At 38.6% G+C, this 288,358-nt stretch overlaps 2 protein-coding genes across 20 annotated transcripts; both read left to right on the forward strand.

The window, feature by feature from the left end:
• The first annotated feature begins 5,681 nt into the window (after nt 1–5,681).
• DGKH (diacylglycerol kinase eta) lies at nt 5,682–188,292 on the forward strand. Of its 13 annotated transcripts, XR_009049070.1 has the most exons (32): nt 5,963–6,068; nt 12,843–13,046; nt 79,760–79,870; nt 85,478–85,558; nt 112,868–112,972; nt 113,235–113,367; nt 118,277–118,383; nt 119,068–119,193; nt 123,066–123,168; nt 124,903–125,062; nt 126,865–126,973; nt 127,106–127,245; nt 131,459–131,543; nt 138,589–138,674; nt 144,700–144,799; nt 146,309–146,582; nt 147,414–147,536; nt 150,762–150,887; nt 158,383–158,500; nt 159,445–159,555; nt 159,696–159,792; nt 165,484–165,651; nt 167,816–167,929; nt 168,181–168,315; nt 169,153–169,316; nt 174,330–174,435; nt 175,440–175,532; nt 179,062–179,181; nt 180,355–180,463; nt 181,921–182,051; nt 186,638–186,823; nt 187,719–188,292. XR_009049070.1 is itself a non-coding variant. In XM_057707879.1 (31 exons), the coding sequence occupies exons 2-31, from the start codon at nt 12,855–12,857 to the stop codon at nt 186,725–186,727; spliced, it is 3,717 nt and encodes a 1,238-aa protein (XP_057563862.1). In that variant the 5' UTR covers nt 5,682–5,780; nt 12,843–12,854; the 3' UTR covers nt 186,728–188,292. The 13 variants fall into 13 exon arrangements, 12 of the variants coding, with proteins under 12 accessions (XP_057563862.1, XP_057563863.1, XP_057563858.1 ...); XM_057707879.1 differs by lacking the exon at nt 5,963–6,068 and adding an exon at nt 5,682–5,780 and having other exon boundaries at nt 186,638–188,292; XM_057707880.1 differs by lacking the exon at nt 5,963–6,068 and adding an exon at nt 5,717–5,774 and having other exon boundaries at nt 186,638–188,292.
• A 35,520-nt stretch (nt 188,293–223,812) lies between these two features.
• On the forward strand, nt 223,813–268,987 carry AKAP11 (A-kinase anchoring protein 11). 7 transcript variants are annotated; one of them, XM_057707265.1, is made up of 12 exons: nt 223,813–223,923; nt 237,888–237,997; nt 241,084–241,200; nt 243,887–243,934; nt 245,606–245,740; nt 247,852–248,116; nt 248,692–253,189; nt 255,518–255,673; nt 258,896–258,979; nt 259,759–259,805; nt 262,488–262,651; nt 265,038–268,987. In XM_057707265.1, the coding sequence occupies exons 2-12, from the start codon at nt 237,938–237,940 to the stop codon at nt 265,176–265,178; spliced, it is 5,715 nt and encodes a 1,904-aa protein (XP_057563248.1). In that variant the 5' UTR covers nt 223,813–223,923; nt 237,888–237,937; the 3' UTR covers nt 265,179–268,987. The 7 variants fall into 7 exon arrangements, with proteins under 7 accessions (XP_057563248.1, XP_057563251.1, XP_057563250.1 ...); XM_057707268.1 differs by lacking the exon at nt 265,038–268,987 and adding an exon at nt 261,160–261,332 and having other exon boundaries at nt 262,488–262,645; XM_057707267.1 differs by lacking the exon at nt 258,896–258,979.
• Nucleotides 268,988–288,358: the final 19,371 nt, after the last annotated feature.

The following is a 288,358-nucleotide window of genomic DNA, read 5'->3' on the forward strand; positions in this document are numbered from 1 at the left end:
TTTACTATTTTCACTTCCGTGTAATCATTTGCAAAGGTCTAAAGGTTTCACACCTCGTGACCAGAGACACTTAGCTAATGGGAACGGCTTAACATCATTTATGGACCAGCCAGTGTTAATGATTTGTACAAAGTCGGTGTTCAATGAATTCTTATTGGTAAAGAAATGAAGATGCAAGGTTTTGAGACACAAAAAGCAGAGGTATCATTAAGTGATTTTCACATCCAAGTTAGCGGCCCTATGATATTTTCTGACTTGCTGCAGTGCCCACCCCCCCGTCCTCATGAAGATGAAATGCAAACAGCTCCACTTTTCCAGCCCCCTAGTTTCCACCCTCCTCCCACCTCTTCAGCTTCCACCCTTGTGACTCACTGGGTGTCCAAAGGGGCAGGGCTGCATAAGGGGGAAAGGCAGGACTGGGCACACAGAATGACACCCACTTTGTTCTGGGCTCAGTGAAGCTGCTCTCCATCAGCTGGGTCAGGCAAACCTCCTGAGGTCCTGTCCCATCATCTGCTTGTGGTCCCTCAGGTCCTTCCCCGGGCTAAAAAGGGTACAGCAGGGATGAGAGGAAGGAACACCTAAGGAAGACTGGCCAGGCCCTTGGGTGGGTGGGAAGGCAGTGGTGCAGGGAGCAGAGTTGAAGGAAAGCCACCCAAGGAATGTATCTAGCAAAGGGGTGTACCAGGTGGGAGGCTGGGGAAAGGGAGGGACGAACTGGACCTGGTCTGTCTCAGACCTTTGTACTGAGGGCAGCTGCTGTATCCTGGGGCAACAGGAAAGAAAACACACTTGACGCCTAGATTCCAGTCTAGGTCATAACAACAGTTAACGTTTATCGTGTGTTTCTCTTCCTTGATGCCTCTGTTCTCAGCTCTGAAGAAATAGAGTTCTACAAGCCTTGTTCTTCAACCTGGGCATTAGTCCCTCTCTCTTTGGCATTTGGTCATTTTTCTCTCCACTAGCTCCTTCCCACTTGCCTAAAAACATGTTTGCTTTCCTAGGCTACAAACCAAACTCCACCCCCCAACAAAGTTCTTGAAGAGTATGTAGTCCACTCTCCTTACTGCTCATTCCTTCGTACCTCTATTTCTGATTCTTTTTTAAAATATATATATAAATATTTTATTTATTTATTTATTTAGGCTGCATTGGGTCTCTTTGTTGCTGGGCAGGCTTTCCCTATTTGTGGGGAATGGGGGCTACTCTTCGTTGCGGTGCTCGGGCTTCTCATTGCAGTGGCTTCTCTTGTTGCGAAGCACAGGCTCTAGGTGCACGGGCTTCAGTAGTTGTGGCTTGTGGGCTCAGTAGTTGTGGCACACAGGCTTAGCTGTTCTGAGGCATGTGGGAATCTTCCTGGACCAGGGATCAAACTCGTGTCCCCTGCATTGGCAGGCGGATTCTTAACCACTGCGCCACCTAGGAAGTCCCCTTGATTCTTTGCCTACGTCTTTGATGGGACTCCCACATGCTAAGAACTAGACATGCTGGCTCTGTTTCTTACAAGTTCTGTGATCTCCGGCAAGTTGCTTAATCCCTGAAATGTAGTCTCATTTGCAAAACGAGGATAACAAGAATTACCCCATACAGTTGTTTTGATGATTAAAACCAAAGTGTCACTTATTTACAAGGGAGCTTAAAAAATGTTTTGTGTAATCTTTTGTAAAATCTATGATTTTTCTAATTCCAGGCGCTGCTAATTTCAGAGTATATGACTTCCCTTATGAGGGAATGAGGGGCAATGTTCCCCATCTAATTCATGTGTCATAAAAGTTGTATTCCCTCTGCTTCTTTTCCTTTTTTAGCTGGAGCTTTTTTTTTATGTTTGTAAGGAGCACCTATATTATGCCAGATATTTTTAGTACAGTATTGCAGTTAGTCCTCAAACAATGCTGAGAAATTGGTTTTGTTATGCTCGTTTTACAATGAGGAAACAACTTTCCCAAGGTCTCAAGGTTAATAAGTAGAAGAGCAGAAATTTGGGCACAGTTCTCTTTAATAGCAAATCTCACGCGCTGTCTGCTTAATGTTAGTATACCTCAAACGACAAAAGAGCCAGATCTCATTCTACTTGCCTTTATTTCTCCCCTGCATAGTTTTCCAAAAGGAAACACTCCTAACCTGCTCTGAGAAAACCACTGTATGAACATCAGGGGGTATTAAAAAATACAAGCTAGTAATATATAGTTTATAAGTGAGGAACTTGAGAGTTAACGTGTTTTATTTATTTTTGCTTATTTGCTTCAAATTATCTTTAAAGAAAGGGGATGAAGATATTGACTCATCTTAGGTGTTATGTCTATATGTTAATTCTAAGGATAACCACTGAACAACTGAAATAGAATAGACATAAATTCCAAATCAGTAGGACTGTTTAGCAAAAGGGAGTCTATTGAGGAAATGCAATGACTAGAACAGGAGATGAGAAAGGAGAAAAAAGAAGCAAACAAAAAGAAAGTTAAATACATATGAAATGAGAGAGCGGTAATAAATTCAAAGATGATGGTCCTCATGTGACAGAATGTGCTAGTTTCCACCAAAAATCTGCTCTCTTTCTTTCATGGTTATAGAGTTGTGGTGGGGACATGGCTACCCTGCTAGTGGCCTCATTTTCCTGCTCCTTTGCTGCTGGGTGTGATCATGTAACTAAGTTCTGGCCGATGGGATATGAGCAGATGAGAAGTGTGTCACCTCCAGGTCTAGGCCTTTGGGTTTGGGTTCCACGCTTTCTTCTTCCTCGAGCTGGACCTCCCTCATCTGCTTCTCCCGTGTAGATAAAGGCAACACCCTAGAGGATGGAATAGAAATATGGGGCAAAGGAGCCACCCAGCACCCTGGACCACTTATCCCAAGACTGTTTCATGAGACAGAAATAAATATTGTGTTTGAGGGATGGCAGGGGGGAAGGAATCTTTTACCCTAATTAATATACATAATACATGAAAGCCAGTTAATAGACTCTCAGATGGAGTGAATAATACCAAAAGGCAGACTCTCAGATGGAGTACATTATACCAAAATTCAACTGTTATTTACAAAAACACTTTAAAATAATGACTCAGAATGGTTGAAAATGAAGAGATGGGAAGATATATACTAGGCAACCACTAACAAAATGAAAGATGATTGTATCGTAGAAAATAGAATTTGAAGTGGAAAAATGATGGACAGATAAACACCTAATGAACTTAACTAGACAAACTGGGCTGTAGTCCTGGCTTTGCAATTGATATAGTGGAACCCTGGGCAAATTGCTTTATTCTTTCCTCGTCTCAGTTTCTAGCTCTAGAAGAGATGATAATAACACATTATTTGCAGAATTAGGAGATAATGCTTGAGCAACAGTTTCTATAGCCATAAAAATATAGTAACTCAAATTCGATCATATAATTCATTCATTTGACACTACTGAGCATTTCCTATGCATCAGGAACTGTACGGAGAACTGGGAAGATGGAGTCAGTCATATTACTTGTCATCAGAGAGATTTTATGTAAAAAAATGAGTTTAATAAAGTATTCTACAGCATTCTGGGAGGAGGGGTGTGCATTTTGTCTAGAGAGAGTGGCCAGGAGAGGCAAAAAAAGATTTCATAAGAAAGGTGCTTCAGGTTGATTCTGGAAAGATGATCAGTGTTTGGACAGGATGAGTAAGAGGAAGGGTATTTCATGAAAGGGCACAGCACAAAAATAAGTGGCCTGATAGGGAACTGCCTTCACGGAATGCAGAAAGTTTGATGAGACTGGAGAAATAGATGCTGGCTAAGATATTGGGACTTCATCCTACAGGTAATAGGGAGCTACTTGAAGTGGTTATTCAGGGAACGAGTCACTAGATTTTGTATTTTAGAAAGCTTATTTTAGCCACAAGGTGAGAGATGGCAGGGGTGGAGGTGTGACCAGCTTAGGGGCTGTGAAACTAAGGCGGAAGTAATGCAATGTTTCAGGGGCCTGAAATAAAGGACCCGAAACCAGACAAGAGCAGTGAAATGGAGGGAAGGTGATGGACAGGGATGTCTGGTCCATGGAGGGAGCAATAGGAGAAAGCAGGGGAGCCCGGGACAATTTTCAGATTTCTCCTTTGGTTGACGAGCCGGATTGTGGAGACACTGTGAATGAGACTAGAGAGAACAGGCAACTGGCAGGAACGTGAACTCCTGTTTTAGTCGAGCTGAGTTAAAGGTCAGTGAGACGTCTGGGTAGAAATTTCTGATAAGAAATTGGCTTTACAGACTGGAGATCTGGGATAGGGATGGACGCTTTTTTCTCTTACTAGCACATGGTTGGTAGTTGAAGTCATGGGTGGGTCTGAATTGATCAGACAGCATTAGAAACAGACCAAGGGCAGGCTATTTAAGCACCTCCAACAGAGAGGGCAAAGGGGTCGAGCAAGATGGTTAGAGAACCGGAAATGAAAGTGTCACAGTGGCCAGTGGAAGGGATAGTTTCAAGGACAAAAGTTTGGCCCCCCAGTGATAAATGCTACAGATACGTTAAAGAAGAAGGGAACTGAGAAGAAAAAACAACCCAACTGTTTAGGGAATTTTGAAAACCATAGGTGACCTTTGTCAGGGTTGCCTCGGAAGAAGAGTGGGGACAGAAGTGGGTTTGCAAGGAAGAATGAGTGGTAGATGAAGAAATGGGCGCGAGAATATTGAGTACAGGCGTTTATCTCCCAAAGAGCTTGGCTGTGAGGAGGTGGGGACTGCAGGCAGACTGGATCAAGTGTTTTAAAATTTTCAGTTTGTTTTTAAAATGTGTGAATATGTTTGACATGATTAAGGGCCTTAGGAAGATGCTGACAGAAGGAGCCTGAAAGTCCAGGAGACGGAATAACCTGTAAAAAGCCATTCTTGGGTTGGAAATAGATGGAAACCGTCTCCGTTGCCAAAAAAGATGATCGGAAACGCTGTTGGAAACGTTGTTTTCAAAGGGCGGGACGAGGTGACTTGTCGTTTATTGAGCACTCACTGCGAGCCAGTCCCTTCCCCTAACTTGAAGGTAGTGCTCTAATTGGAAGGCAGATCGACTCCTTAGCCGGGTTTCTTTCCATGAAACCGTTAATCATTAAAAATGAACAAAAGTACTCCCTCAAGCTTCACCCTTCTTGCAGATGCTAACCCATCTGCAGTGTTTTTAACGTCACAAAGAATAAACCACCCCTGGCGCAGCTGGTTCCCGAACGGCTGTGGGATGCAGTTATCCCCCTCGCTCTGTCCAAGTCGGTTACTGTCCAGCGCGATTTCGTTCAAGTCTCAGCGCCCAGAGGCGGGGAGCTGCCTGCAGCGCGGGCCGCCGGCGTTCGGAGGGAGGCGGGCGCGGGGAGAGGGAGACCCGGGGAGAGGGGCGCCGGAGGCGTCGCCCGGGACTCGAGGCCACCGCCGTGCCTGTCCCCAGCGCCTCGGCCGGCCCAGCCCGGGCTGTCCCCACCGCTCCCCGCGCGCGCGCGCGCGCGCGCGAGGCCCCGGCTCGGCGCCCGGCCCCGGGGGAGGCCGCCCGCGTCCCCACGGCCGCCCGGTGCCCCTGACCACCCGGCGGCCGCTTTCGGTTCCGCGCCTTATAAGGCCTGCCAGGGGGGTCACGTGCGTCCCGGGCCGCCCGCCGGGAGGAGGGGGCGGCGGGGAGGAGGAGCGGGAAGCGGAGAGGAAAAGGGGAGGGAGCCGAGGGCGGAGGAAGGAGCGAGGGGTGGGTTCTGCGGCCGTGGGAGGCGGCGGCGGCGGCGGCGGCGGCGGCAGGGAGCGGACGGCGCGGAGCTGGACCGAGGAGGCGGAGGAGGTGGAGGTGGAGGAAGGGACCGGCGCGGGGGCGGGAGAGCGCAGCGCGGCGGAAGCCGGAGACGGCGGGAGGGCCGGTGGCTGGCCCCGGGCGGGAGCCGGGGCGCGGCGGCGGCGGCGGCCGTGAGGAGCGCGGCGAGGGAAGCGCATCCAGCGGCCCCGGCGGCGGCGGCGGCGGCGGCGGCGGGGGCCCGGGTCCGCGCGCTCGGGCGGCCGGCGGGCGCGGGCCGGCGCGATGGAGCCGCAGCACGTGCGCCCCGCGCCCGGCGCCCGCAGCCCGGCCTGGGAGGAACCGGTGGGTACAGCGCCCGCGCCCGCCCCCTCCCACTTCTCCTCTGCTCCCCCCGCCCGGGCCGGGTTCCGTTCAGGAAATGGCCCGGGATGAGGTCCCCAGCTGCTTCCCAGCCGGGGCAGCGCTTCCTCCGCCGCCCGGGCTCCTCCTCGCGCGCCGCCCGGAGCGCCTTTGTCCCGCCGGCCGAGACTCTCCCCCGAGGGGCCGCCGGCGATCCGCTGACCACGGCCCTCGGAGGACCGTTTCCGTGCTTCATCGACTTCTCAACTTTTCACTTGATTTTAGAGCGAGGAGGGTGGGTAGGAAGGGGGAAAGGAGAAACCCACGGTGTGGGTCAGCGTGCAGGGCTCGGAGGAGACCGGTCTTCCCTCCCGAGACCGCGCCCTGGGCCGTCACCTGGGCGCTCAGGTTCCTAAGGATCCGCTCTGGCCAGGCGGATCGCGGCTTGAAGCCCGGAACCACGCCTCCGACGCGTGTTCGCTGCTAAAGCCCCGGGCTTTTCTAGGGGTCAAGAGGTTTGCCAGGGATGAAGCGGGAAGCTGACCTCGATTTCGCCTAGGATTTTCGCTGCCCATAAAATGCGGAGGTCGGGTACTTTTAGGGACCAGAGTAGCGTGTGCGCGTGCATTGTGTGTGCGAGGATGAGGAGCAGGAGCCAGGGGGGCTTCGGATTTGGTCCCTCAAACTCCTTCAACTTCTTTCTTCCAACTCAGACAGTCAGCGTCACCTCACATCCCTCCAGTGATTCTACCCCGAAATCCCCGTCTCACTCAGAGCTCTGTAATCCTGTGTGGGTTGCCTTTTCCCAGGCATCGAATTTTGGCTCTCCACGTCCTGCCTCGATGCTTGCTACTCCGTCTTGGTTGAAATTCTTGAACCTACTTGAAAAGACCCGTTCGAAATTTTTGGCCTCACCAGTATTCTGTTCAACGTGTTCGGATGCTCTTTTCCCAGGGACTCCGCGTATCTGCTCAGGCTGGCCCCCTGCCTGTTGAGAGCTTCTAGGTCAGGTGCCAGGCTTGGTTCTCCTTTTTCTTTTCTAATGTGTACACTCCCAGCTCCTTTGCCCAAGTACGTTTCTCTACCTTATGTTTCCCGACCTTTCGGGAGTGTCCTTCAACTCTGATCCATCTGTATCTGCAGCTGTCTTTGCTTTTGTAAATTTGAACATGTTGTTAGGTTGCCCATCTGCTCACATTTCTTCTATTGTGGTTATGACCGGGGATTAAATTATTCTTGAAATTAAAAATACAATTCAGTTTTGGAGTTTAAATCAAAGATCACTTGAGAACTAAATTCAGTGACCTGTTTTTGAAACTTTTTTACTTTTAAACTTTCCTATGTGAAGTCCTTTTTGAACTTGCATACTTTAAGCCAACACCAATCACAATGAGAAATACCCGGTTATATGTATTTTACTTTAGGATGCTGATGCCACAACTACTTTGTGCCTAGAAAAACAAGAGGGAAACTTTTATTTTTGCTTTATTAAAATGACAAAAATGAAAATATTCATTTATTAGCCTTTAAAGCTAGAGCCCAAACAGAAATGTGTGAATGAATTGTGACACTTTGTCCAGACTGTAGAACTCTCCTAAAAACATTAGGTTTATTTTCTTAAACACTGAAGGCATTTTTATTTTCTCCACGGGTATTTTACACAGCACCTACTATGTTCCAGGACTCTTGGATGTAGCAGTTGACAACACGGCACAAATCCTTAAATGCTCAGTGTTCATTCTTTGTAGACAGAATGTCTTGTTTCATACATATTAATAGATTATATTCAGAGAGTCCAAAGAAAAAACATCTTCAGAGATTTCACGTGTGGTATACAATGATAGTTTTGACAAGGTGATTTCATTGGCAACCCTGTGGCCCTCTATGTCTGATACAAAGTCTAAGAACTAATAAAGGGGATTCTCATTTAATTTCTTAGAAAAGATAAGTTATCCAGATTACTGAAAAGTGGTGTATGCAAGAAAAAAGAAGGGGTAAAGTAGGGTGAATATAGTAGTAAATGTTAATTATTTCAGACATGTGGAGCTAAGTGGGGAAATACCAGCTTAATCTAAGTATGTTGAAGGACAGTTTCCCTTCAAAACAAATTTCATCAAAATCAGGGATTCTTGAACTTTTCTTGGATCAGTGGTCCCTTTAAGAATTGCATCAAAGCTATGGACTCTCTTTCTCCCCCAAATGTACCCATGCAACATACGTATAAAAATTTAATAACATTTTAAGGGAATCACAGAGTTCCCAAAAAAGCCCAGGCTGTGGACCCTCAAAGACCTTGGGTTAAGAACATCTGCTTTGATCTGAACTGCATTTTGCTGTCATTCAAAATCTGTTTTTTCAATTCAAATATAGGCAACTTTAATACTTCACCATAAAAGTACACTTATTTACATTTATGAAAAGGAGTATTCAATATTGAAAAGGCAGTATTCACAGCACACAGATCCTGTTGCATTATTGCTTACTGTCCATGCCAGCATGCATGTAAGGATTTACTTTCCTCCTTTTTTTGCCAGACCCCAACATGATATGATTCTATATAGAACTATTCAGACAGAAGAGTAAATGTAGTGTCAGGAGTCAGTGCTGAGTAATAGTAAAGAAAACACACGTCTGGCTTGAAATGTACCCATGTCTGGAGCTGAGAGGCAGCTGCTGGCCATCATGACACTCTTTGTACACGGAGCTGAAATGAAGTTTAGTTAAGTGAGGGCATTTAAATAAACTGTCAGCCTTATCATTGCTCCAGCTAGGGCACTGGGCCTACAAGAAGATAAATGTTGGCATTCAGGTGTCTGTGTATTTTCTTTAATGCTAGCTCTGGAAGGTAATCAAATCAGTGGAAATAGAAGCATTACCTAAATTTCTAATTAATTAAAAACTATTTTGGTGGTAGGAATAGGTGGGTAGGAAGCTATTTAGCCAAGCAGCCCTTACCTGTAGATAATATCCTGGGGGGAAATGGATAGTTGGAATTCTAGCCAGAACTTTTAAGAGTGTGGGAGTATTTTACAAAGTAGTTCTTAAACAGTGCAGGGATACTAGAGTGCCTTTTACTTGTTAAAATTTATTTTTACTTCCAAATGATATTTATCTAGTTGGCTCTGATGAAATTATTCAGAACTGAAAAATTAGGAAGGGGGAAGAATTTCAAAGGAAGAAGGGCCAAAACGTAAATAAGAGTTTGCAAGTATATTTTGTATTAAGTCTAGATGACCAAAGGTTTTTGCCTTAGGTGCAGGGATAAGCATATGTACATAGAATTGATATCATGATTAACTTCAAAATCTTTTTCATTGAGGTAACCTTTAAGGAAATTTTAATGAAATTTTGAATGTTAAACTCTAAACAGGGAATAGATAAGTATTACAGAAGTAGTTTTAAAGTTTGAATGAAAGCAGGTCTGTACCTGTTCAACCTGCAGTGTTCTTTGCATGGTTCCCATTGATTCGGAACATGAATCCTAGAACCTAACTGTTTTAGAAGCGCCTATGTACCTGGGTTCTTCAGAATAGAAACGAAGACTTCTTCATGATATAATATTTAACATAAAACCGTAGAACATACGGGATTTAACAGTTGCAAATAGACATTAAGCCTCTTTTGCTATGAGTAGCAATCAATAAGAATATAATTCAAAATTCTCTATAGATAATGTTAATATTCATAAAGTCGGTATCAGAATGAAAATTGGCTGTGACTTACACATCTTCAGTGTACTAGTTGTTTGTTTGTTTGTTTAAATGGGGCAGAAAGTGGAAACCTAAAGCAGATTTAGTGGTAGCTTCTATTTCTATTTCTTTCTGAATGTAGTGTCTATGTGGCTTATGTCCAAGTTTGTAATAGTGTGTTTGTGATATGTTATGTTCCAAACAAAGATTTCAAAGTAATAATAATAAAAGAAATATGTAAGACACATCTAAGAAATTATTTGAAAATCTGAAAACACCAAGTAAGGAAAAATTCAAGGAAATCTTGTAAATTAAAGACATAATGTAATATGCCACATATGTGAAATTTGTTTTAGTTGCTATTTTGAGCTACATTAAAATGGTAGCAAATATTGAGCTCTTGACATTGCCATTATATTTTTAAGGGAAGGGAAGTTCATTGCAGGTATACAATAGACAGATTAAATACTCATCCTGGAAATTTTACAGGTTAAGACCTAAGAAGATGCTAGTGGGTCAGCTACTTTAAATTAGGGATTATTTGAAACAGTTCCTCAGAAGGGATGATTGACGAAAAGAGGGTTTTTCATGAGCTGCCTTTTGTGGGAAATGATGCGACATTCCTTCACTTGCTTACACTTTATTTCCCTCTGAGTAGGTGCTAGGGAAATTGTAAAGCAGGGATCATTTATTTAGCATGAACAGGCTAAGACTGGCTGTGCTTTCAAAGTCACAACCAAATTTTAGAACTTGTTACACGAGTCTTTGAAGAGCAGGGATAATTGTGAGGTTAATTTTTTATGAAGTGATGAATACCTTTACTTTGAGGTATTAATTGGCCAGCTTTTGCACAGGAATCTATTTTAATATTTTTAAGCGATCAGTGTTTGAATCAGAGTGAGAAGTGTATTCATTCCTCTTCTTAAGATCACAGAATAGGCATGGACATTAAACAATGCCTTTTTCTTTTATCACTCTCTGCCTGGATTCTGGAAAATGTTACTTATATGAAACTTTAAAGCCTAAGGTGTGAATAGAAACATATGATAGTTGACAAACTAACTTTTGTTGTATGATGTGGTAAGGTGAGCAGAATATTAGAATAAGACACATGATCTTCACTTCGGTCCTGCTTGTGACTTTGGGCCTCAGGATCTTTACGTTGAGAGACATCTGAACTAGGTTTATTCATTCAAAAGGCCCTTTACTGGGTGCTCTCATTTACACTGTCAGTGACCAAACAGTTGGGTTGGAATAAAGGCCATTATTTTGATTATTTTCTTCTCTTAAAGAATTCCCTTCTCAGCAGTATATTCTTTGTAGATATAGAACTGCATTTTTACCGAGCTGTAAGGGCTCTTAAAGTTTATCTTGCCAACTCCTTCCCTTCCTAAAGAAGACAACTGAGGCTGGAGAAGTAGCCTCTATCTATTAGTAGTACCTGGCAGCAGTCTCCTCTTTACACATTCAAACTAACCACATTTTACATTTCAATCAATTTAATCTACCATATGGCTTGCATATCGTTTCTTAAAATCTCTTAGAGCTGTTAGTTCTGTCACAGCAAATTATTGACCGTAAGACTGAAACTAAAAAAAATAATAATAAGATAAAAAACCCCCAAACCAAAACATGCCTCTCTTAGCCTGGAGGACCCTTAAAGGTCATGTCAACTGAAAAAATTCGAATGACTCCTGAAGGCCATGAACACGACGCGCTACAGAGACTGAAAGCTTTCCTGAAGCGTGAAGACACTCCACAGTCTGGCAGGGACTTTCTGCCCTACTTAGAAACAGAGCGAACACCAGTTTGGAACTCTCTCTGGATGACAAGAGGAATCCGTCACTTCAGCCTAGTCTCCCCGAAGCCCTCCCACACCTGCAAGGGTTCTTGGGCACCAGGCGCGCACAACGCCCCGCGACGCTGCTCATTTCCAAGTGTCCGCTCCACCAGCTCGCGGGGGACGAGCAGTGAGCAGTGGCTGCCGCCTGTTGATCCCATTTCCTCCCGCTCTAGTCCGGGTTAGGGAGTGGCTCTCCCAGGACTTCCAGTGTTTTCGTGCTCGGGCACTGGTGTTCACACGGCTCCAGTGCATTGTTTTCTCCCAGGCAGTCTCGGTTAGCGCTTCAGCTTAGATATTTATTTGGCACTCTGTCGTCTCGGGCTGCGTGTGCTCGCTCGTTTCTGCGCGCTCTCCACGCCCTTGCCAGTTTCCTGTTAGCAAAGGGATCGCTCTTTCTGAACGAAAAGTTCTCAGAGCGCAGTGGAACCTCCCGGAAAATGCTCTTCTCTTCCGTGTGCGCCGGATGGGAGTGGGGGTGGGCCAGAAACTAAAGGCCACGGTCGGGAGAGCTGAAAGGACCCGAACCCCTAGGCGCAGGCGGGAGAGGTACAGTTCATCCGAGAAGCGCTCCGGGGTCCGCAAACAGACAAGGGGTAGCACCCATCCATCTCGGGGCCGGAGGGGACTTTCACTCGCGGAAACTGCGGCGAGGCCCAAGTGTCTCTGGAGAGATCCTGGGTCCGGGAGGTGGCGGGAGCACCCAGGGGAGCCAGCAGGAAGCTAGGTTCCCTTTCTACCCCCGGGGCCGTTCTTGCCCCTGCTGCCCAGGAACCGAGGGAGGGAGCACCGCCACTGCGGGGCCTGTGGGGATGGCTGCTGCGGAGGTTTCGCTTCTCCCCCGCCCCCCCGTCCATCCTGGGGACCCCAGACCCTAGGGGAAGTGGGAGGTTGTCCCGATCGCTCTGTCGCTCCCGTCCCCTCTACCCGCGCCGGTTGTATTCCTGGGTCAGGAACCCTATAACATCCCGGGGCTGGGTGCGCTGGGGTCCCGGGCGGGCCTGGGTCCGTGTCCCCCGTGCTCCACCGCGGTCGCCACTCTGGCGGGAGCCAAGCGCGGGATCCTAGAGGGTCCCTGCCGGGGGTGGGGGGACACCTGGACCCGGCGACCCTTCCCCCGCGGGGGCGGTGGGGGAGGGGAAGATGGCGGCCGTGGCTGGGCGCGGGGCTCCGGGCCCGGCTCGAGCAGAACCCACCCACTGACCACCACCGCCGCCGCCCCCGCCGGGCGGTGCTGTGTCCCCGCAGGAGTCGGAGAGGATGGCCGGGGCCGGCGGCCAGCACCACCCCCCGGGCGCCGCGGGAGGAGCGGCCGCCGCGGCCGGCGCCGCGGTCACCCCCGCCCCTGCCTCGGCGGGGCCCGGAGAGGATTCGTCTGACAGCGAAGCGGAGCAAGAGGGACCCCAGAAACTGATCCGCAAAGTGTCCACCTCCGGGCAGATCCGGACCAAGGTGAGGCGGGCCCGAGGGAAGCGTGGAAAGCGGGAGGCGGCGGGGCGGGGAGGAGAGTGGGAGCCTGGGGCGCGGGGAGCGCGCGGGGCGATCCCGGGAACGTGGGGCGCCGAGGTGAGGGCGGCGCCTGGGCCCGGGGGCGGGGCCGGGGGAGCTGGACCGCGCGCCGCAGGAAGGGATTCCCGGGCCGCGCGCTGGGGCCTCCGGGGTGGGCTCGAGGGAGCTGGGTGGGCAGAGGTGGAGGAGAAGGGAACCAGGGAGCGTGGGAAAAAGCCGAAGCGCTGTTTAGAGTTCCCACTCAGGGATCTAAAAAGGAGGGTTTCATTTTTGGTCCTACCTGCGGTGCAGTGGTTCGGTAGAGTACGTGCGTTGTGCAGCGAGGGAAGTGCAGGCCGACCAGCCAGAGCTGCAGTGAACTTCGCCACCTTCCCTTCCCGCAGGGAGCAGCCTGTCTCTCCCTGGCCCACTCTGAGAGGGTGGATGGGGAGGTGACACCTGACAGCCCCTGTGCCCCTTTGCTGCCCTTTGGTAAATGATGCTCACGGTTAACCTCACCCTGCGCCGCACAAACAGACCTTGAGTCCTAGGTTCCCGCTAAGTGCAGTGTTCAGATCTTATCAACACACCCATGGTTATTTTTGATAATGAAAAGGAATCTCTTTGGGTTACATGGAGATTGACACGCTGTGTTACGCTTTATGTAGCAGGTACTGTTGACCTGTGAGGGTTCAAAGTTGAGAGTTTATTTATATGTATATATAGCAAATGCTTACGACTTGAAGGGTTATTTATATAGTCAGATTTTCATCATACTTTAGAAATCATCACACGGAGAGTCAGTTATCACTGGGGGACTTTAACTAGCAGTTTGAAAAGAGAACCAAGAAAATCATTGGATTTGTGTGCTCGTTAAAAATAAATTTGCAGACGCTAATTCATTCTATACCTGTTTTTATGAGAATTTGTTTTCTAAGGTAATGGACCCATATATGAAAATAGAACTTTTATTATATGCCTGTGGAGTCATGTTTGCATTTGCCTGCCTTCTTATTTTCTAAAATAAATATGTGTAAGCACACACACAAAACTGTTAACAAGCTACACTTAGCGAAGAGTCAAAGACTGCTTCATTTTTAAGTGCATATCTTGTAACTCCTTCCAATAGTGACTTTTAATTTAATTTTGATAAATTAAGGATATGGAGTTTAATGTATTTTTAGAAGATTAAGGCTAAACAACATAGGGACTTTCCTAACAGAGAGTACCTTTAACATTTGAAATCTTAATTAAAAAAGAAAGTTCACAAACCTGGGTTAATAATGGGCAAAATGGCAGATTTTTAAAAAGTGGTATTGTTATATATTCAACTGAACTGGTAAAAATTCCATGTATACCTATGTCAAGATTGACCAGTAAATTTATACGGTTTGGAAGAAAAGTTAGAGATAACTCTAATTTGAATTGAGTAAAGTCGAATAACAAATTTGTTGGAAATACCACTAAAATTTGGATTCATGGTGATAGCTACGATTATATTCTTTAAATTTGATATTATCTATGAAGTAAAGCATCTATATCAAGACTAAGTAAATTCAAAAAGCATGTTTATTGTTGGTTTTCCATTTAACTTTCTAACAAAAATATTTAGTACATAATGTTTTGCCATGATTAAGAATAATTAGTGATCATTAAATGAAATGTTCCTTAAATTTCTAAAGATATATTGCATTTCAGAAGTTCTGTCTTTTATACTAGCTTATACAAGTGCATACAAGCTCATCAACGTTATCGTATATGTACACACAAAATCAGGGCCTAAACCAACTGAAACTGCTGGGCCTTGACCTCCCTGCCTGCCCCACCCCCAATCCAGACTGTTCATATCTGCTACAGATTTCATCAGTTACATCTCTTATCACATACACTGATTCTCAGGGATCAGGGCAGGGCAGTGGGTGGAATTCATAGAATGAGAACTGCTAAATTTAACTGTTGGTTTCCAGTCTTCAGTTATGATCCAGATAAGCATTAAGGGAAAAGATCTTTAGAAAAGGACAGATACTCTTTTGATCCCTTACACCGGTGTGTTAAGATGGGGGAACCTGGAAGAGAAGGAGGCCCCAGGACAAGCCTAAGGCTTAGTCATTTTTAAGATAGCAGGAGCTCGTATATCCTGAAGATAGACGGAGGGACCACGGGGTCTGACAAGTTGTGATTACTAATGGCATCTTCAGTCCAGATTGTGTAGCAGCCTGGGGTGGTGTGTGTGGGACACGCACACATATTTACATGCATATATCCACATGCTTACGTATGTTTGCATATAGATGCTCTCTCTTTGGAAAGCACTTAAGCACAGACATACAAAGAGCTTACAACAGAGTCGGTTGAACATAGAGGTCATAAATATTTCTTAAATGAATGACTGTGTATATATTACATATGTACATATAATGCTTCATATATATGGATATTATCATTAAAATGCAGCGCTAATTTTAGTTTCCTTTAAGATCCTTAGGGTCATAGAGCTGTTTGGTGCCTAGTTTAAGTTTGGAGTGAAAAACAGCCGCTACTATTTTAAAAATCAGGTCTAAAGGTGAACCATCCAAGAAACCTGCTTTTGCTCCCGGGATTTTAAAGAAAGTCATGCCAGTGAACCTGAGAAGTCACCCAACACTTTGAAATGATAATCATTTTTACAGCAATAGCTGCTCCTGCAGGGCTAAAGAAAAAAGTTCTCTTCCTTTGGGTTAAGGTCTTGAATGTCTGGTAGCCAGCAACCTTAAAGGTGACTCCAGTCCAGTTCACTCTAAATGGAAGAGTCATTTGGGAGTTGAAAATGCAGGAAAACGTCTCAGTTTTTTGCTAGTCTCCGAACAAATAAGAACAGTTGACTGAATTGGACACAAAATCCAGTATTTACAATTGTCCTCTTAAGTTTTAAATAGGCTTTTTTTAATTCAAGATTATAACTAAGTCAATAAAATACATGTGCTTAATTTGTTAAATGTATGTGTTTCTAGAGGAAATATTCAGAATAAATAATTATTTCTCTTAAGTACATTAAAAAAAAAAGAAAAAAGAAAAACAGCCGCTAACTTAAGTAATTACCTTATTTGAAGTATTCCTTGTTGTGAATGGTGGTTAATGTTTTAAATAATTTGAGTGTCAGTAAAGAACCTTAAGTTAATTGTGGCATTTGGAAAGTATCTAGACTTCTCTCTTTTTTTTTTAAGACTTTTCTTCATCAAAAAAGTAACGTGTGTATATAGTAAGACATTCAGACAGTGAGAGAGGATATTCAGTGATGGGAGGGTATCCAGTGAAAAGCAATCTGCCTCCCACCCTAGACCTTGTAGTCTCTGTCTCAGAGGCAATTGTTGACATTTTCTTGGTGTGTTTCCAGAAAATTTATGCACACATACAAGAATATATATGTATATATAACTATGTAGTACTTAAAAAATACTAATGAGAACATTCTCTACACATTCCGTGTCTTGTTTGTTCAGAAATATAATGTGGAGATCATTTCTCTAATGTTTGACTATGACTACCTCATTCTTTCTAACGATGGCAAAGTATCCCATTATATTAGGTAGAGCTAAGTGAAGTTGCTCTGTCAGTAGGTCACAATGGTAGCGAGTGGGGCTGGGAGGTGGGGAAAATGGGGAGAAGTGCATACTTTCAGTTATAAGATGAATATGTTCTGGGGATTTAATGTACAGCATAGTGACTGTAGTTAATAATACTGTATTGCGTACTTGAAGTTAGCTAAGAGAACGGCAAAGTCTTCCTACCACACACACACACACACACACACACACACACACATGCACGGTAGCTGTGAGGTGATGGATATGTTAATTAATTTAATTTTGGTAATCATTCCACAATGTATATGTCTATCAAATCATCGCATTGTGTACTTTAAGTATCTACAGTTTTCCTTGTCAGTAATACCTCAATAAAGCTTGAAAAAAATGGTCCAATATGGGAAATTTCATATGATTTAACCCAGCATGTTATGTCATCATTTAATTAACTACCACTCTATGAAAGGAAATATGGGCTATTTTAAGGCAACAGTAATCTCAGCTTTTTTGCAGTGGATATGATGCACTTTTTAAGTAAAGAATAAATGACTGGCATGCTTTTTAAATTAGTGTGGTTTAATAAGATGCTCATGTACATTTTAGTACCCTCCTCACATCCTCATATTGTATGCTCTCTGTTCCTCTTTTCATTTCCCATTTTTCCTTCTGTTTCTTTGTCCTTGCTGTCATCTCTGCTATTTTTCTCTGTTTTTCACTTTTTTCCTTTCTCTGTATCAGCTAAATGGAATTTCAGGTAGTCTCATCTAGCTACCGAGGCACTAAACACCAGATAATTTGATGGCTGCCTCAGTTTCCCCAAAGGAAAAAAAAGCACTTATATGCAAACGTGTAAATAGTGCTGATGTGGGGAAGCCAAAGGGAGCTATAACTTATCAAATCTCTTCCTCTCTCTTTACCCTTGACTGTTAGCCCTAAATTCTTAGTCCTGTCTCAAGGAGAAGGTTGATTTTGCATTCAGATTTACTGTTATAGAGAATTTCACAGGTGTTTCCTGGGAGTGAGACATTCTGAAACAGCACTGATAACAAACTCTGAGCAGCTTGGTTTTGAACATGAGCGTGAAGGGACACTTGGTTTGCTTTTCATTGGCCCCTGAATACTGTAGTCTTTCATTTTGTAGTGAATGGCTGGAGGAACCTCTGCCAGGTTTATAGCCTAGGATTATTCAACTGCCATAAGCCAAATGGTATAAACAACTGGGAACCATCTCACTGACTTTTTTTGACATTGACTCATTTTGGCTAAGGTCTTGAAGCTTCATGTGTCAAAAATACTTCCTAATTTGGTTTATTAAGCTTGCATTTATTTTTTTGACTTTATATGTCTTCTTATAGTTAACTATCTTCTTACAGTTATGGACATTAACTTTAATGTCCCTAAATGAGTTTCTAAATTTAGGTAAAACATAGGAAACACTGGAACCATATGCAGAATTTTGTAACATTGTATCTGGATTAGGACATCTCTTTCAGCTGGTTAAAAGAATAACCACCGCATTCTCCGGTTGGTACCTTGGTTTTACTTTAGCATGAAGGATGTGTAAATAAACTCTTACACCTTTATGGTAAGGCATAATCAATATGGAAATATTGATCTGTATTTTTCACTGCTTTATGAGATGCAATTTGTGCAATTAAAACGTTATCTTTCACCATAAACCTTCTGTAGAGTAGATTAGGGAAGACTTGCTTAGTGTTTTTCAGGTCGTAGATGGTAGGTTACTAGTAGGTCATGCTGATTCATATCCAGTATTTAAAACAGAAACAGAATAGATTCGAAAATACTATTTAAGACTTTTTAAAAAATACATTTATTTATTTATTGGCTGTGTTGGGTCTTTGTTGCTGCGTGCTGGCTTTCTCTAGTTGCGGTGAGCATGGGCTCCTCTTGTTGCAGAGCATGGGCTCTAGGCACATGGGATTCAGTAGTTGCGGCACACAGGCTCAATAGTTGTGGCTCACAGGCTCTAGAGCACAGGCTCGATAATTGTGGCGCATGGGCTTAGTAGCTCCGCGACATGTGGGATCTTCCTGGAGCAGGAATCAAACCCATGTCCCCTGTATTGGCAAGCTGATTCTTAACCACTTCACCACCTAGGAAGTCCCCCATTTGAGGCTGTTAGCCACAGTTCTATATGGAAACATGGGATTGGGTAATGATCCAAATAGCATGGGAAGAAGAAACAAGGCCAGAAAATTGTTAAGAAACAAAGTCATATTAACAGGTTTATTGTCCAGAAACTCAACATGACGTGAAAGGCAAGTAGGAATTTTTACTTTTTTAAGTGATGAGTGGGAAGATATCTTGAATTATAAGTATAATTCACATTCATCTAGGCAGAAGTTAGCTAACTTTTTCTATAAAGGGCCAGGTAGTCAGTATTTTAAGCTTTGCGGGCTGTAGTCTGTGTCAGAATTACTCAGCTCTGCTGTTGTAGTGTAAAAGCAGCTATAGACAATACTTAAGTACCTGTATGCAGCTATAATGCAGTATATGTCTAAATGTGGCTACATTTATTCCAATAAAACTTTATTTAAGGATATTAACATTTGAGTTCATAGCATTTTTATGTGTTAAAAAATATTCTTTTTTTTTTTTAAAGACCTATTTAAATAGGTAAAAAACCTTCTTAACTTGTGAACTGTGCACAATCAGGTGTCAGAAATATACGGCCCATGGATTTGTCTTGTGTGCCGTAGTTTTTTGATCCCTATTCTAGGTGATGGTAAATGGTTTGCAAAGCACTGCAAAGTTAAGGTGCTTCAAAAAAGTGATTGTGTGTTTAAGGGACCAAATAAAGCTAGATTTCAATCCATTTAAAAATCTCATCTTTGTAGAAATCTCATTTTATTTTTAGCTTGGTTTGCGTCTTTGCTTCCATTTTAATGTGAACTAAATATAGACTGGAAACTCTGAGTCTTGGTGCAGTAATATATGGTATAATAGCTTTCTTTCCATTTTGATTATGTTAAACATGATATTCTATTATTAAAGATAAGAGAAGTAATAAATAATTTACTAAACCTTTACGTATAACTTAAGATGCTTTATTTGAAGGTATCTAAATTTAGAAAGCTTTCACTTAGTTTAAGGTTGCATGTTTGCTGTTGTGGTGAGAGTGATGGAAGGTTATATGAAACTACTATTGTAAATGACTCGGGGCTCCTTTCTGTTTCCAGGGTACAGTGTTTCACTCATATTGGATTTGTTAGGCTTTACTTGCACAGGAAATGTGTATATAGCAAAGGTTTTAATTAAAGAGTTTGTTTTATGTCTAAAAATAGAGCTTTGAAAAAGACCCTAACATGTTCATTACATGTCCATGTACATTACATTTTCTCTTGGCAAATTAGCTTGATTTTGCTAGGTATGGAGTAGTTTTTTCTGTGAATATTAGTTACTTGAAATACATTTGATTTTTGATTTAGTTAAGTGGCTTAAAATGGTCAATAGCCATTGTTGATAATAGCCTTAATTTAAGATTCAATGCACATTGTTTCTACTTTAGAATGTCACATGTTTTTTTCAAAGGAACATATATGGCAATAATTCCCCTACCCCCCACCCCTTTTTGTTAGATGATATTGGGAAGACTTGTTTTTGTTTTTATTTAATTTTTAAATTATTTTTAATTATTTAATTTTTTAAAATTATTTATTTATTGGCTGCATTGGGTCTTTGTTGCTGCATGGGCTTTCTCTAGTTGTGGCGATCAGGGGCTACTTTTTGTTGTGGTGAGCGGGCTTCTCATTGCAGTGACTTTTCTTGTTGCGGAGCACAGGCTCTAGGCACGTGGGCTTCAGTAGTTGCGGCACATGGGCTCAGTAGTTGTGGCTCACGGGCTCTAAAGTGCAGGCTCAGTAATTGTGGCACACAGGCTTAGTTGCTCCTCGGCATGTGGGATCTTCATGGGGCAGGGATCAAACCTGTGTCCCCTGCATTGGCAGGTGGATTCTCAACCACTGTACCACCTAGGAAGCCCCTTGTCTTCGTTTTTTTTTAAATTTTTTATTGGAGTATAGTTGATTTACAATGTTGTGTAAGTTTCTGCTGTACAGCAAAGTGAATGAGTTATACAGATATATATATCCACTCTTTTTTAGATTATTTTCCCATATAGGTCATTGCAGAGTACTGAGTAGAGTTCCCTGTGCTATACAGTAGGTCCTTATTAGTTATCTAAGCCTTTTGTTTTATACGAAGGAAGTATGATTAACTTTATCAGGTGTGGAGCTGGAATCTCTAACCTTCTCACTGTGTGGTTTCAATACCAGGACTTTCTCAAACCATCAGATTAGAATTTAAAGCCTTCTTTTAAGATAAGCGTGGGGCATTTATGTCAGAAATTTAAAGATACCCTTCTCCTTAGCATCTTATTGTTTACAGAGCCGTTTTATATACATGATCTCATTGAACAGTTGCTTAACACTGTCTGAATTTTACAAATGATAAAACTGAGGCCAAGTTTGAATATCTGCTGAGTAAACGTCGGGGGTGGAACTCAAAAGCGGGACTTCGAAACAGTGGATGGTCTCCAAATGTCTCCTTTCACGTCCTGTAAGCTTCTTGGGTTTTGGAACTCGAAGTCTACAGTGTGCAGGTATGGATGTAGGCTGGCGTCTCCCTACATCTCCTGCCTCTTCCTCCTGCCCCCGAATTCCCCTCTCCTCCCCCTTCCCTACCCTCCCCCCTCCTGCCCTGCCCTTTGTTCGTTTGTTTAATCTGTGAACATGTGTCTTGACCTATGTTTTAGGTTTCCTAATGCCTTTTTCCTTTCAAAACCTGTGTTTTCAGTGAAATGTTAAAGAGAATATGTTTGACAGGTGAATTTCAGAATAAAAACTTTCCGCTGAAATTTATATTAATTTTAATTACTGCTGGGCAAATCATGGAATCGCTTGGAAAACGTCTTTAGAAGGAACTCATTTAGAAGAAATGCTTACACTTCAAATAGATTTTCACAACTGTTAGTTTCACTTTTATAAGGTAAGATGCTATTTTTAAAAGGTCACGGTATAGCAGAATTATATCAAGTACTTTTCCGTTTGGCCTATTAAGGCATAGTTGAGGAAAAAAAATGCGAGTAAAATTTATTTTTAACTAGCTAAGGAATGAAAATGACATTTTTAGGGCCTAATTTTCTCCATCTCTTTTATTTAGATAAGAAGAGGTTCCAGGGTGTATACCTGAGTGGGCACACTATTTTGAGTGGGACTATTTGTACAAACTCATATAGTACTTAAAATTATGTTATAATTTATATGTATATACACACCTCTGTGTGTGTGTGTGTATATATATATGAATATATACTGTGTGTGTGTATATATATATATGAATATATACTGTGTGTGTGTGTATATATATGAATATATACTGTGTTTGTGTGTATATGTGTATATGAATATATACTGTCTCTGTAGTTTGTGAAGCATAGTGGCAAAATGAACACCTATGAACCTGCTTTGGAATGAGAACATTTTCAACACCATGTGTCTACCTGTGTGCCCTTTCTCTTTCTTACTCCTTTGTTGTCCCTTTATTCATTCAAAAGGATGTTTATGGTGTCCAGGTGCTGTCATAGGTGCCAGGGATAGAGCAGTAAACAAAACCCAAAATAGACAAAAACCTCTGTGCTCATGGGGCTCACATTTTAATGCAGGGAGAATTTATTACTTATAAATATGTAAAAATGCATAGTATATTATGCTGTATACTATATGCTATAAAGTGAGAAGTGCTATAGAGAAAAAAAGGCATGAGTGGGAGTAGGGATGGGGTAGGAAGGGGAAGGTCTTCCTGAGAAGGTGACATCTGAGCGATGACCTTGAGGGAATGAGCTATGCGGACCTCTGGGGGGAAAGCAAGCAGGCAGAAGGAACAGCGGCTGCAATGATCAAGACACAAGCTACAACAAGGAGGGGGTCATTGGGGCTGAAGTTGGGGGGGGAAGCCGGTAGAAAGCTGGAAGGAAGTTAACAGGAAGCTCGTGTAGAGTTCTTTGCTTGGAGCTCATGCATTCCATTGTCTGGATGGGCTTTAGAGGGCTCCCCAAATTTTGTGTCCATGTGTATGCCGCTCAGAAGACTAAAACCATTGATTTGTAAAGGGGAATTGCAGGACAGACAGTAAAAGAGAGATGAAAAAAATACAAACATGCATTATCACCATCTGTGGTGGTTGTCATTTGGAGAGATGCTAAAATTAGGAGTGGGTTCAGTGCAAGGAAAGGAGAAACTCCATTAGACAGCAAGGTTCCTTGGGGGCAGTGAGGCAGTGTCGGGTTTGCTTCTCAGCTCTTTCGTGTGCTGTTAGGTGACCTTCACCGTGTTACTTAACGTGGCGGAGAATGCTGTGCTCCTCAATGTGTGACTTTCCCCGTCCTTCCCGGCCCACTGTTAGACTTCGTTTTCCGCGTGCAGATAGGTGGGGCTGTGTAACTGAGTGTGGGCCAGCGGAATATGAGTGATGTTTTTCACTTGGCCTCTAAAGCCAGCTGTGGGACTCTCCATGCTTTGTCACTTCCCTCACCTGCCAGATAGATGTTGATCATCCAGTGGAAGGAGCTCGGATCCCTGACTCATAGAGCAGAGCCTTTGTGTTCCTGCCCCCAAACCTCATCGGCCATATTGCATTGTGACACAGAAGGGAAATGGACCTTTATTGTGTTAAGCCCCGGAGATGTGGGTATCATTTGCTGCAATAGTTAGCGTACTCTGACCAATACATTTCATTTCTCTGAACTTCAGATTTTTCATTTGCAAAATAGGAACAGTGATTCTGACCTCCGGTGATAGTGATGAGGAGTAAGGAAATACACAGTATGCCTTTGCATCCCTGATCATTATAATTATTTTTCAAAACTGGTGTAAAATCCTGATAACACAGTTATTCCCGATACATGTGCCTTCTAAATATTTTAATTAGTAGGCTACCTAGGCCGCTGTCCTTTGTTGCCTATTGAAAGGACTTGATAAAGCTGTATGTTTTTACAGATCATTATTTTGTAATTGGAAAAACTGCCTTTGCTACTATGGAGGGCCGTTTGGACATAAGAAAACCCATACTGCCAGAGCAGTGAAGATGTGCTCACTCCATGACTTTTGTGAGGGCCAACCTTGTTTCTGAAGTAAGATATGCTACGAGTGCCTTATGAAAAAATACTTTATTAAGAACAAATGACCACTTGGATGTGGTAGAGGAGATGATTGTCTAGGCAGGCTTTTAGGTGGATCCGTGGTCAAGTCTACTTTATCCTAAACTGATCTTTTTCTTTTCTTTTTTTTGGCTGCATTGGGTCTTCGTTGCTGTGCATGGGCTCTAGTTGTGGCGAGCAAGGGCCACTCTTTGTTGTGGTGTTTGGGCTTCTTATGTTGTGGAGCAAGGGCTCTGGTCACTCGGGCTTCAGTAGTTGTGACACACAGGCTTCAGTAGTTGTGGCACACAGGCTTAGTTGCTCTGCGGCATGTGGGATCTTCCTGGACCAGGGATTGAACCCGGATTCTTAACCACTGTGCCACCAGGGAAGTCCCCTGAACTGATCTTTACACCTTCCCTTTCTCCCCTTCCTCAGTTCTTCCTCAGTTCCCACAATCTGGCTTTTGCCCCAACCACTTTATGAAAACCTCTTTTGCAGAGGTCACTAATGATCTAATTGCTAATATCCAGCGGTCTCTTTTTAGTTTTCACGCAACTGTATTTCTTGCAGTTTTGACACTGTTGGCCTTTTTTTTCCCCCCTTTCTCGCATCTTCTCATATTGCTTTCAAGGTTTAATTCCTCTTAACTTTCTTATTAGCTTTTTACTGCCTCTCGGTCTCTGTCCTTGATTCCTTTTGCTAATGCCGAAGTGTGTGTTTCCTAGGATTCTCACTCTGACTCTCTTTGCTCTTCCTTGGTTGATCTGATCCATTAGATTAGGCTTTGACTACCGGGTGTACCGATCTTTCTCCAGCCTGTGCTCTCTCCTGAGATCTGGACCCATAGTTCCTTTGCCTACTAGACATTTCCTATGATGGGTCCTGTAACCATCTCAGCCAAAATATTTTCACCAACAGATTTAAATACACAATCTCCCCACCTCCCTGGCCAAATTTTGCTCCATTATTTTTATAGGAAGGATTTGCCTTGTAGTTAACTCTGATTTTTTGTCTTGCTAATCATCTCCATCAATTCATTTGCTTTTAGCAAATATGCGTTCAGTGCTAGGGCCTTGGGGAAACAGTGGTGTATAAAGCAGGTACAGGGCTTCCCTGGTGGTGCAGTGTTTGGGAGTCCGCCTGCCAATGCAGGGGACATGGTTTCCAGCCCTGGTCCGGGAGGATCCCACATGCTGCGGAGCTACTGCGCCTGCGCGCCTCAACTACTGAGCCTGCACTCTAGTGCCCATTGGCTGCAACTGTTGAGCCTGTGTGCCGCAACTACTGAGGCCTGTGCACCTGCAGCCTGTGTTCCGCAACAGAAGAGGCCACCTCAATGAGAGGCCCTTGCACCCAGAGAGTAGCCCCTACCCTTTGCAACTAGAGAAAGCCCACGTGCAGCAACGAAGACCCAACACAGCCAATAAATAAGTAAATAAATAAATAAATTTATATATGTAAAAAAAAAGCTGGTACAGTCCCTTCCGTTGTATAGTTCAGTTAGCAGTCACCAAGCTTGGTCAATTGTGTATTTTCATAGATTATCTCCTTTAATCCTCCTAATAAAACTAAGTAGGTAGGTACAGATATTATCCACATTTTAGAAACAAGGAAACCAAGGATTAGATCAGTCACTTGCCCCAGGTCATCCAGCCATCCAGCAACCTGTTGGATGCCTGATTTAACTATCATGATATACACTCCTCTCCCTCTCTCTGCTTCTTGTATCCATTCCCTCCTTCCCGTGTGTATTGCTGTTTCTCCAACCTTCACGTAACCTTCATAATTTAGCATGTGGATTTTTTGTGATGGATTTCCTCTCTGGTCCATTCTCTACTACTCCTTTGCCAGAGCTGTCTTTATGAAAGAGAAGTATAATCATGATACAATTTGCATAAACTCTTAGACATTACCCGTTACTGGTGGGATAAAGTCTGAATTTCTTAACGTGGCTTAGTAGGTCTTTCTCAATTTAATGCTAAACTGCCTTCCTATTCATCTAATCATTATTTATCGAGTGCTGTTGTGGTTCCTGGAAGGGCAAAAGCACATAGAAAAGCCTGCTTACTGGAGCTTATAGTCTATTGAGGGAGAAGTTCATAAACGTATAAGCAGATATATATCAGGTGTTCATAAGCGTAATTAACGAAAATGAAACAGGATAAAGGGAGAGGGAGTGATGGAGCAGTGTGTGTATAGATGCGTGTGTGTACAGTATTTTGAGTGAATTGGTCCGGGAAGGATTGTCTTTGATGAGGGAATATTTGAACAGAGATCTGAGTGAAGTGACATGAGCCATGCAGATATCTGGTGTCAGAGCGTACCAGGCATAGTCAATACTGTGGTCTCCAGTCGGCCACGGTCGTCCTGTGGGCAGTCACGCCAAACCCCTCTCTGTTCCCAGAGTAAGGCAGGTGCTGTCACATCTCTAAGTCTTTGCTTGTGTTATTCTGTCTACCTGGAATGCCTCCTCTTTCCTGTTTCCCTGCCTGGTTTATTTTATACTATTATTCCCCCACATCTCTGAAAATATTCGAAGTGGTTTACATTCAATACAGTGTATCAAGCTTAGGTAAAATGTACTGAGGACTGTGGGACTAAGAGGACGGTTAATGTGTTAGTCTATAGAGCAGAGAGTTGGCTCTCTGTCTCTTTCTGTATATATATTATGTAATATTATATAACAATATATATCAATATATTGTTTTTTATATACTATATGTACAATACAGTATGTAATAATCATATAGCGATATAATATAAGGATATGTTATGTATTTATATACTATGTAATACACATAATATCTATTTTATAAATATAATAAAGATGAGTTGTAAATTTGGCCCCAAGCTTCCTGGCAGCCAGAGCAACAAGATCACTTACAAAATGTTATTGTCAGTGGTGAAAAAGCCCTCTAGATTTTAGCAGCAAAAACAATTTTTCCAAGTCCCAAAGAATGTGTTGTGTTCTGTCAGCCTCCACGTGGGGGTTACTGAGGGATGAGGTAGACACTCCCCTCCCCTGCATCATGACACAGGTGTGGGAGGTATCCTTATAATGTCTCCCCTTGTAAGGTCTAGACACGGTCCAAACTGCAACATCATGACAGCAGTTCTAGAGGGGATTTAAGTAAGGCAGTTTTAGTTATGGCTAAATCCAGGCATAAAATCCAAAATATTTTTGAAGATTAAAAAAATGGCAGGTACTTCAGACAATCCTCCCATTAAACTGGGTGTCTGCTGAAATACTTTCCAAATATCGTAACATCTTGGGTTATCTGCTGTTGTTATTTATTTATTCAGGTTCACTTGATAAGGGGATTGAGTGGTATGTTTGTAGCTGATACAGAAAGAAAAATCTGATATTTCTCGGTGGCTCTCAACTGCATATCTCTAATACAGTGGTTCTACAACTAGGTTTTTAAAAACTGTATTTGCAGTGTTTTATGAATGCAATGCAGAATATTAAAAACATGCATATTTTTGGGGAAAATTATGAGAAGCGTGTTAACCTCATGGACCCCTGGAAAGGTCTTGGGGGCACTTTGACAACTGCTGTGTTTGCCAATGTATCTGGACCGATTTTGTGTGTGTGTGTGAGAGAGAGAGAGGGCCAGGAGGATATCTGGAGGAAGAGCAGAGCAAGCAGAGGGAAAGGCAAATGCAAAGGTCCTGAGGTGGAAACACACCTGAGACAGTCCAAGAATGTTAGAAGGCTAAGGGTGGCTGGAGCAAAGTGAGGATGGGGGGAGTGAGTAGCAGGGGAGACCCCAAGTGAGGTCATGGGGATGACAGACATGTTGTGATGATTTCTGTGAGATAATATACATAATATATACATATTTAGCATGGTGGCTGGCATATAATTAACATTTAATAGATGCTAATTTTCATGGTAATATTAAAGGAATACAGTTGCAAGTTTGATCTTTAAAATAAAAACAGCCTCTAAAACAAACTCTTTAGAAGTAGAAGAGACACGAAGCTATAGCTAGAGAGAGACCTAGAAGTCAAGTGAGGGCTTTTTTAAAATAATGAAATGATTTTTTTTTTTAGGAGAAAGAAGGGACTCTTGGTGGTCTGAGAATAATCTAGTTGGCAGGGAAGATTAGATGATGCAGAAAAGAGAGGAAAATTCCTGGAGCAGTGTTCTTAAATATGTGAGGCAAGGTGGGATCTTGTGAGTAGCTGGTCTTTGCTGGGATCAGGGCAGTTTCTCTGTAGTGTTGGGTAGACACAGAGGTAAGCACTTCTGGAACTTTTCTGGTTCTTTCAGTTTTCTTAGTAGAATAAGAAGCTAGGTCCTCAGCTGAGAATCAATATGGCGGAAAAGATACTAGCGACCTGAAGAGAGAGGAAAAGGAGTGAAATACTTGAATGGGAGAGTGGGAAAGTGAATTTAGTAGAGACATACAGTGTGAATATCAAGTGGCATTTAGGGCACACGTGAAGTGAGGGGCTGTGAGCTTAAGGTAAGCACTGCCAGCCTGGGGTGGGACCATGTTTCACCGCATGGGTGTAGCAAGCAAGGAGTAAGTGGAGAATTGGGTTAAACCAGGGTTGAGGGTTGTCTACCTAAAAACGCCAAAGCAAGAGGGGACGGGGAGGTTGAGGGTGGATACAAAGGAGCGATTATCATGACAAGCTCTGGGATTTGTGTTAGGTAGCAAGTGAATGCTTGAAATAGGTCCTAGCAAGTAAGGATGGGACCCAATATGTAAGGAAGGGTGGAAGAGAACTTTATCGCAAAGAGTTAAATGTTAGTCATTTAAATGGAAACAGAAGAAGAAAGAAGATAAAAGAAAGACTACCAAAAGAAACTATCCAGCTTTAATTGTTTTAAATATGCTTTACAGATGCATTAATAATAGGTTTTCCTGGGGAAATCTCTAAATCATGTACACACAGCTGGTGTCCCTCCATCAGTAAAGTACAGAGAATATTTTACGTAGAACATGAACCAAAAAGTTCCTCAAAGAAATAAATAGATCTGGTTTGGAATTTTTTTTTCCATCATGCAAATGAAACCCTAACATACATGAAGTAACTCATGAGTCCCGGTTCCAGCTCTTATTGGTTAACTTACAGGGCCTCTCTAAGCCTTAGTTTCCTTGTATTAAACCATCTTAGAGCTCTTGTGAGGATCAGACAGATAAAGTCTCTAGCTCAATGCCTGGTCAACAGTAAAATGCTAGTAAATGTTAGCTCTGTTATTCAAGAATCTTGAAGTAAATGGCACTTTTTCAAGAGGGTGCCTCGGTGCTTACAAGCATGTAAGTGAGTGAGGTGCTAGTGAAATCTTCAGTCATAGTGAAAAACTTCTCAGGCTTATTCTGCCTTTGGCATGCCAGAGCTCAGAGCTGTTTGACTGTAAACCTCTTTGTAAGTTGCAAAGTTTACAGAGATTTTATCGTAAGATTCCACGGTAAAGGGAGGAATGTTGAAGGAGGAGGTTCAACTTTCCCCTGCTAACACTTCTGTCGTATCATCACCCATACCTGTCATAACAGCTGTAAATCCGTCCCATTTGAGTATTCGTGGTCCTTCCTCTCCTCCTCTTAGAGAAGAAGCGCTGGAGCTTGCTGGATTAGGGAGCAGGAGAGTAGATATGATGAGCTGCCATAAGGCATTGGTACCTTAAGGGCCTTAGTGTATGTGGTATAACTGAGAGGCTGGAATGAACGGGAAGTCACATGTGCTTGGCTTTCTTGTTAATGCAAACTGTGAGCCTGTGTGAGACGTTCCTCGGGAAATATGTGGCCAAAGGAAGAGGACTGGGGTCCTATGTGAGCAAATAAGAGAAATAGCCAGTGAAGTAGGAATCATCGTCTTCATTGTGATTCCAGCTGCAACTACAGGCTGATGAGGCCCGGGGACTTGATGTGCACTTTAATTCACCTTCTGTATTATACTATGAGCATGTGATATATAACATATTTAAATTATAAAGCAGTGTACACCCATGTTCATGGCAACATTATTCGTAGGAGTCAAAAAAAAAATGGGTGGATGAATGGGTAAACAAAATGTGGTGTGTACATGCAATGGGATATTAGCCAGAAAAGGAAAGAAATTCTAACGTGCTACAACACGGATAAACCTTGAAGACATTACGCTGAGTGAAATAAGCCAGACACAAAAGGACAGATACTGTAAAAATCTACTTACATGAAGTCCCTAGAGTGGTCAGACTCAGAGAAACAGAAAATAGAATGGTGGGTCCCACGGGCTGGAGGAAGTGGGGAATGGGGAGTTAGTGTTTAGTGGGTATCGTTGGTCAGTTTTGCAGGGCGAGATAGTTCTGTGGATGGATGGTGGTGATGGTTGCACAACATGTTTGTACTTAACACCACTGAACTGTACACTTAAACATGGTTAAGATGGTAAAATTTATGTTATGTGTATTTTACCACATTAAAACAAATTATAAAGCAAGCTTCATAGGAATGGCCTACTATAAACTAAATAAGATATAATATTACAAGAATTTTTTAGTGAAACACTCAAGAAATATGCAAAATATCAAGGCAATTATGAGAACATCAGGAAAACTATGAAACTTTGCTGAGGGGCAAAAAATTCTAATGAATGGTCTAAGTTTTACCTAATTTATCTGTAAATTTTACACAATTACAGATACATTTGTTATTGGAAATTTGGCTTACTGAAATGACCTGAAAGGTCATAAAATAATATCTAGTTACATATTCAAAAAAAAGAGTAATGAAGAGGGCCTCAGATGTAATTAAACTTAGCACAAAGCTACAAAAAAATTAATGTGGCTTGGATATGAAATTAACTGAGAGATCAATGGAACAGAATAAAAAGTCCAGAAACTTGCCCATAAATATGTAAGAATTATTTTACAGTACAGATAATATTTCAAATTAGTGGTGAAAAAGATGGATTACTTATAATTCCTCTTGGGGCAACTAGCTCACCATCCAGTTAAAAAAATTGGAAGCCCAATCCTTACCTCACACTTTGGATTACATAGTTTCCAGATGAGTTAAAGATCAAATTTATAATAAATGAATCATCAAAGTACTAGAATACATAAAAGTAAGCAATTGCGTAGTCTCAGAGTTGGAGGGAATTTTAAAATGTGACGCTAAGAAAGAAAACAGAAAATAAAAGCTTGTTGAATCCTGACATATTGAAACTCACCATGAACTAATTTACAAGGCAAATAATTTCTGAAATTACTCCATTGTTTAGCTAGATTCTCATTCTGAAAAGGAAACTGTTGGTGGGAGTGTAAATTGGTACAGCCACTATGGAGAACAGTATGGAAGTTCCTTAAAAAACTAAAAATCGAGCTACCATATGATCCAGCAATCCTACTCCTGGGCATATATTTGGAGAAAACCATAATTTGAAAAGCTGCATGCACCCCAATGCTCATTGCAGCACTACCTAAAATAACCAAGACATGGAAAGAACCCAAATGGCCATCAACAGAGGAATGGAGAAAGAAGAGGTAATACATATATACAATGGAATATTACTCAGCCATAAAAAAGAATGAAATAATGCCATTTGCAGCAACACGGATGGACCTAGAGATTGTCCTACTGAGTGAAGTAAATCAGACACGTAAGGACAAATATCATAGGATATTGCTTATATGTGGCATCTTAAAAAAAGAGTACAAATGAACTTACCTACAAAACAGAAATAGAGTCACAGATGTAGAAAACAAACTTATGGTTATTTGGGGTAAGGAGGGGAGGGATAAACTGGGAAATTGTGATTGACATTTACACAGTACTATATATAAAACAGATAACTAATAAGGACCTCCTGTATAGCACAGGGAACTCTACTTAATACTCTGTAATGGCTTGTATGGGAAAATAATCTAAAAAAGAGTGGATATATGTGTATGTATAACTGATTCACTTTGCTGTACATCTGAAAGTAACACAACATTGTAAATCAGCTATACCCCAATAAAAATAAAAAAGAAAGATTCTCATTCTATGTTCATGACACAAAAGTCCAGTAATAAAGTATTATTTAAATGAATTATGCATACCAAATATAGTGGTTTCTCACTGTATTACAGATTTATGGATATTTACTGTTTTTCTGTCTATTTTAAAATTCTTTTTACAGGTTACATGTTTGCATTTGTAGTAAGAAGTAACTTTAGTCTTTAAATTTGGATATACCTCATTATGGAAAAATGCAAAACAATTTTTGAATTCTCATACACCAAAAGGAATTTAAATACCACTCAGTTTGTATTAATAAAATGTGTCTGATAAATAAGTGGTCTGATACTTCATATTTATAGAGGTAGATTAGACATTTCTGTAGGAATAATCAAAGATGGATGGTATCATTCACCTAGCAATGTGCATTAATTTTTCTGTTTCCATATAAAGGAATAATTGAATAATAATTCAGCAATTTATCATTTCTGTAAAAGCAAAACCAAACAACCCCCCCATAGCTGTGATCCATACTTATAAATATGATTACTATAAAGATGTTATTGAGATGTTAGAAACTGGAAGTCTGCATAACCTAATAAAATCAATAGCCTTTAAAAAGGGTGATTAAAATTTGCCAGATTTGTAACTATGGCTTGTAAGCTGAATTTACCTTAAGACTGACCTAGGCTTTTAATTTGTTTCTTTTAATAAATTGAATACTCACTCTTCAAGTTTTTGATAATAAAAAGCCTTGGCTATTGGTAGCATTTCTAAAACTTATTTGACAAAAAATACTTAGCAAATTATAATATGCTGAAAGAACACTAATAGGAACTTGTCTGACAAAATGTACTCCTTTTGTGAAAAATTCCCTTCTTTCAGCCCCTGACACAGAGTGTAAACATGTCAATTAGAAATACTTCGTATGCAAAAACCATTGAAATTTATCAATAATTTGACATTATAAGACAAAATACATGGCCCAGGTCAGTTGTGACATCAAATGACAAAAATTAGCGAATTGCCACCTTTGCATCACTGTGAGGTCAGAAATCATAACTTCCGGTGTCTGGCAATCTTCAGTGCAGCCTGCTGACATCCTTGTGTGACACGGCACAACATTTAGTATAGTTTTTTAAGTAGTAAACAACACTGCGTGCATTTACTTAACACTTTATATAATGGATACTCATTATTCATGTGGATTCTGTCTTTGGTAATTCACCTACTCGCTAACATTTATTTGTAACTCCAAAGTCGGTACTCGCGGTGCTTTGGTGTTCGTTCCTGGACACGCATAGAGTGGTGGAAAATTTGAGTTGCTTCACGTGCATGGCCCCAGCTGAGAATGAACCAGGTGACAACCTGCCTTCCCATACAATAAATATGTGTCCTTTGTGTGATGTATTTAGTGAGATATTTTTCACATTTTGTGTTGTCTGTTGGTGATATCGCTGTTTGACGTGGCCCCCAAGCTTAGTGCTGAAATACTGTCTCTGGTTACTAAAAGCAAGAAGACAGCAGTGTGCTTTAAGGAAAAAAATGTGTGAGTTGGCTAAGCTTCCTTCAGGTGTGAGTTATAGTGCTATTGGCCATAAATTCAGTGTTAATGAAGCAGCAATATATATTAAAAGAAACTCACATAAAACAAGGTTTTGTATTGCTCAGTTGATGGAAAGGCTCATAGGAACTTAACCCTGCATTTCACTTAGTGTTCACAGCAACTGTTTTTTTTTTTTAGTTTTGAGATGTTTTCTTCATTTTTTTTTTTGTTTCTGTTCTATTCAGTTTTTATATTTTTAAAACTTTTTTATTGAGATATAATTGATATAGTTTCAGGTGTCACATGATTCACTATTTGCGTGTATTGCAAAATGATCATCAGAATAAGTGCAGTTAACCTCTGTCACAGTGCAGTTACAAATATTTTTTTGTTGAGATAAGGACTTTTAAGATTTACTCTCTTAGCAGGTTTCAAATATGAAATACAGTATTATTAACTACAGTCACCATGCTGTACATCACATTTTCATGACATTTATTTTAGAATTGCAAATTTTGTGCCTTTTGACCCCCTTTACCCATTTTGCACCCCTCCGAACCCCCGCAACCACCAGTCTGTTCTCTGTATCTGTGAGAGTTTTTGTTTATTTGGTTTGGTTTGGTTTGGTTTTTTTTTTTTGTTCTTGTTGTGTTGTTGTTTAGATTTCACATATGTCAGATCGTACAGTATTTGTCTTTGTGTGACTTATTTTACTTAGCACAGTACCCTCAAGGTTCATGTATGTTGTCACAAATGGCAAGATTTCATTCTTTTTTGTGGCTGAATGATATGTCCATCGATGCATGAATGGATTGATGGACACAAGTTGCTTCCAAATCTTGGCTATTGTAAGCAATGCTGTAATGAACATAGGGGTGCATGTATTTTTTTGAGTTAGTGTTTTTGTTTTCTTTGGATAAATTCCCAGAAGTGGACTTGCTGAATCATATGGTAGTTCTATTTTTAATTTTTTGAGGAAACTCCATGCTGTTTGCCGTTGGGGATGTAACAGTTTACATATTCACCAATATTGCCCAAGGGTTCTCTTTTTTCCACTTTCTCACCAACACTTGTTATTTCTTTTTTTTTTTTTTTGATAATAGCCATTCTAACAGGTGTGAGGTGATATCTTATCGTGGTTTTCATTTGCATTTTCCTCATGATTAATAATGTTGAGTGCATTTTCATGTACCTGTTGGCCATCTGTATATCTTCTTTGGAAAAATGTCTATTCAGATCTTCTGCCCATTTTTTAATCATATTTTTTGCTATTGAATTTTATGAATCCTTTATATATTTTGAATAATAACTCCTTATTAGCTATGATTTGCAAATATTTTCTCTCATTCTGCATGTTGCCTTTTCATTTTGTTGATTGTTTCTTTTACTGCAAAGAAGCTTTTTAGTTTGATGTTGTCCTACTTGTTTATTTTTGCTTCTGTTTTCTTTGTTGTTGTTGTTAGATCCAAGAGATCATTGCCAAGACAGATGCCAAGGAGCTTACACCTATGTTTCCTTATAGGAGTTTTATGTTTCAGGTCTTATATTCAAGTCTTAAATCATTTTGAGTTGATATTTTTGTATGGTGTAAGATAGTGGTCCAGTTTTATTTTTTTTGCATGTGGCTGTTCAGTTTTCCCAACACCATTTATTGAAGAGTCTTTCCCCCATTGTATATTCTTGGCTACTTTGTGGTAAACTAATTAACCATTTTTGCATGGGTTTATTTCTGGGCTCTCTCTTCTGTTTCATTGATCTATGTGTCTGTTTTTATGCCAAGAAAATACTCTTTTGATTACTGTAGCTTTGTAATATAGTTTGAAATCAGGGAGCGTGATGCCTCCAGCTTTGTTGTTCTTTCTCAAGATGACTTTGGCTATTCGGGGTCTTTTGTTGTTTCCACAGCAACTATATAGAGCACTACTGCAAATAATGAAAATCAACTGTATATTAAACTATTTTAAAGGGAAAATATCACCAATGTCTGTTTTTCAAGGAAAACTGAAATGTTCTATGGAGTCCAATTTAGGAAATGATTCCGCAAGAAAGCATCTATTAAAAAACTTAATTTTGTTGAGTTCCTTATTTTCATTCTTCAGGAGAAGAGAATTATCAGAGATTTTACAAGTCCTTTTTATTATCCATGAGAGCAAAGCCAATATTTGAGTTGAAACCCATCACTTCAGAACCCATCAGATCAGAATAGTATACCAAAAACTCTGTTCTGTCAGAAGAGAAACTAATTAGTGTCTTAATTTTCAACACACTCAAGAGAGGAATTTTGAAGGTAGAACACAGAATTACTCATATTTCATTAAGAGGACCCATTTTTCTCTACACCAAACACATATTTGACTTTGAGATAATCTGTTCATGTCACAGAAAAATGGCTTTTATCCCAGAAATATCATAAAGGCTTGAAATAAATATCATTGTGTGTGTTGACCTCAACACTTTATTAGTTCTTATTCTTTGGGTTTAATTATTAATTATTGCTACAGTTGATCTAGCAATCAGTAATACATTTCTCACTCCTATGTTGGTTTAATTTAAAAGGAACAACTCTGAGACTAGATATATTCTTAGAGACAGAGGGATGCAGTTTACTTTTGTTTTTATCAGTTACATTTTATTTCCTTTTCCCTATCATAATGACCCTTCTGGGATCACTACTCACTGTGTTTATGTAATAGATTCCTGAAGGGGTCTTGAAAAATAGGGGCTATATTTTGCTTCTGCAAGTTATGCTATTTAATGTCTGAATTACAAGAAAACTTTTTGTTATGAGGTCTCTTTCTGTATTGTTTATATTTGGAGAGTTAATAAGCAGGTCTATTGAAATGTTGTATAACATAACTGCTCCTTTAAGGCAGTAGAGAGTGGTGATGAAGGACAGTTTGTTTTTTGAGAAAGGCCTGGTCTTGAATCCCAGTTGTCCAACTTACTGAGTGACTTTGAGGGAGTGACAATCTCTCTCAACCAATCTCATCAATAAAATTGGGAGAATAATAGTAACTACATCACAGAGTTGTTGTGAGGATTTAAATAAGATAATAGGAGTATTTAGAACAGTGGCTGGAACATAATTGCTGCTTAATAGTGGTCGGTTATTATATTCATATTGAAGGAATATAGATAATATGCCATAGCAAGTTTGCTGTTTAAAATAAAATCAGCATCCAAAACAAACGTAACTCTGTAATGATCAAGAAAAAAGAATGTTTACTTTGCAAAGAAACACAGATCTGCCCATTGTCATCAGACAATGGCATCCCATTAGTTCTGTTTTAAATAGTTTCTAAATTTACTACACTGTGAAATCTCATTATGAAAGCCTAGACAGGGCATTGTCTATTGGAGTTTTGTTTATCATCAATATCTTATAGGACATAATGTTTGCAACCAATGAATTTTTAAACAAAGGGAAAAATATCTTAAGATTCTCTCCTCCCCTCAGATGTCACCTTCTCCGTGAGACCTGCTCTGGCAGTGCCATCCAGAGTTGCAAACCCCACTCAACCTGGCATGCTGCAACTTCCTTTCCTTCTCTCCTCTTTCCCTTAGAATGAATTACTGTCTGATACCTACATTGTACATTAATCTATTTTCTCTCTTGTTCATCTTCTAACTCTAGAATGTAAACTCCATGGGCCAGGGATATTTGTCTATTTTGTTTCCTGCTCTATCTCCTGTGCCTAGAACACTGCCTGACACATAGCAGTTGCCTAAAAAGTGTTTGTTGAAAGAATAAGGAAATAGTTCTAGTTTTGAAAAGTTCTTTTATATATTTTAGTTGTGGTAATATTCACCCTTCTCTTTGATAGCTCTATAAGTAAGAGTAACTCAGTTTTAGACCAGGATCCTGCCTGATAGACACTCTCAGTATTTTGTAGTAGGGTATGAAGCATATTAATATCTTTTTTCCTTTGCCATTTATTAAGGGTTCATTCTGTGCTGGTGTTATAACATTACTTCTTTTAGCGGAGGAGGCAGTCATATGTACAAAGATATATGTGGGGCGGATGCATGCTGTAACAGAGGCAGACATAGAGGGCGCTCTTGGGTGGAAGGCTTCCAGGGGAGGTCACATTGAACTGAATCTTGAACAGTGAGTAGTAGAAGTCAGGCACCAGGGAAGAATGGCATTCTGACAAGACTGAACTGCAAACTGGCTTTTCCATATAGCACTCTGTAATAATTGCTTTGTACCCTTCCCTTAAAGAACTATTTTTTTAGTGTCCACTGAATTCATGGAACTTTTTTCAAGGGCTCTCATAGAACCATGGTACTTCTGCTAGACTGTATATAACAGGAAAGGGTAATTAGAAACTTTACTAAGTTCAGTATATACTCATTATGATCTATTTGAGTTAAAGATTTTTCTTTTCTTTGAGTCATTTTGGTTTTAAAAGATACACAGTAGAAGGAGTTCTAACAGTTGAAGGATGCTGGCTTATTTGCATTTTTGTGTTTTGGACATAGAGAATTATTACAGAAGTTATGTGTGTTTCTTAAAGAGTAACTTAAGCATATTAAGTAATTCTTCAAAACATGATTTTTGCTATTTAAACCCTGTTATTCTTACAATTTCATATCTTCTGTAAGGTCACCACATTTACCAAAATTTATATCCCGAGGATGATGAAAGTTCAGGTATCTCCCTCAAAATCTGTTGTGAAAAGCACTATTTCATCTTCCCTTTCTCCTTTGAATAAACAATAAACAAAAGAAATATTTGTAAACTTTTTACTTTTCAGTGGCATATTAAAATAACTATTGAAATGACACTTGAAACAATCCACATTGTGGAAGGGGAAGAAAAGCATCCTTACCCTACCTTGGCTTATGGTCTGTAATGCATCTGTAGGTCTCCTCAGATAATGTTCCAGAACCGGCTGCTGTCCGGTATCCATCCATCTGCTCCACCCCTAACAACTTGAACATGGGAAGTATTTAGGTGCTGGAATTACAAGGATTAATAAAGCACATCTACATTTTAGTAGTTCACTATCTGATGTGGCTTTCTCATGCTGAAAAATACCTCAGAACTTACTTCTAATAAATACATAATTTAACAAAACACTTTTTGGAAAAATTGAATTGAGTATTTGAAAGTATATGTCCCCCCCCCCCTTTTTTTTTTTGGCAGCATTGGGTCTTTGCTGCTGCGCGCGGGCTTCCTCTAGTTGCGGCGAGCTGGGGCTACTCTTCGTTGCGGTGTATGGGCTTCTCAGTGCAGTGGTTTCTCTTGTTGCAGATCTGGGGCTCTAAGTGCATGGGCTTCAGTAGTTGTGGCACGCAGGCTTAGTAGTTGCGGCACACAGGCTTAGTTGCTCCACGGCATGTGGGATCTTCCCTGACCAGGAATCGAACCCTGTGTCCCCTGCAGGTGGATTCTTAACAACTGGGAAGTCCCTTGTATGTCACCCTTGAAATGAATAGTGCCTGGTGCTTTGTTTCACACCCAGCATTAGAGAGGTAATGCATGCTACTGGACAGTGTTGAGTTTTTAAGGGCATATAGGCTCTTCTGTCTCTTATACTTACTAGCTGTATGATAGTAGATAGTTAACATCTTCTCTCCTCAGTTTCCTCATGTTAAAATTGAGGTAATTCATTTCACCTTCTGGGGTTGTTACGAGGATTAAATGAGATGAATATGGAAAAGTGAGCTTCAGTTTGCTTTCTGTCTCTTTGGTACTTTTTTCCTACTTAGGTCATATTTCTGCAATTTGTTAAGGAAGTCCACGTTTAAATTTACTAGCGTTGGTTGAAAGTGCAATAACCCCTCCTATTTGGCAATACATTTAGGATATTGATTTTAGGCTGGTAAGTTTGTGGTGGTTATGCTGCTGCATTGTGTCTCACAGCTCTAAAGTTAAAGAACTTCAAAGTATTTACTTGATCATGAAGGTGTGTCTCCTGGGACTAAGGACATCAGTGAATAAGACATCTAAGTGTAAAAGTGCAATACGTACTTGGCTCGACTTTCACCACCATTATTTTTGTACTGCTGTTCATCTGTACGTAAAATACTGTCATTCTCTTCCCTTAGTTTGCAAATCTTTCAGAAACCCCTTTGGAATTTAGCCCTCAATAGATTTGTCAACTAGTCCCCATAGCTTCTGTCCGCTTGTTTAAACTACTTAAATGTTATGTATTAATGTCTATGGGTTGTGGAGCCACCAACTGAAATTTAAGGAGGGTGAAGGGGGAGTCTCTCAGGCCTGATGCACCGATGGCTGTTCCTCCGTTATCATAGTTACCACATCAGCACTTTTTGATGGTACCTGTTTCAGCAGCTTCCTCCTACTCTTTCCTATTTTCAGGCTGCTGTCTACATTTTACAAACTCATTGTCACCTCAGTTCCACCCCTGTTAGCTATTTCCATCCTTGATTTATGTGCTTCTAATTGAACCTTCCTGTTTGTATTTTTGAAAGCTCTAAATCTCCTGAACAATGTTAAACAATGTCTAATGTACTAAGCTTTAAATCTCACTCAATAATAGCTTTTTCCTTTTGATATGAGCTCCCTTTCAATGTGATTCCACTTTCCATTCTGGATCATTGTATATAATCCTCTTAGAACCTCTTTTTGGAAATTGCAGATGGTGTTTGTAAATATTGTACTAATGGTTTTTATAAATAAATTTCTCAAAATTTAGTCCATGATTTGAAAAAACCGAGACTCTAGCCTCCTTAAAATAAGCTTAAAAAATTACTTGGCTAGTAAAAATTGTTATTCATGTTGTTTATAGCCTGTGTAACAGACTGCTGTGTTGGAAAGGAAACAGTTCAATTCTTTATTGGCCTGTAGAATAAAAGTATTATTGCTATAGACTGAATGTGTCCCTATGAAATTCCTATGTTGAAACTTAATCCTCAACGTGATGATATTTAGAGGTGGGACGTTGGGAGGTGATTTGGTTGTGAGGGTGGAGCCCTTATGAATGGAATTAGTGCCTTTATTGATGGAACTCCAGAGATCTCCCTTACCCCTTCTGTCACATAAGGACACAGTGAAAACACAGTTGGAACCAGGAAATGGCCCTCCCCAGATGCTGAATCTGTAGACTCATTGATCTTGGACTTTGCAGCCACTAGAACTGTGAGAAATAAATTTGTGTTGTTTATAAGTCACCCAGTCTATGGTATTTTGTTATAGCAACCCATATGGATTAAGGCAATTATTATATATCAAAAAGAATTCAGTGTGTGGTATATTTGGGTGTAGAATCTGTGCTAACATAGTAATTTATTTTCTATTACCTGTAATGGAAATCTTTCTGCACTGGATTTTTGGACATTGACCAAATGAAGAAAGAAGAGAAAAATCAACCTCCAACGTAGAGCTGGAAGGCGAAAGACAAAATATTTATGTCAGTGGAGTGTTTTGTGAGAAAACATTATAATCTTTTTTATTGCCCATTTTCTAGAAATCTTACTGCTGTTCACACTTAGGTTAGCCATGTTTTCTCTACAGTTTATTCTAACGTCGTTTCCATTTTCTATGACTGTAGAGTTTTAATGTGTAGTGTTTCAAACTTGATTATTTTATCATAAGTAATTTATGGCTCTTTTCCAAGAATACATAGGCAACAGAATACTGTTTTAAAAAATGCCATTCAGATGTGACAGTACATTCCATCCAAGGGAAGCAGCTAAGGCCTGTTAGTTAAATTGATAGAACTCCAGTTTCTATAGCATTGAGAAGGAAGTTGTTAGAATGTTTTATGTATTTTTAAATGTGTGTATGTATGTGTTTTTCTTTTGGTGGTTTCTAACTAAGACTTTTATCCTGTTAAAACAAAAGTCCCCAAGGATAGAATATAGAATTATGCACCACTCTCTCTTTCCCCATAATGTTTATTCAAGCTCTTTTTGCAGTACAGTTAAGACATTCTTATTGGTGCTTTTAAGTTGCTTATATTTGTAATAATCCCTCCACTTGGCACCTTTAACATCCCCCTTGAGAAACCATAGTATATCAAGACTAGAAGTTGCTTCATTAATCTGCCCATATTATGAATTTAACACTTCTGATGTGGTTTAGATCACCACTTTACTAATACTTAAAAGGATGATGTTGCAAACTTCAGAACAGAAATACATAATTAGTGGCGTTCTGTTGTTAGAGCTTTTGAAACTTTACTGTTGAGTATTACTGATGGCACTTGGCAATACTTGTTGCAATACTAAGAAATAATAAAAAAAAAAGGGTAATATGTTCAGGTAAGGAATGACAGATACAGGTTTCTGAATATTTTTCATCTGAATCAGAACCAAAATTGCAAAGTAACTTTTTCCATCCTTGGCCCTCTCCTTGAACTTTTATCTGTTTAATGGAAAAGGTAAGGTGAAAAAGGTCAGCCTATTTAGAAATATCTCAAACTAGTTTGACTTTTGGTTCAAGGCAGTCATCTGCTTTTCTGGCTAAAGAAAACAGAAGAGACTGCTGATCATCAAGATTTGTTACCTACTTATATTTATACTTATATTTCCACCAAATAGAATTAGGATGAAGATATCTAGCTATACATGTTCCTGCATGGGCAGTTTGAGATGATTGCATCTCAGTGGTTTTCCAAATTTCAGCCTTCTTTCCCTTCTGATCCTCTCTCTGCAGGTGAAATGATCTATTTATTTCTTTCAAAGAGAAATATTTTTGGAAAAAGGTATAGAAAAAGTTAAAAGAAGATATTAGCCTTTCATATTTCCACTGTGCAGAACTAAAAAGCTGAATATCTTGTCATATTTGCTTCCACTTTTTTATTTGGTTAAACAAAAATCACTATATTGCTTTTACAAAAGGAAATACGATACATGTGATTGTAAAGAATAAAAATAAATGCAGCCAAGTACTATACCAGTGAGGTTTCAGTGCAGGAAACAAAACATTCTAGGTACTTTAAACAGAAAGGGATTTAATTCAGGGAATCGGGTCCTTACAAAATCCTTGAGAGTCTGAGTGAGTAAAAAATACAGGCCACTACTGTACTGTAAGTGTTTTGGTGCCATCAGGCGTCTGGAGGCTGCTATTATTACTAGAAGCATCTCTGCCACTGCTGCAGCTGTCTCATACCTATGAGTCCTTTCAAGAATGGTTCATGGGTATTTTTTTTAACTTCTTTTTAGGTTTGGGAATGTCTGCTTGTTGTCTTTTTACATTAATCATTTAGCTGAATATAATATCTTGAGTCCCATTTTCCTTCTTTCAAATTTTGTTCCATTGTCTTCAACTTTTTTATTGTGGAAAAATCTGAGGACAGCCTGGTTTCCTCACATGGCTTTTTCTGTCTGGATGCCTGAGTAATTCTTTCTTTACCCTTGAAGTTAAATTACATAATGTCTTAGTTTTCCCTATACCCAAACAGAAAAATTATATTTCTATTTAAACACTATAATTTAGGTTTCTTTGTCCTCACCTGTTAGTGTCCTTTTCCTTTATGCTTTTTGACATGGCACATTCTACATAATAGCTCATGTTTTTCAGACCAAATGTAAGAGTATTAGGAAAGGCATTAACTTTCCAATTCTAGATCTAGTCTGTACCTTATGAGATGCTGAGTTTTCTGCCATACAGATATGTGAGTACTCGTTGAATGGGTTGGGTTTCTGTCCTCTGGGATAGAAGATTGGACTAGGTAACCAGTGACCCTTCCAGTTCTGATATTCCTCAGTTAGTATTTTGTGACTTCCAGTATCAGCCTGCAACTAGGCAATGTTCTGGTGAAATCCTTTGCTAATGATGCTTGTTGTAATGAAAATGAATGAACTGTTTCCAGTTCTTGATAATCTTTTGAAAACGAACTTCTGAATCCACTCACCTTTTAGAAATCTTTCTATAAGAGTTTTAGATTCTAGGAAGGCTACTGAACTTGACTGTTGTAAATGTCAGGTCTGCAATATTGTTATAACAGAATCCTTTTTGACTGTTTATTTCTTGCCCTACATATTTTTCTTGATGTCTGAAAGCTCCAGATTACTAAGTGTTTTTCATTAAGTATAATCCATTTTAGTTACTATTTAAATTTCCCTCAGAAAATTTTATCCCCACAATACTTATCCAAATTTTATAGATTGTAGCTTCCATATAAAATTTGCTTTGGGGAAAAAAAGGATTTCTCAAATTTAACAGTTTAGAACCATGAATCTAGTTCATATATCTTTATAGGTGAGGAAACCAAAAATCAGAGAAGTAACTGGGAACTAAGTCCTGGCAGTAAGTCACAGAGCCAGACTCCTAATTTTTTTGTTTCTTCAGCTACACAGTGCTGGGAAAACAAAAATTTGGATTATACTTCATTCCACATTTACCATCTTATATACATATTTTAAAATGCTGTAGCATTTTGGGGAAAAATTACTATGGTATTTGCCAAGTGGATTTTCTGATTTCATTATTTTCAATATTTATTAGTTGTTTTACTAAGGAAATGCTTTCTCTTCTCTCCATTTATTTTTAAATTTACTTTTGGCATATATCAGTATGGACTTATGACCTTCTACTTTACTCAATGGGTTATCAGTCATTGATGCTCCCCACAGGGCTGTGTAGAGACAGGCCTTCATTACCCTGCTTGGCCTCTAACACCCCATACTTGCCTGCCTTGCTCAGCCCCACCTAATGGGCTTTTGAACTGAATTAGTAAAGAAGGAAAGGAAAACATATTATATTTTTTATTGGTAGCAATAATAATACAAAGTAAAGCTACCTTTTGAAATGTTTTTCTAGACCTTCCAACTGTATTATTATTTTTTTAATTTTGAAAGTGTCATTTTATTTTTTATTTTTTAAAATATATGGAAATCTTTTAAAAAATTAATTAATTATTAATTAGTTAATTGGCTGTGTTGTATCTTCATTGCTGCACCAGCTTTCTCTAGTTGCGGCAAACGAGGGCTACTCCTCATTGTGGTGCACGGGCTCCTCATTGTGGTGGCTTCTCTTGTTGCGGAGCATAGGCTCTATGTGCGCAGGCTTCAGTAGTTGTGGCTCGCGGGCTTAGTTGTTCCAAGGCATGTGAGATCTTACTGGACCAGGACTCGAACCTGTGTCCCCAGCATTGGCAGGTGGATTCTTAACCACTGCGCCACCAGGGAAGTCCCCCAACTGTATTTTTAGTGACCTTTATGTTCTCAGGATTCTTATTTTATTAGGATCCTTAATATTTTTTCCCATGTTGTTTGCCTTATTATCTCAAATGATGTTTACCCGTCAATTTCCATTTTATTATCATAGGGTTTTTTTCCCCCAGTATTAATACATTTCAGAGGGATAGATCCAGTTTTTAAATTTTTAGTTTATGGTAGGGTTTTTGTTTGATGCCCTGCATCATTGGATCTCATTGCTTGCCCTGTAGTAGAATTAATGTGTATAAAATAATGCTAGCTTGTTCCAAGTAGTCACATAAATATTTTCAAATCATCATTTTTACCAGATTCTAGAATGCTGTTTCTTTAATTTACTAAGAGACGGGCACTCCATGTTGATAGATGTTGCAAAAGGTAGGGTGCCCCTCCTATAGACATCAGTAATATTTCATATTCCTATTTACTCTACAAATTATACTGTCAATTTATATTTGTTTCCCCAATAGAGTCCCCAGTCTTTGCTTGTTTGGTTTAAGGATCCCTGGAGCCCAGCAGAGAGCTTGTTGAAAGTCTTTTGAAATGAATTGAAGAGTGTGAAAATGAGCAGTCAGTTCTAGGTCTCTGGGATAATGGAGAGTTGACAGGATTTATGCCAGAGGCTGTGACTGCCCAGACTCTCTTCCTATTTTTGGCCTAGGAAAAAGGCCTAGAAATTTCTGCTTTAGCTAGACTAATACTAGTTAAGATTGTGGGGAATTTTTTAAAGTTAATGAATTTAAATAAGGATCTTTAAAGATGGCACTCTTAGTAAGTATGATGCCAGCCGTCAGCATCTTAAAATGCTTGAGAAGAAAACAAACAAAAAACAAACAACAGGATGAGATGGAGCTCTATGTCATGAGGTGGATACACCTAGAGTCTGTCATACAGAGTGAAGTAAGTCAGAAAGAGAAAGACAAATATTGTATGCTCACTCACATATACGGAATCTAAAAATGGTACTGATGAACTCAGTGACAAGAACAAGGACGCAGGTACAGAGAATGGACTGGAGGACTCGAGGTTTGGGAGGGGGCGGGAGTGAAGGGGAAGCTGAGACGAAGCGAGAGAGTAGCACAGACATATATATACTACCAACTGTAAAATAGATAGCCAGTGGGAAGTTGTTGTATAACAAAGGGAGTTCAACTTGAGGATGGAAGATGCCTTAGAGGACTGGGGCGGGGAGGGTGGGGGGGACTTGAGGGAGGCTGGGGGGGGGGGAGTCAAGGGAGGGAGGGAATACGGGGATATGTGTATAAAAACAGATGATTGAACTGGGTGTCCCCCCCAAAAAATAATAAATTAAAAAAACCAAACAAACAACAACAACAAAAACCAGAAGATCGAAAAGATTTGCTTTTTGCTTCAAGGAACCTGCAGCTTGAATGGGGAGATATGTCCAATGGGGCAGTGAAACCAGTACGTAGTGATGTAGCACTGTGAGGTCACTGAAATTCTTTTTTCTGATTGTAAAATAGTGATGTGCTGTCCTATCTTTCTGTTTCCTTCAGCTGTGAGATTCAAATAGAGACACATTAAAAACCATAAAGAGTTATACAAATGAAAGGTTGTGTTATTTTACCATTCAGAATGCAGGGAGTACAGTCATCCCTAGGTATCCAGGGATTTGGTTCCAGCCGCCCCCTCCACCAAAATCCATGGATACCCAAGTGCTTTATATAAACTAGCATTGTACAGTCGGCTCTTCCTATCCACGAGATTGGCATCGCAGATACAGTGGGCTGACTGTACTGGGTGCTCCTGGGATTCACAGCTGCTACCTCACCTGGTGCTGTAGATGCCAGCCTGTCAGGGAGTGCCCTGCCTGCCCGCCCCAGACACTCACCGGAGGTTTGGAGAGGTGGTTAACCCAACCCAATAGGAGTAGGAATAGGGCCCAGCCCTTTCTCTTATAGGCTGCTGTGTGATGTCTGTGGCTTCCTGGACCCACTGGTGCGAATTCATGGCTGGCCCACTGACCCACCCCCTTCTCTTCGGTGACCCCTTTTCCTTTCCTCACCTCATCCTTTCTCTCCCCTTGCTGCCTGGGGCTCAGTTTTCTCCGGCACCTGAGCTAGGAGAGATGGCTTTCTCTGTCTTTAAAAGTGTAAAAGAAACACTGAAAATGAAACAAGGCCCCTTCCCCTAAACAAACAAATAGAAAAAGAAAAAAATATGCCAGAAACCAACATATTTTCTAAAGAATTATACAAAATAAGAAATAAAAGTGAACTTGGTGTTGTACCCAGTTTTCAGTGTAGGAGGCACACAGAGAGGGACAGCTGGGTATTCCAAGTAGAAGCAGTGACCACAGCAGAGGATCAAATATAAGAGCAGATTTTGGGAGATTGGGATTGCCATATATACATTACTAATAAGAAAAAAAATCAAATTGTACACTTTAAATATATGCAGTCTATTGTATGTCAATTGTATCTCAATAAAAGTTCTTAAAGAAAAAAAATAAAGAACATCATAAATTATAAAAAAAAAAAAAGCAGATTAAGGTGAATAGTAGAATAATAGAAACTGGTGACCAAACTTTAATAACAATCTTTACATAGTGATACAAGAACTCCTAGTCATTGATATTTATGTAAATACATTAAATATTTAATATAAAGAACATAGACATTTATATCTGTGTTCTTTACATGTTTATAAATATTTGCACCATAAAGTGATTAAGACAAATGTTTTTTTGAATTGTTTATTCACAGGTATCCTTTGGAAGTTCTTTGCTGTTCATCTTATTGCTTTCCAAATAGAAGTAGTACAATCTGTTCTTTTTTTCTTTGCTACTACATTGTAGGATATGATCCCATCTGCTGTTCAGTGTTGTGTATAAGAGTGCTTGTGTGTTTTTAGTTTGGGTGTAAATATTTAACACTACCAGGATTTTTTTTCAGGAAGTTATTCACAATAGTCTCATTCATCTTAAAGAGCTTTACTATTTCAAAAAATTGATAGTAATGGTAACTTTACATACACATGATAAAGTGTGGGTTACCTTCATGTTAATGTATTTAAGCTTCAGCTGGGTAGAGCACTGCCTGTATTCTTTTCATAGTAAACATTAAAGTAAGCTCTGTCGTTATATTTGATGTAACCAATGCATGCTTAGAATACAGTTAACAATACCCTTGTAGACTGTAGAGGGATAGCTAAGGATTAGATTTTTTTCCCCAGATTAGTAGCTTAAACACGCTAGATTTAAGTTTCCTGCAATATACTTGTAATAATTTGGGTTGTCAGTGTTCTGACAAAGTTACAAGGACTTTATAACTGCCTAGGTTCTGAATGTAACAGAGAGGTAGAGCACATTTGGTAAAACAGATGGTAGTGGTCACATTAATCCTGCTTTATTAACCCAGTGAAATTATTCATGATGCATATTCTCTGTTAGGATGAAATAACCTTTAATCCCATAAATGGATATTGTGTTATTGTGTATGGACCCTGGATTTCTGTTTACTATTTTTGCACATGGTACTCAATGTTGCTATTTTTATCCCCACTTTGAAATAACTAGCAGTCATCCGTTTTGAGCTACTAATCCACTTTATGAATTGAGAATGTGATGCAACATAAGACAAAATGCAAATATAGGTTATATTAACGTAAAGTTACAAAGATGTTAGCTAAGACATCATCACATAAATAATAGCTTTGGTACACTGACCAAGAGTATCTTGATAGGGCATAGGGACTCTTTGAGAATATAATAACTGTAAATCATATTTCATTTCATGTTTGCAAAATGTATGTGAACAAAAGAGTTTCAAGGATTCTCCTCCCATCCCGCCCTCCTTCCCGCCCCCCCCCACCCCAAATAATGGCAATCCTGCCTCCATAAAGCCCAGCATGGTCTTGGGTCCATGGAATACACTTTGAGATACATTGATGTAGGGGAAAAAGTACAGTGACTGTGATTTGGAGTTTGTGGCTATAGGTGGTTTGGAAACTCTGCTGGTTCTCAACGTAGAAGCAATGAGGCTGCTATGATGCAGCAGACATACTTCTTGAGATGTTAAAAGAAAAGATCACTGCACTGTTGGTGGGAATGTAAGTTGGTACAGCCACTATGGAAAACAGTTTGGAGGTTCCTTAAAAAACTAAAAATGGAACTACCATATGACCCAGCAATCCCACTCCTTGGCACATACCATGAGAAAACCATAATCCAAAAAGAAATATGTACCATAATGTTCATTGTAGCACTATTTACAATAGCCGGGACATGGAAGCAACCTAAATGCCCATCAACAGATGAATGGATAAAGAAGATGTGGCACATATATACAATGGAATATTACTCAGCCATAAAAAAGAGTGAAATTGAGTTATTTGTGATGAGGTAGAAAGACCTAGAGAATGTCATACAGAGTGAAGTAAGCCAGAAAGAGAAAAACAAATACTGTATGCTAACTCATGTATATGGATTCTAAAAAAAAAAATGGTACTGATGAACCCAGTGACAGGGCAAGAATAAAGATGCAGGTGTAGAGAACGGGCTTGAGGACACAGGGTGGGGGTGGGTGGGTAAAGGAGAAGCTGGGACAAAGTGAGAGAGTAGCATTGACATGTATACACTACCAAATGTAAAATAGATAGCTCGTGGGAAGTTCCTGTTTAACACAGGGAGATAAACTCGAGGGTGGGTAATGACTTAGAGGGTCAGGATAGGGAGGGTGGGAGGGTGTCACGGGAGGGAGGGGATATGGGGATATATGTATAAATACAGCTGATTTACTTTGGTGTGCATCAAAAATTGGCACAACAGTGTAAAGCAATTATGTTACAATAAAGAGCTTTAAAAAAAAATCAAAGATGGTTTTGCAGCAGAGCTTGTCTTATGTGGATGGAATGGAATGGAAAAAACAAAGTAGAACAAAGAAAAAACAATGCTAGGATTTAAGACTCTGAAACATAGTCCTATGCCTTTTTTGGTTTTTTTTTTTTTTGAGGCTAGTGTAGGCAGAGTTTTTAAATGGAACTAATGACTTTTAAAAAATTATTTAACCCTTGGAAGATCCAGGTATATTTAAAGTTCATAATCTGAGTTCTCTCTTTCCTCTATGAATTTCTGTAGCACTTAAGAAGTACCTTTCCAAAGATATTTACTACATAGTGATGTGTTCGTGTGATGTCTGCATTTTTATCGCACTTATTATTAGACTTTAATTTTCTTATAAGAGCAGTAAGAAGAAGGGATCTTTCTTGCATCTTTGTAAACACCCAAAAGAATTGAAAATAGGGTCTTGAAAAGATATGTGTACACCCATGTTCATAGAAATGTTATTCTCAATAGCTAAAGATGGAAACATTACAAATATTAATCAACGGATGAATGTATAAACAAAATGTTTCGTATTATGTGTGTGTGTATAAAATGGAATATTATTCAGCCATAGTAAGGAAGGAAATCCTGACACATTACGATATGGATAAACCTCGAGGATATTATGCCAGGTGAACTAAGCCAGTTACTAAAAGAAACAATTCTGTATGATTCCATTTATATGAGCTACCTACAGTCGTTAAATTCATAGAAACAGAAGGTAAAGTGGTGGTTGCCAGGGACTCGGGGTATGGGAGAATGGAGAGTTGTTTATGGATATAGAGTTTATGTTTTGCAGGATGTAAAGAGTTCTGGAAATTGGTCGCAGAACAGTGTGAATATAGCAAACAATACTGAACTGTACACTTAAAGATGGTTAAGATGGACAATTTTGTGTTTTACCACATTTTTTTAGATAAGCTTGCAGAAAATATATAAGGGTGATTGTTAAAACAGTGCTCAACAACAATTGGTCAGATTTGGTTATACTTCTAGGTTTTAAGACGCAAACTTTGACTCAACATCTGTAATACGATATTCATCTTTAAAGATACATTTTTTTCAGTCATAAATCAGAAAGCAGAATTTAGTGTGGGCCTGTAGGCACCCACAGAGTTCACAGAGATTTGTTCTGGTATCTTTGTAGCAATGCTTTGTTTGAACTTTCATGCTTCATAAAGGGTTTATGTTTTTCCTATTTCTCACAGACATAGATCTGTGTAATGAAATGACTGTTACCCCTTGGGTAGAGTTAAGAGACGTGTGCAGCAGTGCGCCATTTAAGAATCTTATTTAAAAAGGAGATTCAAACAACAAGGTCCTAATGTATAGCACAGGGAACTATATTTAACATCCTGTGATACTGCTGGGCATATACCCAGAGAAAGCCATCATTCAAAAAGACACATGGACTCCAATGTTCATTGCAGCACTATTTACAATAGCCAGGACCTGGAAGCGACCTAAATGTCCATCAGCAGATGAATGGATAAAAAAGATGTGGTACATATATGCAGTGGAATATTACTCAGCTGTAAAAAGCAATGAAACTGGGACGTTTGTAGAGACATGGATGGACCTAGAGACTGTCATACAGAGTGAAGTGAGTCAGAAAGAGAAAAACAAATATCGTATATTAACACATATATGCAGACTATAGAAAAATGGTACAAATCAACCGGTTTGCAAGGCAGAAATAGAGACACAGATGTAGAGAACAAACATATGGACACCAAGTGGGGAAAGCGGGGAGGGTTGGGGGGGGAATGAATTGGGAGATTGGGATACCAAATTTTACCCTCTAAATATATGCAGTTTATTGTCTAACTGTCTCTCAATAAAAGTTCTTAAAAAAAATCCTGTGATAAACCATATTGGAAAAGAATATAAAAAAAGAATGTCTTTATGTGTATAACTGAGTCACTTTGCTGTACAGCAGAGATTAACGCAACATTGTAAATCAACTCTAGTTCAATACAAAAAAAGTCTCTATAAAAAAAAATCTTAAAAAGGAGATTCAATTAGATTTATTTAGAAATTGTATGATTATATGTTGTTTGTTATTTCCTTGAGTTGAAACGTTTTATTTTGACTTATGCAAATTCAGCAGTTTTAGGTCATGACAAGTAATTTTTGAGAAACTTCAGATTCAATTCAGATCCCGTTTATGTGGTAAGGTTTCCACAGTCACTCAGACTTGCCTATTCTATCCACCAGTGAATTTCAATAACTGTAATTTAATAATGTAATACATTGCACATTCTGCTATGCTTAGTGGGATTTGCAAGATGACTAAAATTGCGACTCTACTGGGAGAGAATGTTCTGGTTACCTGTTTGAGGACTTTTTCGAGGGGGAGGTGTCATTCGAGGTGAAATGGGGGGAACCACAGGAGAACGGAGGGTGTGTCATTATACAGAAACTGATGATGGGTCTGAGCACGTGGAAGGAGAGGGTCTGGGCAGGTGGGTTTCCGTGTCTGAAGGTGATTCTATATTTCGATCACACTCAGTTGATGGCTTGGCTGGGTTTACAATTCTGGTTTGTAGATTATTTTTTCCCTCAGAACGTTAAAGGCATCGTTTCACTATCATCTAGTTTCCAGAACAGAGAATTTCTTTTACAATCTGGACTTTTGTTGCTTTGTATGTGGCTTTTCCCCCACCCAGTTCTCTTTAGAAGCTTGCAGGATCTTCTCTTGTCCTCTGGAATCTGAAACTTAATAGCAGTATTCGCGTGGGTTTATTTTCATCCACTTTGTGGGCTTTTTTGTACCCGTTCAGTCTTCAGCTCTGGGGAACTGGTTTGAATGATCTCTTCTGTCCTGTTTTCTCTGTTCTTTCTTTTCAGAATCATTTTTTTAAAAAATATATTTAATTAATTAACTTATTGGCTCACTCGGGTCTTTGTGGCTGTGCGCGGGCTTTCTCTAGTTGCAACCAGCAGGGGCTACTCTTCCTTGCGGTGCATGGGCTTCTCCCTGCGGTGGCTTCTCTTGTTGCAGAGCGAGGGCTCTAGGCGCTCTGGCTTCAGTAGTTGCAGCATGTGGGCTCAGTAGTTTTGGCTCTCGGGGCTTAGTTGCTCCAAAGCATGTGGGATCTTCCCGGCCCAGGGCTTGAATCTGTGTCCTCTGCTTTGGCAGGCAGATGTTTAACCACTGCACCACCAGGGAAGTCGCCAGAATCATTGTTAGGTGGATTTGGACCTTCTCCACTCATTTTCCTATTCCCCACACTTCCCTCATTTTCCATCTTTTTCGTTGTTTTGTTCTGTTTCCTGGAAGATGTTCTCAACTTTATTTTTCAGCTCTTCTATTACATGTTCTTGTCTTTAGCTAGCTAGACACATATACACATATATATGTATGTACGTGTATTTGTATGTGGAGGTGGGAGTTTGAGGGGGCGGAGCTTGAGAGAGAGAGAGAGGGGGTGGGGGGGAATGAACCTTGAAGCCGAGTGGACTTCTGTGTATGTGTGTGTAGGGGATGGGGGCTTCTTGTTGGTAGCCTCTGATATCACTATCTTTAAGTCTTTTGTCTTCACTTTGTCCAGTCCCCCCGAGAAGACTCTTCCAATGGAAAGTTGTAGCCTGGCTGCCAGCATCTGTTGAGGAAAATGTCTTTTGTGTAATTCTCGTGTTTTTAATATTACATCCCGTTCTTCAGTTATGCCTGGGCTTCAGTTCTGCGCATCCTCTGTGTAACCCTCTCTGGAATAAACCTCCAGTCTTATTCCAGGATTGGGGAGGCCAGTTGCTCGGCTGAAGTTGAAGAAATCGAGGGGGAGGTGTCGGGGGATGTAGAGATGAAAGGGGGGCTGAGTGATTTTTGAATAGATTTTCAACCACTTCCTTTTAGCTTCACCTCTGTATGGCATCCAGAAGCACCAGGTGCTGCCAGTTCTTAAGCCATTTGGGGACTGTTTGTTCAAGGGGGTTGATTTTCACCCTTTCCTCATTGCTGTCTTATGTTGTGCTAAGTCCATCCACACTTCATGCATCTGCTTTACATCTTACAGAATTTTGCAGTTGCTGTCTTCTCTCTCGTTTTGTTTATCCTTGTGGTTTTATGCCTGTTTAGAAATCCCTTTACTGGGATTTTGAAGTATTGAGAATGAGTAGAGCTAAAAGCATGTGTTCAATCAGCCATTTTCAATTGGGAATTTGGGAAATTAAAACTTTGTAGAGGTGGTAAAAGAATGAATATCTTCATTTGTTTGTTATTTATTTATTAAAGTATAGTTGGTTTACAATGTTGTGTTAGTTTCTGGTGTATAGCAAAATGATACATATATATTCTTTTTCAGGTTTTTCCCATTATAGCTTATTACAGGGTATTGAATATAGTTCCCTGTGCTGTACAGGGATCTTGTTGTTTACCTGCTTTACATACAGTAGTTTGATCTGCTAATACCAAACTCCTAATTTATCTCTTCCCCCACCCCCTTTCCCCTTTGGGAACCGGAAGTTGGTTCTCTATGTCTGTGAGTCTGTTTCTGTTCTGTAAATAGGTTCATTTGTATCATTTTTGTAGATTCCACATACAAGTGATATCATATGATATTTGTCTTTCTCTGACTTACTTCACTTGGTATGATCATCTCTAGGTCCACCTGTGTTGCTGTAAGTGGCAGTATTTCAAGGAATGAAGGTTTTAATTTAAAAATTAAAACTGAAAAGCTTGCTAGTGTGTAGTGGCGGTTGGACCATGTTTTAAGAGCCACTCTTTTTGATGACAACTCCAAAACAGATCAGAAGAGTCTTAAGTATATGATTCCTCATGTGTTCGTGTTCTTTATATTTGTAATGGAACACCACTCTCTTTGTAATCTAAGTATGCAATGAATACTCAGAAGTATAAATAATTTATTCCTAACTTTAGTAGTATGTGTTTCTAAAATGAATTCTATTAAAAATCCAATAACTAAATAAATATATCAGTGCAGATATGTGCTAGTGCTGTATGAGCTATTCTTAAGCTAAAGGCTGTGCTTCAGAGCTGCTGTTAATTGAGAAAATTAATTTTTAAATATTTAAGGACACATCCCAGGAGTAAACTGAAGTGCGTAAGGATTTAGCAAAACTCTTCTCATTGGAAGAATTACAAATTGACAGGGAACATGATTAAATGCTAAATTTCGTATTAGATTTAGGGCTGTAGGTAACGAAAGGATGCTTCACCTCAGCTTAGATAGCCTTTTGTCACAAATGCATGATTATTTTTATTTTTTTCACATCTTTGTTGGATTATAATTGCTTTACAATGTTGTGTTAGTTTCTGCTGTACAACAAAGTGAATCAGGTATTTGTGCACATATATCCCCTGCCTCTTGAGCCTCCCTCCCACCCTCCCCATCCCACCCCTCTACATCGTCACAAAGCACCAAGCTGATCTCCCTGTGCTATGCAGCAGCTTCCCACTAGCTATTTTACACATGGTAGGGTATGTATGTCAATGCTATTATCATGCAGAGTGAAGTAAGTCAGAAAGAGAAAAACAAATACTGCAAGTTAACACATATATATGGAATCTAGAAAAATGGTACTGATGAACCTAGTGGCAGGGCAGGAATAGAGACACAGACGTAGAGAACGGACTTGTGGACACAGGGGGAAGGGGAGGCTGGGATGAACTGAGAGAGTAGCATCGACACAAATGCACGTTTAAAACTGAGCTCTTCATCTTCTTATCCACCTTGATCGATAGAGCACAGAAGGTTTGTGAGTAACTGTAAAGGTACCTGGTTCACCAGCTCTTTCCTGGCTCATATCAACCCACCACCTCTCCACTAAGAGTTTGTCCTGCCTCTGCTTCAACATCACAGTGCTTGGGCTGCTTGCTAGTGTCTCTGCTTTGGGTACCAATTTTCCCATCCTCTCTCTCTTCTTTGCTCTCTCTATCCCATGTTAGCAATTCTTGCTGATTCTTCCTTTGCAATATGTCTCCAGTTTGTCCGTTCAATTCTAGCATCTCAACATATTTATTTAAGTACCTGATGTGTATTGGGGCTGAAGAAGGGCCATTAAGGAACCTGTACCCCTTCATGGGTGTAGAGATATGGACCTTGAAAATTTCAGGAAAAATGTGGGACATGTTAGGAAAATGTTTTGCGTAGGATCCTATCGGCAGCATGGAAGGTTGATGTTGAACCCACCGGAGGAGAAGGCCTGACGCAACAGAGGATGTAATGGGCATAGTTTAGTGTTTGCTGGAATGGAAGGTGGTGGGGCTGAGGCTGTGAACACTGCAGGTGAAGCAGTACTGGTAAGCAGGGCGAAGGCTCTAAAGATATTGAAGTCATTCATTCAACCGATATATATTGAGCCATCAACTGTGTGCCAGGCAACTGTTCCACAATTGGATGCAGCAGTGAACAAGACATAAAAATCATATGTAAATAGAACTCATATATAATCATGTGGAAAGCATAAGCAAAATAAGTAGATTGTGCAGTATGTTCAAAGGTGATAATTGTGACAGAAAACTATAAAGCAGAGTGATGGAGATGGGGATCTTGAGCCCTAACCTGTGGCTGAATGATTTTTTCTTTTTTTTTTGGCTGCATTGGGTCTTCGTTGCAGTGTGAGGGCTTCTCAGTGTGATGGCTTTTCCTGTTGCGGAGCACGGACTCCAGGCACTTGGGCTTCAGTAGTTGCAGCACAGGGCTCAGTAGTTGTGGCACATGGGCTCTGGAGTTCAGGCTCAATAGTTGTGGTGCACAGGCTTAGTTGCTCTATGACATGTGGGATCTTCCCGGACCAGGGATTGAACCTGTGTCCTCTGCATTGGCAGGAGGATTCTTTTCTTTTTTTTAAAAATTATTTATTTATTTATTTGCGTTGGGTCTTCATTGCTGCATGTAGGCTTTCTCTAGTTGTGGCGAGTGGAGGCTACCCTTCATTGCTGTGCATGGGCGTCTCATTACAGTGGCTTCTTTTGTTGCGGAGCATGGGCGCTAGGTGCACAGGCTTCAGTAGTGGTGGCTCGTAGGCTCTAGAGCGCAGGCTCAGTAGTTGTAGCGCACGTAGTTGCTCCGCAGCATGTGGGGTCTTCCCAGACCAGGGATCGAAGCCGTGTCGCCTTCTTTGGCAGGCGGGTTCTTAACCACTGCGCCGCCAGGGAAGTCTCTGGCTAAATGATTTTCACCCTGCATTTCCCAGAACACTGGAGGCTGCAGAGGTGCTTCAGGGGATCAATAAGCATTCGTTTTGAACTTTATTTTTTTAGTATGTTTGAAAACATTTCAAAAACAGTAATGAGAAACAGCATGGGCCAACAAAATATGTTAGATGTGAAGTTTTACATGTTAAATACCTCCAAAGTGCTGACTGAGGCCAACACGATAGTCACGTTTGGAAAAAGGCCTAGATTTTGAAATTGTTCTGTTTGTATTATAATGTGCAATTTTTGTTCAAATACAATTTTATTCACTTAAACGTAAGGATGAATTTAATAAAACATCTCACTTACATATACATTGAGAATCCACTACTAAAATTGCTTGAAACCACCTTGTAGAATCCAGTTTGCCTTCCTCTTGGCTTTTCAGAGTTGCCTTCAGCACCTGCACACTTTCTCCTTTCTAATCTCTCTTGCATCCCATTGTTAATTTTCTGAAAGCGCTGAAGCTTATAATTAAATGCTTGAAACTCAAACCCTGTTGTGGGGGAGAGCAAGACCTTAAGCAAATCTTTGTTTTCTCATCTGTAGTATCTTCTCTGCTCTAAGTTTTTAGTTCCATGATGTTTTCCCCAAGCTGTGTCAGTGGTTCTTGTGATCCACGTCTAGCTTACCCACCCAGAGGCCCCTACACCCCCTCGTCAACAATCCCTGCCCTTAGAATGTGCTCCAGTCTGCTCATCTTCACGCCTGTCTCCTCCCTTCCCCAGTGCACACACCCCTTGCTGTGGATGTATGACTCTGTGGATGTATTTATGTTGTTTCCCCAGTCCACACTGACCTCTTTCTTTAGGCCATCGATTTAAACTATACACACTCTTTAAAAATAGTCTCATAGAACTAATGGTTAAAGAAAAGTTCCTGGAAGAATGTTGGCCATACCAAATGATATAGCTTTAAGATAGATTGCAAACTGGGAACAAGCCACTTGATTTGTCCAGACTGTGCTGTAGCCACCAGCCTCGTGTGGCTATTTAAATTAAAATCAATTACAATTAAGTACAATTAATAATTCAGTTTTTCAGTCTCTTTAGTACATTTCAAGTGCTCAATAGCCACGTGTGGCTAGCGGCTACTGGGACAGTGCAGGTAGAGAACATTTCCATCATTGCAGGATGTTCTGTTGGACAGCACTGGTCTAAAGGGTCACAGGTGACTTCGGAGTTCTGTTTCAGGGAGTTCTGGAGGAAAAATATATTTACAGATGATCTGAGGAAATGCTTGATGGAAACACAGACGCGATGAGTTTACACAGTTGCTGCTAGAGGTTTGACAGTGGCAAGAGGGAGAGACATAGGAGAAAAAATAATAGCCAAGTAGAAATAGGTGTGTGGAAAAAAAGTTTGTGAACACAGAAGGATTGGATCTGTTCTAGACATTGGAGGAAGAGTAAGTACAAAGAGGTAGATATATTGGATGCTGGGATAAACAAGAGAAACAGGATGTTGGCGTGGGTTTCACGCTTTTAGTTTTGGGTGAGGCCACAAAAGGTTGCAAACAATAGGTGGCAGATACCCACATTCCTAAGGAAGGTTTGCACCTCTTAGTTCACCACCTTGAAGGTGTGGTCAAGCTTGAAGAGACCAAGACAGGGGCTGAGAGGGCGGGAGGAAAAGGGATGCTTCCATTTCACAAGAATGAGAGGGTTGGAAGAAGACCACTTGGCTCTCTCAGCGTGATCTGTGTGGACACTGAACCTGGACTGGACAAGTTCAGAGGTAAAATGCTGGAGCTCTACCTGCCTGCCTGGCTTCAGAACAAAGAGAGACAGGGGCTCTGGAGCCAGCTGTTCTTTCGCTAATAACAAGGCAGCATGTCTATTGACAGATGAATGGATAAAGAAGATGTGGTATATTTATGCAGTGGAATATTACTCAGCCATAAAAAAAGAATGACATGATGCCACTTGCAGCAACATGGATGGACCTAAAGTTAAGTCAGAGTAGAGTCAGAAAGAGAAATACAAATATCGTATGATATCGCTTACATGTGGAATCTAAAACGTGTTACAAATGAACTTATATACAAAACAGAAACAGACTCACAGACATAGAAAACAAACTTATGCTTATCAAAGGGGAAACTAAGGAGGGTCGGGGCAGAGGGAGAGATAATTTAGGAGTTTGGAATTAACAGACACACACTACTATATATAAAATTGATGAACAACAAGGACCTACAGTATAGCACAGGGAACCATACTCAGTATTTTGTTATAACCTCTAAGGGAAAAGAATACAAAATAGATATATATGTATGTATAACTGAATCACTTTGCTGTACACTTGAAACTAACACAACTTTGCAAATCAACTATACTTCAATTTAAAAAACAAAAGAAACCAACAGGACAGCAGGGTTTGTTTTCCTCCGACCAGGAGAGGGCCTGGTGGGTGGTCTTTTAAAGAGTGGGCCCCACTCAAGAGCCTTTCCTGCCAGGGACAGCATGACCTCTACAATACAGGCTAGAGATGTGCCCATCAGATACAGAAGTTGGAGGGTGGGCAGGCATTCTAAGCGATCACCTGGAGAAGCTCTGCTTGAGCCCAAACTAGGGGGAGCTGAAGAAGCAAGATCTCTGCAGAACTCATGAAAAGGCCCCTTCGAGGAGTCAGACACCGTGGGTAGTAAACTGAAGGAAGGAGCTGCCAGATTCAAGAGAAGTCTTTCCACGCCTGGAACAGCCCGGATTGGGGAGGGGAGAAATTTGAACTTTGAATGAAGTTTGGATTTGGGGCTGGACATTTTGCCTACTGAAATATAATGGTTTTTGTGACTAAAGGTGACCAGAGAGAACTTTTAACTTTTATGAATGACTGGAAAAGCTTTGGAACAGATTTCACCCACGACAGGGAATAAATAGGCTTCTGGCTGGATCTAAGTCGCAGTTGACAGAAGACACAGTTTTTGCTGCGTGCAGCCAAGGGAGTCTTATTTATTTAGGGGAATGGCTATGCTGATTTGGAGTTTGATGAGAGAACAGAAAGTTTAGAAAAGCTTTTAAGAGATTGTGTTGAGAATTAGTAAGAAGTAAGTAAGAGGATAATAAGCCGTGATGTGCCCGGTTGAAGAGAAACAACAGGAATTAATGCATCAGGCAAATGGGGTTTTTGCTGTTCTTTCCGGGAGGACTCTGCAGTCTGGGATAAGGAGGAGACTGTTAGATATTTATTTGGGGCTTACGGTTTTGGAATTTTTAAGCCTCATAGTTCTGTGGGTTGTCATTTTGAAGTAAGAGTAAAGCAAAGGGAAGACACTGTTTAACACAGCTGAGTTTTCTTCTGTCTGTGGTGGTTCCAGTGCCTTTTGATGCTATTAGGGGGCTAGTAATTAAATGTTTCTTTCAGCTTATAACTTGGCTGGGGTAGTGTATTGTTTCTATTTTATTCTTAGGATTGGTTTATTTATTATGCATGTTCTGTGGGGACTCTTGTTATAGATTAGCAGTTAGGGTGCTATCAGCTATCGGTGACAAAACCCCCTAAATCATATTGCCTTAAGCACCTAGAGGAGGGGCAGGCTCTGACTCACTTCTCTCTGTGATTCTTGAGGCTGTGCCCTCCTTTCTGTGTAAGCTGTCTTCTTAACAAAGTGGCTGAATCAATTCCAGAGGTCACAAGCAGACAGCAGACAGAAAACAGGGTCTCTTTTCTGGTGTACCAAAAGCAGTCCCCCCCCCCCCCCACCTGCTCATGACCTCCACTCACATCTCATTGGCTGGAATTGGGTCTCACCCCACTTCTGAACTAATTACTGTTGGCCGGGGAAAAGGAATTCTTATAGCAACTTATTAAACTAATTAATATGTACTTGCTAGAACTAGGAATAGAGTCAGCATCCCCTAAGCGTGTGGCTTGCAGAGAAAGAGTGCGTATCTAAAGCAAATCAGGGTTCTGTGAGGAAGGAGAAAAAGATATTGGATGCTGGGTAGAGTCTTGTACCTACTCCTAGAATTATATATACTGACTCATTACAAATTAGATGGTAGGAACATAGTATGTATTGACTAACTTGCTGTCACAAAACCCCAAAATATCGTTGGTTAAATGATATAAAAGTTTATTTCTCTCTCACCAGTAACATTTCAGAGGCACGTGGTCCAGAGCTGGTGGGATGGCTCTGACATGGCTTGAATATTAGAGTTGCCAAGTTGTAATAACAACAAAACCCCCCAAATTCAGAGATTGAGAGGACAAAGAAGTTTCTCTCTTACATCACAGTCCCAGGGAAGCTTCTGAGGTGAGTGACTGTCTCTGCTACATGGGGCCACTCAGGGATCCTTGTTCCTTCTGTGTTGTTTCCCTGCCATCTCCCCAGGGGATAGTCCTTACCTAGGGGGTCAAATCTATCACCATGTCCAGGTTCCAGTCAGAAAGTGGAGAAAGAAAACATGGAAGAGGGAGGCCCACGTATCAAAGCCTAGGCCAGAGGATGCTCATTACTTCTGCTCACATCCCATTTGCAAGAGCTTCGCCACGGGGGTCGTCCAGCTGTGAAAGGCTTGTGCTGTGTTCCTTCTGGGCTGCTATAACGAAAATACCGTAGACTGGGTGGCTTATCAACAAAAAACATTCATTGTCGCAGTTCTGGAAGTAGGAAGTCCACAGTCAAGGCTCTGGCAGATTCAGTGTCTGGGGGGAGCCTGCTTCCCCATTCATATGTGTCCTCATGTGGTAGAAGGGGCGAGGGAGCTCTCTGGGGTCTCTCTTACAAGAGCACTAATCCTGTTCATGAGGGTAGAGACCTGTTCACATCCCCAAAGGCCTCACTTCCTAATCCCATCACATTGGGGATTAGGCTTCAACATGTGAATCTGGGGGGTACACAGATATTTAGCACCTGGAAAATGCAGTGTCAGTGGGCAAATTTCAAGGTTGCTCAAGTCATCACCATTGCCAGCCAGCAGAAAGTAGGGAAGAGAGAGTCTAAATCCAGGCCAAGAGTTTCTGAAGGGATGACACTTGAGTTACACCCATCTCTTCTACTCACTTCCCATGGACCTAAACTTAGTCACGTGGCTGTATGCAAGGGAGGCCAGGAAATGGAGTTTGTCACTGGAAGGCCGAGTACCAGGGGAAGGAAAGACTGGACTATGGTGGACCACTAGCTGATTCTCTCATACAAAGGTTTCTATCCTGAGACTGCTTATTTATTAAACAATTTTTATTAATACCTAAGCCCAATAGCCCCCCATGATAACATTTGTGAGTTTAGTTACTTGCCATGTTTTCACCATAGGGAAAACTGATATTAGTAGTAAAGCAGTATTAGTAGAGTCATTATGAAAAAAAATTTTCTAAAGGTGCCTTTTATAAAAAAAAAAAATCTTGGCCTTCTAAAACAATGTGTATAGTTGTGTGTGTGTGTAGTTTTAAACTTTTATAACCTAATGCTATACATCTGATAAAAGAAAACAGGCATCTTTTTGGAAGTGAGTGGTAAGTTTTCTTCTTGCGGCACATTTGGACTTTGATTCTGTTACTCTGAGGTGGTAACTTACTTTCTCAGGTAGAAAATTATTCTTTGAGTGGTCCTAGGCTGTTGTCCTAAACTTTCACATGTGCTCTTTTACATACTATTTTCAGACTTTTGTGTTTGTACTTAAAACTAGTGTAGGGAGGTTTATAAGTAAATGAGTAGAGTATACACACCTTTTATATGTAAGGTTTATAAGTAAATGAATAGATACTACACACCTTTCATTTCTAATTAAAATGAAATTAAATGTTGTTCAAAACTCTTTCTAGACTCTTAAGTGTGATCTCTAATATACTGTTAGCTCCAGGAAGGCAGGCATTTTTATCTGTTTTGTTTACTGATCTATCTCCAGGTCTTAGAATAGTTCCTAACATGTAGTGAACATTCACATGCGTTAAATGAATGACAACATATGTAAAAGAGGAAACATTTCATGTGTGAATCATCGAGCCTGATTTTCTTCTCTGCACTTAAGGAATTTGTATTTCTTATGCATCTGAGTGAAGTAGTCTTTGGTGGCCTCACTTTCCAGGGGAAGAGGGCAGTGAGCATTAGCATCTTCCCTGGCTCTGTATAACCTCAGCAGACGAATTCTATGTGTATGCAGAGGATTGTGTACAATAAAGGTAATGCATGTGTGATACGGCCTGACATAGGCATCAAGATGTAGGGATGTGTGAATTGGAGAGAGGGAAAGGAAATGTTCCGTTCCAGCCCAATAACAAAACATTCACTCTTCTCAACAGCATTTCTCAAGTGGATTGGAGTTTGAGTAGGATGAGGAAGAAATAAAATAACTTGGATCCTAGAATGACTTTTGGGGATGAGGGAGATAGGGTTAAGCTATTATTTACAGACTGGGTGGGTAACTTGACCTGTTCTGTGATGTATTTTTTTCTCATACTGTAATATATTTTTCAGAATTCACGTGCCACTGATAATATTGAAAATGAGAGAGATAAGCTTTTTAAGAGTAAACATAATCTTAGCACATTGTTCTCCTCTGTGAATCCATTACCTTTTACAAATAGGGCTCCATGAGGACTGACCACATGAAACTGCAAATGAGTGAGCTCTATCTGGGTGATGCATGTGGAAAGGAGGGTGTTTAAGCCCAACAGTTAAAGGTGAGTTAGTGAGGAGGAAAGATCCTGGGGAAGAACATTCTGGGCCTCTGGAAAGACATGTACATGTAGGTCCCAAGATAGGAGGGTCTGTGTTTTGTCTACTGGCAGGTAGACCAGTAAGCCGGGAGCATAAGCTCTGGGATCAGTGAGGCTGGATGCTGCACATGGAGAGGGGGCTCTGAAGCCAAGTAAAGATGTAGACAGTCAAAGGCCTTGGATGCAGGGTTTTTGTGTTACTCTGTGGTTTATGAACAACCAACCAAGATTTTAAGCAGGGAAGTGACAGGATGAGAGCTGTATCTTAAGGAATCAATTCTGGAGGGAAGGAGTATAGAGAATTAGTTAGCGGGGACTAGATTTCATTTTAAGAACAATAGGGAATGCTTGTTGGATTGTGGTGTTCAGTTGAGACCCAGTAAGCCAGCATCCCTGTGAGTAAAGAACAACTGTGAGGAAGGTTCCACTTCTTGGGTTTTGTTTGGAGACCTTGAATATGGTGCCTCTTGAGATTGTGCTCCTAGGTGGTCACGGAATATCTGGTGTGCGCCTGCTGGGAGAGCCAAGACACAGAGGTCCTGGGTCCCTCTTTGGGCTCACAGGCCTGGAGGACAAGAAGTATTTTGTTCATATTGCCTGGCAAGGTCTTCTCTGTATTTCGTCCTTTTGTTATTGCCAACCTTCAGTAGAGACTTGTTTGAGTGTTGTGTCTTGCCTCCACTTTATTATGGGCCATTAAGAGTGGAGTTGTTTTCTACACTCGGGCCAGACTTTAAGGGGAAGCAGTGACTTCCAAATGAAGGATGAGTGCTGGTGACAGGCTGGCTGGCTGGTCCAGCTCTTGTCTCCAGCAGGGGATTCTTCTTCCAGTGCTAGTCTTTGTTTCTCCATAGGAGGTCATTGCTGACGTCTAGGTGAGAAATAACAGAGTTACCAGAACTGGTGCACTGGCAGTAGGAATAGAAAGGAAGAATGTATTTCAAATTCATTTTGATTGCAAACTAAGGGATTTAGGGGCAAGAGAGAATTAAAGATAGTTTAGAAGTTTGGGGATTGTGTGCTTAGGAAAATGCTGCTGCTGCTGCTGACAGATGGGGTCACAGGAAGAGGAGCAGAGCTGCCGTGGGAAGGGGCTGAGTTCACTTTGATTTCCAGAGTGGGTGACTTTTACCCAGTGTTGTGTAGTTATTTTCCGTAAGTGTCAGAATTAGAATCTAGGTTTCCTGGGCCAAATGTTTGTTTTTTTAAATTACACAAAGACGTATATTATATGAAGTAAAATGTACTTGTTGAGTTTCCGGTGGTGATAACCTGTCCATGGATGCTGGAATAAAAAAACTGACAATAAATGGAGAAATTTGTTTGAGGAGATCTGCATATATTTAGAGGACATAATTGGAGAATACATTCACCCAGAGAGATTTGGCAGGTAGGATATATTTGGAAATAGCCAACGGACACTCTTTCTTGAAGAAGGAGTGAAAGCTAGGCAGTAAGCCCAAAGAAAAGGAAAGAGGCAACAAGAATACTCTACATTTGAAAAACAAAAGAAGTTTAAAGGAGAGACAGGCATAGGTTGTAACCTGGGACATAATCAAGAGGTGAAAGAAGTTTTTACTCATTCAGAGCAAACATGCCGGGGGAAAGAATGGGTGGGGAGGGAACGATTAGAGATGGAAGGCAGAGGGGAGAGTTCAATTCACTTAAACAAATTATGAGTACCACTGAGGTGATGCGTGTGATGCTGGGTACCAGGGGTACAAAGATGGAGTAAATGTGGTCCTGCCTTTGGGGAGTTTACTGCCTCACAAAGGGTGGGAGCAAGAATAACATAAGAACAACTCATATCTGCTGAGCCCTGTGTGCCGGGAATTGTTGCCTTATAAATACTTCACATAGGTAAACAACAAGGTCCTCCTGTATAGCACAGAGAACTATGTTCAATATCCTATGATAAATCATAATGGAAAAGAATTTTTAGAAGTATATCTGTATAACTGAATCACTTTGCTGTACAGCAGTAATTGATACAACATTGTGGATCAATTATACTTCAATTAAAAAAGATACAGTTAAATTGAAAAAAATACTTCACATAAATACATTGGCTCATTTAGTCCTTACCACACCCTTACACGTTAGTTATCATCCGTATTATCCACAGTTCAAAGGGCAAGAAACTCAGGTGCAGAAAGGTTAAGCATTTTGTTTAAGATCTTTATTAACTGGTCAGCTGTGGAGCCACGATTTGCACCGAGGCTGTAACTCTGCACCCCTGTGTATCATGTAAACAGATGACTACACCACAAGGCAAAGAGAGAAGTAAAAACAATGCACAGCACCAAGGAGGGAGGAGTTACGTTTTTCTGGCAGGGGATGGAGTAGGGCAGGGAAGATCTCAGAGGAGGAATAAATGGAGGACAGCAGATGGATTCTGATAAAGGAACACACCGTGATGACCAAAGTATGGAACCCATATTGGTAGTGTGTGTGAGTGTGTGCACGCACGCGCGGTTGTTTTACTTAGTAATTTGCTCAGCCTTCATCTTTCACTTTCACTCTGACCTGTTCTGATCACAGAGGACAGTCACATTTGATTTTATTCATTTTTGTGAACAATTAAGATGTTCTTAAAATATCTACTAGAACCGAGTTATCCTTTTAGGCGTATCGGTCTTGCCAATCGAAACCATCATTAGAGTTTATGATTTTAAAAATAATTCCTCCCTCCCTCCCTCCCTCCCTCCCTTCCTTCCTTCTTTCCTTCCTTCCTTCCTTCCTTCCTTCCTTCCTTCCTTCCTTCCTTCCTTCCTTCCTTCCTTCTCTCCCTCCCTCCCTTCCTTCTACCTGTCTACTGACCTACCCACCTACTTACCTACCCACCTGTCAGTGAATTCAGAGAACTGGCAGAAATGTAATTGAGATTTTCCTGTGCAGTTGGGACCCAGATAATCTCTGGGGAAGAACCAGTGAAGAGCAGATTATTGAAGATCACAATTGAAATTCCAGAAAATAAGCAGATATTTTGTACCTATTGGTTAATGGCCCTTTCTGAGATAAATATGTGTGGTAAGGGTAGGATTCCTGGTTGCATGTGGCCAGATCCTGAGCATCACCCCATTTCCCATCCATCCCTGACCACCTGGACCTTGGGACCACTCACCCCTCGGCCACACCGCTGTCTGAACTGGGAACATGGGGCAGCAGTGTTGTGACACTTAGGCGTGGTGTGAGGTCATTGGCTATGCACATTACTTACTAGTTAAACAAAAATAAACGTAATGTTTAGTGGCTTATTTTAGCCGCACCAAAATGACCCTGCATCAAAATACTTGTGTCATTGTGGCCAGGGGGGAAAGTAATTACAACAAAATGTCATGTGCAGGCAAAGAGATTATTCTTGGAAGTGAGCCAGGGGTGTTTAATAAAGGAGGAAGTGAATTCAGCATTAGAAGCATAGATGTTTTTACCCCTTTTCAACAGAATTATGCCACTCACGGATGTAGGCAAGGATTGGTCTAACTATGACAAAAGACCCACTTATGTTCCCGGCTTTGAACGGAAAAGCCGGGCATCAGGCATAACACCACTACCACCCTGTGGTAATATGTTGTAGTTCAGGGCATTTCATGAAAAAAAGTACATCTGATGTGTACACAGTGTGGACGTTTTGTCCTTCTCCTTTGAATAAAAGTATAATAGCACTTTATAAAATCGTATATTTTTACCTCTTTAATAATAATTAGAAAATAACATTTAGAAACTCTTAAAGAGGGAACATATTAAAAATGGAGAGAAAGCTTAATTTTAGAAATAACCACAGTCTCAGGATGGTAATTATATCTATATCTTTTCTCAAGACAATTATCGATACAAACCAGCGTAGGGGACAAAGTACTTTCATAATCGTTAGATGGCGTATTGACATAGAGGGTAATTGGAATATGTTGGTTTGTCTATTATTTTGCTTTAGAATGCGTTAATTTATAATTACAGTGTAATCAAAACTATTACATATTGAGCGGATAAACAGCAAGCTGTTTAGCACAGGGCACGATAGTCAATGTCCTGAGATAAACCATAATGGAAAAAAATATAAAAAAGAACGTGTGTGTATATATATATGTATAACTGAATCACTTCACTGTACAGCAGAAATTAACACATTATAAATCAATTATACTTTAATAAAAAATAGTCTAAATATAAATGTCCCCAAATTAGAGTTTATAGTATTTCAAACAAACTAATGATATTTTGAATACATTCAGACATTCTGGAGCACTTCCCTAGGCTGGGGGAAACTGCGGCTTCTTCATCATGTTTCCCTGTGCATATGTGGTCGCCTGATTTCTCGGGGAGCAGACCTGATCATTCCCCAGGGCTTGTACTTGCTGCAGCATAACCGACTTTTATTTGACAGATTGATTTTTTTCTCCTTTTTGGACAGGGAAGAGGTCCTAAGAGCTGTGGTGGAAAGCCTCTTCTGTCACTGGGTTGAACATGGCAGGATGAAAAACTGCAGAGCCGTGTACAGGCCCATTTTAGAGTTTTATGCTTCACTTGACTTAACGACTTCCTACATGCACAGTACTGGGGGGATATGCTGCCACCGTAAGATGGATGGGCAGACTGAACTTTTCTCTCAACTATACATCCCAGACAACCTGAGTACGTGTGTGTGTGTGTGTGTGTGTGTGTGTGTGTGTGTAGTTTATGTGTATATCTGTGTTACATGTAAAAGTCAACAGTTACTTCTGGAAAATATTTTAAATAACAAGGCAATAGTTGTATTTTTTCTGAGGACGAAAACAACATGATGTCACAAACTCCTGGAATATTAAATGCCAATATTTTGTTGTATGGCTATGAAATATCATTGTATTAAACGCATATCATCATTTTGCCTCATAGGTTTTGAACTGTATTTTATGGAGCTGTAGCATTCCTCAGAGGTAGCCCAGAATGGGGAGGCTGAGCTGGTTAGGTTATGGATTACCTACTCAACATGCATGGTGGTACATAGAGAACCGACTTGTGGTTGCCAAGGGGAGGGGGGCTTGGGAAGGGATGGACTGGGAGTTTGGGATTAGGAGATGCAAGCTATTATATATAGAACAGATAAACAACAAAGTCCTACTGTAGAGCACAGGGAGCCAGATTCAATACCCTGTGATAAACCTTAATGGAAAAGAATCTGACATACTTACACTATTGATACTATGTATAAAACAGATAACTAATGAGAACCTACTGTATAGCTCAGAGAACTCTGCTCAGGGCTCTGTGGTGACCTACATGGGAAGGAAATCCAAAAAAGAGGGATATATTGATATGTATACATATAGCTGATTCACTTTGCTGTACAGTAGAAACTAACACAACACTGTACAGCAACTATATTCCAATAAAAATTAAAAAAAAGAATATATATGTACAACTGAATCACTTTGCTGTACAGCAGACATTAACACAACATTGTAAATCAGCTATACGTCAATAAAACAAGTTTAAAAAAACAAAATAAAGTTCAAGGTCATGTATTCTGATACACAAAACTACTTGAGGACAGCTGCTTTAAGTGGCAGTTCATAGAAAGGGACATGTTTTGTGATGTGAACAAAACGGCTGCACCGCCTTATTGCGTTATCCTTAAATACTGGTTCTGGAAACACATGCTATCTCCATTCTTCTATAAGCTGGGGTCTCCCTGGCTCGCCATGTTATCCTCTGGCTCCTGACCGAAACACCCCCTCATCGTTCCCACTGAAATCCCCCTGCCTGTATTCGCTTTCTTGGCGAGGTCAGGCGGGTACCAGCACGGGTCTGTATGGTCGTGCTGGCTGGAGACATTATTGGGGAGGGGGGAGGATTAAGCGTCTGGGGCCACTCTTTTCTGTCCACCCCTCCCTCCATTTCCCAGCACACGGTGTTGTCCAGTACGGATCCCAGCTTCTCATCTCCAGAGGTCTTATTCTAGCCTCCTTGGGCAAATCAAATCTGTTTCTTCTCTGAACGGTAGTTGAGTGCAGCCTGGTTTCTTGCGGGCCGCTGTTCTCAGGAGGAAGGGAAGAGCTCGAGTAAGCATGCTCAGTTACTAAACCCGAATGACTCTCCCTGCTTTCGCTGGGCCAGAGCCAGTGGGGTGGAAAGAGGGCAGCAGTGGTACACTAATGCGGTCCCATATACAGAAGAAAGAGACATTTTGAATGTAGAGATACAGTACACCAAATTTGTAAAATGTTCAAAGCTAAATAAGAGTAAATGATTAGACTGAATGATATCAAAGTGTTAATGTATATCTTTTAAAGGTTTTATACAAATTATTATACTTAAATATTGTTTATGAGAGTTTGTGAAACCTGCCTGATAGTAATAATCACAAGAAGAGATGTTAATATGTGTAGGTTCCTATGCCCTACTCCAGACCTATTGAATCAAACCGTCCCAGATGAAATGTAAGTTGGTGCAGCCACTGTGGAAAACAGTATGAAGGTTCCTTAGAAAATTAAAAATAGAACTACCATATGATCCAGCAATCCCACTCCTGGGCATATATCTGGAAAAGATGAAAACTCTAATTTGAAAAGGTTCATGCACCCCAATGTTCATAGCAGCACTATTTACAATAGCCAAGACATGGAAGCAACCTCAACATCCATCGACAGATGATTGGCTTATATATGTATATACACACACACATACACACACACACACACACACAATGGGATGTTACTCAACTGTAAAAAAGAATGAAACTTCGCCATTTGCAGCAACACAGGTGTATTCAGAGGACATTATGTTAAGTGAAATAAGTCAGAGAAGGACAAATACTGTATAACTTATACGTGGAATCTAAAAAATAATACAAATGAATCTATATACAAAACAGAAGCAGGGACTTCCTAGGTGGTGCAGTGGTTAAGAATCTGCCTGCCAATGCAGGGGACACGGGTTCAAGTCCTGCCCCAGGAAGATACCATATGCCACGGAGCAACTAAGCCCATGCGCCACAACTATTGAGCCTGCGCTCTAAAGCCCGTGAGCCACAACTATTGAGCCCATGTGCTGCAACTACTGAAGGCCACACTCCTAGAGCCCGTGCTCCACAACAATAGAAGCCACCGCAATGAGGAGGCCACGCACCATGATGAAGAGTAGCCCCCACTCGCTGCAACAAGAGAATGCCCGTGTGCAGCAGCTAAAGACCTAACACAGCCAGTAAAAAAATAAATCCCCCCAAAAAAACAAAAACAAAAAAAACAGAAGCAGGCTCGCAGACATAAAAAACTTATGGTTACCAAAGGGGAAGAGGGGGGAGGGACAAATTAGGAATATGGGATTAACAGATAAAAACCACTATACATAAAATAGATAAGCAACAAGAATTTACCGTGTAACACAGGGAACTATATTCAATATCTTGTAACAACCCATAATGGAAAATAATCTGAAAAAAATACATAACTGAATCACTGAATCACTTTACGGTACACCTGAAACTGACACAATATTGTAGATCAACTGTACTTTGATTTTAGAAAGTCCCAGGTGAACTGAGGCTGCTCATGTCTATAAAGTTCTCCGTGATTCAGATGATCAGCCAGATTTTAGAATAACTGATGTATTTGATAGAGTTTAACGTAATGTATATATACATACTTTAACAAAGAGGCTTAAATTTGTTTTTTTGTTGTTTTTTTTGTTTTTAAATATTTTGCTCTTTTTAATTAATTAAGTAATTTATTGGCTGTGTTGGGTCTTTGTTGCTGCACGCGGGCTTTCTCTAGTTGCAGACAGTGGGGGCTACTCTTTGTGGCAGCGCGTGGGCTTCTCATTGTGGTGGTTTCTCTTGTTGTGGAGCATGGGCTCTAGGCTCGCAGGCTTCAGTAGTTGTGGCATGCAGGCTCAATAGTTGTGGCACGCGGGCTCTGGAGTGCAGGCTCAGTGGTTGTGGTGCATGGACTTAGTTGCTCTGTGGCATGTTGGATCCTCCATGACCAAGGATTGAACCCATGTCCCCTGCATTGGTAGGCGGATTCTTAACTACTGCACCACCAGGGAAGTCCCTTAAATTTGTTTTTAAGAAAGTAGGAAATTCATGGTGGGACAAAATTCAGAAGGGGAAAGAAGAATACAAGGCACCAAACCAAAGGATCTAGAATTGAGAGGAACTGAAGGGCATTTGGAGGCTGATAGAAAAGCCAGGCTTTAAGTAATTTAATACGTGGCTGATAAAAGAGATTGATGGACTGATTCAGAATGACACCAAATGGCTTATCTTCCAAAGTCTTAAGACGATGGGCAGTAATCATTCAGTATAAGTTCTGGCATATTTGGGGAGAAAAATAGTTCTTGTTTTATAATCAGGCAAGAAATAGAAGAGCTAATAAAAGAAAAAAGTGATGTCATAGAAGATGCATATATTAATGCAATCTTGTGATGAAGATAGACTTTTAGTTTTAGAGACGTAGAATAGAATTCGGATCTGTGTGGTTTGCGTTTGACCTTTCAAGCCAAATTATGTAAGTTTAACTGCTGGATAAAATAGGGCAAGATAGAAAGTTTATTGCAAATGATCACTGATTTACACATTTTATAGATATATGTCTGGATGCCACCCAAATACAATATTAATGCTGATGCGATAGATGGCCTCCCTTAATAATGATGGAATGGTAGTGAATAAAAGAAGAATGGCTTTCAATTTGGGGGAAAAAAAACCCCCAAGAGAATAGTCAACAACTAATGCTTAAATTTGCTGCAGGGACGTTTGCAAAAGGGAAAGAGATGACTGCAGAATAAGCCCCTCTGGATCTAATTCTCAGAATGCTGTCAAGTTTCCTGCCCAGGCTCTCCTTTAAAAGCTCTTAAGATAGTGTACAGTTCAAGTTTCCCGTGAAAGACATTTCAGCTGCTTTACTTGAATATCAGTCTTCACTTCATTGATTCATTTGTGCAATTAAGAGCTATTCTCTGAGCTAGGAACCATGGTAAGTGCTGGGGCTACAGTGGTGAATAAGGTGGGTCTGGCCCTATTCTCATCTAATAGGGAGATCAGTTTGAGGCTAATTGAATTTTGAGGAGCCAGTGGCATCTGAATGGAATTATCCGACAGCAATTGTCATCATTTTCTAATTCTTGCTGGTAAATAAGACTGATGTTTGAAGAAGTAAAACAGTAATACTATATACCAGTTGTAAACTCTGCTTCATTATTAAATGCAACTTCATGATTGAGTTCTCTTCTTTTAATGTTTAGAAAACTATACATTTTGGAACTGTATACTTTATGTAATTAAACCTTATCTTTGTGGGATAATTTCTCTAAATATAAGCATTGGGCCCTGGTTCAGAAATGATATCTCTATTGAACTGGGTTAGTCCCACTAAAAACACCTTTTCCCAAAAGTATGACCTGTTAAAATAGTACCTTGCTTATGATGCGTTATACAGCATTTGGGAGTTTATGAAAGATATTTACACTTCATTTTGTTTTGTCCTAACAACTCTGAGGATTACAGGGCAGGTAAGAGTTACCTTCACCTTACAGGTAGGGAAACTTAGGCTCACAGATGTTATCACCCATTTGCAGCCACAAATCTAATAAACGGAGCCAGGAATAAAACTCAATCCAGGGCTCTTTTTAGGAGTCAGGTCTATTTCTTTTGTACTTTTTGACAGTATATTGACTGGCTGGGAAGAAAAATTGAAATGCTTTTCTCCACTTAATTCCTCAAGTTCTTATCAGAAAAAAATGTTTTCATCCTTTTCATTTCTTACTTTTTGTTTCCTAATTGTTGAATACATTTATTAACATATATTCATGATTTTCTTCGTATCAACTCATGGTTGTATGTGTAGGATCTAAAAATGAATAAGATGCAGGAGAAACAGAGGACATGAAGTTTTAAAAATTCCTATTCTACATGATTAACACTATAAGTGATGTGTGGGTGTGGTGCTGTGAGTGCACCCAGGATGTGATGATGCCCTGAGCCTTGAAGGATGATCAGACGGGGTGGGAGGTTTCTAAGAAGAAGCAGAGGAAACTATTATGAGAAGAAGGAAGAGCTCGTGTAAAAGCTTGGACATAGGGAAGCATGGAGGACTTGGGGATTCGCAGGCACTTCTCTTTTCCTCTCCTGTTAGGGGAATTTAGGACTGCTGAAGATGAAGCTGTTGAAGAAGGTGGGTCATTTATGGAAGGAAGAGTCTGTGCCCAACTCACAAGCCTTGGATTACACTGTGGGTGATAGGAAAACACTGAATGTAGTAAACCAGAGTTTGGCGGGATCAAAATTTTTTTCATGGGTAATTCTGTCCACAGTAGGAAGAATGGACTAGTGGTGGGAAACACTGACAGCACAGAGAACAAGTAGAGAACTGTGGAGTTCAAGGGAGTGAGAGGAGCTTGAACCAAGGCAGAGGCAGGAGGAGTAAACAGATGGATTGAAAGATAAGATCTGTTCTACAATAAATAATGCTTATCGTGGGGACCAATTTTAATGCTGATGATATCTTGTCATAACACCTTTTTAAAGAATTATGTATCTTTTCATATCCGTTGTTTCAACATCTCACAACAGCACATAAAGATGTATAGCATATAAAGATATTTCCACTTTAGATATTAAAGTCTGTACAACTAAAGACACTTGCCATTCAAGGAAGTCTAACAGACTCATAATGTTATAGCTTCTGTACAGGTACTCCGTACACAGACAGCTTTCCTGAACTATATATAACAAAATGGATATGGGAAAGATAGGCATAAGACAAAGAATAATTTTCTGTTTGGGAGGATGGAGTAGAAGAGACTTTAAAAAGATAGGAAAGAAGTGATTACATACAAAATATAGAGTGGTGAAAATTCTCTTGACCCATGTCTTAGTCTGTTCAGGCTGCTTTAAAAAAATGCCAAATGGTCTGAACAGTAAATATTTATTTCTCACAGTTCTGGAGTCTGAGAAGTCTAAGATCAGGGTACCGGTAGAGATAGCCCTCTTCTAGCTGTGTTCTCACATGGCGGAAGAGACAGGAGAGTGCTCCGAGGTCTAATATATAAGAGCATTAATTCCATTCATGTGGGCTCCACTCTCATGACGCAATCTCCTCCCAAAGGCCCCACCGCCTAGTACCATCAACTTGGGGGTTAGGATTGCCCCCAAACATTTAGTCCATAACAACCCGTATCTCCCATCGCAACAAATTCCGTCCCCATTCCTTAGAAGTTAAGGGGTCATGTTGGGACAAGACTAGGAGAGGCTCGAGATTCTTCTGGAATGTTTGAAGGCATCTGTAAAAGATGAGTCATCACGGACATTTCCACTTCTCCACATTGGGCTCTTCACCACACCTATTTGATGTCCCACCAGAAGCCAACATATGAAAATGTACATTTAGATAAATCAAGCAGTAACTGATGTTTCAAAGATTTTTAGCTTTCTAAATCAGCTCATTGAATGACTGTTTGTAAAGTTGCACTCTCCTCAGGACATTGAAGTAGTACACCACCAAAGCAACTTCCACTTGTGACACAGAGGTGTTTCTGAAATGTTAGGTGAAATCCTAGGACACTCATGTGTGTATAATTTAAAAGAGAAATTGCTTTTGTTTGCTTTTAGCAAAGGGTGTGAAATGAGCAAGCTTTAAGCTTTAAGACATTGGACTGCAAACAGTCTCAGAAAGCCAGATAGAAAAGAGATCTGAAAACTTTCAAAGCTTATTTTATTGAAACAACTTTTTTCAAAGCCAAATTCATTTAAATTTTTATTTTTAATATTTGGAAACTAGGTTTTTGGATTACAGTTAGGGGTTATATGACTACTGATTTTTCATGAGGGTCAGATAGTACTAAACTAATATCTGCCAGGTTACATGAAATGGCCATTAAGTGCAAATGTTTCTAAGCCCTCTTTTGAGGGAGGGGAGAGTTTATCTCTTATCCTAGAAATTGTGAACAAAATAAAATTAAAATCTAATACTTATTTTTTAACAGATTGTTAATAATAACTCTGATCATAGCTAATTCTTATGTCTGTTACTAAATTCAATTTGTTATTCTAGTTGAACATTAATATTGAATATAATAAATATTTTGATTTTAAAGAAAGATTCCTTGTTTCTTTACTTAGTTTACTTATTATTTTGAGATTTTTTTCAAACCACATCATTTTTCTCTGAACCACACTTTGCCTATATGATTATATTTGCTAGAACTGTTACAAATTAATCATTTTTGTTATGCTCCTTCTTTTATGAGAAGTGTTTGTTTAACTTGCCATGTATAAACAGAGGTTTATTTTGAGGATTAACTTTCATGTGAAAAGCTGCCTCCTAGTTAAGTCTTTTTAATCACATCTCTAGAGGAAAGCAAGCTGCTTCAGATGTTTTTTTCTTTCTTTTTTTTCTTTCTTCAAGAATTTAAAATTGACTGTTTGTATATTCTAACATAGAGACGTTTGTAAATGCATGTGTTCTCCTCAGCCTCACACATTGCAAATAAATCCATGCTTATGCAAGATTTAGAGAACATAAAGCTATATAGAAAAACATAAATTATTTGCTTTGAAAGTGACTATGTAAGGAACATCTTTAAATTAGCAATAGTCTTTTTTTTTTAAATGTCCCTGACACATTCTATTTATCTGTAAACTAAGAGAAGTAAATATTATTGCTAACTAAAGGTTCACATTAGGTCCAATATTATTATTTTTTTCTTTTTTTTTTAACTTTTATTGAGATATAATTGACATACAATAAACTGCATATATTTAATAGCAATAGTCTTAAAATCAGGATAGATAGACATTTTCCTGTCCCTCTGACTACCTCTCCCCAACCCCTCACCCAGGGAGTGCACCTCAGGGCTCATATATACTCTTTTTGCATTGTATTTGCTGTTTTTATATGCAATGAAAAGAAGCAGACCTGCTGAATGCTGGAAACCATAAAATCATTTACAACCACTCTTTTCTTTTTTTGTTTTAAAAGACAAAGTTATATACCATTTTACACTTTAAAAGTTGTTCGGGTTAACATTTATGGAGGCCTTAAAGTGTCAGCTAATGTGCTAGTTGGTGATGTTATTAAAATACATAGGACAGGGTCTTTGCTCTACGAAGGTCACAGCCTGGTGGGGCCGCAAACGGCTATTCAGTTGTCACAAGCGCTGTTATACAGGTGGGAGAAGGACGCATTCCAGGGACAAAGGTGGGAGTGCCGCTTCTTCCTAGGAGCTGGGGAAGCCTTCTGGGGCGGTGGCACTGGACCAGAGTTGAAATGATTGGGTGCTTTCAAGACAGGCAGTTGAGGAGAGGACATTTAGGACGGAGGGAGGAGCCTGGTGGGGGGCGGGCAGCAAGGAGGTTGGAAAGCACGATTCAGGGGCCTTCTCTGATATGTATAGAAGTTTGGACTCTATGCTTCAGGCAAAAATAACAGAGATACAAATGAACTTATTTACAAAACAGAAAAAGAACCACAGACATTGAAAGCAAATTTATGGTCACTGAAGAGGGAAGAGGGAGGGAGGGATAAATTAGGATTATGAGATTAAAATATACACACTTCTGTGTACAAAACAGATAACCAACAAGGACCAACTGTATAGCACAGGAAACAATACTCAATATTTTGTAAGAATGTATAAGGGAAAAGAATCTGAAAAAGAATATACATATGTATAACTCAATCACTCTACTATCTACCCGAAACTAACACAACATTGTAAATCAACTGTACTTGAATTAAAAAAGAGAGAGAGAGAGAGAATTAAGGAAGGACTACAAGCAGTGGCACATGTAATCAGGTTTTCATTTTAGAAAATTAATGACCATGTGGAGAAAAAAATATTAGGTTATTTATGCTTTTTAAAAACAGCCTAATAGAACATAAATAGACTAAAGGTTAACTTTTCTTCTCCATTGCCTTAAACAGAACTTGATAAAAATCTCGAAACACCCACTTATATAATTTGAATTGCCAAAAGATTTGTTCTCTGGATCAGTTATATTTTTATAGCATTTCAAGGCTCTGTGGTTGAGCTTTAGAATGTAGACTTTCTACCCTGGGTAACATTGGATGCTGCTGCAGGGCAGCTCACCACCTAACTCTTCCTTACTAATTCCCTTTTCTCTTGGAATCGTTTGCATCTAGTTGCCCAAGGCAAATGCTCACACTTTCCCTTGGTTCTTTTCTCTCTCTTGCCCTTCCTGTCTATCAGCAAGGCCAGTAGATTCTGCCTCCGAAATAAATCGCAACTTTCTCTACTTCTGTCGGTCTCAGTGATGCTACCACCTCAGTTCCATCTTCCCTGGTGTCTCCCTGGGACTCCTGCAGGAGCCTCGTAATTGGTCCTCCACTTTCTTTCTCACCCATTTCCCCATTCTCACTCTCCCACTTCAGACAGTTCACTAGCTTTTTGCACTTAGAGTAAAAAGCAAACTCCCCTTTGTGGCCAGCATCTCCTGGCTCTTGTCTCCCTTAACCTCATCTCTTGACACTTTTCTTCTACTCCAGCTGTTATTTGGCATCCCAGAGGCCTGCAAACACTTATTCACTTCTTCCAAGAAGCTCTTATAATTTGGTGCCTGGCAAATACTCCCTGAAGTTAATGGCATAATGATATGATAATAACACTTTCTGCCATTTATTAAATATTTTGTGTAACCCAGATAGTGTGCTAAGTGCTCTCCAGGCATTATCTTACAATTAAATTGGATGCAACAAGCTTGTAAAGCTGGCATTATTATTCCTGTATTTTAGGGGAGGAAACTGCGGCACAGGGAGCTGAAGTAACTTAACGCAGATTTATATTGTTAGGGTGTAGTGGAGCCTAGCTTGAAGTCTATCTGTCTGATTCTAAGTCGGGCTCTTTGGTACTGAAGTTTCAAGAGTATTTTGTTACCATTAAATTTTAATGCTCTCACAATTCCTGGAGGACCATCTGAGAGCAAGCTCAAGAGGGAATCTTTTAATGAGATTGAAGGTAAACATTAGTATGACCTAACTACTGTATTAGAGAAAACAATCTTTTCTTAATATTTTATGTCTTGTTGATGATAAAAGACAGTATAGTGTAAAAGTTGGAAATAAACTCTGAAGTCAAACAGACATGGGTTTTATCTCAGCATCTTCTATTCATTCATATGGATTCCCATATTATCGTATATGACATCATGTCCTAGGTATTTGAGAAACATCCGTGTGCAATCCAGTGGGGTGGATTTCACATGTTGGTTCTACAAGCTGTTTTTGTCCTGGAGGTTCACTGCATCATTACTGCTCTTCTGTGAATTCGGGATAGATGTGATCCATCTTGGACCCCATCCCAAGGGGATCTATTTGGGTCAATCCTGTGACATATTTCCTAAGGACAGTCTCGTAGAAAGGCTATAAATTTAGTTTTCTATAAATGAAGTGTCCTTCCTTCTTCCTTTCTTTCTTCCCTCCAGTTACATTGAAACATTAAATTTAACTTTATTAAATATAATAAACTCAGGGAACTTATATTCTAATAGGGGCAGCACAATAGATGATAAATAAGTAGATTACATTATACTGTTGAAGATGAAAAGTACTTTGTGTGGAGAAGTAAATAAGATCAGGATGGGGGAAAATATGGAGAATACGTTAAATAGGTCAGTAAGGTGGGTCTCATTGAGAAGGTCAGGGACTTGAAGGAGGTCCAGGAGTTGGTCAGATGGATATTTGAGGGAAAGCAGTTCAGGAGAGAGGAGGTAGTATCCAGTCCTAAGGGACATGCGTGCATGCACAAATAAAAGCAAAGCACCGTTGTGAATGGAGGTGACCAAGCGAAGGAGAGATGCTAGATGAAGTCAGAGGGGTTCCAAGGATGTTGGTGTCAATAGAATAAACTTGTGTACATACAGCACTTAGCACAGGATGTAGCCCAGAACCACAGATCCCCTGCCCACCTCTTCCGGCCACATCCCTTGCTGTTCCCCGTTGTAAGCCCTAGCCTGTGTCCATAACCAAAAACTCTGTGAAGATTCCGCAAATATCTGAGGCAGAGCTTCCTTCTTTGGGCCACCATACACCATGCTTTGAGTATGTGTTTGTTATAATAACACACAGCTGATGATAACTGACATTTAATGAGCACTTACTGTGTGCCAGGCAATAAATCCTTTACATGTATTTAAAACTTATTCCTCACAACAGCAACCCTAAAAGGTATGTCTTGTTGTCATCCCCATTTTATAGATGAATAAACAAAGGCATGAAGAAGTCTGTTGACTTGCCTAAGATCATCTAGCTACTACGTGGTGGTACCAGGAGTTGATCACAAGGTTTCTGGCTCCAGAGCCCATGCCTTCTTAACCATTACCTTATACTGCACCTCCATCCTTTCACCATTTATTGAATTTTTACTGTATACAAGTATATATGTACTTGTATATGTACATGTACTCATTACACTATTCAAAGTATTAGTTTTGTGCATGTGTCTTCCATAGTATTTATGACTGCTTTGAGGGCAGGGAACCATGTCAAATTCACCTGTGCTCTTTGTGGCTTTGCACATGTGTTCCCTTGTTGGATGGTGAGAATAAAATATTCTCTCATGTAATTTGCAAAACATGAGAAATAATATTCAAAATGTTAATGATAGTGCGTCATTAATTTTGAATTTTATTTGTTTTTGAATTTCATTTTAATCGTGTTGTTGTGCTTCTGCTTCTCCCTAGACCAGTATTAAAGAGGGACAGCTGTTGAAGCAAACCAGTTCTTTCCAAAGGTGGAAAAAGCGATACTTCAAACTTCGAGGTCGTACACTTTATTATGCAAAGGACTCAAAGGTAATTCGAGACAATACTAGTTGTAGGCACTTGAGGGCTGTGGATGGAATTGAAATTCTGGTTCTATAAACTGTTTTTATCATGGGGCTCACTGTAGCATTACTGCTCTTATATAAATTCCGTATAAATGTGATTCATCTTGGGCCAAATCCCAGGGGGGTCTATTTGAGTCAATTTCATGCCCTTTCCCCTAAGGACAATCTTATAGGGAGATCCTAGTGTAGTTTGCTTTCTTTCTTTTTTCCTTCCAAGTAAAATGAACAGTTAAATGTACCTTATTAGAAATAATAAACTCTAAATTTGGGTTTCCCCCTTTCTTGCTACTTTTTACCCCATAAATCTTTTCCTGAAAATGAGAGAGAGAACTGCTGTAGTTGCTTAAAATTCATATTCTGGTTTCAGACAAGAGTTCATATCCCAATTTTAGCACATTCCAGTGGAGTAGCTGTGGACAGCATGTTGTTGAGAGGAGGCTTAAATGAGATAATGGATTTGCAGTGCTTACATAATACCTGGCACAAAACAATTACTCAGTTATGCTAGCATTTAGAAATAAAAATCATCGTGAAATAAAATCAAGGCTTAAATAATTTTTATATAACAGCTGAATGAAATAAGAATGATATAGCTTTGGAAGAAAAGAATTGTAATGATGAGCTTCCATTTAAAACTGATATTTTACTATTCCTTCAAAAATAAACATTAAGGTGGGTACCCTCAGCTGGCCAAGCAGGCCCCTGCCTTGTTAGACCTTTGGCCAACACTAGTGTCCCCCCAAAATGGCTCCCACCCCAGGGATCAGCCCCACACACCAGAGAACCCACAGCAGTTGCAACTGGGCCTTGCAGCCAGCCACACTATCCAGCCCTGCATACAAGCACACCTTCAGCAAGTGCAGCCAAGCCACAACAGGAGGACACATGCAACCCACAAAGGGGACACTCCTGGAGCATCTGGCCCTGGTAACCAGGGGAGACCATGCTGCTGGGCCCCACAGGATACCTTTACACAAAGCCACTCTCTCAAGACCAGTGAACATAGCTGAGCTACCTAACATGTAGAAACAAACACAGAAAGTTAGGCAGAATGAAAAAACAAAGGAATATGTTCCAAATGAAAGAACTAGACAAACTCTCAGAAATAGATTGAATGAAATGGAGATAAACAACCTTCCAGATTAGGTGTTTAAAGTAATGGTCATAAAAATACTCACTGAACTCAGCAGAAGAATATAAGAGTGAGAATTTCAACAGAGATAGAAAATAATAATGGAAATGAAAAATACACCAGAGGAAACCAACAGAAGATTAAATGATGCAGAAGAAAGGACCAGTGACCTAGAAGATAAGTTAGTGGAAATGACCCAATCCTAACAGCAAAAAGAAAAAAGAAACCAAAAAATGGGGCTAGTTTAAGGGACCTCTTGGGCAACATCAGTATACTAACATTCACATTATAGGGGTACCAGAAGGGGAAGAAAAGGTGAAAAGGACAGAAAACCTATTTGAAGAAATAAAGGCTAAAAACTTTCCTAACCTGGTGAAGGATACAGATATCAGGCCCAGGAAGTACAGAGAGACCCAAAGTTAACCCAAAGAGACCCACCAGGACACATTATAATTAAAATCCCAAAATGTTAAGCTAAAGAGAGAATCTCAAAAGCAACAAGACAAAAACAGCTAGTTACATACATGGGAGCCCTCATAAGATTGTGAGCTGACTTGTCAGCAAAAACTTTACAGAAGGGAGCGACATAATATATTCAAAGTACTGAAAGGAGAAAACTTACAGCCAAGAATACTCTATCCAGCAAGGTCATCAGTCAGAATTGAAAAAGAGAATTTCCCAGACAAGCAACAGCTTGTCTACTTTGTTGTTCATCACCGCTAAACCAGTCTTACAAGAAATGTTAAAGGGATTTAAACAGAAAAGAAAAAAATTGTCACTAGAAATATGAAAATTATGAAAGAAAATATCTCACCGGTAAAAATATAGGCAAAAATATAGTAAAGGTAGTGGATCAACCACCTTCATGCTACCTTTATGGCTAGTATGAAGGTTAAAAGACAAAACTAGTAAAAGCATATATATCTACAATGATTAATTAAGAAATACACAAAGTAAGATAACATCAAAAACATAAAATGGTGGGTGGAGTAAAAATGTAGTGCTTTTAGAACATGCACAAACTTAAGCAACTATCAACATAAAATAGACTGCTATATACAGATGTTGTCATATAAAAACCTCATGGTAACCACAAACCAAAAACTGATAATAGATAAACAAACAATAGAGAGAGAGGAACAGAAACATAATACTAAAGGAAGTCATCAAGTCACAAGGGAAGAGAACAAGAAAAGAAGAAGGAACAGAAAACAACCACCAAAATAAACAGAAAATAATTAACAAAATGGCAATAAGCACTTACCTATCAATAATTACTTTAAATGTAATGGACTAAGTGCTCCAATCAAAAGACATAGGGTGACTGAAAAGATACAAAAATACCCATTTATATGCTGCCTGTAAGAGACTCACTTCAGATCTAAAGATACACGCAGACTGAAAGTGAGGGGATGGAAAATATATTCCATGAAAATAGAAATGAAAAGAAATATGGGATAGCAATACTTATATCAGACAAAATAGACATTAAAATAAAGACTGTAACAGGAGACAAAGAAGGGCATTACCTAACAATAAAGGGATCAATCCAAGAAGACATAACACCAGTAAATATATATATATATACCCAGCATAGCAGCACTTGAGTACATAAGGCAAATATTAACAGACATAAGGGGAGAAATTGACAGTAATTCAATAATAGTAGAGAACTTGAACATCCCATTATGTCAATGGATAGATCATTCAGACAGAAAATCAATAAGGAAACACTGGCCTTAAGTGACACATTAGACTCGATGGGACTTAATAATATATATAGGACATTCCACCCCAAAACAGCAGAATATACATTCTTTTCAATGCACATGGAACACTCTCCAGGATAGATCTTTTATTATGCCACAAATCTCAATAAATCTTAAAATACTGAAAACATATCAAGCATCTTTTCTGACCACAACAGTATGAAATTAGAAATTAACCACAAGAAAAACTGGAATAGAACACAAACACACAGAGTCTAAACAACAAGCTCTTTAATAACCAGTGGGTCATTGAAGAAATCAAAGAGGATATCAAGAAATACCTTCAGACAAATTTAAAATGGCAACACACTGTTCCAAAACCTATGGGACTCAGCAAAAGCAGTTCTAAGGGGGAAATTTGATAGTAATACAAGCCTACCTCAGGAAACAAGAAAAATCTCAAATGAACAGTCTAATCTGACACCTAAGGGAACTAGACAAAGAAGAATAAACAAGTGCAAAGTTAGTAGAAGGAAGGGAATAATAAAGATGAGTGGAATTCAATGAAATAGAGACTAAAAAAAATCAGTGAAACTAAGAGCAGATTCTTTGAATAAATAAATGAAATCAGTAAACTTTTATCCAGACTCATCAAGAGGAAAAGAAGGAGACCCAAATAAATAAAATGCGAAATGAAAGAGAAGTTAAAACTGACATCACAGAAATATAAAGGATCCTAAGAGGTTACTACGAAATTTATATGTCAACAAATTGGACAACCTGAAAGAACTGAATAAATTTTTCGAAACATACACTCTTCCAGGACTGAGTGAGGAAGAAATAGAAAATCTGAACAGACCAATTATTAGAAATGGATATAATGAGATAGCCATAAAAAATGAAATCTTGCCATTTGCAACACCATGGATGAACATAGATGGTATTCCGCTGAGTGAAGTAAGTCAGACAGAGAAAGACAAATACCATACAATCTCACTTATATGTGGAATCTAAAAAAAAAAACAAATGAACAAACCAAAACAGAAACAGACTTACAGAGAACAAATGGGTGGCTGCCAGAGGGGAGGAGTATGTGGGGTTGGGTGAAATAGGTGAAGAGGATTAAGAGATCCAAATTTCCAGTTATAAAAATAAATGTCATGGGAATTTAATGTACAGTATAAGGAATATAATTAATAATATTGTAATAATTTTGTATGGTGACAAATGGTTACTAGACATCATGGTGATCATTTGATGATGTATTTGATTGTCAAATTACTATGTTGTACACTTGAAACTAACATAATTTTGTATGTCAGTACAATATTATGCTTCAGGGTAAAACCAGTAAGATTTATTGCTACTGTGCCAATAGGATAATTGATCATTTCTATATTAAAAAACATGCATTTGTGATATAATTAGTAGAGTTATACACCAGGAGGAAAAAAATAAACAAACCTAATTCTTAGTTTATGCAGCTGTGGAAGTAATAACAAAATAAAATAATCTTATTTTAAAAGTCATTATGTTCATGGCTATCCCTGATCTGGCTCCATCCTGACGTCTCACATTTATCTCCAGACAGCACTGACCCCCTGATAGCCCACAGCCTTGCCCCATGGTTTCCATCCCCAGGATGATTTTTCCTCTATCTCCACTTGAAGAAATTCCCTATTTTCTTTTAAGGTCCCCCTAAAATTGTCTTCATTTCATTATTCACAAGAGAAAGAATTTGTTTTCTACTAAGAGAAATGATCTGTGACCTTCCATAGCATTTCATAGTATCTCCTCTTCCACTTCTAATAGTCTCCCTTACTTAAAACTAGTTGTGTCTATTTCAGCTCCCCTGCTAGATTTGTAAATTCCTTCTAGTCAAGGAACAAGTCTTATGGTCAGGTTGGTTGGATTAAAGTAGAGTTGCATAGCCCCCTGGAGATCTCGGAGGGTGGTGAGAGATGTTAGATAAGGGAGCCTCTTTTTCTAGCAGTTGTAGAGGAGCAATGTGCTACCATCCTCGCTGGAAGAACACTAAATGCCTGTGAACAAGGACCAGCTGACTGAAAGTGGGAAGGATACATTTGTGTACTAGAATTTCCTAATCTCTCAATTTTCTGCTTTTTAAAAGTTTTATTTCTATGGAGTTTTTACCACTGAAACTTTTTTTGATTAAAACAACTTTTAAGCATATAAAAAAAAAAATGTTGGAGCCTGCCCCCCCCCCCAAAGAATGTAGATAAATAAATTTTAAAAATCACTTTTAAGAGTATACAAGAAATGTCATCTTATATTTGCAGAGCACATGGGCCATCTCATTAGAACACATTTACAGGTGAGGATAGTCACCTTCAGAAAGTTCAGTAACTGGCTATGATCTGAGCCAGGACTAGTTCTTCTCATTGTGGGATATGTGTGAGTATGTGTGTATGTCATACAACTTAGTAGCTTCCTCATAAACAATGCTTCTAGACAGCACAGAGCGTTTTTCAGTGAAACAGTGTGCCGGGGGTTCTTTCCAGTCCTTTACTGTTTGGAATTTATGTGTTTGTTGAACTTTATGGTTTTACTCACAAAATATCACTAACTTAAGTTTTTCTTCATTTTCTATTCCTGATTCCTGACATAGCCTCATGGTTGTGACCTGATGGTAAAAAAATATATATATGTATATAGAGGAGCATTGAGTTAGGTTTTCACTTAATATATTTGTGTTCTTTTTCATTAACAGTCTCTGATATTTGATGAAGTTGACCTCTCAGATGCCAGTGTAGCTGAAGCAAGCACAAAAAATGCTAACAACAGCTTCACGGTATGGTTATATTCTGCTAACTCCCTCCTTGAAAGTTATAGAATGACCTTTCCTAAGCCGGTAGTGAATGCTCTCTTCAGTTGCCAACTGCGTGACGCGTGTGTCGGCTTTCTCCCTAACACAGTAAACTTGATAAGGACATTGTAGACTCTAACACCCAATACTTCATGATTGTTTGCGTCAATAAACCAATGTATTAAATGTATTTTTAAAAGTATGTATATATTTTTCTTTTTAGACTTTTAATTTTAGTTCTGTAAATTTGTCACCTCCCTCACAGGTAGTAGTTCAACTAATTCCACTGTTCTTGAATATTCAAAAAGTTTGCTTTTTTACCTGCAGTCTTAAAAATAGTATCTTCGTCTTTTCTTCCACTGTTACGCTAGTGGCTAAAGTTCAGGCTTTCATTTGTTCTCACTTAGGTAATTCATTTGGCAGCTCTTTAAAGAAGTATCCTCTGTTCCAGTAAATTTTTTTCCAGTTGCAAATCACGTGGCTTAAAAGACCTCACTGGCTCACCGTTGCCTGTGAGGTTGCGTCTGTAACCTGGTCGTAAAGTCCTGTAAAATCCTGCCTCAGCATTCTAGCATTGCTGATAATTATTTGTCCTCATACATCCCACCAGTCCAGCACTTCTGTCTGAGCCTAACACTTTTTCTATTCCCTCTGACTTAAATGATGCCTCCTCCATCTTTAGCTATTGAAATTCTACCAGTTCTTCAAAGCTTATCTCAGATATCCCATTTTTTCTACGTCTTTGATTACAAAAATATGAATTAAATATGAATTGAAGATCCATCATGTGCCAGGTACTAATAAACACAAGAGATTCCGAGATGAAAAAATATATATATATATATAGTACTTCCCTTAAGATTTTCACAGTATAGTTAGGTGAAGTTCATCTGGGATACTTTTTATAGCTACACTGTCCTTAGCTCCACTCAGGTGCATTGCTCTTGCTGGGTCACTGTCCCCATCCACACCGCTAGCCCCTGCCCTAGGAGGCCACCACTGTGGACAGCAGTGTGTCGTGTCCATCCCTTAGGCATGCCAGGGCAGGGAGGGCAGACAAATAAACAAGTACAGGGCAGTGTCACGATGGAGGTAAGCAGTGGTAAGGGTCGGGGGTGGAGAGGAAGCAGATGCGTTCAGATTTAGTCTTATTGATTTATGGGCATGTGAGATAATTCATGTTGTGAGTATTCCTCCCCTCCCCCCTCCCCAGGGACAGTTGAGTTTGAGAAGAGAGAGGACAGCCAAGAATAGAATCCTGGGAAAAAGTTAAAATGTAAGGTTTGGCCAATAAAGACTGAGAGAGAGCATTCTGAAGTATAGAAGGAACATCAGGAGGCAATGATTTATAAAAAGCCAGTGGAAGAGAGTTTCGAGACGGAAGTTGGTAAACATCAAGTGCTGTAGAGAGGTCAAGTCAAAGAAGAAAGGAGAAGTGTCTGTTGAATTTGTGGACCAGGAGGTCATCTGGTCACACTGATGTGAGTAGCTGCAGTGGAGGGTGGCATGGCGAATGCTAAGTGGAAAGGCAGAGAGAGCCAGCACCGATTCCCTGTCCTACAAGCTTGGCTGTTAAAAGAAGGAGCAGACACAGAGCAACAAAAATGTTCAGGCTTGAAGAGGCATTTGTTCTTGTTGTGGACCTTTTGCTTTGTTTTTTAAATGAGTTTTGACTGTGTCTATATGAAGAGAGGAAAGAATTGTTAGAATCCAAAGTTGAAGCCACGGGAGAGAAAGGGAATAATTGTTGGAGCACGATTGCTGAGGAAACTGCATGGGGTGGCACCCAGAGCACAGGTTAGGAGATTAGCCTTGAATAGGTGACAGAAAGCTTATGGAAGTAGGTGTGGGCAGGAAGTTCATATGTTTCAAACCCAAACACTACTGTTTTCTCAGTGAAATTGAAGATTAGGTCATATGCTATGAATAAGAGTTTAAGAGGGTTTGGAGGAACTTCTACAGAAAATAAGAATTGAAACTGAACAGGGACCAGTAGGCATATAGCATTTTCTTTCAGATAGGAGGAGAGAAAAAGTAAATTGGCCCAGGGTTAATGGTTTATAGCAGTGGTCCCCATCCTTTTTGGCACCAGGGACTGGTTTCGTGGAAGACAGTTTTCCAATGGACAGGCGCAGTGTGAGGGATGGTTCAGGTGGTAATGTGAGTGATGGGGAGTGATGGGGAGCGGCAGATGAAGCTTCGCTGGCTCCCCCTCCACTCTTCTCCTGCTGTGTGGAGGTTCCTAACAGGCTGAGTACTGGCACGGGCCCACGGACCGGGGGTTGGGGACCCCTGGTTTATAGGGCACATAGGACAGCAAGATGAGAAGGGATTGTTGGATGTTTGAGGGATCAGTAACGCGTTTGTCTTCCCCCTCTAAATTCTCAGTTTCTGAGAACAGACCATAAGGAATAAGGGCTGACTTTATTAATGGCTGAACAGGATCCAATAACCACTAAATACAGAGCTTCTGATAAGTTGTTGGAGGCTGTAGAGCCAAATGTTGCTTCTTCTTCCTTCCTCCCAAGTGAAGGTGGGGCAGGGTGATTAACCCATCAGGTTAACCAGTTGTCCTCCCTGAGGAGTGAACAATAGTTTTCTCCCCTGTGTGGGGACTCGGGGTGGGTGTTGTGGATAAGGGGTTCTCCCCGACAGGGATCTAGAGTTTAGTCTGAATGAGGGGTCCAAATTTTAAGATTTGAAGGATGGAATAATTTCAGATGCAGACCAGGTCTAGGATGTTGGAGTAGGTAAAGGTAAAGGGAATTGAAAAGCTAGGATTTGGGAGAAGTTCTTCAAATCCTTTGTACAACTCTTTCGTAGACCTCCAACTGCATGCAGTCTTTCCTGTTGTGTCTTTTCATAGAATTTACTGTAGTCTGCCTTGTAGTTAGTTAAGTACTTATGTTTTTCATAACTTCCTTGAGGATAGGGACTCTGTCATACATTTTTATCTTATAGCACCTTATCCATAAGTATTTGGGGATTTTTTTAAAATAAATTTATTTATTTATTTATTTATTTATTTATTTGGCTGTGTTGGATCTTTGTTGCTGCACACAGGCTTTCTCTAGTTGTGGTGAGTGGGGGCTACTCTTCATTGTGGTGTGTGGGCTCCTCATTGTGGTGGCTTCTCTTGCTGCAGAGCACAGGCTCTCAGTGCACGGATTCAGTAGTTGTGGAGGGTGGGCTCAATAGTTGTGGTGCGTGGGCTTATTTGCTCCATGGCATGTGGGATCTTCCTGGAGCAGGGATAGAACTCATGTCCCCTGCATTGGCAGACACATTCTTAACCACTGCTCCACCTAGGAAGTCCCCATAAGTATTTGTTGATTGTAATGAATAAGGTGAAAGTTCATTTTGGACATGAGAAGACTTTTTTGTTGAAATATTTTCAAGAACTTTCTTCACTCAGCCAAACACCGTTTCTGAAGTTTGTTGGATCAGAAATGTGAGAGTAAAATGTTAGGCAGATTGCTTAGAATTTTATAGCAAATCAATGTGGTAGAACTTTCCAGGATATAAAATGGAATGAGATATGTTTTCAAACAGTAATTGACAATCCTCCCTATCTTTAAATATTTAAATATTCTACCTTCCTGGGTTACAGTGACTGTTACTCATGCTGTTATTTTGGCCAGTCCGTGTCGGAGGTTATTGGTGTGTTTTGGTGGGGTTACGGCTGGAGAGTCCACAAATGGCCAGTTCCGCTTCATTCCTGTCACTCCGCCTTGCCTTGAAGTCCCTAAGGATGCTAGATTGACCAGGGACGATAATAAATGGAAAATCTGTAGTTTGTAAGTGGAAAGTGGAAAAGCTGTGCTTTACCCAAAAACCCAATGGCAAACTCTAGTAAAATGGGTTCTTCAGGGAGTGTTCTAGAGAGCAGGGCAGAAACTGACTTGGCCTGGGAAGTCATTCTGTGGTTATGAGCCAGCACTGAGGCTGCCTGAGCTTCAGGAGGAGGGGACACAGACATCTCAAGAGTGGTGTCAGAGGGTCTGCAGACATGGTTAAGACCGACCTACATGAGGATTACTTTTAAACAGTCCTATGCTCCCATCCCCAGAGTTAATAATTGTCTTGTTTTTGAGGTTGTCTAAATTGCCTCAGGTATTATATTAGTTTGCTGTTGTTTCGTAACAAATCACCACAAACGTAGTGGCTTAAAACAATGCCTATTTATTATCTCACAGTTTCTGTTGGTCTCACAAAATAGCTGGATTCCTCTGCTCCAGGTCTCACAGTGTTGAGATAAATAGATATGATAAATTTTTACACACACACACACTTTTTAATTACCTTACATTGGGCTAATTTTGACGTAAGTTTGAATTTCTGGTTTTACAAGTGTCTTCGGCAGTAGGCAACAGCAACAGCAAAACCTACTGACGTCAAAAGCATCTTCTGTGACATTAGGTGTCAGCGATGTGATCGGGGAACGGAAAAGAACAATTCCTGACAGCCTTATTGGCATTCTATGAGTCCTTAGGTTAATGGTCACTATTAATTCACTTGTAGGTTAAATTCTACCATGACACTGTCTATGATTGTGGAATCAATAAAACATTCTTAATTTTTTTGTCCACTACTAATTGTTCATTTCTTTTTTATTTGATTGATATTTGCATGGTGTTTTGGGGGTTTTACTTTCACTTTAACATTTTTATCTTTAACGCACCTCTGTATGCGCTGTATGTGAACGTGCTCTTCTTGTTTTAGACTGGATAGAATTGATTTCTCTTTGGTCACACCAGTACCCCCCAGGAAGGGATCGTGGATCCCCTGATGTCTAACCCAGGGCTCTTTCCTACTGCGCTGTGTTCTTTCTGTCTGGATAGACTTTGCCTCTGTTCTCTTTCTTCTCACATCTACTGCTCTCTTGATCTCTTTCTTACTAATCATGGCGTGTGTATCCCCAGCTTTTTTGATTTTTTCCAGTTGCAGAGCTTAGACTGTGAAGTCCAACAGCCAGGGTTTGGGTCATGGCTCTGCCATGTCTAGTTAGGATAAATAAGTTAACTGCTCTAAATCTCAGTGTCCTTGCTTTTATTTTTTTAAGCTCTTTATTGGAGTATAATTGCTTTACGCTGTTGTGCCAGTTTCTGCTGTACAAGAAGGTGAATCGGCTGTATTTATACATATATCCCCATATCCCCTCCATCCTGTGACTCCTTGTGTCCTTGCCTTTAATTGAAGGTAATAATGGTATCTGCCTCATAGGTTATGAGGATTAAATGAAATGGGATAATGCATCAAAACACCTAGCGCAGTGATGGGTACATGAAGCTTTGTTTTTGTTTTTGGGTTTTTTTAAATTAATTAATTAATTTATTTATTGGCTGTGTTGGGTCTTCGTTGCTGCACATGGGCTTTCTCTAGTTGCTGTGAGCCGGGGCTACTCTTCATTGTGGTGCACGGGCTCCTCATTTTAGTGGCTTTTCTTGTTGTAGAGCACGGGCTCTAGGCACATGGGCTTCAGTAGTTGCGGCATGTGGGCTCAATAGTTGTGGCTCATGGGCTCTAGAGCACAGGCTCAGTAGTTGTGGTGCACGGGCTTAGTTGCTCCATGGCATGTGGGATCTTCCTGGAGCAGGGATCGAACCCGTGTCCCCTGCATTGGCAGATGGATTCTTAACCACTGCGCCACCTAGGAAGCCTAGTACGTACAGTTTGATACGTGCTGGTGGCTACTGTTATCATGAACTTAGTCATCCCTTGATTCCCTTCACAAGTGAAAGTATTGCCAACTTTTAAAAGTTTGGGAATTTTGAAAGAGAATATGGATGAACTTTATCTTGAGAAAACATACCATCCTGCCTATCTCTCAGAGGTGCAGTGAAGATTTATTTCCACTTTTATCTCATATTAATAAATATTGTTGGGAAAAGCAACCATTTTGTAATGAGTGAAAATACAGTTGTTCCTTGTTAGGTAAATGTTATTTGCTGAAGAAGAGCTTTTTAATGATTTGAAAGCCGCTACAGTGACGTGGTATACATTAGGCTTTCAAAGTGTATTGTTCAAATGACTGTTTTCTTTAAATTTTAATGAAGTTTGGGCTAAACCTTAAACAAATGAGTCATCATTTTTAAAGAAATTATCATATTGACATTGGTAAAACTTCTTACGGAAGTTCGTTAAGAAAGCTTTTTATTTTTGGACTAGAAAGAAATACAGAGGTAACTTATTTTGTTTCTTTAATCACCCTTAGCATTTTTAGTGAGTGATCTACAGTGTGTTTGAAATCCCACCGTTACTTCACATCCATGCTGGCTTACTCAGTTGTATGGAAACAGATGCCACATGGCAGCACTTGTTTTTAAATGAGCACTGGAACAAAAAGTCATTTTTAAGTTCAGGGGTCACTTGCCACAGTAGATGTGACCGAAAGTTGATTAACATTAGATTATGACTCTTCTGATGAGGTTTTTAAAAATAGACATCAAAACAAACCAATAAAGAGAACACCCTTACTGCACATAAAGTGCTGAAAATTATATTTTTATAGTACAGTCTAAATGAGCATACTGTGTTTTAATGGAAGGAGAAAATGTTCTTAAGAACTTGTTTCTTTCATGTTTACTTTCTGTTTATTCTGTTTTCCTCTTAGCATCCTCTCTGTTAATATAATTCAGTTCATTTTCTCTCTTAAGAGATAGCACATCCTTTGAAGCTAAGAAAGTGTCAGTTTACTTTTGTCCATTAATAATCCAGGCTTCAGTAGTTGTGGCACACGGGCTCAATAGTTGTGGCTCACGGGCTTAGTTGCTCCGCAGCATGTGGGGTCTTCCCGGACCAGGGATCAAACCCCTGTCCCCTGCACTGGCAGGCGGATTCTTAACCACTGCACTACCAGGGAAGTCCTTGAGCACTATATTTTAAATAGAAGGGTTAATAAAGATCTCACAGAGTCAGCTAACTAATATTATAAAAATGGTCCAGGAGTCATGGGATTGATTGACATTAAAGGGCATTTTTTTAATTTTCAAGATTTGGGAAAATGTGACATCTTTTCAGTATTCGAAGGATTATTATGTATTAGAAGCAGTAGACAGGTTTGGCTTACAGGACAAAGATCCGTGGTTGAATTCATGGAGGGAAATTTCAGCTTTACATGAAAGAGAACTTTCTGTGTCATCTGGTAGAACAGGCCTCTTGTGAGGTAATGGCTCTACCCATTATTAGAAATCTCTAGTCATCTCATTCCCTGTGATCGGAAAGGAGCCTTCAAGAAGAGAGTTCTCAGAGCAGACTCAGGTTCAGAGAGCTGAAATGACTTTCTCAAGGTTGGATGACTGATAGCTATGCAGAGCTAGTACAGAATTTGGGGCTCTCAGCTCTTGGCGTTTATTGGGAGTAGGCAAGGAGCAGTGGATGTAGAGCTTGCTGGACTCCATGCTGGGTATTTTACACACTCTGTCTCATTGTAGCACACAGCAGGAGCTAAGGGACCTACCTTCAAGAATGCTGTTGGAGGGAGTGTTGCATGGTGTGTGTATGTGGGAGGGGGTGAGGGGAGATGGTGGAGATGGAAATTTCCTTGAGCACAAGACTGTTTTCTTCACCAGTGAATGCCTGAGGCTAACATGGGGCCAGGCACAGAGGGGAAAGACAATAAACATTTGTTGAATGAATGAGGAATGTGTCTTGTTGAAGGAATGAATGATATTTATAAACTCTAGTTTTTCTTGGAGAGAAACGTGTTATTTCAGACTTTAGCCTTTCAAGTTTTAGTGCTTTCAAGAAAGCAGTTTCCTAATTCCCCCCACCCTCCGTGGTGTTGGATTATAATATAACCATAAAGATGTGTATCCTTGTTTGAAATCTACAGGTCATGACCTAGACTATTTTTATACCAACAGTAAGTCTTACAAACATGATTCTTGCCTGTGATTAACCATTGCAGTGTTTCCACATAATTATTAGATGCCTGATGTAACAAACCTCATGTTTTTTAATGTCTGTGTTGGTTAAAATATTTTACTGCACTGTCAAGTGATACCACATTAATGCAATTTGAGTGGTTAGTGTTTTGCCTTTTAAAATCGACTTAGATACAGTTTAGGTTAGACTTTAAACTATGAATCTTATAATTTATACATTAAGTTTGAAATTTGTGTTTGTTTTTCTGTAACTTAGACAACAGGCTTTTAGAAATGAAATAACATTTTTTCTGTGGACGTATCACGTTCATCTTTTCATTGAGTGATAGAGATCTTTTCCAAGAGTATAACCCAGAGAAATACTTCTTAATGTTATCATGAGCTTCCTTAGGCCAAAGTCTTAGGAGATAAGAAAACATTGGACGTTTTGTAGTTAGACTAAAATCTTAGGGTGGAGTTAAGATGTGGGTGGGAGAACTGTGCCTTTGTCTCCACCTCCATTAGTACTCTTCCTTGAACCTTTCAAATAGATTAACTAAGGTCTCCACCTTCACTAGTAGCCTTCCGTACATCTTTCAAATGGATTTTCCGAAGTAAGTCCAGAACAAGTGAGCATGTCTTTGAGTATTCTGGCAGCTTGGGAGCTCTGGGAACCTGGACTTGGTTGCATAATCAGACCATAGGTGTCCAGATCAGTTTCATCAGAGGGTCTGAGGTGGTCTGAATAGACACCGTCAAAAGGTTTGGAAAGAGGGCTCATCGTCGAGAGAAGTGGAGGTCCTGGCAGGGTACCATGTTAAGTAGCTGTGCTTGGCATTACCACTTGCCCCTTGCCCTGTCCTGGCCTTGCTGAAGATCCATGACTCAGGGAGGGCATGGTGCTCCTGGTCAGTAACCCGCAACCTGCTGCCTCCAGTGCCTTTCCTGTCCCCCTGGGCTACTGCACAGCAGCCCACTCCCCAGCTGATCCTCCACTCCCAGAACTGCCCTTAGACATTCATTCATTCATTAACGGATAGTTATCGAAAGCTTGCTGTGTGTATCAGACACTGTGCTGGGTTCTGGAGATACAGTGGTGACTAAAAGGAATTGGCCACTGAGTACCATATTTTGAAAAAGTTTAAAAGCCTCCAGGAAGAGATCCCCATCTTTAAAGTGTGTGGCCTTAGAATAGGATTCTTGGGATACAAAAAAACAATGAACAGCCTCCCAACTAAGACTAGAAACTGTGTCATCACAGGGGCCCAAGGTATAGGCAAGAGAAGGGATTATAAAAACTCTTAGAGCTTGATGGCAAGACCATTCAGGATTCCATAAACAAAACCCTCTGGGACCGCTTCATCTGCTTTTCTCCACAAACATACACCTGGTGTCAGTATTTCTGCCACCAAAACTTGGTGACCATGTAGAGCTGCTTATTCCTGACCCTAAATACCAGTGTATTACGAAGCTGGTTCCCTGGAAAGCCTTAGCCTCGGGCACCTTGGGGATGGCCAGTGGAAAACTGCCATCCAGATGAAAGGTCTGGCCTGGATCATGGAGGGTTGACCTTCATGTGCCCTTGCCATATGGAGGCTCTTAGTGGACAGCCACATGCTACACAGCCTTCTGTTCTTGGACTGGTTGTAAAGCTGCATTTCACTGTTCCACATACAAGGCCTTTCCCAGGTACCAGCTAGATGGTCCTGAGCTGATGTTGTCACTATCACCATGATCTTGGAGGCAGCAGCTATGTGGACTTGAACTTCTAGATCCATCTTCTCTCTTTTTTTTTATTGGAATATAATTGCTTTACACTCTTGTACCAGTTTTTGAGGTACACCAAAGTGAATCAGCTGTATTTATACACATAACCCCATATTCCCTCCCTCCCACGACTCCCCCCCACCCTCCCCGTCCCGGCCCTCTAAGGCATCACCCGTCATCGAGTTGATCTCCCTGTGTTATACAGCAACTTCCCCATCTTCTCTCTTGAGAGATTCTGTGTGAAGATTAGCAAGGGTTGCTCAGGGTTGGAAAGAGCAGCCCCAGGCCCACCCGCCGTCCAGTTACACAGAGGCTTCTGGGCTGTGCAGACGGCCACAGGAGATGGCCTCAGGCTGCTGACCTGGCTGCTCCACCCATGCCCCTTTTGGAGAAGGGCTGTGGGATTTACTTGGACTTCATTGTGGTCTTGACATGACTGAAGGCTCTTAGCTGAAGGCTCTTTAGTTCTGCACTCATTTAGATTAGCTCTGACTTCTCATCCCCATTTGTGGTACAGAATGGAGCCTCAGACTCTGTAAGGGGTCACATCGTGTCTCCTAGAAGTACCTATAATAGAGGCCTAAGATGGAAAAATAAACTACTATCAATAAAAATTAAAAAAAAAAAAAAAAACCCAAATCGTCATCAATGTCTGGATATCAGCTAAAGATATCATGTTATCCTGTGGCCTTCTGACTGAAGCGGCAGAATCTTTTTTTTTTTTTTCATAAATTTATTTATTTATTTATTTCATTGGTTGTGTTGGGTCTTTTTTGTTTTTTGCTGTGCGGTGAGTGGGGGCTACTCTTCATTGTGGTGCGTGGGCTCCTCATTGCCGTGGCTTCTCTTGTTGTGGAGCACAGGCTCTAGGCGCGTGGGCTTCAGTAGTTGCAGCATATGGACTCAATAGTTGTGGCTCACGGGCTCTAAAGCACAGGCTCAATAGTTGTGGCGCACGGGTTTAGGTGATGCGCGGCGTGTGGGATCTTCCTGGAGCAGGGATTGAACCTGTGTCCCCTGTATTGGCAGGCAGATTCTTAACCACTGTGCCACCTAGGAAGCCCCGACAGAATCTTGAAGAGTCTTAGTATCTTGGAATTTCTATACTGGCCAGCAGGGTGGAGTCCTGTTTTCTAAGGAGTTTGATGTTCCAGATGTCCCAGGAAGTCAGAATGTTTGGTGCCCTGTGAAGAAATTGGCAACAGTAAAGAGCCATTGTGGTGCTCGAACACTCCAGAAAAATTTCAGAGATGTTTGCTGTCCTGTGTCTTATGAGGGAGCCAAGCCTCCTGCAGTCTTGAATCACCCTGACAAAGCCCAAGGGATGTGCACACAAAAAGGGATGTGCGTCCTTTGTTCATCACACCTGGTCTTATCGATGACTCCAGAATCTGGCCTTGCATCTGGCATGAAACGCTGTAGAAATGAGAACACATCATTACACTTTTCAGATTTTGGCTCCATGAGACAATTTAAAACATCAACCACTTATTTTTTTTGAATATTGAAATAGTTTTAAGTTTACCTTGAATGTTAACGAATTATTAAAACAGTACTAAGGGAAGCCTATTATTCTACAAGTTTTAAAATTTTAAGGTGTTTATAATATAGACAAGAAGAAACAAATGATTATTCATTTCCACAACCTCTTTGGTCTGTCCTGTAACTTGCAATAAGGAGTAATGAGCACATAGCAGGCACTTTTTAGTTTATATCTCACTTCATTATCTCATTAAGCCCATGAAGTAGCTATTCTGCCTTCCCTTCAATAGATGTAGAGGTGAGGTTCATAGAACATAATTTTGTAAATTTATATAGTTAACAAGTAGGATAATTCATATTTGAAGCTGGTGATTTTCCCATGAGGGTGAATAGCATATTGAAATTTTATGAGCGCGAAAGCAGTAATCAGCATTTTAAATAGGATTTAGGCTAATCTGGCCCTTCCTGGTGAATCCTCATTAGCTGGCAAATGGAGAGAAGGGTATGTAGACCAGTGTACTAGCCAGCAACGATTAGAGTGCTTGCTAACTGTCAACCAAGGTCAATTTTTGTGGTAGTCATTAGGTTAATTATCTTTCATGAAAGAGAGGGGATTAGCAAGTGTGACTGATCTCTGCATTGTGACAGGTCTCCGGTAAGAATTTAATTTCCAACAGAAAAGTGCTTAAAGAAGAGATTTTCAGCTCACTCGTTTCTGCCTTAAACGTTTCTATGCACCCGGTTTCAGCTCTGCTGAGACCAAACCTCAGTGCGTGCAGGCAAAGGTAGGTTTTTGCTCCTGGAAGACAGATGACCATCTAGTCAGCAACAGGCCGGTGGCATCAAGAGCAAGACCTTCCTATGGACAACACGGAGGTAGATTGCTATCCCAGTTGGAGATTTTTTTTTCCTTTTTAGTTTTGTTTGTTGTCACAGATGAGACTTGCTGGTGGCAGATCTGCAGGCTTTTGGACAGTCCTGGCCGTCAGGCTGTGTTAGCTGATCGGGGTTTATGAAAGATCGGAAAGCTGTCTTAGGATACTTTCAGAAGTTTCTTGTAAGCTGCCCCCACTATGGGATTCAAGGCAGAAGATGGTCTTTAAATCTTGGAGGAGAACATATCATTATCAAGAAGCTATTAAACAGAGCAGGCATCTTAGAGTAAAAGGTGTGGCTGTAGGATAACCTGGCCCTTGACATCAGAGCTTAATTGGGCCCCTTCCAGCAAGGTTGAGTGATGTCTTCCATTGATCTGGACACTGGACATGACCTGATGACACGATCTGTCTGGATCAGTTGGTAGCATAGCTTGTCTCTGCAAATGGGATGCTTTTACACACTTCACTAATGCTTTTAATTATCTAGCACACCCCTATATAGAGTGACTGTCTGATGGTGGGTAGTCACTGGAGTAGTAACTAGAAGACGTATAGACCTGCAGCTAATATTCAAGTGGGAAGAATCACAGTATTCTCTGTGTTGTGTGTATGTCTGTTCTACGGATCTCAAGTTTATAAGGGTTGAATGTTTGGTCTCTGTGGTCTGGTTTCTGTACAAATGGCCATTTTCTCTTTCAGAATTCCATCAGCAAAGGATGCCAACAGTAATTAATTTTTCATAGTTGCTCAACAATCTGATTAGAACTTCCCTATTTGTTAGGCTCATAATGTAAGACTATCAGGACAAAGCAGCAAGTCCTGCTCCCTTTGGAGACCTTTGTAGGAATTCAGAGTGTTTTGTTCTGTTTTGTTTTGTTTTTGTACAGGTAAAGTGGTGTTCCTGTGATGATGTTCTAGGTTGCATGTGCCTTTTTAGGGTGGGTAGAAGTGGGCCCACCAGCAAGGACTGACACAACTACTCAAAATGACGACTGAAAAAATTTTTAACCTGGGCCTTAACACAGTACAATCAAGATACACACTTTATGGGATAGATTGTAAAGAAAGTTTTTTTTAAAGATTTTTTTTTGATGTGGACCATTTTTAAAGTCTTTATTGAATTCGTTACAGTATTGTTTCTCTTCTGTGTTTTTGTTTTTTGGCTGCAAGGCACGTGGCACCTTAGCTCCCTGACCAGGGGTGGAATCCACACCCCCTGCATTGGAAGGCGAGGTCTTAACCACTGGACCACCGGGAAAGTCCCCCAAGAAAGTTTTTTCAAGTCTTTTAGATTCATCAGTGCCTTTACTGCCCACATCATCCAGAATTAGCAGAGGTAGTGAAATGTAGTATTTGTGTGTGCAAACACGTACACGGATATTTATTGCACATTGTAATAGCAAAAGATTGCAAACAACCCAAAGGTGCAAATCAGAGACTGGTTGAAATGAGTGATGAAATATATCACATGGTAGAATGTTATGCAACCACGAAAAAGAATGAATCAGCTCTCTATATAACAATACACACCAAACTCCAAGTTTTATTCAGTGGGAAAAGCCATATGTGAAACAGCATGCATGTGTAAAATCTCACTCTGTGTGTGTACACATGCACATGCACTGAAACCTCAAAAGACCACGTATTTGTTGAATATGCAAAGAATATCTTTGGATGGGTACACAGAAGCTTACAAATATTTGCCTTCAGGAAGGAAAATTGGTAGCTGTGGACAGGCTTAGAAGGGAGATGTACTTTTCCTTCTAAATATATTTTGAATTTTTTTTGTATCACAAATTATTCAGTACTTATTAAAAAAAATTTAGATGCTACATGGGAGCCCTTTCTGACAGCGTCCTATCAGATGCATTTGACAGGAGAATTGGATTTAGTAGGAAGCCCAAGTTGGACACTGCTACACTGTCAAGGAAACCGTGATGGGGTACATTTTAGACTTTCTGTAATAGGAGGAAAGGAGGGGATGGATGAGAGATATTGTGGGAAAGACCGGAGAACTGTGGCCACAAGGGAAAGGAGGAGGGAGAGGAGGAAACTAAACTAGAGTTGTTGAATTGGGGAGGATTGATACGTAAATGATGCCTTTAATTAAGCGTAGAAAATGACAATACAAGCAGGTTTGGGGGAGTGAAAAGAAGACTTTGTGAACTGGACATTGTGAATTTGAAATGATGATAAGATATCCTGGTGATGTCTAGGAGACGATTAAGGGAGATGCTTTAAAAACTATTAAAATGGCTTAAAGTACTTTCCTGGGTATTGTTTTCATGGCTCTTTTTACATTTCTAGCATATTCAAACATCTTCTCTATTCCTTAAGTATGATGATGGTGTAATGGAAATTTTAGATTTTAGAAATGTTTTAGTTTTGTGGTGACCAGTACAAACAAGATAATTATTTTGTTTTGACAGATCCCATTGCATATGTGTTCTGTACAAAGCAATTTATGGTTACAAACCAAAAGAGCTTGTGCCAAGGGAATGGGGCTAATGCATTGTTCTAAGCCCTGGTACAGTCTAAAAATAGTAAATGAAGGGTAAAACTTTTAATGTGTCCATTAACTAATACTCACTGCTAACTTACAGGGGATGTGTATGTGATAGCCTACATAAATAATTTCTGCAATCACTGTGAGCCTTCTTATTACAATTAATACCGAACAAACGAAAAAACCTTTCAGTTTCCCATGGACAGTGCAATACTTCAAATACAATGCTGTATATGATTATCTAATCTTGACAATATTTTGTTCTCCAACGGTGTCTGGTTTCCAGAGACCTGTCTATATTAGTAAATTAAATGATTATTATTCTTATTTTATCAGTACCTTTTCTTGCTCATCTTTAAAGAATGTACAAGTATATATAGCATTGAAATATAACTGCAATATCCCTGATTATTTTTTAAGGGGAGGAAAAGTGAGTAGCTTGTGCAGCTTTTTCTGTCTATTCCTCTAGGATAATGCCAGTAAATTCTTTGCTATTCCTTCATTCTCTACTAGATAGTTAGGAAAACAGACAAAATTTAGTTTCAAATCCTACATGTGCTTTGTGACCTGGGACAAGTTACAAACCTCTCTGAGCCTAGGTTCCTCAAATGTTAAGTGGATTGCTACTTTTTGAGTTGCATGGATGAAATTTGATATAGTATGATATGATATATGATGTGATATGATATGCTATGATATATGAAATTATATATGAAATGATATGATGTGATACGATACATTTTAGCACACACAGGTCCCGGCTTGTCATAATATTACTCCATAAATGGTAATTCTTAGTATTTAGGACTTTAAACTGATTTTCATTCCAAACTTGAAAGCTGGAGTCATCTAAACTGCTCCCTCATTTTCTATCTTCACAGCCAGTCACCAAGCCCATTAACGCTGCCTCTGAAAAAGTCATTAAACCCTGAAGCATCTCTGCTTGTCTTTGTGGACTGCTCCTATCCACAGCACCTCCCACACCCCCGCCACCCTGAGCTCGTGTCCTGTCCCGCCTTTCCCGCAGTTTTTCATAAGAGTCTTCTCTCTTGTCTCCTGACCACCCAGCTGACCTACTCCTTTGCTGCCAGGGTTATCTTTCTAAAATAAAGGATTCGCGTCCCTTCCCTGCTTACAGCCCTTTCGTAGTGCTCTGTCCCTTGGAGGATTAAATCCAGACTTCTAAGCATGGTAAAAAAAAGGTCTTCATAACTACCTCTCTGGCTTCTCTTTGTTCTTCAACCTGTGGTTGTCATATCACACTACTCACAATACCATTCCTTACCTTGACCTTTCTTCATCTGTGTGTTTGTGTGTCCCTTCATTTGCAATAACCCTTCCTCCTTTCCCCTCCTCTGGCTTCCTCCCCACAGAAATCTTACGTGACTTTCATCCTTAAATGCTGGAGTATCATCTCCCACAAAGCTTTCCCTGATCCTTCAGTCTTGGTCAGCTGCCCTTTCACTGTGTCCTAGTTGCACCCTGGGTGCTGAGAGCATAGATGAGGATCCGGATCTTGAAGGATCTTTAAGTCAGGCCAAGTGGTTTGGAAGATGACAGGAACTGCCTATACTGAAATTAGGTTTACTTGTCTGTGTTCCCCCTTGTACCATGAGCTCCTTGAGTGAAAGGATGGAGTATTTCATTTTTCTGTCTTCAGGGCTGCAGTATTGCTCGGCATAAAATCGGCACTCTCTACATTTTCTAGTGACTGAATGAGTAATTTGATGGATGGATTCAAATAGTGTAAGATTTTTAACTATCACAATAGGTAGCCTTCAGCACTTTCTTCGTAATGTTATAGCTCATCTAACCCATTATCTTTGGCCATTGCGTAAGACATTAATATGCTCTGTGCTAGGATTGTGTTTGACTTTTTATTATTTATTTATGTTGTGTGTGAGTGTTTGACTTTTAGAATACAGCTGTGCAACAGACATGAAGTGGGTGGAGTCAGAAAATAATCAAATGTTATTATCTAAGTGGAGAAAAGTGCTACAAAGGGGAGATTAGCACGGTTGTGCTGAAGAGTGAAAGTGGAGACCTTCTTAGATAGGTTATCAGGGAAGTTTTTCAAACACTTGGGTGTTGGACTCATGGGGAGCTTGCAAACTTGCAAACACTAAGCAGACTACATAGAATTACACAGCTGATTTGTGTGGCCTAGCTTTCGGTTCTGAATTCTTTTAATTCCCTTTGGTAGTTATGAAATAAGCTTGCATTATATTGGCAGTGTAAATATTAGTTGATGTTGATCTCCTCTTAGAATGCTGATCAGTAATTTTTAGGTTTTTTTAAACCAATTTTGGTGAACCAAGTATATTTTTAGTGATATTTTAGTTATAGGTACTATTATATAGTAAATGAAGTTGTAACTTACTTATTTTGAAAATTTCTCCAGGAAACATCGTTTTGTTATTGTTAATCTGAAACTTTATCCTAACCCTTTTGTTTTCTGTTGACATAATTGTTTTGATGACAGTTAGTTTCTTAGAGTTGAATATGTCAAATTACAGCACAAGAGATTTCACTTTCAGCAGGCTTGTGCAGTCCCATAAAGGCAGTTGAGAAACAGGCTCTACTTGTCTGGTTTGACAAGGGAAAGAGGTTGTGATATGAAGCCGGAAGTTCTGACTGTAAACTCCGGCTTTCCTATTTAACGAGCTCATGATTTTAAACCAGTTAAATTTCTTTTTACCTATCATGTAGGCCAGCTGTATATGGGGATGATTAAATTGATAATGTATGTGACCATATTGACAGCAAGGCACTCTGAAAATGTAAGATGCTGCAGGAGTAATTATTCTGTTTATTTATCAACAAGGAGAGCCTCCTATTTTAAAGGAACTTAATTATTAATTCCTTTGAAGAAAAGTTATTTGTATCCATGAATACTAATTAAAATGATGAATATAATAAGAAAATATAGTAGAGGTGTCATTGATTTACCAGTTCATTATTACAGTATTAAAAGTAATAACTATGTGTTGTATCTATTTTGTGGGTATGGTAAGCTGAATAATGAACTCTAGAGATGTTTACATCCAAATTCCTGTAACCTGTGAACGTCACTTTATATGGCAAAAGGGTCTGTAGTTGTGACTGTGTTAAGGATCTTGAGATGAGATTATCCTGGGTTATTAGAGTGGGCCCAGTGTAATCACAGGGGTCCTTGTAAGAGGGAGGCAAGAGAAGTCAGAGTCAGAGAAGATGTGATTGTGGAAGCAGAAGGTTGAAATGATGCAAGGAAGGCACCACGAGCCAAGGAATGCAGGCAGCCTTTAGAAACTGAAGAAACAAGGAAATAGCTTCTCCCCTGCATCCTACAGAAGGAACGCAGATCTTTGACACCTTCAGTTTTTAACTTCTGACTACCGTAACTGTATGAGAATACTTCATTATAGCAACAATAGAAAACTGATACATTGGGAACTGATTATAGTTCATTTGAATTCTAAGAGACTTTTAATACTGAGTTAGATCCAAACCTTATTAGTCTTCAAAGAAACGGTGGTTTGTATTATACAAGTGATTTATCTGTGTAAATGATACAATAGCACACACCAAGTAACACTTACAGCCTTTCTTGGTAGATACCCGGAAGCCTTCTCCATGTCTTTTTTCCAGGGAGAGCACAGAGGGGAGCACAGCCTCAGAGGGACTGTCTTTACTCTCTAAGGTTTCACTGTGTCCTTCTACCTTTGGCTCTCTAGTGAACCAGATGCTTCTGGGAAGAGATGGTTAGGACCATTACTCTGAAATAAAGCCTTAAAGACAAGATATTCCCATAAAGATATTAAATAGGCTGCTTTCTTTTACAGTTTTTGTAAGGATTCTAAGACTATATAAATTATATAATGTTGAGTTCAGTTGCTCATTTGAAAAGTATTTGGAATTCTGCCACTTTACATGTCTCTATTTTATTATGTTAACATTTCATTAAATGCTTTTCAATAAAAATTTGATTTTAGAGTATTTTAAAGTTTTTAATTTAAATAAAGGGAAACTTTGCTTTTTGGAATGTGAGATCCCGTGGAAATACTGGGTATGTAGAGAGAATATTGGTACTGATCGTATTAAAATCCATGGTTCCTTTTTTCATGGAAACAGACACCAGAATTTTTTTTATTTATATTTGATATTCTAAGGCAATTTAAAAAATCCAACATTAGGTTATAGAGGAAAATCAAATAAGCGTAGAAAATGACATTGTTATGAAGCCATGATTCCTTAGTCAAGTTTTATGATCTCCAGAACTCATGTTAAGCAGAGTCATTGAAACTCAAGAATTATATGGAAGTAAAATTTGCACAGCTCTCTGCAGCTTATTTCATTCCACCCCATCTCAATCAGTAATCAGAAGGCTTACTTCATTAGCTTCTGTGGATATTTTAGGTCACTTGAGAAAGGAAACCTCACTACTCATCTAATTTGAGTTTGCTATGGGAGAAGGAGGTAGGAGGTCAGAGACTTGGGTCCTGGTGGGTGTGGCCTGCAATCTGAGACTTAAGACATCCCTTGAAGAGTTTTGCTTGGGGTTCCCAAATGCTCCCCAATGTACAGTTTTTTTAATTGTGAAAAATTTCAGATATACACGGACTCTGAATAACCGTGATGACCCCCCACATCCCTATTGCCCAGCTCTTACTATTTAGATGTCACCACACTTCATCTATTCTCTCTTCCCTATTTCACCTGAAGTGTTTTAAAGCAAATCGTTCTCAGCATTGTATTGACCCCTCATTCTTTAGTAGGCATCCCTCAAAATATGGTTGCCAGATTTAACTCTGCCTCTTTTCCATCTTTCTTCTCAAACAAAACTTGGGTATGCAGAAGCTGTGAAAGAGATTTGCTGAGTTGACCATAGTTACTCAATTCAGTATTTTACAGTGAAGGAATTGTCTTTTTTTTTTTTTTTAATTTGCTGTAACGCTTTGTAAAAAAATATTTATTTATTTATTTTGGCTGTGCCAGGTCTTAGGTGCGGTACGTGGGATTTTTAGTTGTGGCATGTGCACTCTTAGTTGCGGTATGCATACGGGATCTAGTTCCCTGACCAGGGATCGAACCTGGGCCCCTTGTATTGGAAGCATGGAGTCTCACCCACTGGACCACCAGGGAAGTCCCCTGTAACACTTTTTAAACCCTTCATATAGGAAGTGGATTAATTAATTGTGGACAACTCATTGAGCTTCTACATTTATTTTTTTCTCTTCAATATGTTGTAACAAAATTAATACCATAGTTAATTTACAGAGATGACTGAAAAATCAATGAGTTATTGCCTTTTTGCCATAAGTCTGTAGAAGTGTTCTTGTAGATAAGAAGACAAACATACTCTTAGCCAAGATGTTCTGCTCTCGTCCAGGGGTCTTTCCCTTTCTATAATTAGTAAATTTCTCAGAATATTAGATTGGAAAATAGGCAGATTTGGGACAGACTTCCTCTAGTTCATGACTAATGCCTCCCCTTTTACTCTGAGAGCCTATGGGATGTTTGCTACTTCCTAGTCTACATTACAGGAATGCCTGCTAAGTTCAGGGAGTTGTTATTCAGCTAAAAGTACTCATCAGCTTAGGAGGATGGTCACTCAGCCAAAAACAAAATTATAGAATGATTTTCAAATATCCTCTTTGACTCTGTACTTCACATACTGTCAGTAAAGGATGTGTATGTGTGTTTGTTTATAAATCTGAACGTGGTTCTAAACAGACATCTGAAAAGATTTTTAGATCATTCTGAAAGGGAGTAGGCAAGACCTAAGTTCAACTGCCAAGCCATGTGAATTAGCATCCTGTTGATATTTACATAGCATGCTGCCTGCATAGCAAAATGTCTTCATAAATTCCAGCTGTAGATTAATGGTGCGGTTCTCACATGTATGTGAATTACCTGTTGATCTCAGTCTTACCATTTGTCCGTTACCTCTTTTATAAGTTATTTTACATTATTTTAGATAGTGTGAAATTTGGGTTCCAGGATTTCACGGAACCTAGTCTCTTTCTTCGTGAGCATTTAATGCAGATGCCACAGCGTTTACAGCTATAAAATGAATGTTTATGGTATTGCATCAGTATGAGGAAGCCTCATCCTAATCTAAAATTATGTTATTTTATTGATTTAAATTATACTGTCTGTTGAAAATACCTGTGGCACTTTCTTTGGTCTTGGTGCCAGAGATACATTCGTTGTCACATTGTACTTTTATTAGTCTTCTGTTAAAATTCAAACACCCTTCAGAGAAAATAAACATTTATCATCTATTAACCACTCAGAGAAAATTACTTTTTTAGGTCAGTAGTTGTCATCTTAGAAAACCGACAGGGCTTGAGGCGACTGTAATAAAATAGGGAAGCATTGACCCTTGAAGGCAAAGGAGTCAGAGACTTTATATAGGATTTGCAAACTCAGATACCTCCAGGGGCCATAAGTGTACAGAGTGGCCAGCTGAAGAAAATAGGTTTAAGCTGCTTGTATTGTGGTGGGTAAAGAACCTGTCTAATATGATGGATATTAACTTGTTGTTTCACAGCATAGCACTTCAGGGTTCAACAGAAATGGCCAAACAAAAACCTCGGAGATCGCTGTTTTGTGACCTCTGTTATATCACATGGGGTGCTGTAGGTGGTAGACTATTACAGGTGGGTCCCACGCAAAGAAATACTGCTAGGGGCAGAAGAGAACCCTGGAAATTTGGGAGTAGAAGGGTACAGAAGAGGGAGCTAGGGGGCCATAAACCTTAAGAGCACGTTCTTTACCTTATTTAGACCAGCTCCTGCTTTGATTAATGGAAAAGTTGGATGCTTCGATGACCCTTCATGGTTGATAAATGGCTGTGCGCCAGAATTACCTGTATAGCTTTGCCAAAATACAGTTACATCTGAAATTATCCACACCTCTCCCCAGAAGAAGATATTGATTTACCAAGTCTGATTTGGAGCGTGATTGGCTATGTTTTGAAAAAACTCTTGGCTTGATTCAGGTACAGACACATCATTAAAGACCAGTGCCCTTGGATGTAGTGGTCCCTATTTACTCTTTGAAGTATGGGAATAAGTATCTGCTCTCAAAATACATGAGATGCATGGCTACATTGCAGTTTGGCACATTTAAGTTGTCAAAGTGAATTATTTCGTTCCATAAAAGAAGAATGGAACAAAACAGGGAACATAACATAATTTAAGAGACGGATATAGATTTTACAGAAGAAGATTATTAAGACTGAGCTTTTGGCAACTTCAGGTATAGCAAACCTTGTGTTATAAAGACATATGTTTATACCTGATTCAGCTTTAGCAAAAGTCAAATTATATCCCCTAAGTTGTAATAAGTATAGACAACAAAAATTGTTATAGCACAACTAAACTCACTGTTCGTCCTGCTTCCTAAGAAGGGCTTCTCACTGCAAAGGAATTTTTATTTCAATCAGGGCCGTTTGGGATTAATCACCAAACATACAAGAAGTATATCAGGGTGCAGATGTGTTCAGTGTGTTGTAAGTAACATTAGATTAGAAGTAAGAATTTTCTAACAGAAAAAAGTTGTTGGATCCTTAAAGTTACCACAGAAGGTTGCAGAATTTCCTTCAATGCAGAATCAGAAATCTGAGTTAGAAGGAGGAACCCTTGATCTTGAATAGTTTATGCCTGATACCTAGTAGAGACGGCATTCTGAACTCTCACTGCTGTACTGGGATCTCATGCTCGGTGGTAAGCCTTTTGCCATTATATTCCTGCTTTGGGTAAGGTTAGACGCAGTGCAATTAAGCCAAGAAGACCATTTTTTCCTAATTTGTTTGTTATTTTCCTAATGTCTTCTAATTTGTTTATGGATATTTTCTTATTGTCTTCGGATTTGTTTGTTGATATTTTCCTAACGTCTTCTAAGGAATGGGTCATTATCTTTATTTCTGTTTTGGTAGTTTGCTAGCCAGTGATCATTTTGTTGGCAAAATGCCTCCATTTTTGACCTAAGCTCCTGTTACTTTTGTCTGTGGACCACACTTATACATGAACTATATACATTATAGGACTTCCCCGGTAGTTCGGTGATTAAGACTCCGTGTTTCCACTGCAGGGAGCATGGGTTCGATCCCTGGTTGGGGAAGTTCCGCATGCTGTGCGGTGGCCGAAAAAGAAAGAAAGAAAGAAGGAAAGAGAAAGAGAGAAAGAAAGGAAGGAAGAAAGAAAGAAAGAAAGAAAGGAATGTATGCATTATAGAAGGAGGCTGTAAATATGTACACCATCTCTATCAGCATTAAGAAGAATTGTGATGCTAATATTTAGTGAGGTTTGGCTTAGCAACAGACACTGTGCTTAGATTGCCTCACTAATCCACACCACACTCTACAGAGCTGTGAGGAGCTGCTCCATCCTACTTTGCAGATGCAAAAGTGAGGCTCAGATTGCCAAGGAAACATTCACTCGTAAGAAAGGATGCTGCTGGCATTCATTCTGAGTCTGTCTGACTCCAGCGTTTAGGCACTGAGTCACTGCTGTTACATTAATGGTTTCCAGTTAGGAATTTGCAGTAAAATATCTTTAGAACACTGGTTCTCAAACTTGGCTGCACTTTGGAATCACCTGGGAGTTGAAAAAAGAAAAAAAAAAACCTGGTAGCTGGGTCTCACCCTCATATGCTCTGAATTCATATGTGTGGAATGTGGCCTGGACGTTGGGGTTTTTAAAAGTCTCCCAGGTGATTTTTTTAAATTAATTAATTAATTTCTTTATTTTATTGGCTGTGTTGGGTCTTTTTTGCTTTGTGCGGGCTTTCTTTTTTTAGTTGCAGTGAGTGGGGGCTACTCTTCGTTGTGGTGCACGGGCTCCTCATTGCCGTGGCTTCTCTTGTTGCGGAGCACAGGCTCTAGGTGCTTGGGCTTCAGTAGTTGCAGCACATGGGCTCAAGGTGCTTGGGCTTCAGTAGTTGCAGCACATGGGCTCAATAGTTGTGGCTCACGGGCTCTAAAGCGCAGGCTCAATAGTTGTGGCGCACGGGCTTAGTTGCTCTGTGGCACGTGGGATCTTCCTGGAGCAGGGATCGAACCCGTGTGCCCTGCATTGGCAGGCGGATTCTCAGCCACTGCGCCACCTAGGAAGGCCCCCTCCCAGGTCATTTTAAAGTACAGCCAAGCTTGAAAATTCTTGCTTTGGAACAGTGCAAAGTTTTAAATTCTAAATTCCCATTCTTCTGTTAGCAAAAAAAATTAAAGAATATTTATTACCAAAATACTATCTATTTACTTTAGAAACCACCGACAAACCAAAAAAATTATAAATTATCTGCAATTCTTTCGCTGAAAGAAAACCAGTACAGTATTTTTTTTCCTGTGCCTGTTTATATATTTAAAGTCTTGACTATAATGGTACTCTGTGATAGAATTTTATATATTTAATGCCAGATTGTTTTATATCTGTTTTATGAGGCTCGATCTGAGCCTCACTTTCGCATCTGCAAAGTAGGATGGAGCAGACGTGCTCTGCCAGACTGAGAGATTCTTGATCTTTATACAACATAATAGAGTTGTTGGATTAACCCTTAGAGGCCAGTGACTCTCACAGTAGAACGACATCTCTGTCCCTGTGGAGTTTGTATAGTATTTGAGGGAGCACTTAGAAAACAAATACAGATGTCATTCCTTTGTACTCCATCTTATATAGCACTTTTTCAATCAGACAGATCTTGGTTTACTTACCTGTCTCCTTTATAGATTGGTAAGGCAAAGCCCATATGGTTTGTATGCCCCAGGCTCTGGCATGCAGTAAACACACAATAAATGCTGGGGTGGATGAACAGACAGACAGGTGTGTTCCCCTGGATTCGAGATGGGCGTGGTGGTTACCATTTGAAGAAACTGATTATTGAAGTAAGTTCAGATGTGCCTGAAAAAAAAGTCATTTGGGAATGTTGGGGTAGTGGGTAGAGAGGGTAAAAGTAAGGGTTGAGGTAAGGCCAGGGGCTAGGGGACACTTTAGGAAACAGATAAACTGCAGACCCTTCAAGAAAGGTAAAAAGTCCTCTAGTTCTAGAAACACCCTGGCTTTGGCCCCCAATAGGCTCTGACTGTCTTCTCTGGGAATAGCCCCCTCCTCTATCCTTCCATCTCCCACTCTCCTCCCTTCTTATAATAAAAAGGCTGAGTTCGATATACCTTCAGAGTAAGAACCAAGTCATTTTCAGAGTTTGCTGCTCGTCAGATATTTTCCTAATAGAGATTTGGATGAGGAACTACCGTAGTGTCATGCAGTTCGGTGAAGATACAGCTAGAGCCTGAATCCGTTAGCCGCTGGGACTGTTGGCATATTCTTTTCTACAAAGCTCAGTGATGAGGAAGAGTTTAAGTAAAAGGTAGGGAGGGGACTCAGAGCATCGGAGGCCTGAGCAAGGATTAGCCCGGAGAGGAAAGGGACAATCTGGGAGATGTTACAGGTTTGCTTAATAAACCAGCCTTGACTTCAGTTCAGCCCAGCCAGCTCCAGGCTGCTCCCTGAGATATTTTTGGTCCTCCAGCCACAAAGCGAGACATCTCTGCATCGCCTGATTTATGAAGGATTTCCTTTTTTCATATCAACATCTCATAATGTAACTTGATAATCAATAGATTTCTTGATCACAAGGCTTGTAAATCACAATTATTTATCATTTCTGTTTGGCTCCTGAAAACTTAACTTTTATTTTAAAAATGTTATGATCTTTACTTGCATATGATTGCCCATTTTAAAACACATTTTTTTAAAAAGGAGAAATTGCAAATGTAAACATTTTACTTCGTCAGTGTATGAGGTACATGCATGATTTATGTTGCTGAAATCCTTTAGAATTGAGGCATTTATGTAGTTCCAAAAGCTACAAGAAAAATTAGAAGCTATTTCTCTATCCTTCTTTACCCTCTTTTTTATTGAATTCACAATGACTTTTAAAGACTATAAAGGCATTAAAGATAGTTAAAACCATTAGACATCCTGCTTTACTTAGAATTTAACCAAAAAAAAAAAAATTAAAGAATAAAATAGGAAACCTGGTTTATTTACCTGAATAATACGTGTCTCACTCGCTCTTAAGATCATAATGAAAGAGAGGAAATCCTTAGAGTTACACCATATATTGATAGTATAGCAAAAAAATTAAACATGCGAGAGGTGATATTTATTCTGATAAATATCAAATTGATTCAGTCAGTCCATTGACACACAGAGATTTCTGCGGTGCTGTGCCAGTCATCAGAGCCAGGGGTGTACTATGATTTAATGGTACCTCTCTGCTGCATTTGATGAGCTGTCCTAGAAGAACATTTTGAAGCAATAAAGCATCCATTTGGCTCCTAAGTAATGAGGGAGGCATTGCTCTTTGCATTAACTATTTATTGAGGAAGAGGAGTGACCGACTGCTAATAAGCTTTATCCAAGGAGCACAGTAGCAAACAGAAGAAAACGCAAAAGTGAGGTTCTGTTCAATTTCATATGCAATTAACAAATACCCAGTGCTGAACGGTGTTGTCCACGTGACTTCTGGCTGGCTGTATTTAAGCACGAGTGCCTGTCCAGTGTATTAAAAGCCCCTTGGTCTACGGAAGGATTGTTTACCCTAAACTAATGAGAGATGAGAGGAGGCAGTGACTGGTGAGTAGCTACAACTGCACTGAGCTCTATAGCTTTGAATAATTTTTATTCAAATATTTTATTTTCTAAGATGAACACGAGTGATTCAGGGTTACTAGTTTACTCCTTTGGGGAAGGGTTCCTTTTTCTTTTAAGATAATTATTGCTTTTCCATAACTTGAGGAATCTGCTCTTTAATGCAATCTGTAGCTGAGCACTGGCTTCTAACCTGGGAAAATTTCTAATTTGCTCTATAAGTAAATATATAATTTCTTATTTGGAAATAGTTTCCAAGTAGGAAAGTAACATTTTGCTTTTCTTTCACAAGTGAATAAATTGTCCCTTCTTTGCAGTAAATGCTTAGGATTTAGCAACTTCAAGATTACAATCAGAATATTGTATTCACACATAAATGGGGCCTGCTTTCAAGTCACTTTAGAATCTTACTTGGAAGCACTTTTGGTGCTATAATAGCATGAAATTTTTATTCCTCTTGTTTTAAGGTTCTTGATATAATCAATTGCCTTCTTTAGTAACATGAAAAAAAGTGAAAGTCACAATTATTTTCTTCCCTTAAAGCCAACTAGAGGACTTATGTGCTAATTCCTCTTCCCTGCTCTCACTAAAAAGGAATACAGTGGAGTTCTACACAGTGGGAAAAAAAAAATCCATCACGTAAATCATATTAAAATAGGCCAAGGAAAGGATCTGTAAACCCAACATTATTTAAAACAAAATAGTCGTGGTACTATTATAAACTGATTATGAAATCATTTAATATTGCATTCCTTTGATGTTCAGTTTTTTTAAATTTCAAATTTGAAAAATATGTGTTAATTTAAGCTTACTATGAATTATTTTGAGTTATATTTAGAATCAATTTTCAGGATATATTACATGAAATAAGAATACTCTGCTTATCTGAGTTCATAGCGTTGGGCAAAGGGCTAAAAAGCCTGAGAAGTAAATAGCAATGAGATCAAAGACAAGAAGAGCCTCCTCAGAATTTTTCTTTCCTTGACCACATTGTATCACACTGAGAACTAAATCCATTTACCTTACAGAGAATCTTACTTTCTTCATCAAGGAAGTCAGGACTCCAGAGGTTAGAAATGGAATCACCTTGTAAGGTGTTAGGTCTTGCAGTAATCTCTCTTTGTTGGTTAATAACAATCATTAGGTTGAATTATCCCTTTCAGATAATCACTCCATTCAGAAGACTAATGCTGTGCGCTGAGAACAGGAAAGAGATGGAGGATTGGATCAGCTCACTGAAGTCTGTACAGACCAGAGAACCTTACGAGGTAAAGTAGCATCTCTTCCTGTCATCTCATGTTCTTAGAGAATAAATGTGAACCGGAGCGCTAAAGCTATATTCTGGAAAAAAAAAAAAAATAAGCGTAGATTCATTCAGCAACTTGTTTAAACCTGATAGTGAATTTTTTTTTTTTTAGTTAAAGCAAAGTGTTTTAGTTTAAAAATTATGGATTTGAAATTTTAATCATAATTATATACATTCCAAATGTAGTCCTGTTCTCTTGTTTGGCAAATTTGTCTCATTTCTAGGTGGCCCAGTTTAACGTGGAACATTTCTCAGGGATGCATAACTGGTACGCCTGCTCCCATGCCCGACCCACTTTCTGCAACGTCTGCCGAGAGAGTCTTTCTGGAGTCACCTCCCATGGCCTGTCCTGTGAAGGTACAGTAGCATCCAGAGTGTCTTCATCCTCGAACACTGACCTTACTGTAAACACACCGCCACTGGTACATCTGTGAACAGAGAAACATCATCACAGGAAGACATTTCCCTTGGATGGAAGCAGTAGCTGGGAGCATCTCAGTGAGACCAGAGTGTTTTAATTTTACTGTGGCTTAAAGTGAAGCTCCGTTGTATATATCCACATCTTCTTTATCCATTCATCTGTCAATGGACATTTAGGTTGCTTCCCTGGCAAAAGGAATGAAATTGAGCTATTCATAGTGAGTTGGATAGACCTAGAGTGTGTCATACAGAGTGAAGTAAGCCAGAAAGAGAAAAACAAATACCGTATGCTTAACACGTATATACGGAATCTAGAAAAATGGTACTGATGAACCTAGTGGCAGGGTCGGAATAGAGATGCAGATGTAGAAAACGGACCTGAGGATACCACGGGGAGGGGAAGCTGGGACGTAGTGAGAGAGTAGCATCGATACATACACACTGCCAAATGTAAAATAGATAGCTAGTGGGAAGCTACTACAGAGCACAGGGAGATCAGCTTGATGCTTTGTGAAGACCTAAAGGGGTGGGATGGGGAGGTTGGGAGGGAGGCTCAAAAGGGAGGAGATATGGGGATATATGTATATATGTGGCTCTTTCATTTTGTTGTACAGCAGAAACTGACACAATACTGTAAAGCAATTATACTCCAGTAAAGATAAAAAAAAATAGTGAAGCTCCACACACATAGGACCAACTTGGGAAATATTTTGGCTCCGGATAAGATAACCTAAAATCATTTGAAGGAAGTATAAATCAAAATGTAGCGTTTCCCTCCTGAGGAACTAGCAACTACTATTAAAGAAAATTCTTTAAATTTTGTGTATCATTCTAATTTTCCAGTATTCTTTTTCTGTTCTGTTTGATTGTAGAGAACAAAACTTTCTGTGAGGACAGTGTATATTCTTTGGCAGGATTTCAGTTGTTACTTATGTTGCATTGTTTGTTTTATTTCATTTCTGTTCAATTTAAATGGATGTCATCATTTTACTTGTAGATTTCGTTACAGTTTTCTAAAAATAAGATCTATGCTGTTCTCATCTCAGGATTTGTGGGTTATTTTTAAATTTAAGAGCAGTGACCACTTAAAAGAAATATATTAATAGTTACCAGGAGAAAACTCATACCTTCTTTAGATTTATTTACTTTAGTACCTCAGTGATTCCATCACTGTATACTACTTTTTGAACTACATATAATACTCTTATTTAGCTTTTCTCTCAAATATAAAAAAATTCTTAGGTAATTTTGTAATATAACTATATTATAATTAAATAATAAAATGTCACAGTTTTAATACATTTTATTTATTTTTTTAATTAAAAAAAATTTTTTTTAAATACATTTTAAATTATAAAATGCAACATATGTCAGTATTTTGACACAGCCTAGTGGGTAAGAATAGAGCTCTGCAGTTAAACCCTGTGGGTTCCAATTTCAATTTTACAACCATAAATTGATCAGGAGTACTTTAACTCTTTTAGACTTTTGCTTCCTCATCTGTAAAATGGGGATAATTAGTCCTTTATACTTCACAGAATACTATGAAAATGAAATGAGAGAGTACGTATAATAATGCTACTTTTCTATTCAGATATATTGTAGACATTTGTAACTGTGTTATATAAGAAATTCATCAAGTAAACAATTACAGATTGCATCATGGCCTGATGCATTAAAATTCATGAAAATGAGAATTTGGAGGAGGCATTAAACATTTTTTTAGATTTAAAGAATGATTGCAAACAAAGGTATAATTGGTCTTTATGACTTTAGTGATCTAAAAGAGTTCCCCCAGGGCTGTAATATTATCTGGGGTTATTTTGAAAGTCTTTGTACCTTATAGTCTGTTATCCTCAAAATGCTAAAAAAAATCAGATCTAAAATAGCCTTAGATCTGATCTGTGGTATCCTTCTGATTTGAAAGTTATGCATTATTAAATACATTTAATTGTTTAGGAATTGAAATTAATAGTGGGATGACTGAATATGTTTCTAAGCATTTTAAAAGAAAAATGAAAATTACATTAGCTGGTGAGAATAAAAAACTCCAACATCTTTAAATAAATGTGTTACATTATTCTGTTAGTAATTAAGTTCCTGACTTTTTTTAAGTCTCAGTGATAGTGTTTTTTAATTATCTTTCTAGAGGAATATATATTAGTGTTCATTTTCTCTGCTGATAAAAATTTTAAATCTGCAGCATCTTGTCCATGAGTATTTTTAGAACTGTAGCAGAAGGGTTTAAAAATCCCAAGGGTTTTGCGAATATACAGAAAAGTTGCCTTTTTATTTTATGAGACTGTGGTTATTTAGGATATTTTTATTGTAGACCAAGTTAAACTTCAGAACCCCCCCTGAAATCTGAATAAACTGCTTGCTTGATAAAACTAAGGGCTTAAAATACAAGAGGCTTTAAAAGTTATAACAGAGTTGCAAATACAGGAAAAATGCATTTGACAATGACAACGAATAACGTTGGATTAGGATAGAATCTAGCTTCCAGTGTGTAACACCACCACTAAATTTACTTAATCTTTCTGCCCTTGTTTTCACAGTAAAAAGAGTCTGTACTGATTTGTCTTGTAGGTTTGTGTTGAATAATAACTAAAATCATGATTTTAAAGCCTTGCATATATAAAATATATGAATGAAAAATAGAAGACAGAAAATACATTTCATAAATAATCCCCTAAGTCAGTTGAGAATCTTAGCTATAACTTCAGAGCATAATTGCCCTTCACAGTTACTTATACAGCACTCTAAGAATAAAAAGGTAAGTGATTTTTTTTTTTTAATCAACAGCACCAAATATCTCCACATGGGTACATGATAAAGACTGAATATTGCAATAAAGAATCATCATTTTGTCACGTCAGTGTATTTTTTGTGTTCTGGGGATTTGAAATAATGACTTTACAGGTCAGGAAAAAGTGCTTTATTTCAGAATAACTTGTTTGGAGAAAATTGTCAGCCAACCAAATTAAGGGGCCTAATAGTCATGTCCATTCCTTAGTGACCATAATTATAGTCCAGTTTGTTTTATTTTTATCATTATATGCTATATTAAGCAACTTTGTAATTCTCAAGCCTCATTGCATGAAGAACTTTATTATTACAAAAGTGATTTTTATTTTTAATGGGCTGTTTGATTTTTAATGGCAAAATCTTCAAAAAGCCATGAAATTATACCCCGTTGCCCTCTTTTTACTTCTTTCTTTGCCTCTTAGATTAATATCAAGTACTTATTTGTACTTTAAAAAGCAGCCTGCTTTTTAAGACTAGAACTAAAACTAGAGCCATACTTTTGTGAAATATAACAGGTGAAAACATTGAAATAGTTTAAAAAATATCAAGTAATTTAAAAGTCACTTGTATTGGAGCAAAAGGGAGCCGGTCATGCTAAACTTTTTTCAAACTAAGCTTATTTCCTATGGTGCTGTTTCTTTATACTATTGTTTATCAGCAGTGAAATTCAGTTGAAAATTTGTTTTCTGTATGAGGTGTGTGCTTCGTCACGAAGTGATTTATATCAAAATAGTATGATTTCCAGGAAAGAATTTGTCACTGTACACTAAAGAGCAGGTAAATGAAACATTGCCAATGTCTATAGACTAATATTTTTAAAAGAAAGACCAGCTCAATTTAAGTGCCCATTTATATATTGGCTATTCATGATACTTGAAGCATTCTGAACATATAGCTGTAGACATCTTAGTTACTTTACTTGACCCCTTTGTTTTCATGTTACATCAAATCAGGACAATTTAAAGAGAAATGTGTGTAACCCATCATTTCAAACTTGTTAATGGTTTACTGGTAGAAATTCAAAAACCATGTGATAAGGAGAAGCCTTACGTTTTGAATTTGGCAACAGCTACCTTATTTCCATCAAAATGATCTCTGCTTTCACAGATTTCTCTGAAAAGTCAGAAGCACTTATAACATCAGTATCCATTAACGCATGGATAATGTGTGTCCTTAGAGGGATGGATAAGCTTAGTAGGAGTCAAGTTCTTATTTTTGTAAGCAAGGGTTAATTTTTCAAATAATCTGTGGTTTATGTGTTTTTTCACATATGTGAAATGTCTTGGTTGTTTCCTCTTAATTCTCTTTTGTAGGCACCTTTTTGGTAATATGGCCTGGGAGAATTAGTGATGGGTGTAGTAGGAACATCTCTTCATCATTCCTTTCTTCTACGTTGTCATGTGGTCATCCCAACAGGATGCTTTTAAAAGAGCGCCATCTTTGTGACCCTCATCAACCTATTTCCCACGATGCCTGGATGTTTTCTGGACATGCTTGCTCTTTAAGATTCCCCTGAATTCTCTTGGTTTTTATCTCTCTGGTAGTTTCAAACTTTCGATTTAAGTATCGATATACTGTATGTACAGAAAAAAAGCAAATATCGGAAGTGCGCACAACTTGTTGAATTTTCACAAATTAGACACATCCATGTAATCAGCACCCAGACTTAGAAACTGGATGTTAGCAGCCCTCCTGTATAACTGAGTTTTATTTTCTTCTGTTGTGTGTGTATGTCGTCTCCCTTCTTGTCAAGAACTTATTCTTTTCGTATGTATTTCCTTTTTGTTCTTCTTTATCGTACGTGATTGAATCTCTTTAAATAGCAATCTGTAGCTTGATCAAAGTGCTTCATAAACACGTGACCATATTTGCTTTTTAGAATATCACTGAAGAGTAATAGAGACTTTTAAAAATATTGTTTTCCTTCTACCCCCCCCCAACCCCTTTAAAATTTCATGCTGTGATTTCCTTTCATTGTTGGTCCAAAAGTACATATTCATTAACAATGGTTGACTTTTATTATTATTATTTTTTTTAGTGTGTAAGTTCAAGGCTCACAAAAGGTGTGCAGTGAGAGCAACAAATAACTGCAAGTGGACGACCCTGGCCTCCATCGGGAAGGACATCATAGAGAATGAGGATGGGGTAAGCTCATTCTGTCTCCCCTCTCTCCCCAGCACCTCCGCTCTTTTATTCTCTGCTTCTGTGGACATTAAGTGGGAGCGTCTATTAGTTACATTACGACAGAGACTTAAGTGGGAGTGTTTATTATTAGAATTAGATGGAAGGTTTCGGTTGATTGTGACTTTTTACTTTCACTCCAGTTCTTTGTAGCTGCCTTCAGCTCTTAAATTTCAAGGGGAATGTTGTGAAAGGGCTTAGAAGTGGTTGCTATGCTGGGCAGGAGCCGTACCCTTATCTGGCCAACTAAGTTATTCTTTAAGGCTCAGCTCAGCTATTTACTCGGATGTTCACTCCTCAGACTTTGGGGCCTCCTCTGAATGGTGTCCCCACCTTCAAAACCTTGCCTCCCTTGCATGCGAATCTGATAACACTTCACGGTCACTTTACAATAATCCCTCTACATGCCTTTCTTCTCAGTGAGACTGCAAATCCTGCAGGGCAGGGGTTTAATCTTACTTATCTTTGTATCCCTACAGTGCTCGTGGCATAATAGATGCTCAATAAATGTCGGGAAAATGAATGCATGCCATGAATGATAGATGTTGCTGATTTCACAGAGCAAGAAATCATTGTGTCTCTTCCCTTGGGTGAGAATGATGTCCTCCACAGTCTTTAATTTGACAGCCTTTTCTTCCTGTTGCACAGCTGGCTATGCCCCACCAGTGGCTTGAGGGTAACTTGCCCGTGAGCGCCAAGTGTGCTGTCTGTGACAAAACGTGCGGCAGTGTTCTCCGTCTTCAAGATTGGAGATGCCTTTGGTGTAAAACAATGGTGAGAGCTTTATAATTCTTTTCTTTTTTTTTTTAATGATTTTTTTGGTTTTGTTTTGTTTTGTAAGATTTATTTTATTATTTATTTATTTATTTATTTATTCTGGCTGCATTGGGTCCCTGTTGCTGCGCACGAGCTTTCTCTGTTGTGGTGAGCAGGGGCTACTCTTTGTCATGGTGTGTGGGCTTCTCATTGCAGTGGCTTCTCTTGTTGTGGAGCATGGGCTCTAGGCGCGTGGGCTTCAGTAGTTGTGGCATGTGGGCTCAGTAGTTGTGGCTCGAGGGCTCTAGAGCACAGGCTCAGTAGTTGTGGCGTACCAGCTTAGTTGCTCTTCAGCATGTGGGATCTTCCCGGCCCAGGGCTTGAACCCGTGTCCCCTGCATTGGCTGGCGGATTCTTAACCACTGAGCCACCAGGGAAGCCCTGTAATTATTTTCCATTTACAATCTTTCTTTCTGTAACTTTCTCATCTATGTGATTTAGAGACAAAGCTAAGCATTTATGGCAGAGCAGAGCCTGGTAGCACACGCACCCATTGTAAGGTTCATCTTTTTTCAAGGTGTGTTCCTTCCACTCTGGTTACTTTTGCAAATGCCCTTTTTTGTGACACCTACCCTTCTTATATATTCCCTTTGTCTGAGGACCTCTTTCCCACAGTTTTATTGATTTTCACCAAGCTTTAGCCACACTTAGTGGTTTGCTACTTTCAGCCTATTTTATCACCTGTTGCCCACAGAAAGCCACCAAATTTGGATCGACAGGCAACGTGTAAGTTTGCTACAACCCTGTGTGTGTTCTCCAAGAGAAAGAAGCTGAGTTCAGTGGGCATGCACTGATATAATTTTAATTATATACATTTATGTTATATAAATAAGTAAATATTTTAAGACTTCTTTGTATGTGCAGGAAAGGGGCGAGAAGCAGTCACAGCATAACGTGGAGCCAGTGGCAAAGAATGGTCCCAGCTCTGCCGGACTGTGTGAGGTCTGGGCCTCCACGCTGTGGGAGGGCAGTGAGAGCAGGAACTCAGAGGGTGATGTGGGGCTAAGAGACAGCAGGACCAGGCAGCAGTGAGTGCTCGCCTGAGCCTGGGTGATGCTGTCCGACTAAGATGCTGATTGCCTTGCATGAGGGCTGAGTTATTTGGTCCTGTTTTGAGTCTTGGAAGTCAGCCCCTTTCCCCACAACAAAAAGTTGGGAAACCATTCCTTTCGATAAGCACAGTGACGATCAGCAAATGCAAGAGATGTGCGTGTGATATGTTGGTTTCGTAATCAATGAGATGGATTCCATAGGCCACAGAGGAGAAGTCAATTTTTCAGTCAGGCTTGATAGGTAATCTTGTGTTTCTTTTTTCATTTTTGTTTTTGTTTTTAATTTTTTTGGCTGCACTGCGTGGCATGTGGGATCTCAGTTCCCCGACCAGGGATGGGACCCGTGCTCCCTACAGTGGAAGCAGAGTCTTAGCCACTGGACCGCCAGGGAAGTCCCCACTTTTCCCTTTTTGAATCAAACCTGATTCTCTTCATCCCCACCCTTTTGTTATTCTTCATTGATTGCCTCTTTTATTGACATAGATGTCACTTTTTATTTCTTTTATCCTATTTAATGTCATATACAGAGTATCTTAGATATTTCTTTTTGGAGTTTTGGTGCAGCCCTAACCCTGAAAACCCTCTTCTCCCATTCCTTATTTTAAAGGAGTGCTCATGTAAACAAGATTTTAAATTGAGATTCCATCACACCCAAGATTTCTTTTTTGGGGGGACAACCACTGATGTCTGCATCTGCCACTATTTTTATTAGTCTGCATTTACTGGTCTATTTCTCTACTTCTGGAACTTCAGCTGTTCTTTTATAACTTTTTGAAAAGAAAGCAGGTCGTCTGTGTGATGAGTTATTTTAGAAAGGTTTTATATAAGTTGTCTTTACCTGCAATATATGTCTCTACTTATATTTAGTCAGTAGTTTTTTTCTTTTTTTATTGTAATTGATTTACAATGTTGTGTTAGTTTCAGGTGCACAGCACACTGATTCAGTTATACATACATATATATGTTCACGTATTCTTTTTCAGATTCTTTTCCTTTATAGGTTACTACAAAATATTGAGTATAGTTCCCTGTGCTATATAGTAGGTCCTTGTTGGTTATCTATTTTATATATCGTACTGTGTATATGTTAATCCCACACTCAAATTTATCCCACGGACATAGAAAACAAACTTATGGTAACCAAAAAGAGAAGGAGGAAGGGATAAATGAGTAGTTTTTAAACTTTATTAAGTTTAACAGTAGAAATTAAGAAAGAAAACAGTAGGAGTTAAATTAGGTTTTCTACTTGCTTACTCTGCTCACTCCCACATTTTAAAAATTTCACAAGTGGGAGAGAACTATTATTACAGACTGTAGAAAGGGATGATTCTGGAATGTCTTTCCTCTTTTTTCCTGGCAAACTTAACTATCACCGTAGTAAGAAACCATTCCTGCCCTGCCCTGTGTCAGTTAGACACACAGGTTTCTGGGCCACCATCGCTTTTGTTACATCCCTCTTCATCTTGTACTTCCCATACACTGTCATTTATCTGTTATGATAGTATGTTGCCTTTAAAGTGTGAGTTTCTAACAGCAGAGTATCTAGTGTCTAAACACAGTCACCTGGTTCAAAACCAAACCAAACCATAGTTCCACTATCCTAATGAGTCACCTCATAATTTTTCCAGCTGTTGTCCAATCTCTGGACATAGTTTTACCTTTTCTGTAAAAATAGTGAAGATACACTTTTATCTCTGCTTTTCTCATTTCACATTGTTATACTCATAATAGAGCAAAAGACTGATTCTCGTACTTTTTGAATTCCTTTTACAACTATCTGTGCATGTTCATTTTTCTGAAATCCATTTGGATTGTTAATTATTATAAATCATAATAGGAAATGGTCCAAAGTTAGGTCATCAGCAGAACAAGAATCACTATTAAATTTCAATTACTTTCTCAGAAGTTTTGATAAATACATGTTTAATTGATATGCCAGTTTTCTAAAAGGACTAATGAAATAAAGCCGTATTAAATAAGTGCTTTATGAAGTGCCTGCTCTTACTAAAAAAACATTTAAAGGCTCTCTAGGTACGTACATAAATTATTCTAAATTGCCTAGGTTCTACTTACTATGTTTGCCCCGCTTGAGTGATCTTGAAACTTTTTTTTTCTACAGAGTTAACACATTTGCTGAGTGCCTGTGATGCGTATCGTTTTCCAAGATGAGTGGACCATAATAGGACCTTTTCCTTCTCCTTACAGAGCCAGAAGTCTAGCTGAGAACATAGGCACAGATGTACTTATAACTATACTAACATGACAATATTATGAAAGAGGTGTGAATAAAAAATTATAGGATCACTGCAGAAGGAGCAGACACATTACAGATTGTATTTATTTTCATTAAATTCTGTGAGAAATTTCTAAGGTAGATGTGGTCACATTGCCTGTGGACAATGCTCTTGACACTCAGTGGTTCGCTGCCCTCCTTCCTCTCTTTCTCCCTCCCTCCCTCCCTTCCTTCCTCCCTTCCTCTGCTGGTCTTTCTCTTCTCTTCCTCTTCCCTTGCCTTCACCAGGCATTTATTGACCTCATAGTACTTACCTGAGACAATCATGCCAACAGGCTGCACAGACCAAATCAGATTGCTGTCTCTGAAGTGATTAGCCCGTTCCTTAGAAGTATAGATATTGTGCCAGTAAAGTAACTTATGAATTACTGAACATTTCAGGATGCACTTGATCCTCATTTACCATTTCCTTAGATGTAATTTATACCATAACAAATGCTTGATGTGTGTTTATGATTCCTGAAGGTTTATTTCTTTGTTATTAGGTACATACTGCCTGCAAAGATTTATATCATCCTATATGTCCGCTTGGCCAATGTAAAGTATCTGTCATACCTCCAATTGCACTAAACAGCACCGATTCTGATGGTATGTAGCCGTAGTGTAAGTAAGTGTGTATATTCCTGGTATATCAAATGTCGATATGCACATCTATTTTCCTAGAATAAATAGAACTGTAATTGTTTATTCTGGTTAGTTTTTTTTTTAATGTATTTATTATTTTTTTGGGGGTACACCAAGTTCAATCATCTGTTTTTATACACATATCCCCGTATTCCCTCCCTCCCTCGACTACCCCCACCCTCCCCGTCCCAGTCCTCTAAGGCATCATCCATCCTCGAGTTGAACTCCCTTTGTTATACAGCAACTTCCCACTGGCTATCTATTTTACAGTTGGTAGTATATATTTGTCTATGCTACTCTCTCACTTCGTCTCAGCTTCCCCTTCACCCCCTGCCCCCTCCCAAACCTCAGGTTCTCCAGTCCATTCTCTGCATCTGCATCCTTGTTCTTGTCACTGAGTTCATCAGTACCATTTTTAGATTCCGTATATGTGAGTTAGCATACAATATTTGTCTTTCTCTTTCTGACTTACTTCACTCTGTATGACAGACTCTAGGTCTATCCACCTCATGACATATAGCTCCATCTCATCCCTTTTTATAGCTGAGTAATATTCCATTGTATATATATGCCACATCTTCTTTATCCATTCATTTGTTGATGGGCATTTAGGTTGCTTCCATGTCCTGGCTATTGTAAATAGTGCTGCAATTGGTTAGTTTTTATATAATAATTCCATTTCAATTGCAGAACAGCACATTTAATTTATGAAAGAACATTTTTAAAGTAAGGTTTAACATCGCTGTTAACACAGTGGTGAAATTACAGTGTAAAAGACTTCCAGATATTACGTTTCAGCCAATAAAATAAGACCGTTATTCTGTAACAAAATGCAACCTGAAAAGGTTAATTTTTTGGTAAGCATCTCCCCCCTCCGTGATTGAAACTGTCCATTAGCGTAGCTCTTACTAAAATCTGTTTTCTTAGCATTTCATTTATATTTATATTTATATTCCTGTAAATTCATTCACTTTTTCTAGTATTTTACAACTTAATTGTACGTACTGAAGAACCTGTTTACAACACTGGTTTTGGGATAGCATACTAATAACTTTCTTGTAAGCAAACTATATTACAAAAGGCTTTTACCATAAACTGCTATTAATGGTTTGCATCGATTAAGTGCCTTATGCTTTTCAAACTTTTTATATAAATTATGCCAAGAGGTATCATAGCTTTTATAAGCTGCTGAAGATATGATTTTTTTACCCTGTGTTATTAACAACTCCCCCCCCCCACCCCCCGCCACCAAGCCCTGATAGGTCACCGTTCTGTTATTTATTATAAAATTACAAAATTGAAAAATATTTTTTTAAGGCCTTATCAAGGAGGAGTTAAATATAATACTGAAAGTGACCATGAATCCTTTAGCAATTGTGAATTTATAGACTATGATTGGTTTCTCTTAATAATTAAGTGTTGTTAAGGCAGGTGGTAGATCTCAAATTATCTATGATTAATACCATCTTTGGTATGATTTTTCATTATAGTGCATATTTTAAAAGAGAAGTTCTATGGTCTTAGTATGTAAATAATAAACCTATCTCCTTTTTTGGGGGCTAAATGATAACATTGTTAAAGTAAATAAACAAGGTTATTTATGAATTTATCTTTTTTCCTCTGAAGTTTTGTTAGGAGTTTAAAAAGAGAAAGCTGTACATATTGATCTGGTGTTGTGTTTTCTTTTTTCTTTTACAGGTTTCTGTAGAGCAACATTTTCATTCTGTGTTAGTCCTCTGTTGGTTTTTGTCAATTCTAAGAGTGGCGATAATCAGGGAGTAAAGTTTCTTCGTCGATTTAAACAGTTACTAAATCCAGCCCAGGTGTTTGATTTGATGAATGGCGGTCCTCATTTAGGGTAATTAATTATTGATAAATCTCATTTGAAAAAATGTAGCGCTGAGCATGAAATACACTTGGTTTTTCAGTTGATGAAAATTGTAGGTTCATGTTAGACATCTGTGTGTTGATCTTCTCACACCTCCCTTTTTTCAAAGTTCTAATTATAAATTTTAACACAAACTTTTTGATATTTATATATCTAACTTGTGTGCTGAAAGTTCTAAAATTTGTTTAGAAAATGTTTTAGAATATATCCTACATCAAACAATTCTGTTTGCTTAGCTCTACAAAGCAGATCAACTTGTGTAAATATAGAAATAAAAAAATAACTTGAGAAAATGATTAGTATGGGAGGCTAGTATTGAATTGTACGTAATACAAACAATCAATTATTTAACCAAAGCACAGAGACTGTTGTGGGTTTGAAAGACAGGTCCTCAAGGATTTCAGACTCAGTTCCCATAAATGACAAAAAAGTACTTTTGTTAATTGTTCGTTTCAAACTTTCTGGAATGTCATATAACCTAAAATCTGGGGGGAGAAACTTAAATATATTTTTAAGGAGGGAAAATATGCCTTGAGGCACTTTGAATACATTTTTAGTGTGTGTGTGTGTATATATACATATGATTTCTGTTGAAGAGGCGATGTTGTGTCATCTGACCCAGGGGCCTGCAGTCTCCTTATAATTTACTCACGCCAACTCGGCTTTTCTCTTGGTTTCCACCGTCACCTAAAGCATGAACACAGAAGTAGAAATGAAGATTTTTAGATACCATTTCCTGAAAAGCCCGTTTGTGTTTTGTGATTTAGCACTCTCCTGTGTTCCCTGTTTCTTTCCTCAGGCTCTCTTTGTGCCTCTTTTCACTTGTGTCCTTTCAGAGTCTTCCTTCTTGTTTCCATTGCCTTCTCCTTGCTGTCTCAGGCCCTTCTGGTCCCGGGGTGTTGGTCTGCTTGGTTTGAACCCAACTCCTTCCTTATGTGCTTGTACGTCCCTTCCTTTCCCCTGCATGGCACCTGGCACTTCCTTATCTAGCCTCTCTCCTCACCTTTGTCTCTCCCATTGCTGGTTAGCTTTGTCTCCCTTTCTAGCATATCTTTTTATAATCCTTCCAATATCTTATATTTTTGACATTTATTTTTTCTACCCATCCTCTAAAATTCTAAGGAACTCCCTTTGTGAAACTTCTTGAGATTGTCTCCATATTTTTTCGATTTTCCACAGTACTTGAGGTGTACAAAGGTACATTCACAAGGTGAGGTGTGTCAAAATTTGAGATGAAGGAAGACAGAAGTAAAAAGATTGACCTGAGAACAGGAAAAGAGGAAGCAAAAATACTACTGGGGGTATGGTGGGGGTACATTGGGTGAGGTTTGGTGGGTCTCTTTAGGAACTGCTTGCATTGCCATTCAGGAGTATCCGTGCCCTAGATTCCCCGCCCTGGTTTGTAATATGCTACTCATGGAAATAGCATATGCTTGTGAAGGAAAGAGAAAAATCGCTTCTCCTGACATCTACTATCACTTACCTTTCATTCTCTTTCCTGGGTTCTGCTTCTTTTTTTGCTTTCTCATTTTTCACTCCCCTTTCTTCCTAATTTTATCTCCATTTCTACTTATAATCTCCTTCCCTCTTTCTGATTAAGGTGTTTTCTTGAGTTACACATTGCACTCAAATTAATTTTTATAGTATGATTCATATGTAAGAGTTCTTATATTTAATCGAAACATGACTACCAGTAAATAACAGAATAACAAAGAATTGGGGAAAGTGATTTTTACTTATTTATACTAAAGTAAAATACTTCTTACTTTCAGTTTAAGGTTATTCCAGAAGTTTGACAATTTCCGGATTCTTGTTTGTGGAGGAGATGGAAGCGTCGGTTGGGTTTTGTCAGAAATTGATAAGCTCAACTTGAATAAACAGGCAGGTGGTCGTTCTTTTCATTGCTAGTTAATTTAACATGACTCTATCCAAACCTGCTGACCAGTGATGTATAGAAATGTCGGAGTCCCTATGTCTCAACTTGTCTGAGTCTCCTGTGGGGCTGTCTTTCAGTGTCAGCTGGGAGTACTGCCTCTGGGTACAGGAAATGACCTCGCCCGGGTTCTTGGCTGGGGAGGCTCCTACGATGACGACACCCAACTTCCTCAGATACTTGAGAAGCTGGAACGGGCCAGCACCAAAATGCTGGACAGGTAATAACAAACTCTCTCCTAAAACTAGATCGAAAGTGGCATACTGATATCCTTTTTGTTTTTTTAAAAAATAAATTTATTTATTTAGTTAGTTAGTTAGTTATTGGCTGCGTAGGGTCTCCTTGCTGCACGTGGGCTTCTCTTGTTGCAGAGCACAGGCTCTAGGCATTTGGGCTTCAGTAGTTGTGGCACATGGGCTCCATAGTTGTGGCTCACAGGCTCTAGAGTGCAGGCTTAGTAGTTGCAGCACAGGACTCAAACTCATGTCCCCTGCATTGGCAGGTGGATTCTTGACCACTGCATCACCAGGGAAGCCCTGATATCCTTTTTGATAATTAAAACTGTACTAACGGTAAGCCCGTGAAGGGGTTCCAACCCCTGAGGTCTAGAGTAGAGTCTGGCACAGATTAGACCTTAATAAATATGTTTTTTGAGTTGAATGAATGAACTGTAAAAAAAAAAAGAGAGAAACTAGTTTAGTGAACCCATTATTTTAAAGATAATGTAGAAGGCTGTTAATAGTAATTACTTTTTTTTTTTTTCTGATACTAATTACTTTCAACTGCTCTCTGGCTCAGACAGCTGAAATAGTTAATGGCGGGGTGGGGCTTTTGGTGAGTATAGTAGGTATGGTCCCTTCATCTTCTGGTTTCATTAAAACTAAGAAAGACATATAAACCTTAGATTTGTTAGAATATCTCTTCTTAATTATACATATTAAAAAGGAATTGAACCAACAGAATACTAAAAAACAACATCTTTTCTTAGGGATAAGGAGGTGTAAGGAAGACAGCTTCACATGAAGGAACTATCACTGTTTTTATGGTATCCTCGATTGCATCTCTTAACTGCGTTCTCTCTAAATGCCCCACATATAAAAAAGAAATCACAGTGTGTGTGCCCTGAGTGTTATGGAGGAGGTGTTTAGAATTGGGGTATAGGGAACAACCCGGGCTCAGTAAACAGTAACCTCCATCCTAAGCGGAACACAAATGTCAAAATCTCATTATAAACGTGAGCTAGCTTGAATCAAAACAACTTTGATAGGATTAGCCATCTGTGGAACTCTTCCCGAAAATAACACGATCTCATCAGGGAGCCACCAGTCTGAAATGTGATTACTCTAAAATAAGCTATAACCTAATTAATTGTAACACTGCCTGTCATAAGGTAATGTTGTAATGGCTGATTCTTTTGCTGACAGAATATTTAACAACAAAGCTGGGCTGGCAAGCATTTGTCTGTGTTTATCCCCAACCAGTCTTGAAAGGGATCCCCCAGTAGTTTGGGAGCATAAAGTGGACTCAGTCTCTAGTCTTGAAAAGAGCCTGGAGGTGATTTCCCAGATAACTGCCCGATGCAGTGCTTACCATACCCCACAAGGTATTTTAAATGGCTTTTTTGTTGTAAATTTAAATGCCACCCCCCCAGCCTAGGAAATGCTGTGAGGCATTTCCTCTGCTCTGGATGTGTGCTTTTCCCTTGTATGTTATAGAAATTAACTTCTCCAGGTGGTTAGCCAAGAAACAACAGCCCCGTGGTAAAATTCCTGAATGCAGACCTGTGAAAAAAAAAAGACAAACCAAAAATAAGCAAAAAAAAAAAAAAACAACCCCAAAACAAAAAAACCCAATCAAAAAAAATTAAAGGGGATTAAAAAAGCTAGGACTGTTGTTGGAAACATAAGAATATTTTGTTCCAGTGCTTTCTTTACTCATTTAAGAATACCATTCATAAAGAACAGGTGAAAAAATTGATGTTTAATAATATTCCACATCATATATGCTTTTTCATATATATTAACTTATTTGATCCTCAGAACAGCACTGGCTAAGAAAAGCATTGTTATGACTATTTTACAAAGATGTAAATTGTCTTGTGACAGTGGGAATAAAAATGACTAATATTTTTTTTTTAATTTTATTTATTTATTTATTATTCTTTGGGGGGTACACCAAGTTCAATCATCTGTTTTTATACACATATCCCCGTATTCCCTCCCTTCCTTGACTCCCCCCCCCCCAAGTCCCCCCCAAAAATGACTAATATTTTTGGTCTGCATGGCAATTCTAGTTACTTTACTGGATAGAGTATCATCTTGTTTAGTCCTCACTATACATTTACATAGATGGCTAATAGTATCATCTCCAACTGACATGTAAAAAGGCTCAGGTTTTTATATTACCAATGTCACATAGCTGAAAAGTGCTTGAACTGGCTGTCTGCACCAAAATCCAGACTTTGTTTCCCAGGGGCTTCGTTCAACACTACACACGGTGTTTTTTGTTTTTGTTTTGATATTTATTTATTTATTTATTTGGCTGCATCCAGCCTTAATTGCAGCTTCAGGATCTTCGATGTGGATGCAGGATCTTTCGTTGCAGCTCACGGGCTCTTCCTTGAGGCTCGCGGGCTTCTCTCTATTTGTGGTGCACAGGCTTCTGGGTGCACAGGCTCCGTAGTTGTGGCTCTCGGGCTTAGTTGCCCCACGGCATATGGGATCTTAGTTCCCCAACCAGGGACTGAACCCGCATCCCCTGCATTCGAAGGCAAATTCTTAACCACTGGACCACCAGGGAAGTCCCTGCGCTTCCTGTTTAATGCACATACTCACCAAATGGGTCCTTACCTTCTGCCTCCAACTCTGCTTAGCTGGTACCAGTAAGCATCTCTTCCTGACTTGTGCTGCCTCTTTCTCCTGCTTCTTCAGCTCCAATCATTGCCTATAAAGGGAGGAGGTATAGCATGGGAGGTCAAAGGACATTTGAGTGGATTTCTTTCCCAATTCTTTAACCATCCTTTGCCCAGAGAAGCATTTCCAGATATATGGAACTTGACTTTCATGTTTCCAATTGTGATTTTCCCTATTTGCAAGGTTACAGAGTGTAATTTTTTTGTTACTTGTATTGCATCTGTTTTCTGCACTAGAATACAAGCTTTATTAGAGAAGTCTTATTCAATTTTGTATTTCCAAACCCTGGAATACTGTCACTTTGAGACGTTCAGTACATACCTGTTGCATGGATGAATGAAGGAATGAATGACTTTTTGGGCTGAAATATGTATTTATAGTATATTCATGTCAAGAATTGAATAGTAGCTATACACATCTATTTAGTTTACGCATCCTAACATATAACCTATGTCTTTTGGGGAATTCTCTCAGAATTTGAATTTTTATACAAAGACTTATTAGTCTGAATGATACACTAGGCTCTCTTTATATATTCATGATAATCTTAGGATTTTCCTCTAGGTTCTGTCCCTGGCTCTCACTGTGATATGCTTTTCTTAAAATCCATATGTTCCAGTGCTGCTCTTATTATGCTTTGTGTCTTTGAAAAATCTTTATTTCGTATTGTGTTACTGACAACAATAGTGTCCCTACCCAGTTGTTCTTCCCAAATTTTGAAATCATTTTGGATAGAAGACTGGATTTACCTGGAGTTGACTGTTTTTCTCAAACACCAAATGCTTCAATGTTTGGTTTGAAATTAATATTTACAGCTAATTGAAATAAATTTGCTTCATTTAAGTATTATTTCTGTTAATATTTTCCTCTCAATCCCACACTTACTTTCTTAATGTAAGAAAGACTAATTTTCATTTCATGTCTGTGTAAGCTGACTTGGCAAGACTGTTACATGCAGAATGGTTTATTTTTCATAGGTACTATGCATTTGTTTAATCTAGGACATTGTTTTAGAATTTGGGGCTGTGACCCATTAGCAATTTATGTAATCTAGTTAGAAGTTGCAGTGAGCATTATTTAAAAAGTGAAACAGAGAGGAATAGAAAAGTCAGATGCTTTGCACCTAGTGAAGAGGGGAGGTCTTGTTACATATTGTACATTTCTTACTGTGGGCCGTGGCCTTCAAATATTTGGAAGTCACCAGCCAGAGGATTGGTAAGATATGGAAATCATAAATTATGAATTCAGCATCTTATGAGATTACCAAAAGTCCATCTCTTCCCATGTTTGCTTATTTTTGACACAGTAAACCATAGTTCATGAATATATATGCACATGTGTGTATGTGAGGTGAGAACAAAGTCAATTTATTAAATTTTAAAGGAATTTTTTTCCTTTTAAAAAGACTTTTATTGAGATATCATTGACATACAATAAACTGCATATATTTAAAGTGTACAATGTGATATTTTTTCTCTTCTCATTAAAGGAATTTTAGACCCCAAATTTTTCTCCCTTCAGGTGGAGTATAATGACCTATGAACTCAAATTGCCGCCAAAGGCTTCTCTACTTCCAGAACCTCCAGAAGCGTCTGAAGAATTTTATGTAAGACTTTAACTCTTTACCTATTTATCATTTGAAAACGGGGGTGTCTTGAACAATAAACAACGTGTAAGGTATGGTAGCATGTTCACTTAATTGTAGTTTTTCTTGTTTGGGGTTTGGGCTCATTGACTGCTTCTGGTCGTCTCCTCCAGAGGAAGGAATCCTCACCATCTAGGTTAGAGTCCTCCCCTGACACCCACTCTGGGTGTGTGAGTTCAGCCACATCACTCACCTTCGTGGGCCTCATTTTCACGGACCTCAGCTGTTGAGGAGACCACAGGGTTGGGAGGATTGAAGGAGGTGGTGAGTGTGTGGAAAGCAGCAGGCATGCAGGTTTCCTTGCTCCCACCTCAATAGTTCTTCCTGAATATTCCACCTGCCTGCTCCCTCTTAGCAGCAGGGCTCCAGGGAAGCCAGCTGATGCCAGCCTCCTGTTAGCCTCCACTCATCTTCTGCTTCACCCATGAGCACCTGTTTGATTATTAGATGTTCTCCCAGCTCCCTTCAATAATCTCCAAACACACCAATACTTGTTGCCAGAAGATCATATTAGAATTTCTCTCTTCCTGCTTTGCCTGCTGTGTTAAGGATGCATTAGAACACGTCTCTACGTTGTCTGTTGATCAAGATAAAACAAAGGAAGACAGTGCACTTCATTCCATCCCTGCTACAGACCATTAATAACTACCGTTTTTAGATGTTCTTAAAGATTCAGCGTTCTAATGAAACCTCAAAGCACTGGAGATTTAAAACAGAACCTAATTTTCAAAGGATTAGTCTCTGACTCCCTAAGACCATTTGATCTATGATAGCTTATTTTTCTCTCTGTTTATTTCACAGTTGAAATACTTGTTTTGTCATTAAGAAAATTATGATCTTGTCAAAACTAAGGAAAGGAATGGTAACTAGAAACATGGGCTATTCCTTAAAGAAGCTGATTGTATTTAAATTTTTTCCCCTGACGTAAAAGTAGCAAAAACTGCTTCTAAAAATTTTGGAAAATACAAAAATATATTAAAAAGAAAATAAAAATTTTATTTTCAGTCCTGCCACCCAGAGATAATTACTATGAAAGATTAATATATTTACTACTTCCTTTCCAGCAGCATTTTTGTTTATATTATTTTATTCAACTATAAGCATAATGTTTTCATAGGAACCAATCTTTTTTCTTACTAGTATTTTTTAAATGTTATTAATTCTCTCTCCAAAGAGACAAAGGCAGAGATTATTTTGCTCTTTGGAGCATGTAAGATATAGGCAGACAGCTTACTTTTATCACATATGTAGTCACTAAATATGAGGTGCAATTTTAACTACATGGCAGAAAGCCCTTTTTTAGTATAAAAGAGTTCTGAATGAAATTTTATTTATTTTGGTTTCTTATTTAAGTATTTCATACCGAAGATATAGCATGCCTTAAGGTTACAGGTTAAATGAGTGTTCTACGTCACTCTGACCAGTCACTGTGTGACTTTGCCTTGAAAACTGAAATAAAAGTAAGCTAAATATTCCTTCTTCTTAGGCTCTGTCTAAATTTCCAGCTTATATTTTTTAAGTAAAATATTTATTTTGGATTCCTTTATGCATGATTGTGAAATTACTGTTTTTTCGATTTTCCTTAAAAGGACACAAAATGTGGTTGATCTTCTTCTTAACTGTTAGCATTCTGCTGCTACCATAGAATTATAGAGCTTAAGGAATTGTGACAGTTTTATTGATTAATTCCTTATGGCCATAATTAAGTAATTCTATTTGTGGTTGTACTTTTTGCACATTGTAGAAATAGTGATTCCATGATTTCCTTCAGTGACAATGATTCTATTGCTTAATACTCAATATCAGAAAATGTATTGTTTACATTTAATGTAAAATCCGTATGCCGTCAGGTTCTTCTCTCCTCCACCCCGTGGCGAATGAATATGCATCGCTCCATTGGCCTCATACTTAGTTCACTCCTGTCCTCACCTTAAGTCTCAGCTTAGGTATCAACTCCAGGTGGCCGTCCCTCACTCCAAGTGGTCATCCCTCGTCTCCCAAGTCCTAGGTCTGTGTCCTTCCTCAGTAGTTCCACAGCCCCCTTCACCTTCCATTATCTTAGTGCCATCACACTGTAAGGATCAGGCAATGTATACTGTTCACTCACCATTATGTTGTCATCTGGAATGATGACTGACACAAAGTAGACAGTGAATTAAAAATTTGTATTGTTACTGTACTGTATGCTTGAAATATGCTGAGAGACTAAATCTTATGCACTCTTACCTGCAAAACAAAACTCCTCAGTGCCTGCATTATGCAATGATGTATATATAATTATCAAGACTTAAAGGTACAACTACTGTGTATACCCTCTTAAAGCTACACTTTACTGTAAGTTAACTTTCCTAAATAGTTTTAAATATACCAACTTCAGATTCAAAAAAAAGAAAAGAAAAGAAAAAAAATTTGTATTGTTAGGGAATTCCCTGGAGGTCCAGTGTTGAGGACTTGGCACTTTCACTGCTGTGGCCCAGGTTCAATCCCTGATTGGGGAAATAAGATCTTGCAAGCTGTGCGTTGCCACCAAAATAAAAAAAATTCGTATTGTTAATTCTTTTAATCTAAATGCCAAACCGTATTAGAACAATGGGCATCTTGACATCAGAGCCCTCTGGCCTTGCCTATTCCTTGGAAGCCAGATTCCTACTCCTTTCTTTTTGTATTAAAAGCCTTTTGATGCAGAAGTCCATGTTTTTGGTGTCTTCCGTATCATTCCCCAATCATACAAGTCTAGTAAGTCTACAGCTGCTTATTATCAAAGCCAAGGTAATCAAAGAGAAGCTGTGAGCTGCTGTACCCCAGTCAACTCCCTGAAAACACAGGAGAGAATGGCCTTAAATTTCTGGAAATGAAAATCTTCTGATTAGTTTATTTCTAAACTTACTCTTACCAGGTAATGAAACTTCTTTCCCTTCAATTCTGTCTGTTTTCTAGCTGCTTGGTAATAACATGCTATGAAGTTGTAACTTTATTCTTTCTTTCTTTCATTCAGCAGTATTAAGTACCTATTGGTACCTGGGACTGGAAATAAAAGTCTTACCCTCTAGCTTCAATCAGCTTAGAGTTGTATTTCAGAGGGCTACCATGAGATGATTTTAAATTTCAAAGAAAACATTGTAATACTCAGTATCTGTTGGACCTCACAGAAACTACTAGCTCCAGGTAGTGCACAGTTTAAATATTAGGCTGTGCTGCATTCCTTTTGATATCATATTTTTGTGCAGCTAGGTTTTCAGTAGTTGCTGTGAAATAAAGCAAATTCCACACAAAAATTAGTGTTGAATAGGAAATGAGAGTATCCTCGTCCAATCTGATTCTAAGGTTTGAGATGTATACAGTGCCCACAGGCTCACAACTAGTTATTTGAGGATGAAATAAGGTATTATTTTTCTCTTTTAACTTACGTGTATTATTTCTTCAAATGGTTATTAAGTTGTTAGGACATAAATACTTACTAAGTTGTTTGGACTTTACTGTTAAGTATTTCTTTTGGCTCAGGGGCACTGTGACAAAATTATTAAGATGTTAAGGATGCCATGAGCCCAGGAAGTTTGGGAATCTCTGGTCTAGTGAAAGAGCCAGACAAGGAAATGACCAGCAATGTTTATTTTCAGGGTATAATGATTGCACAGAAGAGAGGGTTCTCAGCCTGGTAAGTTCAGTGAAGTCTTTACGGAGGAGGTTATGCCTAAACTGGGTTTCAGCACAAAAATAGAGAAGTAGGAATTAGCTAGTTGAAAAAGAGCATCACACGGAGCTTGATAGTAAGGACCTTGGTCCATTTGGGGTCTGTGAGTAATCTTGTAGAGTTAGAGCAGGTGGTGCAAGGGAAGGGCATCAAAAGACAGGGCAGAGGAGAGGAAAGGAGGGTTCAGATCATGGAGAGTCTTAACCTATTAGCTGAAGAGTTTTGATTTTATCTAGAAAACTTAAGACATATTAAGCTGGGATGTGGCATGATCAGATTTGTGCTTTAGAAAAAAAATCACTGTGTTGTGAAGTGGAGAACGGTTTGAAAAGGGGCAGGAGAGACAGAGGAAGCCCAGCCAGGAGGCTGTTACAATGATACACCCGAGAAATGATGAAATTTATGTTTGACAAATACAGTTAATCAAAGACCAAGACTTGCTTGGTTGGGATAGAGGGGTGTGATGGAATAAACTCTAGAGTCCCCACCTGTAGCTTGTCTGCTCTTTATTAGCTATGGGTCTTGGGCAAATCACTCAGCTCACCTGAGCCTTAGGTGCCTTGGGTGTAAGACAGGATAATCAATGGTATAAATCCATACAAAGTATTTAATCACAGTGCCTGGTACGCAATAAGAAATGTCAACTATTATTATTACTTTACCTTCCTAATGCTGCTAAGTGACTACATAATACCCTAATAAGTGATATCAATAATTTTATCCTTGGATATAGAGGTTATTTCATTTTCCTCTAGAAAAGGTTGTGTTCTATGCCTTTGGTTATTTTTAATGGACAAAACCTTGGATTTTTAAAATGTAAATTCAGATGGAATTAGTGATAGTTTTACTCGACCTTCTCAGGTTTTATAACAATCTACCCTGTAGGGAAAAGAAATAAAATCAAATTTTTGGAGGAGTGTTTCCTTTCTTTGCCTTTTTTTAGAAGATAGATTTTCATTTTTCTGATCCTAACTAAAAAGATGTTGTTTTTAATGTTTAGATCAGGGATCAGTTAGTAGATCTATAAGTCAATACAATATTGTGTGAAACTTTGAGGTTCCTCCCCTCCCCTCCTTTCTTATTTTCTTCTTCTTCTTTTTTTTTTTAATATTTATTTGGCTGCACCAGGTCTTAGTTGAGGCACACGGGATCTTCTTTTCAGTATGCTAGATCCAGTTCCTTGACCAGGGACCAAACCTGGGCCCCTTGCATTGGGAGCGAGGAGTCTTAACCACTGGACCACCAGGGAAGTCCCCTCCCCTCCTTTCTTTCACGTAAAATTTCTTTTCCATATGTGGTCTGCCTTTGAAGGCAGTAAGATAGAAATTTGAAAGAGTAGCACACTGATTGCCACTGGTGACACTGGATGGAAAGCAGGACTGAGATCCTTTTGGGAAGAGGCTAGTTTAGGAAGCCTTTATGGGGGGGGGGGCAGGTAATTGAATCTTCATTTGAGTGTGAATAAACTGATGCCGATTGGTAAAAAACAATGAAAGTTTACCTGAGTCAGACAGAAGAGCATAGGAGGCCAGCTCAAATAGAGTGGGTGGTTTCTACTGGAAATTTTTGAGCCATGTGACATGGAATATAGTTGAGGCAAGCATTTGATGGAAGGCCCTGAATATGAGGCTATTTAAATATTGTGCACATTTTTACATATTAGGAAGATGTGTTCTTTCAACAGAATGTTGACATTTGACTCAAATAGATAAGGGGATATGGGACTCCTTTAGCATTTTGATTATTTCATTGAGAGCAATATGTATTTACATGATTGAATGACATGCGTTCAACATTTCAAAAACTTTATTGAATTTACACATATAGAAAAGCGCACGTATCATAAACATACAGCTTGGTAAGTTTCCACAAACAAATGAACCCATGTGATCAACACTCAGCCACAAGGCAGCATTACCAGTATCCCCGGCCCCCCCCACCATGCCCCCTCTCTTTCACCATCCCCACCTCCCACCCCAGTAACCACTATCCTAACTTCTAACAGCATAGGTTAATTTTGTCTGTTTTTGTACTTTATAAAATAGAATCATTTTGTACGTATACACTCCTTCATTTCTGAATTCTTTCCCTAAATATTATGTCTGTGAGATCCATCTGTATCGTGGCATAGTGGTACATCACGCATTCTCATTGCCCTGTAGTATACTGTGGCACGAATATACTACAATTTGTTATCCATTCTACTATCGAATAGTTGCTGCTGTGAACGTTCTAGTACATGTCTTTTGGGAAAGCACATCTGCCTTTCTTTTGGGTATAGATGTATGAATGGCTGAGTCCTACAGTGTTACTCATACGTTCAGCTTTTTTTTTTTTAATATAAATTTATTTATTTAGTTATTGGCTGTATTGAGTCTTCATTGCTGCATGCCGGCTTTCTCTAGCTGTGGTGCACGGGCTTTCTCTAGTTGCAGTGAGCAGCGGCCACTCTTCATTGCAGTATTTGGACTTATCATCTTGTTGTGGAGTACAGGCTCTAGGCTTCAGTAGTTGCGGCACATGGGCCCAATAGTTGTGGCTCTCGGGTTCTAGAGCGCAGGCTCCGTAGTTGTGGCACACGGGCTTAGTTGCTCCGAGGCATGTGGGATCTTCCCGGAGCAGGGATGGAACCCGTGTGCCCTGTGTGGGCAGGCGGATTCTTAACCACTGCGCCGCCAGGGAAGTTTCACGTTCAGCTTTAATAGATACTACCCAGCCGTTTTCCCGCATGTTTGTATCAGCTTGCACCCCCCACCAGCGGCGTATGAGAATTCTGTTGCTCCACAGCCTTGCCAACATCTGGCATTTTCCATCATCGCTGTTGTTCTCGTCTTAGCTGTTCTGCAGATGCGTAGGGGTGTTGCATTGTGGTTTTAGTTTCTGTTTGCCCGATGGCTGATGGAGTTGATCACCTTTTCATCTGCTTAGGGACCATTTGTATATCTTCCTCCTTAAACTCCTAGTCTTTTGTCCATTTTTATCAGATTGTCTGGCTTTTTTGGTACTGACTTGTAGGAGTTTTTTTTTTTTTTATATTCAACTATTTGACATCAACACAGTTTTCAATGGATTTTTCTAAGAATATGAATTAAAGAATTCCAGATACTAAGAGCCTTTCACAGAAAGGAAATATTTATCTATTTTGTATAATGACTCTTTCATATATATTATGTATTTCATTAAAGCCATTTGTATTTCATTATAGCCATTGCCATGTGTCACGTGTCCAAATGGCTTGTTTTTGAAGCAGTAATAACTGAATTGTATAAATGCCAGCAGCAACAATACAGTGTAAGTTTTTTTATTTTTTTTCAGATGACAATTTATGAAGACTCAGTGGCAGCTCATCTTACAAAAATCCTTAATTCTGATGAACACGCAGTGGTCATATCATCTGCCAAGTGAGTTGTAGAGTTCAAGTCATGATACAGTTATATGGTGAAAACGCAAGGAAAGCTGTTTGCTACTGCTATGTCATTTCTATGTGATATTCCCCCCAGAAATATCTGTAAAGTGGGTTATAGAATTAGATATACTAAATTTGCACTGGTTTTTGAAAAACCACCTTAGCATCTTATTTGCAGTGGGGTATATTTAAAGGGTGTTTTTTTGAGGCTTAATTTGAAACGTTTTTGTCAAAAAGGTGCAGTGAATTTTCAGAGTTTGACTCATCTAAGTTCTTATTTAAAGAAACATTTATGATTAATTATGATGTGGAAAACACATTTCACTAGAATTCATTATTTCCATAAACACTACTATTTAGGGATTGTTTACATCAGGAAAAGGAAAATAATAATGAGATTTTTCAAAATGACATTTCTCAGCATGTTTAAATTATGTAATTATATTTTAATTCAAAGTTATCAGATTTTAATTAAGTTGATTCTGTACATGGAGCCAAAGCTACTTGATTTTTTTATCCTGACTGGAATTTAGGGTTTAGTTTTGAAGCACCCTGTACTGCTGTCATGAGGACTAGAAAGTCAACTAGAGGAAGGAGTAAAACCCACTGAAATTTTCAACTGATGAGTGAACGTAAAAGCGTGCTTTAGGATTCTGGCTTAGCAAGGAAATATTACTGATACACAGAAAGAGGAGAGAAAGGGGAAGGAAAGAAACGGAGTGGGGAAGTGATGGAAAAATACACAAACTCTAGTATGTTGTATACTTATTGCAAAAAAGTCAAGGAAAGACAAAATAAATCATTATAAACAAATTTGCTTGTGACCAAAGTACAGATGTAGTGACAATTGCTTTTGACACCATAACCCCCAGGAATAAGAGACAGGACTGAATGATAGGAAGAGAGTTGAACAGCAGAAGGCAAGGCGAGCACACTGGTTGCCCAGATTGGTGGGCTCCAGATGCTCTTTGTTTGATGCTGCTGATGGGTTTTTTGGTTGATGCCTCGGTTGGGTGTTTTTTAATTAGTTGTGTTGCTTTATGGTGAAATATACAACTCTCTACTCTGTCCCAGGCCTTAGCACTCCCTATTGTCTTTCTCATCATGGGCCAAATTCACATACCAAAGTTACTTCCTTAGGTGTTTCTTAAGGTACTTCTACGAGCAAAACATTTGTATTTGCCACCCTTGCCCTGTGAGTCAAATGCCTCTTTATAGGACATTTTAGAGGACATGGCTAGAAAAAATGGAAAATTGAAATGGAACTTTTTTAAGGTATAACAAGTTATAGAATTATTCTTTAATACAGTTAAGTAAATATTTTACTTGGCCACCTTTCTTAGTTCAGATATTAGCAAAGCTTTAATATTGGCCTTCATGAGTTTGATGTGTTTAATTAGTCTCCTTTATATTTTGTATATTTTTTATTTTTATTTCTTTAAGATTATAATTGACTTATAACATTGCCTTTTTTCAAATAAAATTTTATGCAGAATCCCAATATTAAACAACTAACATTTTATTTTGTTGGCATTAATACATTGGATAGGATTAAATTATTAGTTATTTATCAGAAAAATAAGCAATAAGGTTATAGGTGACAGTTTTAGTTTTATATTCAATGCAGTTTCCAGTTATTTCTGTATTTCATGTTGGTTACATGGTCACAAGGATGCCATTTTTATTTAATTGAAGATAATTTCCTTACAACTACGTAACCAGCCTAAAATACAGAAATAACTGGAAACTGCATTGAATATAGTCCAAGATTTGCACAAAAAATAGTGAATTCTAAAGTAAAAGCTAACATAATATTGCTCTCTCATATCCCTAACAGTTTAAGAACATTTTAAAAAGTATATTCTATATTTCTAAATGAAATTTTAATCAAGCCTTGGTGGAATCTTTGAAATATTTCTGAAACGTATCTTGAAAACCATTGACGTAAGTCACAGTGCTGTACTATGTCAGTCTGAGGTCCTAGATGAGATGCAACCATTTGCTGGCTTTGTGACCTGGGTCTGTTTTATCAAGTGTAAGAATGGAAAGAATGCCTGTCCTTCCTCCCTCATGGAACTGTTAGGGGAATTAACTTGAGTAATGAAATAAATATAGAGCTTATAAACTACAGAGTGCTATATTAAATTATGGTATCATCACCTCATGTTTTACCCAATTGCATTTCACATTTTTTCCTTGACCTTGGCCTGGCTCCTTTCCTAGGCTCTACTCTTAGCTTAGCTTTGGATTCCTCCTTGACTAGCTCATTTGCCTTTAAGCAGATTCTATTCCAGCCTTGGTCCCCTCTTGTCACTCATCTGAGCTCCCAGGCCTGCCCAGATGCCCGACCTTTACAACTGCAGATTAAAATCCTAGGGGATTTGCCACAAAGAAGTTCGAGAGAGAAAAGAGAGGACAATATGTAATAACTTTATACTAGTAATAGAGTATATTTTTACCCTGATTCTTGTTATGGACTTTTTTCAAATATACGAAAAAGTAGAAACACTACTATAATGATTTCCCACCATATCCATCACTCAGCTTCAGTGTTTATCAATGTTTTGTCATGTACTCCCCAGTTTCTTTTGCTGCAGTATCTCTAAGCAAATCCCAGAAATCATTTTATTTCTCTTTCAGTATATATACCCAATAATCTTTTTTTAAAAACCTAATAAAGTTAATAATAATTACTCAACCCATATTCCATCTCACTTAATTTTCTTGAAGTTTTTTTCAGACAGTTGATTCATTCAAATCAAAATCCAAACAAGGCACACATTGCATTTGGGTTTATGTCTCTAAGACTTAGAAAATCTATGATAGTTCTCCCTGCTTTTAAAATAATGTGTTATTTGAGGCCTGACATGTATACGGTAAAGTGCTCAAATCATAAAGGTACAACTAAGTGATTAGAAAAAAACAAATACACACACACACACACACACACATCCACACTCTTTTAACCACCACCTAGATAAAATAAAGAATTCCTTCTTTTGTTAATGCCATTTACATTTACAATATTTACAGTATTTACAATATTAAGGCAGAACGTTTTAACTAAACCTCTTGTGTGTGTTTATATTTGTTTCATAACATAGTAATTCCCAGTAGCTTAAGCTATTTTTAACTATTTAAAAATGTTGAAAATGCTGATGGAAAAGCTGTGTTTCATCAGCATAGCTAATAAGTAGGTTAACTAATGAAGTTCCTCAACGTAAAGTCAACGTTTCTTTGACTTTGAAACTTGGTCAGTTCAGTATGGTAAAATGAGTTATCTTCTGAGATTCAGAAGCACTCATTAGTCATTTATTAATAAAAATAAAAAGCAAGTTATTAAGTAAATATAATTTATTCTGTAGACAGAACTTCTTAGAAAATGGGATCATTAGCAGGAAAAAATAATAAAATTGGAACCATTGTCATAGAACCACAGAATTTTAGATTTAGGATCTATCGTAGAGATAATTTAGGCAAACCCCGTCTCCGAATAGATGAGGTAAGATATGTAGTTGTTAGAATTTTTCCTCAGAGCACATAGCTAGCTAGGGGTTTTAATATATTATGCATTGATGTTTGTAAATCACCTTTAATTTCTGATCGGAACTTTTAAATATCAGATTAAAAATGAATTTTTCAGGCTCTAGTAGTAGGATCCCTGACTACCAATATGTGATTCTGTTTGGACACTATGGACATATTTTTCTTAGTGTAGCATTTGCATGTTTTATTGTCATTTACCACTATGAAAAAATAAGTGGAAAACATAAATGAAGGTGCTGCTACTAGTGATAAGTATAGATCTCATAAATATAACATATTGAGACGATGGTGGAAGTCATCAGGCGTGCTGTGTGGACTGTTGTCAGCTTCAACTGAATATTTGATGCACACACTTGACCACGTTCAGCTTGGAAGAGAGAGGGCAAAACTAAAGAAATATGATGCTGGATACACCTCATCAAAGTGGTGACTAATGTTAATTAAATGCGGAATTAGGAATTTAGAATATTTTTAGCTTTATGCGAAGATCCATGTTCCACTTTCATTCGTTTGGTTTTTGCACCCATTTTCTGGAGGTCTTTATGTATTAAAGGGGGAAACTGTATCAGTTGGAGAATGTTTTTGGTGTTGCTATAGTAAATACATCTTAAAACAGGTTTTCCCCAATTTTGCCAGTTCCCAGTTGGTGTGACTTTGAAATCATACTGCTGTTAAGTATACATTTTATTTCTATTTTAAAAAACTCTGCGTTCACCATTTAGGTGTAACAAAAAGTGAATTCATTCCTCTGGATTATAAATATCCTCTATCTTCTGAAATATGGAACTTAATGGACCGACCATAAGATTCTCCCAAGTGGCAAGTGTTCTCCTAACACAGAATCCTACTCTCTCCCTGAGCCTCTGTCTGCCTCAGCATCGTGGCACATGTGAGGAAGCACCTGTGTTGCCCTTTCATTCCCAGGCTGATGGACCGATAGACCCTGTCCCTAGGAGTTAGTGAAATACCAGCACAAGTTGCTATGATAATGGTATGGCCTATGCAGTTTCACAAATCCAAGAAGAAAATTTATATCAACGCACTGTTGTAATAATAGCAAGGAAAGCCTCCCTATTTTGGAGTTCCACAAAGAGGAGGGAATGTCAGTGTTTCTTCTTCCTAAACATGGGGCATCTTAGAAAAACATTCAGTAAAGTTCATAGAAGAAATTTCATAGTAGCCTGTCTTAATATTTTAAGAAATGCCATAAAAATGTTATATATGAACAAAGAAGACCAAACTTGACATGAAACACATGAATGGATCTCTAATAAATGGTTAGAGTCTCTGTAGAAATTTGAGTTTAAAAGGCCAACCCAAAAGGTTGAAGGTTAGGAAGTATTACCTTTTGTCCAAGTGAAATCTAGAAACAATTGCCAAAAACAACAAACAAAACAAAAATTGTTAGCAGTAATTCATTTATTTCTTAGATGATAAATATGATGGCTTGAGGAGAGTGTGTGTGTGTGTGTGTGTGTGTGTGTGTGTGTGTGTATGTGTACTGTATCTCTTATATGGCTCAGTTTCCTAATACTTAGGTATCTGGAATACTTATGTCACTCACATAACAGAGAAAATTGTGAGTATAATAGAAAAAAATAATTACTGCAATCTTTTCCCTAAAATTCCTCCACCTCTATCAATGTTAAAGACAAATATTATTATTTTAAAACAGCCTGATTTTGTTTTCAAAATCACTTTATAAGCACTTGCTACAAAAAGCTGGTCATATACCATTCTGCTGGTTGTAGTTTTTAATCCAACATCAGCTCTAAAGACTTTTGACGAATTTGTTAACGTTTCAGGTTAGTTTTTTTCTTTTAGTCTATTTCTATTGCAAAGAAACCAAATGTAATTAAAAGAAACAAACAAGTAAACCATATATTGCTGACACTAACGAGACCTAAATTCACTTAGTCTACGTGGTATTACGTTGGTCATCTTAAGGGGAAAAAAGAAATGGATTCACAGAGACTATAACTCAGTTCAATTGGCAGGTTGGTTTCCAGCATAACGCACAACCTCTTTCCTCTTCAGGAAGAATGTAGGTACCCATGTAATGAATAGGAGGGCACCAGTGACACTATAGTGACGGATTTATTCTTGGTTGCTCAACACTGCAAGTCGTTATAAGTATACATAAGATGCAGAAGATAATGCTTTCCTTTTTAAATAAGATCTAAAACTACTCAAGAATTTTAAAAATTTAAGTATTTGAGAAAGGCTTGTTATAACCTTAAAACGACTTACTTAAATTATGTAGAGCAAGGTTTATTCATGCGTCCATTTATTCCTTCAGATGTCTTGAACTTATCTAGGACTTGTTACACAGCAGGTACAAGTATGGGTCTATAAACAAACAATCCCCATATTTTAACAGGTTACTTAATTGTGCTTATTTTTAAATATGTTTGTAAATCAAAGCAAATCAGCCTGTTGAGTTTCCTGAATTGCACAATGTCTTTTCTTCAAAGGATACTTTGTGAAACTGTAAAGGATTTCGTTGCCAAAGTAGAGAAGGCACATGAGAAAACGCTGGAAAAAGCTGTTGCAGCCGACGCCGTGGCCAATAAAGTAAGCGGGACACGTTCAGGACATGAAAGTTTTTTACTGACAGTGTTAACATCGCCCTGTGTTTTACAGCTAAATTGATTAAGTGCCTTTCCTCCCAAAACATCTTAAACCAAGGGAGAAATTACTTTTGAATCAGATATGAGGGTTTAAAACATATTTTATGCTTAGTCCCTTTAATATGTCAGAAAACTGCATTGCTGAGACCCACACTCCGAATTTGATAACTCAACTCCTTTGTCGCACTGATTGACATTTTGAAGGAGAAATGCACAGTAGTCGGGTCACATGGGGTAAAATGCTGCACAGCTGGCGTTCCAGTGGGGAGAAGAATGGTTTTCCATTTCCAGGCAAACCTTGGCCACTCAAGTTCCCTCCCAGCGTGGTTGCTCGGATTCCCCAGATATTCTGATCCTCGCCTCTTTCAGGGTTCTGTTTCTTGCTTTGCCTTTTCCTTTATAGAGATTTTTTTTTCCTTTGTGAGCTTTCTGAGGCTAAAATAAGAACAGTTTACTGAACCTTGAAAGCTACAGTCTTTGCTTTCATTTGTCCACCGCAGGGCATTCTCGCGAAAGGCTTGGCTCTCTTGGGCTTTGCAAAGGCATGATCTTCTCCAGCTGTAGATGGTGGCTTGATTGAGAGGAAGGGAAAGAAAATAGGAATATGCATTTGAAGTTTTCAGCCTCTTTCTCTTGTTTTTCTACACTGTGGAGAGCTTCAGAAAACAGAAAGCCTCTGTAGTCACACTTTTGTCTCAACTCTTTCTGCTGTAACTTTGTCTTGGCATGTCATCAAAGACAAAAGGAGGCGGAAGGGATTGGAAATTGTGTGGAGAGAAAAGGTATATTAGGCAGTAATATCAATAGCTTCAGTCCTAAATGTTTCTTTACCCTTAGGAATTCAAGAAAAGCAGGAAGAAACAAGGGCCCAGTACATGTTTTTCTTTCCGCATCGTTCTTTCTTATCCTATGCATGTTCCTTTTTCTCTTTCTTTGAGCTAATAATCCCTTAAGTGCCGTCACTCCTTTGCAAAACCAAAGCTTTGAAGGTGAGTTTACAAGATTCAGCCAGACTGGGCAGTTTGGGATGCTAAAATCAGTACTGTAAGTTGATTACTTAAAAAAAGTTTATGCAGTGTTTTGTATAATGTACAGCAAATTTTGTATAATGTGTAAATTGTTTATGTAATGTGTCACTTTATCACGAAGGTTTTGTTGTTTTCTCTTAAAGAAAAATAGCTTTGGGAAGATTATAAAGATTTTCACCCATGCAATGGTGTCTGAATAGTTCTGGAAGTATAATTCGGTAAATTTACAGAATAATTGTGCTATGTTTTAAAAAATTATGCATTATTAAGTCCATAGCTGTCTAATATATAATTTATAACAGATAGCCAGTTAATGATAAACATCAGTGTAGGTATCTTTCCTCTAAAAATCAAAAAACGTTCATTTAAACTATCACTTTCCATCTCCGCTAAATGAAGATTCATTACCGTGTTTTTTGTCTTAGTGTTCAGTACTAAATGAGAAGCTTGAACAACTGCTCCAGGCTTTGCACACAGATTCCCAGGCTGGTCCAATTCTTCCGGGCATCAGTCCTCTCATTGTAGAAGAAGATACTGTGGAATCTTCCAGCGAAGAATCCTTGTGTGAAAGCAAGGAACAACTCTTGGATGACACTACAAAACCTTCCTCCCAGAAAGCTGTCAAACCGAGGGAAATAATGCTGAGGGCAAACAGTTTAAAGAAAGCAGTGAGGCAAGTCATTGAAGAGGCCGGAAAAGGTACACATTAACAAAAGCAGCTTCTGAAGAAGTTAGCCGCGTTCCTATGGCAAGCTCAAGGGAATTTTCATACTGGTCAGACTGGACACACTTAAAAAAGTTTCAGAGATAAAGTACACTGGAAGCAAAATGAAATTTAAAATTACCTTTAAATCGTATTTCTAAAATTAAAATTTTTTAACTGGAATCTGTTCAATTCTTAAAGAAAACCAAACCGATAAACTACTTTGAAAATATTTTAACATTTATTTCCTAAATGTTTGTGTTGCTTTTTCAAAAGTTTGTAAAAGTTCCACCCATATTTTGACTTTTTGTATTGATGTAATATGTGTACGTCTCTTAGAATTTTAGTAGACTAAAAGTTAACTTTAATATGAATAGTTAATAGTCAAAAGCCCTTTACAGATTGTAACTTGCAATTGGACTTGTATTTCATTCTCTAAAATTCTTGTATTTTATTTTTGTTCTGATAAAAATATAATTTTGACAAGCTTTTTTTTTTTTGGCCGTGCCACCGGGGCATGCGGGATCTTCGTTTCTCCACCAGGGACTGAACCCTGCCCCACCCCACCCCGGCAGTGGAAGTGCAGAGTCCTAACCACTGGACCGTCAGGGAATTCCCAATTTTGACAATTTAAAATATTTCCTTTTATAATCTCTGATACTTACAGACATCACCTGACCCCAGAGTTTATTGCCAATCAGTGTTTAATTTGTGAATATGGAATTTCTTTGTGTTTATATTTCAATTTTCCTTTCTTACGCATATTTGAATATTCATGGATCTTATTTTTGCTTGTTTAAACAATTTTCTCTTCTTGCTACTTAAAGTGATGGATGACCAGACAGTCCACTCCTCTGAACCAGTTAATCAGTCATTCGATTACGATAGCACAGAAACAGATGAGTCTAAAGACGAATCAAAAGAAGATGATGCAAAAGAGTCATTAGCCGGTAAGAAAACTATGATAAAACTATTTTGGAATTAAATTGAATGTAATTCTGCTTTTATTTTTCTAAAGGCTTATCTGTTTGAAATAAACTACTGTATTTGTGTTTATATTTTTAACAAGGCTTTTCAGAAGTTAGAGCCTTAGACATTCATGAATGCTAAAATAATGAAGATAACATTATTTAGACCATTGTCAAGTCCTCTCAAATACCTTTTTTATCATATAATCTAGAAATCATCATAATAAACTAAGGATTTGGGGGCCAAACAGGGCTAAATATCTTAATTTTCCTGAAGAAAGAGTAAACACCAAAACATCAGATTGTAATCTGTTTTAGCCCTCAGCTTCCTTTGAGAATAATATGGAAGCTGCAGGCCCCACATGCGTAAACATTGGCATTTAAGTAATTTATCAGACCCTGAGTTCCATTGATCATCCTAGATGGTTGATAATCCTTATTGCTAAAGTAAGTTTTAAAATCATAGGACATCTAGTTACAGCCATATCTTCACTGAAATACTTTTTACCAGGAAATTAATATGTAGTTGCTTGAAGAATATTAACTCTTTCTCTACCTTTACCTTTTAATTGAAGATGAATTTATACGTTTAATATTTCACATTGTGCAAGGGAAAAGTTATTAATTTACTAGAATAAAACAAAGCGGAAATGTTAATGAAGATGAGAAGATTATGAAAATAATTACACAATACGAATGAAAATCAATACTATCATAGCACAACTGTTCGCAATCATTAAATTTTGGCTTTTACTGTCATTACATATAAACTTGGGTAGATTAATTAAGTTCTCTGTGGCTTCCTTATTTGTAAAATGTGGATAATCATGTACCTACTTGTTGTGACGTTTAAATAAGTTAACACACATTAAGTGCCTAGAATAGCACCTGGTACATTGTGCTGTAAAGGAATGTTTCCTGTCATTATCGCTATTATAATTATTGCTGCTACTTCCGCTGTTGCTGCTACTAACTACTCTAACTTTGAAAGAATAGTTTTTAATTGTATTTAAAACTCTTAAAACCTTTGCAGTTAGACCATATTATAGACCTCACATGTCTGACATGCAACTTTCATATTCTACAACCTTAGTCCTTTTAGATCTTAAGGTTGTGTACCTATTCCAGCACACAACCCAACTTTATAACCTTGGACTTTTTAGACCTTAAATGGTCCCATTGCAGGATATAATCCAACGCAGGCATTTTTTACAGCCTAGACCGGTGGTCATTGAACCTTCAGACTACTCACTTTCAGTACCTCCCGTTCTCATGGTCAGAAAGACCATGGTCTAATTGTTAAAAAGTTTTGCTTCTGTTCATGTATTGAGCTTTATATTTTCTTTCTTAAATTTCTACCCATGATTACAGTTATGATTAATAAAGCTTTATGTAGGATAATGTTAACAGTAGCAACTACTGGCGTTTATGTAGTGCTTTATAGTTAGTTTAAAAGCAATTTTATACACATCATTTCATAATATTGAAGATGACTGCCATGTGGCAACCCTTAAATGATACTGAAAACAACTTTCATCACATCATATCCTCTTCCCACACATTATATCTTCTTTTCCAGATTCTCTTTCCTAAATTGTTTTACCAATCTAACTTCGTGATTTTAAACCTTTTGTTTTTCTAATTGCACCCATTCAGTCAATATCATGTCCCATTAAAATTTGATGCCCCGTTTTGAGCAATATTCTCCAGATATTTCTGTAATGTAATATAGCACACTGATACCTGTACGCTGCTCATTCTGGATATAATAAGTGGCTGTCTTCGGAGGGTTGGTTTTTCAGCATTCATTGGTAATGGTTTTCCAACCAGCTACCATCTTACCTTAATGTACTCTGATGAATTTGATACTTCTTTTATAGTCTGCAAAGGAAACCAAAAAAATAGATACAGTGATGTAGATATTGTTATTGAAATAGGCATAGATTGTACAAGTCTTTATGGTGCAGTATTTGATCTTAATTTTTGGCTAGTAATCCAATTTAGTGGGAATCAGTAGCAGTAGAAGTGTTTCTGTGTTAATCATTAATTTTTTGAAGCACATTCATTGTATTTATCATTGAATTATATAATAACTCATATGTCTGAGATGTGCAAAATACACATTAATATGATCAATGAGATGTTATGTTTAAGAAGAACCATGAAACACTAATTTAGTTACCTGCAGTGGAACATCAATCTTAGTCACTACGATGCTCTCTGGTTTTTATCAGAGATGAATATCAAAAGGTTGTTTTTGTTAGAAATTAGTTCCAGGGCTCTCATCTGTCAAAAAAAAAGAGTGGCTGTTCTGCAACTTTTTCTTAGTGCAACTGGACTGTTTTTGAACAGAGAGATGAGAGTGTAAGATTAATATAGTTAGTTTGTAATTAGTCTTAGGGAGAGTAAAGATAATTAAGTTTTGGAGTATTTTTAAATTGAGTTTGAGGATTACTGTTTTTTTAAACACCTGCCAATCGCTCCTAAATTAGTTAAAGATACTGTTTGGTCTCCATTAAATTGCCCCAGTTTACCTAGGATTAAATCTCTCTTTTTGTTGTTTACTTTGAGAGTAATTCTGTTTTGAAATAATTTTTTAAATGTATTGAGCTTTTATAAGAATATGATAGAACTGTTTGGGACAAATCATTGTCTTGAGTAAATAATTAATTGGGAAGTACAGGAAAAGTATATTGGTTTCATTTGAAAAAAATAATTTTTTTTCCTTCCATGTGTAAAAGAAAATGTAACTCATGTTTCACTGTTAGCTCTGGGAATTACATGAATTAAATTTGATCATTTACCCAACATTTTTGAGAAAAGGATTGCATTGGTAGTATACATTACAACACATATGTTCATTTTCAAAAATTGTCAGGCTTCAAAATTTCCTTTTTCTTTAAATATGGATTTCTTACATTCAAATTATGAGTATCAATGACCTTTAATTATGGTACGCATCTATTTTTTATTATTTGCTATCTGAAATGGGAGATCAAGACATCTATCTGTGGCAGGTTCCTTCTACATACTAAATTCCAAGGAAATGAACAGAAAATGGTAAAAGAATAGGTAAACACAATGTAATATTTTCAGTTCCACTGATTAAACATGTATGAAATTATTTTACGTCATGAGTGTATAGGGACTTGCCTATTTTTATAACTTTACCAATAGCTCTTTTTAATCTGGACTTTTTGCCAACAGTTAAAACTGCACCTCGGTCTCCAGATGGCCGGACAAGTCGTTCCCAAACTGACTCTGGTTCTGGTCCAGCTGTGGCAGCCAGCAAAGAAAACCTCCCTGTGCTCAATACCAGAATAATCTGCCCAGGTAGTACTGATTCTGAAACATGGTGTACTTATATTTCTGTGAAAATGTATAAGTACTCATTGTCCTGACCTATAGACATGTGTTCTTAAAGATAAATGTTCCTTTAAGAGAATGTTCTTGGACAACCAAAGTCCAGATCCTTAGGCTTAAGTGTGTTTAAGAATTGCCTAGGAAGTATTAAAGCACATGTTCCTGGACTCTGCCATGAGAAATTGTGATTGAGTAGTTCTAGAGTGGAGCCCAGGAATCTGCATTTAAGTACTTATGGCAAATTTGATCTTATATTTTACTACCTTTTATGTATCTCCATAGCCTTCCCTGGAAAAAGGCTTGGGATTAGGACTTGTGTGGAAGGGATGGGAGGTAAATGTAGATGTCTCAGAGGTCTCCTTAAATACCATTTGTTTGACTTAGTGAAAATTTTCCAGATTCATTCCAGAGTAGATTGGAACCCAAATTACACCCTGAAAATCAGTTTTGCCTACAAATTATTTTTAAGATGAATCATAATTCAATAATAATAGTTGGCAACTTTATTATCCCACTTTCAGTAATGAATAGAACTAGACAGAGATCAACAAGGAAATAGAAAACTTGAAAAACACATCAGACAAGTATAGCTAATGTGTCTACAGAGCACTCCACCTAACGATAGCAGAATATACTTTCTTCTCAAGCGCATATGGAAAATTCTCCAGGATAGACCATATATTAGGCCATAAAACAGTGCTAAATAAATGTAGAGGGACTTCCCTGGTGACACAGTGGTTAAGACTCAGAGCTCCCAATGCAGGGGGCCTGGGTTCAATCCCACATGCATGGCACAACTGAGAGTTCACATGCCACAACTAAGGAGCCTGTGAGCCACAACTGAGGAGCCCATGTGTCGCAACTAAGGAGCCTGCTTGCTGCAACTAAGACCCAGCACAACCAAATAAATTAATTAATTAAATATTTTAAATAATAAATAAATAAATTTAGGAGGATTGAAATCATGCAAAGTATGATCTCTAACCACAGTGGAATGAAATTAAAAATCAATAACAGAGGGAAATTTGGGAAATGCACAAATATGTGGAAATATGTGGGTCAAAGAAAAAAATCACAAGAGATTTTTAAAAATACTTTGATATGAATGAAAACAAAAATACATTATACCAAAATTTATTTGATGCAGCTAAAGTAGAGCTAGAGTGAAATGTATTAAATATCTATATTAAAAAAGTAGAATGATTACAAAAACCTAACTCTCCACTTTAATAAACTAGAAAAATAAGAGCAAACAAACCCAAAACAAACAGTAGGAAGGAAATAATAAAGATTTGGGTGGAAATAAGTGAAATAAAGAATAGAAAACAATACAGGAAATCAATAAAACCAAAAGTTGGTTCTGTGAAGTTTAACAAAATTGATAAGCCTTTACCTAGACTCACCCAGGAAATAAGAGAGAAGATTCAAATTCCTGAAATTAGTAATGAAAGAGAAGCCATCGCTATGGACCTTACAGAAATAGAAAGAATTGGATGGAAAAACTATAAAATATTGCATGCCAACAAATTAGATAACTTAGATGAAATGGACAAACTCCTAGAAACAAGCAAACTACTGAAATTGATTCAAGAAGAAATAGAAAATCTAGTTGGACCTATGACAAGTAAAGAGATTGAATTAGTAATCAAATAACTTCTTCCAAAGAAAAGCCCAGGCCCAAATTGCTTCACTAGTGAATTCTACCAAATGTTTAAAGCAGAATTAACACACCAGTCCCTGACAAACTCTTCCAAAAACTAGAAAAAGAAAGAACACTTTTGTAAACTTTTATTTATTTCTTATTAAAATATAGTTGATTTACAATATCATGTAAGTTTCTGGTGTACAGCACAGCAATTCAGTTTTATATATTTTTTTTCTTTTTCAGATTCTTTTCCCTTATAGGTTAGTACATAATATTGAGTATAGTTTCTGGTGCTATACAGTAGATCCTTGTTGGTTATTTACTTTATGCATAGTAGTTTGTGTATGTTAATCTCAGCCTCCTAATGTATTCCTCCCCCACCTCCCTTTCCCCTTTGGTAACCATAAGTTTGTTTTCTTTGTCTGTGATGAGTCTCTTTCTGTTTTGGAAATAAGATCATTTGTGTCTTTTTTTCTTTTTTTTTTTTGAAAGAACACTTTCTAGCTCATTCTATGAGGCCAGTATTACCCTGACACCAAAACCAGTCAAAGACATCATAGGAAAGCTAAAAGCCAATATCCTTGATGAATATCAACACAAAAATCCTCAGCAAAATCCTAACTGAATCCAAAAACTTATAAAAAGAATTATACACCATGATCAAGTGGATAGTATCCTAGTAATGCAGAATTGATTCAACATATGAAAATTAATCAATGTGATATACCATCTTAATAGAATAAGGAACAAAAACTGTACAATCATCTCAATAAATACAGAAAGGGCATTTTTAAAAAATTTGACACCCTCTGGTGGTAATACCACTCAACAAACTAGGAATAGAAAGAAATTTCTTCAGCCTGATGAGGGCGTCTGTGAAAAATCTACAGCCAACCTCATATTTAATGGTGAAAAGCTGAAATTTTTCTCCCTAATATTAGGAACAAAATGAGGATGTCCATACTGGGCTTTCTATTCAACATCATTGGAGGTTCTAGCTTGGGCAATTAGGCAAAATAAAAAGAATTAAAGGCATTCAAATTGGAAAGGAGAAAGCAAAACTGTATCTCTTCACACACTGACCTTGTATATAAAAAATCCTAAGGAATACACACACACGCACACACACGCACACATACATGCACACATACCCAATTAGAGCTAATAAACAAGAACAACAAGGTTGCAGGATAAAATAGCAATATACAAAAAGTAATTGTATTTCTGTACACTAATAATGAACAATCTGAAGATCTTAATAATTTCCAATAGCATCCAAAATAACCAAAAAATTGAGTAATTTAACCAAGAAGGTGAACTATTTGAACACTGAAAACTACAAAACATTGCTGAAAGAAACTTTAAAAGACACAACTAAATTGAAAGACATTTGTGTTCATGGATCAGAGGACTTAATATTATTAAGATGGGAGCTCTCCTCAAATTGAGCTAAAGATTCCACACAAACCCTATCAAAATCACAATTGCCTTTTTTGAAGAAATTGATAAGCTGATCTTAAAAGTCATATGGAAATGCAAAGAACTCAGGATAGCTGAAAAGCCTTGAAAAGGAAAAACAAAGCTGAAGGAAACATACTTTCTGATTTCAAAATTTCCTCCAAAGCTACAATAATCAAAACTGCATAGTACTAGCATGAAAGTAGTCATATAGATCAATAGAACTGAGGGTCCAGAAATAAACCCCTACATTTATGGTCAGTTGATTTTCAACAAATGTGCTAAGACAATTATTTAATGGGGAAAGAATAGTCTTTTCAGTCAGTGGTACTGGGACAACTAGATCTTTCTTTTTTTTTTTTTAATTAATTTTATTTATTTATTTATTATTTTTGGGGGGGTACACCAAGTTCAATCATCTGTTTTTATACACATATCCCCGTATTCCCTTCCTCCCTCGACTCCCCCCCACCCTCCCTCAAGTCCCCCCCACCCTCCTCGTCCCAGTCCTCTAAGGCATCATCCATCCTCGAGTTGAACTCCCTTTGTTATACAACAACTTCCCACTGGCTATCTATTTTACAGTTTGTAGTATATATATGTCTGTGCTACTCTCTCACTTCGTCTCAGCTTCCCCTTCACCCCCCGCCCCCTCCCAAACTTCAAGTTCTCCAGTCCATTCTCTGCATCTGCATCCTTGTTCTTGTCACTGAGTTCATCAGTACCATTTTTAGATTCCATATATGTGAGTTAGCATACAATATTTGTCTTTCTCTTTCTGACTTACTTCACTCTGTATGACAGACTCTAGGTCTACCCACCTCATGACATATAGCTCCATCTCATCCCTTTTTATAGCTGAGTAATATTCCATTGTATATATATGCCACATCTTCTTTATCCATTCGTTTGTTGATGGGCATTTAGGTTGCTTCCATGTCCTGGCTATCGTAAATAGTGCTGCAGTAAACATGGTACATGTTTCTTTTGGGATTATGGTTTTCTTTGGGTATATGCCCAGTAGTGGGATTACTGGATCATATGGTAGTTCTATTTGTAGTTTTTTAAGGAACCTCCAAATTGTTTTCCATAGTGGCTGTACCAACTTCCATTCCCACCAACAGTGCGGGAGAGTTCCCTTTTCTCCACACCCTCTCCAACATTTGTGGTTTCCAGATTTTGTGATGATGGCCATTCTGATCGGTGTGAGGTGATACCTCATTGTGGCTTTGACTTGCATTTCTCTGATGATGAGTGATGTTGAGCATCTTTTCATGTGTGTGTTGGCCATCTGTATGTCTTCTTTGGAGAAATGTCTATTTAGGTCTTCTGCCCATTTGTGGATTGGGTTATTTGCTTTTTTGGTATGAAGCTGCATGAGCTGCTTGTATATTTTGGAGGTTAATCCTTTGTCCGTTGTTTCATAGGCAACTATTTTTTCCCATTCTGAGGGTTGCCTTTTAGTCTTGTTTATGGTTTCTTTCACTGTGCAAAAGCTTTTAAGTTTCATGAGGTGGGACAACTAGATCTTAACATACAAAAAATTATGATGGACCCCTTCCTCACAACATATATAAAAATTAACTCATTATGGATAAAAGATTAAAATGTAAGAGCTAAAAATATGAAACTATAAAATGAAAAAGACATAAATGTTCATAATCTTGGATTAGGCAATAGTTTCTTAGACATGTCTCCAAAAACACAAACAACAAAAGAAAAAAAAGATAAATTGGACTTCATTAAAATTAAAGATTTTTGTGTTTCAAAGGGCACCATTAAGAAAGTGAGATGACAGTCCACAGGATGGGAGAAAATAGTTGCAAGTAATATATCTGATAAAGGACTGGTGTCCAAGATATATAGATAAATCTTAAAAATTCAACAATAGAAAGATATATCCCAATTTAAAAATGGGCAGAGGATCTGAGTAGACATTTTTCCTAAAAGTTATACAAACGTCCAATAAGCACATGAAAAGGTGCTCAACATCATTACTCATCAGGGAAATGCAAGTCAAATCCATAAGGAGATACCACTTTACCCTACTGGAATGGCTATCAAAAAAAAACAGATAATAACAAATATTGGCAAGGACATGGAGAGATTGGAACTTTCATACATTGCTGGTTAGAATGTAAAATGGTGCAGCCATTTCAAAAAACAGTTTAGCAGTTCCTCAAAGGGTTAAACACAGAGTTAACATATAATCCAGAAATTCTACTACTACATATATACCCATAAGAACTGAAAATATACCTCTACACAAGAACTAGTACATGACTGTTTATAGCAATACTCTTTATAGTAGCAAAAAAGTGGAAACAACCCAAATATTTACCAGTTGATGAATGGAGAAACAACATGTGATATATCCATACAATGGAATATTAGTCAACCATTAAAAAGGATGAAACACTGATATGTGCTACAACATACCCTTGAAAACATTATGCCAAGTGAAAGAAGCTCAACACAAAAAGGCATATATTATATGATTCCATATACACGAAATGTCCAGAATAGTCAAATCCACAGAGAAATAAAATAGTTTAGTGGTTTCCAGAATCTGAGAACAGGGGGCAATGGGAAGAATGGAAAAATGACTGCTAATGGGTAGGGGTTTCTTTTGGGGGTAGCAAGAAGTTCTCAGTTAGATAGTAGTGATCATTGCACAACTTTGTGTATATACTACAAACAACTGAATTATGTATTTTAAAGGTGTGAATTTCATGGTATGTGAATTATCTTAAAGAAAATATTTTAAAAAAGAGATAAGTCCAGAACACATTTGGTTCTGGAAAGGCTTCCATGGCCAGAGGTCATATCTCTCCTCAAACCTGGAACCCTGGGATGAACCCTTCTGGGCTGAAGTGGCTAAATATGGCTAACCTTAAAACATTTTAGAAAATACTATACTTAGGGGGCATCTGAAATATGACTCTTCACCTCTTTAAACTGTTCATTTCTCTCACCAGAATGGTGATTTTGTTCATTTATTTACTTATTTAGACATAAAGGGAACTGGCATAGCAGAGTATACCATTGCATATTCAAAACTATGAAATTAACTGACAATAAAATTCATCCTGATTATTTGATAATCAGCTAAACTTTGTAGCTAGCATAATGAACATCTTCTAAGAGGAACACATTGTTGAAGAAAGGAATGTTTGCTACGGAAAGGACTTTCCCCCTAATTTCCTAGTGTTTCTCAATTGGGTGACATTCTTCTTCACTATTTTTTCCATTTTGTCTGTCTGTTCCTTTGAGTCCCTATTCTCTTGTCTTCTCTCCAGACTTCTGTGCTTCTAGCCTTAATATTCAGTTTGGTAGATCATAAAATTCATTAGCTTTGAATACTGCAACTAATTAGTGGGAAACTAGTTTTTGAAAATAAATTGAAGTTTTGCATATTTAGAGGTAAGATAAATGCTTCATTTTTATGTTGAATACTGTATTCTTCTAAAATTCATTAAGTACCTGTGTTTAATATTTTACTACTTATTCTGGACACCAGTGTTGAATTTTCACGTTAGTATGTCAACACTTTTAACTTGAGTATTATTATCTATGTTTTGAGAGTATGGAAGTGATAACTATCACATTCTGGATAATTTAGCCTTTATTGTAAATTCCTTACAGACGTACTACCTTATTTGCTGATAAAAAGGAAGTAATACTTACGTGTTAAAGTTACAGAATTGCTGATGATAAATGAGAAATTGTCACAAAGAGACTCCTATTTAGGTCCTCACCCGCTTCTTTTTTTCTTCCCCCCGAAGCTTCGTTTTTTTTTTTTTTAATTAAGTAATTAATTTATTGGCTGCGTTGGGTCTTCACTGCTGCACACGGATTTTCTCTAGTTGCAGAGAGTGGGGACTACTCTTCATTGTGGTGCAGGGGCTCCTCATTGTGGTGGCTTCTCTTGTTGTGGAGCACAGGCTCTATGTGCGTGGGCTTCAGTAGTTGTGGCACATGGGTTCAATAGTTGTGGCTCACGGGATCTAGAGCACAGGCTCAATAGTTATGGCGCACGGGCTTAGTTGCTCCGTGGCATGTGGGATCTTCCTGGAGCAGGGATCGAACCCGTGTCCCCTGCATTGGCAAGTGGATTCTTAACCACTGTGCCACCTAGGAAGTCCCAACATGCTTCATTTTTTATAACAACGTATAGATCTCAAGAAGCATCAGAAACCTTGTATTTACCAATGTCATAGTTCTTAGTTTTGATTAATGAGAAGAACAGACACTGGAAGCCATGCTTTGGGAGCAAGGTGTTTGAGATTAGGTCTAAAAACAGGGGACCGGCTCTTTCTGTTTTTCTTTTAACATGTGATCCTGTATTTTTTTTCCGGCCAGGTTTAAGAGCGGGACTAGCTGCCTCAATTGCTGGAAGTTCTATTATCAACAAAATGTTACTAGCGAATATTGATCCTTTTGGTGCAACGCCATTTATTGACCCAGATCCAGACTCAGTGTAAGAAAATACTTTTGCGTGTATTTCGTTTTGGCTTTCCTTGTTTCTGTTTTATACGAATGGTAACATTTTAAATGCATTACAATAAATATAGTTACACAGCCAAAAAGGATCACATTGACCCATTTGAAATACAGTGGTTTTCATGATCTGAGGTAGGTCCCTTCCAGCCTGTGGTCTCGGATAACAACCCAATGGCGAAGTGAGTCACAGCTCTATACACTTTGCCCTGGAATATTTTCATACTCATATTTTGGCTCTTCCTTTCACCTCATTTTTTCTCAGTCTTGCCAATTCTGCCATCTTTCCACATTCAGCAGCTAGGTTTACTTATTTCAGGAAGCTTGTGGCCACATTGATCCCTTCCCTTCTTAAAACCCCTTAAAAATTGGCTGTTCAATATGTACTTCTCTTTACTTCCATATTTAATTTTGCTTTTGTTGTATCTCATTTCTCTAATGACACTCCTGAAGGTCAGTACTATACTCCTCGGTACTTTGCAGAGCACCTAGAAGAAGGGACTCAATCTAGTTGTCTTCTGCTCAGTAAATATTCAATACAAGTACAAAGTGTGGAAGAGACTTTCTCATCAAAAAAGAGGAGTATTGACATCTGACTGCAAGCCCCTCCCATTTGTGTGTGTAGTGAGGGGCTTATGTAGGAGGTAGAAGAACTAAGATTTCATCACAATTAATAGAAAAGCATTACCATGACTCTGGCTCTGCTTTGCCCTGCTGTCCTCCCTTTATATTACATGTACTGAAAATTACAGACATGTACTGGGTTGGTGTGCATGGCATGTGAATAGGAAATGATTCCTAATAAACTTTCCTCTCTTCTATAAGAAACGGAAGCTTAAGTGGTGTTAAGTGCTATTTTGTGTGCAAGCTGTAATTATTGTTATGAACCTGAAATTGACTTTTATGTACTTTTCCTTGTTATAGAGATGGCTATTCAGAAAAATGTGTCATGAACAATTACTTTGGGATTGGATTAGATGCAAAAATTTCATTAGAATTTAATAATAAGAGAGAGGAGCACCCTGAAAAATGCAGGTAATTTTGGTAATGGAAATAATGTAATTACACGAAGGCAATTTTACTCTAATTTCATTTGTTCCCTCTTTTGCTCGCTCTGCCTTTAAAGAGTAAATAAGTAATAGTTACTGAAATTCTCTGCCAACATTTATTTTTAGGAGCCGAACAAAAAACTTGATGTGGTATGGAGTCCTGGGAACCCGGGAGTTATTACAGAGATCATACAAGAATTTGGAACAGAGGGTTCAACTTGAGGTAGGTTCTTTTTGAAGTAAAGACATTTCAGATGATCTTACTTACAATAAAAAAAAAAAAAGATTTGTTTGTGCAGCTAATTTGGTCTCAATTTCTCTTACATTTGTTTAAACACTTGAGGGGAAAAAAATGAAAGTGGTTATCAACTTTACACTAAAGGAGGTATAGGGTATAGACGCTGGATATGAGTGACACACTTAATTACCATTGTCACTAGATCCGATTTTGGACGTTCCTGTGCAGTCAAGGTGCTCTGTGAAATGGTGGGGCCATGGGAGTATGTATATGGGACAGCATTTTTTTTTTTAAGATTTTTTTGATGTGAACCATTTTAAAAATCTTTATGGAGTTTGTTACAATATTGCTTCAGTTTTTTATGTTTCGGTTTTTTGGCCCAGAGGCATGTGGGATCTTAGCTCCCTGACCAGGGATCAAACCCATACCCCTTGCGGTGGAAGGCAAGGTCTTAACCACTGGAATGCCAAGGAAGTCCCCAGGATAGCATTTTAAACAGATTTTCCCACTTATGTTTTCCAAATTCTGACCCAATTCTATAATGCCTGAAGTTTCACAAATCCCTGAAAATATCATAGTAAATAGACCCTTTTAATTTAAATGTACTTTTTGTTACAATTATCTCTAACCAGTTAGTAAAATGAAAAGAAATTTTGAGCATTTAAATTTTATAGTATTTTTTAACTAATTTAAGTAGTAAATTAAGGACAGCAAAAGTTACTTAATCTCCTCTGGTAATAGGAAGAAGAAGATTGGGGACATGACTCTGAAAAGTCTACTAATTTCTTAGAATATTATTTTCTTTCACCTTTGATGCAGGGCTCACTGTTTATGCTGATAGGCATGTCTTTCCTATCCTTTCCTATTATATCTTTTTATAACTGGGTATTTTAAATTGAAGTATAGACTGCATACAGAAATGTGTGCAAATCTTAGCTCGACAGCTCAATGAATTAAACAGAACGTTTTTATTTTAGGTGTTAATAGTGGAATGTGGACTAAAGAGGTGCCTGGCTCATTCATTACCAAGTAAATGTCCTAGTAAAGATAAGCCTATTCTGCCTTCTACTCTAGCGCATAATTACATGATCAGTTGGTTTGGTTTATCATTGCTTGTAAAATTAAGATAGATGTTACTGGCTGGAAAGGTGCCAAACGAGGAAGGCTCACCCTCAGTAAACGCTATCTTTGGCAGCCCCATCCGTTGCTCAACTTGGGTTCTTGCCTGTGGATTGTACTGTAATTATTCATTTCCTCTCTTCGTGTCCCCTAGTCAGCCACACCCTCCTTAAGGACCAGTAGGAAGTTGTGTTCACCTTTGTTATCCCTGTTGTCTTGCACGGTTCCTGGCCCTGACTTGAGAGGGAAACGGGCAAATGATCATTTTGCCATAATGTGTTAAGTGCTGTGATCAAGCCCCATAGCTGGGCATCTTTAAGACCTGGGGAACTATCTGGAATCAGAATGACTGGATTGCCTTTATTTCTGGAAGAGCCTTCAGCTCTTCACAAGTACTATTTCTGTCTGTTTTTATTGGTGGTCCAAATTCTGAACAATATCCTACACAGCTGCTTTGTAATCTCAGTTTAGCAGAGGTTCTTAACACTTTTTAAGCTGTGGGCCCCTTTGGCATGCTAGTGAAACTATGGACCCCTTCTCAGAATATTATTTTTTAAGCATTAGTTAAATACATATTATATACATACAAAAGAAAATAATATTGAAATAAATTAAAGAAATATTCTTTACAGTGTTATAGGGTAATATATGTGTTTCTTCATTGCCGCATCAAATGACAAACATCTAAAGGCATGTATAATAAGTACCATACTTTGGAAGTAATGATGAACATAAATGAAATTAGAAGACCTGAAACATCTGTGATATAATAGAAAGCATCTGTTTCTATTGGTGTTGAAGTCACGGGTATAGCTAATATGTGGTTTGTTGTCTACACTTGTAATTGAGTGCAATGCTAAATTTCAGAGGTTGCGGACCATAAGAGATACGTTTTTACCATTCCAGTTAACAGACCCCTGAATCTATCTGAATCTGTCCACAGATAAGCATTTAACATTTAACATAGAAGTTTATGTTGAATGATTAAAAGGAAAGTAAATTTAGTAAAACAAAATAATGAAAGCATTTTAATATACACAAAAGTAAAGTAGAAAAATTAGAGAAATCTTTACCAGAATGAAAAATAAACAAACTACTACTAGTCCTCCTGCTACTCCTACTAGACTACTACTAGTCCTCCTGCTACTCCTGAGGATTATGGAAGGTCCATTGTTTAAAAATTCATTTCCCTGATGCTGGATCACTTAGGATAAAGGTAGAGAAGAGAGACCCAAGACTCACAAAATTCGGTCTAGAAAGATCCCTTTCACCAAGTGCCAGTCGTTGGCAAAAAAAAACTCTTAACATTTTGCTCATAAGTTTTCTTTTCCCTGTAGTGTTGTATAGAAGAAGTCATGTCTTGACTTTGAATTTGTGCAGAACAAAGACTTAGTTTCTCCATCTGCAAAATGGACAAAACAGTGCTTTTGTGCAGAATCATAATTGATTGAGCTAATGTACAAGAAATCGCAGTTTAAACTGAAAAGAATTACGCAAATATAAACTCTGTTTCTCAAGCCACATAAACTGTGAATTTGATAAATACCAAAGTTTTAGAACCTTTGAGTGAGATTTATAATCCTCTCTGCAATCATGGGAATGCCAGAAATGTAGAATAACATTGTAACATCAAATGTTGCTAGTTTTAGAGTAGAAACATCTTTGACCTACCCGTGAAAAATGTTGCTAAGATTCAAATTTTTTTCTTAAGGATGATGTTTTTGTCCAAATATACCTAATTTACATGCATCAAGAAGCTTGTTCTATTTTTTACGTGAAATGATCAAATACTGTTTTGAGTCCTTTAAATACTAAGGCACATGAAGGAAAAAAACAGTGTTCTCCTGTAATCTATAATAAAATACATGATAACAAACAGCTGTTCAATTCACATTTTTTGTAATTTCACATGTTTCCATAACCTCATAACAGCTGTTTCCATAATTTGTTAAATTTTATTTATTATATAATAGTAATTTCTATCTTTGTTTAGTTCATTCAATAATAATTATTATAGCTACATTTTAAGTCATGTTATTGAAGTTTCCTGAATGCTTTCTGCATATCACTTTTAATCCTTAAATTTCATGAGGTAGTTATTATCATTCTTTATGAGGCAGGTATTATTATTTATTTCTGAAGCATGAAGTCATTTGCCTAAGATCAAAGCAGTTGATAATTGGAGAGGCCAAAATTTCAACTGCAGTGTTTTTTCCCTATAAAACATTAATTTGTAATTATGACTGAAGAAAGACATTTACTGACTCCCTACTACGTGTTTTAGATACTTTCCTGTCCCTTACCTTATTGGCCACACTATGGACTAGGTATTATTAGCCCATTTTACAGATGAGCAAAATGAAGCTCTGAAAGTTTAAGGCACTTGCCCAAATAAGTGACAGAATTCAAAACATGCCCACTATCTTCCCACTGTACCACACTGCCTAGTGAAAGGAACAGAAAAAGCAGACACTAATCAGAAAAAAAGTGTAACTGCAGTTTTAAAGCATTTTGTAGCATCATGAAACACAGGTGGAAATGTGGGGAGAGAGAGAAGATTATAAAAGAATGTAACAGTCCTGAAGTTACTCCCGAATATGAGAGAAACCGTTGAGTTAGGTGACCTTAATTTATTGAAACTGTACTGCTCATATTTTCCCTATGAGACTCTATGAAATGGATATTAAACTCTTAACCCCGGGTGTTTCGCCTAATGCGTATATGTTAAATTACGCAAGGTATACGGAACTTATGACAATTTTCGTCTTTTTCCATATTAGGCTTTCAAATAGTGTATCCGTTTATAAAATCTTTAAGGACTGCTCTGAATTTTTTTTAAGTTCACGGAGATAGCATTTTTTCCATTTTCTTTGTTAGTCATATGACTTTTTTCTAAAACACAGAAAGATATTTGTTCAACTTACTGGTTTCTGAAAAAAGTTTATTACTCAACTAAACACTTTATATTCACTCATTTAACAAATACACATTGAGGACCAGCTTTGTGCCAGGAATGGCCCTAGGTGCCTAGATGCAGTGTCGACCTTTGAATGTGCTTTCGTGTAAAAGAAAAGAAAGGAATTGTAAAAACACCTGTAGGGGTTAGCATTAGGAAGTATTCTCAGTTATTTGAAATGGTTGAAAAGTGAGTTCAAACCAGATTCTCATTTGTTCTAAAGGTTGACGATAATTTTCATTTGACATTAAAATGCAATTTTTATAAAATTATGTTAATTATTTTTTAATTTGAGAATTATATATTGAAACTATAGCATCTGTTTTAAGTATGACATCTGCAGAACTCTCTCCTTTTAAAAACAAAGGCTTAAACCTTCTATTTGGTAATAATTTATTTGCAAGTCATATATAATTACTTGGCCAGCTATGTGATGTTGTATGTTTTTTTCATTTAAGTGGTAATTCATTTTCATTTAAGTGATTAACTAGAAAGCATGGAATGTAAAGCGCTTTCTGACATACATGTTTTTTCCATTAAAAGCTCAGTTTTGAGTTTAGCCAGTCACCAGTTAGCTGCAGAGCACAACCAAACCAACTACCAGAGATTGTGAGAGGTGCTAGGTGAGATGGTTAGGAGCCAGAGTTTACCCTCACAGAGCCTGTTTTCAATGCTTAAAATAAGAATAAATATGACTATAATGCAATTAAGCATATCATAAATGACCTGGGAAAGACTCATGCAAAGTATTGCCTGATTTTATAGGAAAGAAGAGATAAAACATTTGTTTTCTTTTTCTTTTTTTTTAATCTATAATTGACATACAACATTATGTTAGTTTTCAGGTATACAACATAATGATTCAGTATTTGTAAGTATATTACAAAATGATCACCGCAATAAGTCTAGTTAATAAATATCACCATACATAGTTACAGAATTTTTTTCTTGTGTTGAGAACTTTTAAGATCCATTTTCTTAGCAACCTTCAAATATTCAACAGAGTATTGTTAACTATAGTTGCCATGCTGTACGTTACATTTCCATGGCTGATTTATCTTATAACTAGAAGTTTGTACCTTTTGATCCCCTTCACCCATTTTGCCCACCCCTTCCCCCCTTGCCTCTGGCAACCATCAATCTGTTCTCTGTATCTATGAGCTTGATTTTGTGTGTTTGTTTTGATTCCACGTATATGTGAGAGCATACAGTATTTGTCTTTTTCTGTCTAACTTCTTTCACTTAGCATAATGCCCTCCAGCCATCCATGTTGTTGTAAATGGCAAGATTTCCTTGTTTTTCACAGTTGAATAACAGTTCATTATATTTATGTATACATATACACACATATATATGTATCTCACATTTTTTTAATCCATTCTTCCATCAGTGGACACTTAGGTTGTTTTGCAAAACATTTTTTTCACTTTGGTTTTCTCTAACGACTTTGGCTATAATTATTTACCCTTTTAAAATTTTTTAATTAAAAAATAAGATAAATTAAAATTTTTAAATAAAAAAATAAGATAGGGACATATTTACAGGAAAGCAAACATTACCAACGCACTTTCCTCCATCGTCCTTTGTCTTTGGTGTTCTAGGGTCTTCCAGACTTGTGGCTTTGCTCTTTTTATCTGACCTCTAAGCTTTTGACCTTACAGTGTGATGGGCAGTATATTCCTCTCCCCAGTCTGCAAGGAATAGCGGTGTTGAACATTCCCAGCTATGCCGGAGGCACTAACTTTTGGGGTGGAACTAAAGAAGATGATGTAAGTATTTCCTTGCTCTTTCTAGAAGATGCCCACATTCCTGGCTCGTGGTCCCTTCCTCCATCTTCAAAGCCAGCAAAGGAGGTTGAGTCCTTGTCATGTTGCGTCACTCTGATCTCCTCTTCTGCCTCCCTCTTCCGCTTGTAATAACCTTTGTGATTACATTGGGCCCACCCAGATCATCCAGGATAATCTCCCTAGCTCAAGGTCCCTAATTTAATCACGTCTGCAAAGTCTCTTTTGCCATATAAGGTAACATTCACAGGTTCCAGGGATTAGGACACAGACATTTTGGAGGGCAGGGAGGGGGGGATATTATTTTGCCTACCAAAATACCTTTCTGTACCTTTAATTTTCCAAATTTATATTATTATTATTTTAGTTTTTAGAATTGTCAAAGGGCTCATTTGGCCATTGAGGTTTAGGGCTATTTTTGTTTTCTTTTTATACTTTGCTGTGTTGAAAAAGAAAAAAACACAACCTAAGAAATGCAGTTGTTCTAAGGATAATGAGATAAGAGAGAAGCCACAATTATTAAAGTATATATAACAATAAAAATGAAAAGTTTGCCATGATCTTTGAAGAGTCACGTACATTGAATGATAAGCCTTTGATTTGAAGCTTAAGATGTAATGGTTCCCACTGAACCAATTTCTCAGGGCTCTTAAATGTGCAGCCAGGGGTTAAAGTATAAAATAAATTGGAAAGTATTTGTAATTCATAATGCTAATACATTCCAATCCCATTGGAGTATAAAATTTCAAATTAGCCACCAATTATTTGTCAGCCCATCATCACTCCTAAATATTTTGAGAAGAAATCAGTGAGGTTAAGATAAATAAGGCTGACATTTCTTGAACACCTGCTAGGTAGGCAGACAGTGTTCTGAGAGCTTCACACTCATAACTGAATACCCCCAATTTTTAATCTAAATTTTATCAATGAAGAAACTGACACAAAGTTCATATAGTTCATAAGTAGAAGAGACAGGGTTTAAAACCAGGCAATCTGATAACAATAAGTTCCCAAATTTGTGTCCTGATACTTTCAATAAAGGTTTTAATTATGATACTACTTTATACTTGAATATTTTTTCAGAGGCATAATTATTTATGATATAGTAAAAGAGGGCATAAAAGGAAGAAAGTAATACAGCTGAAATTTAAAATTTTTAGGTTATTTTTGTGAAAATGCGTTTGACATCAAAGCAAAGTAAGCCCATGTGTTTTCATCCACTGAGACTTCTTTTTTTTAAATAAATTTATTTATTTACTTATTTTATTTATTTACTGGCTGCGTTGGGTCTTCTTTGCTGCACAGGAGCTTTCTCTAGTTGCTGAGAGGGGGGCTACTCTTCATTGTGGTGCGTGGGCTCCTCATTGTAGTGGTTTCTCTTGTTGCAGAGTACGGGCTCTAGGTGCATGGGCTTCAATAGTTGCGGCACACAGGCTCAATAGTTGTGGCTCACGGGCTCTAGAGCACAGGCTCAGTAGTTGTGGCGCATGGGCTTAGTTGCTCCGTGGCATGTGGAATCTTCCCAGAGCAGGGCTCAAACCTGTGTCCCCTGTATTGGCAGGCGGATTCTTAACCACTGCACCACCTAAGAAGTCCCGAGATTTCTTTTCATGTTCTCAAATGCCCTAAAAAATTATTGTAAATATAAAGCACATACACATATCGCAGCACCTTGAAAGATTTCCCCTAGAACATGTCAAGTGAACTGGACCATAATTTGCACATTCATTAGCTTTAACTTTATGAAATCTGCATCACCTTTTGAAATTTTAAAGTTTCCTAAAATTGCATGCATCATTTTATCAAGATATCTGAGTTATGTATGAACAATATTTAATACATCTTATACCAAGATGAATTATTTGGGAAAAGATTAATTCACTGCTCCTAAGAGTGCTTTATTTATAAAGAGGAGTATTTTATCTATGTGGGTTTTAAAACATTTTTGTTATGTTTTTTTATTTTAAGCTATCTTCAGTGATTTTCTTTTGTCCTTGGATTATCATTTCCTGATAGTATTTACTTATGTTTCTGCTGTTTTTATAAGTTTTGAAAAATATGTCTGTTGCAGAGGTTACATTGCTTGAAATGCCACTGCATCTAAACCTTAATTTTATCAATGGAAGCGTGATGTCGGGTTTTCTTTCAGATATTTGCTGCGCCGTCGTTTGATGACAAGATCCTGGAAGTCGTTGCAATATTTGATAGCGTGCAAATGGCAGTTTCAAGGGTCATTAAACTGCAGCACCATCGAATAGCCCAGGTTGGTTTCTCTACTCAAACCTGACTTCACTATTTGGGCCACTGAGAAAGCTATTCCAACTGACTCCTACACTGTATGTTCATCTATGAAATAATGGACTTTCTTGTCATGTCAGTTGTTACCGTGTCATCCTAAGTGGAAAAGCATAACATTCCATTCCACAGAAGGGATTAAAAGTCAAGTTTGAATACAAGATTGAGTGTCCGCTTCTCAGGATGATTTGTACTCTAAAATAACTTATTTTCTTTCAGTGCCGTACAGTAAAAATCACTATATTTGGTGATGAGGGAGTCCCAGTGCAGGTGGATGGCGAAGCGTGGGTTCAGCCTCCAGGGATTATCAAAATTGTGCACAAAAACAGAGCTCAGATGCTCACCAGGGACAGGGTACGTAACAAAAAAGTGTCCTCCTGGGTTTTTTTCAAGCCTTTAAAAAAAATCTTAAATGGTTATGAAAAATAGAAACCAAAGGAAAAGATTTAAATTGTCTTTTAAGTCCGACATTTAGATCATCGTGGTTTAAAATGTGAACAAATATTTATTTAGTTCTTAAAATAATTAGGTTTACTTTTTTTAGGTTTACTGAGAAATTGAGCAGAAACTGCAGAGAATTGTGATTCTATTCCCACATACCTCCTCACCTCCCTGTTCCCCTAGTGTATTCCTCTATTATGTTCACCTTAGCATCTTGCTTTAGTGTGGTGCATTTATTACAGCTGATCAGCCACTATTGATACATTATTACTAACTACAGTAGTAGTTTACATTACGCTTTGTGTTCTACATTCTATAGGTTTTGACAAATGTACCATCACTTGTCCTCCACCTACCCAACCTCCCTTATCCCAACCCCCTGGCAACCCCATCTTTTTACTGTCTTTATAGTTTTGCCTTTTCCAGAATGTATATTCTTAATTAAGGTCACACCCATAACAAATAAGACTGCAGTATCCATCCTATCTGTTATACATATAATAGTAAATATTGAAGCTTTTAAAAAATTTTTCAGTCATGTACTCATCATCAGTTACATTCCTTTCTATTTGTTGTGATGCACTAGAAGACTTTAAAATATCTTTTTTATACTTCTGATGTATTTAATGAGGTGTTAGATTAGGCAAAACAATAGTCATTTCAAAGTCATTCATGTACTACCTAAAAACACGTTTCTTTGGGCCTCAGAGCTCTAAATTAACAATTCATTGCAATATTGATTTGAAATAGGCCTTCGAAAGCACTCTGAAATCTTGGGAAGATAAGCAGAAGTGTGATTCTGGTAAACCAGTTCTTCGAACCCATTTGTACATCCAGCATGCGGCTGACCTGGCGACCGAAGAGGTGTCTCAGATGCAGCTGTGCTCGCAGGCGGCGGAGGAGCTCATCACCAGGTATGGAGGTCCTGAGGCCCTTGGGGCTGCGAGAAGGCCGATCTGGGCCAGTTTTGGTTTTTGTAGTCTTACTGCATCATTGCAGTAGTTTGGGGTATCTAGAAGGGATGCCTTTACTCTCCTTCATTTGCTGCCTGATTTATGCCTCAGTAATCACTGTTTTTCTTCATCAGATCCCCTCCAACACACACGTGCACACAGCTGTGTTCTCCGACTTCCTGAAACACGGTGGAGGACGCACCTAACGTTCCCTGTTGTTTCATGTAACTTTTAAATATTATATATAACCCTTCCATTATTATTTCCCCAGTTTACACATAATCTTTACACTCTACTACTCACTTATATGGTGCCTTCTAATTATTAAGTCTTTATGGGATGTGGAAGGAAATGCAAACAGTAACCCTGCCCAAAAAAAAAAAAAAAACAAAAACGGGTCGGGGGAGTGGGGGGATGGTGGTGGGAACAGTCCAAGTATCAGTTTCCGGCAGACGCATCACAGAGTTTGTGAGACCACAGAAGTTAATTTTAGCAGACAGAAAGAGACAATTAAGAAAACAAGTTCTGTGAATGCAAAACAGATAAAAATCACTATGACCAGGAATAAACTTCAGAGGGGAGGAGAGACCACAGGCAAGTTTCTTATCTCCTTCTCACCTAAATCTTACCTACCACATGGGGGTAAGAGCTGCCTGATCAGGTCGCCCTGAAGATTAAGTGAAACGTACTATGTGAAGTGCTTATTAGCGCAGCGCGTCTGGCGAGTTCAGTGTTCTGTGCACGGTCAGCTGTTGGATTCTTCCCACACCTTCACCTGATCACTGATCAAAATGTTGAAATAGAAAAGAAGGAAAGCAGAGCTCGGGGTCCAGGGGGCTAACTTGCTCCCTTTCCCCTCCCTACGCTCTCCATCTGCTCTCTCACTCACTCCTTATTTTCCCCTTTAAATACGTGTTAGATACCCAGAATATACTAGATGTTGGAGATATGAGAAAAGATACACACTCCCTACTGCTGGAGCACAATATGTAGAATTAGAATAAAGTATGATAACTGCAAGCTACTGAGTAGCTTAGAAGAAAGGTAAGGGAAAATGAAGATTTAGCCAGCTGAATCCACATAACTGCTTTACTGTGCATCTCAGCTTTTTATCCACAGAGATAGTATTTTTAAGGTAAATATCAATACATCTTCTTTAGATACTACCAACAGCTTTTTTGGACTTCAGTTTACAGCATTGTATGCGTGTGTGTGTTTTCTTTTTTCCTGGCTTTAGTGAGGTATAATTGACAAATAAAAATTCTATATATTTAAGGTACATCAGATCAATGTGATGATTTGATGTACATATACATTGTAAAATGGTTACTACAATCCAGCTAATTAATACTTTATGGAAAACTGTAAGGAGGTTCCTTGGTTTTCTTCCTTTTTTTTAAAAGGTTTATTATTTATTTATTGGCTGCGTCAGGTCTTAGGTGCAGTACTCAGGATCTTTCCTTGCAGCGCAAGGGCTTCTCTCTAGTTGTAGTGTGTGGGTTCTCTCTTCTCTAGTTGTGGCACATGGGCTCCAGAGCATGCGGGCTCGGTAGTTTGTGGCACACAGGCTCTCTAGTTGAGGCTCACGAGCTCCGTAGCTGTGGCGTAGGGGCTTTGTTGCCTCGTGGCATGTGGGATCTTAGTTCCCAGACCAGGGATCAAACCTGCGTCCCCTGCATTGCAAGGCAGAATCTTTACCACTGGATCAACAAGGAAGTCCTCTTTCTTTCTTTTCTTTTGGAGGGGGGTGCACCAGAGGCTTGCGGGATCGTAGTTCCCCACCCAAGGATTGAACCTGTGCCCTAGCAGTGAAGGCGGGGGATCCTAACCACTGGACTACCAGGAAATTCCCGAGTTTTCTCAAAACTAAAACATGCTCCCTTGAAACCACAATATTCGTCCTGTATTATCATCCTGTCAACCAATCAGATAACCTTATTTTTTAAAAAAAGGGGGGGTGGGAGCAGAGTGAAGGTTGACCAGCTTTGCTTTTGGTCTGCCTAGCTTGATTCCCCATCTGTTGTTATAAATTTTGCAAATGATGAAAATCAGGCTCACTCATCAATTTTCAGAATGTATTCATTCAATATTTTTTAAGCTCTTTGAGTATAATTTGTTTACACTGTTGTGCCAGTTTTTGCTGTACAACAAAGTGAATCAGCTGTATTTATACATATATCCCCATATCCCCTCCCTCCCGTGACTCTTTCCCACCCTCCTCATCCCACCCCTCTAAATCATCACCAATCATCAAGTTGATCTCCCTGTGTTATGCAGCAGCTTCCCACTAGCCATCCATTTTACATTTGGTAGTGTATATACGTCAAAATGCTACTCTCTCACTATGTCCTAGCTTCCCCTTCCCCACCATGTCAAGTCCATTCTCTACATCTGCATCTTTATTCTTGCCCTGTCACTGGGTTTATCAGTACCATTTTTTTAGATTCCATATAACCCTCATTCAATATTCAACAAATAATTTTGAGCCTCTTCTGCGTGCCAACCACCTTATTAGGCACTGGGAATCCAAGATGACTGTGTTGCAGTCCCTCTTCATAGTTTGCTGGCAGAGTAGTAGGAGAGAGACGTGTGGCCAAAGAGCTGTCACAGGTCGCACAGTGGGCACTGTGGTTGCCCAGAGGAGGCCAGAGGCAGTGAGAGAGGCCTGCCTGAAGGAAGTGACTTCTCTGTCTAGTCTTGAAAGAAGAATAAGAGGAGGAGCAATCTAAGAATGAGAGCCAGCCTGGGTAAAAACCCACAGGAGTGCATGGTACTTTCAAGAAATCTCTGGGCATTTGGGGTGACTGAAATGTTAACATGGTATATTTGAGAGTGTGGGAAATGTGGACGGAGAGGTGGAGGGGACGGCAGATCTTTATCAGGATGTTTCTGAAAACAGTGTGAAACACTGTCTGCAGAACAGCAAAGCTGGAGCGAGGATAAACACACGTTAGAATGGTCCTGGTAGGAAACAATAGATTGAGGCGGTAGAGATGGGAAGGTGAAGAGAGATTTAAAATAGGTTAGGGTCTAAAGTTGGTACGCAGGCATGGGCAGGATGACCCTAAGGTTTCTAGTGAATGGCTGGTTGGACTAAGGTGCCTTTGATGAAGTCATGGTATTCAGGAAGAGGAACAGATTTTGAGAGGGAAAATGGTGAGTTTCGTATTGGACTTACAGAATTTCAGTTACATTAGAAATACCTAGGAGGAGATTCAGTTAGCAGTTGAAAATGTTAATCTGAAGTTGATGTATCACTTTCTTTTCCCCTGAAAATTAGAATAACATTTACCCATCTCTGTTCTTCTGATTCATAACTTCTTCTTCGTGATTTCTCAAGGTTATTGGTAAGGATGCTTAGGTGACATTTGCAAGTCCCTTTGTGCCTTGGATATCAACTGTACGATCCTTAAGAATTAAACTCTTTCCTTTACTCTTGATTCAGCCGTGTGGAGCTGCTGTCTCTTCTTTTGTCCTTCCCTTTCCAGACTGAAGATCATTTTCTTTGAAGATGTCAGAAGCAAAATGATTAGAATAGTCTTACCTTCTTGCTCATCTGCAAACCTTTCATCATTTTCTACCAATCAGTAGAACTTCTCCTTTTTCTTCTTTGGCCTTATTACCCTCCAGAATCCTGTCATTCGAGGACTCTTCTTGAAGGTTTATATTCCAAAAGACTGTGGCACAACAGGCTTTGGCATTGGATAGATATAGATTCAAACCCTGGCTCTATCAGTGATTAGCTTTGTATACATACTAAATCTCTCTGAGCCGCAGTGTCTTCATCTATAAAATGGAGAAAGGTAACCACAGCTACCTTTGAGGTTGTGAATATTAAATTAGATAATTAATATAAAGCGCTTAGCATATAGATGATATATGTGGCAATGTTTTCTTCTGTCTGTCGTATTTGTGCCTGGTTGAAGTTTCAGTGAGTAAAAGATATGTCTATGCGCTACATTTGAGACCCCTCTCAACTTTCCAGTGATACAGCAAAATGAAGTGTTACTTTACCCTGTTCTTCCAAACAGCACCTCAATATGCCTATCTCTGATTCTAGGTCTAACTTTTTTTTTTATAAATTTATTTATTTATTTATTTATTTTTTTGGCTGTGTTGGGTCTTTTTTTGCTGTGCGCGGGCTTTCTTCTTAGTTGCGGTGAGTGGGGGCTACTCTTCATTGTGGTGCGTGGGCTCCTCATTGCCGTGGCTTCTCTTGTTGCACAGCACGGGGTTCTAGACGCGTGGACTTCAGTAGTTGAAGCACATGGGCTCAATAGTTGTGGCTCACGGGCTCTAAAGCGCAGGCTCAATAGTTGTGGCGCACGGGCTTAGTTGCTCCACAGCATGTGGGATCTTCCTGGAGCAGGGATCGAACCCCATGTCCCCTGCATTGGCAGGCAGATTCTCAACCACTGCGCCACCTAGGAAGCCCTAGGTCTAACTTTTTATATAAAGATTTGGGGGGTTGTATTTTTTGTTGCAGTAGGGTTTGAATTTTGTAAATCTACCCCATGCTGTTCATAATTGAGCAGTTATTTAAAAAATTAATTTCCTTTCAGAACTTTTTAAAAAAATTTTAATTTATTATTTATTTATTGGCTGCATTGGGTCTTTGTTGCTGCTCGCGGGCTTTCTCTAGTTGCGGAGAGAGGGGGCTACTCTTCATTGTAGTGCACAGGCTTCTACTGCAGTAGCTTCTCTTGTTGTGGAGCACGGGCTGTAGGCATGCAGGCTTCAGTAGTGGTGGCGCACAGGCTTAGTTGCTCCACGGCATGTGGGATCTTCCTGCACCAGGGATCGAACCCGTGTCCCCTGCATTGGCAGGCGGATTCTTAACCACTGTGCCACCAGGGAAGCTCCCCCCCCCGGCCCCCTTTTTTTAACTTGTTTTATTTTACTACGTCTACACTTCAGAAAACTCAGCATTGCTCCAAAAAATTGTGTGCTCATTTGTCTTGTTTTTGCTTTCAGGATTTGTGACGCAGCCACCATCCACTGCCTTCTGGAGCAGGAGCTAGCCCACGCCGTGAACGCATGCTCACACGCGCTGAACAAAGCCAACCCACGCTTCCCAGAGGTGAGGAGCTAATGGTAAATGCCCATTCCACAGATTTTTTAGTGTTACACGTGTAGCTTGATACTATAGAATGTGCCACGCCCTTTGAAAGAACATAATATAGTCTGTATGAGTCTCGGCCAGAAGCTTATCCTTCCCTTGTGGCCAGATTTTTCTTTATTTTCCTTTCCGGCCATTTTTTCCATTTCTACTCTTAAATTTGCTTCATCTTCTTCTATTTCCCTTTCAATCACTTGTCACCTTCCCATCATCCTTGTACTTTTCCTACTTTTAAGTATTACCATTCCTCTTTTTTTTTACGTTTTCCTGTGACTTCATATAGGGCTAACCTAGATATCATGAATTTTACTGGAGCTTTTCATACATTTTTGAAGTTGTCCACTGAAATTATTCTTCATTTTGTTTTACTAACTCAGTAAATTTAATTAAATTTCTAATGTAGAAGCTAATAATAGAGTGGATAGAATAGAACTCTCTTGAAATGTGATACATGGTATAGAGAAAACTGGTAACATTATTTTTATCCTTTTAATTATTCAGTTGAGGTTACCTGAATTAGTATACACATAAGTGCTAGTTTTCAAGATTGAAGTCTGAAAATCAACCTGGTTGGAACTCCTGAGAGTGAAACTCAATGGATAGAATTAATTATGATCAGATAATGCCCCTCTTAAGACCTAATTTTCTTTGACTTCATTCTTGTGGGAATATGTGTCTGTTGTCACCAGCATATACATGTGTGTGTGTAGGAGATGTGGTCCTGAGTGTATTCACAGTAGTCAGTGTATCCTCTTGGTTCTGTGCTATGAGAATTAGAAGAGCTAATCGTGCTAACAAATGTGAGTGTGAAATTTTGCAGTTTCAACGGAATTTTGGTAGATTTTTTAAAATATTTGTGATGTGAATTTAAATCGGAAGAATAAAGCGTAAAGTACTTGCTGATGTTTGAATCCCAATTTAATACAGAACTACTTGTCTTTGATGTTTTTGTTTTTTTTTCCTAGAGTCTTACGAGAGACACTGCCACTGAAATAGCCATCAATGTGAAGGCCCTATATAATGAAACAGAGTCTTTACTAGTTGGCAGGGTTCCTTTGGTAAGGAAAAGAAATGATGGATAACATCAGAATGATGATAAACGTATGGTTCTTGCCTTGCTTAGGGAGCATGCATTCATCAGGTTCTAATGGACAAGCAGCCCGTGGCCTCCATCCCTAGAGCTTCCTTTTTACTTAGCTTTTGCCTTCAAGCAAATATATGGCTACAGCTGGGAGTTATGCTTCAGGCTAACAGGAGTAGAGATTTTCCCTCATTGTGTTTTTATATAATCCTGTTCTCCCCAGTCTGCTTTGAGAACCTTGAGCTTTACGGAGAGGGATAGACATTCCTCAGGGACTCATTAACCCCTTAATGCAGAAAAGGAGAGGAAGTCATGAGTTGTGTTCCCGGAATTCACATTTGAAATATGTTATTTTCTAGATTTGCTTAGATGATGCTTTCTAGATTTGGTGTTTCAAGACCTAAATTTCAAGAACTAGACCTATCCCTAGGTTAACTCAGGATTGGTGCTGGACTATTTACAATAGCCAGGACATAGAAACAACCTAAATGTCCATCAGTAGATGAATGGGTAAAGAAAATGTGGCACATGTATACAATGGCGTATGACTCAGCCATAAAAAGGAATTAAATTCAGTTATTTGTTGTGAGGTGGATGGACCTAGTGTCTGTTGTACAGAGTAAAGTAAGCCAAAAAGAGAAAAACAAGACCGTATGGTAACGCATATATATGGAATCTAAAACAAACAAAACAAATTTTAAAAAAATGGTACTGATGAACCTAGTGGCAGGAGAATAATAAAGATCCAGACGTAGAGAATGGACTTGAGGACACGGCGGGGACGGGGAAGCTGGGACGAAGTGAGAGAGTAGCACTGACATATATACACTACCAAATGTAAAATAGTTAGTAGGGGGCTGCTGCATGACACAGGGAGATCAGCTCCTTGCTTGGTGATGATCTAAAGGGGTGGGATAGGGAGGGTGGGAGGGAGACTCAAGAGGGAGGGGATATGGGGATATATGTATAAATACAGCTGATTCACTTTGTTGTATAGCGAAAACTGGCACAACATTGTAAAGCAGTTATACTCCAATACAGATCTGAGGGGGAAAAAGAAAAGATTGGTGCTGGAAGTCAGGTTGAAGCCAAGTCTGAATCAGACCCCAGTCCATGGACCTCAGGCATAAGTGCTAGGAATCCATAGATTTTCTGTCTGGTTTGCCCAGAGTCCTTTACTTGTCAGCCTTTCTTCTCTCACCCTGAAAATGTTCTAGCATGTTGGGTCTTTTCGCCACCTAGTGTTCAATTGTAGGTTATTCACACATGCCGTTGTAACTATAGAAGGCCTAATAATTAGCTATTTTTTTTATTCCTTGTAACAATTTTGATTAATTGATAGGTGATGATCTTAAAACATTTCTCTTTACTGTATTTTTGTCTCTTGCTTGGGAAAATTTATACACCTAAATAAAAGTGAGACTAGAAGTTACAGTATCTGGGAGGTGTGTTCCAGAGCTTTTCTAACTGTAAGTGATTGGAATATCTGCTTGGCTGGAGTCCAGAAGAGTTTCTCCCGTGGAGCATCCTTTGCTCTGAGAAGAGAAGCTTAAAGGCTGAATGAAGTCCATTGGTTTTACCCACCTCCAAAGGAAACTCAAGTACAACTTCCTTGGGGCAAGAGGTGGCTTCCTCTGCTATGGTCACGAAGAGAATTTTTTTAGGAAGAAATATTGGATAGCTCTTTTGATAAAACCAACAGGAAAATAAAAACAGATGATTGAACTTGGTGTACCCCCCCCCCCAAAAAAAAAATAATAAAAAAACCAACAGGAAAGTCTTCTTGGCTGTTCTTGGAGCTTCTATTATTAACCAGAATCTTCTTGCTGCTCTTCTAAGATTAGCCTTATAGGAAATCCAGCAAGCTGTGACCTTGGTCCCAATTATTAGATGAAGGACATTTATTTTTTTGTGTTCTTTGAAATATATTTAAAATAATTTCTGATTGACAAGAACTAAAAGCATAATTTATTCTGTATTTTAGCTCTCTACACTGAAAGTACCCATTGAGTGTTACTTGGCTATTATTAGTTAGTTATATTATGTTAGTATAGAAGGATTTCTCTCCACTTTTAATTCTTCTGTCATTGTCAAATATGAATGTTTGGTTTGAAATGTATACCAGTGAATTTTTTAAAAATATTTGGCATATTGATATCAAAATAAAAAGTCAATCATATTTGAGAGCAACGTAGTTATACTTTTTATTTTGCTTGTAAATGAATATGCAATAACCATTTTATCAATTTTTTAAGACATATATCCTTAGACTTAAAGGAAAGTGGCAAATTTTATTTGACCTGGTGGAGAATCTCCATATTTTTATTAACTTCTAGAAATCCTAGATCTCTTGAATAACAGAGGGGAAAAAATAATGCCATTATAAATAACAGTAACATTCTCTCTGAACTTTCAGCGTAAAATTCTGTGAACCCGTAGGTATGTACTCTACAATTTTAGAGTAGTTTATTAAAGTATTGATTAGCTGGAAGAGATCTTAGAAATTGTGTAGTCACTTTCTACTATTTATTGAAGAGGAACCTAAGACCCCTGAAATCAATTCATATTCCCTTGGTTGCATAGTTAGTAAAAAGGCCAGGACTAGAATTCAGTCACCTCCCTTCCAATTCTGCACATAACAGTGTTTATTTCACCTTTATTCATTTTATTAAATTTGTAAGTGACTTTTAATAACTGCTTCAAATGGGTGGGTAATAGGTGACCAGTTAAATTCTCTTTAAAGTTTCCTAGCCCTCTTCCAGGTTACAAGCCATTTAGTTTTTTGCTTCACCCTGATTTGTACAACAGCTTTTTATCACAAATTTTTCTGAGATCCATGTGTTTTTTAACTTATTATTTTAATTATCCAGAAGATTTTTGTGCCAGGCAGTTCTTATTATATGACATGTTTTTGACCAATTTAAAATATTATGGGGGCTTCCTAGGTGGCGCAGTGGTTAAGAATCCGCCTGCCAATGCAGAGGTCACGGGTTCAATCCCAGCTCCAGGAAGATCCCACATGCCGCGGAGCAACTAAGCCCGTGTGCCAAAAAAAAAAAAAAAAAGTAAAATATTATGGTTTGTTCACACAGTGACCTCTGTAAATCAGAATGATTTTTGCCACAAATGAGTAAAGTGATGGGAGTGCTCACTAGTGCCAGCTGACAGAATGGGCAGATGGATGCCTGGATAGGAAGGGAAGAGGGTTGGATTTACATAGGAAAAAAAAAAAACATAAGCAATACTTTTTTTCTGTGAAATTACTAAAGTCGCACTGGCTACTTATATCATCTTTGGGAAGTAAGGATAAATCTATTCAGATTTGCTTAAATGAACATAATATAAAATAATTTGCTTTCTTCTCTATTCCTTTATGTTAAAAACAACAACAGTCTAGCCTCATCTGATAAGAGATGAGGATGTGCAGTGTCAGTAAAATAATTTATTCAATTTGAGGTTGGTCACTGAGGCTTGTTTTATTTTGTTTTTAATCTGCTGGTCAATAGCAGTTGGAATCTCCACATGAAGAGCGGGTATCCAATGCCTTACATTCCGTGGAGGTGGAGCTACAGAAATTAACAGAGATCCCTTGGCTTTATTATATCTTACACCCAAATGAGGATGAGGTATGTAAAATTCTGCCTGTTTCTTTATAGATGTATACGCTTTGTGACAATAAATTTGAACGCATCTTTTGAAAAAGAGATGTTCAGGGGAAAATACATTTTGAATATAGTCGTTCTCCCTTATCTGCAGGAAGTATGTTCCTGGACGCCTGAAACATCAAATAGTACCAAACCCTACATATACTATGTTTTTCCCTATGTGTACATACCTATGATAAGGTTAATTTATAAATTAGGCACAGTAAGAGATGAACAACAATAACTAATAATAAAATAGAACAATTATAGCTGTAATAAAAGTTATGTGAATATGGTCTCTCTCTCCCTCTCTCTCAAACTATCTTATTGTACAAATGTGATGCCTTTCCCATATCAGCTAAACACTTCTCATGCACTTTGGCTATAACCTTTGCAGTTTGAGATGCAACAGCCAAACTAGCATGAATTTCTTTTTCCTTCTTCACAGTTTCCCAAACAGAAGGTTCGTTCTTACTGCAGACCTTAGCAAGCTCAGCATACGGTTTTTCTCTTTCCTTACTGAGTCGAGAACTTTCAGCTTTACATGAAAGGAAGCACTTTACAGCTTCTCTTTGGCACATCCAAATTGCCAGAATCACTACTCTTATGCTTTGGGGCCGTTATTAAGGAAAATAAGGGCGACTGGAGCACAAGCACTGTGATACCGCAACAGTTGATCTAACTCAGATGGCTACTAAGTGACCAACAGATGGGATACGCTGGAGAGGGATAATTCACATCCCACATGGGATAGATCAGGATGGCTGGAGATTTCATCATGCCACTCAGAACAGTGCACAGCTTGAAACTTATGAATTGTTTATTTATGGAATTTTCCATGGAGTCTTTTCAGACCATGGTTGACCGCAGGCAACAGAAACCACGGAAGGTGAAACCACAGGTCAGGGGAGACTACTGTACTACTTTCAAATGCACTTCTTTTGAACAAAGGAGAAACAGCTTTTATGTGAACAAAGGCATCTTGTGGGAATGAGTACATTTTCAGGAGTTTATAGCATCATGAACTTTTGGGGAAGAAGTTATTTCAACAGTGTTTTGTGTGTATAACTTATTCCTGTGTTCTCTCTACCATCAGAATGGGTTTTTCTTCTCTTAACATACTGAGAAAATTCTTTTCTTGCTCGACTCGAACAGGAGCCCCCCACGGATTGCACCAAGAGAAACAACAGAAGCACGGTATTTCGTATTGTACCCAAATTCAAAAAGGAGAAGGTTCAGAAGCAGAAGACGAGTTCACAGCCTGGTAGGTGATTCACACGGGAAGGGAAAGTATAACATGAAAAAAAATAACGTATTAAGGTGATATCATTAAGGGGATGAAAATGATATGAGACTAGAAAGTGGTGATTCTTGTACCATGTTATGAATGTACTAAATGCCACTGAATTGTACACTGTAAGACGGTTAACATGGTGAATTTCATTTTATGTTCACTTTACCATAATAAAAGTCATATACCTAAAATAAGTCCAGATATGAGTAGAAATCTGTAGTCATGAAGCATACAAGACTACGAGTTGGTTGCTGATTTGCTTCTACTCTGTTGGGTGAATGTCAGAACGTCTGTTAGATGGTTCTTTGTCTTGCTCAACAACAGTTCAAGGCTTATAACTTGTTTTCCTTCTTCAATGTGCAGAATCTTTATCATTTTGATAAATGGAACATAGAAACTTTCGTTTACTCCCTTTAGCTTGCTGGATATATTTTCCACCTCAAGTTATATATTCTCTTCCTCCTCTTTTAAGGACTTAGGATGCCATTTCAGCCCCTCAGTAATGACAATCCACTGTGACACTTGCATTCTCAAGGAAAGGTTAAACTCTCTTGGGTATACTTTCGAGATCCCTTTCCACCTTTCCCTAGAGATTAAATTTAATGCTGTACTACTGCTAAAGACCTTCAAGTTCTGTGTATATGATGGTAGGTGCCTTTCACAATCGAATCATTTTATAACACTTCTGAGTTAGCCGTCTCATTTTAATGATATGTAACCTTATTGTTGACAGTCGTAGAGCAGCTATTGAAGGGCATTTAAAAATCAAATGTGGCAAACAAGGAGGCTTTTATTAAGCTAATCAATGTTGGGTAAAATGTATAAAAGAGTGTGTAGACTGTAAAATAACAATCCAGCTCATCTTAGAAAGCAGTGTTGACAGTTCTTAGATGAAATTAAATTGATGTAACAATACAATTATCAATAATGATAGGCATCAGTCAAATAGAACCATAAAGGCGGTACTTGAAGTCAGCAAGACCTGAAGCAGAAGTTTGTGTAAAATTGTACCGTGTCAGATTTTAAATTTTAATTACCATTTGCAGCCGTGAAACTATAATAAGTTTCATATATGGTCTTAAGGAAATCATCAGAGCTTATTTAGACCTGGTACTACTGATCCTAATCACGAGAAATACATTGTTATACATACTGTGTAGTTTGCATGGCTTTAGGGAGGAAACTGAGCTAAAGAGAAAGGCACAGGTGCGCAGCAGTGAATGTCTTTGTAGAGTCAGATCCTCCTGTTGATTGATAGTCTGAAACTTGCATGGGAAGAAGTGTAGTTTTGCTGAGACAATACCTTGAACCTTTCCCTTCGCTAGCACTGCCGCTGTACTCTGTTTTGCATCTTCTTTGGCCAACCTGTGCTTTGTAATGCATTGAGCATGTAGAAATTACAGGGGTTTTGCTCTTAACTTTGGTAGTTCAGAAATGGGGCACAGAGGAAGTTGCTGCTTGGCTGGATCTGCTCAGTTTGGGAGAGTACAAAGAAATCTTCATCCGTCATGACATCAGAGGGGCTGAACTCTTGCATCTGGAAAGGCGAGATCTTAAGGTATTTCCTTTGTGCTACTCTTCTGCTCTTAAAATTTTTCTTGCAAAACAGACTCCTTTCTCTTGTGCTCTTCTGTTCTGTGCTTATAGCTTGGCTTATGTTATGCAAACGTGTAGTAATCTAATATACATTGTCCTGTGGTCTGAGTTCTTTGTATGCTTTTGAAACAAGAATGTCAGCAGTATTTTTCTGTCAAAATCATTGTCTGACTGTTACAGCTAAAGCTTAGCATGAACTTAGTAATTTTTCTCCGCATCCATTGGTATGGCTGTTCCTGTGCTAATATTTCCAAATAGATCTTGTTTCCATCAGTTCATTTTCTTGGATCAACATGAAAGTTGATATCTGTTGCTGAAAATGACTGAGAATATCTAATAAAAGGTTGCCAACTAAAAATTAATTTGAAATATCAGTAACAAAGCCTTTCTAATAGATGGAGCTATGTGAGACATTTACAGCAGTGGCTACTTAGAGTTCTATGATTTTGTTGCATTTCCAAATTGACCTTTCAGAGGGCACATGAACACCTAGACAAATAAATTCAAATTTCCTTTCCACGACTTATCATTAAAATTGTATTCTTTTCAAAAATAAATTGATTGTTTTCTTTAGTAAATGAAGTAAAAATTCTGCCTTGTTTTTGCTAGAAAGCGGCTCGAAGCCTATTTGTCTTTTATGACAGGGAAGAAAAATGATTAATTCCTGGTCTGCAGCAATTTGCTTTTATTCTTTGGGTGGATGCTCAACCGTAGAAATGGCCAAAGTAGCATATTCTGTCCCAGGGTTAGAAGTAGGATTTTGTCATGTTATATTTTCATACCACACGCTGCCATTTAAAAATTCCAAGATGTGTTCACAAGCAAATGACAAAGCCATCAACATTTATTGGACTGATTCCTTTCCTGTAGACCAGGTTCTAAAATGTATAGAATTATGAGACAGTAACTTCCTAATAAATTCATGAATGGTGGTGCCTTTATCTACAAATACGTTAGTAGAGATCTTTGACCCCATAATGGGTAACCTAAAGCATAGATTTTTATAAAGCACAGTCATACAGTTCTAGCACATCAAAAGTAGACACCACTATACCTAAACATTTTTAGCCAGAATAATAACCAAATAACAGATTAATAATTACCTTAGTTGAGAGTCCCAAATATGGAATGTAGCAAAATATACAGTGTTAGAGTTCATAAAGTAAAAATTGACTTCAACACTTGAAATGAATACACCAAACAATAAATGTAGAGGATCATTATATGGAATATATTTGTGCAGCTTCTCATATCCTTGGCAGGCAGCAATGTTTATTGGATAGCTACTGATTAATACCTTATGCCAGCTTCTCTAGGTGGCATCTGCCCTCTAGAAGCTTGCATTTCATTTGCCATGAAAAAGCATACATTCAAGGATATATAAATATACATATAAGTGAAGCAGATATTTGCAGAATGAAAAAACAAAGCTCACACGTAAAAGTCAAAGTTAGACTGATAAGACCTGGCTGGAAAAAAAAAAGAGAGAGTTAAAAAGGAGATGATTAAGAATTATTTAGTAAACTTTCTATTTAGCTTTTCATGGGACTTTTTTGTTCTGTTTTTATTTTTCATGCAAATTACATTCTTTTCCTTAAAACTTTTCTTTCAGAAATTTGTGTTGACATAGTCCGTTTTAACTCTTTTGGGGCAATGGGAAAAGAAAGCAATTTTACAGAAAGAGCCTTCAGTGGAACAAAACCAAGCTAGAGAATGCGCGCTCCTCGTTTTCTCTGTGGTTGTAGCTGTAGGAAGGAGCAGACCCTTCAGAGGAAAGTCTAAGTGTTGGTGAAGGGTTACCTACTCCCTAAGGCCATCGTATCCATTCCAGTTGTTTAAAAGCACTGTCTGAATATATCAGCGGTTCACAAGGTTGTACCTCCAGCCCTGACCTCATTTGTAAATTTTAGGATTTTATCACCAACTCTACTTGCTACTTGGCCATCACACAGGATGTCATTCTTAACGTGTTCACAACCAAACTTTTGCACTCCTGCCCTACTCCCATTCAGCCCCTTCTCCTGTGCTCTACGTCTTAGCAACTCAGGGACCTGAGCCAGAGAAACCCAAGGTCATATTTATCGCTTTCCTCTTCCTTATCCTTTTCCCTCTGACTCATTAAACCCATCACAAAGTAGTATGATTTTAATCTCCATCCGCTTCTCTTTCTCCTTTCCACAGTCCTTCCTCTTGTGTGTGTAAGGTCGGCAGCTTCCTAACTGGCCCTCCCATTGCTACTCTCGCCCTTTTCTTGTCCATTATCATTGCAACTAGAGTGATGTTTTAACATCAGGGATATCACTTTTCTGCTTAAAACCTTTCAGTGGCTTCCCATTTCAGTAGAATAAAGACTTACATCTACGGGTTGCCTGCAAAGGTTCTGCCTACACATTCAACCTGTGATGGAGTCCCTGGCCCTTGCTGAACTATACCTTTCCACCCTGGTCCTATTTCATTTGTTTATAAAAATACTAATCTCTCTCACCTTAGGGGCGTACTCTCCTAAGGGATGCTTCTCCCCTACCTGTCACCTAGCTAACTCCTGCTCAGATCTTGGCTCAGGTGTTAACTTCCTTATCACCAAAACAACTAGAGGCAGCGATGTGACAGTCTAAAGGTGGGAAAGGGGAACTATTCCTAATGCACTTGAACAGACAAATAAACTGGTTGCATTATGTTCCCTCCTGGAAGGCAGTAGGAAAACGTGAGGGATACCAAAGAAAATGGTAAAGACACAGGGTTTTGTTTGGTTGGGTTTTCATTTTCTCCATTTGGAAAGTTGTGTGCGTGTGGGTAGAAGGCTAACAATATCTACAAAGCATGCCTCCGCAAAGTTATGGCTATTCATCCAAAGAAAGAAAAAGTCAACACTAAAGAATATGATAAAAGTAAATATATAACAAACATCATGGCATAACTTTATCACAGCCTAACTCCTAGAAGACTTGAGTGCATTGGACTCAAACTAAAGAAAACATAGCTAAGAAGTTGATGTGACTCTGGGGAAAACATTCATCTCATGACACCGAAATCATAATAATTCTGGGCAGAGTGTGCATCTCTCAAAGAAGTTTTCATTCTTGGGAATACAGTGTGCATGTGGCCTAAAACAAAATATTTAATATTAAATATAGTGCTTACTCAGGTAACTATGTTATCCCAAAGTTTAAAGAATATTTAAATATTCCACTCAAATCAGAGAATCTAAATACCACTATAAACGTATCCACATTTCTATCTTCCTCTAGGGTTTGGCCTTGCTCTTAAGTTTGCTGTTTTAGCACACACTCAGGAAATGTATAGTTGCCTTAAGACTAATTGTGGGTGACCTGGTGCCACGGGGGCAGATTTTTTCTAGGTCAGGTAAATATTGTAAAAATATTGCCCTGTAATTATCTCAAGCTTGAAAAAAGCACTGGCTTTGGAAAGAGTATTTTCCAAAATGATTCAGAATCATCAGCAGCATTGCTGCTATAGAATTCAAAGGGCTCATAAAGTATATGGGAGAGAGTGTACATGCATGTGTGTGCGTGTGTGTGTCAGACAAATACTCCTGTGGTACCTTGTATTTTGTAGGCTGCTTTGAAAGTCATCTTTTTCCTAATTTTCAAATATTTCACACTCTCTGTTTTGTGAAGAAGTTGACAAATTGGCAACGTGATTACGCCCACGAGGCTTGAAGAAGCGATAGGGAGGCCTTCACCGTCTCTTTTAGTTTTTCAGACAGCGAGTACTGTGGCTATCTTGGATGTGCCTCATTTATCCCGGCAACAAGTATATATCTGCCAAGTACCTGCTCTGTGCTGCGCACTCTGCAATCACCATTCATTTCTGAAAACTGGATATTAGCTTCTTGGTTCTCTTAGGAAGATATTTCTTGAAGAAACAAGAAGAATTCTGAGGGAAAGGAGTCAAAAGTGTTCTGAGGAAGAGCATCAAGCCGCAGAAACCAATGTTTGTGTAATTGTTTACACTTACATGTTACAAAATGTGAGGAATGTTTAGCACTTCACTCAAATCAGAGATTCTAAGTGCAAGTTCAAATGCATTTACATTCCACATTTAGGTCATGGGCACTGGCGTCTACCTGGAGGATCAGGCCTCATTTGTAAGTTTGATATTTTAGCAAGGAAATGTAGAGCTGTTTTAAGACTAATTGTGGATACCCTGGTGTCACATGTCACTTCTCGCAGAGATCCCAAAAGGACCTGTGTTTTTTAAAACAAAAAAAGAAGAAGAGAAAGGAGAAAGTAATTTTGACTCTTAAAAGAACTGCCCTTTTGTATAACTTATGAGAATGTTACCTTTTAGCATTTGTGTTAAGATGTGATTTTTTTTTTACTGGTTGATAATTTTTTAATGTCAGGATATTTTGGTTTTTTAAACTTACTTTTCTAACTTTTACTTCCTAAATCATTGAATGTAAACTAAAATGAATGAGCTGAATGCTAACTATGTTATTGGCTAGTTGAATATTTAATCCTCAGTTTTCTCGTCAGTAAACTTCTTTCTCTTTCTTTTTTCTTTCTCTCTGCCTTTTTTTTTAAGGACCTGGGGATACTGAAAGTGGGTCATGTGAAGCGAATTCTTCAGGGAATTAAAGAGCTTGGAAGGAGCACCCCCCAGTCTGAGGTGTAATCACATTGGTGCTATTCCTTGGAAGGGAAGTAATCGCTACTTAATACAAAGTCCTTGGGAGTCATTGGCTGTACTTGGAGTTTTCTGTCTAGATAAGTAAGCACCACGGAGGCACCTCTATGGCTTGATATTTTACTATGGGTGAAAATTTTGATTTGAGATATTAAAAAATATTTTTGTGCCAAAAAAATACATTCCACGAAGCCATTTTCTTATTGTGCAAACCTGACACGTTCAAACATGCTCATATTAGTAAAAAGCTAGAAGAAATCTGAGAAGAAAATTGCAGTGTCCAAAAGGTGGAATTGCACAATGTTTCCTTTCCTTTAACCTGGTCACATGGAATGTTAAGAATAAACAAACACGTGACAATATGTGGCTGAAACTTCTTGGGTTTCGTTACGGAAGGCATTGGCTTCTTCCTTAAAATCACTGTCTAGAAGACTAAGATGTAAATTAAGTTGTGTTTTGAATTGGCATCACCTCAGATTCCTAACTCTCAATGGTCAAAGAATATGGTTAAAACCCCTCACGTACTATGAATGAATGCAAATTTTAATGCACGGTATTCCTGCCTGAATTGTCTTTCTGTTTCTTGCATGTCACATTTAATATGTAACACTTGGCTTTAATGTCAGTTTTAATGGAATTTAATTTATTACTACCTAAGTACCTTTTGGTTGGCGAAAGGCACTTTTCTGTTCTTTGATGTGGAATTTTGCATAAATATTCTATATCTAAGAATTTATGAACGTGTCTGAGCCCTAATCAACAAATGATATATATCTCATGCAAGCTGATTTTGTATCAACCTATCATAAACAGTAGGTGTGCACATTAAGAAAATTCTCTGGATAGTTTCATAAAATTATATGTTCTGTTGCCAAACAAAACTAATTATAGCTCTCCAGACCAAAATTCTCACATCCTGTTTTTCTTTTTCATTTCAATTTAGTAATTATTTAATACTCTGTTTGCATCTATGATATAGCAGGCTGTTGACATCCAGGAATTGCCCCAACATCTCAGCTGGGATTGGTATACTGATTGGTCACCCAGACTCACCCACTAGCTAAAAGGACTGCTGACACAAACTTCCCAACAAAAGAGATTTAAATTTTTTCTTAAGGCCTTTCCATTATTATTATTATTATTATCTCAATTCTTATATCCTATCGGGTAGATATTGTTTTGCTTTTTGTAAACCACTGTATTTCAGTGTAGCAAGTCAGCATTACAGTGATCAAAATCTTTGAAAGCCAAAGGCGTACATATCAGAAAGTCACAAAAATGTCCTTAAATAAATTTTCTTTAGACGTTATATACCAAAAAATTAATTCTAATATTTATAATTTTTTCTATGTAAGAGAAGTAAACGGTACTGACCCACTGGTGAGAATTTTCATAAAGTAGCCTTCTAGGTAGGTGCTCAAAAAATATACATGCACACACATATATACATATACACACATATACATTTATATGTACATTCACACTTGTGTACGTGTAATCTGAAATATACTCTGATATTTTCTAGACATTTATTTGTCAAATGCTTATATTTGAAATATTGAGAAATATTGATGGGAAAACATTTAAAATGAGCTATTGTCAGACATATAATTTAATTATATCAAGAGGATTTAAATATTTGACACTTTACTCTTATTTATAATTTGGGTATTTACTAGTAAAAGTCACAAACTTTGGATCTTTTAAAAATAAATGAACTCAATGGGTTCCTGACCAAGTGTGTCTGACTATATATTTTACCTAAGTTGTGAATAAATGGAAATTTGCCAAAGCGAATTGTATCAGGTAGCTTAAAAGAGCAAAGAGCTACTCAATAATTTTAATGTTATCCACACCTGTAAAATCAAAGGTCTTCTTTTCCAGTCCCATTTAAAGTCCCCTGCCCTGCATAGTGTCCTGCTCTTGCAAGCACTTCCCTGTGAAATCAAAATAGGCAGACCAGGTTCTTAGAACTCTCTGCTGAGACCATAGATCCCTGTCCACAAAAAAATAAAATAAATAAAAATAAAAATAAAGGAAAGGTGGAGGCAAGGGGGCAAGAAATCCTAGAAAAGAATGAATTAATACAAAAATCATTATTGAATTTCACTCTCTGCAAATTCTCCTTTGCCGATAGAAAAGATTCTTGAGTTACCACATGTTCAGAATTTAAGAGTAAGATGTAAACGATTAGATTTTGTATTTGATGTTGCTTTTTCATTCTTACCTAATACCTCTTATATGTGCTGAACCTCAGTTAACAGAATCCATAGCTAGAATTCTTCTGCAATGGCTTCTGGATGAGGGAAATTCTTTACAGTGACAATTTTGATCTTTTTGGTTAAATAAGAGCATTTTTCCTTGTGTGCATTGTCTGTGCATGGCTATGTAGCACCCAAAGGACTTCACTCACACTTGTTTGCCAAGACGGTGCCCTCAGAGCCTCCGGAGGCCACTGTCAGCCTCACAGAGAAACCAGTCTTCTTATGGTAACCCCATTATATAGATGGGGTTACAACAAAGATAGAAGGAGCTTCTCCACGAGACCTGATCCCAGATCTGGGGAGTGCAGGCGGGGCCTCTGTGCCTTGGTCCACGCGTAAGCCGAGATGAGAAGCTCAAGCCTGGGCCTGATTGCAGGCTGCAGTTGCCTCCTTTCCTCCCCACCAGGCTCTCTGGCACATGGATAATTCGGGAGGGCTGGAGAGGAATCCCAGCCAGCATCCACTTCCTTTGATTTTCCTTCACTGCTCGTTTTCCCGAGGAACAACTTACTTTTCAAGAAGGAAAGGGACAGGGTCAGGCCTAAATAAAATTTCTGAGTACTCACTTTTTCTCTTCTGTCTGCCCTTCTGCCTCACTTTCTGAGTTTCTTTCTTACTTCCTGGCTGCCCCTTTTACCACGTGCCCAATACAGAGATGCTTGCTCAAATCCTCACTGCATGTACTACCCTTTCTTCATCAACCATCTCACTACACAGTGACTCCTTTTACCTCGCCCCACGTTAGCACCCATTGTGGGTCATCTTGCCAAGTGTTAGGAAGAACACAGTTTCAAGAAACTGATTTTATAGTTTGCATTTTGTAAAAGGAAACTTGCTAATCTAAATGGATTGATGGATTAGTTTATTTGGGGACCATGACGTAAATTGCTGTGACTGAGAAGAGGTGACCCATGCATGTCTAGATCCGTGCTGTCCTATGTTGTAGCCACTAGCTCCATGTGGCTTTTTAAAATTAATTTAATTAGAAATTTAGTTTCTCGGTTGTACCAGCCACGTTTCAAGCATTCAGTAACCATAGTAGACGATATAGATGTTGAAGAGTTCCATCACTGCAAAAATTCTCCTGGATAGCACGGTGCCGCATCAGTGCTACTCAAAATGTGGTCCACAGACCAGCAGCATGCTTATCACCTGGGAGCTTGTAGAAATGCAGAATCTCAGTCCATTCCAGCCCTACTGAGTCAGAATTGTCCTTTTAATAAGGTTCATCGGGTGATTAGCCCAGGCCTAGATGCATTTTTATCTCTCCTAGATAGGAGGGATCTGAGGTCTTTGAAGGTCCTCAGAACGACTTACTCTCCAGCCCACTGTTTCCTGTCCTTCTCCAGCTAGTCCCAGAAATGAACTGAAACTCATTTATCACCCAGCTGAGTTTTCTTCTCATTCCTTATTCTAATCCAGGTTCTAGATGAGTCCTACCTACCCAGTACATATTTTGGTTATATTTTGGCAGTTAAGGTGGCACACAGGAGATTGGCCAACAAGGTGGCCTCTCTAGCCCCTCCCCTCACATCTAAGTCACTAACAATCTGCATTTGCTTATGTGACATTCTCATTTGTTCACAACTTACGTCACAGGGAACATTTCAGAAGAATATGTACTGAGATAAGTAAAGACCGGGTTGGTCTCCAACAACTTGTACTTTTCACTTTCACTTATCAGTAGAATTTCCTATTGACATAGTTCATGCTTGAGGGCATGTAGCAACACATACACATTAGACAAATCATTAGGCATGCAAAAAAGAGAGAGAGAGAGACCCAAAATGATTACAAGTAAAGTGAATGTGTCATTAAGGCCCTCAAAGAAGGCATGTTTTGCTAGACTAAAATCTGGCTTTCTTATTATGCTAATAACTTATCCTGATTTTCAGATAGTTAATAATTCCTTAAAATAGTGTCTGAAAAGTAGTATATTCTTGACCCTCAAAATGCAAATTATTTAATTCTGTAATATTTCCCAGTGACATATGGTCAGTAAGCCTTTACTTAATTTTTACATAGTGATATAACTGACCAAAACATTACTGCCTAGAGATTCTTTAGCTAATTTTAATGAATAAAGAGACCACTACTTTAGCCTCCATAGAAGTTATTTTTAACTGGAATTGAGGAGGGAAATATTCATACAAAGCTCTGACTTAGGAAATTAGAGTGGAAACCTCTCTACATCATGTCTAAAGTACATTATCTATTATCTCCTACTGGGTTGGCAACATAGTGGACTTTTCTGTTGGATAGATGTGAATTCTTTAAAGATACCGCTTTTCATTAAGCTGTAAAAACATTACATCTTTCAACCTTGACATTTATGATCTCTCCTGCTCCCTCCTTCCGAAATGAACTTACCTTGCATTTTTCAAATGCAGGGTGGATGAAACAGTGGGTTTAGAAATTGACAATATAAGTGGCAGTTCTCTAAATCAGCTGAAATGAGTCAGAAATGAAGATTCCTCATTGCTAACTATTGGTCAATGGAATAGCTTCCCAAGTGATTTCCAGAACTTGGCTGCCATGCCTCTCCTCCCACTGCCCCACACCAAGTGCCACGGGGCCTGGGGCTTGTTTCTCTCTGCTATGGCATCTCCTCAGTGACTCTTGTATAGCAATCTCTGTGTCAGATGGGGGATAATATGTTGCCTTTGCAATAGGATGCCTTCCTAAGGAAGCAAGCAAAACTTCAAAGAGACAATGATTCTTGATCTTTGTAATATGCAGAGCATTAATTCTTATCGTTATTGTTTTCTCTTTATTTCCTCCAAGCTTTGAGAGACATTTCCATTAGAATAAAAATCTATAAAGCTTTGTCATGACAGAGAACAGAGAGATAAAAGACAGCTGGACTGTACCTATTTGCATACTTCTTTCTGTTATTTTCAGGAAAAGAAGTTTAGCAGAGTAACTGAGGCTGCATTAAACTCAGTAACGATGTTTAAGAAAAACCCCATATTACCAATATAGATGAACAGGTTAATTCCCTTTATGTAATTAAGATTCTATTTACATATATTTATATCCTCTCTCTTTTGTATGCACTTTCAACTTCTAGTTGGAAACATATGAACCAAGGCACTACTTAAAGGTTATAAAAACGCCACATAAAATATTTCATTTTAGCTACAAGTTATTCATTGTATAGGAATTTGTGAATAGTCTGGAGATTTCGTAGAACTGCATTTCAAGAGTAAATTAATCAAAGCTAAAGGAACATAGGGTTACTTTCTAAGTGGATTAAAATAAGTTTCACACTCAGTTGATAATGCCATTAAAGTAAGATAATGCAGTTAGATCTACAAACTAAAAAAGGAAAGCAAATGTATTTTGTGCTCCTTACTGTTTGATTGCACTATTGTCTACCACAGCTTAGCCATATCTATTTCTATATTCTAAGTATTAAGCTGATATGTAGCTAAAGATTTCTTACAGTTCCGGTAACTGGTAACTAGTGCTGTGAAAGGTTCTGGGGTTGTAACATTCCCAGTTTTGGGAGTTATATATTGTATATTGAAGATGACTAATAAACTGGAGTAATATATTTATCTAGAGCTAGGAAAATATAGTTATTTTCAAATCTTCAAGTAAGTTGTATCGAATTTGTTCTTCTTCTTAAGTGAGATGTACGTCTCACTTTTATGTTAAAATGTCTATTTATACAACAGGTTTCTCCTTTTACTGGTTTTATTAATTTTCATATTAAAATTTTTCTTACCTTTTTATACCAAAATAATGATCACGCTGGTGATTCAAACTGCCAAGATGTATTTTAGTTTGCAGGACTTTTGGCAGACAAAATATTTAATAACAAACCAGCTTTGTATATTTTGTGGCTTTCGGGGCAAGAATTTTACCTTTGAATCTCTATGCGAGGCAGTGCTGATATCCGTAAAGTCCATAATAGACAGTATTTCTCATAATCATCAGTAGAAGGTTTTTACAAGTTGTATAAATCAGTGCATTTATTTATTATGTCATGAAATTTAATCTTTATACAAATGCATATTCTAGCTCTTTTCTTTGTTACTGCTGTTGCTTAGAGTGTAATAGCTCTGTTAATGATTTACTTACATACTTGAAGTACTCATTTCTGTCAAACAGATGCCCAATTTTTTTCTGTGTAAAAAATGATATTCTTTACCATCATAGATAACGGAAAAGTAATAGGGACTTTGTCTAAAAAAAATAATTTTCGTGTTGAAAATAAATATGGAAAAAGGCATAAAGCCAAAAATGAAATCACCAATATTAAGGATTTAATGTAGCCAAGGGATTTGTCATGCTATATTTTGCCAATATATATTTTATCTTCAGAAGTTTTCTGTAGTAAATTTTGAATCTTTCTTGTAAAAGAGATCTCAGTGATTATATTGCCAATATGACATTTGAATGAACATTAAGAATCTTGAACCCTCCAAATTTCACATACCTCCAGCTCTAGGTTTCAGGGTGTAAATTTTTCACAGGTTTGCAGTTGACTTGGGGCTGCATCAGTCAGAATACCCATGAGGGATAATGGTTTGTCTGTTTCTTTCTGTCACTTAAGTCAATGGGATTTTAATTCAGTTTTGAATTATTTTTGTGTTAAAATATTCTCCATTCAACTTTTAAAAAAACTAAACATTTAAAACACAGTGGCACAACATACTATACAGAATAAGATCACATTTTCAAGGAAGAAAAATAACTGTTCTGATTTACCGTGAGGCTGTGTCATATACCAAAGAAATCACTTTGATAAGCCCTAAATTCAGTTGTTTTACAGTGTAAGCAGTAGATGAATTGTAAACTATTTAGGAACTATCATAGAAGATTAAGAATTAATTTACTATAATTTAAAAGACATAGAGTTTTATATTAATTTTACTGTTGTACAAGTAATTATTGAAGGCAGGAAAAAAGAAAATATATGAGAAACATGATATGGAAATCAAAGGAAAAAGGAGCTTGGTAATTTAGGAAAGATTTGCAAATCAAGAGTTTGAACATAGATCTCTTTCAGCTTATATTACAGAAATGCAAAGAGTGTGAGATGTATGGTGAGCACAGAACCACACACAAAAATATCACTGGTGAAGTCTGGGATTGTATCTGTGTCATTTCAAAATAACCAGTGAGTTTAGGGAGCCCATTCTACTGTTGAAATCTGGAAGTCAGTTTAAGCAGATAGTTTGGACAACCTGATCATTTGTGTTTATTACAAGAAGCAAATGTCTGTACTTTCTCAACTTACTGAGTGATATAGGGAGAACTAGTCAGAAGGGCTTAATGACTTCCCAAGGAAGCACTGTGGTGAATATAGATCAGACCAGACCATACAGAGCAGAGAGATTTTCAAGAAGCTTTCAAGGCTTAGAGCCTTGAAATTTGTTAGCAAGGATGGATTTTCCTTTCATGTGAAACAACAAAAAAAATTCAAATTTATAATATAAATAGCTGAATCCTGTGATTCTGGAGGTAGGAATATGGTTTCAGTTTGTTGGGTTTCACAACTGACTTTGGTACTAACTCACTCTCCTTTCTATGAGCTAGGTGTTTGGAGGCCTTGATTTCCCTAAATTAGAAATGGCACACAGTATTATCAATTATAAGTACTTGGTAGTTTTTCTTTTACAAAAGGAACTAGGTAAGTGTGAATCATACCTAAATTTACTACTTCTTTCCCACCGTCGTTTAAGATGTAAAGAAAGGCTTCCCAGACTTTATCCCATCACATGAAAGTTAAAAGTCCAAATTAATATCCCTCTCTGTTCATTTTAGAAATGAGAGTGAAGTTACATTAGTACTGTCTGCCCTGGAATAGGTTATGGGTATTTTCATCTGTGTACTACAGGTTTATATTACTCGTTTTGGGATAGCCTAAAAACTCACTTCTAAAATCACTGGAAATTTAGAATAATTTAATTTTTTTACACTCACCCCAGACAACCATTTTATAAATACATGTGTATTTTTTTTTCAACTAAGACCTTCACATCTTTTCTTAGATTAACTCCCCAAAGAGGAAAATGTCTCTTTAAATCAGTATTTTAAAAAAAAGGAATACCGGACTCCCTTACTTTGTTTTACCATGTGACAGTCACTTACTTTCTATACTAAGTGAATTCTGAACGGTTTCCTTGCTGTTTGATCCTTGCTGGTATGGCACTGTCTCAAGAAAAGTACCTTCAAAACTTCCTGTAAAGAAACTAAGCCAGAGATTGTCTTAATTATTACCGTAATGGAAATCTGAGTACAATTAAGGGAAAGAAAGTAGAATAATCTAGTTAAAATTATTAAATATAGATGAGAGTATCCTTAAAAAAAATTATCATACTGTTAATGAAGTGAACTTTCAGGTAATCAGAGACTTTACCTCATGCTACAAAAAATAAATTGTAATAAAAATGGCAATTAAAAAAATATAGATGAGGGTAAATGAATATTGACTATTTTTACTTGACATTTGAATCCAGTCTCTGTCTGAACTCTTGACTTAAAGATTTCTTGGTAAATCTGGTATTTATTATGGCATAAGATGACACATTGGAACTCCTGCCACAATCCCCCTCCCCTAAAAATGCTGGAATTTTAAGAGGGTGTAAGCACATGACACAAGGGCAAAGACTGAATCAGAACTCACATGTATTTTGATCTGTCTTAATGGCACAAGTTAGTTTTCATAATAACAGATCTCTAAATGATAATGGTGCAGTGATGGGAAGAAATTATGTTTCTGGGAATTTGCTTCCCATAATGACCTGATATACAGTTGACCTTAGTATAATTGAAATTAATTATAATTTTAATTAGACCTGCCCTGTGTACAGCTTTCCATTGTGCAGCGGTTTTTAAATATACATAATGATGAGGGTGAAAGAATTGCAAACTTGAGCAGTTCTTTTGTTTACTTGCCTCCTTTTACTTGAAAAGCTTTCAGAAAGCTTTTGAGAGATGACACAGTTCTCATAGCAACATTATGTGATTATGTTCTTCTGCCAAGAAACGCATAAGCTAAAATATGGAACAAAACACAGACAATCTAATCTTGGTTTTGAATTGTATAAGGCAAAGCATTTTCTATATCACAGTTTTTTTAGGATTTATGCAGTTGCATATTTTATTTTTTATCCATCTCAAAAATTGAATTGGCATTTTGTGTTATATTTCTAATTCGTTGCAGTAAAGCAAAATGATAATTCCATTGCCTTGGTTCAGACCTTTATCACTACAAACCTTCACCATTTTTCTCTCCTCTGCTTTTGCCATAGTTTTTCAGCGACCAGTTTTCCTACCTTCATTCTCCCCTGCCTCTAGTTCATCTTTCACATGGTTGACAGAGTGTTCTTTTTAAAACACAAATTTGTTTTTGTTATGCCTCTGCTAAAAATTCTTAACTAGACTCTCCCTCCTTTACAGCATAGCAACCTAACTCCTTAGCGTGATGAATAAGGAGCTCCATGACCTTGCCTCTTCCCACTAGTCTTAGCATCCTCACCCACCATTTCCTCTAGAGGCCTTTTGTAACCCAGGAATTTGGAACTACTCACAGTTCAGTGCTTTGACATAATCCCGTGTTGCAGATTAACTCATTAAGACTCAGTTCAGATTTTACCTTCTGTGATACTTTACCTGACTTCCCAGGCAGGTTAAGTATTTCATCCATGCTCCATAGTCTCTTGAAACTTCTATTAAAATAACATCACATATCAATAATTCAATATATATATATCACATTTCAGTAATTCAGTATATATATCGGCTTGCCCACACCTGGATTTCTCTATCTTTGTAGTCTAAGTGTCTAGCTAGCACGTAATAGGACTTTAATAAATGTTTTTGAGTGAATGAAGGTAATATAGAGCCCAAACTACTCTGTATTTTTATACTTTCACAAATGAACGCTTAGACTTCCCTGAGAGTCCACACAAAGGGGATGTGTATTCAGAAGCACACAGGGACTCTGGGAGAACCAACAGAAGAGAAAGAGCAGGGAAGAGCAGTTGCTTGGTGAAGGACAATCACTTGTTAGCTATTCATGAGAAATATTTACCAAATCTGAATTCTTGTTTCTAAAATTGAGGCTTAGAAAATTTTCCCATAATTGCCGAATTCTTATTCGTAGTTCATAAATATGCCCTAAGGATGATTTTTATCGTTGGCAAATATTCAGTGTATACCATCTACATAAATACGTACACTAGTTACCTACACAAAATAATGAGACTTGAGAAAGAATTTTAAAAAAGTAAAAGTAATGAAGGTGAAATTTTCTGAAAAATAGTTTTCAACCAGAGATAGAGACTGAATTTGTGCAATTTCAGTTCATTTTTTACGATACAAATATAAGAAGGCTTGCCACTGTTATCACCCCATATAGAACAGAAAGACTAAAAACTATTACCTAAGGGTCTGTTTTGTCTTTTGTGATTCTATAAAGCCTTTCTACCATGTCTCCAAATTATGATAAAGGTAACATAAAAAGTCCTTTAGCAGAATTCCCTGGTCGTTCAGTGGTTAGGAGTCTGTGGTTCCACTGCAGGGGACACGGGTTCGATCCCTGGTCAGGGAACTAAGATCCCACATGCCACGTGGCATGGCCAAAAAAAAAAAGCCCTTTAAAGTCAACACTTAAAAATTAAATAAATCCAAACTTTGCATGTAATTAAATTAAATGGCCTCATACTTCATTCACTTCATAGACACTTTTCTACCTGCTGTACACTTGACATTTGATTAATGCTGAGGATACAAATAAGACATAGCTCTTGCCTGATAGAGTTCAAGTTTGTTTTCATGATTATTTTTCTACAGTTTAAGAAATTGGGAGGACATTTTTTTAAATCAAGTATTATTTCTCAGGTTTTTTCAGACAAGTGGTCACCTTCCACCCAAAAAACTAACTAAATTCTGTGTCATAAAGAAATAATCCCATTTTTATGCCCACGGTTTTTGTATTTTCAGGTCAACCACAAATAATTTTTGACTGTCACTTGTCGTGTACATCTTTCATTAATCCCATAGAACCCCATTTCCACACCTGTAGGGGCTGTGTGTGATCTAAGTGACTAATGAGTTCGTAGGACACAAGTTCTAAGATTTTAAGTCCATTCTAGGAAGGCATATATCCTCATGAGCGACACATACACCAAAATATATGAAGTATACATTTCCCACACTAGAAGGGAAAAGTTATAAAATAGTGCTTTCTTTATACTTCAGAGGCTGCACTTGAAGTTATGGGTTGATGTTTCCACCTCAGTTATTTTTAATGGGGAGTAGGGAGTAATAATATTTAAGAGGTAGCATGCTTATCTAAGCATATAGTAAATCTACTACTAGTATTTTTGTGCCATCTATGGATAAAAATATTTGAGTTGTAAAAAAGTTAACTTCTCTCAATACTTATTGATGGTTAGGCAATTGGGTTCCTTTATGAGAAGGAAAAAACTGTTGTCAATAGGTATGGAAAAAACCTTACTTGTATGTATATTTACATTTTGATAGGCATATTTGGAAGTCACCGTTTCCCATCAGTATAAAGTATCAACCACCTCTATGTTCTCTAACAAAAGGAAATTCTTAGTTTGATAGACCTTTACTCTTTGTTCAGTGTTGTAAAAGGTCCACAAAAGAAAGAGGCTCAGAAGGCTGGACACTTGACCGTCACATTCAGCGTATTCATTTTACCTTTCAGTAAAGGTAATCAGTCATGCTTTGCCTCCTATTTAGCATCACATTGAAAACCTAACCATATAGTTCCTTCTGTCCCTTGCATTGCAGAAGATAGTTGTGATCTAGCCTTTGCCATATTATTTATAGCTAAGAATTTACTACATTTTGGTAGTCTGTTTTGAAACTTGTATCTGAAAGATGGAGATCCTATCTTTATTACACAGTGGGCTCTGTTTGCTGCAGAAAAGAGTGAAACTTTAAACTGCTTAGCGCACTTGCCAGTGAAATATACCTGACAGAGCAGAGGTTATAACTTTAGCTCTAATGACTTTTAATAATGGTAAGAAAACGTGAGTTTTGTTTGTTTACATGCTGTTTACAATGGCATAATTTTTTAAATATATACAACAATTGAGATATTTATTGCATACTATTTTAAAGATGTTTTATGTGTTTTCACCTTTGGAATATATTGTTACAGTTCCTTATACTGATAATTTGGGTGGCTTTGTTAATGTAGCTAGTAATTTTTATGACTACTAAGTGACCAGGTTTCCGTGCCTTTTATTGTGGGATGCATGATTATGTATTTATTGTATGGAAGTCACTGATGCGTGTATTTTTGTACTTTGCCGAGAGTAGTGGTTGATCTCGATGTACATGATGATGAGAGATGCCTTTCTCAAAGGCACTGCCTTGAGATCGTCCTTCTCAAATAAAAAGAATGCATTTGGACAATGTGTGAAGTCTCCATTCTTTCTGGTTGGAATCTCTCTCTCTTTTTTTAATTAAACCTTTTATTTTGAGATAATTGTAGATTCACATATAGTTGTAAAAATATAACACAGAGAGAGAGAGATCCTGTGTACCCGTTACCCATTTCCCCCGGTGATGACATCTTGCAAACCTATATATAGTACAATATTGCAACCAGGATATTGACATTGACATAGTCAAGATGCTGAAACATTCTCCTCACAAGGACCCATAACAAAGATTCCTCGTGTTGCCCTTTTACGGCCACACCTACTTCCCTCCCACCTCCACCCCCTCTTAACTCTGGGAAACCATTCATCTAACTCCACTTTTATCATCTTGTCGTTTCAAGAATGTTATATTAATGGAATCATACAGAGCATGACCTCTTTTTTCACTCAGTCTAATCTCCTGAGATTCAGCCAATTGTTGCGTGTATCAATAGTCATCAATAGTTTGTTTCTTTTTATTGCCGAGTAATATCCCACCTGGTGGAGGAATTCATGGTAAAACTTAATTTGATTTATCCTTATAGCAGTGAGTTCTTGAAGTTCACGAATAAACACTTGTTAAGAACCAAATATGTGACAGGTATTGCTTCCAGTGGAAACCACCTAGTCGTGTCTAGTGAAAAAGAAAGCTTATTGTAACACAGAGCATTATGTGCAGTGCTAAAAATCTGCAACCAAGTATGTGGGGAGCACAGAGGAAGGGAGGATGTAGAGGAGATTTGGGGGCACCTTCCTGGATAGGTGACCTAGAGTTGAGTCTTCAAGCAGTTAGCCAGGCAACGTAAGTATGTGTGAAGCAGGGATTGAAAGAGCAAGACCCTGTGGTCCTTGCCCCCATGTCCTCTGCCTGCCTCTTACCTGTGGAAAAACTTTAGCCAAAAAATAAGCTTAATCAGAGAAGTAAGAAAATGCAGAAACAAAGGAGAACAGTCAAAAGAGAGCATAGTCAAGGAACTTTAGGTCCTCCTTAAGGGCTGTAGATGACAGTTCTGAGCTGTATCCTGTGAGCTCCCTTGTAGATACTGAAACCCCCACCAGGAGGAAGACGTTAACGACATGATGACCAGGCTGTAGCCATAACATAAGCTGCCACAATTCTGAGACCTGGCCTCAAAGAAATGGAAACCAACCGACCCTGGAACTGAAGATGAAGTGTACCTAAAACAATCAAGGTGGCGCTGGTCAGACCACTGATGACCAATTCCAAGATGACTGTCAGAGCTGACCGCTGCTTCTGCATGTAGCCCCCTCCCTCCACCTGTAAAACCTCGTGCCCACTGGTTGTAGGAGGGGAGGAGTCGGCCTTTGGACGGGCATCTGTGCCCCCCTGCCCATCCCCCCATTGCCAGCATTCACAATAAAGCAAACTTTCCTTTCCACCAACCTGGCCTCTTTATTGGCTTTTGAGGGGTGAGCAGCCGGACCCCACGTTTGGTTACAGGGTGACAGTGCAGGACAAAACCGAAACAGCATGATGGGTACAGTTTTGTGACGTATAAAGGGAGAAGAGCAAGAGACTGGAGGTGGAACTTGAGTTGGGGAGGGCAGAACAGTGCAGTCAGATTTGACCTCCGTGGGTGGAAACACCCTGCAGAGGACTAAGGACACGAAGATCTGCTAGAGGTCTAAGCAATAGATAATAAGGGACTTCCTTAGGGCAGTTTGAGTGGAAATGGAAAGGCGGGAACAGACCTGAGAAGTATTGAGATGAAGTGGCCTGCACGTGGAGACTGGCAGTGGAAGAACGAGAAGGAGAGAAGATTTCCAGGTGTCTACCAACTGAAAAGGAAAGTACCTCGGTCAAATTCATATTCAGGCATCATGGGTTTAAGATGACGGTAGGATGTCTGTAAGATACATGACCATGTTGAAGCGAGGCATGGGAAAGAAATACAGATCTGGGAGCCTCATCTGGTGGCTTGAAGCCATTAGAGAAGTTATGGGAATTCCCTGGCGATCCAGTGGTTAGGACTCAGTGCTTCCACTGCAGGAAACATGGGTTCAGTCCCTGGTCGGCGAACTACTAAGATCTTACCAGCTGCGTGGAGTACACACACACACACGATGAAGTGGTCTTGAAAGACCCCCAGGGAATCAGAAAAGGGGCCCCACAGATCTAAGACTCAGACCTTGGATAAGGGGGTGCTGTCCAGATGGTGCCTCTAGGAGATGGGTGTGATGAAGCTGGTTCAAGGCTGGAGAATGGGAGCCACTGCCCTACCAGGGTGAGAACTGGTGCCCAGGCGATGGTGGCAGCAACAGTGAACAAAACAGGAAGAGTAAGCCTTTTCCCCTCCCACTTTCTAATTTCCCTCTTGTGCCGCCCTTTGGCAGAGCAGGCAGGAAACCAGCTGGCAGGGAGCAAGGCCATTTGTATTGCAAGAGCCTCCACCCCAGCATCACAGAGCAGACGATCAAAGCGTGTACTGGGAGCTGAGAGTTAACAGTTCCGAAGGGGCCACTTAGTCTAACAAGGCACTCTTCTTTAAGAACAACAATCATTATTACATTCAGTGGAAAGTGGGGCAAGACGCTGCCCCAGGAGGAATAGTTGAAGGACTTGAGGATTCTTAGCTTGAAAAGGAGAAAATTTAGGGTTGGGGAAAGGGGGTAGAGGTGAGAGGAGATGAGGTTTGACACAGAATTGATTCAAATATTTGAGGGACCATCATGGGGAGTTGGACTTGCATTAGTTCTTTTTAAATTTTTTAAATATTTATATAGTTTGTACAGGTTACCCTCCCTTTACAGTTATTAGAAAATAGTGGTTGCTAGTGTGTACTGTAAGATGTAGGTATGTTGATTGCTTGCCCTTATTTTTAAGATTAAAAAAGAATTCTTTTTTTAAAGTTTTATACAATGTTTAAAGGTTATGCTTCATTTACAGTTATTACAAAATATTGGCTATATCCCTATGTTTTACAATACGTCCCTGTAGCCTATCTTACACCTAACAGTTTGTACCTCCCACTCCGCCACCCTTATGTTGCCCCTGCCCTCTCCCCATTGGTAATTACTAGGTTGTTTTCTATATCTGTGTGTCTGCTTCTTTTTTGTTATATTCACTAGTTTGTTGTATTTTTTAGATTTCACATATAAGTGATACCAAACAGTATTTGTCTTTGTCTGGCTTATTTCACTTAGCACGATGCCTTCTAAGTCCATCCATGTTGCTACAGATGGCAAAGTTTCATTCTTCTTTATGGCTAAGTAGTATTCCACTGTATATTTATATATACTTTAATACATATTCTCTATCCATTCATCTATTGATGGACACTTCTAAATGAGAAAAACAAGCGAAATTGACAGGAGAAACTATGGTGTCCAAAGATGCCCTGGGCTGTCTCATTGAATGAGTTTCCCTTTGAGAGAGGGGTTCAAACAGAGGCTGAGAGACTGTAAACTCCATGTGGGAAGAAAAATTTTTTCACCACTGTATCCCAGTTTATGGACCAGGGCTTGGCACATGGTATCTGCATAGTATCTATTTGGTGACTAAGTCAGAAGTAATTCAGGCATCAGATCACAGGACCAGAACATCTCGGGATCCCCTTCAATCCTGCTGTTGACTATATATAAAGGGAAAATATGCAGAATCCTAACCAAATTGGGAAACAAATGAACCAGAGTGTAAACTTCAAAAAAAAAGCTTGTTATCCAGCATCCTTTTAAATGCAAGTCACGGGACTTCCTAGGTGGCACAGTGGTTAGGAAGCCGCCTGCCAATGCAGGGGACCCGGGTTCGAGCCCTGCTCCAGGAAGATCCCACGTGCCGTGGAGCAACTAAGCCCATGAGCCACAACTACTGAAACCAGCACAATAAGGAGCCCATGCACCACAATGAAGAGTAGCATCTGCTCCCCACAACCAGAGAAAGCTCATGTGCAGCAACGAAGACCCAATGCAGCCAATAAACAAATTTAATTAATTAATTAATTAGTTAAATGCAAGTCACCAGTAACCAAAACTTTTATGCATCTCCATGGTGACCCTGAGACACTGCCTGATTCTGAAGGATTTCCTGAATCATCACATTAAATTACTTTTACTTTAAAATGAGTTATGTTTTATTCTATAATAATTCTTTAAAGTAGTAATTTGCTTATATAGCCATAATTCTTGATTAATCAGAAGTTCAATTCCCTAATCTTGGCAGCTAACAGTTTATAGTCTGTCTTTGTCCATTCAGGCTGCTGTAACAGAATACCAAAGACTGGGTGGATTTTAAACAACAGAAATTTACTTCCTACATTTCTGAGGGCTGAGAAGTCCAAGATCAAGATAATGAGAAATTCTGTGTCTGGTTAGAGCCCGTTTTCTGGTTCACAGAGGACCATCTTCTCCCTCTGTCCTCAAATGTTGGAAGAGGCCAGAAAGCTCTGTGGAGTCCCTTTTATAAGGGCACTAATCCCTGGGGAAAGGCGGGGGGGGGGGGATGAATTGGGAGATTGGGATTGCCATATATACATTACTAATAAAAAAATATCAAATTGTACACTTTAAACGTATGCGATTTATTGTATGTCAATTGTATCTCAATAAAAGTTCTTAAAAAAATAAAATAAGGGCACTAATCCCATTCATGAGGGCATAGCCCTCATGACCTACTCCCCTCCAAAAGGCCACACCTCCTAATATCGTCACCTTGGGGGTTAGGATTTCAATGAACATTCAGACCATGGAATAGTGCTAGCAAATTAAATTTTTACTGGGAAATCTAAACATGGTAGATTTATCTGCATTATTATTATTGTTATTATTCCAACCACAAGAGTGAGAGGCTACACATGAAAAAATGTAGTGTCCTGGCATTGTATAGCACTTCTTAGTTTGAGGCACTCTACGTATATTTAATCGCCCCCATAGCCCTGTAAGTTTAGCATCAGTCCCATTTGAAATGTCCTCACACCCTCTCCACAACTCAGGGTGGTCCCACTTCTGGCAATGATATTTTGGATAAATATGGGCATTGAACACTACCCTTCCTTAAACGAGAGACACTGACTTACCAAGTAGGAAGCAGCCCCCAGAAGCATGGTGTCAGTAAGGCACATTCTCTGTATATCTCCTCTCCCATCCAGACCTCCCTCCCACCCCAATCCATGCTGCCATAACACCCTAGCAACTGAGAGAAAGTCCACGAAGGGAAGGGTGCAAAGATCATATCATTTAGGTTTTTGTAAGCTTTTTTGACTGCTACGCACAATGAGTTTTTCCTGGGATATACAAACATATACATGTGTGTATGCATATATATGTATAAACATATATGTTTACGTATCAGCAAATTTAATAAAGCAACACGTATGCACATGCAATGTGCTTTAATATTTTCTTTTTTATTTTGTTTTTTAAAATACTGATTGCAACCTATTGAAACTATTTTATAACCCACTAATGAAAGGGTCAGCAAACTTTTTCTATAAAGGGCCAGATAGTAAATATTTGGGGATTTGTGGACCATGTGGGCTCTTTCAGGTCTACTCAACTCTGCCACTGCAGCAGGAAAGCAGCCACAGACAACATGTAAATAATGGGCATGACGGTATTCCGATAGATTGTTATTTACAAGTACAGACAGCAGCCCAGCCTCCGCACTAATAGGTCACAGCCCACAGGACAACAGGTTTAAAAAGGAAGGCTTGGTTCAACAGTTTTCAACGCTCAGCTGACTTCCCAAGAATCATCTGGAAAGCGTGTTAAAAAGTGTCCAGGACCTATGGAAGTAGAATCTCTGGGAAAGGGGTCAGGGCACCATTTTGGTCTCCCTGCCTGGATGACTCTTACCTTTGACCAGGGTTAGAAATCACTGATCTGATCCAACCTCTCCACTCACCTCAGCCCCTAGTTTACAGAAAATAAACTAGAGCTTAAAAGGCTAAGATCTGGGCTTTGAGCAATTGTCAACAAATTTAAAGAACCAGGTCATACAAACTAGGGACTCTTAACCACAGTGCAGCTAAGTTGGAAATTAATAAGAAGAAATCTACAACAGAGCATAAAACTTACCTCTTATGATTTGTTCAATACATATCCCTGCAGAAATTCAGCAAAAGTGACAACCAATTAAAGGATAGAAGCCAATGCCCATTAAACTGACAATAAGAATATTAAACATCTCAACTACTATAAAAGATTGTTCAGCCCAAAGGCATGAATGTCTAAAAGCTCATTACTCCATGATAACAATTTTTCGACCATCAAGAAACACTAATATGTAACCCTCTAATAAGCTTAATTATGATTTGATGAACTATGCAATTTCAACTGGAAATCAAATTATTAAAGCATTTCAGCTGATTTGAAAATAATTATAGAATCCTGGAAATATGGTTTACTTCTTTTGGCCAGAAGTAACTTTTAAATTTAAAAGTGAAATTGTCTCTATTTTCATCAAGATAGAAATTATCTTAACACAGGGACTTCAATACATTTAAACAATAAAATGAGTAAAAATAGGCTCAAGCAAAAATTGGAAGTTTGAAACTAAGTTTAGTGAGTTAATTCATTGTAAACTCTGTGAGCTTAAATATTAATTTATATTCATTTTTATATCTACTCATACTTATAATGCATTCTCTGAACACTTTACAGAATATTTTACGTATTAACTAAACTCATTTATTTCCCTTGTATATTATTGAGTCTAAATGAAAGGAAAGCTTCCACGCCCTCCTCTGAAGTGGTGTTTTTCTCATCTTTGTCTGTATTATTTCCCCTGCCCCCACATACAACACATACCACACACACACACACACACACACACGCACACACACACACGGTACCCTAAATTACATCCCTACTCTCCTCCCTACCTCAACTACCAACTCCACCTCTTCTCTACGTGTCAAGCTCCTGCTTATCCATAGAGTCTCAGCTCAAGGTATCTCCAAATGGGACCTTCTAAAATTCGTCAAGGCAAACTTAGAATTTCTTATCTCTGTTCCCATTACATTTGGTTCCCATTACATACTTTGACAAGAATTATGTTGCATTATAATTATCAATGCATCTCTCTTCCCACTAAATTCGCTGTTTCTTAAGAACAAAGAGCATATATTATTCATCTTGTCCTCATCACATTGCACAAAGCTTGGCTCCTAACTGATCTTCAAAAAATGTCTATTGAATGAGTGAAGAGAATATCTTACTTGTTTAAGTTTTGTTTAAAACTCTTACATCTAGACTTCCCTGGTAGTCCATTGGTTAAGACTCTACTCTTCCAGTGGAGGGGTGAGGGTTTGATCCCTGATTGGGGAACTAAGATCCTACATGCTATATGGCCAACAAAACAAAACAAAACAAACAAACAAAACTCTTACATATATGTTCATAAGTGATATTTCACTGCCCTTGTTTAGTTTGAGAGTCAAAGTTGCCGTAGCTCATAAAATGGGTTGAGGGAACATTTCTTCTTTTTTATTCTGTGAAAGAATTTGTGTAAGAATAGAGTTGTCTGTTCTTTGAACATACAGTGGATTTACCTGCAAAACTATTTAGTCATGGCTTTCTTTCCTCCTATTTTCTTTGTGTTGGTTCTCCTTTGATTTTCTACTTCTTGAGTTGGATGTTTAGTATATCCTCTTTATTTATTAATAAAAGTATAAAAATTATCAATTTTCCTTTAAGTACTACTTTAGCTACATCACACAAGGATTTTTCTTTTTCCTTTTTTGGAGGCCATGTATGGGTCCAAGATGGTCATCTGCCTGTCTAGAGCTTCAAGGACAAGTTCAATCACTTAAGAGAGGTCTGTAGGCTGAGACTCAGGACAAGTCTCTAACCTCAGGTAGGAAACTCAGGCAGGATCCCAATCAGACCACCAACCCAGCATGGTGGAATCAGGAGAGAGATGGAGTTCAGTGGAAAAATTCTGTGGATGTTCTGACTTGAGAGCAAGTCCTGCAGACACCTGACCTGCAATTTCACACTAACTCCATATAATAAGCCCTCCAATGGGCAGAGGCCTGTGCCCTGCTCAGGACTGACCCGGCAAGGCTGAGCCTGCTGCTGAGAAGGTATTGCGCATCTCCCAACTTCTAACACTCAGCCTCATTATTATTCAATTTCAAGCATATAATAATTTCCTTTATGGGACTTCCTAGGTGGCACAGTGGTTAAGAATCCGCCTGCCAATGTAGGGGACACAGGTTCGATCCCTGCTCCAGGAAGATCCTACATGCCACAGAGCAACTAAGCATGTGCGCCACAACTACTGAGCCTGTGCTCTAGAGCCCATGAGCCACAACTATTGAGCCCATGTGCCACAACTATTGAAGCCAACGTGCCTAGAGCCCTTGCTCCACGACAAGGGAAGCTCCCGCTTGCCACAGCTAGAGAAAGCCCGTGTGCAGCAAAGAAGACCCAACACAGCCAATAAATAAGCAAACAAACAAACAAATAAATAAATAAGTAAATAAAAGTTATAAAAAAATAAAATAAAATAATTTACTTTGTGATTTTTTTTCTTTGATTCACGAGATTCTAATACATGTGTCAATGGCAGCTTCCCATCCTGGAGGTGGTCTAGTCACAGCCCATGGGTGGATTAATTTCAGACTCACCTGAATGATACTGAGGGGGCTGCCTTTTTGTGCTTTAGCTTAATGGTGGGGGTGGAGGAGTGGAATTTCCTGTTAGACTCCCAGCTAGGGTGGTTTCTGGTTTGACTCTCTTTCTCCTGAGATCCTGGGAGCCATGAAAATACCAGTTCATTTAGCCATTTTGGCAAATGCCCTCAGATAAAATCTGATTCAGTGATTAACTCTCTAGATTTTTGTCTTCATTTAGATTTTATCCAGCATTTTTAGTTATATACAAAGGGAAGACTGGCCCAAATCTTCACTGTCTAATATGGTAGCCACTAGCTACATGTGGCTATTGAACACTTGAAATGAGGTTAGTCTGAATTCAGATATACACATGAAATTTTGCTACATAGGATGAAAAAAAGAATGTAAAATGCCTCAATGATAATTCTTATATTGGCTAAATGTTGAAATGATAATACTTTGGCTATATTGGGTTAAATAAAATATATTATGGATTTAGTTTTTCATGTTTCTCCTTGCCTTTTTAATGTGGCTACTAGAAAAATTTAAATTATATGCATGAAAAAAATTACATGCATGGCTTGCATTAGCTTTCTTTTAGAATGTGCTGGTTTAAAGAATCTAGTCTGCAAGATTGTTTAGAAAATGTATCTGTTTTTAATCACAGTATTATATTAGTCTTCTATACTTCATGGATGCTCAACATACATTGTTAGAATACTTATTAGTTTGTTTATGTTTTATGAGCACAAACGGATATTTTATTTTTTTTAACCGGATAAGAATTTTAAAAAACTAACATGGAGGGGAGACTTTGAGTTCTAGTTATTTTCTAGAGTTTTTATTCTAAACGAGAGTGTGTAATAAACACTTGATTTGCTGTCAATGTCATCTCTCAGAAGTGACAAGATTTTTGGCTTGTGGAATGTCATGTTATTTTAGAGGACAAAATATGAACGTGGAAAAATGCAGTGTCAGGCATGTTCCTTAGACTTTAAGAAAGAAAGCTGACGCTTAAAACTAGGAGGGAGGAAAAGCTGTTCAGTAAATAGTGCTGGAATTATTACATATCCATAAGGAAAAGAAAAAAATTGGATCCCTTCCTTACATCATAGTCAAAATTAATTCTAATAAATAAAAAACATAAATGTAAAAAGCAAAACTTTGAACTTCTTAAGAGAAAATATTAGAGAATATTTTGTGTTGTTGGACTAGGGACTATTTTAAGTAAGGCATGAAAAGCATAGCCCATTTTTTAAAAAGGATTCAAAATTTGACTAAATAAAAATCTTAAGATTCTGTTCAATAATAAACATCATATAAAAGTTAAAAGATAGACCACGGACTGGAAAAAATATTTTCAAACATAAAAGCTACCATGGATTAGTATCTGTTACATACGTACTCATACGTATATATGATATATAATCACATATCATATATGCATATATAATATATATACGTATAGCTTACAAATCACTTATTTTTTAAAGTCAGGTTTATTGAGATATAATGCTCAAACAAGAAAACTCATCCTTTTCAGTACAGGTCTATGAATTTTGACAAATGCATGAAGTTGTACAATCAGCTCTATGATTAAGGTATAGAATAATTATTTCACCTATAAAAAAGTTCTGTAAGACATGTTTCTAATCAACCCCTTTCCCCCTGTCTCAGCTCCTGACAATCATTGACCTATTTTCTCTATATATTTTTTCCTTTTCCAAAATGTCATTTAAGTGAAATTGTAAGTATACAGCTTTTAGAGTCTGGCTTCCTTCACTTAGGGTAAAAAATTTTGAGATCATCCATCTTATTGCTTTTATGAGTAGTTTTTCCATTTTATGGCTGAGTAGGATTCCACTATACGAATTTACCAGTTTGTTTATTCATTCCCCTGTTGAAGGACATGGGATGTTGCCAGGTTGGGGTGATTATGAGTACAACCACCATAAAAATTGTATATAGGTTTTTATATGAACATGTATCTTCCTTTCCTTCAGGTAAACACCATGGGATTGCTGGGTCATATGGTAGATATAAGCCTATATATCTGCTTTGTAATAAACTGCCAAACTGTTTTCCAAATTGCTGTGCCATTTTCATTACCACCATTGGTGAATGAGTATTTTTACCTGTTGCTCACAGCCTTATCATACTTGGTATTGTCGGTTTTTAAGGCAGTTCTAATAGGTAAGTTCTAGTAGGTCAGGTTGTCTCATTGGGACTTTACTCTGAATTTATTTGATGACTAGTGGTATTGAGCATCATATGATTCCTTGCCATCTGCATAAATTCACGCAATATGATTTTCAAAAAGCAGACAATCTATTGGAAAAATGGGCAACTTGTAGGAACAGGCAATTTCCATCAAAGGAATTCAGAATAATCAATATCAACAAACATCTAAAAATATACTAATAATACTGTAGTCAGACAAACACAGGGAAATGAGATCTCATTTTAGACCCCTCAGATTGGCAAAGCCATATGATAACACAAGTTTTGGCAAGGATAAAAGAAAATGGGAATTTGTACACACTGCAAATGGGAGTGTAAATCAGTACAACCACTTGGAGACCTATTTGGTAATACCTCATTAGATGAAGACACCTCAGTCTATGACCCAATGATTCCACTCCTAGGTATATATATATGGGCACAAAGAGATAAGTACAAAAATGTGTATTGCAAGATTGTATTAATGAAAAATAGAGACATTTACAAGTAGGAGAATGTATAAATAAAGTTGTCTATTAATACAACTGGATGAATCGTATAAACATGCATCAATCAGTATGTTGGATGGTTTAGTGTTGAATGAGAATAAGCAGATTGCCAAATATATACACACCACAGGGTACCATTTATGTAAAAATTTAAACACTCAAATAGCATATATTGCTTATGGATTCGCATAGCAGAAGTATAAAAACATTTGTCGTAATAATATGCATCAATTTCAGGATGGTGGTTTCCTACGCAGAGAAGGAGAAAGCATAGTGGAAACAAAGCTTTAACTGTATCTGGAACATTTTACTTCTTAAAAAAAAAAAACTGTTATATTACCCTCAGTTTATTTTAAATGTTTCATAATTTAAAACTATACTTAGTTTCCATCATCTGTCTCCATCTTATCCCTACAGAACAACCTGAACAGGTTCTAGTGTTTATCCTAACTTCAAAACTTCTCTAGGGTACACAAAATATCCTAGCATTGACTCTGATCTTATGTCTCCGTTTAATAACTTGGCTGCTAATTCATACGACTGATTCCTCTGTTTTCATTGACCCTGAGGTCCTTGGTTACTAAGGAGTTGATCCAGGCATGGAAACATCCCTTGTTTGGGCCGTTTCTCTTCCCCAACTGATGTGCCACTTTCGCACCCATGTGGATAGAGATTATTTTATTTGTTGATACACATTCTTAATGCCTGCCAGCTGTCAGCCTGGATTTCTGAGTATCTCTGGAGCCTAGGTTCCCTGAGCTTGGATGTGTCTGCTTTTTGGATCACCTCTTACACTTGGTGTTAGATCCTTTGACACCTGCTGCATTCATGAACTATTTTGGGGATATGGAACTCCAAGTACCAGATTGGATTTCCTCCCAGCTCTGTTGTCTGAAACCTGTCCCAGTCTAGTGGATGAGTGTAATAGATAGCCCAGCTACGGGTGATGAAAATTTACAGCTCTCAGTACTTGCTAAGCTTTCAGACTTCCTTCCTAACCTGTGTCAGACTGATCAAATTAAATGCTCTTGAGATCCGGGCCTTCAAAATAGAAACCATTTATTGGGACACAGCTGTCTCTCTTAATCTTCCCTCACTCCTTAGACCTAATGTACTTCTTGGAAATATAACCCTCTGTCTTAGAGATAACTGGGGCATCATGAGTCCTTTAAGTGTACACCCAGGACGGCATGCTTCCAAGCTACTTGCCTTGAGAAATACACCATCTGTCAGCAACCCTTTGCCTTAGGTCTCCTGAATAGCCCTGCATTTGAACAGTGTGGTCTTTCTGCTCTCTGAAGATTTCTCTCTGGCTCTACCTAGGTTGGCTTCTTGCTTCTTCTAAGACCCCTCTGTTTATTGCCCTTTTAGAGACTCCTGTAGCTAGTGCCTGATTTAGACTCATTAGCAACTGGATCACACCCAACCTGAAGCCCCACTATCCTCAAGGCTACTAACTCTGATCCCAGAGCTCCACTGCTTTTTGTTTCCATTCCTCAGGCCAGCATATGAAAAGAGAGGGCTAACAGATATATAGTGCAGCAGCAGAGATGAGTCTGCTGCCCAAACAATACCTATTGCCTAAATCTGTGACAAAGGAAAAATCAACAATAAACAAACACATAGTCCCTGCCTGCCTTCAAGTAGCAGAGCTGTCAGATAGGTTGCATACAAGCAAAGATAATGGGTGAAGCAGGAGCTAGGCAGAGTCAGAGTGGAGGAAAATTTATCCCATGGAGGCTTCCTGTCAAATGTCTTTTCAGGAATTCTCAGGGGGAGTCAGACCCTTGGGGATAGGAGGTGATGCCACTTCCTCCAAGTGGACTAAGTAGTTTTCTAGGGACCAGATGGCAGTCATCTCAGCGTTATGGGATTTTGCATCTTTTGTGTAGGGCAGTGGCCAAGGATTCCAAATGATAAGCAGAGATGAGATGGTAGGCTCTCAGCTCTGGTCTTCTGCTTGTATTCCATTTACTGAAGTACTGCAGTTTTTTTTCCAGTGCACCCAAGAATTTGGTACAACATGAACTATGTATTCCTAAATATCTTTTATTAGTGTGAAGGGTAGGAGTTGAATTTGGCTGTTAGATTTGAGAGTTTTAGAATTTGAAAGCATTTAGGAGCTGCAGTTGTAGGTCACCAATATGATAAGCTTAATGCTGCGAAGATGAGAAGGGTGCCATGCAGCTTTGTGAAAGGTTGTAAGGAGAGAAATCACCAGGATGTTATTGAGATTAGTAATATGCTGGTACGGTTGTCCCTGGGTACCACTGCTGACATATCATTTGAAGGTCACTTTGGCTTCCCTGAGAAAGTTATCAGTTATCCTTTGTGGCTTAGAATTCCTCAGCATATAGTGCAACTACAAACACTGACAAAGAGAATTAAGTCTAAGAATACCTTGGTTAGAAAATGTAGTTCATATACATGATAGATATTCTGAGATAAGGGTGGATGACATTTAAATAAACAATTTAGAAGGAGGAAGTGACCAATTAGTTATCATGGTAGTAAGAAGAGTGGAGCTGAAGATACAGCCTTAGGGTCTGGCTGGTTATTTCTGTCTGGCTAGCAGTCTGGGGTGGTATTCTGGTACAGGTCCATTTTGACCTGGAAGGTAAAGAAGGAGTTCTGTCAAAGGCAGGATATGGATAAGACGTCATTATAATTTATTTTACAAACAGATTTTTTTGGGGAAAGGAAAGAGGCACTAATAACAGGCAAAAACCATGAGTATACCAGGATTGTACATGATTGTACCAGGCAAAAACAGGATATAAAGTGACCCCCAATATAAATATTTGGGGCTGGGGTTGGGGGGCGGGGTGGTCTTCAGATTAGAACAATTTTGTTGATGGCTTTATGGAAGTAAAAAGATCACCAATATGAATATCCCAGTGGCTCCCGGCATAGGTGGAAGTGAGCCACTTGTTATTGGAACAGCCATGATGTTGGTGTTATATCACTGTGAGGGAGGGAGCTTAGTGAGGAAATCCATCATTAAGGTGGCCCAGGGAAACTGAATGCTTGGCAGGGGACATAGAAAGTCTTCAGCTTCTCCCAGCAGGTGTTTGTTCTTGCGTATATTTGTACATCTTTACATCCCATTACTTTCACTTTTTGACCTACAGGTATCAGAAGTCACGAGTCAAGGAAAGTAGAACCCAAGTTGGCCAAAGTGAATAAGTGAATAGAGGGCAGGATTCGTGACAATCTTCTATGACTTGTAGGTAATTTGAGAGAGACCTCTCTGAGGGTAGGTGGAGGATTTGCTTGGTCTCTTCATATATTATTGCCATTTCAGGAGGAGGGACAGGAGGTGGAATACAGGCTGGATCAGAGGACGGAACATTGTGGTGTCACAAAACCCTGTCCCCAGGGGAGGTGGTGAATCAGATCGTTAAAAACAAGGAGAGGAAGCATTTGCCGTGTCCTGGCAGGAGGGACTGGTATACAGCTTCCGGACGGTAGCTAAGAATCAATTATTTCTGCAGAAAGAGCTATCTGTTTGCAAAATGGCATTGTCCAGTCATGTTTTCATGAGGGGATGCTGGAGTAGAAAGTTGCATTGACCTTTTCAGAAGAGACCAGGCAGAAATGCAGGCACTTCAGAGGATGCTGGTGCGGAGAGGTAATGATGATCTAGAATTGAATAGGATAATGTACATTTCAGCAGACATCAACTGAGGACTTTAGATCCTTTTGCAACTTAGCTAAATTCTTAGAATTACATGAAGAGTAAAGTGAACAAGAAATGTTCATGATGGACTTCCCTGGTGGCACAAGAATCCGCCTGCTAATGCAGGGCCCTTGGGTTCGATCCCTGGGCTGGGAAGACCCCACATGCTACGGAGCAACTAAGCCCATGACCCACAACTACTGCGCCCAAGTGCTGCAACTACTGAAGTCCATGCACCCAGAGCTTGTGCTCTGCAACAAGAGAAGCGACTGCAATGAGAAGCCTGCACACCGCAATGAAGAGTAGCCCCACTCGCTGCAACTAGAGAAAGGCCTCGTGCAGCAACAAGAGACCCAAGGCAGCCAAGAAAAACATAACAAGAAAATAAAATCTAAAAAAAGAATACAACTTAAAAAAAAGTTCATGATAATTAAGAAGCTCTAAAAAATTCAGATTAATATTAAAGTTGGCAGGGCACAAGGTCTGACACTAAAGCCCAAGTAGTACCTTGTAAAATGTTGACTTCTCTTTCCCATAAAAGAATGACATTTCCTCAAGCCATACCCAGAAGGTGGTTGTGGTATTCTGTGAGATTTTATTTTATTGTACATCTTATTTTCATCAAGGAGTTTATACAGGAATTTCAGACCATGCAAAAAACAGAGCAAGAACTACAGGTCATTAAGGTGTAAAACAGGAGCTCTGTAGGAATCTTGTTACACCCATTACACCCTGCCTTTTGGCATGATGTTTCAAGATAAACAAGATCTTTGTAAGAATCTTATTACAGCAACCGATAAGGATAGCAACCTGTACTATCAAATGTGAGATAAGGACAGGCTTTAAAAAAGAAGACTTTTAAAATCAATTCAGAGATAAGAGAAAAAATGAAAAGTCAGAGGTTAGGCCCTTACAAATTTGGGATCTAGAAGGGACATCTTAAAAATAAATTGCATGAGCACGATGATGTGAAGCTCAGTGTGAGTACTTAGTCCAAAAAGGAAACAAAACAAAAAACAAAAAACCAAGATATAAAAGTAAATAAATTGCACCTATACCAAGAAATTTGATATCCACTATTTATAAAGATAACCCATTGCATTTTAAGACACTGCTAATTATTTTCCCCTGTATAATTGAATTCAAATCTACTCCCTTCCCTCTGCAAGAACAGAAGTCCAAGACATTTCTTGCATGACAGTATTTCAACTTCAGTATATTATAGCCCTGTGAATCTTCCCTTCTCCAGCTGAAAAAGGTGAAAATTTACATATGACATTTTCTTATCCCCTCACCTCTGGTCATATCTCACTGGTTAATGCAGGTGTGGACTGACTAGCTTAGAGTAGAGTAGGGCCACCACCTCTTGTTCTGCGCATCATGTAGCCCAAGGTTGCATTTTTATATTTTGGTAGCCACATCCTTCAGAGGAAGAAGACAGTGCTAACCATGAAGTGATGTAGGCCAGTAAACCAACAAACAGAAGACAGTGGGTTGCTTTGAAGCTCATGAGAACTGATTATGAGGACTCCTAGTCTTTCCTCCAGAAGGTTGGCTGATTTCACAGGTTTCATGGTGGGGAAGAGGAGCAAATCTGTCTCAGGACAGGGAATCAAAAACAAATAAGGGTCAAAACTCGTGTGGGGCTGGACTAGACATCTCTAGCACAGTTTAATGGCTTAAAATCCCACAAAGAACAGAGACTTCTTAAAGCCTAGAAAGCATTCATGGTATCTTAAAAGTTTTGTGATTTTTCAGCCCAGATTTTTACTACAGTGTTTAATACTTCTGGGGCCAGAAGTTGGCATGCAATATTCATACTTCACATGCATGAGTATTACCTACTTTTAAAGATTTAATCACAAAAGAATATTTCTGTCGAATTTCATGAGTTAACTAATGAATAATGATGTTCCTATCGCATGTTAAATTAATGTTTCATTTGAAAAGCAAAGCAGCTAAGCAACAAGGAATGATAGACCCAGGAACAACTTGTTCTATGATCTGTTTTCTCTTATAAGGTTATGACAATATTCAAAGGACTTCCCTTGCTCTTTAGATAACTAATCCAGGGTAAGTCATCTAATATCTTTTTTTTTTTAACATAGTAAACATATATGCTGTTGGCTCACATGAAGAGGAAGTCTATTTCACCTTTGCAAAAGACATTTTTGAAAAGTTGTATATAAATTTTTTTTGTAAATTATTTTTCCATTTAATTATGCTAAATGCTTTTAAAATTCTTGATTACATTTGTGCTTCTGTGAATTAGAAATGTCTGTAACATGTTTTGCATGAAACTTTGCTCTTCTATTTTATAATTAACTCTACACCAACCATCTAAAATCAGCAGGGCATTGATATTTTAAAAACTCGCTTATGAAGTAATTAAATTTAGACATGATTATTTGTTTTTGAATTTCAAACAATTATGCATTATGTTTTCTTAAAAGACAGTATATCTGTATTTTACATATTGGAAGTTAGGTTAGTAATTTAGCTATGACTGTGATGTTTTAAATCAGAAGAATTATTATGTATGAGTATGAAATATAATAGCACTCAAATTTATTTTGCTAACTCAAGATGTCTTTAATTTGGAGTGGCACTTCTCAGTTATCATCTGTACTATTTACTAATACTTACAGTCATGATTTTAGCAGTCATCGAGCATTTAATGAACACCTACTATAAATGAAAACATTATTGGGATAAACCATAATGGAAAAGAATATTGAAAAAAGAATGTATGTATGTGCATAACTGAGACACTTTGCTGTATAGCAGAGATTGGCACAACATTGTAAATCGATACTTAAATTAAAAAAATTACTAGGTATCATGTTATGAAAATGGTTAAGATGAGTTTTTATCCTTCAAGAGACTCATTACTAAAGAGTAAGGTAAGTAAGTGTATAAGTTATAAACAATACAACAGACTGTGATGTAACATACATGCTAGTAAAACAAAGTCACAAATGAGATACTTCATCTTTTAAATTAAAAAAACATTTTTAAGCCAGGACATGGAAGCAACCTAAATGCCCATCAACAGATGAATGGATAAAGAAGATGTGGCACATATATACAATGGAATATTACTCAGCCATAAAAAGGAATGAAATGGAGCTATATGTAATGAGGTGGATAGACCTAGAGTCTGTCATACAGAGTGAAGTAAGCCAGAAAGAGAAAAACAAATACTGTATGCTAACTCATATATATGGAATCTAAAAAAAAAATGGTACTGATGAACCCAGTGACAGGGCAAGAGTAAGAATGCAGATGCAGAGAATGGACTGGAGGACATGGGGTTGGGGGGGCGGGGGGCGAAGGGGAAGCTGGGACGAAGTGAGAGAGTAGCATAGACATATTTACACTACCAACTGTAAAATAGATAGCTAGTGGGAAGTTGCTGTATAACAAAGGGAGATCAACTCGATGACGGGTGATGCCTTAGAGGGCCAGGACAGGGAGGGTGGAAGGGAGTCGTGGGAGGGAGGGGATATGGGGATATATGTATAAATACAGCTGAATCACTTTGGTGTACCTCAAAAGCTGGTACAGGTGTGTAAAGCAATTATATTCCAATAAAGAGCTTAAAAAACAAAACAAAACATTTTTATGTTTTTAAATGGCTGATGAAATTATAATTTTCATATTTTCCCACTTTCTAAATGTTTTACATTGGTTTATTAAGTATTACTAAATAATGTATGTAAGGCAACCACCAAAAATGGTAGTCTTCTCTATTATCTTTTCCTGTATCTTCCAATATTCAACATAATGTGTGAATATTGATTTATCATTAAAAAAACCAAAATACCCAAACTGAGCACTGTGACAAAGAGGGACTTATGACATCTCTCTCTTTCTCACAAGTGAACTGCCAGCTGGGGCCATCACTCAGGCAGGAAACAGGAATTCAGCAAGTGGGCCAAAGGGAGACTCAAGTTTTCAAACAGGAAGCGACATGGAATCTGCTCCTGGCTGTCAGAGGTTGCTGGTGTAAAGCTCCAGAGCTGCTGGGGAAAGATGATGCCTGCCTTTGTAGTCAAAAGGTCATTAGGTGGATTACACTGGGTAGCTAGCTTTGTGTAGCATGCCTGGTTCCATGGAAAGGTAGAACCAGATTGAACCAGCTAAGTTTAGTCAGAACTATGACATTTAGTGCCCCACGTGATCAAGAACAAATCATTCATTCATGCTGGGCCATAATTCTTTCATGCCCTTGTGAAGCCAAGTGTCTTGGCTCCATTAGACTATGTAAACAAATGAAAGTAACATTTCCATGAAATAGCAAAATTACTTTGGAGGAGATGCTACCACCAGCCACTAATTTGATTGCTAGAAATTAGCCCACAAAACACATCCTGGGGACATGTGTGGATTTCCTAGGCATAATGTTGGGTGCACTTAGACACAGCTTGTGTACTCTGACTTGTCACCCTGCTACCTCGGCTTCACTCTACACCACTGGCTGTCCCCTCTCCACACCCTCTTCTGTAGGGGGCGGGGGCAGGGGACATGTGTGTCCCCTGCTACACCATCTCAAGCATGGGACAGGCTTTCTATTAATTCCCCTCACCACTGCACAGATTGGGCTTATAACATTTATCAAGACTTTACTGAAGATTCCTGGTATTAAAAAAAATGATTACAGGAAACAATTTAGGTGATACTAATAAACTAGTTAGAGAGTTCTCTTCATGAAGCAGACAGTCTCCATTTGGAGACCTGAAGAATGGGGTGGAGGCAGGAAGCTTTTACAGGATCAAGAATGAAGACCAGGGAAAGGAAAAACAGAAAATGTCTGACTGGCTGGGCTCACAGAGTCCATCCTGCTTGGGGTGAGAAGGAAAGGAAATAAGTCCAGCGTTGGTTTAGCGTTTGGGGATTGGCTGACTGGATATACTGTGTTTCTGGTCTAGTGGACAGTGTACCGGGACATGAAAGTTCTCTAAGCTTTGGTTTGCTGAGGTGGCACCATGGGCCCATGTGGCTCCACTGTGGGCCTAAAATCTAGTTCAATTCTAGCAAAAGAGGTAAAAATAGAACTCCTCTTTCCTTCTTTTCTTCCTTCCTTCCTTTCCTCCTCCCCCCTTCCTCCTCCCTCTTTCTCTCTCTTCCTTCCTTCTTTCCTCTCCTCCCCTCCTTTCTTCTTCTCCTCCCCCCATTCTCCTCCTTCCCCCTCCCTCATTCTCCTCCCTCTCCTCCCCCTCCTCCTCCTCCTTCGTGTCTCTCTTTCCCTCTCTTTCTTTATCCTTCCCTTCCCTTCCCTTCCTTTTTTCCCTCCCTTCCTTCTTTCCTTTGAATTATTGAATAAATACTGGCACCTGCTATGCGCCAGGTGTGCATAAGTAAAAACAGATGTGATTCCTACTCAGGGATCCTACAGTCTAGCAGAGGAGAGAATCAGACATTAACCAAATAATTACTCAAACAGATATCATTTTAAGCTGATGAATGCTTTGAAGAAAAAGTAGAGAGTCCTAGATAAGAAGGAGGTTACTTAGTTTGAGGAGCTAGTACAAGAGTTCTCAAGGAAATAAGCATAGAGCAGGATGCTGAAGGATACGTGGACATTCAGAGGTGGAGGGGGATGGAGAGAGAAAGAACATTTATTCCTGAAGGAACAGCTTGTGGGAAGGCTCTGAAACAGGGAGGGTCTGGCCCTATTTTGAGCAACTGAAAGGAAGACTAGTCTAAGAAAGAGAATGATATCAGAGCAGAGGAGAAAGTTAGGAAGATCATGGGTAGAACCATAATAAGCCACTGAAGGGTTCTAAACAGGGGAGTGACATGATCAGATGTGAATTACCCAAGTAGAAATGCCAGCCCTCTGGGGATAGAGTGCACATATTTCAAATAGCAGGCAAAAAAGACAAAGAGGCGAAGTAGCTGTGCTAGGAAAAAAAATATGGACTTTGTAAACTGAATATTTTATTTTTTTCAAATATTAAAAAAGAATAAGCAACATCCACACAAAACTTGTACACAAGTGTTCAAAGCAGCATTATTCAAATAGGCAAAAAGTGGAAACAATCCGAACGCCTATTAACTAAGTTGATAAATAAAATGTGCTATATCCATACAATGGAAGCGTTATTGTGCAATAAAAAGAAACAAGTACTGATACATGCTACAACATGGATAACCCTCGAAAACATTAAGTGAATGACGTGAGACACAAATGACCACATATTTAATAATTTTGTTAACATGAAATGTCCAGAATAGGCAAATTTATAGACACATAAAATAGATTAGTCATTGCTTAGGGCTGGGGACAAGGTAGAGGGCTGACTGCTAATGGGTATGGGGTTTCTTTTAGGGGGGACAAAATTGTTCTAAAATTAGATTTTGGTGATGATTGCACAACTCTGAGACTCTACCAAAACCCACTGAAATGTACATTGTAATTAGGTGAACTGTATGGTATGTGGATTATCTCTCAATAAAGCTGTTAAAAAAGAAGATAAAAATGAATCTAGGAACTAGGGACACCTGTAGGAATGGATTTCAATCCTAATTTCTTCTCACTTTATATTCGTTGGACTCGAAATAATTGTAGCTGACGAGAGAGACCATGGTGACTGTCTTGCTAGAGTGAGTTGGGAGGATTTATGGCTGTATTAATATAGGTTAGAATGGTAGAGTTGAGCCCATTGTTCATCTAAATTAGCAGTACCGAGCAGCTGTTTCAGTTAATCATTATAAGGACTGCAAACAGCACTCAAAAGAGTACTCAGTTCCTCCAGCATTTTAAAAGAATGGTCTTAATGTGTTAAAATAATACCTTTTCTCATTTAGCACTTTTCCTTTCAAAAAGTAATCCTGTAATGTTTCTTGAAGTCTTATTTTCATTAAAATCAAGGTGTTAGTTTAACTTTAAAATATTGCCCCAGATCTTTTAAACATTTCTAGTTCTTAAATCTTGAATAGGAACATGTGAATCATTATTTATTAAATACTATTAATACACAGGCTCAAAATAGCTACAGAGAAAAGAAATATGAGGTTGAGCAGGTGGCAATGCTTCCGTTTTCACACTCTGAGAAGGCCAAGGATTCTTAGGGAAGCATTCCTGGTATCTGTATTAATCAGTTTCATAGTTCCTCATTTGGGGTGTGCGTGTGTGTGTGTGTGTGTGTGTGTGTGTGTGTGTGTGTGTGTGTGTGTGTGTGTGTGTGTCTATGAGCCTGCACTTCCAATTTCAATGAACTTGTGCTTCTGGCTCTGTTAGGTGTTTATAAAAATTCATTTCATTTCCCTTTCCAGCTTCCGTCTTGATGGTGTGTGCATGCCAAAGTGTAATTCAGGCTTAACCACTTTGCGTGTAGGCTAGTTCAACTGCCTTGTTTTATGTATGAGGAAGCTGAGATTCAAAGATGATAAGGTACCTTGATTTCGTTGAGTCATCAGTTAATGAGTTCTTCCAGTTGAAACTCAGGTCTCCTGATTTCTGTTTCTGTTAGTGAAACATGTTCATTTTCCAGCTTTCAACCTCTATCTTTTCAAATCTTATACTTAGGAATAAACATCTGCATGGAACATTATTTTCTGTTGGTTTTCCTTAGAACTGACTTTTGGTCAGAAGAGGTGGTTATCTGTGTGTTGTAAATGGAGGGGAAAAAAATCAAGGGTGACTTTCCTTTTGGGTCATTCATTTTCCCAAGTAACAGAATTTCCCATTTATTTCTCCAATTGTAATTAAACAGCAGTAACTGAAGAACATCTAGATGTTTTTAACAAAAGATGGCAAACGGAACCAGGACTCTGACCTAAGGGATTTTAGAATAAGAATGTCAAGGTCATTGGAAATTAAAATTTTCAGTATTCTCTCTTTCATAAGTTACAAATCTCTAATCTGTCTGGTTCCTCTGTGGCCTCCTGAAGTTCCATTTTCTGCAGCGAAGAGCTTTAAAAAAATTAAACCCACAGGTGTCTCTCCCCTATTTAAAACTCTCCAGTGCTTTCCATTGCACTCAACAAGCTCCCTAATTCCTTTATTGGCTTACAAAGCCCTACAGGATGTAACTCGTGCTTGCTTACTTCTCCAAGCGTATTTCCAAGCTTATTTCCTCTTACTTTCTCATACCTTCCCCCTCAAACCCAATTTAGGGCCTTTGAATTAGCTGTTTCCTTTGCCTGGAATGCTCTTCCCTCTGATATGCCTGTTACGCAAATCACTTTTAAATGTCTCCCCCTCAAAAGGGTCACCCCATCACAATCGTCATCACATCTTTCACTGTATTTCCTCTGCACAGAGCTTAACACCAAAAGACATTTTTCTTCGCCCTCCACCCCAACCCCCCCAAGCTCTCTAGAAGCAAGGTTTATCTTTGAGGCAGCTCAATCGAGAGCCTGGAGTAGTGCCTAACATATGTAGGAGCTCAATAAAAATTTGTTAAATGAAGAAATGAACATACGAATATACCCTTTCTTCCCTGCCCCTCTCTCCCAACCAGGGTAGAATTCATAATGAGGATACACTTAAAAACGTCTTTCTCATCTATCAGGTATTTCCACCCTTGAGGAACAGATGTCTTCGAGGAGACTGCAAATTCACTGGATTAGCCCTTCTGATTCTACCCTGATTCTACATACTAGCTTTCCATCTAGGGCTTGGTTTCTCCGTGACCAATGCTTTAACTTCCCGATTCCGATGTCGCGTATCGACGGAAGGGTGAGCACTAGGGCCCGGAGATCCGTTGATGCTAACTGTTGAGGTTAGGATAGGCCCGTTGGCCAGGGGCGCTGTGAGTGGTCCTCCCTAGAGATGCTGGGGAGGAGGGGCGGGGCTATCTCAAAGGATGAGCCTTTCTTGGGCCGTCAGGTCTGGTGGGGCTGCCGCTATGCGAAGGGCCCCGGGAATGAGAAGAAAGCAAACCTAGCCTGAGGCGAAGAAGGAGCCCAGCTGACCCCAGGCGGTAAAACCAAGGGGACGAAGGAAAGGTGGCAGCGCCTTAAACCAAAAGCGCACAAAGCAAGCGAAGACTTGGATAGTTTGTCAGAGCAAAGGGTTAAACGGTTTCCAAGGTAACGGACCAGGAAGCGCGCAAGACGTCAGTCGCAGGTTCGTAGGTCAGCCTCGAGTTTAAAGCGCCCCGGGCCGGGCGGATTCTGACCAATGGAAGGGCCGCCGGGCGTGGTCACGTGATGCGCGGGGCCCGTCCCGCTAGCTGCCCCGGAGCACGTGGGAAGGTTTTTCCTGTTCCTTCTTTCCTTTTTAAAAAGCCCACCCACTTTTGCGCGGGCTCGGTCGCGGAGTTCCTCTCGCGAGAGGCGAGTCACTCTCTCGCGAGAGCGAGTGGGAGGTGTGAGGACTAGGAGGGGTCGCGGGCTGGAGTGGCGGCGGCGGAAGCCGGGGGTGGGCAGGTCGGGGGCGGGCCGCGGGGCGGGGAGGGGGGAGGGCTGGGGGCCGCCGCGGGAGGGGCTCCCGCCTGCTGGGCAGCTCGTGCGGCTGGTCGTTGCGGGCGGGTGACATGCCCGTGAGCTGCGGAGGCTGCGGCCCCCAGGTGAGCCGGGCGCGGATCCGCCCGCGGCGTGAATCCGCCCGCGGCGTGAGCGGCGCCGTCGGCGGGGGCGACGGCGGGGCGTGGGGCCGCGGTGGATGCAGCGGCCGGGCTCGGGCGCCGCAGCCCCTGCTCGGACTTCGGGGCTGCCCCGAGCTGTGCCTTCTTACGGCGGCGGGAGGAGGGCGGGAGGAGCGGGGCGGAGGGAGGAAGCCCAAGGCCGTGGGGGAGGGGTGTCCTCGGGCTGGAGATGGGTCTTCCTGGGGCCCGAGTGTGGCGGCCGTGCAGCCGCCCCCTTGGATAACAAGCTTAGTTTGCCTCCCCGGGGGGGTCCTCAGAGCCGGGTCCCCTCCGTGCGTGCTGGTGGGTGTGCTTAGTGTGTGTTCGCGGTGCGCGCACAGGAGCATATGCAGGAGGAGGAGGTCGTTGCGCTTTGTACCCGAACAGCATCCTTCACTGTCAGAACCCTTGAGCCCCGGAACCAGGCGGAACCCAGATCCTGTGATAGAGGAGGAAAGCGTCAGGCAGCTCCTCGGGGTGTTGATATTTGTATTTGCTGTCGATCTTCTCCAGCGCTGTTAGATGGCGTAAATACTGGCCATCCGTATTCCGAATGGGTTGGGTATACTTACTGTTTTATTCTAGGCACTTAAACTGCTTTATTTTAAAAAAATGTGGATGTGACCAAAGTATTAAAAACGTTGGTAAAACGACAATGGCAGTAGAACCTAAACCACAGTGGTATGACGTGGTAACAGTCCTTCTGCTTTCCCTCCTTTAAGACCTTATTAAACTGGAGGTGATTTAGCTTAAGATGCTAAGGAAATTTCACGGTGAGAAACACTGCTGAGATACATATCTAAAGGCCTTAGTGCAGATCGTAGTTAAGAATTCTGATTCTCTTTTCAGCTTTGTAATTATTCAGTGCATTACAAAGCTCATAAGCTTTCGCTAGCTTCTTTCCACCTTGTTAGGGATGTTTTATTGATTGATACTGATTTTGATATGTCTGGCAGTAGAAAATGGAGAGTACTCAGAAAATTGAGGGTACTCAGCAGTGCAAAGATGATTTTAATGTCTTATTATTGTCCTATTTATGATTTCAGAGCAAAGGGTAGCACAGTCCCCAGCACAGTGTCAGTTAAAGTAGTGCCATTTAATGAATCTTTTTAAGTCACATTTTTCAAGTAGTACCCTGGTTATGCATACTTTTTTTATGGTCCTTCTGGCAGAACTGACCCAAAGGTTGACAGTGAATTTCACTCTCAGTTGTAGCTGTGGGTAACAGCAGTTTATAAGAGATCAGAGAATGTAAGGCAGTCAGAACAAATGGATTCCCAAGCTGAATTGGTAACTAGTGATGAATGTCTGTACCCACATAGCTGCACTGTAAATAAGGGCCTAGTGGTTTACCTCCAGGCTAATGATATTTCCCAGTTGTTGAGGGTATGGGACTTGCTGAAGACCCTGAACCACAGAAATTCTCTGGCTTCTGAACTCCAGGGATAAGTCTAGAAGCTGAAGAAGCTTTTCTAGGCTGGAAAAAGGACAGTACATTTAAGTTGTTTTTCTTTTTTTAATTAAAAAAAATTCCAGGAATTTAGTGTCTGGAAAAGTAAATCAAACCAATCAGATGATACATTTTAGGTTATTCTTAGGGAAATGTCTAGTTATAAATAGGCAGTGGAGCTGTCTATACTTGGAGAAAACAAGTAAAACAAGAAAAACTTCAGCAGTGTCTTTTTGAGAATGGGCAAAAGCGCTGTATAAGATTTAAGAAGTTCTCTGCCATTTCATCTTGGCAAACTGATTTTCAGGGATAGGAAAACGGAATTTTTTACAGGTCTTTATCACCTTTTGGCAAGAGTTTCAAGCTTAGGATGTAGATATTTGTTTCATCTTGCCTTTGAAAAGTAATCGAAGTCACTTTGGGTAAGATAATTATTTAGGTAAGCTGAAGTGTTCTTTTTCTGTTAGGTAGCCTGCATTTTGGTAGTAAAATCAACCATTGGGACAGATCAGGAAAAGAGCTAAGCTGGCCAGGGCTTGAGTTAAGGGCATGTAAACTGGTAAAGTAGGGAAAGGAAACAAAAATACTTCATCAGTTTAAAAACAAACCAGACAGATCCAAGTGTCTTCATTCTGCCACCCATCCTTTGTGTATACAAGTTTATTTTGTTATAAAATATTTACTGGCATAAAGGCACTTGAAACATGTAGGTTAGAAACTGGACAGGAGAAATGGAGAAAAGTTAACATTTTTGGATTAATCTGAGAATGTTTCATGAGGAAAAAAGTAAGATAAATGGCATAGAGGCTTGGGACAGATTGGACGTTACTTGAGTGAAAATGAGGTACAGTGTAAAGAGTTTATATTTGGGAGTCCAGCAGCTCTGTTCACGGATATTACTGAACCTCTTTTTCTTCATCACTGACAGGAGAGTTAAAAACCTCAAAGTTACTGTGAAGCACCTATTAACTACTTACCCAGTGTTGTTTTTTTGACCTCTTCTAATGTCTTGAGGATTATTTGGCTGCAAAGAACAGAAACCATTTGAATTAACTTACTTAAAGAGGGCGTTTGTCATATAGTTGCAGGACTGCCTCTGAAGTCCAGCTCAGTGTCCTGGGAACCAGAACATCTTCGGGCAGTTACTCTGCCAGTTTTTCTCTGGAAACACATGACATGGTGTTGTGTCTCTGTTACTCTGTAATGTCTGTTCCAGTTTCTGGTTACAGTTTCTTTCAGGTTGACTCTCTTTAAAGCTCTTGGTTTCTGCTTCTGCGTATCTTTGGTTTGTGTGAAACTTTGGTTTGCTGTGGTGCCAACACAAGACATTTTGATTTTGCAGCATGGTTCTTGTTTTCGACAGACATCTCCGTGTCTTAATTCTGAGTTGGTCAGGTACCTACTTATAGTCAAGTTGGCTGAGGGTGGGGGAAGATGGGAATGAAAAAACAGATGAGGGAGGAGATGTAGGTGTGTCTCATAGTTTGTACTTTTTCAGACTGGGTACGCAGGTTCTCTAGTAAAGGGAGTGTGAACAGGGAGGAAAAGGTGGGTACCTCTGGTGTACTTTAACATCCTGCAGTTTTGAGTTTTTCCCCTAGTACTGTGCTGAACTTGCTCTCAGCAGTGATCTCCTTCAGGACAGATACTCTTAGGTGTGAGGGCAAATTATGTAAATGTTTTGTACCTCAGTTTTTTTTGATGTAAAATGGGTATAATAACAGCAACTTCTGTTGTGAAAAACATGAATTCAGTTCAACAGCAATTAAGCAGTGCCTGCCTGGCACAGTGTAAGGATGTGGTGTGACTGTGACAGAGGGCACACTGTGTGGTGGGCACTGCGTGTGGACTCCTGCAGCATTTGGAGAAGGAAGGATATCATTCCTGCCCTCAGGAGTTTACAAGTCTAGTGCTGACCACTCCGTACTTAAAACTGTTTCTTGACTTCTATGACACCTGAATTCTCCTAAATCTCTACCTTACCTGCTTTGACTGCCACTTATTTGTGATTCTTCGTTTACCTGCCCGGGAACGCTTTATCCTGGTTGTCCTCTGAGATTCTCTCTTGATCCTCTTTTTTCCCAGTCTCTAGGATCAGCTTTCAAGCTCTGTATATGCAGATGATTCCTAGAGTAACATCTCTAGCTCTGACCACCCGGAGTAAATGTATTTTTTAGGTGCCCTTTGGATGTTATCTTGACATAAAATAATGCTCTCTTCCAGTTATCCTGTAATTGACAGAGGCTTCACTTTTCTTCTAGCTCCCCAAGCTTGAAACCTAAAAATTATCTTTCACACTCTTTCTTGTTTTACGCCTCCTGTATTCTGTCAGTTAATAAGTTCTGCACAGGCTTTTAGAATACCTCCTATATGCCGTGCACTGGACCAGCTGCAGAGCAGATCCGTTCACGCATTCCTGGTGCTGGCAGCTTAGGGTAGAGCCTTATTACTAATTGCAAGAGCTGCTTAAATGCCTTTTCAGCAATGTACTCTTAGAGTCGTGGCGTCACAGATGTTACTGATAAAGAGAAATGTGTTCCTGAGTTAAAATTCTGAACATATTTTTTGTTAAAAATAGTCTTGTCGGTGGGGGGCTATGCATAAGGTTAAGAACATGACTCCACCTTCTAGGAAGCATATTCACAGTGAAAGCACTGCCTCAATATTTTAGGGTTTTTTTTTTTTTTTTTTTAAAGTTGTGTTTATTGTTGGTATACAGGAAGCTATAGAGAAGCAAATATCTTAATAGATAATCAGGTTACATTCACATCTTTTGGTTACATTCACATCTTTTTTTACCAGATTGATTGTTGTTTTGAAAGACAAAGTAGTAACTGATAGCTGTGGTACTTTTAGATTTTAGAAGTCAAACAGCAGGCCTGTACCCAAGGAAGAAGCTAACATTTCAGTTCCTTCTATATGAGGTACTGTTCTTACATGTGTGATTTAATTGCATTCTCATAGCCATCCTGTGAAGACGAGCCTCAGCTTCCTTATGTGCAAGAAAGGGCTTCACACCCCTCTTGGCTCACTAGCTATTATTTTGCTTTGTTTCTGATGGTTGCCCTGGGGTTTGCAAGGTCACTTATCCATATCCCTTCTCGTACAGTGTAGGGACTGTAGTTTTTCAACTCCAGCACACCACATGCGGTGTTATTTTGCCATACATTTTACTTCTAACCCCCATAATGCATTGTTATTTTCAGTTGAAAGTTATTTTTTAAGGAATTAAAAAAGGAGAATTTTTTTTTATTACCCTCATATTGACCCTCTGAAGTATTATCCTTAGTTTTGATCCAAATTTCACATCTGGTATTGTTTTTCTTTTGCCTGTGGATTTTTTTCTTTTTTTTCTTTTAACAGTGATCCTAGTGATGATTGGTTGGCGATGAATTCTCACAGCTTCTTTTAGAAATACATTTCTTTTGCCCTAATTTTTGAAAGATATTTGGGTATGAATATCTGGGTTGACACTCTTTTTAGATGTTGCTCCACTGTCTTATTTTATGGTTTTCTGTAGTTTCTGATTTGTCTGTCTTTGTTCCTCTTTGTGTGATGTGTACTTTTCTCTGTTTGCTTCTAAGATTTTTCTCTTTATCACTGGTTTTCAGAAATCTGGTTGAGATATGTATTGGTGTGGTCCTCCTCATGTTTATTTTCCTCAGGGGTTGCTAATCTTCCTTGCATCTGTCAGTTTAAGGTTTTTATCAACTTTGGTAAATTCTGAGCCATTTTGTCTTCATATATTGCCCCCTCTCCCCCACTTTTTGGGATTCCAGTTATTCACTTTTTTTTTTTTTAAGAACTTTTATTGAGATACAGTTAACAGACAATAATAAACAGCATATATTTAGAGTGTACAGTTTGGTATCCCAATGTCCCAATTCATCCCCCTCCAACCCTCCCCCCTTTCCCCACTTGGTGTCCATGTGTTTCTTCTCTACATCTGTGTCTCTATTTCTGCCTTGCATTTCCTCTTTCATAGTTGTGAGCATTTGCCTTATGAATTGAGGTGCTCCTATATTGGGTGCATATATATTTATAATTGTTATCTCTTCTTGGATGGATCCCTTGATCTTTATGTAATGTCCTTTCTTGTCTCTTGTAACAGTTTTTATTTTAAAGTCTATTTTATCTGATATGACTATTGCTACTCCAGCTTTCTTTTGACTTTCATTTGCATGGAATATCTTTTTCCATCCCCTCACTTTCAGTCTGTATGTGTCCCTAGGTCTGAAGTGGGTCTCTTGTAGACAGCATGTATATGGGTCTTGTTTTTGTATCCGTTCAGCCAGTCTGTGTCTTTTGGTTGGGGCATTTAGTCCATTTATATTCAAGGTAATTGTCGACATGTATGTTCCTATTACCATTTTCTTAATTGTTTTGTTTTTGTTTTTGTAGGTCCTTTTCTTCTCTTCTGTTTCCCACTTAGAGAAGTTCCTTTAGCATTTGTTGTAGGGCTGGTTTGGTGGTGCTGAATTCTCTTAGCTTGTCTGTAAAGCTTTTGATTTCTCCATTGAATCTGAATGAGATCCTTGCTGGGTGGAGTATTCTTGGTTATAGGTTCTTCCCTTTCATCACTTGAGATATATTGTGCCACTCCCTTCTGGCTTGTAGAGTTTCTGCTGAGAAATCAACTGTTACCCTTATGGGAGTTCCCTTGTATGTTATTTGTCGTTTTTCCCTTGTTGCTTTTAATACCTTTTCTCTGTCTTTAATTTTTGTCAGTTTGACTACTATATGTCTTGGCGTGTTTCTCCTTGGGCTTATCCTGCCTGGGACTCTCTGCACTTCCTGGACTTGGGTAGCTATTTCCTTTCCCATGTTAGGGAAGTTTTCAACTAGAATCTCTTCCAGTGTTTTCTCGGGTCCTTTCTCTCTCTCTTCTCCTTCTGGGACCCCTATAATGTGAATGTTGGTGCGTTTAACATTGTCCCAGAGGTCTCTTAGGCTGTCTTCAGTTCTTTTCATTCTTTTTTCCTTATCCTTTTCCGCATCAGTGATTTTCACCATTCTGTCTTCCAGCTCACTTATTTGTCCTTCTGCCTCAGTTAATCTGCTATTGGTTCCTTCTAGTGTATTTTTCATTTCAGTTATTGTGTTGCATATCTCTGTTTGTTTGCTCTTTAATTCTTCTAGGTCTTTGGTAAACTTTTCGATCTTTGCATCCAGTCTTTTTTCAAAGTCCTGGATCATCTTCACCATCATTATTCTGAATTCTTTTTCTGTAAGGGTGCCTATGCCCGCTTCATTTAGTTGTTTTTCTGGGTTTTTATCCTGTCCCTTCATCTGGTACAAAGTCCTCTGCTTTTTCATTTTCTTCGTCTTTCTGTGGCTGTGGTTTTCAGTTCCGCAAGACGAAATACTGCTGATACTGCTTGATACTGCTGTCTGTCTTCTTGTGGAGGAAGCTATCTAGGAGGCTCCTCCAGTTACTCACTTTTTATAGCGAGCCATTGATGCCGCTTTGTTTAAGTTTCTCTGTGCAGCATTTTGGATAATTTCTGTTGTTACGTCTTTAAAGTCACTGCAGTTTTGCAGTATCTAATCTGCTGTCAGTTGCATCTTTTGTTTCCTTATCATGATCTTGTTTTCATCTCCCTTCTTGAGTGTATGAAACACATTTGTAGTACAGTTTTAACATCTTTTCTGTTCATTCCATTATCTCTGTCATTTCTGGATCTGTGTTTAGTGATTTTTCCTCCTGCTTATGGGTCATAGTTTTCTCCTCTGTTGTGTACCTGATAATTTTTGACCATGTGCCAGTCTTTGAGTTGTATGCTGTTGCTTGCTCGGTTTTGTTGTATTCCTTACGAGTGTTGGATTTAGTTGGGCTGTACAGCTAGGTTATTTGGAATCTGTTGGGTTGTTTTGAGGCTTACCTTTCAGCTTTGTTAGGGTGAGTCCAGAACAGCCTTCAGCATAGTGCTGACTTAGTCCCTCTACTAAGGCAGTTTCTTTCTGAGGAATCCATCTGTTGCCTGATACATTACACAGTTTTCCCACTCTGGTTGGTGGGAGTCAGACTATTCCGAACCCTGTCTGGCTCCAGGTATTGTTTGGCCTGCTGCTCTCTGAAAGTTATTTCCCCAACCTTAGCTACCCGGCACAGATCAGCAGTCGGTCAAGGACCCTAGGGAAGCCCACCTGCAGATCCCTAAAGCTCTCACTCTTTCTGAGCTCTCCCTCCAGTACTCTGCCCTACAAATTCTAACCACCTTGGCCTTTCCAAACTCTGACCTCTTTTTCTGCAGCTCGGTGAGACTGCCAGACTGCTTGGCTTTCCTCTCCTTGTTTTGTGACCTGGAAGTGTTTCTCTTCTCTCAGGGATCATAGTCTTGCATTGTCTCTTGTCTGATGTTTGAAAACTATAATGTTTCATATATTTTGTCCTGCTTTGTTTTATTTGTATTTAGCAGAATATTAATTTTTAACACTTGGACATTTGGGATTTGGCCAAATATGTGTTTGGAGCATTTATTATGAATATGTTTGCAAATGTTATAAAATTTGAAATTATTGCAAACTTTTAATTTTCACAAACAATTCATTAAGTGTAGAAGTGTCCATTTCAACATTTAAAGGTCTCCTTTGCTCTTTAAAAATAATTGCTTTTTATTTATTCAGTAGATGTTTGAATGCTTACTATGCTAGAATACAAATACAATAAAACACTTCTGTCCTCAAAACTCAAAGGGAGGGAAGTATGCAAATGATGGCATCGAGGGAATGAAGGACACACCACTTTGGGAGCACAGAGGAGGTGGCCACTGTTTGGGCAAGGAGGGATGCAGTAGATGAGCCAAGTGTTCTCCAGGAGGGAGGTCCTTGAACTGATGTTTGAAGAGTAAGTAGCAGTTCAGCTGATGGAAGAGAGGGTACATCTGAGGGAAGTTTAGGAGGATGACAGGTTAGGGTTTGGTTATTGACTAGATGTGATAGTGGTGATTGAGGGAAAGACTTACTGGCTTGATTGGTTTACTGGCTATTACTGATACAGAGAAAACAGGAGGAGTTTGTTTAGAGAGGAAAGTTTTATTCATTTTTTGAACATGCTAATTTTGGAGTAACTGGGATATTTACTTGGAAGTGTCTAATAAAAATTGGATATGAGGAACTGAAACTCAGGTGTAAGAACTGAACTGGGGATACATATTGGGGAGTTATTTGCATAGTTAAACCAGAGGTAGAAATAAAATATCCTTGGAAAACTAAATAAAATGAGTACCAAAGAGGAGGTTAGAAATATTAGTCATTGAGTAACAAGTTATGAAAGAATTTTGGGAAGGAGACTAATGCAATGGCTTGAGAGATAGACAATTGTTTCTCAATCAGAAGTCACATAGGGTACTTGTTAAAGGTAACAGATTTCTTGGTTCCACGTAGACTTCCTGAATTCGGATCTTGTTGGAGGGAGCTGTTAGGTATAAGCTGATCCATATGGGTACTGAAGTCTGAGAATTAGTGCAGTAGCAGGAGGGTCAGGATAGGACACTGTTGTTGATAGAGGGCTAGGATGGAATTTCAGAGTCCTTGGCTTGGTTAACTCATGGTATAAAAAGGTCAAGAAATAGATGATGCTGACTTGAACATTTCTTAGGCCAGAGGAGAGGAGGAAAGACTTTGGGAATATTTTTCTTGTTATAAAAGAATTTATGCACATCTAGAAACACACGTAATTGCATCTACCCAGATAAAACCAATGTTTATACCCATCTAGTGTATGTTCTCTTTTATATTTCAAATATTATATAAATGCACACATGCAGTCACACAGATTTTACACAAAATGAGATAATGTGAACAGGCTGGAACCTGCCTTATTTTATTTAATAATCTATCATCTTTCCATATTATAGGTATTTGACATTTTCTAACATTAAAAAAAAATCCTGGTTGTCACCGAGTGGCCACTGTCATGAGTTTAGTCTGTATCTATTGTAGTATTTCCTAGGCGTGTATAGACACACACACACACACGAGTGTCAGAGTTGTGTGTGTATAGTTTTTTAAAAAAAATCACAAGTAGAGAGCACACTATTTACATATTTCTGTAACTTGCTTTTTCCCTTAATATATTGTGGACATGCTGTCACGTCAGTATGTATTGCTCTCTTTCCAGCAGCGGGGTAACAGTCCTATGAATGTATTATTATTTATCTGCATTGGTGGGCTGCTAGATTATTTTCAGTTTTTCATCCAGTTTTGTTTTAGTGACTGTTCTTTCATGTATATCTTCGTGAATTTTGTGCAAGTGCATACGTAGGATACATTTTAAGAAGTGAAATTGCAGGATCAAAGGGTAGGTGTAATTTATTCAGAGTGTCCATGACTTGTTTTCTGTACTCTTTATAATTGTTTCTCTAGCTTTCACTTGTTTTCTTTTACACTCTGTGACATTTCTTAAAACTTTCTTGATTGTTCCAGTGTTTCAGCAGTATCTAAAAAAAGCAGTATCTGCTGTTTTGCTGCTTCTCAGGGGATTTCACTTATTTCATGGTATTGTTTTTGTATCCTGTGGCTTTCCTGAGCTCCAGCAGCTTACTTTTCAGTTGTTTGCCTTGTCCATCTGTACTTTCTTGTTTCTGATCTGCTTTTTGAAAAATTATCCAGGTTCACTTTAATTTATTTGACTCTAGCGAAACACTCTTAGTTATTCCCTATTTAAGACTCTTTTTTTAAAAAAAATATATTTATTTATCTTTATTTTATTGGCTGTGTTTGGGTCTTCGTTGCTGCAAGTGGGCTTTCTGTAGTGGCAGAAAGTGGGAACTAGTCTTTGTGGTGTGTGGGCTTCTCATTGCGGTGGCTTCTCGTTGCAGAGCACGGGCTCTAGGCATGCAGGCTTCAGTAGTTGTGGAGTGTGGGCTCAATAGTTGTGGCTCATGGGCTTAGTTGCTCCGTGGCATGTGGGATCTTCCCAGGCCAGGGCTCGAACCTGTGACCCCTGCGTTGGCAGGCGGATTCTTAACCATTGCGCTACCAGGGAAGCCCTAAGACTCTTGTTTATTCACCCAGAATGGGACACAAAACAAAAAAAGCATTAAGTGAAAAGTTTATTATCATAACATAAAGGTGTTCCAAGGGAAAATACTGTTATTTTTGCTCCTTTCATGAAATCTGTCTAAAACTACATTCTCTCTAATTGTAAAAGGTGGTATGGAAACCCTACTGTTATTCCTTCTTCCCCTGTCTGCCTTTGTATCTTCTCCAAAGGTGATTTTTGTTTTTTTGCTTTATCAGAAGTATGAGTCATATCTAATGCTGGGTTCACTTTTATGGACTGTTGCATGGATATTCTCTGATAGGTTTTTTTTCTTTGTAAGGTTAATATTTTACTTATGTTTTAAGTTAAACACGAAGCAATGGAGTAGGATTCAATAAGTGTATTTTTCTTCGAGTGAAGCAGAGTGTAAATGTGGAATTAAATTTAGTTTCTTTTTTATTAATGTAAATTCTGAGGTACTATTCTAAAAGTTAATGTGAGTTTTGAGTAACATCAGTATATTTGGAGTTTTTTCTCTTTCTTTTGTATATCTGTTACGTGTGTTTTGTTTGTTTGTTTGTTTTAATGATTCTTCATAGGTCCATACTGGATTCTTTAGTGCTCAGCTTTGAAAAGGGTGTTCTCTTTAGGTCAGCTATTCAGGAATATTGCAGGTAGTGAGCTGGGGTAGCTCGAGGTGTCAGATCCGGGATGTTGTATCAGAGCCCCCTGGCCTTCCCCTATCTCCTTGTGACTGTTTCTTCCCTTGGGGGCTTGGCCTGTCGCACCTCCACCTTCTGGTGAGGAAATGGGTCAGTTTCTTGCTTGGTGAAGCCTCCAGTGAGGCTGCAAAGGTAATTGCTGTCTGCCATATCTTTTGCCAACTCCACCCTCTCTGCAAGGTTAGGGGTCAGAGAAAGTAAAGATGCTCTGTGCGCTGGTCCTCTGTCCTTCCCAGTTGTGTGTGATAGCTGCCATTGCGTCATTGTGGGGATGCACTTTAGGTTATTCAGTCTCTCTCCTGTTTCTGGCATCTGGAGTGCTTCTTATTTCTCTCTATTACAGTGTGGTGAACAGCTTTTCAAGCCTATATACACTATAGAGAAGAGAGTAAGAGCCTGGGTGCTAGAGTTTGAAGATTTGGGTTTGCATCTCAGCCCTCTACTGCTTACTGTGTGGGCCTGGTGAATCGTTATCCCCTTCCTCTTGCCTCTGTTTTTCTCATTGTAGAACTGGAGTGCTGTTTTGGCCGTCCTAAGGATTAAATGAGATGTGTGAGGAAATCTCTTAGCACAGCACTCGGTACATTATAAGCTCTCCTTAGAACCCTCGCTGCTCTAGGAACATAGTTTCCTTTGATGAATTTCCAGAAGTAGAATGGTTGTGTCCTAGGGTAGGAGTATTGCCAGGTTTTGACATGCATTACAAAGTTGCCCTCCAGAGAGATGGTGCCAGTTTACTCAGGAGCTGAATTGGAGAGTTTCACTTTTCTGGCACCCTTGTGTTGGCCTCTATATTTTATATGTTTTCTGTGAAGTTTGAGGCAAGTCCACTTGCCTCTGAGGGTTTTTGGCAGCTGAAGAGAACTCTGTGGAAAAAAAAAAGAGTGATTTGGCTTGGGACAAAGAAAAGAATTATTTTCTTGCTTTGGTTACATAAACCTTTATATCTGCACCTTGTTTTGAGAATCTTGGTCCTCTTGATCGTTTTGGTCCGTCAGTAAATATTTTAATTTTTCTTTTACCTATATTTTATAGTTTTTCCAATGCCTCCTGTAGATTTTTCATTTGATTTTTACGATAAACTTGTCCAGTAAGTAGGGTAATATGCATTGAGGTAATATACATCATATACACCCAGGTAATATACATGGAGGAAACAGATCCAGGGATACTGCAGTTTACCTGGAGGAAACAAAGCTAATGAGAGGTACAGCAGGGACACAAATGCTACCTCTCTGCATCCTGGTGTATCTCTCTTTATCCTGTGCTGTTGGGACCTCTCTTGCCTTTCTGACAGTTCTGCTTCAATTCCAGCCATTCAAATTTTTATTGTTAAAGAAAGAGACCACTAGAATTTTTCTTAGTTCAAAATAGAATAGAAATTCTTTGTCTAAAAAGTAGTATTCTTTGTGAAAAATTAGAATCTAGAAATCTCTAAAGGGAGGTGCATGTGTGTGCTGCGTGCACACACACTTCAGTTTTATCTCTCTTGTGAAAGAATATATTAGAACTCTGCTAAAATTTGGTGGGTTTGTTTGTTTTCAGTTCTGCAGGGGACTAGGTTGAAGTTTGGTTTTGCGTATAAATCTCTTCATAGTATAAATTGATATTAACCAAATATCTTGAAAGCCTCAACTAGGTAATTTTTAAGACCAGTTTGATTGAAACTAATTAGCCATTTCTTAAACATCTTTATCGATTGAATTTTTTTAGTGTTTAGTGATTTAGAATTCAGTTCTCACTCTTACGCTTTACTGTAATAAAACATTTTCCTTGTAAGACTCTGACCCAAAATGGCTATATTTGCCTTGTTATCCTCTGTATCTATAGCATCTAGTGCAAGTAGATTTTGAATGAAGGGACAAGTTACCATAGTCAGATGTGGATATTGAGTGGTTAATGTCCAGGTTGATTTAAGCTCTAAAAGGTATATCATTAAAGCATTGATACGGTTGATTCACTTTGTGGTACAATGGAAACTGGCACAACGTTGTAAAGCAGTTATATTCCAATAAAGATCTGAAGGGAAAAAAAAAAAAGCATCAATAAAAAGCTAAGATTTAGTTGTAGAGTTTCCCAAGGAGAGGGTGTGTGTTTGTGTATTTGTGTATGTATAAACACATGTGTGTGCATGTGTTTTAAATACTACAGTATTAATCATTTAACTTGGATGTTTTTGACCTCTCATCGTTGGTATGCTATCAAGCTTCCTGTATAAGGGGTGGTTTGTTTTTATCTGATTTTATTTGATATGTACAGATTTCATATTCCCATTTGTATATTATTAAACCTTTCAGCCCAAGGAATAAGAATGTCTGGAGCATTTCACAGTTGCTGTAGGGATGGAGTGACTTTTAGGAGGCAAGAAAGCTGAGATTCTTTTCGTGAAATTCCCTGCTTTAGATTTTTAAAAGGCTTTTGAAATATTATTGCGGCTTTCAAGTATTTTCTTATTTGTAATAAAAAAAGGGCAAAAAGGGCAGTGAGATTGATTAAGTAAGGGTAAGCTACTTTACAATAATTTTCAACCTAACAATAGCATTTTTGTAATAATTTGGTATCTCATTAAAGTGCCAATATTCATGTTTTTCAAATATTCATGTTGGATTGCTTAATAAATTTTTATGTTTGAGAATTTTTATGTTTTAATTTTTTTAAGTGACTGAATTTAAAGATGTTCTTTTAGGACAAAATGCTTGCCTGAATCACTAAGATCAGTAAATTAGTTATTTTAATATTTTTTCTTAAGGTCTTTTATGGATTAACTCTTCACTGATTACATACAACAGCAATATAGTTATGGCGACCTTCCAGACTTTCAGAAACAGTCATATGAAAACTAGAGCATCTGTCAGAAAAGTAAGTTCACTATATTGGATTCCTTTTAGTGATAGTTTTAATAAAAATGATCATTTTTTTTGAAGTCTTGTTAAGCAACTATGTTATGGTATTCTTGATTTTAAAATGAATCTTATTATTGAAATTAATAACAGTAAAGTACTGCAAAGATTGGCATGAAAATATGTGATATGAATCATGAAGACAATGAACTTTATTTCCCAAAGATCACGTCTCCCTGTTTCTTCTCAGCAGACAGTTATCTATCTTCTTTTTAGCAATATAAGCATCAGGTGTGACTTCTTATATAGCTTTAGCTTTACCGCAAAATATTACCATTCATTCATTCACGTGGCAAATATAAATTTCCGTGCTGCTTATATGTTAGGTATTGGCTGGGTAATCAGTAGTGAGCAAATTAAATGTGAATCCTGATCCTTTCTGGACATTTTTGTCTTTGCTAAAAATGTGGGGGTGTTACTTAAAGGAAGAAAGGGAGAATGAATGAATAGTGGAGGATGATCAGCAGTCTTTGTAAACTCTTTTTGTAGCTTCATCTTCTGCATTATAGGACACTGTTGACAGGTCCTTACATGTTTGTTAAGATGGCCTTTGACTTCTTTCATTATAACTTTTTTCTTTTCTTCTCTCTTATGATAACTCTTGTCTGCTTTGCAGATATTCTTTCCAGCTTCTAATTGTTAGTGTTCTTATAAGCTGTTAGGACTGCTTTTTCATTACGTTATTTATTTCTTCAGAGACCTAAGAAACGTTTGGGTTTGACTGCTCACTGTAAGAGAGTGGTTGTCAAATCTAAAGGTGCCTGTGGCGTTGGAAAAGAGAAAGTAAACTTATTTTTAAACAGTGTACTAATTACATTTTTAAGCAATATGCCCCCTGTGTTTTCAGGTACCTTTAAACTTAGTAGGTCCCCTTCTTAATTTGAAAAAAGTATAATAAAAACTATTTTCTCTATTTCTACCTCCTGTAAACTATAGTATGTTACACTTTTCAGATTAGCAATTGGACCCATAGCTTTAAATCAATAATTAAATTGCACTGATTGCTTTAAATCAATAATTAGAACTAAGAAATATATATACAAAATATAGTAGTGAGCTAATGACCTTGTTCTTCAAGCATTATGCTGCCCACCTATTTGACTTGAATTTACCAGTATTCCTGAGATAAAGAATTAGGCTGCAGCTGATACTTTGTACTATTAATTTAATATCTTTCTCATTCAGCGTATTATTTATATTAGACACACGATAAAGATTTGGTTTGAATTCACTCGAATACTCGGAAGCCCTTTCAGATAAAACTACATGAATCTAAATATTATACACTGTATGTATGTGTGCTATGCACAGGCTCATAATTCTTTGATTGCTTCCTTGCTTTCGAGTACAAAATTGACTGTTTCACTTTCTGCTTCACCTTCCTCAGACCTACAATGGGCTGTTTTTCCAAAGAACCCTTGAATAGTATTTAGAAATCACCATCTGGGTACTAGCAGCGCCTGTTGTTCCTTCACTGCCGTGAGTGTATGCGGATTGCTCCTGTTCAGATTTCACATTTCGTATTTTTTCCTATTTTCAGTTCACATTCGTATCTTAGCCTGAAAACTTGCACTCATGAATGAAAACAGAATCATTTAAAATTTTGAATGTTCAAATATTGGGGGACAAAACAGTACAATAAACACCACATATACTCTTCACTTAGAGTCACCCTCTGTTAACATTTTGCCGCACCCACTCTGTGTGTGTGTGTGTGTGTGTGTGTGTGTGTGTGTGTGCGCGCGCATATATACACACTTCCCTTTTGAAACCAAATGAGAGTAGGCTGCAGATATTTTACTTCTCTTCTGAACATACCAGCACACTTCTTTTAAGAACATCAGCGTTATTACCACCCCTCAGAAAATCATTACTTTATGTAACACTAACAGGCAATCCACGCACAAACTTCCCCAGTTGTCTCAAATATCCTCGTTACTTTTCCCTCGACTCTCATGTAGGATCTAAGCGAGGTTGACATTCTTATGTTTGGGTATTGTGTCTCTTTGGTCTCCCCCAGTCTGCTTCATTTCAGTGGTCTAGATTATTTTCTCATGACGGCACATCTTTGGATGAGTCTGTACCACTTACCGTGTAGAACGTCCCCATATTCTGAGTTCATTTGTTTTTCCCTGCGGTTAGGTTCAGCAGGAACACCTCAAAGATGATGTCATGGTCATTCCACTCTGTCAGATCAGGACCTGCATCTTGTTTGTGCCAGGCCTTGACCAGGTAGATAAGGTTGTAACCACCAGATATCTCCAGTATAAAGATACATAATCCCTTTGTAATTAACACTATTAATAAGTAACCTGTAGGGTGATGTTGCAAAATGTATCTTGTTCCCCAGTAGCTTTTAACCCAGTGGATTAGGATAATTGATGTTCCTTTCCTAAATCAGTAATTACATTGGGAGTTACAAATGGAATTTTTAATTTTGTCATTCTGTGCATATTTGTTAGCCAGCATTCTAATGTAAAGTAGAGCACTCTCCCAATCCCCACCCTTTTGTCTGTCTCTTAATGGACTTACAGTTTTTTTTTAAATTCAGTTGTTATACTCCATTATCATGTTTATTCTTTTTATGCTCATATTATCCCAGATTTGGCCAATGGGAATTCCTTCAAGTTGGCTTCTGTGTTCTTTTGAAATAACCCAGTTAATCTGCACGTCCTTGCATTCTGTCACAATAAGATGTCCCAGCCACACTTCATACATTTCTGCCTCAGACCCGGAACCGGTCGTTCTCTGAAGGGAGTTCTGGTTCTCTTAATTGGTTATTAGTGTTTAGAAACCAAAGTCTGTGTGCTGGGTATGTTGGTTGCTACTGAGGGTCATTGCTTCTATAACGCGTGTGTGTTAAGCATGTTAAGCTCTGCTTCAGCCTTTTGTTCTTTGTTCCTTTCAGCTGAGCAGAGTTCTGTTACATCAAAAGGTTTCCAGGGAATATTCACTGGAAAGTTAGTGACTCTTCATTTAATCCGTCGCCAGGATTTTTTACCTTGTCTTAGAATAAAGGAAATTAAGAATATCTTTTCTTTTCAGAGCTTCAGTGAAGATGTGTTCCAGTCTGTAAAGTCTTTATTGCAGAGTGAGAAGGCACTATGCAGTGTATCAGCAGAGGACTGTTTAAAGCAGGATGAACATGCCAATTTAACGGAGGTTTGACGGTTTGCTCTCTATACCCTTTCCTAATACAGCACAGTGTATTGTCATGTATCTTTGTAGAACTGCATGGCTATTTTTAGAATGCCTAAAATTTCTGCACATGAATACATGTGTGAGAAGTACCTGTTTTAAATACCTGCTAACATAATCGTCTTAGTGTATTATATTTACTGCATTTAATTCAGAGCACAGTTAATGCAGTGCACAGGCATTACCAACCACTCACCAGACACACAGCACTGTATTAGATGATTTCTACTCTGTTCAGTAATTGGGACTTTCATACTAAAATTTTCTACTCTGAAACAAAATACATACGTATTTCTTATATTCATTTTTTGGATTGTTGTTTTCTTGGTTGTTTAAATTTAGTGCTTTGATTCAAAATGGAAAAGTAGTGATACATTTATTTTGAAATTAAGATATTTACCACTTAAGGATGGGATGTACAACTTGCTCGTCTCTTTCTCTGTTGCATCAGTGTTTCCTGTCTTTGTTTGAATTTATTACTATAAAAAGGAGTAAAATTTTTTCAACAGTACAGCCATAGTCAATCAATACATTTATGTTACCAAAGAAGAGAAATAGGGTATTGGGTCCCTGAAGCTCAACCCTGATAAATATGTTAATTAAAAAATTTTTTTTCGAAATCAGTGTTCTAATGAAAAAAATCTCGAGTATTATTTTTGGGAATAATTTTCTTTCATATTCCTTGAGAAATTGTATTTGAAGTAGTTCCACAGGGTGATAAGCACAGCTTTCAGGCCTGTGGTGATCTCCTACTGGCGCCTTTTCTTCTTGCATCAGCTCAGTGCTTTGGCTCTTGGCTGTTCTCTTTGTTACCTTTTTTACTTTATTTTGGTAAAGCCAAGCCACTCCCAGTCTCTCCCGCTGCTGCCAAGGGTGACAAGTCTTCTGTGTCCTCTACCCTCAGACAGTTTTCCAGGCGTCTCTCTCCAGCTCCTTACGCAATGCCCCTCTGAGCCCACATTCCTTAATCAACGGGAAGTACAAACCTTTACTGGTACCTTCAAAACCCCATGCCAGCTTATTTCCTCTTTTGTATTCAGTAAAAGGAAACTTGAAAGAATAGAAGGGATTTCTGTCTCACTTTAGGGTATATATCTCCCCAAGTATCTTTTTAAAGAAAGGAAGGAAACTTGTTATTTGAGTGCCTCTTTGTTATTGAGTGCCTATGATGAGCTAGGCACTTTCCGCCACATTTTCTAATTAACCCTCAGAGCTGTGAGAGAGGTGGAGTGTTGCCTTAAGTTTTATAGGTGAGGAGACAGGCTCCTGCAGGTTAATAACTTACCTAGGCATCTGAAAATTAACTGCGACTTTTCTGTGAAGTAGTACCCATAATTAATGAGAATAAAGATTCTGGAATAATCTAAGATTCTGACTTGCTTTTGAATCATCAGAAAGAGATCAAAAGTATATTGAGTGTTGCTTTGTATTTTAATTATGCTGTTTTCCATTAATCCTTGGGAATTGATTATCTGTATTGCTGCCATTTAAGTATTTCATATTTTTAGTCACAGTACTTACTTAGTAGACAGTTCCCTAGTCTGTCTTCAAGTGGCCAGAATTTCTTCTTATGATGTCAAAGACATAAAGGGAATATAAATTTTTAAAGTAAGACTTTTTCAGGTTATAAAACTGTATGTATTCCATATAGAAAAGTAAGAAATACTGAGAGCATAAAAAAGAAAAGAACTATCATTAATCCTGTGAATTAAGAAAAAAAAAAACCATGGGGGCAAAAAGTAGAGAATGATAAGATCACTTATAATTCCATCATTGAGAATTAATCACTGCTTATAATTTGGTATGTTATCTTCTAGTATTATTTTCCATGCATATGTTTTAAAAAATAAGGTTGAAATTGTATGCATAGTCTCTGTCATTTTTCTGTAACTTGTTCTTTTTACTTAATAATGTGACATTTCCTCAAGCCATTAGATTTTCTTCAGAAATTCAATTTACAGAAACTTTTGCAGAGAAATCTATGTACAGGCATTGAAGGAAAGAACTGATGATGTCGCAGAGAATCAATCAGGAGGTAGCCTTGGGGGTACCACATTTAGGTTGGAAAGTGAAGAATGAAGAGGAGCTAGGCATGTAAACATGCAGAGAATAGAGATAGATGCAAGTTGAAGGGGCACCACTCTGAAGCCCTTAGACAAGAACATTCTAGCGTGTTCTGGACCCAGAAAGGGGGCCTATGTGTATGAATGAAAGTGAGGGAAAGTTGAAGGCACCAGAGCCTTGGGCGTTCTGTTAGGACTTTGCACTGAGAAGCCTGGAAAAGTTTTGACAGGGAAATGACCGGGTAATTCTTGGGGCAGGGGGGAGAGGATTGGTGCTCTGCTGCTGAGGAGTGGCAGCAGGGGCTGTGGAGAGAAGTGGGTATGTGTGGGATACGTTTGGGGACTAGAATTGATTGAACTTGCTAATGAAGTGGGTGTGGGGGAGGTTCAGGAACCTCAATTATGGAGCCAAATCGTTGGTGAAAAACCTTTTTGATCATCTTTGAAAAAATTAATCATCCTGTCCATGACAGCAGCATTTTAATGCTTTGTGTGCTTTTTTTTTTTTTTTCTGGTTCTCAGCTCTGTCAACAGTCTGAGACAAGACTTAAAAATTTTAATGAATCTTTATTCCTTTTTTTATGCAGGTCACATTTCTAGGTTTTAATGAAGAAACAGATGCTGCTCATATGCAGGTATGGTTGAGTTATTGAACTGGAAAGGGCGGTGAGAGATTATGTGGAACAAAGTTTAAGAGCATGGAAAATTTGCCTTTTTAGCCCCAAATTTACACTAAACTCTTCTGTTATCATTCCTATTTAAAGTTAAAAGATTTGACGTTTTGAGATCAATTTGTATGTGCCTTGGACATTTTCACTTTTAGTGTTTTCACTGAGTGTTCTTGTTACAGAAAGCAGTTTTAGGTTTGGAGACCACAGAAGTCATGTATCTGAGAAGGTGGCAAACCACAGGCTAACTTTTTCTCCATTCTGTCATAATGTAGAATGGAAGATTAATTTTTTTATTTTGATGTTTTTATAATCTCACTTTGGCATATTCTCATGTTTTTAATTGAGATAGCGTTAAATTTAAAAGATAAAATTTGTGGTATAAGATAATCACCTTTCACCCCCCTGCCATTTGGAAACCCCATTGTAATAACCAATCATTGTCAAGGTTAAACAGTGTCCTCATTTTCACTTTATAAGCCATCCTCTAATGTTGCACCCCTGAGCTTCTTACCAGTTTTGGATTTGAAGATTCCCAGGTCTCGAACTGTTCTTTTTTGCACAATAAACGCTTACTAAACACTTAAAAAAAAAAAGATAAAATTTGTAAAAAGTTATGATTAACCAGTGTAAAAATTTTAGTCTGTTTGATTTAGGCAGGTATTTATAGAGGGACTGACAGTTGAGATTAGGATCAGCAAAGGAAAGCTTCACAGTTATGTGGAGAGGAGTAGTTGAAGCTTGTGTGGATGTGGTAGGCATACTTTTTTTCACCTTGTACTGCTTCTTAAAATTTGTGATTGCTGTGTTTCCTTTTGTGGCAGTAAAGCATCTCCTAGTAAAAGAAGCAACACTGCATTATTTATAAAGATAATACCAGGTGATGGCGAATGAAGACTCTGCTGTGTGTCTTCATTGCGCTCTTGCCTGAAGGAAATAGTTTAGACAGAAGGCACGAGAGAATATATGGTCCCGAGAACGTAAGGCTGAAAGGAGAAGTATCTAGAGTATTTCTTTCATACTTTACTTCCTCTTTAAGAATTACTGATAAAACCACGTTTATAAAGGAAAATACTCTGTGAAGGGTCAGAGATGTTAATAATTCTTTAACTGGGCAAAACAGTTACATAAAAAGGGCAAATGAGAAGAAAAACAAAGGCATTTTGTTTTCCTTTACATCTTCATAAAATTTTTGGTAAAGTCTGATATAATACCTTAGAGAGGAAGGGCTGAAAAATAGACTTGGATTTTACAAATATGTAACTTAAGCTCCAAAGAAGTATGTTCTATAGGCAAGAATCCCATTTGAAAAATTCCGTGGTTAAACTTGAGGACTGCAGTTTGACATTTGCAGGTAAAAACTATTAAATGCTTAAATTGTCTTGGATGCGTGAGGTACTATGTAAAATTTTGTTACAGCTTGAAAGGCCATAGAAACAGTCATTAAAAATATTTTAGTACATTTTATTTTTGAGTTTTTAAAAAATTGATTGTGGCCAATAAACTGTGTATGTTAACTCTTATGAACTGGAAAATTTATTAACCAGTAGACCTTATGATTTTTGTGTAGGGCGACATTTTAGGGACTTTAACAAAAGTGTTATGTTACAGTGTTATTGTGTCATTGCTTCAAATTAGGATTTGGCTGCACTTTCTTTGGAACTTCCAGATCTTCTGAACTCACTGCACTTCTGCAGTCTAAATGAAAATGAAATTATTTGTATGAAGGATATAAATAAATCATCAGATATAAACAATGGTCCGCTAAACCAGGTAACTTTTATGTATTATTCCCAATGAGTTTTTGTTGGCAAATTTTACAGTGACATTTGATTTAGAGTATTAAACTTTTAAACGCTTGGGTGAAGTTTCTTTTTGTTTAATGCCATCTCAAAGAAATATGATTCATAAGAAATCTAACTCATACAGCTTTGAGTGAAGGGTAAAATTTTGGTTATAGCTTTAAATTAGATTTTCCATGTGTGAAGCTCTATAAGTGGTATGCAAGTACATATTAATTTTTTTCCTGAAAATTGATTATTTCTGGATTTCTTTTTTTTTTTAAGCTCTTTATTGGAATATAATTGCTTTACACTGTTGTACCAGTTTTTGAGGTACACCAAAGTGATTCAGCTGTATTTATACATATATCCCCATATCCCCTGCCTCCCACGACTCCCTCCCACCCTCCCTACCCCTGCCCTCTAAGTCATCACCCATCATCGAGTTGATCTCGCTATGTGATGCAGCAACTTCCCACTGGCTATCTATTTTACATTTGGTACTGTATATATGTCAGTACTACTCTCTCACTTCGTCCCAGCTTCCCCTTCACCCCTCCCCCACCCCATGTCCTCAAGTCTGTTCTCTACATCTGCATCTTTATTCTTGCCCTGTCACTGGGTTCATCAGTACCATTTTTTTTTTAGATTCCATATATATGAGTTAGCATACGGTATTTGTTTTTCTCTTTCTGGCTTACTTCACTCTGTATGACAGACTCCAGGTCCATCCACCTCACTACAAATAACTCAATTTCATCCCTTTTTAGGGCTGAGTAATATTCTATGGTATATATATGCCACATCTTCTTTATCCATCCATCTGTTGATGGGCATTTAGGTTGCTTCTATGTCCTGGCTATTGTAAATAGTGCTGTAGTGAACATTGTGGTACATGTTTCTTTTTGCATTATGGTTTTCTCTGAGTATATGCCCGGTAGTGGGATTGCTGGGTCATATGGTAGTTCCATTTTTAGTTTTTTAAGGAACCTCCAAACTGTTTTCCATAGTGGCTCTGGATTTCTTGAACTTCTACCTGTGGATAATTTTCCCCTCTTTTTTCCAGTTCCAAATTTATGTAAATATTGTGCTGTACATTTTAGAGAACATACTTTAACTCATTTTCTTGTTTAAAATATTCCATGTAAAATGGATATCTGAAGATTGTTCTTTACTTATAAACAAAAATGTCATCATTTCAGAGGGGTCATTAGTTTTATAACATTGAGCTTTTAGTTCTTTGCTAAGTGTTAAAATGTTGATAATACATCAGAGAAAAATACATTGCATGTTTTCCCTCCTGAAAATTGAACTAGTAGGTTTAAAATTTGGATTACTTACTCCCTGAAGTATAAAATACTACAATGATCGCTGTGAGATTTACAGATAAAGGTAGAACTACTCTCCTCATTTCCTTAATTCTTCCTTTATATTTACTTTGTTTTATTTGCTAGCATACAAGAGGTGATTAGCTATTTTATCTGATTTCTAGTTATTGTCAATATTTGCATTTTAAAAAATATGTGTGGAAAAAATCTGGTGACTTATTTTTAATCAAAGATATAAACATTATTATTATAAATTGAAATATTAGGTGAACTTAGGTAAAAGGAGGGGACGATTCTTTTATGCTAGAAGAGAATGTGGTATCATGCTGAAAGCTATAGGAAAATGGGATACAGAAAGACTAAGACCTGGTTCCTGTCCTCAAGCAGTTCACACGGTAGTTGGCGAAATAGGTTAATGATTAAGAAAAATCATAGGACTGGACAATAATACAGGAAAACATAATTGTCAAAGGACTGGATAGCAAGTTCTGTAACTGTAAGGAGATAGAATAGGTGGAATTTGAATATCTGGATAAGAGCAAGATGGGAGAAAAAGAGATTGGGAAGTGAGAAGTATTGTAGAGAAAGAATGAAGAGAAGAATTAAACATTACAAAATCAGGGAGCCTTTCAGGATGCATGTGTTTCTTTTCTTCTTTTTTGTTTTTTTAAATGAGATCGTATTAATTCTAGGCTTCATTTCCAGGTAATAGATCTTGTAAGTATAATATATTTTGAAATTAAAATTATTCTTATCATCTGTTATCTTTCCCAAGAGTCATCATCCCGGAATGCTTTGTGTCATGAGAGTGTCACCTACATTACCAAGACTCAGAATTGATTTTATCTTTAGTCTCCTAAGTAAATATGCTACTGGAATAAGGTACACCCTGGACAGGTGTTTGCATCAGAAGCACCGGCTTGAGGCCGCTAACGAGGATGATGACGACACTAGCCAGTCGGTGTCTTCCATCGAAGATGACTTTGTCACTGCTTCTGAGCACTTGGAGGAGGAAGAGACTTCAAAGCCATATAATGATGGTTTGTTCTTTACTAGATTTTTTCTTGAAGTAGGGAATTAAGGTTTAAAGTTCAGTTTTAAAAGTTTTAAGGCAGACATGTTCAGTTGAAATTGATTTTGAAATTTGATCAAGTTTAAGCATCTACACCTTTTTTTCTGATTGTCTGAGGAATCAATTTTCTTGTGATTTTTAAGTCCGTCATTATCTGGTTTTTATTTAGCTCTTTGTCTTCTCATTTAGGTAGTGCTGTTCAAGCACCGTTTCCCTTATTTAAGTGTTTGGAACATGCCTAAGTTCAAATTTGAGAAGAGTCAGCTGGCAGAAGTCTCCTAAATATTAGGAGAGTAATATGTGACAGTGTGCTAGGCATTGTGTAGACCAGGTATTCCTGGATGTGGGGTAAAATGAAAATATTTTAGTAAAGCATGTACTTGCTTTTAAGTGTGATTTGGGATGAATCCGTTAAACAACATAGTGTAGAAAATACACTACAGATAAGTATTTCATGCTTCAAGTCTACTTATTTCTATTGATTTAAATTAATTAAATTAAACAATTCTGTTCAAGAATAATCATTTTATTCATTTCTTGTAGGAATAAACATTCCTGCACTAAGGAGCCAGTGTGATGCTGCTTCACAGACTAGTTCTGGTCACCGTTTAGAAACCCATGATTTCAGGGTTCTGGTTGGCTCTGGGCGGCAGAAGTCATTGGCTAAACCTTCAGCTTCTTTAATAAATATTCTGGGACATAAAGAACTGCCTTCCGTGAAAACTTCAGTCACGACATCAATTTCTGAGCCGTGGGTCCAGAGGAGTTTCTATAGATCGTCTACTGCCTCAGATAAAGATAGGGATGCGCAGAAACAGTTGTTTTCTTCTTCTCCTGCCTACTCATCTGAATCAGAGTGCTCAAGTCCAAGTCCTGTTATCTTCTTGGATGAAGAGGGATATCAAAAAAGTTTAAAAGCAAAACTTGAGTTACCTAAAATTCCTGTGATGAAAGATGATATTGAGGATTCAGACTCAGAAGTAAGTGAGTTTTTTGATAGTTTTGATCAGTTCGATGAACTAGAACAAACTTTAGAGTCTGCTTGTCCATTTCTAAAAGATCCCGCCATAGGGAAGACATCACAAAAGAAAGGGCACAAACCTGAAAAATTGTGTTCTGTAACTACTACTATGAATCCTCAAAAATTCAAGTTTGATCGTCCAGCTCTCCCAGCTAACGTCAGGAAGCCAACCCCTCGTAAGCCAGAGTCCCCTTACAGCAGCCTGTGCGATGCTCCAGATTCTCCCCGCCCAGTGAAGGCTTCGGGGGAAGACAGTGGTTTGTTTAGCCCTATTCGATCCTCTGCTTTCAGTCCTCTTGGAGGCTGTACTCCTGCTGAATGTTTTTGCCAGACAGATACTGGTGAAGATAGGATTCATGAAAATCATGATTCTGTTTATTACACCTATGAAGATTATGCAGATAGCCTTTCATGTGAAGTACTGGGCTCGGTTTTTCATACCCAACATGTTGATGCAACATCCAACATTAATAGTGTTAAAAAGGGAGAAAATAAAATGATAGCTCTTAAGCATGGAAGCCTTGATCAGAAAAGTAAATCTAAAAATAAATCCTCCATGATTAAGGATAGCATTCAGAAGTTTGCAACAGATCTTGTGGAGAAAAGTTTTGGCAGTGCATTTAAAGACTTGCAGAAAGGAGTCTCTTCATGTACCAGTGCTTTGTGCCAATTAGCCATCAGATTGACGTCCTCCGTTTTTCAGATGGCATTTAATGAGCTGAGAAGGCAACGTGCGTTTTCCCTGAAAGAACGTGCCATTAGTGGTCTGGCTAATTTTTTGGTGAGTGAAGCTTTCGCAAATGCTTTAAAAGATTTACAGTATGTAAAGAAGCAGATCTTCACAAACACCGTTGCTAGGTTTGCTGCGGATCTTGCTGAAGAACTTGTTTTTGAAGGCATCATGGAAGTGTGTCAGTTTTCGTATCCTCCAACACCTGCATCTCCACAGGGTCGGTCATTTGACTATGAAGACAAAGTAGTGAAGTCCTATGCAAAAGATCTGTCTGAATCTGTAATACAGGAAGCGTTCATTGAGCTGTCTCAAGCTGATGTGACCTTCACAACAAAGGCAGCAGTTAGTGTTTCCACAGATAACATTAAGTATGTGAGTGCAGAAGATGTAGTGCCACCGTCACAGACGTCTACATTTTCCCCTACTTTCAACAGTCAAACAGCTATGGTGACAAAACCAGTGCAGGAATATAAAAAGGAATACACAGTACAACAGGCCTTGTTTTGTACTTCTGGAATTGTTACTTCTATACCAGTGCCCTTGGCAGGAAGTGCCCTTCTCCCATATCATATTTCATCTAATGTGTATCAGGCAAAATCTCATCCATCCTCTGAAGGTAATTTGAATGGTGATCCTACCCAAGCAGGTGTTGCCACAAAAAACAAAGAAGAGGAGGTAGCTTGTCTCAGGAATATTTGTTTACCTTCAGAACACCATCCGGGTAACCAGAATGCTGTTAAACCAACTAATGATGATATTGAATTGAAAAGCTCTTCAAAATTAATGAGTGATCCTGTGATGATTAGCAATTTTTCTGCGGCAGTGGTGCATACAATAGTAAATGAAACTTTAGATTCAGTGACATCATTCAAAGTTACAAGAACAGCGGATGAAAACACAGATTGTTTAACTAAAACAGTAAAGGGAAAAACCCCTCCTTTCCACTGTGCTCAATCAACACTGAAACAGAGTGAGGCCAGCAAGGGCACATTCGCTGATCAGTTATCTAAATCCATTATTAAACATTCCATAGACAAAAGCAAATCAGTGGTCCCAAGTGTAGATAAAAATGTGCACCACAAGGAAGGCTTGCCTATTCCTGGAGACGAGTCACAGTTGACCTTGGAAAAGTTCCCCAAGTTTCTTGAGGCTCAAGAACATTTAACTCACTATTCACTTTCAGAAGGAAAGGACTGTGTTCTGGAATGTAAAGGTTCTATGGCTCATGGATTTTCTTTAGAGACACCACCACCTTGTCCAACTGCAGCAGGTCAGAAACTCGATTTGAAGGAAATGGCCAAGGACAAATCCATGAAAAAGCATAGTTTGAATGATACAGCACTTGAGCCCTTGCCTTTTGGGCAGGAAAACCCTTTGCCCCATTCACATACTTTCTCATCCACAGTGCTCACATGTACAGACGATTTGCACTCGGAAGATAAACAGAAAATCCGAGATGGGAATGTAATACCTGATACTCCTCCCTCAACCCCTCTAGTCCCATCCCAGGCTGCTTCTGAATGGGACATCAGGAAGTTAACCAAAAAGCTCAAGGGGGAATTAGCAAAAGAATTTGCACCCGCTACACCACCTTCTACACCTCACAACTCGTCTGTCGGCAGTTTGTCTGAAAATGAACAGAATACCATAGAAAAAGAAGAGTTCATGTTGAAACTCATGCGATCTCTTTCAGAAGAAGTTGAAAGTAGTGAAGGTGAAGAGCAGCCAGAAGTGGATGTGAAGTCAGAGCCCTCGGGGAAGAAAGTTCAGTTTGCAGATGCCTTAGCGACACACATCATTTCTCTTGCAACTGAAATGGCAGCTTCCCATTTGGATAATAAAATAATTCAAGGACCCAAGGTTAAAAGCCCTTGCTTAAATGTGCAGAGTCAAAGAAGTGTATCGCCTACATTTTTAAATTGCTCAGATGAAAATTTACAAACATTATGCAGTTTTGCAGGTGATATGGCAGTGGAAGTCATTACAGAAGCTGAAAAAATAGCAAAAGTTAGAAGTTATATGCTTTTCAGGCAGAAGAGGAACAGTTACGTTGATAGTGACCAAGACTGTAGATCAGAAGAGAAGTTGGATACAGAGGCTGTAGCACCTCTGGGAGAAATAGATCCGTTTATTCTTTCATTACCACCGAGTTCTTGTCTGTCAGGTCTGACATATAAGTATCCCAGCTGCGAGAGTGTGACAGATGAGTACGCAGGTCACGTAATCCAAATACTAAAACAGGAAGGTGGAAATAGTGAGTTAATAATGGACCAGTATGCCAATAGACTTGCTTATCGTTCTGTGAAGTCAGGATTACAAGAAGCAGCTAAGACAGCCAAAGTGAAGTGCAGCTCACAAGTGTTCCCTGTGCAGAGCTCACAGGTGAAAACCAACGATGAACTGTTACTGTTCTTAAGTAAAGAACACCCGCAAGAAGTAGATAAAAAAAGACAAAGAAGTGTGGGTTACCTTCATAAAAACCAGACTTGTGAATGGACATGGGATACAGGAAGAAACGAGTGCTCGGAACTGTATAGTTTTTCAACTTCTCTCGCTCACAGCATCACAAGAGATGTTAAAACAGAGCTGATGGCATCTACAGTTGGCTTGCCAAAATCCTTACCGGATTCTTGCCCTTATGAGAAAAACGGATGTGACAAAGATGCTGAGTCTCACGTTGAGCCAGAATTTCCCAAGTCTCTTCAGCCTTCGTCGCAAAATCACAGATTTTCCCACAGTACAGGCAGCGTGAGTGGGTGTGGTTATGGAGAGACTGTTGTTCATGCTATAGAACAGTATGCTAACAAGGTAGTAGTTGACACCTTAGAGTTGAGTTTAGGATCTGCAGTTCTCCGCGTGTCTGAGACCGCAGAAGTGGCCGACAGGGTCACTTACGCGGAGAAGTCGTCACCTCTGGTAAGTCAGGCTTGCAGATGTTGTGACCGCAGAGAGCTCCATGACTGCACTGGAAATTCACCTCCATGCTTTCCCAGACCGTATTCACTTGCTAATAGTAAGCCAGTTTCTAATTCAAAATTTAGCAGCTACTACCAGAAATCTAGAATTTTTCATCTCGATGTCCCTCAAATTCACGTTGATCTTGATAAGAAGACAGTGCTCGCTGAGAAGATAGTTGCGGAAGCGATTGAAAAGGCAGAGAGAGAGCTGAGCGGTACCAGTTTGGCAGGCGATAGTGGAATTGGACAGGACGGTGTCAGCTTTGCTGAAAGCCTCACCACGGAGATCTTGACATCGGCAATGATGAATGTTGGACAGGCTGTTAGCGGGTAAGTTTCCGACTTCTTTTGGGTCTTGCAATGACGTGAAAAGTTAACTTGATCATTTGTGTCTTAAGTCCTCTTCAGAAAGATACGATTATTTTTAGTCCTAAATTAACAGAAAATGTTCCCTGTTACATTTGTGTATTGTTTTATATTCTGCCTGTTACTCTCATAGGCACTGTCTCATTACCCCACAACAGCCCTTTGAGGGAAGGAAGGTATGAATCATTTACTGAGCTGGAAGGTGAGGCTTAGAATGGATACTCACCTTGCCCAAGTTTACAAAGCTGTGCAGTAGGTAAAGTTGAATCAAAGAAACAGCCGGAGAATTTTATATAGCAAATATTGAGTATCACCATGTTAATGTACTACTCTGAGATTAAATTTTTATTTCTGTTCACAGAGGTACGTTTTCTTGTAGAGTGTGATTTAACCAAACTGCTGTGAAGAAAGCAAAAATTCTCCAAATATTTCCACTCCTGCCATCACTCCTCTTGATAGGCCACCATCTAGGGGGACAGTTCTTTCTGAGAGTCCCTCAGTGTTCAGTAACCGTGCCTTGTGCTCAGTGATACTAACACCTTAGTTAGAACTTTCACTTTTAAACCTTTCTCCCTGGGAAAACAGCAGGACCAACTTGTGTTATTAGTGTTCGTAAGATTATTTTTGTTAGTCTCATGGAAAGAGAAAATTTCTTGCGTTGAGGAATGTAATTGAGCCACATGATAACCCTGGACTTTTTAGTAGCTTTTGTTGAAGCTGTGACAAGCACAGCCTCTTTTCTTAGCCACCTTTTTTTTTTAAAATAAATTTATTCATTTATTTACTCACTGGCTGCGTTGGGTCTTTGTTGCTGCGCTCGTTCTCTAGGCTTTCTCTAGTTGCGGCGAGTGGGGGCTACTCTTTGTTGTGCTGCACGGGCTTCTCATTGTAGTGGTTTCTCTTATTGTGGTGCATAGGCTTCAGGAGTCGTGGCACATGGGCTCAGTAGTTGTGGTGCACGGGCTTAGTTGTTCTGCAGCATGTGGGATCTTGGACCAGGGCTCGAACCCGTGTCCCCTGCATTGGCAGGCAGATTCTTAACCACTGTGCCACCAGGGACGTCCCTTTGGCCATCTTAAAATAGGGAGATGCAGGGAGTTAGTGCTGGGAGTGTGGGTGGGCAGCAGCAGGTGGGCATCCCATGCAGTTTTGAATAGATAGCAGGAAGCAGCTCTGACAGAGTAACATTTGAGCCAAGAGCCAAAGGTGAAGAGAGAATAAGTTAAGTGGGAATCAAAGCAAATGGGGTTCCAGGCAAAGGAGCGGGGCTGTGCGTGTTGGGGCAACAGTGGCTAAAGCGCGTGGGCCAGGCAGAGTAGGAGACCGGTGGTGGTTATGAGAGGCTGTCATGCCAGGTGTACGTTATAAGGATTTGCACTCTTATTTTGATTGATGAGAAGCCACTAGAAGGTTTTGACCAGAAGACTAACATTGTCCTTCTTCATGTTTAAAAATATGGGGCAAGATAGGGGTATGGGGGTTAGGAGATACAAACCACTGTGTGTAAAATGAGCAGCAAGGGTAAATTGTGCAGCACAGGGCAACGGTAAAGCCATTATTTTGCAATAACTTTAAATGGAGTATAATCTGTAAAAATATTGAATCACTATGTTGTACACCTGAAACTAATTTAATATTCTAAGTCAACTATACTTCAATAAAAAATTAAAATATCACTTTAAACCATTACTCAAGAATAAAATGTAGAAGGGGCAAATACAATAATTGAACAGCAAATGACATTTCTTGTGAAGGTGAAATAAAAATATAAATGTCTTTCCATTGAGAAAAAAGTGGGAGAGGTTATGATCCATGCTCAAGATCTTGAAGAGATTTGGCTAGTTTGACAGTACTAGAATTCCTTGGACTACTTTTTTTTTTGTTCTTAAAGCCAGAAAAGGGGTAATTTTTGGTAGAAATAAAAATACCGTCTCACAAAGCAGATGACAAGCTTAGGAACTTGTCCCTGTTGAAAATATGAACTGCTTTAAAGAGAATTTAAATAAGTGATACACTTGGGATGGATCCATTGTAGATGAGCAAGGTAGGTTAGGGATGTTGTGTGGGTACCTCAGTTAACTTTGAAAGTAGTATGTTCTGCCACATCTCTATTAGCAGACACAAAGGGTTAGATGGACCACTGGTCTAACTCTGAATATCATTTCTCGTTTTTATCATCTTTACCATCAAATGGATAGTCCTGTAACTCAGATTCTGATGCTTTTGGACTTTCTTTTCTTCTTTTCTTTTCTTTCTTCCTTCCTTTCTTTTTCTTTTTCTTTTTTCTTTCAGTCCAAAAGAAGTAGAAGACTTTCAGTCAGCTGAGTCTTTTGGTAGCCAGCAGATGAATCTCAGCATTGGTGATGATAGCACTGGTAGCTGGTCCAATTTAAGTTTTGAAGATGAACACCAGGATGAAAGCAGCAGTTTTCATCACTTAAGTGAAAGGTAACTATGATTTTGCATGTAATTGCATAATTTAGGTGCTCAGACCTCAGAGGGAAGCTATAAAGTTACATTGAGTCTAATTTTAAAATTCTTAATTGGAAAAGCTACCATTATTTTCAGAGTGTATTTTATTATTCACAATATATTTTTAATGGTTTTGTTGTTTATTAAATGTAGTAATAAGGTGAGCTAATTTTCTTTGAACGTGCCAGTAGTTGGTTTGAAAAATACTTCATACATTTGATTTCAACCCTTTAAGCTTTACTTGGACTTCTCATGAATTTTTGAGGGAAAATTTTTTTCTCACTTTAAAGAGGGTACTTTTTTTTTTCTTCAAAGGATAGAAAAAAGAACAGTTACCTGTAAAAGGCATCAAAATGGCCCTGTAATTTTCTTGATATTAGTTACAGTAGTATCTTTTGGGGGGAAGGATTCCTTACCTGTCCATTCAGGAACACTGTATCTTGAGTATTTATACTTGAATGACTGAAAATACATAAACTCATTACAGAAATATGGTTTTGTACAGCAGAAGGCACATCACATTTTCTCAGTTAACTTTGTTCTTAAAAACAGTTTTGGAATATTTTATTAACTATGATATCGTTGTTTCTTATATTCTTAACTCTGTAAAGGCCTTCCTGACTACCCTATAAAATGCCATAAAATCTTTATCTACATTAACTGGTAACTTGGAAATAATAAATACTGCCCATAGCTGAGCCTAGGGAGAGGGAGGGTTCTTCGCATACATGCTTCCAGTTTCGCACACACATGGAAAGGGCCCTGTAGGCCTTCCGTAGAAGAGGCCTTTGGAATGGACTTACCAGGAGTGGGAGGTAAGAGGTCTATTGGAAGAGAGGATGAGGAAGCATAAGGCAAGGAAATGGCTTTTCACCTGTTAGAATACGTCGTCTCAGAGTATTTTGTTTGATGCTTAGATTAACCAGTAAATATTAATATTTTTACAAAGTATCTAGTTTGTCATAGTTTCTTAAAATGTGATGTAAACCACCAATATTTTACAAAATCTAAATCCAAAAAAGGCAGTCTTTAAAACTGGTAGCAGAAAGTGGGGGTAATATCACAGATCATCATTTGGCCCATCCCATAACTTTAGAGTATTAACACTTAAATTCTTCTCTCATCTTTGAGAAGCAGGCTTCTAGGATTTCAGTTGGGGGGACTGACGTTTTTGCTTACAGAATCCTGATGTTAAAGTGGGAGAACAAGGGTTAGAAGCTAGTGGCATGAAGAGACTGTAGCTGAATGCTGGCTATGGAATGTTATCTAATTTGATGAAAAGAGGGAGGCGCCTAGCAGGGCCTGACTGTCGTTGGTTCTTCCTCTTCAGCATTATTTTCTTAGTGATGTAGAGCACTCAGTATTTGTGAGTGATTCCAGACAAAGATGGAAAGGTAATCCCATTAACAGGACCAAGGTTCAAAAAGACCTAATCAGGCTGAGGCTAAACTAATTACATTTAACATGGGTGAATACATTTAGGGTCAGAAAATTAATTATTTGAATTCAAGATGGGGAAAATGTGACTTGATAGCATTTTGTCAGAAAAACACTTTGGTTTTAATTGACTGTAGAATTAATAAGAACTAATGATGCTGTGTGGACTTAAGGTTCAGCACAAAGAACAACTTAGTGGGATTTATCCAGGGTTGGTGGTGTGCTTGCCTCCCAGAGATTAAGATTCACTGGGTCATTGGAGGGTCTCAAGAGTCTACGTGCTTGATAAGTGCCTCAGTTGATTTTAAAGCAAGTGATTCAGAGACCACACTTAAGATACATGGCTTTAGTGTGGAAATGGGAGAGAATTTTAACTTTGTAATTTTTTCTGTGCTTAATCATTATATTAATAGAAGTAAATATGGTGTTTGGGCTCATTAATGTTCTCTTTCTCTTTGGCGCACAGCTGTCTATCCATTGTGTTTTTCCATATTTTCTCATTTTTGGTTTGTCTGACAACACACTACATGGGCAGAACTCTGGTTGGTTTAATGGTTTTATAATAGAGCTATGTTTGTTTGAATGTAATGTTGGAAAGACACTGATCAGTTTTAACTTTTATTCTGTTATGCATTACGGTTTGTGACAGTTTGATTGTGCTAGAGTTAATATGGATGTGTTAGTTACCGAGATGGCCTGGAAACTATTTAGAACTTTTAAATAATCATCCCCTTTTTTGGTAGCCTTGTCAACATTTATTGATGCATGAGAGATGACTTTATGTTAATTCATATTTTAGAACCAAAATTTTGGTTTGTGTGAATATTAATTTTTATAATTGTCTAGCCTAATATGGGGTAGCTGCTTATCACTGCAAACTAATGTGCTTACTAATTATTTTAATGATTAGAATTTTTTAAAAAATTGCATGTTTAGATTTTAATCTGAAAAACGGAATTTAGTTTTGTTTCTGAACGCAGTTGCTTTTTGTGTTGTATCGCTTTGCCGCACTTGTAGAATGTAGTTGCTTTCTTCTTTTGATTAGGTAGTGTAAGAAGATGTCTCTGTGTGGTGCAGTGACTGGCTGATCAGACAAGGGTGATGCTTGATTAGACCTTGGTTATTCAATATTCCGAAGAAAATGTATATTATTTGCCACCTACTGAATTATACATAATGTGTGAAATGAGGGTAATTGACATAATATGAGTATTTTAAAGACAGAAGACAGCTTTTCTCCCAGCAGTTAGAAAAGGTCTGTTTTCACTGTGTTCCGGTGTCTGCCATCCCGTCCCTTTCCCCATCCTCTGCTCTTACCCTGGCCCATCACTGTTTGCATTATCTAAAGACTCGACAGAATGTTCACCTGTGGTTTTTTGTTTTTAAACCTTATCCAAACTGAGGACCATTGGCTTTTTACAAATTATATCCTAAGCTTTGCCATAGACATTAATTTCACTGTGAAACTTTTTAGTTTATGCATTCGTTTTCTGTCCTAAAAGTCACTGTTTGAATCTGTGAGATAAATATAAATTTAGAATAATTTCCATGAACTTTTGAGGACAAGTAAGGAAACTCCCAGAACTCTGAAGCTGTCAGATACCTTGTACAGTAGCAGTGATGATCTTTAGGTTGCTGCACCCACTGTGGCAGCTTCAGAACATCCGCAGTTAGCACTGATGAACGCTCTTCCAAGGAAAACCAGGGTCATTTTTACCATTCATTTTCTAGTTCAGCTCTGTTCTTTTCTTCCTCTGGCAGTAATGGTAACAGCAGTAGCTGGAGCAGTCTTGGTTTAGAAGGAGATTTGTATGAGGACAATTTATCCTTTCCAACATCAGACAGGTTGGTCCAGTCCAAAAACCTAAACACTGATGAGTCTTTCACCACTAATGCATGATATCATATTCTTAAAAGAATGTGGGTACAGTGCCAATATGTATCAACCTGCTTTTCTCCTGTATTTTGACATGATTCTGCTTGATAAATTTACATCTAATGAAAAAATTCAACTGTGCTAAGATATGACTGACATCTAATTGCAAAATGTGTTAATTTTATGCATGTGTTGCACTGCTTGCTATTTGATTCTACCAATCACTGTTTCATTAAAAAGAGCTTGCTTCCTACAGGATTTCTGTTGTTTTGTTTTGGTTTTTTGTTTTTGTTTGCAGTTTTATTTGTAAGAAAGGTGTAGAAAAAATGCATTTTTACTATTAAAAAATATACAAATGGCATCAGCAGAAGCATTAATAAATAATTATTCATGGCATTCTGTTATATTCAAATGCTGTGTTATCTAAAACCAAATTAGAATATTTCGGCTTTAAATTATTTTAAATTAAATTTTATTATGTAATCACTTGATGCTGTGTATATAGTCATGGTCAGGTAGAACTCCTCAGTTATTGATAACTTACCTTTAGGTATCATTTGCAGTTGAGATTTTAACATGAAATGGTGTGAGAAGCAAAGCTTCCTTTTTATTGTCATTTCTCCCCTTTTTAAATGTCATATGTCATATTGTAACATTCATTTTTTACCACATTTTTAGAATTGGCTTCAATACCATTATTAATCACAACTTCTTTTTTTTAACTGCTTCTGCTACTTCATTCCGTAAGTGATGGGCCGGATGATAAAGGTGAAGAGCATGAGGATGATGTAGAAGGTAACTGACAGTTTGTTTTTCAAAGTGTGTGTTTTTTTGTATAACGTCCTTTAGAAGAGTCTTTCATGTTTGTGCATTTTCATCAGATAGGCGCTGGGTTTTAACAAATCAGGGTTTTTTATGTTACAAACCAGGGTATTCTTTTTTGTTTTGTTTAAATTCATTGATTTGTTTGCTGTAAGATTTTACTAGACTTGGAACATTAAAACAATACAAACATGAAAAAAAAGACAATAACCTATATGAAGTCAGATCAAATGGGAAATACTAACTGAAGGCTTTTAATAATAACTGAAAGGGCTTCCTAGGTGGCGCAGTGGTTGGGAATCCGTCTGCCAATGCAGAGAACACGGGTTCGATCCCTGCTCTAGGAAGATCCCACATGCCGCGGAGCAACTAAGCCCGTGTGCCAAAAAAATAATAATAATAATAATAATAACTGAAAAAAAAATCATTTTACATTTCACAATGGTATTTTTTTCCCTTCCCTTTTGGTTATTAATGTCTTTGGGGATCCCTTCAATTACAGTATTATTTATTTAAACTATTCAATGTAACTTGAAATAATATTCATTAGAACACACTTTGATTTATTTTTAAATTGTTTTCCATTAAAATTAGAAAAATTTGTAATTAGAGTAGACCCAAGAGAAGTTCTTGTCCAAATTTCTTATTGTACAGATAGTAAAGTAATTGAAAGAAGAGGAAATATTCCAAGTCAAGATATTCTTGAACTGATGTATCCAGTGTCAGATCCTTTGTTGAGCAGTTTGTGTTGATTGCTTACCTAAGGAAGTACTCATCAGTGTAAAGACCGAACTGCTTTAAAAGAATTATTCAGTTATTTGAGAGAGAAATTCATGATAATGTCTTCATATAATTATCTTTTTCAAAATATAAAATTCTTACATTATGAGATATAATTTATTATATCACATCAGTTTGTTTTTGTCAATCTTATATAAATCAGTAAGTAAAAATAAAAAGATATTTTGAAATCAATTCCTTCCCTCAATTCCAGTCTTAACTCACATATATACTTGAAGAAAATATCCATTTCTTTCTTTAATGAACATGGTTCCAAATATGTAAATACTAGGTACTGTTGGTCACAGGCTGTTCAATATTTTTTTCGTAAGTAGGAATAAACTGAGAGGTTAATTATATGTAGATATGTCATTACTCAGCTTTTGAGAATATAGTCATCTCTCATTATATAGAAAATCGTAGCTAACTTTCAAATTTGTTAATGTAGAAATTGGTAAATTAGGAGATGGATTGATGTGGATTTATAAATGATGCAAAATTATGGAAATCCTAAGACAAATTTCATTTTTTTTGTTATTGTTTGTAGTTGCAGGATGTCAGTTCTTTCTCTTTTCACTAGGGTTGAATAACCTCTCCAAAGAGAAGTCACTCTTAGGCCAGGCAACCAGGAACCCTGAACTGAGAAATCCAGTGGTACAAGGAACCTTTCAACCCCATGACCTCTGCGGAATTTACATAATGGCCCAAAGACTATGTCTGGTACCTTCGTGCACCAGACCCATTTTTGATTGAGAGTCAGAGGGGAGAGAGGAGGGAAATGAAAATACACTTATATTAAGAGAATAGTGTGGACCAGTTTTTTTAAATGAAAAATTTTAGGGGCCAGTACGAACCCTAAAAATGATTAGTAGTGGTTAGAATGCCCTGCAAAGTGTAAAAAAAGAATCAGGGACATTCACCAACAAATGTCCCTTACTGGTGCGAATTGGTGCCGAGTCTGCCCGCATGCCCCACTGCTGGCCTCTTGTGTGGGAGGCCCAGGCCTCAGCACTGCTGATTGCTCAGCCGCCACTAAGCAGCAGTGTTAGACACATGATATTGGTCCACAGGGCATTAGTTTTATAGTCAACAGGGATTCATGTTCTACGTTGAAATCATAATTTTCATTAAAAAAAATAAACTTGAGAGCAGTGTCTTATTTATAATAGGGGTGTACCAGAAAATTCCCTGGTTTGGCTTTTGGGAGGTAAGTGGTTGCATATGGTATTATTATTATTATTTTTGTATTTTGCCTAAAAAGTGAAGTGATTTAAGAGTGTGGAGCCAGACTGCCTGTGTTTATATCCTGGCTCAGCCATTTCCCGGCTGTGAGCCTCTGGATCTCTCTTTGCCTCAAGTCCCACACCTGTAAAATGAGATGATAACAGTTCCCTCCTATTAGGGTGCAATAGAAGTAGTCACTGCTGCTGCTGTTTCTCTTAGTTCAGAAAGCTTTCTTTAAGTCCATTTAATATATTTGAGGTTTTTATTTGTGTTTTATTTATATTTTGATTGTAATTGTAGCATTTTAGTTTTTTGTTTGTTTTGGGGGGTTTTTTTGGCTTTACCTGTAGATTATATTTTGACACAAATTAATGGCATTTGTGAATTGCCTCTTGAATTCAGTACTTCAGAATAGAATTTTGCATTTGTGCCATCACAAATGATCAAGGCTATGCCTTTGTTTTAGCATTACTTTGCCCTTTCAAAGTAATACTTTAGTTGATGTTACGGTGCAGTTAAGAAAAGATGAATTTTTCCCCAGAATTCCTTGGAATCTTAAGAAATGGAAAATGCTTATATATCCTTGGAAACCAGAGTACTGAGAGTTGAATCGATGAGTTTCACTTCATATCGTTTCAATTTAAATATTAGGTTCGGAGCAAGATGCAAAGACTCTTCTACTAGTTACGAATGTTGACATGGAGCCGTGCACAGTAGACCCCCAGCTACGGATTATTCTTCAGTGGCTTGTTGCCTCTGAGGCCGAAGTTGCAGAACTTTATTTTCATGACTCTGCAAAGAAGGAGTTTATACAAGTGAGTACCTATCTTATAGGTGGTTGAGAGGACACGGTGTATGACGTTCTGTGTCACATGATTGATCTGATAAGATACCCATTGATAGAAAGTGGGTAGATGCTCAGGTGGTCGAGTCCCGTGTCTGGGCTTAGGTATCCTCTGCCACTCTTTAGCAGTGTCACCTTGGGCAGGGTCACCAGTCTCAGTCTCCTTATCTGTACTATGGAAATGAGTATAGAATTTACTTTGCAGAGGTTCGTGAGGATTAAATATAATACTGTAAAAAAATGCTTAATCTAGTGCCTGGCACATTTCTTTAAGTTCTCAAAGTTAGGTGCCTTTAATAAGCATTTCATGTGTTCATATGCAAAGATTGAGTTATTCTTTGCATTTAATTGATTCATAATTGTGCCTAGTAATTAGTATGTCTCTCCTGTTAATCCAGTTACATTAGTATGAGAAGTTAGCATAAGCAAAAACCATTAAACCTTTGAACATTAATAAGGGACAGTGGTTCACTTTGAGCATTTAATAGGATTCTAATAATAAAACATTCAGATTAGATGCACTAATGGCATATTTTTATTGATAACTTACTGTGTGCCAAGTACCTTATTAGTCAAGATTTTTTAGTTTATAGTCTTAAGGTTTTTGTCCAGGAATTTTCCTCATCAGAACTTTGGTTTAATTTTACTATGTGATACAGAGTAGTCCAAAGAGTAACCAATGTAAGATGATCTATGATAACAAAAAAGGAACAGTCAAGTTACTCTTGATTCCTGGTTCAGAATTTACAAAGATATTGTTGAAAGAAGTATCTGAAAAAGATATTATGTCAAAAAATTTTTTTTGTATTTTGTTGTTTTTATTTAGACTTCTTGGATTTTTCCAGTATAGGTTTCTGTTTTGAGGCAGAAGGAGAAAATAAGACAGAAAGGGGGGCTCAGGGCATGAGTTGTCAAAGAGAAAGAATGAGTAGGGAAAGTATTAGAACTGACCTTAGGGAGGCAGACATTTTCAAGTCATTTAGTCTTGGATGAACTGAGGGCTAAGAAAGCCCTTACGCAGAGCTGAGTGTAAAGGTGCTTGGGGTAAGGGAACCTCATCCCCACATAACCTAAGAAAACATGCTTGCAGTTCCTCAAAAAGTTAAACACAGCATGATCATATAACCCAGCAGTTCTACTTCCAGATGTATACCCAAGAGAAATGAAAACATGTGTCCATGGCAGTGTTATTCATAATAGGCCAAGAGTGGATATATCCTAAACGTCCATGAACTGAGAATGGATGAATAAACGTGGCCTATCCCTGCAGTTGAGTGTTTTCTGTCAGTAAAAAGGAATGAAGTAGAGACATGCTACACCATGGAGGAAGCTCGGAATTATTATGCTAAATGAAAGAAGCCGGGTCACAGAAGGCCATATATTTTTTGATTCCATGAAAATGAAATGGGCAAAATAGGCAAATCTATAGGCTGAAAGTAGTGGTTGTCTAGAGTTGAGGGGGTTTGGAGGAATGGGGAGTGATTATTAACAGGTAGGGCTTTTTTTTTTTTTTGATGTGAATTATTGTCCTATTATTGATTGTGGTGATGTTGCATTCAACTCTGAATATAATAAAAACCATTCCCTGGTATATTTTAAGTGGGTGAATTGTGTGGTATGTGAATTATATTGCAAGAAAGCTATTTTTAGAAAGGTTAAGCATATTTATATTACAGAAAATTAGTTTTTACAGAACTAAATAGAAAAAAAGTGAATGAAGACATTCTGATTGGTGGTGATAGTTTATTTAAACCTGTATTTATTTATTTTTTTAAAAAAACAGATATAATTGATATATAACATTGTATTAGTTTCAGGTGTACAACAAAGTGATTCGACATTTGTATATATAGCAAAATGATTGCCACAATATTTAGTATTTATTTACTTTTTTGTTTTTTTTTTTTGGAGACATTAACGTTTCTTAACTTAGAAAGCCATCTTTCCATTGAGGCTAGAGTGTGTATTCCAGGAAAAAAACCACACCATATGTTGTGGAAGGAAAATCCACATCCTTTTATTAAGCTTGACATTGTCTTTATTATTTTATGTTCCTAATGGAAGATGCAACAGATGTATTTAGTTAGGTTAAGAATTTCCTGTAGAAATGTAGCCTCTGTACACCCACACAGACTGTCTGCTGGGTGAGGTTTGTGGGATTCTGGCTCCAGCAATCCCAAAGTGTCATTCTGTGGAGGAGAGTGTTTATAAAAGCCAGGAAGGAAAAATGTTTAATTTGTGTAAAGAGTGGTGGTTTAGGGGAGAAGACCTCATTATAACTGGGAAACAGTATTTTGCTGCAAACACCAGGATTCTTAGTTTTATCTGATGTTTGACTTGTCTTTCTTTCTTACTAGCTTTCAAAACGATTACAAGAAAAAGGCTGGAAAGTGGGAGACCTTCTGCAGGCTGTGCTTAAATACTATGAGGTGATGGAGAAGATGTCCAGCGAGGAGAGGTGCAAGTCCCTGTTTGATTGGCTCTTGGAAAATGCGTAGAACAAACTCCAAACCAGTATAGTTTATGATTTGTTTTGGGAGAGGAAGAAACAGATAAAGATGCATAGGGTAAAATTTGAATAGTGAATATTAACATTTAAAGTGAATTGGGAGGAAAGTAAATATAGCTTTTTAAGTGCATTGTGTCATCACATGGTGTATATAGTTCATACTTTTGTAATCTGTCAAATATTATCTTCAGTTATTCTTCTGTACACGTGTGTAGTGTGTTAAGACCCTGAGAACACATATTTGAAGGAAGATCTAACCGTGAGACTTTCAGGGACATTGACTGACGGCATTCTTTTTGCATCCAAATAGTGCTGCTAGAAATTGCACTGAGGTGGCTGAGGGTGGGTTCCAGGGATAAAGAGTTATACTTTTGCTCGTTTGCAAACAAATGGTATCCTATTAATAACTAATCTGACATCAAAAAATAGCATTGAGGCTAATTTTTTTCCTGACATCTTTTGTCCTATTTTTAAGGGTCAATTTTATTTTCATAGTAAAGCTATTGGTAGCTTTGTGAATCCCCCAAGTTATTTAATTTCTTAGAAACAATAGTAGTTAGGGTCCTATAAATATCGTAAATGATAGTTTCCCCAGCCTTTCATCAAATGACATTATTTGCTAATGTTGCCAGTTGTTCTGGTATGAAAAGCGAGAGAGAGAGAGAGAGAGAGAGAGAGAGAGAGTGTGTGTGTGTGTGTGTGTGTGTGTGTGTGTATGTAAAGGAGACCTTTAACCTTGCTAGTGGTTGGTGCCCCCTTTTATTTTACTCTTCTCTGGTTAGAAACCCACTGTTAACATTAAAAGGGTGCTTTAAAATAAAATGTCTTTAAAGATTGTGCAGTAAGAATTTTTGTTTCTTTTTGACTATTTTGGGTCCCCGGCTTATCCTCTAAATGAAAATAAAGTTGCAAAACGTGGTGAAATTTTAAAACTTAATGTTAATTTGGAAATCCATTTAGAGAAGCCCAGTAAATATTTTCATTGTTGGGGCTTTGAAAAAAACACTCCGCTTTAGCAAGGATAAGCTTTTTCTAGAAAAAAAATGGGACCCTTCCCCTGACCCCTTCCCCAATAAAGTGTATCTGCACTAATTTGTAAAGTCCTTTTTGGGCTCTGCATTTTCTACTACTTGTCTTTAGTAACTGCAAGTTGACTTGAATAGAGGACCAGGATTGTGTTTTGTATGTGAGGTGTGTGTGTGAATTTTTGGTTCTTCCATTAGCAGATTTTGTAATCTAGAATAAATCACTTTTTGTTGGAGGCTTTGGTTTTGCTCTGTTACATTTTCTTTTTTCCTGAGCACTGACTGTTCTGGAAGCTGTACAAAGTATAGAAGACATAGCACCTGCCAGGGGAAAAGGAATAAGGGCACTTACATTAATTTGAATTATAATTATGGTAGAGAAATTATTTTATTGCTTTTTAAGCAATTTGCTTTTTAAGAAAAATGCCAAAATCTATTTCAATATTTTGAGGTTATACCATGTAAGCTTTGGTTTTTCTCAATTTAAGATAAAGAAGTAGAGCAGGCCTTAAAAATAAATTTTTGTAAAGTTTTTTCAGGTATTTTTTTAAGGTGGAGAAATGCAGGAAATATATATAACCAGAATTGATTCTGTCTTTAGGTTCTCAGAACTTGATATGCAGCAGCACTGGACTGGGTTTTTTAATGTTAGGAACCAGGTTGTTATAACCTAGATTGATTATTAAGCTTAGATTGAGTTTTTAAAAGTGTATAACTATCCAGTTTTGTTTGGTAACTTCAATGTGTGTACGGGTTTTATTAACAGCAAAACCGACTTCTGAATTTCTTTTACGCTCAAGTGACAATATATTAGTTCTGTAAAACTTTCTGTACTTGAAAATGTTTATTTCTCTTATGGTAAGATTCTCCTCATATTTTGTTTTCTTCACATTATCTGGAGCTGTGCTGGATTCAGAGTTCCCTTATTCAGCCACTGCGGACTGACAGACCAATCCTTGGACACTAGCACGCATAGTACTAATCACAGTGGAACTCCGCACGTGAATCAGCTCAGTGCAGGGGTGTAGAGAAAAATATCGTGTTGGCAGATGTGAAAAGAAGTGGGAGTTAAGCTTCCTTATATAGAGAGAAAATATTGGAGTTTATAACAGTATCTTTTAATCAAAAACAGTCTACACTTACTTTGTTTAAAGGCACTTTGTGATTTTTCCAAAGACACTGTAGATCTATTTGGTTGCTCAGCCTTCAGAACAAGTCTGTTTGTTGAGGACAACTCTGTCTTATTTTGTTGAAAATCTACTTGACATAATTTTATTATGACATTGTAATATTGCCATTCTGCACACTTTGGCCCTTATGAAATATCATATCTTATTCAGAGCTGTTAAAGTTGTGATGTGCTTTGGGTTGAATTCTCTGTTTATCAGTTTCAGAAACACGGAAGGATTTATGGAAAGAAAGTGAAGAAGGCCTCTGACAGGGGGTTTTTAGAGCATAGTTTCAAACTGAAATGGGGCGCTTCCTTCATATTCTTCTCTTCCCAAGCTAAGTTTAAATTACATTTATATTTTGGGTATTATTAATTTTGATTTTGAAAATATTTCCTGATTTATATGAAAGGGATGATTCATTTATAAATCATGGAAGAAAATTACAACATCTGTTGGATTGTTTGACACAATTTACTGGAGTAATAAAATCTTTGAGAATATTCACTCGGTAAACATACGTAATAACATCTTCATATTTTGAAAAATGTTCCACTTACCCTTTCAGATATTTGATGCGAATTAATTCAACTCATAATACTTTCATTTTGCTTAAGTAAAGGTTTTATTTTGCTGGTAGGAGAAGTTAGTTACTTATTAAATGTGCCATGTGTAAAGTGGAAGATAGTTTCCCCATGTGACTTTGCTGTTATGCATGTCCCCAAACGCAGAGTTTCACCTGGAGTCTAGATTCAGATGTCTTCTTAGTTAATCATTTAGCAGATACTATCCTGCCACAATGAAAATGATCACTTCCCCATCAATCTGTTGCTTTACAGTTTTTTCAAGGGAAACTTTCCACAGAATTAAAAAAAAAATAATGCATCCATATTCAGGGTGTAGGGAAAATACTTTCCATTAAAAACCCTGTCCACCTGTCACCAGCACAAGAGAATTAGAGCTTCTGTGGGAATTATGAAATTGTACTAAGATGAAATGCGTTTTTTTCTCATTTTTATTAGAAGACCCTGCGTACATTTACTCACTAACTGTATTTCTGCTCTGAAGATGCAGATACAGTGTTGGTCACTCTTGTCACTTTATTTATTTATTTTTTTTTACCATCCATGTACATTCCTTTCACATGCATAGAATTATAGTTCTAGATGTTCATTGTTTTGTTTTTGTTGTAATGTTTGAATACTATTTAATATCAGGTTTTAATATTGCTGGATTTGCTACCTTTGGTTACTTGTGCAGTGTTAAAAGTAATTCACATTCTTCTTTAATATACCAGATATAGAGCAAAAGCAGCTTTGAATAATTGTAGCTGTTTATTTGACTGTGCTGAATTACTACATTAAGATCTTGTATTGTATAACAGTAACTTTTTTTTTTTTGCTTTTCAGTAATTTAATATGTTCATTTACCAAAATATGAACTTCAGGATGCACTAAAATTTTGTTTTAGCAGTGGCTCAAAATAAACATTTCAGAAATTACTTTTGTAATAATTTGCAATTAATTGTTCTTTTATCTTTTTCCAATTGTTTAAGTCTGTGATCTTTCTCTCCCAGCTAAGAATTACCCAATAAACTTGAGATGCCCGGCCTTGGTTTTCGGTTTTCAATCTGTAATATCTTGTTAACATACTCAGTACTGAAGTAAAACAAAGGCATAGAAGTGGAATTGCTGTGATAGAAGGCACATTGAACAACCTCAGTGCTTCTGACTTGGTTTTCAAGAAGAATGGGAGATAGGAATGTTTTTTTTTTAACTTTTTATTATTTTATTTTTTACAATAAACTGCATATATTTAGAGTGTACAATTTGATATCCCAATCTCCCAGGTCATCCCCCCCCAACCCTCCCCGCTTTCCCCACTTGGTGTCCATATGTTTGTTCTCTACATCTGTGTCTCTATTTCTGCCTTGCAAACCGGTTGATTTGTACCATTTTTCTATAGTCCGCATATATGTGTTAATATACGATATTTGTTTTTCTCTTTCTGACTTCACTCTGTGTGACAGTCTCTAGGTCCATCCATGTCTCTACAAATGTCCTAGTTTCATTGCTTTTTATAGCTGAGTAATATTCCATTGTATGTGTGTACCACATCTTCTTTATCCATTCATCTGTTGATGGACATTTAGGTTGGGAAGCTAGGAATATTTTTAATTGGACACTGGATCCCAAGTTCTTATTCAGGTGCCTCTGAATGCTGACAGAATGACTTGTAAGGCTATTTGCCCAGTCTGTTTTGGATTTCAGTGTGAAGTATCAGTAGAATATTGTGATTGCCTTGAATAAGAGCATGCCCAGAAATTCTTCTGACATGGATTGAGCACTTCTTCCATAGGATATGGAGATCAGACCTTTGTCATGCTATGTAGCATCAGGCACTTGAAAGTTAGGTACTGGTTGGTTGTTACCCATGGAATTTGACTTTGTTGTAAGTATTTTAAGCCTAGAAATTGGAGAATGATTTTCTAGCTTTTCATGAATGTTTCAGAGTGCTAGAAAATAATGATAGCATATGATGACTTGAGTGTGAGTGCATCCCAGTCACCAAGAAAACAATTAAAAAATGCTTTGAAACAGTAAGCAGGATTCCTTAGACTGTAATTCCAAAAATGAAGATTTCAAAAGGAATGGAAAGTTGTGACGAATGACATTTAAACAGTTTTGCACATTGCAAATTGAGATCATTTGTGATCTGTGTTTTAGCTGGGATAGGGAGGTAGGTGAGGGACACGGCTCAAAGAATTACAGATTTTTTAAAGTCTGAAAGATGGAAGAAGTCATATATCCAAGGATGAATATACTCTTGGTGCCATTACGCACCTTTTGCAGCATCGTTTACAGCAGGAACAGTAAAGAGTGCAGCAAGGCTACTTCTTGGGAGTGATGGTTGCATTTTTTTCTCCATTCTTTGTAGTTTTGTAATCACCTCGCTCTCATTTTACTTTTGTGCTCTGGGGCAAGAAGGATAATATTATAGATTGGAAAGAGATGAAAAGAGACATTTTTAAGAGAGGATTGGAGCCTCCAATTTGACTTTATAGGTCCCGCCCCCTCCAAATAGACACCTAGATTTTTTAGTTTAGAGCAAGGGATTAAAACTGGACTCCTGTGTGCTGAATTCTGCCCACTGATACGCTTATGCTTCAGTCCAGTGTGAGATCTGATTTTTAAAATAATTGCCAACACTTAAAAGTGAGATTTCACATTTATGTAAGTTTTGTATTTCAGCTTGAAACATTGGATGCCCTGGAGTACTGATGGGACTGTTGTGTGGCAACAGTTTGGAAGAGCTGACTGCTTATAGCTCCTCTAGTGCAGGCTCCTGTTTCTTCCTGCCTCTGGCCTGACATGCTCCACGGGGCTCATTTGCATTGTCTGCTGGGGCCCTATAAGTGTTTGAGATGCAAACTGACTTCAAGCAGGTGCGATACTTGATGTGCTTAGAAAGGAATCATATGCTAGCAACTCTTTCCTTCTCTAGGATTTCGCAAAGAGGGGAAGGAGTCTAGAAATTGCAGACTTGGTGAGTTTATTGCTCCTGAGCAGAAAACAAATCATAATTGTTAAAAGCGTAATTTTTTAAGTATGTAGAAAAGAAAGCAGGGAGAGCCAGCCTAGGTGTACCAGGAGCAGATTCTGTCAGATTTACATCTCCTTTTTCAGTAGAACGACATTACAGGCGTGTGCAGATACCAGAGACAGTATCTATTTTAATGAGGCATTTTGTATGGAGAAAGGAATGACTAATTGCGGCTTCCTGACTTTTCGGGTATGTAGAGCAATAGTTCAGTTAGCAGCCTGCTCGACAGTTACGCTAGAAGCTGAAAGATAACAGAATACCTTCAAAGTGCTGGTTAAAAATAGTCAAATCTAGAAATTCATATCCTTCTAAATATTTTTTTAAGAGTGAACATAAAATTAAGGTAATTTCTAACAGACTAAAAGAATTTACACTTACCTGTGCTGAGAAGAAAAACAACCGAGTGAATACCACTTTCCTGAGAAGGAAATTGAGCCCTAAAGAAACAGGAAAGAAGCAATGTTTAAGAAATAATTAAAATAGAAGATGAAAGAAGGAGTAGCTACCCAAACACAATGCTTGTTCCTATAATAACCCTGTTCACTGTTCATGGCAGGCTCTTCATGTCACTGAATCCAGACATCAGTCTTGTCATTATTATTCCTGTTTTTCCTGTGAGAAAACTCAGGCTCAGAGAGGTGAGGTTTTTTTTACACAGCAGGCTTAGTGGTAATGCCAAGGTCTGCCAGAGTCCGAAGCCCAAGTTCTGCTCAGTACACTGCACTCTGTCCCCATAATTAAAAATGAAAATACTAAAAGATGATAATTAAAATCACCTGTAGGGACTTCCCTGGTGGCGCTGTGGTTAAGAATCCACCTGCCAAAAAAAAAAAAAAAAGAATCCACCTGCCAATGCAGGGAATATGGGTTCGATCCCTGGTTTGGATAGATCCCACATGCTACCAGGGAGCAGCTAAGCCCGTGCACCACAGCTGCTGAGCCTGCCATCTAGAGCCCATGAGCCACAACTATTGAGCCCATGTGCTGCAACTACTGAAGCCAGTGCTCCCAGAGTCTGTGCTGCCCAACAAGAGAAGCCACCGCAATGAGGAGCCTGCGCACCACAGTGAAGAGTAACCCCCCACTTTTCGCAACTAGAGAAACTCCGTGTGCAGCAACGAAGACTCAACACAGCCAATAAATAAATAAAACAATCACCTGAAATAACACGTAGAGACAGCTATTTACATGTTAGTGTACTTCCAGTTTTTTTCTCCCATACATATATTTTTATGCTGGGATTGTCCTTATTTCATGAATATTTGTCAAAAACATTGTTCAAAACGGGATACACACCTTTGGGTTTTCCAGGTTTGTTAGTCAATGAATCTTGCTCCTCTCTTAGCTGGAAATATCTTGACTGGAGCTCTTTGGTCTAACTGATACACAGTTGTATTTTCTTTGCATTTCTGTTACATGGTGTTGTTTTGAGCCAAAGTTGGTTCAGCTGTCAGTCTTTATTTACAGTATAAGTATTTTAAGTAGATCTTGGAGGAGGACAGTATGTAAAAAGGGTCTTTGATTGACTTTAAGAAATCAGGCAAAAGTATTTATCTTAGCTTGACTGTTTGATGTTCTTCCTTCCTTGTCTTCAGTCTTATTCTGCCCAGCAGAGCTGACAGCAGTAGAGGCTATTTCATATATGGTTTCCATGTCCCTCAGAACATGGTGAGAAGAAGAAGTTGCAAAAAGAACAAATGTCCTTTCCAAATCCTAGGTTCCCTTTTTCAGTTGTCTGGTGGTTTTTTCATTGCTCTCTTGTCATTTCTAATTCAGCATACGTAAAAGGGAGTTCATCCTGCCCCAGCCACATCAGTTTCTCCTGCGTACTCTACCATACATTGATCTGGCTATCCAGGTTGAACACCCTTGAGTAATCTTTCAATTATCTTTGACCTCTTCCTCTCCACTCTGCCTCCTCACTCCAAGAGGAAGGAGAGATGGCAGGTTTCAGGGGGAAAAGTAGTCCTCCATTCAAGGGAGTGGGGAAAGAAAGTGAAATGTTAAAAGATGTTTAGGCAAGTTTGCCATTGGTGGGAAGTAACCTCACACTCCACAGGCATAGGAGACATTCCATAAAGATCTACCTTGCTCCTCAGTGATTTTGAATCAAGCATGTGTAATTATAATCATTAATACAATTATTTATGTGATACAATATACTGAGTCTGGCAAAAGGAAGGTGCTTGTCAACATCAGGCGATAGGAGTCACCAAGAGACGAGCCACATTTCACGATTAAATTGTCCATAAGGTAAGTTAAAGGAAAGCATAATATATCAGCTTGTTTACTGACTTCCACCTTTGCCAGTATGGTAGATGACCAACCCTTTCAATAAAAATAAACATCCGGGATAAACTAATTTTAAATTTCCTAAGTGCATTGATAGGCTGGCATGAAGGCAAGGAATATGTGGGCCAGAAACTCAATGAAAATGGAAATGTAGGGCGGTAAGCAGGCCCCGATGTCAGCTTTGACTTTGAAGGCATTTGCTGAACCCAGTGAACCTGAGTGCGTGTGCACGTGGCATTCACATATCTATAAAGCATTTACATGTATCTGTATCATCTATCATCTATTGAGAAAGGCTTATTTTAAAAAATTGGCTCACATGATTGTGAAGGCTGGCAAGTCCAAAATCTGCAGGTCAGGCAGCAGGCTCTACACCCAGGGAAGAGCTGATATTATAGCTCTAGTCTGCTGGAAGAATTCCCTCTTTCTTGGGGGACTTGTGTGTTTTCTTGTAAGACTGATTGGATGAGGCCCACCCGCACTATGGTGTGTCATCTGCTTTGCTCAAAGTCTACTGATTTAAATGATCATGTAAAAAAATCCTTTTCAGGGAAAAATATCTTTTCTCTAGACATGTTTGCCCAAATATCTGGTACTGTGGCCTAGCCAAGCTGATGCATAAGATTAACCATCATGAGCTTTTGGGCCTGGCCAAAGTGAAGACCCTAGAGGACTATGCCCACAGTATAAAAGTGAACTTGGGGTTGGGGGGTAAACAACTCTCCCATCCTGAGAACTGGAAGAAAACTTTTCTGCCTAAATCTTTGGTGGTGACTTGAGGAAAAAAAAATCTTCCCTGAGAATTGATAAGCTAACTCTCCTATGACCACCTGCCTGGGTGGTCTGAAGAACCTCAAGCTGAGAATTTAATATTTTTCTGTAAATGTCCTGAAGCATCTGTCAGAGGCAAATAAATCCTCTTGAATAACCCATGTTCATCCTAGGCTTCAATTATTCCCAAAGATAAAGTTCTAAGAAAAATGAGAAGCTTACTTAAAAAAAATGACAAAATTATGAACATGAATCAGCAGAAATGACAGAGTGGAATCCAACTGAAAAACTTAATATGTTGGTATTGTCAGAGGCAGGTTATAAAGTAGCTGTATTAGATTTAAAAAAAAAAAGACTAAAAGGGACACAAACGTGAACAGAGAACCTCTTCACGTGCATTGGGATGGCTAAAATAAAGATGGGTAATAGCAAGTGTTGGCAAGAATGTAATTCCCACGTTGCTGGTGGGAACTGAAAATTGTGCAGCCAGTTTGAAAGCTGTTTGACAGTTGCTCACAAAGTAAAACAGAATTATATGATTTGACAATTCCACTTCTAAGGAGACACTCGAGAAATGAAACAACAGGTCTCCACAAAAACTTGCCCATGAATGCTTATAGAATTATTCATAACAGTCCCAAAGTAGAAACAACTCAAATGTCAATCAACTGGTGAATAGATAAACAAAATGTCATTTATCCCTGCAATGGGATATTATTCAGCCATTAAGATGAATGAAGTAGTGATACATCTTACAAAGTGGATGGAAACACTATGCTAAGTGTAAGAAGGCAGAAACAAGACGTCATGTATTGTACTATGCAATTTATATATAATGTCCAGAATAAACAAATCCATAGTGACAGAAAGTATGTTGGTGGTTTCCAGGGACTGAGGAAAGAAGGGAACAGAAGAGTGACTGTTCATGGGTACAGGGTTTCTTTTGGGGTGATGAACATCTTTTGGAATTACATAGAGGTCGTGGCTGCACAACTGAATAAACCAAAGACCGCTGAATTTTTATGTTTTAAAATGAGTTTTGTGCGATGAAAATTATGTCTGAGGAAATTAATAAAAACATGAGCAGACAAGAAAAATATTTTTAAAAAACAAGTAGGAACTTCTAAAAATGAAAACAAAAAAAACAGTTGAGCTGAAACCCCTCAGTGATCCGGTTTAGTAGCAGATTAGGCACAGCTAAGAATTCTTAAATTGAAAAAATGATCCAGGATGCAGTGTAGAAAAGCAAAGATGTGATACATGAGAGAAAGGTGACGTTGAGGGAAAGGAGAACTAATAGAAGAAGAGGGAGGGAATGAGCAGGATCAATATTTGAAAAGATAATTGTTGAGCAGAAAGTCAGTAGACTGAGGCTTGGGGCAGCGAAACAGAGTTTGGACAACCATGAGGAAACAAAGAAACACCATGCAGGCAAAGGAGCAGGAAAAAAACCCACAAGACCAAATAAATGAGGGGGAAACAGGAAAAATGACTGAAAAAGAATTTAGAGTAATGATAGTAAAAATGATACAAAATCTCGATAACAAAATAAAGTACAAGAAACAGTTCATAAGAACTCAGAAAAACAAACAGCAATGGATAACAAAATAACTGAAATTAAAAATACTCTAGATGCTGTAACCAGCAGAATGACTGAGGCAGAAGAACGAATAAGTGAGTTGGAAGATAGAATGGGGGAAATAAATGCCACAGAGCAGGAAAAAGAAAAAAGAATAAAAAGAATAGAAGACAGTCTCAGAGACCTCAGTGATAACATTAAGCATACCAACATTCGAATTATAGGCATCCCAGAAGAAGAAGAAAACAAGAAAGGGTCTGAGAAAATATTTGAAGAGGTTCTAGTGGAAAACTTCCCCAACATGGGAAAGGAAATAATTAAGCAAGTCCAAGAAGCACAGAGAGTCCCATACAGAATAAACCCAAGGAGAAATACACCAAGGCACATATAAAGCAAACTAACGACAATTAAACACAAAGAAAAAAATATTAAAATCAGCAAGAGAAAAGCAACAGACAACATATAAGGGAAAACCCATAAGGATAACAGCTGACCTTTCTACAGAAACTCTGCAGGCCAGAAGGGAATGGCAGGATATCCTGAAAGTCCTGAAAGAGAGAAACCTACAGCCAAGAATACTCTACCCAGCAAGAATCTCATTCAGATTTGAGGGAGAAACCAAAAGCTTTCCAGACAAGCAAAAGTGAAGAGAATGCAGCACCACCAAACCAGCCTTACAACAAGTGCTAAAGGAACTTCTCTAAGCAGGAAACACAAGAAAAGGAAAACACCTACAAATACAAACCCAAAACAATTAAGGAGATGGTAATTGGAACACACATGTCAATAATCACCTTAAATGTAAATGGATTAAATGCTCCAACCAAAAGACACAGACTGGCTGAATGGATACAAAAACAAGACCCTTCTATATGCTGCCTACAAGAAACCCACTTCAGACCAAGGGATACATATAGACTGAAAGTAAAGGGATGGAAAAAGTTATTCCATGCAAATGGAAGTCAAAAGAAAGCTGGAGTAGCAATACTCATATCAGACAAATTAGACTTGAAAGTAAAGACTATTAAAAGAGACAAGGAAGGACACTACATAATGATCAAGGGATCCATTCAAGAAGAACATATCACAATGGTAAATATCTATGCCCCCAATATAGGAGCACCTCAATACATAAGGCAAATGCTAACAGCTATAAAAGGGGACATCGACAGGAACACAATAATAGTGGGAGACTTGAACACCCCACTTACATCCATGGACAGATCATCCAAACAGAAAATAAATAAAGACACACAAGCTTTAAAGGACACATTAGACCATCTCGACTTCATTGATATTTATAGGAACATTCCATCCAAAAACGACAGACTACACTTTCTTCTCAAGTGCACACGGAACATTTTCCAGGATAGATCACATCTTGGGTCACAAATCAAACCTCGGCAAATTCAAGAAAATTGAAATCATATCAAGCATCTTCTCAGACCACAACGCCATGAGACTAGATATCAATTACAGGAAAAAAACTGCAAAAAAGACAAACACGTGGAGGCTAAACAATTCACTCTTAAACAACCAAGAAATCACTAAAGAAATCAAAGAGGAAATAAAAAAATATCTAGAAACAAACGACAACGAAAACACAACAACCCAAAACCTATGGGACGCAGCAAAAGCAGTTCTAAGAGGGAAGTTTATAGCAATACAGTCCTACCTTAAGAAACAAGAAAATGATCGAATAAACAACCTAACCTTACACCTAAAACAACTAGAGAAAGAAGAACAAAGAAACCCCAAAGTGAGCAGAAGGAAAGAAATCATAAAGATCAGAGCAGAAATAAATGAAAAAGAAAGGAAGGAAGCCATAGCAAAAATTAATAAAACTAAAAGCTGGTTCTTTGAGAAGATTAACAAAATTGATAAACCATTAGCCACACTCATCAAGAAAAAAAGGGAGAAGATGCAAAGCAACAGAATTAGAAATGAAAAAGGAGAAGTAACAACAGACACCTCAGAAATACAAAACATCATGAGAGACTACTACAAGCAACTATATGCCAATCAATTGGATAACCTGGAAGAAATGGATACATTCTTAGAAAAATACAATCTTCCAAGACTGAACCAGGAAGAAATAGAAACCATGAACAGACCAATCACAAGTATGGAAATTGAGGCAGTGATTAAAAATCTCCCAGCATACAAAAGCCCAGGACCAGATGGGTTCATGGGCGAATTCTATCAAACATTTCAAGAAGAGCTAACACCTATCCTTCTCAAACTCTTCCAAAATATTGCAGAAGGCGGAGCACTCCCAAACTCATTCTATGAGGCCACCATCACCCTGATACCAAAACCAGGCAAAGATGTCACAAAAAAAGAAAACTACAGACCAATATCACTGATGAATATAGATGCAAAAATCCTCAACAAAATACTAGCTAACAGACTCCAACAGCACATTAAAAAAATCATACACCATGATCAAGTGGGGTTTATCCCTGGGATGCAAGGATTCTTCAATATACGCAAATCAATCAATGTGATACATCATATCAACAAATTGAAGGATAAAAACCATATGATCATCTCAATAGATGCAGAAAAAGCTTTTGACAAAGTTCAACATCCATTTATGATAAAAGCTCTCCAGAAAATGGGCATAGAAGGAAATTACCTCAACATAATCAAAGCCATATATGAAAAACCAAAAGCCAGCATCGTTCTCAATGGGGAAAAACGGGAAGAATTCCCTCTAAGAATAGGAACAAGACAAGGGTGTCCACTGTCACCATTATTATTCCACACAGTTCTGGAAGTTTTAGCCACAGCCATCAGAGAAGAAAAAGAAATCAAAGGAATCCAAATTGGAAAAGAAGAAGTAACATTGTCACTCTTTGCAGATGACATGATATTATATATAGAAAACCCTAAAGACTCTACCAGAAAACTGCTAGCACTAATTGATGAGTTTAGTAAAGTAGCAGATACAAAATTAATGCCCAGAAATCTCTTGCATTCCTATACACTAACAACGGAAGAGCAGAAAGAGAAATTAAGGAAACTCTCCCATTCACCATTGCAACAAAAAGAGTAAAATACCTAGGAATAAACCTGCCTAAGGAGACAAAAGATTTGTATGCAGAAAACTTTAAGACATTGATGAAAGAAATCAAAGATGACACAAACAGATGGAGGGACATACCATGTTCCTGGATTGGAAGAATCAACAACGTGAAAATGACTGTACTACCCAAAGCAATTTACAGATTCAATGCAATCCCCATCAAATTACCAATGGCATTTTTCACAGAACTGGAGCAAGAAATCTTACCATTTGTATGGAAACGCAAAAGACCCCGAATAGCCAAAGCAATCTTGAGAAGGAAAAATGGAGTTGGTGGAATCAGGCTTCCTGACTTCAAACTATACTACAAGGCCATAGTGATCAAGACAGTATGGTACTGGCACAAAAATAGAAAGGAAGATCAATGGAGTAGAATAGAGAACTCAGAAGTAAGCCCAAACACATATGGGCACCTTATCTTTGACAAAGGAGGCACGAGTATACAATGGAAAAAAGACAGCCTCTTCAAGAAGTGGTGCTGGGAAAATTGGACAGCTACATGTAAAAGAATGAAATTAGAACACTTCCTAACACCATACACAAAAATAAACTCCAAATGGATTAAAGACCTACATGTAAGGCCAGACACTATCAAACTCCTCGAGGAAAACATAGGCAGAACACTCTATGACATCCATCAAAGCAAGATCCTTTTTGACCCACCTCCTAGAATCATGGAAATAAAATCAAGAATAAACAAATGGGACCTCATGAAACTTAAAAGCTTTTGCACAGCGAAAGAAACCATAAACAAGACTAAAAGGCAACCCTCAGAATGGGAAAAAATAGTTGCCTATGAAACAACGGACAAAGGATTAACCTCCAAAATATACAAGCAGCTCATGCAGCTTCATACCAAAAAAGCAAATAACCCAATCCACAAATGGGCAGAAGACCTAAATAGACATTTCTCCAAAGAAGACATACAGATGGCCAACACACACATGAAAAGATGCTCAACATCACTCATCATCAGAGAAATGCAAGTCAAAGTCACAATGAGGTATCACCTCACACCGATCAGAATGGCCATCATCACAAAATCTGGAAACAACAAATGTTGGAGAGGGTGTGGAGAAAAGGGAACTCTCCTGCACTGTTGGTGGGACTGGAAGTTGGTACAGCCACTATGGAAAACAATTTGGAGGTTCCTTAAAAAACTACAAATAGAACTACCATATGATCCAGTCATCCCACTCCTGGGCATATACCCAAAGAAAACCATAATCCCAAAAGAAACTTGTACCATAATGTTTATTGCAGCACTATTTACAATAGGCAGGACATGGAAGCAACCTAAATGCCCATCAACAAACGAATGGATAAAGAAGATGTGGCATATATATACAATGGAATATTACTCAGCTATAAGAAGGGATGAGATGGAGCTATGTGTAATAAGGTGGATAGACCTAGAGTCTGTCATACAGAGTGAAGTCAGTCAGAAAGAGAAAGACAAATATTGTATGCTAACTCACATATACGGAATCTAAAAATGGTACTGATGAACTCAGTGACAAGAACAAGGACGCAGATGCAGAGAATGGACTGGAGAACTCGAGGTTTGGGAGGGGGCAGGGGGTGAAGAGGAAGCTGAGAAGAAGCGAGAGAGTAGCACAAACATATATATACTCCCAACTGTAAAATAGATAGTCAGTGGGAAGTTGTTGTATAACAAAGGGAGTCCAACTCGAGGATGGAAGATGCCTTAGAGGACTGGGACGGGGAGGGTGGGGGGACTCGAGGGAGGGTTGGGGGGGGAGTCAAGGGAGGGAGGGAATACGGGGATATGTGTATAAAAACAGATGATTGAACTTGGTGTACCCCCCAAAAAATAATAAAAAAAAAAAAAGAAAAGATAATTGTTGGAAAATTTGCAGAAATGATGGAAGAACCACTCACAGTTTCAAAAAACCTAATAACCCTCAAGTAAAAACAATAGACAGGGACTTCTAGGTGGCGCAGTGGTTAAGAATCCACCTGCCAATGCAGGGGACACGGTTCGATCCCTGGCCCAAGAAGATCCCACATGCCGGGGAGCGACTAGGCCCGTGCGCCACAACTGTTGAGCCTGTGCTCTAGAGCCTGTGAGCCACGATTACTGAAGCCTGAGCTCTGCAACAGAAGCCACTGCAATGAGAAAGCCCACATGCTGCAACTAGAGAAAGCCCATGTGCAGCAGCGAAGACCCAATGCAGCCAATACATAAATTTATGAAAAACAAAAACATTATGCATAATAAAATTTCTAAGAAAAGCTATACACATATTTGTTTAATTTTCTGGGTTATTCAATAAGCAAGCTAAAATAAATTTCTAGGATTATCAGTAAGAAAACATAAATAAATTACATGTGTTTAAAACTAGTGGAGAAAAATTAGAAGGCAAGAAAGAATAGAAAAACAATTGGGGCAAAAAATAAAAAGTACAAAATAAGATGGTAGACCTAAATCTCGTGTCCCTCATCCCTCACAGGTGTTCCTGAGAGCACCCCCCAATAAACTTCCTTTACAGGAGCATCATAGTCTGTTTCCAGGGCAACCTGATCTGTGAAATTAATACAACTGCTTTGGAAAATGATTGATGATTACCTAGTTAAGTTGGACTTGTGTGTGCCCTGTGGCACAACAATTTTACTCTTGGATATAAACTCTAGAGAAAATCTTGCTTGTGAAGACCAGGAGGTATACAGTGTTTATCAACAGTATAAACTGTGATATGTTTATCCAATGGAATTTTATACAAGGGTGAAGAAGGCTGATAGCTACATGCTTCAACATGGATGCACTGCAAAAACATAACAGAAGCAAGTCACAGAAGAATGCAAAAGAGTGAGTCCATCTATATCAAGTGCAAAAAAACAGGCAAAACTATATACAGTGACCCGGCATATCTGTGGGTTCTGCATCCCTCAATTCAACCAACTGTAGATCAAAAATATTTTTTAAAAAATCCAAAAAGTTCCAAAAAGCAAACCTTGAATTTGCTGTGTCCGCAACAATTTACATAGCATTTGCATTGTGTTTACAACAATTTACACAGCATTTACATAGTATTAAGTATTACAAGTGATCTAGAGATGGTTTAAAGTGTACAGGAGGATGTGCATAGGTTAAATGCAAATACTATGCTGTGCGATTTTATATATGGGACTTGAGCATCTGTAGATTTTGATATCCATGGGGGTTCTGGAATCGATCCCCTGTGATGACTATATTGTGTTATATATACATATACACATATGTATATATATGCATGCATCCATTTGTGTGTATATGTGTATAAAATATAAAGGAATAATTAATACAAAATTCAGAATAGTGAATTACCTATGGAGATGGGCAGAAGGAGAGGATGCTGTAGTGGCTTCTAAGGTACCAGTAATGTTCTATTTATGAGAGGTAGGTCCCTGGATGTTCAATTTACTATCTTCCTCAAATTATACACATTCTTTATATAACTCTAAAATTTCACTCTGAAAAAAAATCATTCAAAACAGATTACTCAAGAGAAGTTGTTCAAAGGGGTTGTGGGGCATATTAATTAAGTGTTATCTGAAATGTTTCTAAAAACAACTTTGAAGCAAAACGATGTTTAAACACAACTGAAGATTAAGGGAAAAATCAGTCAGAAAACTTTTCTGTGTTTCCTGAACTGTTACTTGGAAAAGGTACCCATTACCTAAGTTTTCTGCTTGTCATCCTTTCAGAGTTGGGGTGGGTGGAGGTGAGGGAGAAGACTGCTGTCCACAGAGAGGGTCCAAGAGAAGCTATTGCCATGGCCTGTCTTATCTCTATATCTGTCTTAAATCTCCTGGACCATTTTTTAAAATCTGGACTCCCACCCTAGCTCCTGATACAAGCTAGGTTATCCCCTTTTACCCTGCTGTTGTAACCAGAAGCGCCTATTGCCCAGCAAAGCTACTGGATCCGAGGGATAGGATGGAGGGAGGTGGGGCAGGGGAGGCAAGGAGATGGGGGAGGAGGAGGCTGTAAGGCAGAGCCAGAGTCATTAGCAGGAGTAAATGCCAGGAGATGACAGGACACCATTTAGCCAGGGGATGTGAAAGAAGGGCACAGCTGCAGCATGGTCAGTGTGTCCTCAGCCAGGAGTGGGGAAATGCTGATCTCCTTGGAAGCTGCCTTGTGATTCAGCATGAAGAGACAGGAACTGAGATGCTTGAGCTCTGGGCTAAGGCGGTCATGTTGGCAGCTTGCTCTCGACAGTGGTACCCATGCACGCCGCAGCCAGGCTGGACTGGTCACAGAGCTGCAGGGCTGGAAGCACTGTCCTCTGCAGATCTCCTGCAGCCTTTCCCATGGGGTTCACAACAGGGCAGTGCTCATAAACAACCCCGGGGCATATAGCCTTTTATTACAACAAGAGGTAATCTTTGGGAAGGGACCACAGAAGCCCAAACTCCCAGTCCAGAGACATGGGAGATCAACTCTGCTCTCCTAAAGCTGCAATCTTACTTTGAACCTCTAGGTGGTACAGCAGCACAGTCTACCGCTTACAAAAAGCCTAAGTAAAACTTTGCAAAATACTTCCTAAGGCAAGGCTTGAACAATATCTCAGTCTCCTGCGAGCATTTCTTGTTTCAAATAAGCTGGCTTTTAGGATCTTTTCTCGCTGGACTCTCCACTTCCATCCCGGCTCAGAATCTGGATCACTTCCTCAGTTCTTTAGTCACTTATGCTCCGGTTCACCCCTCAGCTTCAGTGGGGTGAGCGGCTGCCCTGTGATCACGAGACCTGTCATCACGGGCACCTTCTAGGAGTGCCAGGCACACAGGAGAGGTAAGTTCAAGGGGCTCCTCGTGCAGTCACATCCTGCGCAGATGAGCAGCCTGCAGACTGTCACCACAAGCGTTCCTTGCATTTCAGGCCACCTCCTTCCCTCTTATCCTACCCGTTCCCACCTAACCTCCCCACCACATACATCCTCAGTCATTCCTCAGGAGCTTTTCTGGAATTTCCTATTAGTCCTTCACCATGTCCCTGCCATTTATAATTAATTTTTATTCTAAGTGTACTCTAAATTTTATTCCAAATTCAGTCTCTGCTCAGTGTCTTATCAATATGGTTGTCCCTGACCTCACGTGGGAAACAGCAACTACCTTCCAGCCCTCTTTACCCCCTTCTGTTGCTTTATTTTCCTTCTTAGTCCCTTTTCCACCTGAGATAAGTATATATTTGTTAACTTCATTCCCTAGAGTGGAAGCTCCCTAAAAACTGGGACTTGGCTGATTTTGTTCTCTGTTGTGACCTCAGCCCTAGAACAGTGTCTGGCATGTGGTGGGCACTTCGCAAATGTTTCTTGAATGAATGGGTGGATGGGTGGGTAGATGGATGGATGGATAGATGAATGAATGGATAGAGAGTTCGGCCTCTCCCCAACGGGCCAGTAGGAAAAGCAGTGTCCTGGGGCTTTGGAGTCTAGGGTTCTAGCTCCAGTTGAGCCACTAGTGGACTTTGAGCAAGTCACTAGATCTCCCTACTCTGTAAAATGAGTGGGCTGGACTTCGTGATCTCAATTTTCTTCCTGCCCTGGCAGTTTTTGGTTTTATGATTATGCTTCCCAAAGGTGCTGAGGCCATAAGCCAGGTGACAGACAACATGCATTCTTGGCAGGAAACTGCTGCAAGTAATAACTTAGCATCAAAAGATGCATGTATATATAGAGAGATATGCACATAATTGCTCCATTATCTTTGTCTTTAAAAAGCCATCTTCCTAAGAAGATCTTGTATTGGTCTTTGCTTATATTTCCATCTTGACGTCTGGCTCCATGTATTAACAATTCTGATTATTCTGACAAATAAAGGGATTTTTTAAAAAGTTATTGTTCTTCATTTGGGATTTTCCTGGTTATTTCTTTTCATCAGTAATTTACGATTATTTAAAGGATTGAGAATCTTCTATAGCAGACATGCCTACAGGTTCCTTATTTTAGAAAATTAGTAACATTATTTTCAAAAGATATCATGCTTCTTGTGTGCTTCCAACATGGTAAGTAGGTTTCAAAATAAAATAATAATAAGTAAAAAATTCTTACCTTTGAAAAAGAATGATCACCTTATGCCATGGTTTTCCTCTTGCTATTTGGTTGTGATTGCTTTGTAGGATTGGTGTGTGTCTGGTATCTAGAAAACCTTCAAATATTTTTTGAGTGAATGGCCAGTGGCGTGTGAGAGAAAAAACTCATCCTGAGATATAGGTAGAATTTCATGAACGTAGTTCTCTCTTTCTTTCCCGAGTGTGGAAATCTAAATGAGATTGGGGGCAAAAGGAAAGATTCTCCTAAGTCCTCAATTTTAAATGTCTACTCTTCTCTAGAATAAGGAAAAAAAAAATTGATACCTGTGGTAAGTAGAATAGTGGCCCCTCAAGTCCAAGTCATTATCCCCAGAACCTGAATATGTTACCTCACATGGCAAAAGGGACTTTGCAGATGTGATAAAGTTGATATAGGGACATTATCTTGTATTACCCAGGTGGGCCAATTTAATTTTCTTAAACTGGGAGAATCTTTCCCAGCTGTAGCAGGGGAAGATGTGATTGAGGAGAGAGAGTCGGAGAGATGCGACATTTCTGGCTTTGAAGATGGAGGAAGGGGCCAAGAGCCAATGAGTACAGGCAGCTTCTAGAAGCTGGAAGAGACAAGGAACTGGATTCTCCCTTAGAGTCTCCAAAAGAAATGCAGCCCTGATGACACTTTGATTTTAGCCTAGTGAGAACCAAGTCAACTTCTGATCTACAGAACTGTGAGACAGCGAAATTTGTGTTGTGTTAAGCCACTAAATTCATGGCAGTTTGTTACAGCAGCAATAGAAGACTAATCCATTACCTTCTTGTTTGAACAAGTGCTTTGAGCTCCCCAGAATAAAAGAAGAGAGGCCAGGCCAGGGAGCTAGAGCCGTGCTGTACAATATGGCAGCCACTAGCCACTTAAAAGGGGGCTGGTCCAAATTCAGCTGTGCACTAAGTGTAGAATAGACATAGATTTCAAAGATTCAGTATGGAAAAAGTATTAATAATCATTCATTCTTATTGATTAGATGTTGAGATGAAACTATTGTGGATATATTGATGTAAATTTAAAAATTATTCAAAAGTATTTCACCTGCTTTTTTAAACTTTACAAAAATGTGACTATTAGAAAATTTAAGCCACAATACATGGCTTGCATTTGTAACTCACATTGTACCTCTATGGGTCAGCTCTGCTATAGAGCATCACTGAAGGGTAAGAGGTGGTCATTTCAATGGCAGACAGTTTTCCACCTAAGCGGTGAGCTGTGACATTCAGGTATAGGTTTCCAAGAGGAGAGGTCAGGCTTCCTTGCATCTTCCTGGACTGGACTTCCTGTAAGAGGAGGTGTCATGGGGGTCTTCACATCCTCAGCACCTAGCAGGGTGGCTGGCACACGCTGAGACTCTTTGTGGAGCATGTAGAGATGCTGCTGGCCCTAGAAGTTGCCTTGACGAGGCACAAGATGGTATATTTGTCTTGCACAATTGTCCTGAAGGACCTAGACACTTCAGTCTAATAGAAAACAGGATGCAACAACTGAATGTTTTTTCTCCTTTGGCCAATATTTGTTGCCCTACCTTACCCATCCTGGATGAGGTCTGTTAGCATTTCCAGGAAAGAAAGATGTCAAAAAGAGGAACCAAAAGGCAGCCTCAGATGTCTGAGCCCAAATACCAAGAAGCATTCCATGTAGTGATTTCTGCTTGGCCTATTTCTTACCTCTGGGGCAGTTTCTCAGTAATGCAGAGAAAAGTGGCTTGAGCTGAGAATCGGGAGACAAATTCTTCATTTGAAATTTTGGTTCTCCCCTGATGTACTCCATGATCAATCTAGTTTCCTGCCGTTCCCTTCATCGTGCCTACATAAAGAGGCAAATGTTTACGTTGATCAGTACCAAACGCTGTGAAGATTCATTGGTGACTCTGATTAGAAGCATTCTTTAACTACCAGGAATAATTTGTGTCAGAAATAAATTATCTGGGAACACGGCTGGGGATTCTTATTGGTTGCTTCCCTGCAACTCTGACTTTGGCATTTGCAGAATCTTTTGGGGTTCACAAGTTATTAGAGGTCCAAAATGCCATGTTTGAAAGAGTCCGCCATGGTTACATGCAGCTAAATGTCACTGTTTTGTTTTCCCCTGTATGATGTCATTTGCTTAAATCGAACTTCGTGCCATTAAAAATGGGGAAACACAGTTGATTTCTATGCCATTTGAGTCTGTTTTGAGGTCTTGTGGACGGAAGTATCCTGGTTACTTGGTTCGGATGATTCATGTTGTAGAGCAGCCTGGGGAATAAACTTTATCTTGTCCTTGTCTTTATTTTTGTTTTCTATATGGAAACTCATCATTTGAGGTTGGCAATGTGGATTTGGACTAAATTTTTCAATGAATTTTTTTCCATGGTTCTGTATTTCAGACCCCAAATCTCCAACTCCAGGCTGTTTTCCAAAAGCAAACGTACTCACAAGCCCTCCTGAGAGACTGCTTGCCTGTCAGATATTACAGTTAGCCCTCCTCTGAGGTTGGTTAGGCTCAGAATTCATTGCCTTGTCGTCAAAAAGAGAGAGTATTACAATTTATTCCCAGGAGCGAGAAAGCAAATTAGTCATGAAAACGTTGTCAGGGGAGACGGCAGCTGGTACGCAGGACAAGCTCGTTAGCCTGATCCCCATGCTGGGGCACGGGACAGATGACAGTGAGAAAGTGCTGATGGCCAGGTGATTGAAGACAGCACGTGTGCATGGTCATTGCCCCTGCTCACAGGGCTGTCTTCAGCGAACAGTATGGCTGGTTTGGTTAAATACACACACACATCCCCCCAAGTTATGTTTTTCCTGACTCTTCAAGAAAGTCTGTATGTTAAGACAAATGATATGGGCTGGGAGTAACTGACCATCCTGTCAATATGAAAATGTCATATTCATAGGAATTGAATAACATGCCCAGCAAAAAACCAGGCTATATAAATGAAGAGATCAAGACATTAACCATCCACGGAGAAAATAGTAGAGACACAATCCAACTGAATCACAGTAGACTCTAGCATCCTATTCCATTGTTACAGGTAAGATTTTATTTATTTATTTATTGGCTGCACTGGGGCTTCATTGCTTCATGCGGGCTTTCCCTAGTTGTGGCGAGCGGGGGGCTACTCTTTGTTGCAGTGCATGGGCTTCTTATTGCGGTGGCTTCTCCTGTTGTGGAGTACAGGCTCTAGGCATGTGGGCTTCAGTAGTTGTGGCACGAGGGGTCAGTAGTTGTGGCATATGGGATCTTCCCGGACCAGGGATCGAACCCATGTCTCCTGCATTGGCAGGTGGAATCTTAACCACTGTGCCACCAGAGAAGTCCCCAGGTAAGATTTCTAATAGCCATGTATGTTCATCCTCTTCAACTAAATTATTTAAATTGTCCCAAGGCTTCTATTTAAAATTAAAGGCCACCCATTAGTTAAAATTGTATTTCTTTTAATCGACCAAATATAGAGTAAATATCCTAGGGGTTTGGAGAATACCATTAGACCACGTACAACTAAGCACCCACCACTGGATCAAGCTTTGAAGATGTGCACAGAATACCCTCTCCCCTGCTCCTTCCCTGGTGA

Source organism: Hippopotamus amphibius, chromosome 14 (assembly GCF_030028045.1).
Source record: "Hippopotamus amphibius kiboko isolate mHipAmp2 chromosome 14, mHipAmp2.hap2, whole genome shotgun sequence".
Lineage (NCBI taxonomy): Eukaryota > Metazoa > Chordata > Mammalia > Artiodactyla > Hippopotamidae > Hippopotamus > Hippopotamus amphibius.

Bases quoted from the DNA above. Each gene is read 5' to 3' on its own strand.
- DGKH (XM_057707875.1), top strand. From the start codon at position 6,009: ATGGAGCCGCAGCACGTGCGCCCCGCGCCCGGCGCCCGCAGCCCGGCC. The intron at 119,194-123,065 runs GTGAGAGCTTTA...CTTTGTTATTAG, and splicing joins GCCTTTGGTGTAAAACAATG to GTACATACTGCCTGCAAAGA. The intron at 159,793-165,483 runs GTAGGTTCTTTT...TTGGTGTTCTAG, and splicing joins AACAGAGGGTTCAACTTGAG to GGTCTTCCAGACTTGTGGCT.
- AKAP11 (XM_057707265.1), top strand. From the start codon at position 237,938: ATGGCGACCTTCCAGACTTTCAGAAACAGTCATATGAAAACTAGAGCA. The intron at 237,998-241,083 runs GTAAGTTCACTA...TTTTCTTTTCAG, and splicing joins CTAGAGCATCTGTCAGAAAA to AGCTTCAGTGAAGATGTGTT. The intron at 255,674-258,895 runs GTAACTATGATT...TTCCTCTGGCAG, and splicing joins TTTCATCACTTAAGTGAAAG to TAATGGTAACAGCAGTAGCT.